Here is a 219,728-nt window from a genome sequence, read left to right as displayed (position 1 = left end):
GCTGAACAGTCCTAATCTCTTTAGCCTTTCCTCATAGGGGAAGCTGTTCATCCCCTTTATCATTTTGGTCACCCTTCTCTATACTTTCTCCAGTGCAGCTATATCTTTTTTTGAGATGCAGTGACCAGAACTATATTTATTTTATTTATTTATTTAACTTTTTTATATACCAACATTCAAGACGGAGGTCCCATCATGCTGGTTCACAAGAAACAGGGGTGTAATTATAATAAACTTTACCATTTAAACAATAGTGCAGAAAAGCAGTTACATATAACAAGGAAAACAATAACTTGGAATGAGAAGGGAAATGAAGATCAGATAGTTATATATAAGTATAAATAACATTGTAAGAGTTATACACAGTACTCAAGGTGCGGTCTCACAATGGAGCGATACAGAGGCATGCCATTTTTCATTTTATTCACCATTCCCTTCTTAATAATTCCTAACATTCTGTTTGTTTTCTTGACAGCCGCAGCACACTGAGCCAACAATTTCAATGTATTATCCACTATGATGCCTAGATCTTTTTCCTGGGTGGTAGCTCCTAATATGGAACCTAACATCGTGTAACTACAGCATGGGTTATTTTTCCCTATATGCATCACCTTGCACTTATCCACATTAAATGTCATCTGCCATTTGGATGCCCAATCTTCCAGTCTTGCAAGGTCCTCCTGCGAGTTATCACAATCTGCTTGTGATTTAACTACTCTGAATACTTTTGTATCATCTGCAAATTTGATTACCTCATTTGTCGTATTCCTTTCCAGATCATTTATATATATTGAAAAGCACCGGTCCAGGTACAGATCCCTGAGGCACTCCACTGTTTACCCTTTTCCCCTGAGAAAATTGACCATTTAATCCTACTCTCTGTTTACTGTATTTTAACCAGTTTGTAATTCACAAAAGGACATCATCTCCTATCCCATGACTTTTTAGTTTTCTTAGAAGCCTCTCATGAGGGACTTTGTCAAATGCCTTCTGAAAATCCAAATACACTACATCTACCGGTTCACCTTTATCCACGTTTATTAACCTCTTAAAAAAAATGAAGCAGATTTGTGAGGCAAGACTTCCCTTAGGTAAATCCATGCTGACTGTGTTCCATTAAACTATGTCTTTCTATATGCTCTGATTTTGATCTTTAGAATAGTTTCCACTATTTTTCCCAGCACTGAAGTCAAGCTCACTGGAGCCCTATTTAAATATTGGGGTTACGCTGGCCACCCTCCAATCTTTAGGTACAATGGATGATTTTAATGATAGGTTACAAATTTTAACTAATAGATCTGAAATTTCATTTTGTAGTTTCTTCAGAACCCTGGGATGCATACCATCTGGTTCAGGTGATTTCCTACTTTTAGTTTGTCAATCTGGCCTACTACATCTTCCAGGTTCACAGTGATTTGGTTCAGTTTATCTGACTCATCATCCTTGAAAACCATCCCCGGAACTGGTATCTCCCCAACATCCTCATTAGTAAACACAGAAGCAAAGAATTAATTTAGTCTTTCTGCAATGGCCTTATCTTCCCTAAGAGTCCCTTTAACCCCTTGGTCATCTAACGGTCTAATCGACTCCCTCACAGGTTTCTTGCTTCGGATATGTGCTTCTTTTCTCCACCCTTTGTTTTGTCCTACTCACTTCTCCCCTTGCCTCTGCTCTTAAGAGAATGTAGGATGGCATGTTGGCAATACTGCAACCTCCCGATCCTGTTTCTACTATTGTTTTAGATTAAGGCAGTTGAAAGGATTGTTGGGTCCATCTAGTTAGTCCAATGACACATCCGCCACAATGCCATAGACCCCAGTTGATAGGTAGCTCTATCATTAGGTTAGGTAAGGCAGTTGCTTCAGGCGACAAATTGTTGTTTTTTTGGGGGGGGGGAGCAAAAAGTGCCCCCTCGGCCCCCCCCCCAAAAAAATACCCCCACCTGTGGCTGCCTCACCTTGCTGCAGACATAATTACCAACATGCCTGCGTCCAAAGAGAGGTCCAGTGTGTCTGCTGTAGACCCCATCCTGCTACATCCCTGAGGGGAAACCAGGCTGCCACAGACCCCATCCCACCATGGCTCAAATAGAGGCCTGACTGCAGCAGACCCCCATCTCATCACAGCCTGTAGAGTGGTGGGACTGCAGAGGTCCCCATCCCACCCTGGCCAAAAGAGAGAGGGAGGCTATGAGTGTGTGTGTTTGTATGAGAGCCTGTGTGTGTGTGTATATATATGAGGTGTGAGTGCCTGTGTGTGTGAGCCTGTATGCATACATGTGTGTGATAAGGTTTCTGTGAGAATGTGTATGTGAGAGGGTTTGCGAGAGCCTGTATATATTTGTGTGGGAAAGAGGGGATGTGTGAGAGCATGGGTGGGTGCATGAGAGAGGGAGTGTCTGAGTGTGTATGACAGAGGACAATCCATGATAGTCTCAGGTTAACTCAGTCTCAGGATAACTGGAAAACAAAATCTCAGGTATGACGAATGGGGAATATTTTTATTATTAGTTTTAATTGTTGGGTGTTATTAGATGTGTGTGATGTTTTGAATGTTTTGGGTTTTTTTTTTTTTGAGAAACTTTAAACAAAAAATGTGACTATTGAATGATCTGGTCATCAGCTGTTTGAAATATTCTGTTAGTATAGTTTTACTATTATGATTTATATTTCTTGATTTTATTTTTGTTTTATTTATACATTTTTATATACCGACATTAGATCAGTGATGTCACATCGGTTTACAGATAACGGAAAGGAAATAAGCGGGGGAGTGCTTATTTCTTACAGTGAAACGTTTTTCTAACAATGCAACGTAATGAAACTTAAATTCTTGCGTATTTCTAACGAGGCAACATGATAAAAAATATAATATAAGTAGGTACGAATCTCTTCTAATGCAACTTAATGAGACTTGAGTTCTTATAACGAAAAGTAATGAACATAATGAGCATGGGACTTGGAAGCAGAAAAATGTGTAACAAGGGTTGGACGGGAATAAGGTGCTAAAAAGAAAGGTGGTGGGGGGGGGGGGGATAGGATCATTGGGGGAAGGCTTGTCGGAAGAGCCAGGTTTTTAGGTGTTTTTTGCAGAGCTGTGTTGAGGGTTCAGATCTTAGTTGTGCTGGAAGGTTGTTCCAAAGTGAGGGTCCAGCTATGGACAGTGCACGTTCTCTTGTGGTTGGATGTGGAGAAGACCAGTGTTAGAGGATCGGAGGTTTCGTTGCGGTGTGTGGTATCGTAGTGGCATGTTTAACCAATCCAATTTGTCATTGAGTGGTAGGACTTTGTGTTGTATTTGGAAGATGATGGGTAACCAGTGGAGGTCCTTGAGGATGGGAGTGATGTGGTCCGATTTTTCTTTCTGTTTGTGAGGGATCTCGCTGCTGTATTTTGTAGTAGTTGCAGCAGTCTGATTGTGGCGGCAGGAGGCCGAGCAGAAGGGAGTTGCAGTCGTCAAGCTTTGAGAACAGTAAGGTCTGGAGGACGGTTGTGTAGTCGTGTGAGAAGAGGTGCGGTTTGAGTCTTTTTAGGGTCTGGAGTTTGAAAAATCCGTCTTTGATGATGGTGTTGATGTGCTTTTTGAGGTTGATTTCCGTATTCAGAGTGACTCCGAGATTTCTTGCTGAAAGGGTCAATTGTTGGTTTGGGAGGGTTGTTGTGCTTTGATGTTTGAGATTGCGGTTGGCGTTGTTGGTGATGTGTAGGATTTCAGTTTTTTTGTGGTTGAGGGAGAGTGACAGCTGAGCGAGGAGTTGAGTTATATCAGACAGGTGGGCATCCCAGGTTTTTAGAGTGTTTTCGAGGGATGATTTGAGGGGGAGCAGAATCTGTACGTCATCTGCGTATATGTAATATGTAAGGCTTTTGGAAAGAAGGTTGCAGAGGGGGAGCATGTAGATGTTAAACAGGGAGGAGGAGAGGGATGAACCTTGGGGTACGCCGTGTGGTAGGGGGATTTGTTTGGATTGAGATTTCTATTCTTACTGAGTAGGATCTGCTGGAGAGATAGGAGTCAAACCATTTGAGTGTGGTGTCACATAGACCAATTTCTTTTAGTTTGGTTTTATGAAGAATGGTGGTGTTTCTGGTTTTCCATTGTTGCACTACATACATAGGGGCCGACATAATAAGGTGTGCTGAAGCTGCCGCGGGTTTGTGCACGGATGTACACACGTTTGTACACACAAAGCCCTATACATGGATGTAATAAGGGTTTTGTGCACAGGAAAAAAAAGTGCGTATGAACGCACTTACAGACCTGCGTTTTTTCCTGCGTGAATGCATACTAACAGCGTGCAAAGGAGGCGATTAGCTAATCATAGGCAATGCTGCGCTAATGCCAGTGTGGGTTTTTTACCGTCATGGTCAGGGCATGAGTTAAGTGTGTCAGCACTGACTCGGGGGGGGCCTATGTCGGCGTCCGAGCATCCTGAAAACCACCTAGCTGAGTGTCTATCTTGGCATCCGAGTGGCTAGCTTAGCTAGGCGCTTTTCTAGGTGCCCGATCGTATAGATCTTTCTACCACGAACAGAGCACGAGTGGCCTGATAAGTGCCTGGCTGAACGCCTATCGCTACTTCAAAGTGGCCAGCTTAGCAAAGCGCTTTCCATGGCATCCGAGGTAGGCGCTTCCCTAGGCGGACAGATACACAGCCAGAAGAGCGCCAAGACTGTTGTGAATTAGCATCCATGAACATATTTGCCATGTTTTCTACAGCACAGTTATTGGAAGTATTAAAAATACTTTCACTTAATAGGGAAACCCTTTTGCTTGTTCACTCGCTTTTATGCGCGGATTATCGGTGCGGGTTTTGAGCGCAGATGCGGCCGCTTATTACATAGGCCCTGAACCACTCTTAGGTACTCGCATTTTTCCATACGTGTGCGGATTTCTGTGTGCAAATCATTGCAAATTTTTTTTTTTTTTTTTTTTTTACATCCCGTGGAAGTGGCAGCTTCGGCCATGCGCAGTGATCAAAATCCGCGCACATAACGAGCACCTGTTTTGCCGCGGGTCTTATTACATCTGCCCCCCCCAATCTGTCTTGTTGCACTTTCCAGTTCAGTTTTTGTCTGCACATTTCTATTTATACTTTATGGTGTCTTTATTCTGTATTTATTCCGGGTCTGTTGGGTTATGCATGTGTGACTAAGGTGAGGTATTCTGCTGGCATGTGGTTTCTGTGTAGGGATCTACAGCAGCCTGGCTTTCTGTGGGCCAAGCCCACACCCAATACACATTACAGTAGGCCTAATACCATGTGGGCTCCAAGTATTTATTTATAAGAACATAAGAACATAAGAAAATGCCATACTGGGTCAGACCAAGGGTCCATCAAGCCCAGCATCCTGTTTCCAACAGTGGCCAATCCAGGCCATAAGAACCTGGCAAGTACCCAAAAACTAAGTCTATTCCATGTAACCATTGCTAATGGCAGTGGCTATTCTCTAAGTGAACTTAATAGCAGGTAATGGACTTCTCCTCCAAGAACTTATCCAATCCTTTTTTAAACACAGCTATACTAACTGCACGAACCACATTCTCTGGCAACAAATTCCAGAGTTTAATTGTGCGTTGAGTAAAAAAGAACTTTCTCCGATTAGTTTTAAATGTGCCCCATGCTAACTTCATGGAGTGTCCCCTAGTCCTTCTACTATCCGAAAGAGTAAATAACCGATTCACATCTACCCGTTCTAGACCTCTCATGATTTTAAACAGCTCTATCATATCCCCCCTCAGTCGTCTCTTCTCCAAGCTGAAAAGTCCTAACCTCTTTAGTCTTTCCTCATAGGGGAGTTGTTCCATTCCCCTTATCATTTTGGTAGCCCTTCTCTGTACCTTCTCCATCGCAATTATATCTTTTTTGAGATGTGGCGACCAGAATTGTACACAGTATTCAAGGTGCGGTCTCACCATGGAGTGATACAGAGGCATTATGACATTTTCCGTTTTATTCATCATTCCTTTTCTAATAATTCCCAACATTCTGTTTGCTTTTTTGACTGCCGCAGCACACTGAACCGACGATTTCAATGTGTTATCCACTATGACACCTAGATCTCTTTCTTGGGTTGTAGCACCTAATATGGAACCCAACATCGTGTAATTATAGCATGGGTTATTTTTCCCTATATGCATCACCTTGCACTTATCCACATTAAATTTCATCTGCCATTTGGATGCCCAATTTTCCAGTCTCACAAGGTCTTCCTGCAATTTATCACAATCTGCTTGTGATTTAACTACTCTGCACAATTTTGTGTCATCTGCAAATTTGATTATCTCACTCGTCGTATTTCTTTCCAGATCATTTATAAATATATTGAACAGTAAGGGTCCCAACACAGAACCCTGAGGTACTCCACTGTCCACTCCCTTCCACTGAGAAAATTGCCCATTTAATCCTACTCTCTGTTTCCTGTCTTTTAGCCAGTTTGCAATCCACGAAAGGACATCGCCACCTATCCCATGACTTTTTACTTTTCCTAGAAGCCTCTCATGAGGAACTTTGTTAAACGTCTTCTGAAAATCCAAGTATACTATATCTACCGGTTCACCTTTATCCACATGTTTATTAACTCCTTCAAAAAAGTGAAGCAGATTTGTGAGGCAAGACTTGCCCTGGGTAAAGCCATGCTGACTTTGTTCCATTAAACCATGTCTTTCTATATGTTCTGTGATTTTGATGTTTATAACACTTTCCACTATTTTTCCTGGCACTGAAGTCAGGCTAACCGGTCTGTAGTTTCCCGGATCGCCCCTGGAGCCCTTTTTAAATATTGGGGTTACATTTGCTATCCTCCAGTCTTCAGGTACAATGGATGATTTTAATGATAAGTTACAAATTTTTACTAATAGGTCTGAAATTTCATTTTTTAGTTCCTTCAGAACTCTGGGGTGTATACCATCCGGTCCAGGTGATTTACTACTCTTCAGTTTGTCAATCAGGCCTACCACATCTTCTAGGTTCACCGTGATTTGATTCAGTCCATCTGAATCATTACCCATGAAAACCTTCTCCATTACGGGTACCTCCCCAACATCCTCTTCAGTAAACACCGAAGCAAAGAAATCATTTAATCTTTCCGCGATGGCCTTATCTTCTCTAAGTGCCCCTTTAACCCCTCGATCATCTAACGGTCCAACTGACTCCCTCACAGGCTTTCTGCTTCGGATATATTTAAAAAAGTTTTTACTGTGAGTTTTTGCCTCTACAGCCAACTTCTTTTCAAATTCTCTCTTAGCCTGTCTTATCAATGTCTTACATTTAACTTGCCAATGTTTATGCTTTATCCTATTTTCTTCTGTTGGATCCTTCTTCCAATTTTTGAATGAAGATCTTTTGGCTAAAATAGCTTCTTTCACCTCCCCTTTTAACCATGCCGGTAATCGTTTTGCCTTCTTTCCACCTTTCTTAATGTGTGGAATACATCTGGACTGTGCTTCTAGAATGGTATTTTTTAACAATGACCACGCCTCTTGGACATTTTTTACTTTTGTAGCTGCTCCTTTCAGTTTTTTTTCTAACAATTTTTCTCATTTTATCAAAGTTTCCCTTTTGAAAGTTTAGCACGAGAGCCTTGGATTTGCACACTGTTCCTTTTCCAGTCATTAAATCAAATTTGATCATATTATGATCACTATTGCCAAGTGGCCCCACCACCGTTACCTCTCTCACCAAGTCCTGTGCTCCACTGAGAATTAGATCTAAAATTGCTCCCTCTCTCGTCTGTTCCTGAACCAATTGCTCCATAAAGCTATCATTTATTCCATCCAGGAACGTTATCTCTCTAGCGTGACCCGATGATACATTTACCCAGTCTATATTGGGGTAATTGAAGTCTCCCATTATTACTGCACTACCAATTTGGTTAGCTTCCCTAATTTCTCTTAGCATTTCACTGTCCATCTCACCATCTTGACCAGGTGGACGGTAGTATACCCCTATCACTGTAGTCTTCCCTGATACACAAGGGATTTCTACCCATAAAGATTCAATTTTGTATTTAGTCTCATGCAGGATGTTTATCCTGTTGGACTCTATGCCATCCCGGACATAAAGCGCCACACCTCCTCCCGACTGCTCCTCTCTGTCATTGCGATATAATTTGTACCCCGGTATAGCACTGTCCCATTGGTTGTCCTCTTTCCACCATGTCTCTGAGATGCCAATTAAGTCTATGTCATCATTTACTGCTATACATTCTAGTTCTCCCATCTTACTTCTTAGACTTCTGGCATTAGCATACAAACATTTCAAAGTTTGTTTTTTGATTGTATTTTTATTCTGCTTTTTAATTGATAGGGATAAGTTACAATTTTTTAGCTCAGGTGAGTTTTTAGTTACAGGCACTTGGACTACTTTTCTAATTATTGGAACCTCACTGTCGGGATGCCCTAATTCTAATGCATCATTAGTATCCTTTAAAGATACATCTCTCCGAACCATGCGCTGCTGAGCGACTGTCGGCTTTCCCCTTTGTTCTAGTTTAAAAGCTGCTCTATCTCCTTTTTAAAGGTTTGCGCCAGCAGTCTGGTTCCACCCTGGTTAAGGTGGAGCCCATCCCTTCGGAAGAGACTCCCCCTTCCCCAAAAGGTTCCCCAGTTCCTAACAAAACTGAATCCCTCTTCCTTGCACCATCGTCTCATCCACGCATTGAGACTCCGGAGCTCTGCCTGCCTCTGGTGACCTGCGCGTGGAACAGGGAGCATTTCAGAGAATGCTACCCTGGAGGTTCTGGATTTAAGCTTTCTACCTAAGAGCCTAAATTTGGCTTCCAGAACCTCCCTCCCACATTTTCCTATGTCGTTGGTGCCCACGTGTACCACGACAGCTGGCTCCTCCCCAGCACTGTCTAAAATCCTATCTAGGTGACGCGTGAGGTCCGCCACCTTCGCACCAGGTAGGCATGTTACCAGGCGATCCTCACGCCCACCCGCCACCCAGCTATCTACATTCCTAATAATCGAATCACCAACTATGACGGCCGACCTAACCCTTCCCTCCTGGGCAGTAGGCCTTGGGGAGATATCCTCAGTGCGAAAGGACAATGCATCACCTAGAGAGCAGGTCCTTGCTACAGGATCCTTTCCTGCTACATCTGGTTGGTGCTCTCCCATTATGAGACCTTCTTCCTCCAAGGCAGCACCAGGGCTGCCAGTCTGAAGTTGGGACTGGACTACTATGTCCCTGAAGGTCTCATCTATATACCTCTCTGTCTGCCTCAGCTCCTCTAGGTCTGCCACTCTAGCCTCCAGAGATTGGACTCGTTCTCTGAGAGCCAGGAGCTCTTTGCATCGCATGCACATGTACAACTTCTCACCGGTGGGTAAAAAATCATACATGTGACACTCGATGCAAAAGACTGGGAAGCCCCCCTCTTGCTGCTGGACTGCTGCCTTCATCTCAATTTTGATCAGTTCCTAGTTAAGTTTTAGGTTGCTATGGGAGTAGGAATGTGTCTAAGTTCCTTTAAATGTATTAGTGAATTCACTATATGTCTGGTAGTGGTTTTCTGGTTGGCAACACAGGAGTGTATGTAAAAATAATATATATGATATATATGATATTTTTACCTTAAGACTATGAATGTCCTTTTCATTAAAATCTGTTATACATTTTATAATGTTTAATTGTGTGTGTGGTGAGCACTGGGAGGGAGTGAGGGAACTTGCACTGAACTGGAGAGAGTGCTCCACACCTAGACCCCACCTTTCACCCAGCTCCCATTTCTCCAAGGGAAAATAGGTTCCTGGGGGTGTGGCAGGGTTGCCAGTATCGCTGACATTGTCTGCTGCTCCTCTGGGAACTCTGACCCCCTGCTTTCTCCCTTCTGCAGCATTTCAAATCGCTGAAAGGGACAGACTCCAAGGGGAGCCCCTCCCCCTTTGGTCCTCAATGATTTGATCTGTGCTGTGCCATGGGGCTGGGAAGCACCATCTGATCCATTGCCTTGAGCCGCCTTTGCCAGCCGAGCTCATTCTCCGCTCACGTCTCCACCAGGGATCCTTTGTGCTTATCCCAGGTTTTGTTTTGTTTTTAAATTCTGTAACATATGTAGGAGTCCTCTGGGACTAAACCAAGTCCCTTCCTCATGCTCCATTTCCAAATCTGTGCAGTAGCACTAAACACCCTGCTTGCAAAAATTGGGGCCTGGGAGATTTTAACCTTCACATGGATGTGTATCCATTAGCAAATACATGCCAGACACTAAACGATATGATGGCAGCACTGGGATTCACTTTAATTACAGATAAACCTACACACAAAGCAGGGCATGCACTTGACCTGACATACATCGACCATAGCTTCCTTGAACACATGAACACTAATTATAGTCAAATTCCACGGTCAGACCATTTCCTAATTCAGTCCACTATTAAATGCATAAAGCCAAAAGAAATACAGAAAAACGAACCTTTAGAATTTAAATATCGTCCACCTTTTAGCACGGACTTACTAAAAAACCAACTAGAAGAAACACTAATTCACTTTGACCACAAAGACTGTGTAGGCACAACAACAGAATGGCTGACGAGCACGATTAAATTGGCAGATGACATTAACCCCACCAGAACAATGCAAATCCATGAGCCCAAACAAAAAAAACCCCATGGTTTAACGAGAAGATAAAAGAAATCAAACAAAATCTAAGAAAAAAAGTAAGTCGCTTTGTCGCTTTAAACTGCCCCCCCCCCCTCCTCCCGGAGCAAGGCTGCTTTTCGCGCCCTGCTTCGGGAGGAGAGAACAAGGGACTGGCAGGCCCGAGCGTAGGATTGCCCGTCTCTCCCCTCGCTCTCTTGCTACTTTTTTTTGGGGTTTTTTTTTTTTTTTTTTGCTTCGGGAGGAGGAGACCGGACGCAGCCAGGGCAGGTGAGCAGGGGCTGGGGGAAAGTTTGCCGTCTACCCTTACCCCTGCCTCTAACGCTGGGGTAAGGGTAGGCGGTAAGTTAGCAGGGTAAACGTGCGGCAAAACGGCAGGGTAAAAAAGCGATAGTCGGGGTGCGCGTTACTGTATGGGAGGGAATAGCTAATTCGCTCGTTTACATTTAATACTGACTAACCTCCCCCTAACCCTAACCTAACCTCCCCCTCCCCCCCCCCTTGACCCCAACTTATTGCTCCTCCCCCTCCCCTACCAACCCCCGCCCTCCTGAACCCTCTCCTATACTTTCCTATAAGTAACCCACTTAAATTTGTATTCTTTCCTGTAAATAGCACGTTACAGCCTCAACTCTTGTAAATAATCTGCCTAAACTTGTATATAGTCCTCTAAATAGCTCGTTACAGTTTTAATGCTTTAATTTCTATGCCCCCTGCTCTATGTATAATCCTCCTTGTTTTCCCCTCCCTGTTGATTGTAATTTCTGCCTTTAGTTACAATGTGAACCGGTATGATGTTTGCATACTAATACCGGTATATAAAAGTTTTCAAATAAATAAATAAATAATATACATGCCGCGTGCAGAAGGGGTCACCTGGGGATTTTAAGAGGCGGTAGGGATGAGTTAAAGGGGATAGTGTATCGCGGGAAGGGCTAACGCGGCCGGAAAGTGAGTAGAAGGCGAGTTAGGAGCAGGGTAACCGTGGTTGCACTTTATTGTATCGATCTGTTAGTGGGGCCAATATTATGGAATGCATTACCACTCGAAATAAGATTAATGAAAGATGTAAAACTCTTCAAAAAGAGTTTCAAAACATGGCTCTTCAAAAAAGCCTTTCACAGTGAGGTCGCTGAATAAGATCACTGACACACTGCTGAAAGTCACCCAAATTCTTAATGCTTACTTTATTATTCTTATCATAATTAAGTATTAAATTAAGAGAAGGACAATATAAAACGTATATGATTATCCTATTAATCGTATAAATGGAAATTCCAATCCACTCTCCATATAGAGTATATTATTGAAACATGTAACCGAAAATGTATTGGCACCCTCTGGATAATTTATGAACCAAACTTATTTACGTGCCTAATTGTAAACCGTTGTGATGGTGCATTACTAAACGACGGTACAGAAAAGTTTTAAATAACTATTGAAGCTTTTGTCACATTCTGTTTTAGTTGGGGCAAACAATTACCAAATCAGGCCGTTGGTCAAGCTGGCAAACTCTTCCAGCACTTGTGAACATGCTGCTTGCTAAAAGCTATGGCTTAAATTGTCCCCTCCCTCCCCAAAAAATGAAGATGCAGACACACAAGTAACCAGGATTACCTCTGTTAGAAAATAACCCTTTGTAACAAATTTGGAATTTCTCTTTCTGAAAATACATTCATATTATTTACACTTATTTCTTTTCACCATCGTGTGGTTTCCTCTGCTTAGTCCCCACGCCTTTCAGAAATCATGAGTTTATTACAGATCGGGCCAAGCACAGGTTTGCATCTCTGCCGTCAGATTCGGCCCAAGGGCTCCTGGGCAACTAATACAGAACTCCAAGCCTGCAGCACCTATAATTGTTATCTTTAGCTGTAGGATTGGTGTCCTATGATAGAGGCCTGGCTTTATAAACAGTTGTGCTGCCTTTGCTCACAACAGATGCTTGTGGCAGAAGCTTGCCAGTAAAATTAGGACCTCAGCGGCCCACTTTTCTTCGCTGTGGTGTTTGTCCCCAGCAAAATTAACCCTTCCCAGTGCAGTGTAGTGTTTTTCAGATGGGCAAGTTTTAGCGAGACAACCCCTCATGCTACCCAGACGGCGACACTGGGTCCCCTTGCTGGTCAAGGCCTGGGACTGACCCTCGGCACCTCTGTGGCGGCAGCAGAGATCACTACAGTAGCAATAGTTGCCTTCTCCCTCCCCCCCCAGAACTTGGGTGCGTTACCTCCTTTGGCCACCTAAGTCCCCTTGGATAGGAAGCTCAAGCCTCCTGCACCTCAGTGTTATAGCTGAGTCATGGGGCCTAAGCCCCGTTGGATAGGAGAACCCTTGCCACTCCCTGCTCTGTGGTGCCACAGACTCACCCAAGCACCTTCTTTGGGGGATAAAATGCAGGGCACGGATTTCTGGACCTGTGGTATTGGGTAGGAGAGATGACACCTGTAGTTTGTGACAAGAACCAGTAAAAGGAAACATCCCAGAAACTTCTGGCACCACCTCTCTTTACCAAGTTACCTAGTACACACTATATATTTTTCTGTATGCTTATAAAACAAAATACAGGTGAAAAATTATCTATACTTTTACAGTGCATTTCATTTTTAACATTACAGAAAAATATACAGATTTTTTTTATTTGCAGAACCTTCAGTCACTGTTGCTCGGTTTGTGAATTGCCTTTCGTTTCTGTGGATTTTAGAACATGTCCCACACTCCCAGCAGCCACACTGTAGTATGTTGCACAGCTTCACGAATTTGCTCTAGGCCAAAAACTCAAGGCAGCTGATTGAGCATCTAGCCAGGTGAAAGTGCCATTCTGCATGGGCAATAAGTTTTAGGCCTGAGTAGATTCTATGCTGCTTTGCTGCTGTTGCTGGGAGCAGCCATTTTGTGTTAGCAGCAGACCAGTTGATGTTAAAAGCCCCCTTATTTCTGCTGCTAGCATAAAATGGCTGCTTCCACATGGAGTAGAGAGCCCTTCTTCAATAGACGACTACTGTCAAATGTGCTTTAGCTTAAACCTTATTGAACAGCCCAGGATTACCTTTCACCTATCAGGATAATCATCTGCTTTAAATTTTGAGCATGGGGTTTTCCACTTTCAGTTCATATACAAGATAAAACCACATTGAGGTGATTCTGTCTGGTCTGATTCTCAAGTGAGCCTAAACTACAGTAAGTGAGAGAACATCAAGCACAATAATTTACTTTGTGTGTTTGCAAAGCTATTAATTGTATCCAGTTATGCATTTGTGATGGAAGCCAGCTAATTTTTGGTGCTTGCAACACTGGCTGTTAATACAGCTGACCGGCTCCATTTGTAGCACTGTAATATTTATTAGTGCAGTTACCGAGGCTGTTACACAGTACATATTTTATACCATCACCAACTATAATAATCCTCACTGTAGTTACATACATACATTTACAGTAGGAATCCCTCAATTGTCCACCCACCAGTATTGCACTAGGTGGTCTGGATGCAGCAAGATACTGAAGATGTCCGATGTGCGGCCTGATGCTTCAGCAGTAGCACAGATCACAGGTGTCCAATTTCCAAGTTCAGCTTCCCCTGCTGTGGCTTGGATAAAACTGGGGCAACGCTATGATGGCAGCATTCACAGCCTCCCTCTTTCCCTGCCAGTCCACCCCCAGCAAGCAAGAAAGGAAGACAGTCCCTAGCCGGTAGCAGCTGTGGCCTAGTTCACAGGCCTACTTCTGTGGGGTCCCGGAAGCACCGGTGGTCACTGCCTCATTCAGAAACGCTGCTGTTAACAGCTGGCCTAGACAGAATGCAGTTCAATTAGGTGGGGCACAGCAGCTCAGGAAGCAGCCAATGAAGGCTCCCGGTGCTGGTTGAGAGGGAATCCCAAAGGTTCAAAAGGAAGCTGCTGGACCAATAATGTGATGCAAAAATATGGGAAGCCATATAGCAAGAATCCCAAGGCCACACACACACAGTAGTGTTCCTTGCACCCACAGCTAATAAAAGTTAGAGATGGGAATTTCTCACCAAAATTTAGGGCTTTCACAGGTAAGTCATGACTAATCCACCCCAACAGTAAATTGCAGGCTTGATCCTGGGCCTTTGGCCTTTGACTGTGGTCTGTACTGTCTGATTATTACAAGTTCCCTTTGAGAACCTCTTTACCAAGTCAAATAAATGGTGTCTCGAAATCCCAGTATAGGCATGTCAAAAGCCAGCACAAGTTCCTACAAATAAACTTAAAAAAAAAAAAAAAGGCATACTTTTTGCAACTGAACTGGTTTTAATGTTATTTGGATGCAAATTTCATTTTCTTTACTGCCATGAGTAACTTACACAAGCCCAGTAATTAGAGAGAACTTACTTTAAAGCAGCATATAATTCAGTTGTCAGTTAAAATCATTAAAATAAACCCTTTTGATTTTTATTTTATTCCTGAGGAGATATAGGTACTTAAAGGTTTTGAAAGCTACCCCTACTACAACGCTCTGCTCTCATTACAAATCTAAGTACATCAGGGACACTGCTATGCTAATTGTCATCAGAGCTCCAGGCAGCTGTCGCACTGATACAGGTAAAAAATGAATGCAGCACGGACAGCTGAAGAGCAGATCTTCGTCAGAGCCACCTGGAGGCGTCATGCTGATACTCGTGAAGCGTATATGCAGCACGGACAGCTGAAGAGCAGATCTTCGTCAGAGCCACCTGGAGGCATCATATGGATTCATGTAAAGCTGAGTACAACGTGCACCGCTAAACAATAGATCTCTATCAGAGCCCCCCGCAGGCAAAACACTGATACATGTAAAGCATGAATCCAGCATAGATAACTGAAGTTCTTCATCACAGCCCCATACATGTTGCAATGATGCAGGAATGGAGCACAGACAGCTGAAGAGCAGATATTTATCTGATCCCCATGCAGGCATCACATTGTTCCCAGTCACCCATGAAGCTGAGGAGTGGGATACAAGCAGGAGACTTAAAAACAGGATATGGCCTTTATTAATGAAAAGTACAAAAATATAGCAGGACAAACGAAAGACAAACCAGTGTTAAGACAATAAAAGGAAGCCACAGCAGCGAGCAATGAGCAGATGGATAATTTTGATTGCGCTGACTAGCACTGGATTACTGAAAGATGATTTACGTTCCGCAAAAGCCCTGTAGCAGCGCATAAAACTCATGTACTGAGTTTCTCTCAGACCTTCACCTCCCCTGATTTTATTTTGCTTCTCATCCCTGTCCAGACCCATGCGTTCTAACTCCTGAGCAGTTCCTGAAATTTGTAGATTCTGGTCAACGCCAGCTCTCGAGTATGTCCAAACCGTACAGAAGCAGGGCCAACCCAAGAGCGGGCACCATGAGGGCCAAGCCCACCAATGACAGCCCTGCTTCTTCCCTAAAGGGAAGTGTGTCATGTGCTAGCGGGCCACACACTGGATCCGTGTCACCTGGACAGACTGAATCGGGCCTGTTTTGCCTCCATTGCATCTAAGGACTCGTACTTCCAGTTTTTTCCTTAAAAATAAAAACAGGGCTCAGCCTGACTTGATGACATGAAGACAGTGGGTAATCTTATTCTGCACCCTGGCCTCTTCAGGGACTCACTTTCCACCGCTGTATTTTCAGGTTTGGTGGAAAAAAAAAAAAAGTAGCTTGGAATCTAATGCAAGTCACAAGCTGATGGGGAAATACAATTTGCAGCAGAGAAGTAATCGAGCAGTAAAACGCAGATAGGCCCTGAAAATTGCAGAGAAGCAGGACCATTTCAGAATTTGAGGAAATATGTTTTTCCATGGTCATTTTTTTTTTTTTTTGTTTGTTTGCCAGTGCTCTTTGCCAGTCCAATCGACTTTCCTACAACATTGTTTAGCAAACCCTAAACCTTAAGCGATGCTTTCTTATGGACGGATACATAAGCCTCAAAGGTCCCGAGCTCTGAGCAGGCCAGGCCCAAGCCTGGGTGTAATGTGCTGCTCAGATGTCTCGCTTTCCCAAAAAGGTCAGCAGTGGTTGCACACAGCCAGCCCTGAACCGAGCAGTGTGGAAATGTCCAGGCATTAAGGAGAGTTCAGCTTCTCCCACACTTGGTGTCCTTCTGCAGAGGCGCTGCTGATAGTGGAAATAGCTTTCGTCAGGCACTGTGATGCTGTCGCTAGCCCAAACAGCTTGCTTTCCCGATACATCACTGTCTCTCTCTTTCTCCCACGGGTGTACTGGACGCGATGTTCCACCTGAGGAAGGCGCCCTCCAAGCTGATGCCAGTGGTCTGGGTGCCAGAAAAAGACCTTTGACCTCTCTCGCGGGGGATGGCCCCAGCCTCATAAGCCGGGGTATTTTTTTTTCTTCCCTCCAGACTTCCTGAAGACATTAGAAATAGACAAGTCTGTTGAGGTAGTCCAAAAGGCTGTGCACGTTTGCAATATTCTGGCTTGCATTCACTGAAAAAAGAAAAGACATCAATGAAAGCAGTAGCATTTGCAAACTTAAAATGAACTTGAGAATTACAGCAGAGTCGTATCTGAGGAAGGGGCCATATAGTCTCACAAACTCGCATCTGACGGCTTTGGATCCGTCTCACATTGGTCTTGTAAATGGTATTATAGGTCTTTGCCGCAAAGAGTTAAATTTAAGAACATAAGCATTGCCATGCTGGGTCAGATCAAGGTTCATTTAGCCCAGCATCCTGTCTCTGACAGCGGCCAAGCCAGGTTGTAAGAACCTGGCAGATCCCATAAAGCGGATCTAATTCCTTTTACTCCCAGGGATAGTAATAGCTTTCTTTAGTCTACCTGGCTAATAGCCCCTTTTTTACCCCTCCTTCCAAAATTTGCAGGCAATGAAAGCCTTGGGCAGAAAGCTGTATCCTTTTAAAAGCTGTGCAAAGCCAACTCAGCTGCAGCCGCTCTTGCACTTGATTTTGGCCTACATGCGCTCAGAGCTTAAGTCCGGCCCCAGTTATTGACTCCAAAGGCTTGCCACTGCTAACCGGCCTTGGCCACCCCCTTAATTCAAGAATCTCCCACTTAACAGCACGTCAGCCATTCACTGCAGTGGTCTCTGACTTTCTGCAGGCTGAGTATCAGCATACAGGCCTCTTCCCAGCCATACTTACCATTCTGTTGAAATCTCCAGCAAACGTCACGCCTTTGCTTGGTCTCTGATCCTGGGATCCACTGCTGCTCCCACTCAGTGAATTCTTTCTTATAATTCCTGCGGAACGTGAAGATAATGTTCAGCTTCCTGGGCGCACTTAACTCTGTGCTACAGGTAATATTTTATTATTAAACGAGGACTAGTGTACATGACAGGGATACCAGGTCATTTACAGGATTTAAAAAGTGCCTTCCCTAGAGAGCTTACAGTCCTGAGCGTGAGCACAGGGTTGTGAGGTGACTTATAATGGGAAATGCACTGGACAGACTGGATGGGCCTTATTCTGTGTTTTTCTCATACCATACATCCCAATTGATCTCTGGCACTCTAGCCCAAGAGAGGCCAGTCCACAGGGGGCGGGATGAAACGGCTGCCTGAAAGAAAACGCTCCTCCCAGGAGTACCTGCAGGTGGGAGGAATTCCACCCTCTGCAAGCTATTGCGCCGCGACTGGCTGAAGCCACTCTTGGATAGGCGTCTCTGCCGGCTGGACAATATGGCAGCTGGGGACACGATCCCTGGGGGAGGCACCTTGCCCATCTTGGAGTACAGCTCCTCGATCTCCTTCTTCTGCAGTGTCTGCAGCATCTGCACCTCCGACAGATGCCTAGAATCAGAGGAAAGGGGTTAAGGATGGCCTAATCGCTGCAATAGCTGTGTCCACGGTGTCTTCTCTCTGCCACTGCAAGTCTTTTCCGTCTCCCCACCACCACCCTGAGCCTCAGTGTCTCCTGGGCCTCTTTCTCACCTCCCACTCTAATGCTGGGCTGCATTTTTTTTTTTTTAAAAGACAGTATTATCAGAAACTTTCTAATCACTTGCCGCAGGAGGCGGAGATTTTAGCAATGGCATCCATTATAAAAAAATAAAAAAAAAAATCAGTCCTCCCTTTTATTATTATTTTTTAACAGAGTGCTTGAAATTGGTTCTAACAGTTGTGTCAGTCAAAACTGGGCTGCTGCTATCCCGGCAGGGATGCAGCACCGTGTATGGACCAGCAGCGATGTCACTGCTGGCCTGAAGCGCCATGGATGGAACGGCACTGATGGCATTGCAGGAATGCAGCGCCACGAACAAACCAGCAGCGATGTCACTGCAGCAGTGCGGCTCCATCTATGACACTGCAGTGATGTCACTGGAGGAATTTCACGGCTGTAGTGATGTTAAAAGCCAAGTACCCTCTCCTACACGCCAACATTAAAAGTATGGAAAATATAAAGTTAAGTGACTACGGCATTTGTTAGAATAACTTTCTTTTAAAAGCCCTTCAGTGTGGTCCCGTGAGGAGTAATTCCATTTTGCTATGAGTGAGTGAAAGATTGTATGTAGGAGAGACCCTGCTGGCCAACAAATACGTCCAATTCATCATCTGCTTATCCAGGCCTGGGACAGATGAGCAGGAGACTGTGCTTATCAATTCAGAGGCCGCTGCAATAAAGTGCACCCATCCTAGCGCACAGGTTAATGAGCGGCTGGATGTGCATTTCGGACGCGTGTCCATAACCCCTGCTGCAATAAGGGGATCAGCGCCTCCAGCGCTCGCATCCAAACAAAGGCGTAGCTAATAGCGCTCATCACGTGTAAATGCCATGTAGATGAGGCTGGCAGCTATTTCCCCACGATGCTCGAGGCGTACTTTTTAACTCATCAAATTTTACGTCTGCCGGGCGACAATGGCTCTATTTAAAAACAAAAAAATACTGCTTTTCTGTAGTTCCTCCTAGCTAGGATCGTCAAGATACGAGTAGGAGGAACCACAGAAACCAGCGTCCTGAAAAAAAAAAAAAAAAAGAGAGGCTTGAGAGGGGGAAAAAAATTTGGGGTGCACAACCCACACACAATCTATACACTCCAGGCCGGGTCTATTGTGCCGGTACATTCACTGCCGCGAGATAACACGGACGCTCGTAAATTGAGCATCCATTTTGTTAACCCGCACCCAGCCACGTCTCCCGGACGCCCGATGCCGAGGATGCACAGTTTATCCCTAGCGCGTCCATTTTAGCGCGGCAGCTCCTTTGCATATTGATCCGGGTGCCCGGGAGAGGTGGACATGCATGCGTTAAAAAAAAAAAAAAACCAACAGGTGGCCAGTTTGGACGCATGTTTTTTACGCGCACTTTATTGCATCGGCCTGTCGCTGTTTAAAACCATTAAGCCTGCTCGATTATTCTCTCAGATAAATGATGATGCCAGAGCGGAGCGCCAACCAACTCAAAGAGCGAGGCTGGTCCTGGCCAGAGACAATTTGCAGCGGCCGCAGTGGGTGTGCTGTGTCCTTATGCTGCAGCACAATGCACAAAGCTACATTTAAGTGCTGTGACTTCAGGCTGCCACTCTAAAAGAGCACTTTTTTCTTGAAATTGTAATTTAGCGATTAGAGCAGACAGCAAAAAAACAACCCCTGCAGCCTGGTTAAGATTCCCCGAATCTACCGCTTGCAAGTCACTTCCCCACCTCCCCGAGCTGAAACTTAAGACTGTGTGGTCTGTCGGGAGCTGGTGTTGTCAACAAGCGAATTAACTCTCTGGCACAAGGGAGCTCCACAGGCAACACGTTTTAAATCCCAAATAACTGCAATTTAACAAAGACCAACTAGATGGCGGTAATTGTGAGCTGCAGATGGATCACTTCAGTAAATGGGTTTTGTATGCCCTGGGTTCCCCCTGCTAGTGAGATCAGATCTCTGACCTGGCCAAAGGGAGAGAGCACCCCCAGATCCACTGCCATTTCTCTCCCCACCCGCCCTACTCAGAGGAGAGAGAAAGGTGTGCAGACCTGGTGGGGAGGGTAGCAGACTCCCTCCAGGACAGGGGAGATCAGAAAGGAATCACACCCGGCCCAGCACACATCTTCTCCACTGGAGGGAGCTCTCCTGGGGGGGGGGGGGAGGGATTCCCCTTGAGAGATCCCTCCGGGCCAGCTCACAGCTCTCTCTCTGGACAGAAGGGGAGCAGAGAGGGAGGGATTCCCCCCTCCCCAGGGTCTGGCTCACACTGCTTTCCTAGGAGGGGAGGAGAAGGCGGGGATCCCCCTGGATCCTGCTCATACTTTGCCCCTGGATGGAGGGATTCTGCTGGGGTTGACTTGGAACCTTTTTTTTTTCCCCCTCACCAATCTTAACAGTTTCTAACGCTTACTCGGCGCCAGCTCTCAGGCACGTCCCTAGTAATAATTGGCAAAAGCAGCAGGTTTTCCTCCCGAATCTGGGCTAGAGGCCCTGTCCCTGCCAACGGGATTCTTTCGGGTCTTTACTGGGAGAGAGACAAATGCTGGCAGGTTTGCCAAATTTGCAAGATCCCGCCAGAAGAGGACTTACTTCTGCCTGAGGTTCTCCAGTTCCTCAAAAATATCGTCATCCTCGCTCTCTGTGTCGTCGTCGCTGCTAAAGTACGAGGTGCTCCGTGGGTAATTCATCCATATTGGGACCATCGATATCTGCTGAGGGCTTTCCGTATTCTCATCGCTGGAACACCTGCGCCCCGGCTCATCCCCGTCCGCCAGCCGGCTGTCTTGGGAGGGAGTAACCATCGCTCCCCCAGTGGCGAGGCCCATGCTAATCTCTGCTTGGCCTTCAAGGCTGTCGGCCGTACCCCGGACAGGGACCTCGGCATTGGAGCAGCTACAGAGTTCGGTATCCTGATCTGTGCTCACATCATCGGAGTCAGAAGAAGACGCATCAAAGGAGCCCAGGATCGACGCTGGGTCCCCGGCATCAGCCGTTCTGGCTTCTTGAGGTGGTGGTGGCGGCAGTGTCACTTGCCCGGGTGTGCAGCAGGCTTGGCTACTGCTTTCGTTCGGGCTTGGTATCGAGATGTCTGGAAGGTTTTTGACAGGCTCTTTGGACAGTGTGACCTGGAATCGCCCTACCACTTTAGGTTTATCCTCTGTGAAAACAGCAGGAGCAGAGAACATTGCTGTAAAATGACCACAGTAAATACTCTTGTATGCCACATCTATCATACTGCACACACCCAGAATATGTCACCTGAAATATCCTATATCTCTCTTAAAAAAAACCCAAAACATTTTCAGTCTGTGCAGGTTACGGACATAGTATTGTGTGCAGTTCTGGTTGCTTTCATGTCAGTAAAGACATAGAATTAGACAGGGTACAGAGAATGGCAACCAAAATGTTGAAGGGGATGGAAGGACTCCCCTGTGCAGTGAAGCTAAACAGGTTATGGTTCTCTAGTCTCAAGAAGAGACAACAGAGAGGGAGTAGGAGAAAGGTTTATAAAATCACAAGTGGAGTGGAATAGGTGAACAACATGGAATAGCTATTTATGCTTTCAAATAGCACTAGGACTAGGTGACACTCCATGAAAAAATAGCACTAGGACTAGGTGACATTCCATGAAGCTAATAAGTAGCACATTTAAAACAAATCACAGAAACTATTGTTTTAGACAGCACACAATTAAGCTGTGGCCTTTGTTGCCAAAGGATGTGTTGAAAGCATAATAGCTGGTTTTAAAAAAGGATTGGACACGTTCCTAGAGGAAACGTCTATACACTACCATTAGCCATATAGACTTGGGAAAGCTCCTGCTTATCGCCGGTTATGAGCAAGAATGATTGGGTCTATTTTTTGGGATCCTGCCAGGTACTTGGGATCTGGATTGGCCACTCTTGGAGACAGGATGCTGGATTTGATGAATCTTTGGTCTGACCCAGTATGGCTCTTTTTATGTAGGATTCTCATGTACTTTGATTGTAAAGCATGCTCAGGGACCTTTGTTTTCAGTTTTTATTTTATTTTTCATGGGAATTTCAGGGCTACACAACAAGAACAAAACAAATCTGTGGAAAAATGACTTCCATTTGATTTTTCTCCTGTTTGTTATGACAAAGTCATTTTTTTTCACCGAGTATTTTGTTATAACATTGAAATTCCCAGGGGAAATAAAACTACTCACTGAAAATGAAGATCCTTAAGCCTGCAGCAGTCTTATCTGAATTGAGAGTGCTAAATAAATTCAACATTGCTTTGCACAGATAAAACTTTGCAGGCAAATCTTCACTCGGAATCATTCCTGGTTTATGTTCTGGCGAGCTTACCATCATTGGGCGCCGGCGGACTTGCAGGCATCGAGCTGGCAACTGGCGTGTCAGGACCAATTTGCTGGGAGTCACTTTTGGCAATGGCAGACTGTACCATAAGGAGACAAAAAAAAAAAACCCCATCCCACCAATATTCCATTATTTTTTTTAAGCAAGTGCATGTAGTACCGTCGTCAACACGCTTGTAAAACCAGAAAACCAAAGGTGCAGCCCAGCAGATTTTTATCGTAATGTCAGTGTCTCAGCTCCTACAGCATAATTAATGGCATATTCATCTCAGCCCCAATGATATACAAGTATCCCTCAGATTAAAGTTCCTCTGCGGCATAGCACAGAAAGCTTTGGTTTACAGGTAGGATCATCTTGGCCTTTATCTGCTTTATTTCTGGTTTAAAGGCGCCCTCTGTCCTCTGTGGAGGATGGGGTACAGATTAAAACCCATCCCTTGTGCTGATTCATTCTGCCAGGCTGTAGATTCGCCAGGTTGATAAGAAGGCTGCTGTCAGATTTCCACGGCCCCTTTGTGCAGCAAAGAGGTAAGTGACACAGGGCTCTCCCCACGGCTGAAGCCATTACTGGAAAACTTCCTGCTGCTTCTCCAGAAATGAGAGCGCAAGAGCTAGAAAGACAATTCTTTCTCCCTCACAGCTAACTCTTGGGTGACAGAAGCAAGGCTAAAAAGGACATTTTATATGTGCGGTTTATGGAGTCATATATATATATATTTCTTTTTTTTTTTCCCCCTTTTAATTAGTGACTGCATGGGAAAATATTTTAATAATTCCAAGGGGACAATTGTGTATGTGGAGGTGGATGGAGTTTGGCAGATGCTCCTTTAGCATTTACGTGCCAGGCATCGCTAGGGTCTTGCAATGAAATCTCTACATACTTTTATAGAACAATACCAGCAGGCCCATCTGCCCCATTACAGAAAAGCTATACATCATTAGGATGGCAATTTCCAGCTTTCTGTCGGCACATGGTATACGTACAATAGGATCAAGGCTTCTATTTGAAAAATTATGATCAAGATCTATCCCTCTCCAAGACAGCTTGGGGCACAGAGTTTGGGACTGGTTTAGAGAGTCCATCTTATTGTGGGTATCAATGCCATGGGATGTGTTTCCCTGCTCTTAGATGTCTGTATGTCTCCCTGGCTGCTCTTTCTTTTTGTGATATCATCAGTTAAGCGTTTCACATTTCTTCCAGTTCTGAGACCACAATTGGCTCACCATTTCTTCACAGAGAGGTTGGTGGATGCCTGCAATGCCCTTCCGGAGGAGATGGTGAAGACAAAAACGGTGAAAGAATTCAAAGGGGCTTGGGAGAAACACTCTGGATCCCTAAAGGCAAGGGGGAGGGGAATGAAGAAATGGGGGTAACTTGCTGTGCAGCGGTTACTACCCTTACCCAAAAGCCTTCATAGTGTTAATGCAACTCCATTATTGCTCTCTGCTTCAACGGCAAGAGATAACAGGGGATTGGACTCAGATAGCAATAAATAAGAGCCCTGACTTTTACAGTCTGAGAAACTGATAAGTATAGGGATGACCTGCACAGTGCAGCAGATTCTGCCATAGGCTTGCTGGGCAGATTGGATGGATACTTTTGGTCCTTTTCTATGTTACATCTGTCTGAGTGCAATCACTTGGTTGCTTAGGCAGAAGACCGGAGGTCCACCAAGGGTAAATGTATGAACAAGTTCCCATATGCAACCCATGGTTAAAACCTAAACTTTTTTTTTGTTTTATTTTAACAGCCTCTCCAGCCTTGGTGGTTGTGGAGATCATAACAAAACTTGGAATTAAGGCAGAGGTGGAGGGCCTGGGCATTGGCTCAAGCACTGCCTTTGCAGGAAGCAAAGTTGAAGATGGCAAGGCCTGATATGGCCTACTCCTAGAGGTGACAGAGGTCATCACTGTTAACTGATGTTGAATGTGCCTGGGACAGATGTGAAAAGCAGTGGTGGGGAAAGGGCCGGAGGTCAGGCAAAAGCCCTGGGAGAGGGGTAGTTGGTGTTGGGTTATGCGTGGGAATCTATATGTGCATGAATTTCAACTGGCCATGCTGCAATGGGCCATTTTGGTCTTTATTTTCTGCCATAGACTGTGTAATTTGCCTGATAGTTCTCTCTATGGGGTAATCTTGGGAAGGGCAATAAACCCCTCTCCATCCCTGCCCTTCTGAAACCGAGTCTGAAAGAGTGAAAAAAAATATTCCATGTCGACCCCAAGTATGGCCATTGTCTTAAGAGCCCGGGGTCAGCACTTTGCCTCGGGGTCTGGCCACACTGTCGCATTCATTGATGCCCTCTTTCTTTAATGATGTGGCCATTTTTGGGAAGATATTTTAGTGTTTGTAGTCTGGATCCTCTCTCTTGACAAACTATTCCATAATTTCAGCACTCTGCATGAAGAATCCCCTCACCTGATGTTGGTTTGATAGATTTCCACTTGGTCTACATACAACCCATCATTCAACCTATAATACCAGCGATTCTTGGTCCCTATTATTATTTTTTTTTTTTTTATAAGTGAGCAAATTTATTCATGTGCAGTACTGACATAGCATTAAAAAAAAAGTCAAACTTTTTTACTGACTGTTAAACGGACGAGTCACAAACTTTACAGCCCGTTTGTAATCTCATTCTTTTTCATTGGCCTAGCAGTTCCTTCCTGCTCCTTTTGGGATTCCAGCTCAATAAAGGCTCCCTCCCAAACGTTTAGGGATGTGCTCTGGTTTTAGAATCCTATGGAAACATCAATGAAAATTCCTATTTTGTTTTATTTCGTTTCCCATCCAAAACAACACAAAGCAGAACTAAATTTCGTTTTGTGTCGTAATTGTTTTCTTAGGGTGGGGTACCGTAAACAAAATAGCACAATGCTAAAAATGAATCAAGCGAAAAGATGCAAAAACGAAACAAACAGAAAGAAGAAGAAAACAAGAAGCCTGCTTTTCCATGCATCCCCCTACTATTTTTATATCCCCCCTCCTGATTTAGCCAAGCCAGTGCAGCAGCGGTACTTGGCCAAGGGGCGACCACTAACTGCAGCACCTCCGACACCCTCAGACGCTGCCACTGCATGACGACCGAGACACCCTCCACCTAACGGGCAGTGCAAGCATCCATCATCCCAAGGAGAAAAAGCCTAGCCTGAGGCTACAGTCTCATTCTTAAAGGGGAAATAAAACATTTGCTTACGGAGTTTCTCTCCATCCCTCCCAATGCAGTTTGGGTGGCATCCGTATGAGCCCCTGCAGGCAAGGGCACAACCTTGTTGCTGAGCACACCTCCAGGGCTTTGCTCCGGTACAGGAGACCTCCGGAGAGGTGTTGGCGAAGATGGTGCCCCAAGAAGATGCTGTGGTGAAGGCACGGAATACCCTGTAGTACCCACAGCTGCTGAAATATTTACACTTGGTGCGTTTCCTTGGGTACCATTAAATGGCTGGGTGAGATTGACACCGTGACTGGTGAAAGGTGAAATGGGAGAATTTTGTAGAACGTTCTCTGGCACAGTACTGGAGTCAGGCAGATAATTATATTGAGTATGGCCTTGAATAGGCATGTCACCTTTTATGCCAACTGGAGGTGGAGGATAATTACTCTGATACATTGGTTGAGGTTGACCATATGTTGGTATTTGTTGTGGGTACATATGACTGCCTGCTGGGATTCCTTGGGGCTGTGAGGTGACTGCGGATGGGGGTGGCAGAAGGGTCTGTGCCATGCTCATTGCCAAGGAAAAGACATTGGCCAAAGAAAACAGGGGGGTGGTGGTAGACCATTCCGTGGTAGGTTGTGTGTTTGATGTCATAGGAGGCGCAGCATTATTCGCAGTCCGGGGCACCATCCCATTCAGAAGCACGTGGTGCAGCGGGTTATGCTGGCTTCCCGGAGGACTCAGCAGGCCAGGGAGGAGCGGGTTCTGCAGGCTGTTGCTGCTTGTCACATTTGTAGGCTGAGGAAGAGGCACTGGAAACGCAGGGTGTGGAACGGGGGTCTGCAGCGCACTGAAAGCAGACTGTGGAAAGGACTGGGAGGTGGCCATGTGGTGCATTGCTGGAAAGGAGGCAGAAGGACTGGACGTTGTCTGAAGCGATGGCCATGTTCGACTGGCTGCCGTCGGGGAAGCTACAACAACAACAACAAAAAAAAAAAAGAACAGAAAGTTAGTAAACCTTAAACAAGAAAATAATTGGCAAATTCGATGGCCTTGTGGTCCTTGTCTGTTGTAATCAGGGGGTTGAGAGTAGGGCGGGCAATTTTCAAAGCTTTTTACTTGGGAAAACACCCCACCCTCTGTGGATAAGAGCACTCCCGCTAGCAAAAAAGGGACAGGTTCAGGGCAAGCCTGCACAACAATTTCATTTTGAAAGGCATGCGTATACTTTCCATGGGTACATTAGTACCTGCTTCAAAGCTGCTGTGTGCGGCCACTGGGATTTCCAAAGGGAAACCATGCATGGAGTTTCCCTTCCAAAATGAGCTTGCAGACCCTCGCTTCATTTCAACATTGCCCCATTAATGGCTAACTGCTAATGTAATTTAATCTCATGTTTTTATTTTAAAGCCATCACATCTATGTTCAATAGACCTCATTATTATTATTAAAAACGAGCTTTCACAGGTTAATTTATGGGATTTGTGAAGGTGCCAGAAACCATTTGGTCCACAAGCTTGATAATGCCACGCACGGCAGCAAAGCAAGCTTCCTGCCCTGTGTCCCACTAATACTCCTTCATGCATTGGTAGGGACTGCTTCTGGGATGAGAGGATGTTTCGTCTCGGGCACCATCACTCCTTGACTTCCATGCTTGGTCCAGCTGTAATGGTTTCTGTGAAGGCAGACATATGCCCATGCACAGCCAGGCCAAGGACCCCCCCACACACACACACCCACCTCCTTTTCAGTTCTAACCATGCAATCTTTGTCAGCATTTTCAAACTGTGCCTCATTGTGTTGGTGGATTTGTGGTGTGGCCAGATGCCCACTCTGCACGTGGCAAAAATGATCCACTAAAGCTCTTGCTAAATGGAGAAAGTAAACTCAGCCTTTAGTTTCTGGGTGTCACTTGGTCCTAATTTTGAATACTCTTTGAACCAAGGGTGAAAGTGCTACAGCAGGGATTTAATAGGTCCCTCTGTCTACGGGAACGATAATTTTCATAAGACATGACTGATCCCAGTTAAAGCTTGAGGGAAGGTCAACAATGTTCCTGCAACTTATGTGACTGCAGATGGGCAGTTTTGGATTGAGGGTACTAGTCTAATAAACCTTGAAAGATGCCAACATTCATGCATGTTCATGAGTTTCATGACTTTGACTTAGTTTAAAAAAAAAAAAAAAAAAGACTCAAAATGCATTGAGTTGATGATTAGGAAAAATTGTTCTGGCAGGGCCATTTGACTATATGTACAGTCAACAACTTAATTTTATAAAAATAATTCTTTGCATTTATATCTTGCCTTTCAATTAATTAGTATTTTAACAGATTTTGGACTTCAGTATTTTAGAAATATAGATGGGTGGATGGCTGACAGCATTTGTCTGGTGGCCTGCAATGTAGAACAGTGTCTCTTTTCTACTAGAGAAGAGAGAGGAACAGTATTAATGTTATCATCATCCAATGAGAGCTGCGTACACTAAGGAACAGGGAAATAATTTGCCAGTGGAGACTCGTGGGCCAGGAATTCTTCTCGCTTGCAGTTCAGTGCTCTCACCACTAGACCACGCCAGCCTTACGTAGATACAATGCACTTGTATTTAATTCAGGAGCTCGGTGACCCATGGCACTGTTAAGACATGTCATTAATTAGCAAGAATGATAATGGCTTATTTTCTATTAACGTGGAGAAAAACACCTGCAGGTGCTACTTGGCTTAAGCAGCAGAAGCTGAAGGACTGGGTTGGTTAGGTCTGCAGAAAGAGAGCTAAATTTGTCACTAGTATCTTTATTGATGCATGCAGAATGAAGCCTGGGAGGAGGGGTGGGACCGCTCTTGCTCCCCTCCCCCATTCTCCTTGTTTTCCCCTGCCAGGTTCCAAAAAAAAAAAAAAAGCTGTTTCAGTGGGGAGAGGGCTGGGGGCTGGAGCCAGGTCCCCTTACCCACCTGGTGTGTGCCAACATAACCCAGGGTCATGTTTTCAGACAATGCCCGACTATACACATCACTGAAAATCAAATCAAAATATTTATCCAAAGCCAAAGGTGAGTTCATGGTGTTTTACTTCTCAATGGATTAGTGTAGTGTGCAACCTCCAAGGTTATTATATATACACACACACACACACACACACACCAATAAACTGAGAACAATAAAAATAAAACTAAAATCTAATTTCAGGCCAATGGAGGAAACAGTAGTGCCAGTAAGGGCATTAGCAGACACTGGCCCCGCTAGCAGAAAGCTTTTCTTAAGTGCTCTTCTAGTTTGAGGCTCCTTGCAAAATGCTAGCTACACACACTGTTTCCATTTATTTATTTACTTTGGATTCCTCCTTTCAGACCCTTCCAGGTGGACTACATTCAGGTACGTATGGGCATGGCCCACTATAAAGGTCCAGCTTTATCTACAAGGTTATTTATTTATTTATTTACTTACATTTATAAATCGCTTTCCAGTTTTTACTATTAAAGCTTCCAAAATTTGCAGCTGGAGGTCCCACAGGGGCGCCAATAGCTTGCCTACTTAAACCGAACGCTGGAGGCGTTGGGCCTCTCTCTCTCAGCCTAACAAAAAGTCGCTCATGCGAGGGGGGCCTCGAGGTTTCATTCTGCAGCAAGAGGCTGAAGGCCCTGAAGCTTCTAGAGGAGCACGATGAGGTTAAACGGGTGGTGGGCCCCATTCTAGCAGTGAAAGCCTTGTGCAAACCCACCTAGAAAGACAACCCGGCTGAATTTCAGTGCCCAACTCTTCCTTCACAAAGGGGTGCTTGAGTTTGGTGGGGCTGCCCGATGGCTCCAGGTCACCAATGCTAAGGTGAATTGGTGCTGGATGTATCCAGCTGTAGCTGTAGACTTGCTTTGCTAATGAATTTGTACCGCAGAAGGGAAGGCTGGCCAGCAAGTCTCTTCACCCTCCGCTCCCCGAGCCGCCTCACATCCTCCCCTTCCCTGGAAGAGACGCACGCTGTGGAATGGAAGCGCTGGCCAGGGACGCTCAGCATCCCTTCCCCAAAGAGCGGCCGTTTCCAGGAGGCAGGGAGACAGCGAGGGGAAGTGGAGGGCGGGTGCACGAAGGCAGGGGAGAGAACAGTGCAAGTTCAAGCATGGTAGAGAAGGGAGCGCCAGAGGAAGGGGGAGAAGAGAAAGGGAAAGAGTCCAGGGGGTAGGTCAGAAGGGAGAGGGCACACGAGAAAGGTGGGAAAGAGAGGAAATGAGGAAGGGAGAGCACAGGATGAAGTGGCCAGACCGAGGAAGGGGCACTACAGAAAGGTGGAGGAGAGGGTGGGCCCCCACGCCAAGCAGACACTGAAGAGACAAGACAGCCGGGCAAGCTGGCCCCCCCCTTCCTTCTTCTCCCGCTTGCCCCTGAATGCGCATGTGGGCTCCTCAGGCTGGCCGACAGCGGCCCAGCCGGCATCAGCCTGGGGATGGGAGGTGACGGGCTGGGGGGGGGGGGGGAAGACATGCGGGCAGTGCGGAGGCACGAGCTGCCCGCCAATGGTCCCGAAAAGCAGGAGATAGCAAAGGGCAGAGAACGCAGCTGGAAGGGAGAGAGAAGAAAGAAAGAGTGACCATGAGAACGATGGAGATGGGGAGAGGTTACAGGAGAAAAGAGGAGGCGGCGGCGGGAGAAAACGTAGGAAAGAGAAGGAATTAAAAATACACTGCCGAAGGAGGGGGCAGACATAGAAAGAGGAAGGAGCACATTCAAAACAGACAAGAACAAGGAAGGAGGAAACCGAGAAAATAAGAGAGGAGCAGAGCATGAGAAAAGGGGGGGACTCACGGGACCAGAAAGGCAAGAGGCTGAAGAGCATCCCAAGCCCTGCAGATATCTCCCAGCCCCAGGCGACACACTCGTAGCAAACTGCTGGGCTTCATTTGATCTGGTGTACAAAAGAGTTCCCTCTCCTCCAGCTCAGAGTCCGCACTGTGTCCTTACAATTTCCCTGTGGGTGTCAGGACATTGCCTATTTTGAGAGTAGGTTACGACAGATTTTTCCCTACAAACTGCTTGCTTGCTGCTACCACTTTGAATACTTATAACATTGTCAGATGTTTTATTGGATGTACACTCTTTAGGGGGCGGGGGACAGGAGCGCGTGCGGGTCTGCGTGTAGGGGGCCCAGCAATGTGACCCACACCCCTCCCAAAGCCGTTCGGAGCCCCCTCACTTTCCCAGGCCCGGAGCCAAAAACGATAAAACCAGGGCCCGAGCGAAGCATCTCGATCATCTCCCATGGATGGGGGGAGTGCAAATTCTTGGCAAAAGCAGCGAGGCTGCCGTCACCTGGAATCCATCTCCGCTCTCCAGGCAGGCCTGTTTATTTTGTTAATCTGGATGAGATGATAGAGTTTTCTGCAGGAGGAATTGGGGGGGGGGGGGGGGAGCAGAAAAGCCGTCTGCTCAAAGGGCTACGGCTGATAGGGATCACCAAAACATTTTTCTAATGTCGCAGAGAAAACAAATAAATAAATAAGAAGAAACATTTGTTTGTTCTCAGCAGTCTGAGTAACCTTTCCAGAGAGGGCCAATACATTTTTAATTCTGGCTGTCCCCCCTAAAGATCTAATTTATACACCAGAAAGGTAAATAATATATAAAAATTACCTAATGCTCTCCGTGGCTTCTCAGCCTAAATGGAGAAGTTAAAAACAGAATTTATTGCAGGTGGAAACTGGAAAGTCTGAGGCAGGAGAAAGATTTAGTAAGTGCTGAAGCGAATGTTGTGTTTCAGAGCCGGGTTTCAAGAGTGTGTTTCTGTGCTGGCTGGCGCCAGATTTAAGTCAGGAAAGTTTGCACAAATCAGCTACTTTCCTCCCCCCCCCCCCCCCCCCCCCAGGAACACAAAGCAGGGCGCGCACTGCGAAGGTGGGGGTGGACACTCTGGTCCTCAGGAGCCACAAAGAGGACCTGGGTTTCAGGGTCTCCACAGTAAACGTGCACGAGATAGATCGGGCCCAACTCTGGTCTGTCTGGCATGAGATAGATCTATCTCGTGCATGTTTACTGTGGAGACCCTGAAACCCAGGCCTCTTTGTGGCTCCTGAGTTTTGGAAGTTGGCCATGTAGGTAGCAATACACAGCGGTGTGCATATTAAAGGAAAAGTATGTCCTTTGTTAATTAGTGCATATCAGGGAAGGTGTTGCTACCCTTAAGGAATTTCCCAGTTTAGGAAAAATATGATTTTGTTGGAGTTTTGTTTTTGCTTTTTGCTTTTAATAGAAAAATGAACTCCTCTTTCCTGTTTTCGTTATTTGTTCCAGCTGTCTCAGGTGAAATCCCAGTCAGGCTACAGGGTGCTGTGATGTCATCGGTCATTGTTCCCTCATGGGTTAATGCCTCGTGATGCGTTGGGTTTTTCAGAAAAAGGATTTTCCCTAATTCTTCCATCAGGTGGAATTTCTGGCTGCCCTGCCCAAAAGGAGCTGGAAATACCTATTACAGTAAAAGGGAAAATCTACGGATGGGTAGTATGGAATAAACCACCAGGCTCCAAAATGCAGAAGAAAGAGACAGGACTTTGACTGGGAAGATCCGAGTTGCACCGCCATCGGCCATGTTTAAATCGGATCCTCCAAGGTTATTCTCAAAAAAAAAACCAAAAAACAAGCGTTTATTTCCAGCTAATTCTGAGCAACCTGGCCATGAAAGATCACGGCGTGCAGGTGCACACAGGTATCGCTCGAGGTCTCAATGCTACGTTAAGAGCTGCCCAAAAGAGACGGAAAGGAAATGGGCTTTAAAGATCTACTAAACACAGCATAGCAGTTATTTCACCCTAACAGCACACACTGTGCAGTACTGCAGCAAGCAATACAACTCTGGCCTGTCTGTCAATCACATGACTTGCCTTGTTGTGCAAGCTGTCAGGCTTGGAAATCACCTGCTGGTCATTAAATCTCCCTCCGAATGTCCCCCCCCCCCCAGCCTCGACGCCCCCCTCCCCTCAAAAATAAAAGTAGTAAGAGAATGGCTTTGATGTTACAACTACAGCTGATTGTGTCATCTTCTTGGCAGCAGGGAGAGGTGTTGAATGTTCTTGCCGGCAGGCAAAGCACAAGCCAAAAAGAGCATGTCGGAGACAAAGCTCAGGAGGAAATCTGCTAGCAGGGAGATGGACAGAGCATCAATACCTTCAAGGACGCGGCGGGGGAAGGTTTTAGCTATAACTGCAGTGCATGTTTATAGTAAACTTCACCTCTACTGGCCTTTCCATTATAGGCATAGCACCACGTGTGCCAAATTAATGTCAAGGCAAACTCCAGACCCTGCAGGGACTCTACCGAGTACCGGATACGTGTCCATTCTTTCTAAACGCTTTTTTCTATCTCAGATGCTGCATCAATGGCCCACCCACCAAGCGTTATGACTTGGGGGAGCCCATGTAACCTGGGCACCCAAGCACCCACCCAAGAGTTCAAAATCAAGACTCCCATAAACCGTAAGCAAAGGTTTCCGCCAGCAGGCACCGCAGTACAGTGGCATCCGAGGCAGCCTTCCTGCTACTGGGTTTTCTAGGATTGCAAATGATTTTCATTCTGCGGATACAGAAAGGTGGCACGAATTTGGAAATTGTGACCAATAAGGGCCAATGTCAATATGAAGGCTTCAGCTGTTCTTCTCAAAAGCTGTTTTAACTCAACTTCCAGGATTTTTACTGTGTTCTGGAGCCATTACCTTCCCGCTCCAGCTTGCTTTTCCCTTCACCCTCCAGAATGCCGTAACCTTACTTCCTCGTCCTCTCTCCCTCACCTAGAATCCAACACTGACCAAGCGAAGTCTTATGAAAGCCAATCACTAATGTATAAAGCTAGTCCAATAAAAAGGTACCACTTGTCATTTGTGTGCATGACTTCTATTTCTCCAGCAGCACCCTACTGAGCTGGATTGGGAGAAGGGATGTTTAGGAGAGGAGAGTGAATGGACAGCGAACAAGTATTGAAACAGTTTTCCACACTCAAAAGTTTTAAACTAGTGCTAGTTCAGCTATGTGTCCAACCCATGTGTGCAATCTATGCCGTGAACCATTCTTTGTAAAAGTTACTTGACAGTGTACAGGCTGATGCCGAACCTCCAGAAGACAAAGGTCATGTCATTTGGAATGCAAAAGAATCCACGGGCCAGCCCAATGGGCTTAGTGACAAATGCTGAGTGCTGCCATATGAAGGGTCCCTGGTTTGATTCCTGGGTCAGGTCTTCTGCATCTTGGCTTGGGTAGGGCTGGGGATGTGGCAGAAGCAGCATGCACAGTCCCTAGGAGGGAGGGATTCGCGATTGTCAACAAGGGTAACACTTGGTGGCTGGATTTAGAGTCCATGACACAAGGTTCTGGAAGGAACTCTGCTAATACAGCGACCTGACTAGAAACAGTATGTGGGTGGTGGGAAGAGTTCAAAGTAGGTAATGACCTAGTGGATAGTGTCATCTTTCTCGGTTCAAGGATAGACAGAAATGGGGGATGCACCGAAGAAACCTGAGTGTTAGGAAGAACGACAATGTTATGCCTGAACAACTTAAGAGACATTACAGAAGTTTTGGGGAAAAGTAAAGGAAGAATAGTAAAATCCCAGAAGCAACCGAGGGATGTGAAAGCAGGGTATGATGAAAGAGAGAGAAAAAGAAGGCATTGGAAATGTCAGATGCATTGGTCAAGATGGACAGCAAGGAGCTCTTGTGAAGCCTTTGCTGCTAAAACAGAAACTGACATTACTTGAACTAGTAATGTGGGCAAACAATGGACTAGAGAAGTCAGTTGTGGTTGGTAAAGTAGAAGGAAACAGTAAAAGAGGAGAGGTAGATGGATGAGATCAAGGTAGCAACTAACATGTCTCTGTAACAACTTTGAGAAACAATTGGTGATAGATCATCCATTGAGACAGTCAGTCCCACTGGATCATCAGGCGTCAACATCAACTTGATAGTACTTGACTATAGCAACAAGGGCTGATGGTACATTACCCAGTGATATCGCTGGAGAGTGGGGCTGGAACCCGAATGGCTGCAGCAGGGGCGAGGAATCGTTGACATTGAAGACTTCATTCTCCGAGATGGAACTGGTGTGACCGAGCTGCACAGGGGACAGGACACCCTGGCTGGGACTTGGGCTGGTGCACGTTAATTCTACGAAGCAAAACAAAGAGAAGCACGGAAGTCAGAAGCTGGATATATATGCGAGAGCCCAAAGAATGCCACTGCATCCCCTTTAATAAGTAGAACCAGATCTTTGAACGAGGTGGAACGGATGATTTCCTAGACGTGTCTACTTTAGCTACAGAATGAAAAAAAAAAAAACATACTCACACATATGCTTTACATTTTGCCAATACTGTGCAATAAGTGATATAAATCTTATGCACTGTTATTTTTCTTTCCTACCAAACTTCCAAGAGACAATTCAATGAGCTACTTCCTACTCTGGAAGCCCTGTAGGCTGACAAGAGTCTGGATTTTGAAGCCATGACATCATCATGCCATACTGGGGTCCTATTACATTTTCTCTCTTGCATGTCTCGTCAAATGTGACATCACTTCATATCTTAAAGAATTCATAAAAATAACTGCTGGGTTTTCTGCAGGCTGTAACAGCTTTCATTGGACCAACATGAACATTTTCTAAAGCTTTTGTTGTGCACGGCCTTTCCAGATCACCACATCCAAAGAAGGGTCCTAATGTGTTCTGGAAAGGCCATGATCATCACAGTCTTTGGATAGATGGTTTCTTTTTCTGGTTCTGAGGTTTCTCTCTGCTCTTTTGGACCGCCCTCTCAATTGGAAACAGCCCCTTGTTGGACTGTGGTGCCATGAGCGTTCATTCATAACTACCCAGGGTTCTTCCCGTGCTTTATATCCCATACCCCCAGCTCAGTCCAGCCACTGAAGTGACACAAGAGGCCACAGACTGCGGCTCCCTCAGGAACTCACTACACGTTCACTCCGAGTCTGGCCACCAGGTGTCACTGTTGTGCACACACAACATTTATGTGCATTAAAAAAAGGAAGGGGCCAGAGGTGATCGAGGGTGCAGTAAAACTTTAGCCGATGTACACAGACATTCAGTGCTATCCAGCTAAAATTATGTGCACAAGTCTGGTCGGGGAAAAAATGCAGCTTTACCCAACTTATTTGGATAAAGTTGCACAAATAACTTTAGCTGGAAAACTTATCCAATCGCTGGACTATTGAATATGGGGTGGACAGTGGATTTGGGGGGGGGGGGGGGGGGGGGTGTCCATGATCACAGGAGGAGCCCTGGTGCATGGCCCCTGGCTGAGAATTGTTGCAGCAATGATTGGGCTGGGGCGAGTTTGGAAGAGATATAAAAAATGGGTGACAATCCCCAGGAAATTGCAAATGAAGGGATTCCAGCCCTGGCTCCAAATGACCTGGAAGCCCAATTGTCAGCCCCCACACCCAAAGGAAAAAAAAAATCATGGCCAGAAGCAGGAAAAGCATCAACATCCCCACAGGCTTAAATGATTTGAGCTGTAACATTTCTATTTGCCACAGCAGAACTGTGACCATGACTGGTGCTCCTGGACACTTTTTAAAACCACCTCAGGATAAAACAGAGGGCCACGGCTTCCACTTGCAAAAACACGACGGCCGCAATTCTTCCTCCCCTGCGTGTGGCTCGGTTTTATTTCCGTGAGAAAAAAAAAACCCATAAAAAAAAAAAAACCACCACCACACAAAGAAAAGCCACACTGGGGCCTGAACACAGCAAGGCAATAACTGGGGGATATCAGCAGTCTTCACATGGCCACGCCAGGTTCTTTTCTTTTTATTTTATGTTTTTGAATCTATCTCAAGTCTTTTTTTTTTTCCAGAACGTAGAAGAAATAGATATAAATTCATGTACAAGACTATTTTTAATTTATTAGGCCCAGGTTCAAAACAAGCCACAATTCAAAATTTACCAAGGCTGAAATAGATGCCAAAATCCGGTCAGCAGGTTCTGCATTCAGGCCCATGTTTCTGGATTTACATCGTGAATATTCACGAGATACATCTGCATGCACTTGATTCCAGAACCAGGCTGAGTTACACGGTCCGGCTGGCCTGGAGCAAGGACCCAGCGTTCACCATGCCTGCAAAAGTGTTTGGCAGCACCAGGGACAGGCTGATCCAGTCCTGCTTTTGCCCCAGGGCAAGTTGGGCGCTGTAGTTTCTCCTTTATCTCACGGTAAATCAAAACTACAAGTCCATGCATGCACTGGGGCTGGATCAGCCAATCCTGAAATAAACAACACAGCCATTTATTTGATAACCCTAGCGAGCATAATTTATTTATTCAATATGTGGAACTGTCCCTGTCCAAAGAGTCTTGGGGTCATGAGCGCTGTCACCCGCCTGGAGCCAGAGAACACGAGACACTGGCAAATCCCCGGCACCTTTACTAGCACGTACCGCTGAGAGAGGATGAGGAGAAGGAGCGAGCAAAGTCCTGCAGCTGGAGGTCTGCCTGGAAATCAAGAACACAGCCATTACTGGCAGGAACTCCTGAATGCAGCGAGCGCCCTTTGCACTGAAAGCTGTGGGGGAGGGGGATGGCAGGAAGGGAGGGTGCCGTACAGCAGGGTGGTACGTCCTGCGGAGGGACGGCCTGCAGGAAGCCTGGTGGGCTAGAGGTAAACAGGTTCCCTTGGCAGTGTCTTCAACAGTTCTGTTTGTTTTCATGAATGTGACTTTGGCAGCAGGAGCCTTCTACACAGGACGTCCAACGGCTCTGTGGGCAGTGGTCAGTCAGAGCAATTGGAGGTCAATTCTGAAAAGGATTACGAGCCTAACCTGGGAACTCAGATCCCTAAATTGGCCCTTACGAAAATTTAGTAGGGCCAATTCCCTAAATGTAGGCCCCTAATTTCACAGGGGCTCTTAAAAAGTGGGCAGCTACAGGGTGAAGTTAAGGCAGGGCTTGGCACTGCTATTCAGCGCCTGCTTTGGCACCTTACATCTAGGCAACTGAAGAGCAGCTCTCAACTTAGGGTAAACTTATCCAGCTAACCCGGGCGCAGATGCCCAACCATCTTAAAGCTGACTGGATACGTTTATTCGGCTCTGCAAGATGGCCGGAGTTATCCTGCTAACCTAACTCCGTCCAGAACGCTCCTACTGTATCGGGCTAATGAGTTCAGCCGGACAAGTGCCCAAAATATTCCAAAGTCGGCATTTAGCCAGATAACTCACAAATGCCACTGAATATTTATTTATATATAAACATTTGATAATCTGCCTTAGTCCAAATCAATCTCAGGGTGCATTTACAACAAATTGGATGAAGAGAAGCATTAGGTACAGTTTACAATCAGAACCAGAAATTACAATTAGAGAAGCACTGGGAACCAGAATAACTCGGACTCCCCAGTGTGTCCTTTTTTTTTTTTTAATATCGACCTCTTAATCTTTTCTTTTGGCACCACATAACCAGGCCTAAGGGTGCAGCAGGGCGGATCATGTCTGGTCTTGGAGGGAGTGGGGGGTCAGCCAGAAAAGGGGTCTGATTTCCTAATATCCTTCCACACAATCAATCTAACACCCAGGAGAATTTCCGGAACTTTGATTACTCTGAAAGCCAGAATTGTTTGTGGCCCTCGAGGCTCGGAGCTGAAGAATCCCACACAAGAATTTTCAGGCTTTTGCACCCCCCCGCCCCCCCCCCGTGCAACCCCTGGCCTAAGGAATGCATTTCTGAAGACAACACCCACTAATGGGCCGATACAGTAAAAATCGCGGGAGAGCGGCTCTGGCATGTGCACAGGCCACTCTCCTGTGCGCGCGATTCAGTAAATAAAAATATTCAAATTAGGGCCCGCGGTAAAAAGAGGCGCTAGGGACACTAGCGCATCCCTAGCGCCTCTTTTTTGACAGGAGCGGCGGCTGTCAGTGGGTTTGACAGCCGACGCTCAATTTTGTTGGCGTCGGTTCTCAAACCCGCTACAGCCACGGGTTCGGAAACCAGATGCTGGCAAAATTGAGCGTCCGGTTTTCAACCCGCAAGCCGCAGGCCGATTTAAAATTTATTTTTTTTTAATTTTTAATTATTTTTAACTTTTGGGACCTCCGACTTAATATCGCCATGATATTAAGTCGGAGGGTGCATAGAAAAGCAGTTTTTACTGCTTTTCTGTGTACTTTCCCTGCGCCAGCAGAAATTAACGCCAGCCTTTGGGCAGGCGCTAATTTCTGAAAGTAAAATGTGCGGCTTGGCTGCACATTTTACTTACTGAATCGCGCGGGAATAACTAATAGGGCCATCAACATGCATTTGCATGTTGCGGGCGCTATTAGTTTCGGGGGGGTTGGACGCGCGTTTTCGACGCGCTATTACTGAATAAGGGGTAAAGCTAGCGCGTCGAAAACGCGCGTCCAAACGCGGGTTAACAGTGCGCTCCGCCGGAGCGCTCTGTACTGTATCGGCCTGTAAGGAAGGCTCTAACCTAGAGGTGTGTAGTGGGGGAATCCCTTACTGAGCAGGGCCCCAAAACCATGCATTATTCTTTTAAGAAGAAACACTGCACAATGGGGGAAGCACTGCAAAAAAAAATAGAAAAGAAATCAAAGCTTGGCGCATCTTTGTGCTAAGGGCATCCATTAACAATAAGCGGCAAGGCTGGGGGCAGATGTGCCCTGTATCTCTCTGACCTGTATGCTGGGCGGCACGGAGGCACTGGGCGGAGTCGTGTCCTGTGGGCCTCTCTCCGCTGCTCTCTCCCCGCGGGCGTCTTTCCTCAGCAGGGTCTCCACTCTGTGAATGATATCCCGAATCCTAGTGGTAAAACTCTCCCGCTCCGACGGCAGAATGAACTCGTTATTTACCTAGAAGAATCCAGACGGCTTAGAACGTCTGCCCGACAGAGACAAGGGGAGCACGGGAGGTGGGGGAGGAATTCTAGAGGGGAGAGGAGATGGCTTTGAACAGCATTGGAAGGGCGACTGCTAAGTGGGTTTTCTTCAAAATTGAATTAAACTCCTCATGCCCTTCATGGAACGTTAACACACAACCGTCACCTCTACTGGGTAAGAGGCACAGTGTGGACTGGGAAAGGGGCAGATATTTTGCACGCATTGTGAAGATGCCCAGGGAGAAAAAAAAAAACTGCGACTTCCGCAGGTAAAAAGCACTTTACCCAAGTAAACTCGTCTCCCCTAAAATTCTGCCCACCCTCCACCCTGACTAAAAATCCCGTGCTGTGCTTTTCATCGCACGGAGAGGAGAGGCACATTTCGCGTGAGGGGGGGGGAGGGGCGGGGCATGGGGGAAGGTGCATTCGCAGATCGCGCTTGTCCACTCTCCGCATGCGTGCAGTCCCGCCAAAATCTATCCCCATGCCAAAAAAACCAAAAAACCCCTCGTGCAGGTGACCGCACATGCCTCCCGCCCACGGCGCGATCATAAGAGAAGGTGCGCACGCCTGCCCAATGCGGAGAGTTTGAGAATTAGTCTCCCCTCCCCCAACCCTTGCACTCTGAAGGAACATCTGGGCACAGAAAAGAGGGAGAAATCATTATTGCCCATTGGAACACAATGAAGAAAGAGACATTTTAGGAAGGAGAAAATGAAGCAAATTAAAAGGCACACTTCTAGCCAAATAAAACAAGCACCCTGTCGCCCTAAAGAGGAGATGGTCGGCAACCTTGTTAACCCCCCAGTTATGAAAAAACATCAGGGACACCCCCCCCCCCCATTTCTGTACTTTGGGGAGAAGGTGTGAACCTAGGGGTAGAGCGCAGAATTACCCCACCCCGTTCTTAACACTATAATGCTTCAGAAATGTGAATGCAGCCACCTCTGGGGTGGATGGTTTTGGTGCACGCAAACTGTTGCACAGTTCTTAAGGAAGGGGGCGAACCAATGTCATTAGTATTATTATGACAGCTGGACCAGCTGAGGCACAGAGAGGATAAAGCAATCGTCCGAAGGTCACACCAAGAGAAGAGCAGGGACTCGCCATCGCCTCTCAGCACCTCTGACCTGTCCATCTCCGCTGTCAGAACCTGACCATGCTGCTGCCTCCCCACATCATAGAAACTATTACCAAACAGAGTGTGTACGTACTGTGTATGGTGAATACACAGGTGTAGAAAGGAGGTTTATTCTCTGGCATAATAAACAGAGCAAAGCCCTTACAAAGAAAGAGGCTCTCACAGTATTCAGTGGCCACCAATACGCACCATAACAGCTGCAATGTCATCAGGATTATCCCCGTCCAGGTCAAATTTAAAGGTCACCATTTTACTGTTGAAAGTCTGCAGCTGGCACTCCACCACTCTGTCACTTTTATCTGAAATCTGAACAGAGCAAACTTACTTCAGACGCAAAGAAAAAAAATAATAGCAGCCTTTTCCTTTCCACGGCATGTTTCGTTACGTTGCGTACACAAGAAGACTGGCCTTGGCTCGGACGCTACACTGCCTTTCTCGGTGGCAGAAGGATTTGGCCCCACTTCCCGGAGGGAATGCTTCAGGACAGCAGCGCCGGGATGTGATGCCGCACGTTTTCCCCAGCCCCCCGGGTCTGGACAGGCAAAAAACGCGTTGGCCGTTCCACATGGTTCCCGGATGGCGTCTCATTTTGAGTGCCGAGATCAGGCTCAGATATTCTCAGTAAGGTATTCACGTGGATTTCCCTGCCTCTTCTGCTCAACCCAACAAGAAGGCGGCTCTTCTGGGCGGGTGGGTAGATGGGGGCTCCCCTAATGAAGGGATGTTCTCTCCGGAGCAGAGAAGGTTTTTGGGCCTTAATCCAAAAAGGACTTTTCCCCACTCTGTGCATGGGAACTCACATGCGCTCAGTTCCTGCATTTTATTTTACATTTAATGGGTCCACGTGTGCAAGCAGTTCCTCTCATCTCGTGTCTACAGGGGGGGAAATACTTTGGCGCTAGAAATGTGCGCATTTTTCAAAAACAGTTCTGGACAATCCACAAATGTCCCCCAAAAAACTTGAAGTATCACCATGTTTTTGGGTTTTCCCACCAGTTGCATAAGTTCAAATATCCAAGCTGAGTTCTGCATTTAATCCTCTGAATGTTTGTGATGAGGCAGTTTTTAAAGCTGCCAAGGATATTTTATCTCCCTTTTTGGCAATTATATTTACCAAATCTCTTTTGTTCCTGCAGCTTTAAAGAAGGCTTCAGTCAAACCTTTTTTTTAAAAAAAAAACCTGGCCTCGAGCGTGGTATTCTATCTAACTAGAGACCTATCTCTTCTTTGCCTTTTTTGGCTACGTTGTTAGAGTCTATTGTAGTTTCCCAGCTCTCCGAATACCTAATATCTATAAGGCCCCAATCTGTAAGCTTTTATCGAGCCTCACGGATGCCTATAAGATATATGCAGACGACATTAAGTTTCTGAACCGGGTTCAATCGTCTGGGGCTTCCTGCAATTCTGTCTTAGCAGTATTCAGAAGTGGCTGCTTTACAATAAGTTAGCACTAAATATGACGAAAACTGATTGCGTTTTGTTGCAAAAACCCTCTGCTAAACTGAAGGTTTCATCAGTTACCATTGAGGGCCTCAGTTTCCCTTTTTGCTCTAGTATTAGAAATTTAGATGTTTTTGGCTGACTCTCAACTTCCTTTTCAACGCTATATAAAATCTGCTATCCGCTCTGGATTTTTCAAACTGAAGAGCTTTGTCTGGTCTTAAGCCCACATTAGAAGATGATGATTTCCGCATGGTAGCTCAAGCTTCCATTCTTCCACGATTAGATTTCTGTAATATCATTTATTTAGGTTCTCCTTCTTCCACTTTGCGTCCTGTTCAGCTAAAGCAAAACTCTGCTGCTATACTTATTACTGGAAGTAAGCACAGAGATCCCATTCCTCCTATCTTAGCTAGCTTACAACGCACACAACATAAAACTGCAATGTTAGCATTTAAATTGATTTCATCTGACAAACCTCCATGGGCAAGTGCTCTACTCAGACTTTCCTGTCCAACACGGGCCTTGCGTTCTCACCAGAGAGGGTTGCTGGATGTCCCCTCGCTGCATCAGGCCTGTTTGGCTCTTACCAGAGAAAGCTTCTTCTCTGTTGCTGCTCCAGTGTTTTGGAAATCATTACCAGAGGAAATCAGGCAATTAGACAGTGTAAAAACCTTTAAGTCAATGCTGAAGCCCTTCCTCTTTAAACAGGCTTTTTTTTTGTGAGGCATTGATGTCCCCCGGGATTTTATTAAGTTCGTTTAGCTGTATCAGAGTTGTTTTTTTATTTACTTATTTATCTCCTGTCAATCCATCAAGCCAGTAGCCTTTAGGTAATGCTATCAGAGACATGCATGTCTTTTAATTTGATTTTATTTGAATGTATTTTTTTATCAGTAAAGGGCGTCTATGTTAAATTCTGCGTTATATTTTCCTGTTTTTATATTATGCTGATTTTCTGTTATTTATCATGTTCTATTATGTATATCATCTAGTGCATCCTTAGGCGATTACGAAATTTGAATAAAGATAAGATAGTTTGACCTTGAGGGGTGGGGGAAGGGATTTTTTTGGGCTCTGTGCCTCCAGCCCGCACCTTCAGAAATTGCTGTTTGGAAAATCTGAAACGCCTGGCATCAGATGGGCAGAGTCCACTTTGGATGTTTCCCAGATTGACCCAAGGGGAAGATCTGATTTCTGTGCCGTGTGTGAACCTGACAAGCCATTCCCCCCACCCCCTCAGTATTTCTGGCCTGCATGGGGGCAGTCTCTTGGCTATGGGCCAATGGCGCTCTTACATTGATAATCCGAAGCCTGGACCGCCCCCTGCGCCGAAGAATTTTCCCAGAGGTGCGCTTGGCTACAGGTTTCACGCTACGCTCTCCGGGGGACACTCCGTCATAGCCGTCGCTGAGCCCAGAGGTGACATCTGAAGCATAACTGAGGAAAAAAAGAGAGAGAGAGAGAGAGAGAGAGAGAGGGGAAAAGAGAATGAGCCAGGGATCCACACCAGAGGAGCAAGATAGGCAAACACAAGATGGGTGCTTCAGCAGAGAGGCGAGATTCCTCTCTCATTTTCACATTCTCAGAGATTCTCCAGTTTTATTATCGTAAGAGATTGTCCCACGGTTCCATTAAGACAGAGAGAGAGACAGACAGTCAGACAGCTGCAGGAGAGACTGCATATAAATCCGTAATAAAATGATACTGATTCTACTCATCGACTCTCTGTGATGCTCGCGCCACTCATCAAGAACTGTAATGAAAACGGGACGCTCCATTATTTTATTTTTTTATTTATTTAATACATTTATATACTGTTTCACCAAGTACTAGAGACGACCGAAGCGGTTTACAATATATTCAAAAGAAAAATTAAAATAACGTAAATTTAGAGAAATAAAATAAAATGAAATAAAACTGAAGTGAGAAACAAAAGCAAAAAGTTACATTAAAACATCATGATCAATATCCAACAAAAATAAAATAAAAATAAGCATAACTTTAACATTAAATTATAAATGAAAAACTAAAACAAAAACAATTTCCAGAACTTATTTGATTATGTTATGTTATGTTATTATGTTATGTTATTATATTAGCGCACAGGGGCTGCCAATTTACCTGTCAACCGGCGACGACAGCTCACTGGTTGGTCCAGAGGAAGACAGACGCTCCGGCCGCAGGCTGACAGCAAGACCCTGAGGAAAAGGCAAATCGAGGGGGGCTCAGATCAGAGCAGCACGCCAGGTCACCCGATCCTTTCTAAGAACAATCAGCTCTCGATGGGGGGGGACTTGGTAGCTGCCCTGCATGTCCTTTCACCCTCCCCCGCTCCCCCCTGTGCCCGTTGCCCCAGCTCACTGACATTCTGCCTCGCTTTCGGACGGGAAAACGGTGTCAGAACTTGGGCACGCCATGCCTGACCTAAAGGTGAAGCAGGCCACGGAAAGGTGTCCGACAGTGGATGATGGGCTGCAACCCTAAGCAGGAGAGGGAGAACAGTCAGCCCCCTGCCAGGTTACATTCCTGGGTCAAAGGATGAGTCTAAAGAAAGAAGTCGTGGTACCCAAGCTCGAGGCCACAGAGGTCCCCTTCTCTGGACACGTCACACGCCCCCCCTCATCTTGTTTATGGTTCTATGTATCGCCTACAGGCAAGTTTACGTTCTTTGTAAACCGGTTTGATTTGTATCTAATGCAAGAAGATCGGTATATAAAAACTAAAAATAAATAAATCTTCTGCTGCTGGTCCTTTCAAAGGTATCGAAACCCACCGAGACAAATCCAAAGCACCCCCTGCATCCCACCCCCCCACCCCCATTTTCCACCTGCTAGAACGCTGCCCATTGCTTAGGTTTATGGCAAATTGCTGACATTCGTTGGGGGTACCATGCGGAATCAGAAGGGGGTCACGTTTTCCCGCCGCTACAGGGTGAGAAGCGGGGATACTGCCCACTCCGGGACCGCATGCGCCATCATAGGGTCTGAGGTCCAAGCGGGAAAGGGCTGGAAACCACCTGGGGGGGGGGGGGGGGAGGGGTCCTATTTGGGCGCGGGCGCTGGACAGGCAGTGACTCACAAAATATTAACTTACAGAGGAGGGCAAGGGGGTTTCAGGTTGAGTGCTGGCTGGGCTGTAGGGGTCCTCCAGCGAGACGCTGCTGGAGTTCCTCTGAGAAACATCGGGAGAGTCCACAAACCCCGAAGAGCTCACATACTCGTCGGTCTCACAGTCAGCTGAAACGGTAGAGGAAGAAAGAGAGCACACTCTTTACATACACGTCTTGTCCCTCTGCCAGTGACAGCGTTCTGGGGTTTACTTAGCGCTTCTCTTCTCTGTCTATCTGCATTGACTCGTACTCCGTCAAGTAAGGACATATTTGGGGGTTTTGTGACTCAACGAACCATCAACCAGCTTCCCCACCCTTTCTTTTCTACTCCCATGACAAACCAGTCTGGCCACAGTGCTTGTGGTTCACAGAGGTTGCACGGGGGAAGGAGCTGGGGGGGGGATTGGCAACTCGAACCTGTTGCTGGCTATGAACTCAAGGAATGAGGGGGAGGGGGGGGGGAACTCGTCTACTGCTTCCCTTGACATCCACAAGGGAGGAAAGGGAAAGCAACCATAAGTCCAAAACGCTGAAACGTTTTGCCGGTCAGGGGCTGACCTCGCAGGCATTATGTGCATGCTCTGGAAGCTGTGCCGTACGGCCGATGAAAGAGTCTGAAGCAAGACCAAACATCTCTGCCTTCGGTTTCTGATGAAGGATCTGCTGTAATCTAGATCTGAACGCTCACAGAACAAAAAGGGGCCCTGAGGCCCCAGTGAAATGGATCCCCTGAGCTCGTTAGTTTGCATTAAGAGAGGAGAGTCAGCTGACATCAAGCTGTTCTGTGTCAGCAGCTGAGGCCGCACTGCCTTGCCCCTGAATTGTAACTGTTTAATCTCTTGAAACAGTTATCAGCCACTCAAGAATGATGCAGTCGGTGTGAAATCTGGTTTCATGCAGATGGCAAACCGGCGACGGGACCAACTACTGACCGGTGCCATCTCATACGTCATCTAACCCACGTGCTTCTAAGCTTTACCAGCAAAGGGCGAGCACAAGGAGCTTAAGTGACGTGCTCAAGGTCATGCAGAGGGAGCTGGACACCACCACCGGTCTTAATCTATACTGAGCTTTCTTGACTCTTTCTGGAATCTAATGCGACTTTCTGTGTTCATATATTTTTATTTAATTCACAAGAAATGTTCTTTACACTATTTCTATTGCGTGAGAGCATAACATTAAGTGTCCCAGTGGCCAGAGAAGCCAGGGTTCAAATTCCACTCTCTCCACTGACATTCAATGTGACCTTGGGTGAGTCACTTAATTTCCCATTGCCTCAGGTATCCTCTTAGCTTGTAAGCTCTTTGGGGAAGGAACTCATTGTACCTGAATAGTTACCAGCACTGCACAGCGCTTATATATATCCAGTCGTGCAATAAAAATGATAAGTCGTATTATTATTACAAACATTTTGCCTAGAGATAGAGAATGGGAAAATTCCCTTTAGTACATCTGGCCTGTGTCAGCTGGGGAGGATACTACTCCCCTATCCAAAGGCACAACAACAAAGGCTGCAATTATAGCATCCAGGATACAGAATGAGCTACAGGTTTCCGGATTTCCAAAACCTTTTATATCTACTATATTTTCCAGCTGCAAAAGCTTCATGTTTGTGCACTAAGCATCCTATCCTTCCAGGGCTTCAGGACGAGATTTATGGTCAAGGACAGTAAAATATCTTATCAACTTCTTATTACAGGCAGAAATATTTTCCATCATTGCAATCGATACCAAAGAATAATTTGTGGAAATTAAGATCAATAAAGAAAAAAGAAATAAGGTGAAGCTTTTATATCGGACTAACTTCATACGCGTATATTTCTTGACCTTATGTTTTTTTTTAGCTTCTTGGAGTTTATTTCCATGCATTCAAGAGGCCTAGCATGGCATCCACACTACTTTATCCAAGTAACAAATCTGAAATGAATACTCGGTATCTCCTTATGAACTACGTCTACTTGCAGTCACGGACTTCAATGTTTGCTTGACGTACTGCCCCCCTGGTCTTCTCACACATATTTCACCTTTGTTTGAATTCATTTTCACTCAGAATGTTGACCTCTCTAAAACCATAATTCTTGGTGATTTTAACCTTCATATGGATGCCATTCCTCTTTCTACAACTGGAGAACTCCTACTCAACACGATGCAAACCGGTGGTTGGCAGCAGATCGTCTCTGATCCCACCCACCGTGCGGGTCACATCCTCGATTTAATTTGATTTCCTTTTTCTCCTGCTAACATTCAGATTTCACCAATCCTCTGGTCAGGCCACTTTTTGGTTCATGCTATTTTATATCTCAAATTTCCCCCAGTAGTGGAAAGAACTGAAATGTGGATAATCATTAAACGCGGTCATATTGACTCAGCTGTATTTATAGAAAAGCTAATGGTCTTGACTATCTCACTGAACATTGGCATGATGTAGTCACACAAGTTGCTGACGACTTAGCTCCTTTAAGGTCATGGTATCCTAAGTGCTCCAAATCCACCTTAATGAAACAAAAACTTGTTCATTGTAGATCTGAAATTCGATGGTGTGAGAAGCCTTTATCTGAGAACCTTGCAACCTATAAACAGACCAAATGGTCCATCTTGTCTGCCCAGCATGTTTCCTATGGTAGCTACTGCCGCTCCGTGCAAGTTACCCCATGTTTCTGTTAAGGGTAGTAACTGCCGCTCCGTGCAGGTTACCCCATGTTTCTGTTAAGGGTAGTAACTGCCGCTCCGTGCAGGTTACCCCATGTTTCTGTTAAGGATAGTAACTGCCGCTCCGTGCAGGTTACCCCATGTTTCTGTTAAGGGTAGTAACTGCCACTCCATGCAGGTTACCCCATGTTTCTGTTAAGGGTAGTAACTGCTACTCTGAGCAGTTTACCCCCAAGCCTTATATATTAACAAAGCAACGTTTTTACTGGGTGGTGGGCCTTCTTGAAAATTCAAACAATGCTGCTTGATGTGCTTTGCTTTTGAACTTGGCCGCGGAAGCAGTCCTGTGCTTTTTCTCTTATGTCTGAGTATCAGTACCCCAGACCTTAAAAGTCGGGTCCCGTGTTGGTTCTCCTCTAAATCCAATTCCCCTTTTCCCCCCCATCCTGTCAGAGCAGAGAACGATGTCAAAGCGGCGAGCAGTTGCGTCAAAAGCATCAAAGCTTATTGGTTAAGGGTAGTAATCCCCATGCCTAGTGTTAAGGATAGTAACCACAACTAAGCAGGTTACCCCCATGCACCCTTTTCTTCTTTGCTTAATGATTATCACTTAGCTGTTAATTCTGCGAGGCATCTACACATGAATGGCTGACTCATGAAATCAGGTAACAACTCTTGTGAATTTTTTAATATTGTTAAATCTTTTATTCAGTCTTCTTATACAGGTTCACCCTCTATTGAGTTGGGGATTTTTGATACCCCAGCTGCAGCTTTTGTCTCATTTTTTGAAAATAAAATGTAATCATTGTGTAATTTTTTTCCAGTTGCCCATCCAACTCCAATATCACTGAATCCTGCTGTTCCTTGTGGCACAGTTTTGCCGAAAATTATTTGGCTGACATTGTTCAATTTATCAAGCTATCGTCCCATCTTATCACCAACTTTTCCTTCTAAACTAATTGAGTCTGCCATCCTGAAATAGTTAATCCAGTTTCTTGATGGTGTAATGGGCTCAGTCTTCTCCTGGTTTTCCTCCTACCTCACAGGTTGCTCTCAACAGATCAGATTCAATGGTTCAATTTCATCTTGGGTCTCTATCACTTCGAGATTCCCTCAGGAATCTGCACGACCTGCTGCTCTGCTTTATGTCTATTTAACTCCTTTCTGTTGGCTTCTTGGGAAACTTGGTGTCTCCTATAAATTGTACTATTATTCTTCCCTCTCTATTCACCCTGGTCTGCTACAATTCACTTTGCAACTATCTGTCTTCAAAACATACGCTGCTGGCTCTCTGCTAATCAGCTCTCTTTACATCTCCGTAAAACCAATATCCTTATTCTGGGACCTCAGCCCCCATTCACTATTCCTGATTCTGTTCAAGTTTTAGGTGTCGCTATTCCAATCTCTTCTTCACTTCGCGACTTGGGTGATATTCTGGATGCTAATCTTTTTATAATTCCACAGATTAAATCAGTTGTGAAAAGCTCTTTTTATACAAGTTACAGCGCTGCGTACATCAAGTAGCGCGACAGAAGTGATAAGTATTAGTAATAAGTACCCGTGGCCTTTAGCTGTATTTAGAGGAGGGCAGGGACTAGTTTAGGTCAGAGGGGGGAGGGAGGAAACCAATGTGCCCAGATTGCATTTTCAACTTTGCGCGTCATTTCTTTTGGGGTGGAGGGGAAACATTACGCAGAAAAAGCAGCTGCGGACGTCTGCAGGTGCTTTGTGCCCGCAGCAAATTCTGAAGCTAGAAGTGCGTGCGCACTGTCACTTTATATTTTTTATTGATGCAGTTTTATATATATACATAAACCAAGAAGGAAAGAGAATTTGACAATTATAGAGAAATGCAAAAGAAAAAAAATATTAGAAATCGTAGTCACGGTCAAATACAATCCAAGTCCGCTAGAAGGGGATCTAGACACAATTCAAGGAAAATATAATTAAATACAATCAAGAATACGTATCACCTACGGAGACAGCTATATACTATTGGCGGACTCAATCCTGTCTATCTAGAAGTATTCAGGTAACTAAAGAAGGAAGAGAAGATTTTTCTAACGGTATCTTTTAAGATAAGAAAAGAGATAACTGTGCTGGCTGAAAAAATATAAATGAGTCACCCGCATATTTAATGCAACATTTACAGGGAAATTTCAAAAAGAAAAGTGCCCCCAATTGCACAACTCTAGGTCTCATATTTAAGAATTGTTGCCTCTTTTTCTGTTTAGCTACATCTGGAAAGATTCTAACCTTACAATTTAGGAAAGCCTCTGAACGATGTCTGAAGAATAGACATAAAACCCAATCCCTGTCAGGTTCTAGAAGAAAAGACACGATCACAGTTGCAGGAAGAACCCCTCACTATAAGACATTTCTAACACAGCAGATAACTTGTCCAAATCCACCGCTGGCATGGCAGGCCAGTGAGCCGTATTACAATTTGGGTTTGTAATACACCCTAAAAATAAGAGAGAGAACTTGTTCCAGAATCTTGAGCATCTCTAAAAAATATTTTTCCACCATGTCCTTTTGGCGTTATCACTGGACTTTTAGGAAAGTTAATGAGTCTCAAGTTTTTCTCTCTCAGAAGGTTTTCCAAATTTTCCTTTTTATATAACAATTTATTTTCCTTAATAACAGTCTGTGGCAGTCTTACTGGCTCAACTTCCCGTTTAATAGATTCAGAACTGGTGTCAGAATTAGCTGCGCACTGTGGCTTTAAAACTCAGGGCAAGGCGCACGGGGAAAACGTACCCGCAAGCTTTGTCCAAAAACGCGTAGGGCAGCAAATTGTCCCTGTGTCATTACAGAAACACACGTTCCTTAGCTTCCATCTAGTAGGATTTTCAAAGAACAAATAAGATTATTTCCCAATTGTTTCATGATCATGGCATGTGGATTTAACCATCTCCTTTTGAATGCTTCCTTTTTTTAAGGTATGAAAGGTTGGGGGGGTTTTTTGTTGGGTTTTTTTTTTTTTTAAATCCTTCCTGTAATTTCGAGATCTGAAATAACCTTTGGCATAAAACCTGCTGCGGCTTTTGCCAAAACTGCTGCATTTCTTTGAAAGAGGCACATGAGCCAATTCACTGGACTCGCTGATTTCCCCCCCCTGATTTCGGCGCACTGGTTATCACTCAGGATATGAAGCCTCGCTGGGCAGTGGGAATCCGATTTTATGAGACACCAGGCATAAAACGTGAAACTTAGAAGGAAGAGACACATGGGTGACAACAGTCAGAAATTAGGACTTCCAAGGACAGTGCCTGTGATGTGCAGGGGTGTGAGGAACAGGTTTAGTCAGTCCTGCTTCATTTCTTTTTTTTTTTGACACTCGTTTCTCTTGCATTGTAGTCCCTGCAGTGCTGACTGACTGCAGACAGAAGAAGCAAGAACTTACAAATCCCACAATGCAGCAGGACAGGAGCCTGGAATCCTTGCACCACGTTCCTGGAAGTGCCACTGCGATTGCTCCCTTGCCCTAGGTCCAAAGACACAGCCTAGAACAGCAACGGACTTTAAGAGAGCACAAAAAGGTTCTTGGTTGCAAGTATCCTACTTAAGTTGTTCATCCTCAAGTTTTGGGGTTGCCAGAATGAACGGCAAAGTGAGAAATAAGCAATGTTAGAAGTCCTAGCGGAAACACAGGGCAGCCACGCAGCTGAACCTGTCTGGCAGGCTGCGAACACAGCGATAATCAGAAGTCCTTGCAGAAACGCAGGGAACCTTACACAGCAGGGTCTGTCCAGCAGGCTACTCAAGGGGACCTAGCAAGTCATGGCAATGCTGGTATTGCTTCACTATTTAAATTATTGCAAAGCTTTCTGAGAGACATGAGCAGGGACGGGTGCTAAGCATGAACTAAGTGGGGGTGGGAATCGTCTGTATTCATCTGCCCAAAATAGTGAAATGCAAATGAGGAAGCCAACAATAACTGTCCTAGATAAGGAGAGAGATCTTACAAGCTGTCACACTATGGGGCTGGCAGCTGGGATGTATCCTCAGCAGTGTGGACAGGGATAACTGGGCAGATCGGATGGGTTGCTTGGTCTTTGTCTGCCATCATCTGCCATGCTGTTGTTTATTTATTTATATGGCTCTTAAGCCAGGGCCCGAAGTGGCTTACAAAATAACACATACAAAATTCAGGACAAACACACAGATAAGATCCATACCATGATGTTAGCAATGCTCATTCAAAACAGTTTCATTAAACAGTTCATGTGGAAGCTATAAAGCTGACTAGAAGGCAAGCTCAAAGTAAAAGGTCTTCACCATCTCCTTAAAGTTTTTATGGCATTCCATTTACTGGAGTTCTTCAGGAAGAGCATTCCAGAGATTTGGGACAGCGACAGAGAAGGCCCGGCCTCTAGTATCTGCTAGTTTGGCATGTCGCACGGCTGGTATGTCCAACACGCCTCTTTGAGCTGAGCGCAATGCTCTGCCAGGGTTGTAGATTCAAAGCAAGGCATTAGTCAACTTATATACGAGCACAACGGTCATAAATTTAATGCGCCATTTGTACAGGAAGCCAATAACGATCGTAAAATGCCAGTGAAATGTGGCTCCTTACGCTGCGGCATGAGATTGATTGGGCAGCAGCATTCTATAGCAATTGTAGGACCTCAATACCAGTTAATAGAGCTCCCAAGTAAGTTAACATTACAGTAGTCGATTGTTGGAAAAATCAAGGCCTGCACAACTGTTTGAAAATCACTTGAAAATAATAATGGCTTGATACAACCAAGCAACCGCAGTTTGTAAAATCTAGCTTTTACTGCAGATTTAATTTGCGGAACCATCGATAATTTGGAGTCAATAATGGCTTCAAAACTTCTGGCCTGAGGAAGGATCTTAATCTGTCATCATATTTAAGAGCTGGAGAGGTAGAGATTGTCTCTCTATTTTGAATTACCTCAGTCTTATTTTTAGATAAATTAAGTGCCAGTTTATTGTGAATTAACCAACACTTAATAGAATTCACACGTAACACAATGGAGGCAGTCGTGTCGGGATAAAGAATTGTATGAAATCAGCATACAGATGGAAGTCCCCCAAAGAGGCCAGCCAAAAGCTTGCAGATGGGTGTCAAATAAATATTAAATATTAAAGCCGAGAGCACTGACCCCTGAGGGACACTCATCTGCATGCAAGGCCAGTCAGAAGAGACATCTCCAACCACGACCTTTTGCCACCTGCCTTTCAGGTAAGAATGGAACCATTTGAGCACAACTCTGGTAATGTCAACTTCCCTAAGCCAGTAAAGAAGGATTTTATGATCAACTGTGTCGAATCCTGAAAAAATATCCAGCATGACAAGATCATATGAATGGCCATTGTCAAGACCTCTTCTCAGGGAATCAAGAAGGGAGAGCAGAAGAATCTCTGTGAATCTGATGAAGGCTTTCCAAAATCCAAACTGAAATTGGTGAAAACCTGATGTTGATTTACGTAATCGGAAAGTTGCTTGACACAACTGCCTCCATTGCATGCAGGGATCCATAATTCTGATATTCTCAGGGAAATCAATGGGAAACATCAGAACTTCAGATCCCTGAATGGAATAAGGGTTAAACAAGGACTGGATCAGCCTTTTCGACTGACCTGGGATGAGGCAGCTACCCTAAGTGGCGCACAGATAAAAGCAATGGCATGCGGCAAGAAACATAACCGCTTGGCTCCTGTATCTATGTCAGGATCCGAGGGGCCTTCGTGAATTAGACGCATGATGCCCTCAGGACGGGAAAAGTCTGCCAGAACAGGATGTTCACCTGGATCATGACGTTAGGATTCAAAGTTTTCTGGTCTACAAATACAAATAAATGAATAAATACCCCACGAACGTCCTAAGTCTGAGCTCCAGGTCTCTGTCCCAGTCCTGGATGTAGTGCCACGATGGGACCACGGAGGGCTTCCAGCTCAGCGGCAAAACCTACCATTAAACTCATCTTCAGCAAACATTTGTCCAAACAGGTACAGAGCAGGGTGGCATAATGCTATGCTGCTGGTTTCTTCTTGTTGAAACAACTTAAACATTTCTGTGATGTATCTTGTAAAAGTTTGCACTCCATCTTACTTTACCCATATATCTTGCTTTTCTTGCTGTAGCTCTGAGATTCCAGCTACAATCTCTAAATTCTAAGTCAATATTTAAGATTCCTTGTGGCCAAGGGTTTCATCTTGAGCTGTGAGAGGAAATAGGAGGTCTTTTCGAATTTTTGAGACACAGTAATGAATATATTGGACTTCCTCAATTATGTGTGTGAATGTGTCTTAAGGGCGAGTGATCAGACTCTAAGCTGTATATTATGGGCAAGATGACCTATTAGGCTCCACATCCAAGAGACAAGCCCTGCCAGTCCTGGCTTTTCCTATCAGTGATTGTAAGGACATCTATCTCTCGCCTTTTTTGACAAAACAGAAATTCCATGTCATCCAGCTACACCAGTCCAGGCAGCACGTATAGGATGTTTCCCCCTACCAGCAGACGGAGGCAGAGAACACTGTTTTTGCCAGTGTGACATCATTGTCACTACTTAGGGGTGGTACAGCTCCAGAAAATTCCAGTATTTTCTGCCTCCAGCAGATAGTAGGACCTTGTGGTGCAGCTGGTCGTTGGTGGATCTCAAGTCTTATCAGACTCTGGGCCAGGCCACTGGCTCCGGCCAGCAGTACATGCGCTCTTGGACAGCTCCCAGTCCCAGAAGGGACTCAGTAGAGCTTTGGGGTAGGGGGAAGTGAGGTTCTCCTTAAAAAAAAAAAAAAGCGAGCCAGTAGTTGAAGTCTACTGAGGAAGTTCCTCTGGCCTCCTTAAACGCAGACCGTGACGGCAAATGTGGACCACAAGGGCCATCTCAATGTCTGCCCAGTTTCCATCCTGTTGCAATGGCACAGACCGCAGGTGATCTCCGGCTTTCCCATCACTGCTTTGCAACTCAGGATCCCCTGTGCCTGTCCCAGGCTCTCTTGTGTTTGTGCTGACCTCTGCCATTTCCTCTTGGAGGCCGTTCCATGCATCCACCCTTGCCTTCGTGAAGAAATGCCTTCTAACGTTCTGCCTGAGTTTAGCCACTTTGAGCCGCACATCAAAACATAAATGGAACTGGCCCGGCCTATCCCTGCTTGCATCACTGGGGATCCGAGGAGTCAGGGTGGGGATGCAGAAGGAGGCAGGTGATAAAGATGATCAGCATCTTCATCACCTCTTTATCAAGAAGGAACTCAGTTGGTGGGTGGGAGATGGCCAGTGCAGGGGCATGTGCAGATGGGTTTGAGCAGTGCTTGGCAGTACATGCAAGGGTTAACCCTAAGGGGTTCTTGGAGGCAGTGCTGATGTGTTACACTATAATCATGACTGCATTGCTTGTACTTGGGATGCTAGTTTCTCTTCGAGCAGATTATCCATGGGGATTTCTAAGTTTCAGTTCAGGGTCTTGCTGTTTGTTCACCGAAACCCAAGATCAAAGCCCCACTCCCCCCGCTCTGCAACCATCTCATGTTTCAGTCTGTACACCACATTTTTTCCTTCAATAACAAATTTAACAATGCAATCGTTGCCTGCAGAGAGGATGAAGCTGAAAACCGCAGGACAGTTCCAAATCTCAGCATGGCACGTCTTCCCGCGGAGCAGCCTCTGGAGAGATTCAAACAAACCTCTGGCAAACTTATTATTTCTAAAATCATGTTTATTTACAGAGGGAGCGGCACTGACAGAACAACAGTGGGGAATGTGGCAAGAGACACCAGCCAGGAAGGACTCGGGCCAGGCCTGAAAGCCCATTCACCTTATCCCTTAAACAAATTCGCTGAACACATCAGGAGGGAGAGCTCCATGCCACGTCAACAAAATACTGATTTCTGCCTTCAAATCAAAACCCACAACATGACCCCTGATGGAGATAGCGTGTGCCAGGAGTCATGGCCCTTCCTCACAATAATCATCAGGCCAAGATGTGGCAAGATGTCTGAACAATTGTGGGAATGCGAACGATGGGGTCAATTTTCAAACCTTCTGACTAGGTGCAAAGGCCTTGTCACCCCAAAGAAAAGATTGCTTATGAACAGAAAAACACAAGCAATATGTAAAAACAATAAAACACTCCATCAATAAACAGAGTATTACAAATAAAAAAACCGAGCGCCGAAAACGTTCAGGCAATGCCCTGCAAACCCCAGAAATTACGTGGCGGGAATTCGGCTAGACCCCTGAAAGCCACCAGCCCCGTGATGGAAACAAGAAGGCTTTTACCCTTTTCCGGAAGGCCAAAGAATTTACTTTCTACCTGGCCTCCACAGGTGCTACGAAGTTGGAGCTGTTTCAAGGTGAGAGACACATTGCACGGGATCACTGGGATGTGTCTGCCCAGAGACCTCGAAGAAAGAAGGGAGCTGCGTGCTCGCAGCCAAGGCAGCAAGTCAAGTGTTCTGCATGGATACCCAGCTAATCTTATTCTGAATGTGAGGGGGGGTTTTTTTGTTGCCAAGCCCTGGAAGGAGGGACGTGCACAAAAGACACGATTACATCATTCAGTCTGCGAGTCACCTTCCCGAACTGAAAAACCTATCTTACTGCGATTAACTGCTGCAACCTGTAAAAGATTTTTTTTGTTTTTTTGTTTGAGGAATTGTCTTGTTTCGTGGTTGCAGCCCTTTTTATATATCCCGCGTTGTCACTCAGTTGATTGAATACATAGACAGTCCTTGGGCACACAGGGCCTTGTAATGATGTGGCCACCAGTAAGGTTTTGGAGCTGTGCCCTCTATGGAAAGGACTCTTACAGAGCCCGTCTCAGTGACCCTTGGGGGTTACTGGACCAGATAATAATTTTAATTTATATAAGCTTCTTTTACCCACAGCTGATACCAGTGCACCAGAAATTCCTCTGAGGTGTAAAGTTTGCCCGCTGCCTTTCTGTGCCCGATCCGTACCTTGACCAGAACAATGTTACTATCAGTAGTATCATTACCCAGTTTCTCAAACTCTAGAGCGAGTTCAAATGACTCATCTTAAACAGGGCACAGGACTTGCACTCTGAGCCTGGGAAGCTGCTCCACCCACTGGCTCACAGCAGCCATGTGGCCCCATGGATCGGGGGAAGCTAAGCCTGCCAGTTCCCATCCCCAGCCCTGCTCCTGCGGCCAGGGAGGGCTGGGGATTAAGAATGTGAAAGGCCGTGTTCACAGATGCCAGGGCGGCTGGTGTCGCTCTCTCCAAACTACCAGCTCACGGGCTTCATTCAGCACACCGGAGCGGTGTCACAGCAAAGAGATTTCAAACTCTTTTGGTTTCAGAGTGGGGAAAGAGAGGTTTTCCCTTCACCAGGACCACTTCCTTTTGGATCGTATGAAGTTGCCCTGTTGCGCACAGCAGTAACGTCTGCAATAGACTACAGACTTAAAAATATTCACCTTCCCTTCAATCCCTCCTAGCCTCTTCAGCTTGCTTACCTGGGCAAGTGTTCCCTGTTCCCAAGATGGGTGCTCCCTGCAGAGCACGCACGCTATCAGCCTGCTTCGCCCACCATGGCAACCGCTGGCATCGCCGACTCCTGAAGAACTGCTGGCATGAGCCCTTCTCAGCATGACCTGGCTCCCCAATCCACCTGGATTTATACACTAAACCACCTGGAAAATGTGAGCTGAAGAGCAGCTCCCTCAGGTTTCCAGATGGCTCCAGGTCATATACAACTGACTGACAGTCCTGGTTTTACCCCATAAGCACGTAGATTTGATTTCCCTAAGACAGGAAGGGCCTACAGCTCCTTGCATCCAGTAACGCAAAACTGGGACTGGTTCCCGCTAGTTTTAGATGACCTGGAGCCATCTGGGACACCTCTACAGCTTCTCTGCAGTACTGTAGATGTCATGTGAAAAACAAAATTGCAAAAGCCAAACAAGATGACTGATGTGTAATCCTGATGCCAGATAAGGTACATTTTCAATCTAGGAGATGATCAGATTGGGAAGATCTCCTCACCATGGGCCCTTCTTATGTAGGGTGACCTTATAGATCCAGGGGGACAGGTTGAGCCTGTCCTCGTTTTGCCCCAATAGATGCAGGGAAATGTAGTTCTGATTTCCCAGATGATGTCTCCAAGTTAAACAGAAGTACACCCCCCGCATGTCCCCTTGACATGGATCTACATGGTCATGCTCCTGTTACGATACCTAGAGACAAGCCACGTGCTTACAGGTTGCCGAGGAGTAGCTGGTGTGCCTGAAGGGGAAGTGCTGATGCTGATCTGCCTCCGGCTCTTCCGGTTCCGAAGGGAACGTGCCACTGAACATGGAGTCTGCCGAGCTAGGGGTGGCGGGGATGGACTGCCCCAAAGGTGAGGTTTCACTAGTGGGCGGGCTCTGCCCCTGGGGGGACCGCAGCTCTTCCAGGAGTTTCCAGATGTTCTGCTGCTTTTCCTCCTCTTTCTTCTTCAGCTCCTCCCGGGCACGCCTTAGCTTCTCCCGTTTCCGCTTGATGGCCACCACCCGGTCCCGGATAGTCTTCGCCACCAGTTTGTAGTCTGCGTCATAGATGAAGCCCAGCACCACCTGCAAAGACAGACCCAGGCAAGTTATTTCTGAGATAGGACCCCTGAACCCATTTTCTCAGGAGCAGGACATGCAACACCAAATTAATTAGCCCATCACTGAGTCATCCAAACCCGAGTGAAATCAGATCCAGTGTCTTCAAGTCAAAGTTTATCCTGTCCTGATTCTCAGCAGGATGATTGAAGCCATGGAGGAGTGCCCTAGTGGTCAAGAGCAGTAAGCCAAGAACCAGGGAAGCCAAAGTTCAAATCCTGCTTCTCCCGGTGACCTTGAGCAAGTCACTTCACCCTCTCTTGACTCAGTTACAAACTTAGGAGGTAATTTTCAAAAGTTTTACGCGTGTAGCTGGACTTTACTCACATAAACGGGCTTTGGAAATTGCTACTTTTACACGCCTAACTCCTTTCAAATTTCAATTAATATTCAAAATGCTTTACGATGGTAATTGGGCTTTTGAAAATTGCTAAGATATATGCTACTTTTATGTGCGTAACTCCTTTTGAAAATTACTTCCCTTAGATTGTAAACCCTCTGAGGATGGGGAAATACCTACCATGCCCGACTGTAACCTAACTTCAGCTTAGCATTAGAAAGGTGAGCAATTACTTTTTAAAAATTCCACCTACAGTAAGTCACATAGCACTCTGCCTCATCCCTTCCCATTCTGTACCATACGGAGCTCTCCATTTTTTATTTTTAACATAGTAATGATGGCATAACAAGACTAAAAGGTCCATCCAGTTGGCAAGTAAGTTTCTTGTGGTAGTAACTGCCACTCCGTGCAGGTTACACCCCATGTTTCTATTAAAGGTAGTAACTGCCACTCCGTGCAGGTTACCCCCCATGTTTCTCTTAAGGGTAGTAACTGCCACTCCGTGCAGGTTACCCCCCATGTTTCTATTAAAGGTAGTAACTGCCGCTCCGTGCAGGTTACCCCCCATGTTTCTATTAAAGGTAGTAACTGCTGCTCCGTGCAGGTTAGCCCCATGTTTCTCTTAAGGGTAGTAACTGCCACTCCGTGCAGGTTAACCCCCATGTTTCTATTAAAGGTAGTAACTGCTGCTCCGTGCAGGTTAGCCCCATGTTTCTCTTAAGGGTAGTAACTGCCACTCCGGGCAGGTTACCCCCCATGTTTCTATTAAAGGTAGTAACTGCCGCTCCGTGCAGGTTACCCACCATGTTTCTATTAAAGGTAGGAACTGCTGCTCCGTGCAGGTTAGCCCCCATGTTTCTATTAAAGGTAGTAACTGCCACGCCGTGCAGGTTACCCCCCCATGTTTCTATTAAAGGTAGTAACTGCCGCTCCGTGCAGGTTAGCCCCATGTTTCTCTTAAGGGTAGTAACTGCCACTCCGTGCAGGTTAACCCCCATGTTTCTATTAAAGGTAGTAACTGCTGCTCCGTGCAGGTTAGCCCCATGTTTCTCTTAAGGGTAGTAACTGCCACTCCGGGCAGGTTACCCCCCATGTTTCTATTAAAGGTAGTAACTGCCGCTCCGTGCAGGTTACCCACCATGTTTCTATTAAAGGTAGGAACTGCTGCTCCGTGCAGGTTAGCCCCCATGTTTCTATTAAAGGTAGTAACTGCCACGCCGTGCAGGTTACCCCCCCATGTTTCTATTAAAGGTAGTAACTGCCGCTCCGTGCAGGTTACCCCCCATGTTTCTATTAAAGGTAGGAACTGCTGCTCCGTGCAGGTTAGCCCCCATGTTTCTATTAAAGGTAGTAACTTCCACTCCGTGCAGGTTACCCCCCCATGTTTCTATTAAAGGTAGGAACTGCCGCTCCGTGCAGGTTACCCCCCCATGTTTCTATTAAAGGTAGTAACTGCCACTCCGTGCAGGTTACCCCCATGTTTCTATTAAAGGTAGGAACTGCCGCTCTGTGCAGGTTAGCCCCATGTTTCTATTAAAGGTAGTAACTGCCACTCCGTGCAGGTTACCCCCCTATGTTTCTATTAAAGGTAGTAACTGCCACTCCGTGCAGGTTACCCCCCCATGTTTCTATTAAAGGTAGGAACTGCCGCTCCGTGCAGGTTACCCCCCCATGTTTCTATTAAAGGTAGGAACTGCCGCTCCGTGCAGGTTACCCCCCCATGTTTCTATTAAAGGTAGTAACTGCTGCTCCGTGCAGGTTAGCCCCATGTTTCTATTAAAGGTAGTAATTGCTGCTCTGTGCAGGTTACAACCCATGTTTCTATTAAAGGTGGTAACTGCTGCTCCGTGCAGGTTATCCCCATGTTTCTATTAAAGCTAGTAACTGCCACTCCGTGCAGGTTAGCCCCATGTTTCTATTAAAGGTAGTAATTGCTGCTCTGTGCAGGTTACACCCCATGTTTCTATTAAAGGTGGTAACTGCTGCTCCGTGCAGGTTATCCCCATGTTTCTATTAAAGGTAGTAATTGCTGCTCTGTGCAGATTACACCCCATGTTTCTATTAAAGGTAGTAACTGCCGCTCCGTGCAGGTTACCCCCCCATGTTTCTATTAAAGGTAGGAACTGCCGCTCCGTGCAGGTTACCCCCCCATGTTTCTATTAAAGGTAGTAACTGCTGCTCCGTGCAGGTTACCCCCCCATGTTTCTATTAAAGGTAGTAATTGCTGCTCTGTGCAGGTTAGCCCCATGTTTCTATTAAAGGTAGTAATTGCTGCTCTGTGCAGGTTACAACCCATGTTTCTATTAAAGGTGGTAACTGCTGCTCCGTGCAGGTTATCCCCATGTTTCTATTAAAGGTAGTAACTGCCACTCCGTGCAGGTTAGCCCCATGTTTCTATTAAAGGTAGTAATTGCTGCTCTGTGCAGGTTACACCCCATGTTTCTATTAAAGGTGGTAACTGCTGCTCCGTGCAGGTTATCCCCATGTTTCTATTAAAGGTAGTAATTGCTGCTCTGTGCAGATTACACCCCATGTTTCTATTAAAGGTAGTAACTGCCGCTCCATGCAGGTTATCCCCATGTTTCTGTTAAGGGTGCTAATTGCCGCTCCATACAGGTTACCCCCAAGCCTCATGTTAAGGGTGGTAATTGCCGCTCCGTGCAGGTTACACCCCATGTTTCTGTTAAAGGTAGTAACTGCCGCTCCATGCAGGTTACCCTCATGTTTCTGTTAAGGGTAGTAACTGCTGCTCCATACAGGTTACCCCCAAGCCTCATGTTAAAAGTAGTAACTGCCGCTCCGTGCAGGTTTCCCTCATGTTTCTGTTAAGGGTGCTAATTGCCGCTCCTTACAGGTTACTCCGAAGCCTCATGTTAAGGGTTGTAATTGCCACACCGTGCAGGTTATCTCATGTTTCTGTTAAGGGTGCTAATTGCCGCTCCATACAGGTTACCCTAAGCCTTATGTTAAGGGTGGCAATATTTACAATCAAAACCAAGCAACTGTCAGGCCTATAACAAAATTACTGCTAGCACCATTTTTACAGGGTGAACAGCTTTCTTTACCCAACTATGGTAAAAATAAACCCTAGAAATCAAAAGGCGTCTTTTCAGGAATTTAAGCAGCATGGTGTTGCCATTCCCAGTGGTGGATGGGGGCACTCATAGGTAGGATGTATTATGGCAGTGCCAGGAAGGGGGAGGGCCAAACTGGGGAATCTCTGGTCCACTCCAGTGTGGACAGAGCAGTCTCTCCTCCTCACCATTCTTCCCATCAACCTTCCAACACAAACGCTCAACCTCGGCCTTCTTGTTCCCACAACATCCCTTCTCACTGCACTTCCTGGCCTCTCCGGACTCACTCCTTAAAGCTTGCAGTACGAACGGTGATCCCAGGACCCTGGAGAGTGGGGCTCAGCACTCAACAGCTGGACGGGTTCAGGTGCAGCCGAAGGGGTTACTGCAGAGGGCAGCGAAGCCCAGCTCTGTTTAACCAGAGGAGGAGCAAAACAAGTGAAAGGTAAGAGCAGGCTTAACGCATTCCTCTCTACATTCCTCTCGAGGCTGCTGGGATTAACATATCACATGCCCGGGGCATGGAAAAAACAGCATGCCATCGCAAGATGGTACCCCATGCTACACCGAAGAAACTTGAGTCCTATGAGGAAAGCACCATTTAAAGTGTGGCTTGTGGCCTCGGGCCTCCTGCTGCTGACTGGCAGGATGCAAGGTGATGAGCCTCTGGGGTGGTCTCTGATAAGAAGCATTTTGGGGGAGGGGAGGAAAGGCTCACGGTATTATTGACAGATTTGTGGCGCCGCCTCCCAGTGGAAGGTAAAACAGAATGCAAGGAAACCTGGACAGGGTATCCCTGTTTACGAAGGAGTGACGAGGCAAGCCAAAGATCCACTGGGGGCCTAGACTTCACAGTACAAATGCCCCAATCCTCCGGGGGCATTAGTGCCAAATCTCACCCTGACTGTCCCAGGTCTCTAAAGTGCCGGGCAGGCTTTACTTGCTAAAACAGTAATTCATATTAATAACGCAGTATAGCCATTAATGAATCAATTGTAAAACCCGCCATTTCCAGGAGACAGGGGTTAAAAAGTGAAGCCGGAGGAGTCAGGCACGCAGAGGAAGCAGCAAAGCTGCCGTCAGGGGGCGGAGATACGTGATTTGTGGGAAGACCAAGGTGAAGCAGAATAAAACCTTGAAAAAGCCACGCTGGTATGGATGATTTGTTTATGTGAGAAGAGCCAGCTTTCAGAGGGCTGCAGGTGCCCTCGTACGCATGTGTTTATCTGACACGTGCAGCTCATCTCCCAGGCACCACCTCACTTTCTTACTTTGCTTTCTACCTCGCTTGTGCCTTTCATCTCTTTTGTTTTCCTCTCGTTCTTCCTCTTTTATCTGTTTTTTTCTCTCTTCTTTTTCCTTCAGCTTTCTTCCTATTCATTTCATTTCTCTCTCTCTCCTTTTTATTATGGGCCTAACTCCTTTGTATTCTCTGCCTCTTCCCTTTTATTCCCTCCTTTATATTCCCTCTCTCTCCACTTTATATTCACCCTTTTTCTGCTTTCCCGCTCCTTTTAGCTTCTCCTTTTTATTCTCTCTCTTTTTCCCTTTACTTTACTTGATCTTTCTTTCCTGCTTTTGCTCTGTCATATTCTCTCTCTCATGCCTCTATATTCCGTTCTGCTCCTTTATTCTTGCTCCAAAGCACCAGTGACGCCCAGGCAGGGCTTCAGAAATTTGCCCAAAATAAAAAAAAAAAAATCTAAGCTTGGCATCAAATGACTTCTCCTACTCTGCTTGGTGAAGCTGCTTTTGCCCCCAACTCTTCACAAATTACCCTTACGTCGGTTCCAAATAAGCGGGCCCCACACAGAGAGGCTGGTTAGTAGAATTCATTTCCAGTTTTTACATCTCAGCCCCTCCATTAACTTTGGGATAAACCTTGAAAGCCTTGGGTAATCACTACCCAGAAAGATAAGTGAGTCCCCCTAAGTGGTGATGAAAGCCCTGCAGCTAAAGGAAGAGCAGGACACTTTTGATTTCACGTTTCTGGCTATGCGGCTCTTCCCCTGTCATTAGGGCGATTACAAGCAGCAGGGGGTGCAGGGGCCATGCAGACAAAGGCTAACTTGGATGATGCTCCTCCTGGTCTCCTTTCCTGCTCGGAGGCCACACTCACACAAGCAAACAAGAACAACGTGTGTGTGTGTGGGGGGGGGGGGGATAATTTGTCCTTGCGATATTAATTTATCTTCATCAAGAGAGATTCTAAAGCATCTACGAAGGCTACATTCATACTAGATCAAAGAGGCAGATCCATCAGATCATTTCTTTTCCTCGCATTTGCTCACAGATTTAACTAGGTCATTTATTAATCAAAATGCAGATGGGAAAACCGCAAGTACAGAGCAGTCAGAAAGCTGGTCTCGTCTCCCCCCCCCACCCCCGCTGAATGCCATGACATCTCAGGGATAAGCGGGAGGCCCCAAGAACAGCCCCCGAGAAATCTTGCTCCACCTGCTGAGGATGCTTCGACCCCCCTCTGCACATGAGCTGCAGCAAGGGCGAGAGCTTGGAGGAAGCTCAGCCAGAGAGGTTTCTACTTTCGACCGCAGGGTGCTGGGAGCTGGGAGCAAGGGATTTCCCAAAATTCTTTGGCTTGATTCTTTGGGAAAGGAGACATCGTCTTCTAGGATCAAGAAAGATCCTGTCTGTTGGAGCCATGTTTGCCTTTCACTTAGTTCAACTGGCAGATGCAAATGATCCCACCAGTATCCTTTCCCTGGACCCACTAAATTGGCCCTGTCCTCAGAGTCTGTTTTGTCAACTAGACTGGGAGCTCTACAGAGCAGGGACTGTCTCTTCCGTGTGTCTGTACAGCGCTTCATACACCTTGTAGCGCTATATAGATGTTTAGTAATGGTAATAGAAGAATACTTCTAAGTTTCCTGGGGTTTCTCAAGCTTCCTAATCACTAATGACTGAGTTTAATGACTTTCAATGCACATTTTCATTATATTTAAGAGGGTGATGTCACTGGAGTCTACAGAAGTGACTGAATAACATAAGGAAGAAATATTTAAGAGGCTGATGACACTCAAGTCTATGGAAGTGAGTTATGTGGAGAAGAGATATTTAGGTGGGTGCCACCGTTGTGGCCTATAGAGGAAGGCAAGTTTCTTCTTAGTATGAACCTGAACTGGAAACGTTAGCATCCAAGGATCAAAATGGACAAGTTGCAAGCAGGCATTCCTGAGAAGCAGCCAAACTTACCATCTCATGAGCCACTTCCTCTGCCACATCCTTGTAGAGTTCAAACAGAAACTCAATGGCGTTGTTGTCTTTGTATTTCCCGTGAAGCTTCTTGGTGTCATCCATGCGCAGCCATAGTTTCAGGCCGGACTTGATGCCATCGTCTTCTTCAGCCAGTTCCACGTGGACTCCCGTGTCTTCCTGAAAAAACGTATGCTCCAAGAGGTCCTGGATCGTGTACCTATAGAACACAACAACACAACCATCAGCACAGTAACTATTAGATGTGGGGGTTTTTTTGCATAGCTTTTTTACTGTACATAACACAGCAAGATACTTCACATGACCCTGTCCTAAAGAGTTTACAGCTTAAGTTTGAAGGTCATTCACTGATTGCTGGATAAGTGAAATAAACCTACATCTTGGGATTTGGAGCCATCTGTTCTAAACACTACACCATACTGACAACTCGGTGATATCTGCAGTCATTTAGACCTGGTCAACCAGGCACTAAAACAAAGGTAACTGGGGCCAGCCCTACAGCTCAGTGGTAGTGCTGAGCCCAGGTTCTGCTTCTTGGACCAGCTCAGGGTCAAGGACATTGTGGAAGTAACAATCACAGCCTCCCATGTCATTGAACAAGAGTGACACCTGTTGGCCGGCTCAAAAGCACATCTGTGACAGATTCTACAGGGAATGCCTCTTGGTCAGAGAACTCTTGATGTGACGGCCAGGCTAGATGGGAGAAGGTTAACACTGAGAGGGATTCCCTCCATTGAAACTTTGAATGAAGGCTCATGGCTCATTAGTCCCAGTACGCAGTCCGTTCCTACTGAGCTGGAAGGCCAAAAGGAGCAGGAGGAAGCTGCAGGATTAACAAGAATATTAAAGCTCTTTCTGATTCTGCCATGCTTTGCCTGTCTTATTCATGGTTAGCAGTAGACTCTATGGAACCAAGTCAAAGGAACCAGTACCTAAAACCTTTACCTATGTCAAGTGAAATTATTTTAATAATGTAAATCAGTATGCATGTTTGTACATGAGTAAACTATTCAAAAGAGATTCTTACAATGTTAGAAGCTACCCACCCTGTAAATGGGATAATTATGTGTTCTGAGGAGCAAACCCTAAAGGCACTAGCAAAAATCCCTGGTTTGACATGCTGCAGACACAAGGTGACTGAAAATGGTTTATTTTGCTGTCGTAACCTGGTTTGGGCATGGGTTTGAAGTTCACTTGGGGAAGTGAGGCCTGCAGAGCCGCCAACACTGCCTTTTCGTAGCCTTTTCCTTCTGAAGAAAAACGAAGAGTGTGTGAGAATCCCTAAGAACTTCTGAGATTCACATCCTGTAAGCCAGCAGATGGGTAAGTTATCTGGATAACTTTAGGACATCTATTGATGTGGACTGACTTGTCTGAAACAAATTTAATCGGAGCGTGCTCAATATCGCTCGCTATTTTTTTTGTCTGTACAACCAAGTTAACCAGACAGAAGGGGTATTTTTAAAAAGAAAGATTTAGGTGGATATAAACTGATTGTTTTCTAATAACCTCTTTGAATCCAAATTAAAGTTTTATATTGTTTATTATATCATTTTATCCTATTTTATCATTTTTTGTGCTGTATTTTGTTTTTCTCTTGTGATTTGCTCGGTGTGTCACTGACGTACTAGCAATCAGAATATATAAAGTTTTCTGTCCATGCCATCTTTTCAGGGGATCTTAAACTGGGGTATTTTGTTTTAATCCACATGTACACGTGCAAGTTCTGGAAAATAGACTGGATTGGTTTTGCGTGGAACTTCTTGTTTGATGATGTAAAATGCATCATTTGGGGTGAGCGATAATTTTCTATGTGACTGTTTGAGATTTTTACTATTTTTATGACTATTTTTTTGGTGTTATCATGCTGCTTTGCTTATTTCTTTCATGATGATCCTGTTATAATGTATTATTTTTAATTATTTATCATGGGATGATGATGACAGAAAAAGATAATTAATTGTTATGTATAGTGATGATAAAAGACGTCACATTTATCAGTATGTAGTGTGATAACGTGTTGTAGGAAGCTGAATACATTGAGTAGTGCCACAGAAGAGTTAAATAGTAGTGGTAGCTTTTAATTGATTGTTTTATCGTGCTACGGATAGGTTAGATTTTTTTATGTGTAATTTGTACTAATTACTGTTGTTCCACACCTTGAGAATACAGTAGAAAGGCGTATAATCAAATAATTAGGTTATGTTACTTTTCCACTGCCTTCCTTTTACTAATTCTCCTTTTTCAATTCTCCACAATGAAGCCTTTTTTTTTTTTTTGGACCCAGCAGTTAAGTTCTTTCCTTTCTCTTCCAGGTCAATCAGAACCCAGAGCTGGAATCTGGCACCTTGAGCCTTCATTTACAAATTCCCAGAGGTTTATCCCCTATTTCATATCCCCCCCCCCCCCCCATCCTCAACCTACCTAGTCTGCTCATGGCAGTGACAGTCCTGGGCCAAGGCTCCTGCCCCAGGGCTCCTTCCAAAACCCTGAAATCAGAGGCCCTGAATCTGGCCACTATGTATCACTCTTAAACAAAAACTACAACTACAACTTAAACAAAAAGATCCAACTGGGGACCTTCGGCATGGAAGCGCAGAGCACTGCCACTGGGCCACCTCGTGATGCTCTTGTGCTTTTATACCTCCTTCCTTGAAATAAGTTCAACCCAAGGTGGTTTCCATCAAGAAAAACACAATAATACATGCATCATTATAAATAATACATCAATAAAATACAATACATAATACAGCACAAAGAAAACATAACTGGAACTGGAAAAAAACTACCCTGGGAACAACAGAGTCACAGGCCACTTAAACATGATCAGCATAACCATTACTCTGAAGCAACCACCATAATAACTCTGCTACAAATTCACCTCTCTCCCCAGACTCCAGAAGAAGCTCCTCCTTAGGAGCCTCTGTGGGCTGTGATACCTCGTAATGAACCAACATTGAGACCTACCCAACAAATGCCCTAGCAAAAGAGGTTCGAGACCACGCAGGTTCCTGTCTTCAGATGTGAAAGAGAAGGGACCGGTGTGGTCTCGAAAGCCCGTGGACAGCATCATTTTTCGATAATCCTCACGCTGGTATTGTGGCCTGAGGAGAACCAGGTTTTACTCCGGGATCCACCTAACCAGCAGAACTCCACAGTTACCAGTAAGAGCGTCTAAGTGTCGACCTATAATGGGAATGGACTCTACCGCTGTGGGCCTCACAGACACTAATGGTTTTCAAGGGAAAATCTTTTGTTTTGTTCTGTTTTTCATTTCATTGCTGGTTTCTGGGTGGGATTATTTTACATTCTGCATTTTAGCACACACTAAAAGGCAAAACCGAAACAAAACAACGTGTTGGGTTTTTTTCCATTGTTTTGGGTCAGAAACAGCATTAAGGGGGTAATTTTATAATGGGCCCCCATAGATTTGCGGGCTGTAACATACCCAAGTTGCACCAATTTTTCAAAGCAAACTTGTGCATGTAAGTCCGCATTGAAAATTCTCCGTGCACACGATTGCGCCTGTTATTTGGCACGCGCAGTTCTGCTGAAAGAATTTACATACAGACTTTTTAAAATCAGAAGTCCCAACCCTACGCAGACTCCACCCCTGGAACGCCTCGCTCCCTATGCGCGTAAAAATGCATGCATGCATATGGTGTATATGAATGCATGTTTCCATGAGTATTGGGCCCAGAAATTGTTTCTAAAGGGCCATTCCTATGGATGAAGCACTACTATCCCCACAGAAATCCACTGGACAATTATCCTCTCCTGAGGAAACAACAAATGTTGCTGGGGTGTCTTCTATGGTGTTTTAAACAACTGCACATCCCTAAAAGTCACAGGTCAGTGGTACCTTTCGTTCTTGATCATTCGAATGCAGCCCTCAATGATCTCTTTCAGCTCGGGAACTTTCACTTTGTAGAAGCTGTCTGGCTTCATTCCCTGCAGGGATTTAAAAAAAAACAAAACAAAATCAGATCTCACATGATTAGCAAAATGTAGCCGGAATTAGGATCAGCCAGAGGGCCCAGGAGAATAACGGAGTGCTTTGCTGAAGCCCAGGTCTGCAGGTGACCTTGACATGTCTTTCTTGAGAGGGCGGCACATTGATTTTCCATGATGGGAAGGGAGGTGGTGGAAGTCGGACCTGGGAGCCCTGCGGGTAAGAAGGTGACCACCGAGGGCTAGGCCAGGGAGAAGCATTGCTGCTGGTGAGGTCAGACAGGAAGTTAAAGGCTCAGTGGTCAGCAGAGAGAAGGAAGGGAAATGAAGACCGTGAAATAGTAAGATGGGAAGCTGATGAAGCAGTTCAGACAGGGAAAGGCTGATCTGAGTAGAGGCTGCAAGGGTGATGCAAGAGGCTGCTGGGTGATACAAGACAGGTACACAGCACTGAAGGTGGACCCGTTTCAGAACTTGCCAGGTGGAACCCTTGCATTAATGCTGGTGTTCGTGTGCATATTTCTTTGTGTGCTATTCTGACGTAAGACAATGTTTCTTCAAAGAAACAGCAGTGGCCGCATACAAGAGCCTCCCAGTGGAGAGTGGTAGAGGCTTAAATGGTAAAGAAAATTCAAGGGGACCTGCAGTAATGCAGTAGGAAGAGAAACGGTTAGACAATTTGGTTTTGTGGTCCACATAGTGATGGCAGGTGAGCATCAATTGATCCATCCAGTCTGCCATGTTGTCTTCCTCTCTTTGGATAGGTAAGCTTAACAGTTCCCATGCTTAAACCAACACCAGCCCCCATCTCTTTTAGCCAGATAGAATCAGGCATGATTACCAAACCTTTTTCAGAGGGATGTATACTCAAAAAAAAAAAAAAAAAAAGAGGCCATGTTGTGAAGCTTTGAATTGGTAGAGACTCAGGAGCAACATCAGAAAATATGTTTTACATGGAAATGGCGGTGGATGCATGGAACGGAATCTCGGAAGAGACAAAAAAGGGTATTCCAGAATATTTGGGATAATCAGAGGGGGATCTCCATCAGTGAGGCAGTGAAGGGGAAGGGCGGGGATTAGCTGAGGTCCATAGCATTGCACCAGGAGTGAGTAAGGTAGATTGGATGGGCACAATGCTCCCTGTCTGCTAGAATTCTGCATCTCCTGTTTTTGTGGCCTGGTAGAGCACTGGAGGAAAGTTGTATCTCTAGTGTGAGTTTTTCTTTTTTATTGTTTCTTCTGTTATATTTTATTTTAATATTATTAGTTGCTATTTTTTTGTACAAGTGTATCTTTGCATACCCATACCAACGATCAAAGCCATCGAACCATCAATAACCAAAACATTAACCGACATCGTAAACCTATCCCTCACAGAAGGAAACTACCCCGTCTGCCTAAAATCAGCAATTATCAAACCCATACTGAAGAAGACAAACCTTGATCCAGAAAACCCACTAAACTACCGACCCATATCAAACCTACCATTCATTGCCAAAATTATCGAAAAAATTGTCCACTCCCAACTCAGCAACCACCTTGAAGAAAACAACATCCTACTCCCCACGCAATTTGTCTTCAGGAAACACCTGAACACTGTGTCACTACTCCTATTATTAAATGACACCGTACTCAAAGGCTTTGAAAATGGCCACAGCTACCTTTTAGTCCTACTTGACCTATCAGCAGCCTTCGACACGGTAAACCACTCAATCATGCTTGACCATCTCTCTGAAATTGGTGCAAAAGAAAAAACCCTACAATGGTTCTCATCTTATCTATCACAAAGAACCTACCAGGTGTCAATCAACGACACCCTCTCAAAGAAAATAAACCTCGACACCGGAGTTCCCCAAGGCTCCTCTCTATCTGCGACACTCTTCAACATTTATCTACTACCGATATGCCACTTCCTCTCAAACCTTAAACTGACCCACTTCATATATGCGGATGATATCCAAATATTAATCCCAATATACAACACTCTGGAAGACACCTACAAAAAAACAGCCACTTACCTCACCAAAATAAAACAACTACTAACCAACATGAAACTCATCCTAAACTTCAATAAGACAGAAATAATCATACTAGATAGAAAGAACAGTGCTCCTCAACTGCCACCACTCAACCTAATGAATCAAAAAGCTGCAATCTCCCCTGTCAATCATGCCCGCAACCTAGGAGTCATAATTGACAAGGAACTATCCTTCAAGAACCACATCATTACTAAAATCAAAGACGGATATCACATCTCCTAACCCTACGTCGTCTAAAACCTTTCCTCTCCCCCAACGACTTCAGAACAGTCCTTCAACTACTCATCTTCTCCAACCTGGACTACTGCAACTCCCTGCTATTTAACTTGCCTCTCTCCACCATCCGACCACTCCAAATCCTCCAGAATACAGCTGCCAGAATACTCACTGGAACTAAAAAACATGATCACATTACTCCTACACTTATATCACTGTACTGGCTCCCAAAAAAATTCAGAATAGAATACAAAATACTATCCATACTACACAAAATAATATACGAAAAACAAACTGGTTAAGTATATCCATAAAACTGCACTTTCCAAACAGAAACCTCCGCTCAGCGAACAAAGATCTATTAAAGATTCCACCAGCTCATTCCAAACAACTTACCTCAACTCGGAAGAGAGCCATATCCCTAGGAAGTCCCAAATTCTGGAACTCCCTCCCAACCGAATTTAGAACATAGCAAAATTTAAAAACCTTCAAAAAAGAACTAAAAACCTGGATGTTTACCAACGCCTACCAAAACACCCAATGACTCTTAGATATTACTTCCCCCTACTGGTCTTATGCAAACATACAGAACCAATGCAAGCACGTAATACAACACATAACTGAAACTATACAGTGTGACATCCGAACCACGTTTATAAAGCCTACTATATCTATGTAAACAATCAGGATTCTTTTGGAAACTGTTAAACATCGAAACTTTGTAAACCGTTGTGATGGCGAAACCGGACGGTATACAAAACTCGATAAATAAATACATAAATAAATAATGATAAATTTCAATAAATGTAAAGTTTTAAAAAGGTGATTAGAAAAGATCTTCATCCAGGTTTGACATTTCTCCCTGAATCCAAATTTCTTGATTACTTTAAACAGATAAGAACACACAATAGAATCAAAGGCTTGGACAGTATCTAATTATTTTGTAAACGATTATACTGTGAAGTTCATATAAATTATCAACAATAGGATAAAACCAAGAAGAAGTCAAATCTGATCTAGGTTTATTAAGAACATGCTGAGCCCAACATCCTGTCTCTGCAACAGCCAATCTGAGTCACAAATACCTGGCAGCTCCCAAAAAGTAGACTTGCTTAATTGCTCGCTCCCAGGGAAAAGCAATGGTTTTCCCCAAATCTACCTGATTAATAATTGTTTATGGATTTTTCCTCCAGGAACCTGTCCAGTCCTCTTTTAAACCCCGTTAAGCTAGATGACTTGACCACATCCTCCAGCAACAGATTCCACAGTTTGATTGTGTGCTGAGTGAAAATATATTATGAAAGATAATTTTGGTTGATCTATTTGACACATTTTTTCAAAGTATGTTATTCTACATTTAATAGGGCTCACAGCCCACGAGCCACACTATTGGTCAGATCTCTGAGAGGTTTTACATTATTAATCTCATAGCCCTAGGAAGAAATCCAGCCTGTAAAATATCATTATGTAGTTTTGACAGGTGGTTCACAAACTCTTCTCCAAACCTTTTATAAAATACCATCAGAAAGCCACCAGTTCCTGAAGATTTATCTATAATAATCCCCTTCATTGATAGCAAAATGTTCCCTTTAGTTAAGGCTGCATCCCATTTGTCAATCTGCTCGTGTAAGTTTGTCTAGTTCAATATCATTTAAAAACCTCTTTGATCTTCCATGTGCTCCCTCTGCTTGATTATGTATTTGATGAAAATCACTTATTTGTTTCTGGTTATATATCATACTTCCATTTCTTGGTTTAATAAAAGCTTTTCCCAAGCCATTGTCAAAACACTTTTGTCATATACCCTGGTGGCCTTGAATTTATGTCTAAGGTTTTCAGCTTTCTTTTTGGGCATCGATATTTCCTATTCATTCTTTGCTTTGAGCTTATCTTGCAGGTTACTTTGGATCTTGGTTAACTATTTTGTATTCATAGGGACTGTCCTGCATTTTTGGTAAAAAAAATAAAAAATAAAACTTTTTACATCCTTTCCTGAGGGAAAAAATCCTCATCCAACCCTATGCCTATTTTCTGGGCCTTATGATACTACACAGTTCCATAATGTCCCTTAAAATAACATTTGAGAGTCCTCCACCATGGACAATTATTATCCCATGAGCCTGTCTCCTTTGTAAAGTTTTCCTTCTTTCTATTTTCAATTATTATATTGTATTTCATAACAACGAGATACTCAAGGCTGTTTGTTTCCTTAGCTTACTACACTTCCTGGGTGGTTAAAGTAAAGAGACCAATGTTTATCTGCGGTTCCACTAATCCTCTACAAATACAATTCATGCTACATGCAGATTGAGCAATTCATTTAACAGCCAAAATGCTTCTGTGTCATCAGACACGATTCGGGATGTACAGTCCTTAGTTTCTGAACATCTTCAGGCTGGAGGCTATAACCATTGTAACATGGGCTTGGAAAACTCTCAGGTTTTACCACTAAATGTTGTAGAAAGTTGCCATGCTTACCAAACAGCTCAACAACGGAGCCATCAAGCTTGAAGGGTCTGAACTAGGACGATGGTCAACTTATTTGCAGAATTATTAAACTCTTCCTCATCAGCATAACTGGCTCTTAAAAAAAATGTATCTTACTTCCCCCCTCCCCCCCCTATTTTCCACCTCTTAAAAAGTGCCTCTACACCCATGCCCTCTACATCTCTCTCTGTCCCCAAAACCACCCACTCTTATAAAGAGCTATTATTGGCCACCATAAGCATGGAAGCAGAGAGACATCATACTTATAGTAGAGCCAATTAGATAGCTCTATTTAGAAAGAGTAGTGAAGTAGCAGCCTAGTGGTTGGAGCAGAGGGCTACGAACCAACAGATCAGGGTTCAAGTCCTGCTGTCACTTCTTGTGACCTTGGGCAAGTCACTTTACCTTCTATTGCCTCAGGTACAAACTTAGGGCCTCATTTTCTAAAGTATCGCAGGCCTGCGATACTTTAGGTAATGAGGGCCGGGGAGCCGAAAAGGGGGGCCGTCCTGCGCTAGCCGGCAGCAATCACACTGCCGCGGTGCGATCACTGCCGGTTTCGCACCCAATAGCGCCACCATAGAAGGTGTAGCTATTGGGCGCGAACTAGGACGCGAAAAGGCCCTTACCTTTTCGTCGTCCGCGGCGTCTTCACGGAGTCGGCCCGGTGACGCCCCGACTCCTCCCCCATCTTGGTATCACATGCGATAAGGGACTTTTTGTGTGCGAAACGTCCCTTATCGCATGCGATCCGTCTGGAAAATAAGGCCCTTAGATTGTAAGCCCTCTGGGGATAGGGAAATACCTACAGTACCTGATTGTAATCCACTTTGAAGCGCTGAAAAAAAGTTCAAAAAGTGAAATATAAATCTAAATAAAAATAAAATAAATAAAAAGCCAAAATAACTACCTCACAATGATCAAAATCACAATTCAAAAAGAGATAGTAACTTAAACCAAAATTAAATCGCACCAGCCTTCCACAGAAAATACCTTATCAGTTACTTTAATAAATATAAAAGGGTGTCAGCAAGCCATAAATATTTAAGTTTTAAAAAGACACCAACATTTTAGTCTTACAAAGGCAACAGGGGCTTCTCAGTCATTCATCCAGATTGTAACAAGTGTCCATAGTAACGTGTTTCATTTTTCTTATGCAAATAAAAGTCCCATTTACAGAGAAACCAAAACAATGTGCGGGGCCAACTGATCGCACAATGCAGCCACTGCGAATTCAGGGCAGAGACAAATATGCTTTATGCGTGAACTGTACACCAAGCCAGGAGCTCTGGAAGGGCCTGAGGTAGGAGTGGCTCCATTGTGCATGGAGTGGCTGGATCAGAGCATCTGATGCTTAAGCAAACAGAGTTTGTTTAAAAACCTTGTGACACAAATCAGCTGCTAATCCCTTGCAGGGCTGCAGGAAAAGGCCATGGCCAGACACAGTGCGGCAGGTATTTGGACTCGTTGAAAGATTTTGCCATGCCTCTCAAATGCCATTTGTCTTCCCAGCTACCATTTTTTTTTTTATAGGAGACGACTTAGCATCGAGCAAGCTTCAACGAAAAGTAACAAAAGCGTGACTTTGCATAGCATCCTCCATCCCAATGGGGTTCACAGTAACGCAGCAGAAAAAGACCATTCGTCCCATCCTGTCTGCCCAGTTAATCTGTACACGCTGCTAAGCATACATCCCGGCTACCTGCCACAGAGCGTGGCCACTTTTAAGATCTCTCCCCTTACCCAGGACAGTTACTTTCGTCTTCCTCATTTGTAGTCCACCAGATGCGAGCACAAATTCCCCACGTAGTTCCCTCCAGCATCCACCTTTTCTCATGCCTAACCACAAAGCCCCATAATAATATAAAGAGCCACCGAGGCCTCTGCACAGCCGGCCGGGCAGACACAGCTTAACACGCGTGCCTCCATTTCTACTGGGTCTTCTGTACTGCCAGACACTCAGATGCTGGTTTGCTTCTATCATTGCAGCTTGATTTAAGTTGCTACCACTCTGAGCAGGGTTTTGTTTTGTTTTTTTTCCTGGCGGGACCGATACAGTGCACTGGCAACCTTCCTTTCCCATGAGCCACAACAGTGTCAGCAGCCGTGGAAGCATAAGGTCAGCAAAGGAAGAAATCAGTGGGCGTCGGCATCAGCAGGAGCTGCGCGGGTTGAAGAGGGTGGGGGCGCAGGCTGCGTGCCCCATGTGACCGCCCATGCGGAGCCACTGGAGCAGCCAGGGAAGGGAGGGGGAAGGAAGGGGAGACAGACGCACAGTGAGAGAAAGAGAGACAAGATGGGGGACATGAGAGAGAGCCTACTGAGGAGGAGGAGGAGGGGGGATTGAGCGAGACTGCTGGAGGTGAGGGAGGGGGTTGACTGAGGGGGGGGGGGGGGGAGTTGCACTGATTTTAACCAGACCAGAGATGGTGGGGGTGGGAAGATTTAGCTGAACCAAAAAAGGAGCCTGGGACGGGGTTTTCAAATTGAGTCGGTCAGCAGGACATTCAGTGTTAACCGGCTAAGATCTGTCTGACTAAATGTGACTGCACTAATGTTTCTTGTGAGTCTAAGCACATGGGTTGGGTGCGGTTTGATTTCACCAGATACGCCACTGCCGCCGCCTGAGCTCGTTGGCTGCTGCCAGCCCTGGATTCATCAGCACAGGCACCCATTCTGCCCCTGCCTGGGGCAGCAAACGTTTAGGATTTTGTGCCTTCCAGCCCTCTGCTACCCTGCAACTGACTCGTATTGAAGGTGGGGAGTTAAAAGCACCAAAGGCGCCTGGGAGTGGCAAAATCCTAAATCCATCCCTGGCTGTGGCTAAACAGCCAGACTTCGACGCTCATCGGCGTTTCGGAAATCCCACCCCAATGTGAAAGGCCGCACTGACTTTGGCGCCAAAACTTGGTAACAAAGCTGGCAGGTAAAAACCGCGTGATGCGGACGCCCTCTGAATTAACCCCCATTTGTAAACACATTATGCTTTATTTTTTTGGGGGGCCCTATCTTTAAATTTAGTTTTGCACACAAAAATATCTCGTCTTGGTACTGCGTTGGGAAATAGCTGCAAGGGAGAAAAAACCGGGATGCACTCCCATAACGTTACCTTTGGTGGAATTGGTGTACTTTGCCTGTTTAATTTGAGGGGGGGTACAAGGGACAGGAAGGACATACTGGCAGGGGGGAGGAAGTACGCCTTAAGGGCAGTGGCAACTCATGTACGAGAGCAATGGTGCAAGGGTAAACACCAAACTAAACTCAATTTTGCCGGCGTCCGGTTTCCGAGCCTGTGGCTGTCAGCGGGCTTGAGAACCGATGCCGGCAAAATTGAGTGTCGGCTGTCAAACCCGCTGACAGCCGCCGCTCCGGGCTAAAAGGAGGCGCTATGGACGCCACCAGCCTGCAAGCTTTGAAAACGCTCGCTTGCGGTGCAAGCATTGTGTGGCTGGGAGACAGGACTGTGGTGGCGGTGTGTGTATGCGACTCCGAGAAGCCTGAATGCACAGGAGTCACACACACACACACAACCCCCTCCCAAAGTATGATTTCATCTGAGGAAGAGGGGTTCCAGAATATAATTCAGAAGAATTTAAGCCCTGACTATGGCAATGAACCACCAACTATATCACACCCAAGCAGTGCAAGGTCACAAAAAGATAATTATGGGAAGATGAAATGCTTACAAAGCCCATCCAGACCATCCTCTGCTTTTTTCTACCGCAATACTCAAAACCCTATTTGGTCTCCAGGATATTATCCCTTTTCTTCTGTTCTTTCTTGTCTGAAAGACCCACGGCCAATCGAGCTTCACCACCCAGTGCCCGCCTTCACCCCACTATGACTGGCCAACCACCATAAAACCTGATGCCTATTTACCAAGCAGGTTTTGCCAATCAATCAATCTGTTCCACCCCTCTTTAACTTTCAGAAGCCAGCAGGCAGTCCAGACTCTGGGATCATGCTACCAGGCTGTTTACCTCAGAGGTGGCCGCGCACCTGACTGTGAACCTCTTTACATCAAAGGAGCTAGATAAATCTAAGTAACTGCAAAGTCTGCTCCTGCTTTGTACTAGGGGGGAGAGATCAGGATCCATGTAAACAATCCACAGCCAGACTTTTCAATGGCCTTGATTCTTTTATTTATTTTAATTTCTGCTTCCAGCCAGGTATGTTTTCTCTGGCATTCATGGAAGGTGGTACTGAAAGCACAGCTTGTACCACCTTGTTCAGTGCCGCAGGCCATGAGCAGTGCTCAGGCAGGGAACCGCCAGGACCTGGGGCTCGCTGCAGGGGAGCAGTAGGGGGCAGATGCCCTCCTTATGAGAATTCACCACTGTCTGTATGTGCAATGGGCTTCACATATAATTTTTTTAAACTGAAAATCAATTATCAATGCCAAGGGGCATGCATTTTTCATTTGCATATAGCAAATCCCAAGAGCCAAGCAGTGAAATTCATAAGGAGGGACATGGAGCTAATGCAGCATGGAGATCAATGACCTCAGGTTTTCACACAAACCTGGCATCCCGGTTTTATTTAGATTTAGCTCACACCTTTTCATTGGTAGGTCAAGGCGAGGTACATTCAGGCACAGTAGGTGCATCTACCCGCCATCTCCTTCCCAATTTCTGCTGTACGTTCCAAGAAATCTAGCAGAGAAAGGGACGTTACGGCACAGAGGGATCCAGCTCAAGTTCAGGGACAATTCTACAGAGACTGTGAACAGGACTGTAACACAAGGTCTCCTTTTCCACCACCATCCCCAGCATCTCAGTGGGTTATAGGAATAATTTCAGACAACATTCTTGAGCCCACTAGCTCTCCCTCACTTGACCTGACCCTCTCCATCAGCTCCAGGGTTGTTTACCCATCAAAAGGGCACATCTGCAAGCCCCAGGAACTAGCTTTCACTCATGGAAGTATAGACGAGGCCCTAGCTGCTAAGCCATGACCTAGCTATCGAGCAGGGACTAGATATCTTTTTCTCTCACCTCTGTGGTCTCCTCTTAGAGATCAACAGGTGGATTATCAGAGCAAAGGCTTTTTTTCCTTCTAAAAGTTAGTATTCATCCTCTCCAGGTCTCCTTCACGGTGTACCTGGGCGAGAGCAGAAACTGCTCCAAGCTCAGGGACAGCATTAGTTCCAAAAATATGCTTCAGTTTTAACCACCGACAATTAGGATAATAATAATCATGTAGTCCAGGTGCTTGGAAGACACTGCCTAGACGAGGTACAATATACATATATATATATTACACACAAGAGACAAATCACAAACATAAAATAACCAAGTTAATAATCAGTAAACATAACAATGTAAAATCAACATTATAGATTAGCATCCTAAAATCAAAACAAATATTAAGCATATATAGGCTTCCAAGATTATAATTACATTAGAGCAGAAGCCTAGCTTACGTTAGTACTTGCTACTGAGAATATTAACAGCTCAACACAATAAAAAAATACATAAGCAGAATAAAATAAAAAAAATAACTAATGCAAAGGATGCCAGTTCACCCAAAGTGAAAAGCATCCTATGGCCTGTAAGTGGGTAGGAGAGAGAACTGTGGGTAGGGGAGAGAACTGTGAAGGACTTCAAAGGGGCGTGGGATAAACACTGTGGATCCATAAAGTCTAGCGGTTGTGTATGAAGAGTGGGTGGCTCACGGGAATGATGGCTACTACCGAAGATAATACCCTTATTCAATAAACATACACAGTTAATGGGACTCCAACATTGTTCTAAGCTTCAACGGCAAGAGGTAATGTGGGGGAAAAAAAATATATAAGGATTTCCATTCACAAAAAAAGCAGGGAGTAGCTTGCTTGTTACAGCGGGTACTACTCCAAACCAAATAAGCCTGGTACTTCACTTTCAATGCATATCCAGCATAGCTCTCTGCTTCATCGGCAAGGGAGAAAGATTGATCCTTCATGCATATCCAGCACAGCTCTCTGCTTCTATGGCAGGGGAGAAAGTCTGATACTTCACTTTCAATATATATTATTCTCTGCTTCAATGGCAAGGGAGAAAGTCTGATACTTCACTTTCAATGCATATCCAGCATAGCTCTCTGCTTCAATGGCAGGGGGGAATGAAGAAAAGTGGATCTATATACAGACAATAACCAACAAGGACTGAATTACATAGTCGGGGTAAACAAGCATGGGTGTAACTTGCTTATAGCGGCGGTTACTATCCCTAACTAATTAAGCTAGATATTTCACTTAGATGCAATTCCAACACTGCTCTCTACATTAATGGAGGGGGGAAGGGAAACAGAATCAAAAGGTTACTAAGGGCCAAGAGTAACAGATAAGTTTGAGGAAAAACAAAAGTGTGAAAGCTTGCTGGGCAGACTGGATGGGCCGTTGGTCTTCTTCTGCCGTCATTTCTATGTTTCTATATAAGGGAGGGGGGGCTCATTTCAGGATGTAGAAGGTTAATAGTCTCCTCCTATTACAGGTGGTCTCTAAAGGTTGCACCCAGATCCAGCACAAACCAGTAGGAAATTGGGTTTGACTAACCTTGGTCATTAAAACACTGAGCACCAAACAGTCCTTGGGCAAATTAGTCTGATTAGATGTAAGAATTTATTCCAGAGGTTCCACTCCATTAATAAGGAATTACAGTTCACCCGAGGCTGGAACTACTTTGGATTTTTCAAAACTCCACTGCAAGGTCAAAACTAAGTCCAGGCCATTGCATGCATGCCGAATATTTTCTGTCCTGACAATACGAGTAGCTGGCCACCGTCAGCTCTGTCAGGTCCTGTTTGACATCTTCTGAACACTTAAATCAGTTTATTCATGTTTCTTAGCAATTCTGTGGTACCTGGAACTGAAAAACTCAATGTCCTATACGTACATGAGGGATGCTTTGAACTCGGGAGATGAGATCACTATAAGCAACGCTCCAGCATGGCCAAATCCAGAAACAGCTATGTTGAAACGCTGTCCCGTGAGAGTGCAGCACTAGGTACTCTTCAAAGAATATATGATGACTGTAGTTCTCCCGCTTTGGAGCTCGGCGTCTCCCCAGGACTCCGCGGATCCCCCTTTCCTCCCTCTCCAGATGCTGCAATGACCTCCTGAGTTTTCCAAGGAGCCCACCCCTCCTAGCACTGCTTTCTGAGAGAGCCCAGAAGAAGGAGAGCAGTAGCTTAGTGGTCAGAGCAGCAGGCTGAGAACCAGGGAAGCTAGGATTCAAATCCTCCTCTCCCTCGGATGCTTCTTGTGACCTTGGTCAAGTCACTTCACCCTCTATTACCTCAGGTTCAAACTTAGGGCCTAAGCATTTTTCCCCAGAGAGAGCCTTAGTAAATCAGGCCCTTAGACTGTAAGCCCTCTGTGGAAGGAACCTACCAACTATACCTGAATTTGTAAATCACCTTGAGCTTAGATTTGGAAAGTTGAGTAATTAAATCCAAATCTCGCTGCAAGAGAATAAAGCCTAAAAGAACCTCCCTGCACACAGGTTGAGTCAATGGGTCTTTTTCTGCCATTACTTACTACGTTACTATGTTAAAGGCTTTCCACCCCATTGAGAAACTCCCAAAATGCTTTGCAAAAGGAACTAAAAATCCAGGACTGGCTCACCTGCCAGGTTGCCAGCCAAAACTTTACAAGTGCCAAGAATTCAAAACATACAAATATATTTACTGTATATTTCTATTAGTTGCTTACATGGTCAATATACATGCCAAGATATTTCAAGGAAATACCTATTCATTGTTGTCCTTTATCACCTCAACACACAGACTGTGTTTGTTTAGGTTTTTTGGTTTTTGTTTTCAACCCAACCAACCTCCTTACAGTATCCTCCTGCTCCTTTGGGCTTTCAGCTCAATTGGAACCAGCTTCTGTTGGATTCTGGTGCCGTGAGCATTTATTCTAGGGTTGCCACCAGTCCTGGTTTTGCCCCGTTGCATGCATGGAGATGGAGTTCTAAGAATAGTAAGAGGTACATCTCCGTGCATGCACTGGGGCAAATCCAGGCTGAATCTGCCTGTTCGGGTTGGACTGGGTAAGGGGACAACCCCTACTTCATTTGCACCTACCTGGGAACGTTTCCCTCTTTTTAATATCCTCCCTTCGAATTCACTGATCTCAGTCATTGCCATGACAATGCTTAGACAGGGACCACGTACTAGAGCTCCCTCCAGTACCCTCCAATCATGGTCCCTAAGTTTGACCACTAGGTGTCACTATTGCCCAATGACTTTGACTCCCCTCTTCCATCGGGGGCTGTGAATGCTGTCTCTGCTGCATCCCCAGCCCAGGCCGGCTCAGAAATTGAATCAGGTCCTTTGCATGGCAATGTTTGCCACTGAGCCCCGGGTAGGCCCCAGGAAATCAATTATTAAAACAACCAAACTCAAAATCTCTTGATGTAACTTGAAGAAATTAATTTTCTTGGAATTTATGGGTGAAACTCAGTAAGTGCTCATGGTGCCGGTCCCTCTAAATAATCAGAAAGAACCAAGCAACCTGGTCTCTATAGGGAGACTTTCGGGCCAGCCCTGGTTTTTAAACTTGCATACCTCCTTCACTCATATGACACCAGTACCAGGCTAAAGTCTCCCTGCATAGATTGGGTCTAGGGTTGCCCCCTCACCGCTGGTCATCCTGAACAGGCTGATCCAGCTCTGGTTTTGGCCCACTGCATGTAAGGAAGTGTAGTTCTGATTGCCCTAAGAAAAGTAGAAACTACATCTCCCTGCATGCAATTGGTGAGGGGGACCCCAGGCCAGGTTGAGCTGGGTCTCTTTGTAGCAGCGCATACACAGAAGGCAGTTCAGAAAGATCCACTGAATAGAAGATATTGGCTGTATTTTTCTGAATTTGTGGTTTCTGCATCAACAAGGCCACAGATGAAAGCATCAAAGGTCTGTTTCATCGCCTTCTTTTTCCCTTTGAAGATATCTTTCTGTAAAGCCAAATAATTCCTTTTTCCTTGCCTTCTAAAGAAGCCCTGTCTGTACAATTCATTCACCCCAATGGCATTTTCTTCCATTTATCTTCCAAAATATAATACAAGAAACAGATCTTCAGCTCATGCTGGTTCCCAATAAAAACTCACACTATCGGAATAAAACAAACATGATGACATCATTGCCGGCCTTTCTCCATCGGTTTTCAGATGCCCAGGCCACTGTAGCATCAGCAAGGGATAGCAGGTTCCAGAGGAGGGCTGGCAGGTCTTTGCGGGCGTGCCGATTTGTTACTGTGTAGGAAAGTAATGCACAATTGCTTGCCTGTAATATGTGTTCTCTGTAGACAGCAATCAGTCACACAAGTGGGGGATGCCATCCGGACGGTGCCAACACAGGTTGTAAAAATGCTCTCCCTTAGCTCCGAAAGACCTTAGACCCTTTCAGAGCACGCGCAATGGTTCCTACACTGCTGCTGACGCTCGCAACAATTCACTCAGTAACTGTGCTTCAACTTCTGGGAGGCGGGTGGGATTGTGTGTGCTGTCCATGGAGAACACCTATTGCAGGTAAGCAATTTTGCTTCCCCGTGGACAATCAAAAACTTTCAGTCACACGAGAGGGGAACCCCCTACCTGAAGGGCCTCAATTGCTTAATATTTTATCTACCTATCTATCTGTATAAAACTGTGTCCGTTGCAGGCAGCTATGCTAAATTCAGAGAAGTTGAAGCTTTTATGGTTTTAAGTATGGAGCATTAAAAGTCCAGAATTCTACTCTGTGTTTGCTTCGTCATCTAAGCAATAATGCTTTGTAAATGAATGGGTTGTTGCCCTCGTTGCAGTTCTACATATTTCTTGTGAGGTAGCAGGCATCATTTGCGCGACTGATACGGCTTTCGCTCTTATCCGATGAGCCGTTATATTTTGTGACAATGGCTTTGATGCTGTTGAGTAATAGGCTGCAGTATCTTGTGATAATCATGATGAGACATCGATTGCTCGCATGCATCACATGGGTTTAGGAGAGAAGGTTTCAGCCTGGTTCAGGTCATTTTTAAGCAACAGAACACAACACTTGTATGTAGATGATGCATGGTCTCAATTGAAGCAGATACAGTGTGGGGTGCCGTAAGGATCTGCTCTTTCTACAGTTCTGGTCAACATTTGCTTCATCCTATTTGCAAGATTTTTCACACATTGAACTTATTTTACCTCATATATGCAGATGACATGCAATTTTTTTTATCCCCATTTCAGCTGACGACATCCCAGAGATGCAGTTTTGCAATAGTAGGAAATGAATCAATGGTTGGCTGAAGCAAAATGCATTAGCACTGAATATCTCGAAGACAACTATTTTGTGGGTCGGGAAACATTCACCTGTAATATTGTGTCTGATGATATTTCATTACCAATTGTATTTGAAATTAAGGATCTGGGGGTCATGTTAGACTCTCAACTAACTCTGAAGGTACACTTACAACACATATTGTAGGACAGCTTTTCATAGGTTGAAATTGATGCAATCTTGAAAGAACTTGTCTCGGGAGTTATTTAGATCTGTTTTACTTGCAGTGTTTTTTGGCCAGCTAGATTATTACAATACTTTGTTAGTGGGTCTCTCTAACACAGTTGTCCTGCTCTGCTCCGACTTCAATGGCTGCCTGTAAAATGGCACTCAAGAGTTTAAGATACTGTCTACCATCCATGAATTATCGTTCGGGCATAATCCCTGCACATTGCGCAATATGTTAACATCCATACATGCCCACTCTCACATGGTCTTCAACAGGTACTCCGTTGCTTGCCGTGCCTCCCTTGCACGAGTACAGGCTACGTGAAATGCATGCTAAAGCTTTCTCTTATATTGGGCCAACACTGAGGAATGCCCTTCCAGTAGAAGTGAGGGAAGAACAAGGTTTTTAGGAAAAGAGTCAAAGCCTTTTATGTTGATGATGCCCACACCTGACTTTATTATATGATGTTTTATTGATTTTAGTGGGCCTTGTTTATACGTTTTAATATTTTTCTGTATTTTGTTTTAATGGTTTGCAATTATTATGAATAATTCTGGGATCTGCCCTGAACCACAAGTGGGGAAGGCACATAGCATAAATGTGTGCCAATAAAATAAATTAATGCAATGGTTTGTTCTGTTATTGCCAATCCTTGCTATTCATATCATATGAAATTAATATTTGTGATGTTTTTCTTATGGTTTTTATTTTTTTTCCATATAAAACAACAATACCCTTCCTACAGTCTAGAGTGTGAAGTCTTTGGTTTTCCTCTGATGAGCACGCTTTTGATTAAAACGTTGGTAAGATGATAGGTTGGAACTGAGAAATTACTCGAGGAAGAAACTCTGTACCCTATCTGGAAATATCTGAGTAAAAGGTGAATATCTTACCAATGCTTGCAGCTCACTTACTCTACGGGCTGATGTGATCGCTATCAAAAAGGCTCACTGCCATCTGGCTCCATTTCAATTCTGCGGATAGCATTGGTTCGAATGGAGCCTTTTGGTAATCGCGTCAAAACTAAATTTAGATCCCACTGTGGCGGTGGTGGTCTCATTGGTGGTTTGGTTCATTCCTGTCAAGAATCTGAATATTATCGGTTGTTGTGATAGTGAATGGCCATCTATCTGCTGGTGAAGAGCAACAATTTCGCTTAATTGTACTCTGGCCAAACTTGTTCACAGACGCAAGGGGTAATTTAGAAGTGTTGAGATCAAAGATGTGAAAGGATGTCTCTATATGGACCCACACCAGAGTGAAAATCTCTTCCACTTAAGACTGTAAGATTTCCTTCTGCTTGGGCTTTCTTGCTGCTGGCAGGGATTCTTTCATCTTCTTCTGGATACGGTAAAGAATTTATCATTGAGCTTTCACTATCCAAGCTGCCAACGATGGTGATTTCAGGTTTGCATGGAGTACTGGGTTATTAGAACTGGAGTCACTGGTAGAGAGTATGGTGGAGCTTTTGTCTTTTTCTTTAGCCATGTGAATCACATCTGGTGTGGCCAGTAACCATCCCTAAATCTGCTCTGATTATAGAAATTGTTTTTGCTAGTACCGGTTATTGGCGGGAATTCATACATTGGTTCCTTGTACCAATTAATGAGGGATGGGTCTGAGGCACTGTTCCCTCTGTGCTGGGCTCATGTGTGTGCGCACACAACTCGTGAACCCTGTGCGCACAAGAAATCCCAATATTATTTGCATTTTACTGGCTTTAGCGCACAAATTTGAACAGCTTTATAAAAAATTGCACAAAAGAAATGTTTGGCGCATGCTGCCTTTCAATCATGAAAGGAGGCATTGATCCATGGCCTCCCTGAGCAGTAACGAGGAAGTCTGTGCTTCCAAGGAGTTGCACATAAATCGATTACTGGTGTTCAACCAGTAGGGAAACTTCCTTTCACCACTTGGGGATGAAGGGGCCATGTGCATTTTTTGCAATTGACGACTCAATGTATATACTGCTGTTAGGTTTATATGTTTTGCAATTATCCAATTCCTTATTTTCAAGTTTCCTTGTAAAGGATTCTTGATCCGGTACCTCCCTGTTTGTTTATTTAGACCATTGTCCCTGAACTTTGGAGGGAACGGGTATGAAATGCTTTTAGATTAATTAAACACCCATACAAGGCTCTCTCTCTCACAGAGCCTCCCCCTCCCAATCAGTGCCACTCCGTCTGGTGACAGGAGCACGTGCGTCATGGCCCGGGTGGCGGCACTGGTGACAGGGTGCGTCTGAGGCTGCTGGAGCACAGCTCTTCCCACTGCCATGCGCCTGTGATCGCATGCACCATCGTTCTGAGAACTCGTCCTCCCTCGGGAGGCGGGGGAGATCGGGGAGGAGAGGGTCAGCTCCTTTGGTGCTCTCTGCTGATAATGCATAAAAACCTGGGGGCCCGGCAAGCTTCTTTTTGTGACTGGTCAGAAGTATCAAGGCGAGAGAGAGAGAGACGGGGAAAGTTTCCCACTCCAATCTGAAAAACTTTCCCAGCCAAAAGGGTCCCTCTTCCCTTCCGCCACAGTTTCTGGGCAACTTACACCCCAGCCTTTCACGGGAGAGCCTTCACTGGGAGATACCGCTGCTGAATCTTCAGCGTCTTCGGCAATCGGATGGAAAATTCTATCAAATATAGTCTAAAATCTACGGGCTGGCATGGGTGCTTTTCTCGGCCCTTCTGTTTGTTATTTCCTTTTATTTATAAACTTTTTTTTATACCGACATTCGTGGGTACATCATGCCGGCTTACAATATAACCGCAGGGGGAAAGCACAAAAAAAAAAAACCCAGGGTGGGGGGAAGGGGAGCAGCTAGGAAGATAGAAGGGGGTGAGCGAAGAGAGGGAGAAAAACAGGACAGAGAGAAAAAAAGGAACAGTACCAGAAGGACAGAAAGGTACCGAGATGGGAGAAACAAAATTTAAAGATGAACAATAGATCTTATATTTCAAATTATACATTCAAAAAGGTACTGTATGTAACATTATACCCTATATAGAAGCTATACACTCAAAAGGCACTTAATGTGACCTTATACATTATATCTAAATTATACAACTCGGAAAGCATTATATATAACATTACAAATTATACGTTCGAAGGAACTATATATAGTCTAGCTAATGTTGCTAACGGATAACGGTAGGGGTCTAAGAGCAGGGGAAGAGGGGGTATATACAGGGGGGCAGATAACGATAGGGGTCTAAGAGAAAGGGGAGAGGAGGTATATACAGGGAAGCAGAGGAGTAGGAGGCAAATCAGAGAGCTAGGAAAGGAAACGGAGGGAGCTGTAAGTTCAGAAATAACTGGACTCTTACTCAGGGGAGAGGGTGGTCAGGGGAACTAAGAAGGCTCCGGGTGAGGGTCGGCCAGTTAAAGAGCGCCTAAGTAGGATCGGGGTCAGGGTAAGCCAATTTAAAGAGCCTTGTCTTAACCCCTTTTTTAAATTTCCGAATGCATGGTTTTAATCGGAGCTCAAGTGGCATGGTGTTCCAGAGGGCGGGGCCTGCGAAGGAAAGGGCTCTTTCTCTAGTGGCATGGTGTTCCAGAGGGTGGGGCCTGCGAAGGAAAGGGCTCTTTCTCTAGTGGCATGGTGTTCCAGAGGGAGGGGCCTGCGATGGAAAGGGCTCTTTCTCTAGTGGCATGGTGTTCCAGAGGGCGGGGCCTGCGAAGGAAAGGGCTCTTTCTCTAGAGGCATGGTGTTCCAGAGGGCGGGGCCTGCGAAGGAAAGGGCTCTTTCTCTAGTGGAAGAGTGGTGAGCACTCTGTCTGTCGCTCTCTCTCTCTCTCTCATGCTCACCATACTATAATACAGAATGACAAATGCCAGCAAAGCCAATATCTATTGCCTTTACACATGGGGCCTGAAACAGTCCAACAGAATATCGGTGCCAAAAAATGCAGTATTCAATTTCACATACCGGCCGATTCACTAAAAAGTGCGGGAGAGCCGGCGCTCCATGTTGAGCACCTACTCTCCCGACGCGTGCCCAGGCACCTCTCCTGGGCGCGCGATTCTGTATACAAATTAGGTGTCACACTAATAAGGAGGCGCTAGGGACAATAGCGCGTCCCTAGCACCTCCTTATTAGCGGTAGAGGCGGCTGTCAGCGGGTCCGACAACCGACGCTCAATTTTACTGGTGTCTGTTTTCAAACCTGCTGTCAACAACGAGTTACTGTTGGCAGGTTAGATTTTTTTTAAATTATTATTATTTTTGTATTTTATTTTATTTTTTATTTTTCTGCTTTTCTGTACACTTTTCCTGGTTGTTTCAAACTTAACGCCTGTCCTTGGGCAGGCATTCATTTCTGAGAGTGAAATGTGCGGATTGGCCGTACATTTTACTTTCAGTATCCCGGGTGACTGACTAATAGGCTCATCAACATGCATTTGCATGTCATGAGCGCTATTCGTTTTTGGGGGGGCTGGCCGTGCGTTTTCGAGGCACTGTTACCCCTTACAGTACTGTATCGGCCTGATAGTGTATTAAAAAATGTAACACTAATAGTAAAAATTCAGTAACCAACACAAAAGCAAACATTATAAACCCAGCTGACACAATGCTTATCTGCAAAGACTTGGCTTTCTGCAGCATTTCTGCATCTCAGCCAACTGTCCAGCTTATCAGCAGCCGCATCTGTGTTTCTGGATAATGCACCAGGTCTGCACAAAGTTCGGAAACCCGGGCCAATGTCATGGCAGCAACAATAGCCTGCGTCTAACACCCATGACCCCCTATCAAAGCTAAAGTGAGAAATGAAGTCCTTGAATGAGGGGAAGAGCATGAGAGGGAAGGAGAAAGGAACAGAAACATTTCACATGCTTTTATGGTACAAGGAAGGGAAGACTGGGACTAAAAGAGTAAAGTGAACAGGGCAGGGAGGACGTGGCGTTTCCTCACCCTGATATACTTTAGCCTCTCTCCAACTCACAACTTACTGAAGTAACCTTGCGGTAGATCTGGGCTGCATTCTGACACTCCGAGTAGGGGTACTCCGACGTGGCCATCTCCAGCATACACATCCCGAAGGCGTACACATCTACGGCCTCATCGTACTTTTCCTCGTACATCTCCGGGGCCATAAACTCCGGGGTTCCTGAAAAGGCAGCAAAAGGTCACGTCAGTGCCAGGGCCACCTCAAACCTCTCTCTTCCGGTGGACCTCCTATTTTCTCCTTCTTCCAAAGCATTTCAGTGGGGCTAAACGGTACCAGAGGCAGCTGGAATGCTTCACTGGATCACCAAACGCACCAACAAGGTTATCTCAGCCCTGCCAGGGGTTGGGGATTGATTGATTGATTGATTGATTGGATTTAATAAATTTGTATTCTGCTGATCTACAATTTTCAGTGCATTACATCAGTACACAAAGCATCAATGAGCAAAACAGACAGAACAATAACACAAAGCAGTCAACAACTAATTAGAGTCAGCAAAACCATATCACATTGAGGCTGCTGACTGACTATTAAGTTATACGCAAGGGAGAACAGGTGCATTTTTAGCAGTTTTCTAAATTGCACCTGATCATTCTCCAACCTGATTTTGTCAGGTACTTTGATCCATAGGGTGGGGGCACTACAGTAAACATTCTGTCACGTGATGGAGAAAGCCTTACCAACTTGGGAGAAGGAATCTCCAGGAAATTCTGGGACGTGTGGCGCCTGGTTACCGAGAGCTTTGAAGACCAAGCACAGAACCTTAAACGGAACACGCCTTGCATCAGGAAGCCAATGTAAGGGGAGATATGGTCCTGTACCAAGGTGTCAGTCACAAGGCAGGCTACTGAGGTTTGAACTAATTGCCAAGATTTGAGTGAGAGAGTGAGGGTAAACCTAGTAAGAGAGAAAGACAGTAATCGAATGATGACAGAATTAAGGCTTGGACAACAGTCCGAAAATCAAAAGGAGAAAAGAATGGCTTCACAGATCAAAGCATTCGCATTTTGAAGTAGGGGGATTTGATTAAAGAGTTAATATGCTGATGGAACGTGAGGGAGGAATCAGCAATTATTCCTCAGTTCCGTATATGAGTAGAAATAAGGGTGGTCTGACCCTCAAAACTGAGGGAAAATCTTTCATTCCCGTTCCGGCCATTAGGATGATCTCTGTTTTATTAACGTTCAAGGACACCCTGTTCCGAGAGAACCAATTTATTTCTAAGGAGGACAGGGTGCAGTCAGCTCCTCTCCCAGTCAATCTTTTGCCTCAGTGCTGAGACTGCCAGCCGCGGTGCTCCTGGTGATGGTGGGGGCTTATGTACTGCTGAACCCCCTTATCCACCGAGAGCTGGGCTCAAACAGCAAACCCAGCTCTATTTCCAGAGAGCACCACAGGACCTTCCCTACGAAGAATTAGACCTGCATGTTGCAGTGATCTTCTCAGAAACCACGAATCAGGTACGGACCAAGCAAGATCTCCTGTTCTCTGTGACTAGGGAAGAATACTGCATCCATACGCATCCCTTCTCTTTTTAAAGCTGAGATGCCTTTGTAAAAGAGGAGGTGTGATCCAGTGGCTAGACCACAGAACCACAAGTCAGGAACACAGGTCCATTCCTGAAGCACGCATTCAAATCCCTGCACAACCCTGTGACAATTCCAGTCTTCTTGCACTTCTCATAATCCAACTGTAATGGGTAAGAACAGTAATAATATTCCCCTTCCCCCTTCTAAAAGCTTTCACATAGTCCATCTGCTAGAAAAGTTATAAAAAACCATCCAACCTGGAGTTTGTTAAGCAGAGGGAGAAAGACAAACCTCAAGGAAGGCACCAAGCTACTCCAACACAATTTTCTCATCTTGTAGCAACAAAGCATATAGAGAAAGAGTCACCAAAACAGAAATAACAGCTCTGTCAAGTCTGAGTCTGGGCAAGCAGCTATAGATTGATCAGTGAAAATGTGCAAATCCTGCCTTGCACAGAAACAGACAAGGATATGCATAACATTATTTAAAGCCGGTTCTGTTCCTGTACAGTCCAAGAAGGTAGAAGGCATCCTAATGGGTACCAACAGAATGGCACTTTGCATAGTTCAGGGATCCGTTCCGAAAGAGGGTGGCAGTGGGGACCTTTCATCACTCCAGCAAGACAGGTTTGCAGGCAACAAACAAAGGTTCTCCATAAAGTCCCCAGCTAAGGACAGAAAGTAGAAGGAGCAATCTCCTGAGAGCTGGCAGATATATTTTAGGCACAGAAGTTGGCTGTAAAGACAAGGAAGAGGGATGACCAGAGCTAGAGCAGTGTAAGCGGAGGCCAAATGGGTGGGCCAAATGGTTCTCACCTACTATCATCTACTATGTAGGAGGGAAGGAAGAGAGAATGCCTATCCAAGCATCCTCCCGTTCCATATACAATGCCTACTATATATACTACAACAAGCCGCTAGGCCCGTTCAAACGGGCAAGATTCCATTGGTAAGACCAGTACATCGGTCAGAGCTGCTCTTTTCTCCACAACTACTTACCCTTCCCACTTACTCACTCCTATTTTCTTCCCTTTACCTTCCATCCCCTCTCATCTTCCCTTTCCTTCCCCTGTCACCTTATCCACAGCCCCTTCCCTCTCCCTCAGCCCTCCTCCATGCCCTCTTTTTCTCTTCAGCACAACTTCTGACCCTTCCCACTTACTCACTCATATCTTCTTTGCTTGTCCTTCCATCCACTCTCATCTTCTCTTTCTTTCCCCTCTGACCTAATCCACAACTCCTTCCCTCTTCCTCAGCCCTCCTCAACTCCCTCGTATTCTGTTCTCCAGAACGCGGCCCCAGACCTGCAACAGCAGTTTGAATGTGGCGCTCGCGCAGGAGTGACTCTACCACCACCCCCCGCTTCAGCCGTGCGAGGAAGTAAGTGTCTGCCCTGCTTCAGTCCTCCCCGCACGGGGAGGACTGAAGCAGGGCAGACACTTACTTCCTCGCACGGCTCCCGGTCCTTGCAGCGGGTGTCGGTTTTTTTTCTGGCCTTCCTCTTTAGCGTAGCGTGGGTTGAACAGAAGGGAGGCGCACGCCGGCGGTGTCATTTTGGGCCACAGAAGGGAGAAACAGAATGCGCGAGGTGGCAGGGCACGTCAGCCAGAGCCAGAGAAGGGAGAAAGAGAACGCGCGAGGTGGCAGGGCACTTCAGTCAGAGCCAGAGAAGGGAGAAAGAGAACGCACGAGGTGGCAGGACACGTCAGCCAGAGCCAGAGAAGGGAGAAACAGAACGCGCGAGGTGGCAGGGCACTTCAGTCAGAGCCAGAGAAGGGAGAAAGAGAACGCGCGAGGTGGCAGGGCACTTCAGTCAGAGCCAGAGAAGGGAGAAAGAGAACGCGCGAGGTGGCAGGGCACTTCAGTCAGAGCCAGAGAAGGGAGAAAGAGAACGCGCGAGGAGGCAGGGCACTTCAGTCAGAGCCAGAGAAGGGAGAAAGAGAACGCGCGAGGTGGCAGGGCACTTCAGTCAGAGCCAGAGAAGGGAGAAAGAGAACGCGCGAGGTGGCAGGGCACGTCAGCCAGAGCCAGAGAAGGGAGAAAGAGAACGCGCGAGGTGGCAGGGCACGTCAGCCAGAGCCAGAGAAGGGAGAAAGAGAATGCGCGAGGTGGCAGGGCACGTCAGCCAGAGCCAGAGAAGGGAGAAAGAGAACGCGCGAGGTGGCAGGGCACGTCAGCCAGAGCCAGAGAAGGGAGAAAGAGAACGCGCGAGGTGGCAGGGCACTTCAGTCAGAGCCAGAGAAGGGAGAAAGAGAACGCGCGAGGTGGCAGGGCACTTCAGTCAGAGCCAGAGAAGGGAGAAAGAGAACGCGCGAGGTGGCAGGGCACTTCAGTCAGAGCCAGAGAAGGGAGAAAGAGAACGCGCGAGGTGGCAGGGCACGTCAGCCAGAGCCAGAGAAGGGAGAAAGAGAACGCGCGAGGTGGCAGGGCACGTCAGCCAGAGCCAGAGAAGGGAGAAAGAGAATGCGCGAGGTGGCAGGGCACGTCAGCCAGAGCCAGAGAAGGGAGAAAGAGAATGTGCGAGGTGGCAGGGCACGTCAGCCAGAGCCAGAGAAGGGAGAAAGAGAATGCGCGAGGTGGCAGGGCATGTCAGCCAGAGCTCTGTGGGCCGCGCATGCGCAGGACGTTGCTCAGAGCTCTCTGGGCCGCACATGCGCTGCTCTCTACTGCGCATTTGCGGCATGTCGGTCAAGCCTCATTTATCTAGATTGATATTGATATATTAGACCCACCTACAACATTGTATATTATAATCACAATATTATATAACCCAGATAAAGTATTATATACATATATACTCCAATATACTCCACCTATTACACTCTTGGCAAAGGAGGCGCTCTTGAGTGTGGCCAAGCCGAGATCTCCGATCTTCACGGAACCCGTGGGGCCGGTGATGAAAATGTTGTCACACTTGAGGTCACGGTGAATGATGGGAGGAGAGCGGGTATGCAGGAAGTGCAAGCCCTTCAGGATCTGGCGGCTCCAGCGCTGCAGGACTTTCAGCTTCATCTCCTTAAACCTCTTCAGGTAGCTGCATGCCCAAAAATAGGGGAATACCCAAAGCTGTTATGGTGTCAGCCTTATTTCAACTGTGCCATCACCAAACACAAAATGTTTCACTTGGGTAGGAGGTGCCTACTTTATAGGGTTGCCAACTGGCTCCATTTTTCTTTTTTTCAAAGACAGGCTGATCCAGTCCTAGTTTTGCCCCATTGCATGCAGGGATGTGTAGTTCCTCTTTCCATACAGAAACTGGCATTACAAGCCCATAGATGAAATGGGGGTTAAAACTAAGGCTGGTTCAGTCTGTCCCTAATGACATGGAGTCTTCTGGCCACCCGAGGCTTGATGCGAATGCAACTCCATCTCGTCTCAGATGATTAATGGTTTTCAAAATAGTCCTACTACAAAATAAGAGTTTCTGATTGTTTTCGTAGAGACTTTCTCGTTTTTATTTGCTGCATGCCTAGAAAGATTAAAATCAACTCCTGAGGCATAGAGGCAAAAGATAACCAGTATGTAAGAAAGGCATCCTACGTAAGGAAATTGTCACGTTCACTGAGGGCCCAGATTAAAGGATGTCATGGGAGCGTAGCTCAAGGGATGCCACGTAGATGTCAAAATTATCTCTATGGATTTGTGAAAGGATTAAACCCTTACCCTGCAGGCCCAGATGTACAGTAATAATCTCACGATAATGAGGATTAACGGAACTGAGTTAAAAATAAATTGAATGATAAATTAAGTAAAAAATTAAAAAATAATAAAGTATGTTGTTTTTTTTTAAAGCATGAATATTTTTTCCCAGAATGAAAAGAAAAGATGACTCTTTCCCCCCAGCTCCCTCGGGGGGGGTTGGAGAATTAGATTACGAAGACAATAACTTGGGCAGAGCAAATTATGTAAATGATGCACTAGAGAGCCATGACATGGAAGAGATATTCTTGGGTTCCGAAGGAGCATGTCATGAAGATGATTCCCCTAGTCTCTGGATAATATTATAAGGATAATATTATTGGGCACTGGGTGGGTTTATCATGAAGATCATATCCTTGGTCCCAGTAGGACTGTGTTATAAGAATGATATTATTGGGCATTGGGAGGGCTTATCATGGAGATCATATCCTTGGTCCCTGGAAGACTGTGTTATAAGGATAATATTATTGGGCACTGGGAGGGCTTATCATGAAGATCATATCTGTTATTATTTGTAAGGGTTTTGGTTGGATCCCTGGACTGTGGCAGATGACCACGCCCACGGGGGGAAGTCCCATTAGGGGCCACAAGTCAGGCTCAGCGTAGGAGACACACGCACACTAGTTCTTTTATTATACAGGATTGGTGAACCACCAGAGGTAGCAGTAGTGAGCTGGAAAGTAGCCCGGTTGGGCTTGTAGTCCCTCAGGCTCTGGAACAGTGATCCCACAATGGCTGTGCTGTAATAGAGAGAGCTGATATTGTGAGTAGTAGCAGGATATGCAGAGTTCAGGAATAGAGCCTCATTAGTAATGTACTCATGCAGCGATCTCTCAGTGTAGAGCACAGGAGCTGGAGTAAAGGCAGGCCCTCGAGGAGCGAGTACCTGGTTCCAGGGAATAGCTCTGAGAGATAGAGATGGTAACTCACAAATGTAATAGGCAGCGGTGTCTTCCTGGCAGAAGTGGAGTCCAAGTAGCGAGTCCAGGAACATGGGCCCTCAAGGAGCGAGTACCGGTTCCAGACTGCAATCTGAAAGATAAGAGAGAGAGGCCCCCGAGGAACGGGTACCCCAAATAGAGTAGGTACAAAGGAGGCAGAGTTGCAAGGTTCAGAGAGCGAATCCTATCCGTTAGGAAACCTTTGCTAACTCGATTAGCTAGCAATCGCGTAGACCTTTTGCATCCTGGGTGCATGACATCAACACAAGGGGACGCCCCCTGAGGTTTGCGCCACAGAAGGTACTTGAAGCAGGGCTGCGCGGCACGCGCGCCCTAAGGCAGCTAAACAGCATGGCGGGAGGCAGCGCCCAAGCCAGTCCGGGGATGCCGGAGAGGACGTCAGGCAGATGCCGCGGCAGCCAAACGTCCGTCAACCGCAGGAGGAGTCGTCTGAGAAGTAAGGAGGGCGGAGTGGAGACGTCGGGCAGCGTCAATCGTAACAGTACCCGCCTTCAAAGGGTGGTCTCCTCTTCGGGTACCAATCTTTGGTTTAGAACGATGCGCAATGTGAAATTGACGGAGCATCTCTTTGTCAAGGATGTTGGCCTGAGGCTCCCAAGAGTTTTCTTCGGGGCTGAAACCTTCCCATGACAGACGATATTCAAGTGCATTGCCTTGTCTTCGGACATCAAGTATCTCTTCAACCTTGTATTCTAGGTCGCCTTCTGCGTTGATAACAGGTGGTACCTGAGTCTTGGAAGTAAATTCGCTGAGAATGAGTGGTTTTAAGAGCGAAACGTGGAAAACGTTAAGGATGTTGAGTCCAGGTGGTAGCTTCAGACTATAGGTGATGTTGCCAAGACGTCGAAGGATTGGAAATGGTCCAACGTAATATGGAGCGAACTGAGTGGAGGGTAACTTCAGTCTGAGATGTTTGGTAGATAACCAGACTTTATCTCCAGGCTTGAAGACTGGCGCTTGAGAATGGTGAGCGTCATAGTACTTCTTAGCACGGTCACTCGCTTTATTCAGCATGTCCTTTGTCTGAACCCACAAGTTATGGATTTCATCAGCAGTAGCTTGAGCTGCTGGGGATGTCACTGAGAGCTTCAGTGGAAGTGGCGGTGTTGGAGAACATCCGTATACCACTTCAAAAGGTGTTGATCCAGTTGATGTTGCTGGATGAGAGTTGATGGAGAATTCAGCCCATAGTAGCAGTTCGGCCCAGTTATTCTGACGGGAACTGACGTAGGCACGAATGAACTGCTTCAAAGTTCTATTCATCCGTTCTGTTTGGCCATTTAATTGCGGATGGGAGGCTAAAGTGTAGTCTAGAGAGATGTCAAATAACTTGCACAAGGCCCTCCAGAATCGTGCCGTGAATTGTGAACCACGGTCAGAGACAATGTGACTAGGTAGGCCGTGAAAGTGAAATATGTGCGATATGAAGAGCTTCGCAAGCTCCAAGGCTGAGGGTAAGCCAGAAAGCGCTACGAAGTGGGCCATCTTGCTGAAGCGATCAACTGTTACCCAGATGGTATTCATTCCTCCGGAAAGGGGTAAATCGACTACAAAATCAGTGAGGTGTGACCAGGGCCGTTCCAGAACTGGCAGAGCTTGCAGCAGACCCCACAGTTGACCAGAAGCGGGTTTGTTCTTGGCACAATTTGTACAAGATGCCACATAGGAATAGATATCCTTCTTGATCGTAGGCCACCAATACAACTTCTGTATTTTGAACAGGGTACAGCGTTGACCAGAATGGCCAGCCAGCTTGGAACTGTGCGCCCAAAAGAGCATCTTCTTCCTGAGGTGTTTTGGAACGATGGTCTTACCAGCGAGCACAGAATGGGTAGTCGCCAAGATGACTTTCTTCGGATCAATTATGTGCTGAGGTTCTTTGGGCGCATCCTCTGAGAGAAAGGAGCGTGACAAGGCGTCTGCTCTGGTATTTCTGTCTCCGGGGCGATACTTAAGCACAAAGTCGAAACGATTAAAAAATAAGGACCATCTGGCTTGTCTGTGGTTAAGACATTGTGCGTGGCGGAGATACTCTAGATTTTTGTGGTCCATGAATACGGTTATTTGATGTTGAGCGCCTTCGAGCCAAGGCTGCCATTCCTCGAATGCAAGCTTTATTGCCAAAAGCTCTTTATCGCTGATCCCATAGTTCTTCTCGGCCGGGGAGAATCGTCATAAGAAGAAGGAACAGGGACATAAGGCTTTCGAGTCTCCTGTCTGGCTCAATACGGCCCCCACGCCGACATCTGAAGCATCAACTTCAACGATAAAGGGCTTGTTGGGGGTCAGGATGCCGCAAGCATGGTTCCGTGGAGAAGGCAGTCTTCAGATTCTCGAACGCGGAAATGGCCTCCGCAGACCATTTTGAAGCGTTGGCACCCTTGCGGGTCACAGCGGTCAAGGGTACTGTTAAAGAAGAGTAGTTCTTTATGAAGCTTCTATAATAGTTGGTGAACCCCAGGAATCTTCTCAGGGCCTTCAGGCTGGTAGGTTGGGACCAATTTTTGATACTCTCAAGTTTGTGAGGATCCATCTGGAAGCCTTCTTTAGACACAATATAGCCAAGGAAAGGCACTGAGTATGGAATTCGCAATTAGAAAGTTTGGCATAAAGCCGGTGTTCATGGAGTCAGCGGAGTACTTGTTTGACACCTTCAATGTGAGTGGGCAGGTCCTGGGAGAAGATTAGGATATCATCCAGGTAGACCACAACACTCTTGTACAGCAGATCCCACAAGATGTCGTTCATCATGTTCTGAAATATGGCGGGTGCGTTGCACAGGCTGAAGGGCATCACTAAGTACTCGAAGTGGCCATCTCGAGTGTTGAAGGCTGTTTTCCATTCGTCACCACTACAAATGCGAACTAAGTTGTAGGCCCCCTTCAGGTCAAGTTTTGAAAATATTTTGGCCCCTTGAAGCTGGTCAAACAGCTCTGAGATTAAAGGCAAGGGGTAATGATCTTTAATCGTGATCTCGTTCAGACCTCGGTAATCGATACTTGGACGTAGGGTACCGTCCTTCTTCCCCACAAAGAAAAAGCCTGCGCCGGCTGGAGACTTCGATGGTCTGATAAACCCCTTCTGAAGGTTCTCTTCAATGTATTCGGACATTGCCTTGTTCTCAATTGCTGAGAGAGGATAGCACGTTCTTTAGGAGGTTCAGTATTGGGTTTCAGTCTTATGGCACAGTCATAGGACCTATGCGGAGGAAGAATGTCAGCCGCTTCTTTGGAGAACACATCCCCATAGGATGTGTATTGGGGCGGCAGTCCTGGCATCGCCGGAGTTGTAGGCATGCAGATGACAGGAGCAATCTCCTTAAGGCACCTCCCATGACACTCTGGGCCCCAGCGAGAGAGTTCCAAGGATGCCCAGTCAAATTGGGATTGGTGCGCTTGCAACCAGGGTAACCCCAGGACGATAGGGTGCATGGCCTTTTCCAATGCAAAGAAGGGAAGCGATTCCGTATGGAGAGCTCCGGTGCGGAGAGTCACTGGTAAGGTTTGGCAAGTCACGTCGCCCGGTAAGGGCTCTCCATGAATGGAGGATAGAAGTAGCGAAACTTTCAAACTGACGAGGGGAATCCTCAGGTGTTCCACTAAAAGTCAGAGAATAAAGTTGCCTCCTGCCCCTGAATCCACCAGGGCAAGAGTTTGAACCATGGATGGTCCGCAGGTCAAGGAGACTGGGAGAGAGTGGAGGAGAGGGCGTAGTGAGGCCTAATAACAGTCCTCCTTCAGGACTTAGGCCCGTCCGTTTCCCGGACGAATAGGGCATGTAGGAACATCGTGGCCGGGCTGACCACAGTACATGCAAAGACCGCGCCTCTTCCGAAGTCTTCTTTCTTTGGAAGTCAAATGCCCATTACCAAGTTGCATCGATTCATCTTCACTGGCAGCAGGAATTACTGGAACCATCCGAGGTGCAGGTTTAGCACTAGCCTGTTTCAACCCAGGTATTCTATTAGGCCGGAGTTCCTTCACCTTGTCACAAAGCCGGTGATCGATCCGAGTGGCCAAAGCCACTAGTTCGTCCAGTGAGTCAGGTGTTTCGTGAGCGGCCAGCTCGTCTTTTAAACGGGTATCCAGGCCCCTGAAGAAAAGGGTCTTCAGGCATTTAGGGTCCCAGCAGAGTTCTGTAGCAAGAGTTTTAAACTCTATCGCAAAATCAGCCAGTGGTCTGTTGCCTTGCTTCAGGTCCACCAAAGCAGAGTCGGCAACGGTAACTCAAGCAGGATCATCGAAAATGGATTTAAATAAGTCCAGAAATCCATCTATGTCCTGCAATATAGGATCCTTGCGTTCCCACAGGGTAGACGCCCAAGACAAGGCCCTTCCATCCAGATAAGAAAGGATGTAAATAGTCTTGGAAAATGCTGTAGGGAACTGAGAAGGCTGTAGAGCAAAATGCATGCAGCACTGGTTTAAAAAACCCCTGGTCTTCTGAATCTCTCCCGAGAAACGAACTGGAGCTGCCAGCAGTATAGCAGTCTTTAAAGTTACCTCCTGTAACTGACCTTTATTGCTGGAAGCAGTGCCTTGGGTCTTCTGTGTGTGCAGCTGATGAAACGCTGAAGTGAGTTTCTCCAAAGCGTCTTGCTGCACCGAAATGCGCAGGGCCAGGCCCGGTATGGCCTGCAGGGCATTGAGCTGTGCCGGATCCATGGAGTTAGCAATCTGTTATTATTTGTAAGGGTTTTGGGTGGATCCCTGGACCTGTGGCAGATGACCACACACACGGGGGGAAGTCCCGTGAGGGGCCACAGGTCAGGCTCAGCGTAGGAGACACACGCACACTAGTTCTTTTATTATACAGGATTGGTGAACCACCAGAGGTGGCAGTAGTGAGCTGGAAAGTAGCCCGGTTGGGCGTGTAGTCCCTCAGGCTCTGGAACAGCAATCCCACAATGGCTGTGCTGTAATAGAGAGAGCTGATATTGTGAGTAGTAGCAGGATATGCAGAGTTCAGGAATAGAGCCTCGTTAGTAATGTACTCATGCAGCGATCTCTCAGTGTAGAGCACAGGAGCTGGAATAAAGGCAGGCCCTTGAGGAGCGAATACCTAGTTCCAGGGAATAGCTCTGAGAGATAGAGATGGTAACTCACAGATGTTATAGGCAGCGGTGTCTTCCTGGCAGAAGTGGAGTCCAAGTAGCGAGTCCAGGAACATGGGCTCTCGAGGAGCAAGTACCGGTTCCAGACTGCGACCTGAAAGATAAGAAAGAGAGAGAGGCCCCCGAGGAACGGGTACCCCAAATAGAGTAGGTCCAAAGGAGGCAGAGTTGCATGGTACGGAGAGCAAATCCCATCCGTTAGGGAACCTTTGCTAACTCGAATAGCTAGCAATCGCGTAGGCCTTTTGTATCCTGGATGCATGATGTCATCACAGGGGGACGCCCCTGAGGTTCGCGCCACAGAAGGTACTTGAAGCAGGGCCGCACGGCGTGCGCGTCCTAAGGCAGCTGAACAGTATGGTGGGAGGCAGCGCCCAAGTCGGTCCGGGGACGCCGGCGAGGACAGCAAGCAGACGCCGCGGCAACCAAATGACTGTCAACCGCAGGAGGAGTCGCCAGAGAGGTAAGGAGGGCGGAGTGAAGACGTCGGGCAGCGACAGTCGTAACCCATATCCTTGGTCCCTGGAGGACTGTGTTATAAGGATGATATTATTGGGCACTGGGAGGGCTTATCATGAAGATCATATCCTTGGTCCCTGGAAGACCGTGTATAAGGATAATATTATTGGGCACTGGGAGGGCTTATCATGAAGATCATATCCTTGGTCCCTGGAAGACCGTGTTATAAGGATGATATTATTGGGCACTGGGAGGGCTTATCATGAAGATTATATCCTTGGGCCCTGGAAGACCGTGTTATAAGGATAATATTATTGGGCACTGGGAGGGCTTATCATGAAGTTCATACTCCTGGTCCCTGGAGGACTGTGTTATAAGGATGATATTATTGGATACTGGGAGGGTTTATCATGAAGATCATACTCCTGGTCCCTGGAGGACCGTGTTATAAGGATGATATTATTGGGCACTTGGAGGGCTTATCATGAAGATCATATCCTTGGTCCCTGGAGGACCGTGTTATAAGGATAATATTACTGGGCACTGGAGAGCTTATTAAGAAGATGACACTCTTGGATCCTGAGAGACCATGTCATTGAAATGATACTCTTGGGTTCTGAAAGAGCATGTCATGGAGTTAAGTTTTTAAGGTGACGGCTTAGGAGGGATGGAGCAAGTAGGGGATGTGTGGAGGGGGCTTGAGGTGGGAAGGGTGGAAGGACGAGGAGCAGTAAAGTGTCAAGATTTATTTTGATGTATGTAAAGGGTTTTTCTGTCTGCTTTCGCGAGGCTTGAATATTGCTTCTTTTTTGTACAAGAAGATTTATTTTAAAATTGTGATCAGGTTTGTGGTCTATGATATAAAGCATGTAATCAAGTGTAAGTAAAAGGAGATGATATCATTGGTCCCTGGAGGAGCACGTTATGAGGTCGATGCTTGTGGGCCCTAACAGAGTTTATCAGAGATGATACTTGTGGAACCCCGATAAGCATGTTCTGGAGATGGTACACGAAGACAGAGCATGTCATGGAATATCATATTCTTGGGATCTGAAGGATCATGTCATAGCAATCATACTCTTGGGCCCCAAAGAAGTGTATCATGAAGATGCTACTTCTGGACTCTATATTATAGAGTACTCTTGGTCCGTGAGGCAGCATGGGAGGGAGATGATATGCATGGACATGGAGGAAGGGTAGGAAGACTGACAGTCACTCATTGAATGAGTGACCCCTGCTGGCAGGAGAAAGGTAAGAATCTTCAAGGAGCTTCCCAGTGGAAGATCTCAATTCACCCAATATGATTATACCCAGGAGATGGGAAAAATCAGGAAAAGAAAATTAAAAATCCTTGAACAGCACACTAACAAGAAACATTGTTTTTCCTTGCATTTGACCAGAATGCCTATGTTACTACGGAAAGCCCATATCAACAGGGCTACAAGCAACATATTAACGAGAAATAACTTTTCAATGAGACAAGATTTGGTGGTTTGGGCAGAGGAGCGCGGGTTTTTGTTTGCTATTTTTATGAAATTGAAATTTACTGGTATTGAACATGTTCAAGGAGAAGTTTCCCCAGTCTTAACAGCGGTCCCATCTGTGGCTGCCAAGCACTTGTCCCACATTTCCCTCCCCCCCAGGACCCATGGCTTACGTTTTCAGCGTCCCCGACGTCATCAGCTCCGTCACCAGCACAATGCAGATCTGCCCCTTCACGGTGGACTTCCAGGAGTCATAGAAGCGGACGATGTTGGGATGCTGGAGGCCCTTCAGCATTTCCACCTCCTCGCTGAACCTCTGCCGCTCGGCCTTGGTAAGCTTCCGAGTCTGAGGAGAAGGAGGAGGCAGCAGAATGGGTGAGAAATGCAGCCGATTCCGCAGGGGCCCTCTGAGCCACTAATCCCCCCCCCCCCGACCACTAACATCTCGCAGCATTTATGGCGCATTATCAGACGCATCTTTCTTTTTCTCTCAACACAGGCTTCTGCAGGTTTTTGGTTTATATTCTCTCTCAGGGGGCTTCAGCCGCCAGCCCCTTACCCTTACATGACACCTCTGTTCAACTCCAGTTTGCCAGGCCGGGTGCTCCCTACCATGACCCTGTGTTGTGTCATGAAACCGAGAAGTCTCTATAATGTTCCTGCAATCGCATTATCATAAGGGCCCAGCTGAAATAGTGGAATTGCCCCTTCATTAGGTGAGCGGCGGGGGGAGGGGGGGGCTCCTTTATAAACCACTCGTGGTCCTAACGCAGAGGCTGACTTATCAGTCCTGCGGACTCCCACGACTGGAACAGTCAGTGCTTGCTTATCAGCGCAGGCACCGTGCCGATACTGGGTCAGGTCAAGATTAGGAGGAGCGGTGCAATGCGAGGGAGGAAGGCTGGAACAATGCACCCTTCATGCAGCTCTCTCCTTTTTATTTGCAGATCTGATTTTATAAGAAAGTTTTTTGTTTCTTTTTTTTTTTTTTCATTCATGTAAAGAGTGGGGGGCAAAGGGGATTTTTAAAGTCACACCAAAGTGAATCCAACTGCCTGGCATGGGTTGCCCACTGGCTCTGCTTTGACCCGACAGGCTGATCCATTTTGGGTTTTATTCCATGCACTGTAATCTTGCTTCTCTCTCTTTCAGAAGAATTAAAACCACAAGCCTTTGGCTGCAATGGGATAAAAGACATGAAGACATGGCTATTCTGCCTAGCCTTCCCTACTAATAACTCAACAGCCTGATCTAGAATTATCATGCCTCCCTTCCATTCTCCATTGTAAATAGTAATTTATTGTTTATTGTATATAGTAATTTATCTTCGTTCTCCCCCTCTTTTTTTTCCTTCTCCCAGTTAAGGCAACCTTGTTAGAATGTAACTTTCATGCTCCTTCAAACTGTCTTGTTATATGGCTGGTTATTGTTTCTGCTTCGTTCGATGTAAACCAAGTTGATTTGATCTGTATCAAGAAAGTCGGTATATATATATATATATATATATATATATATAAAAATAAAAAAATAAAAAAATAAATAAAAACAAAAAAAAAACAAAACAGAACTGGATCAACCTGATAGAGGGGGAAAAAAATGGAGCCGGTTTACCATCTCATTTAGGTGCAGCAGTGACATTTCTCCAAGCTAGCAACTTTCGGGCATTCTGCAGAACCTCTGCAAACCTACCAGATGTGCTCTCAAGGAGCAAACATGGCAAAGATGCCAGCAAAATGCAGGGTTTGGGGGTGCAGGCAGCTACCAAACTGAGCTGGTCCTGGTTTTACTTCGTCACATGTACAGAGATGAAGTTCTCATTTCCCAACTGAGTCCCCCCCAAAAAAGTGGGCCTACGCATCCATGCATACAGTGAGGTAGGACCAGGACCAGTATGGGCTCAACTTGTCCCCCCTGGAGTGGAGCTTGATGGGGTTCAGTACTCCAGATGAGGCCTGGAGTACTGTGTTCAGTTCTGGAGCCCATATCTCAAAAGAGACAGAGACAGGATGGAGGCAGTCCAGAGAAGGGCAACCAAAATGGTATGGGGTCTGTATCAGATGATCTACAGGGAAAGGCTGAGGGATCTGAATATGGATACCCTGGAAGAGAGGAGGTGCAGGGGAAATATGATGCAGACCTTCAGATACCTGAAAGGTATCAATGATTCACAAACGTCAACCTTTTCCACTGGATAGGAAATAGGTAGAACTAGGAGTCACAATATGAAACTCCAGGGGGTCAGAACCAATTTCAGGAAATATTTCTTCACGGAGAAGGTAATGGATGCCTGGAATGCCCTCCAAGAAAAGGTGGCGAAGATGAGAACAGTTAATGAATTCAAAATGGCATGGGACAAACACTGCAGATCCCTAAAGGCTTAAAGAACAGGATGGTATAACATTTCCGCATGGGGGTAACCTGCACGGGACGGCAGTTACTACCCTTGACAGAACACATGGGGTAACCTGCATGGAGCGGCAGTTACTACCCTTAACAGAACATATGAGGGTAATTGCAATGAATGTCAGTTACTACCCTTAACAGAAGGCATGGGGGTAACCTACATGGAACGGCAGTTACTATCCTTAACAGAACCCATAGGGTTAGCCTGCATGGAGAGGCAGTTAAGGAGGAGTTGTGACCTTGGGCAAGTCACTTTACTCTCCATTGCCTCAGGTACAAACTTAGATTGTAAGCCCTCTGGGGATAGGGAAATACCTACGGTACCTGAATGTAAACCGATGTGATATCTCAGATTGAATGTCGGTATATATAAATAAATAAATAAATACAAATTTACCACCCATAACTGACTGCATGGGGATAACCTGCACAGAGCAGCAGTTACTACCCTTAAAAGAAAGTATGGGGGTAACCTGCAAGAAGCGGCAGTTACTACCCTCAATAGAAAGTATGGGGGTAACCTGCACGGAGCAGCAGTTACTACTATAAGAAAATTGTTGGGAAGATTGGATGGACCATTTGGTGTTTATTTGCTGTTATTTCTATGTTATTCTGTGTAGATCCCTCTGTAACACTCAGACAGGCCGATGCAATACCGACGTACGTCCAAACTGGACGCACTTTTTTAAATGCACGCACAATCACCTCTCCTGGGCGCTCAATACAATAGGAAAATGAGCCTCTGCGTTTAAAAGGGCGCGCTAGGGATAAATTGTGCGCCCCTCATGCGTCCATGGCATCGGGCGTCCAGGAGAAGTGGCTGTGGCGGGTTAGGGAAACAGATGCTCAGTTTTATGGGTTAGGAAAGTGGACGCTCGTTAATTGAGCGTCCATTTCCCTAACCTTACCGCCAGCAAGACATTTTTTTTTTTGTTACTCCTTTTTTCGGTTCCTCCGACTTAATATCGCCACGATATTAAGTTGGAGGAACTACATTTACATGTGATGAGCGCTGATCCCCTTATTGCATAAGGGGTTATGGTCACGCGTCTAAAACGCACGTCCGCGGGTTAACCTCTGCGCTGGCCTGAGTGCACGGTATTGCATCAGCCTGACAGGGTGGAGATTGGATAACTCAGCAGCGCACAAGAGAGACTCCTCATTACCTAGGCTGGATTCACTTCGGATCTCATTCCCCATTGGCAGAAAACAACAAGAGGAAGAAACAGATACATTTTTTTGTTAAACTCTTGTTTCAAGGCACATCCTCTCCAGAAAGGACTTTGATCTGAAAATGTTTGTTCTCATTGCACATTACAGCAAAGAAAAATAGATTATTAGCATTGCAGATATTTTAAGGCACCTGCTTCGTAGTGAACAGTGCAAAGAGACCTTTCCCACCAGAAATGTGCATGCTGTCTGCAGTGCTTCTCAAGCTGGGCTTGGAACCCGCCGCTCTCCCCCTGAGCCGGTCCGCTGTAACTGGGCACCAGATAGATTTGCATGTGCCACCTCCACTGCATGCAAATCTCTCTCATGCATATTTATTATGTACGCTTGAAACCGGAGTAGCTGGGTTGAGGGGAAGTATTCCAGGTCCAGCTGGAGAAATCCTGTTTCATACCGCAACTGTGGTTATGCCTCCTGCATTGAGAGGCAGAAGGTGCTAACTGATGCAATCCTAGCCTTAGGAATGACTTTGGTGGAAACTTGAAACCTGGGCACCTGGCCGGTCTCGTTCTAGGGCTCTGAAGGGCAAGCTTGGTAACTGAGAAGCAAGGCTGCAAGCGGCAACTACAAGGCAAACCAGGGCCTGAAATAAGCGCTGAAGCTCAGTGACTATATATACCTCGTTCCTTAATTTACTTCAAAGAAGCAACACGGGATCAGCCCCCACCATTATCTATTACAGGGGTGGTCAACTCTGGGCCTCCACTGCATGCAAATCCATCTCATGCATATTCATTGTGGATATCCTGAAAACCAGGCCTGTTTTGGCCCTTGAGGACCAGGCTTGGCCACTCCTGATCTATTACGAGGACCAAGGCCTTAGCCCAGTGCTTCTCAAGCCAGTCCTTGGGGCACACTTAGGGGTCCGATGCAATAATTGTGCGCAGAAAACAGGCGCTCGGTGTTGACCGCCCGTTTTCCTAACGCGTGCCCAACCACCTCTCCTGGGCACGTGATCCAATATTTAAATGAGGGGGGTCGCGCTAAAAAGGAGGCGCCAGGGATAAATGTGCATCCCTAGCGCCTCCTCGGCAGCGGGCGCACAGGAGAGGTGGCTGTCAAGCGGGTTGGGAAAACGGACGCTCAATGTACGAGCATCCGTTTTCTCCCGCTACCGGCATAGACACGCACAGGATACACGGCCTATGTGTGTATTGGACTTCCAGAATTTTATTTTCAAAGATTTTTTTTTTTTTTTTTTTAATTCTGCTTTATTTGGTTCCTCCTACATACGCGTAGTGTCACTCTGATACTATTAGGAGGAATCACAGAAAGCGGGATTTTTCTTTTTCTCAATGCGCCCTTGAGTGTGGCGCATTGAACCTTTACACCAGCTATTGCATCGGCCCCCTAGTCAGTCAGGTTTTCAGCATATTCATAATGAATATGCATGAGGTATATTTGCATTGCCTTAGCCTGACATATGACCAGATACTTTGATTTCCAATCTCCTTCCAATCCCACCCATGTTATGAACTTCATAAATAGATTTGCTTGCTACCTGCCATCCCCTGCTCCCATCCAGATTTTAATTAACAGCCAAGACTAATCTGCCCAGCTAGGGGAGTCAGGCAGGGAGATTTTTATCTATCTGAGCCATTCTTCCACTCAACCTGTGACCATCAATACAATTAGAGCAGCTGGGCATGAAGCTGCCTCTGTATCGCTCCATGGTGAGACCGCACCTTGAATACTGTGTACAATTCAGGTCGCCGCATCTCAAAAAAGATATAGTTGTGATGGAGAAGGTACAGAGAAGGGGATGGAACAGCTCCCCTATAAGGAAAGACTAAAGAGGTTAAGGCTGTTCAGCTTGGAGAAGAGACGGCTGAGGGGGGGATATGATAGAGGTCTTTAAGATCATGAGAGGTCTAGAACGGGTAAATGTGAATCAGTTATTTACTCTTTCGGATAATAGAAGGACTAGGGGGCACTCCATGAAGTTAGCATATGGCACATTAGTGTGGCTGGGTTTAAAAAAGGTTTGGATAAGTTCTTGGAGGAGAAATCCATTACCTGCTGTTAATCAAGTTGACTTAGAAAATAGCCACTGCTATTACTGGCATCAGTAGCATGGGATGGACTGTTGGAAACAGGATGCTGGGCTTGAAGGACCCTTGGTCTGAGCCAATATAGCATGTTCTTGTGTTCTAAGAAGGTCATTGTATAAACAGGACTAGAGTCTAAGGGCATTCTGTATTTTAGCCTGAATTTCAAAGTGAATTTACGTGCATTATGTCTGCTTTTGAAAATTTGCAGGTCATCCTGGTATGTGGGTACACATAATGCATGGAAAGTCACGCCTGCTTTCCACACCTCAGCTTTGCCCCCACGGAATCCCTCATGTTAACGAGGCTAAAAGCACACATGAAATGGGGTTTCCTGCACACTTTCACATGTGCAGCCTCTGTAGCTGATTTTCAAAACACCACTCGTGCATAGGTGTATGAGTCGCGTTGAAAACCAGGCCAGAAGTAAGTATCCAACTCAAGTAGCTGCCCTAGAACTGGTTGAGAAGACAGGTCAAAGACTGCGAGACATCCCAACACCAAAACCCATAGTTGTCATGTGCTTGGATCCCAAGGGGAGGCGAAGGTGAGAGGAAGAGGTGGTGTTCCTCTCCTGAAGGTATGATTAGTTTCAATTATCTCAGAATAAAGTGGTTAGTCCCACCTTGCTCTGAGATAATTGGGACTAACCACACCTTCTGTTGGCCAACCTGCGGTTCCCTAAATGGATCTTCACTTATGTTATAATAATGCTGAAGGATGAAAGCTGCAGTGCAAGTGGCTGATGAGTCTATTTTGTCACTCAGTCAGATGAAAGCACCCACTCCCTTCTTTAAAATCCAACAGATGTCAAGGAGAAGGATCCTTACTGCAAAAGCGCCAAAAACAGGGTTGACCGTTACCAAGCCACTACAGCATGGCCATGTGTTCAGCCACCTGACGCAGAAGATGCACACAAACGGCCTCCCAGCGGAGGTGTCGGGAGTTCAAAGTTCACTACCAGAAGTCAAGAAGGCCTGGGACAAGCACAGTGCACGGTCCTTAGTGCTGGGAATGCCAGGGGGATACAGCTAGAGATCAAGCAAATCTAGAGGTGCCTTGGAGCCTTTTATCTATCAACGTTTCTGCGTTTCTTAAACAGTGGGGGTCCGTTTTTGCTTCCATGCGCCCATCTACTTGACTTTCAAGTCCGTCTCCTGCAACGCTGCCTGCTTTCATCTCCACATCGTGCTAATCCCCAGGATATTAGAGGGGAAAAGAGATGTTCGCTGCCCTTTGCCCCAGAGTTGCACACAGCTGCTAGTATTTATAACCATGTGTAACACTTTAAGCTTCTTCCTCAGGCATCCGCTCTTGTTGTCCAAGGTCAAGAGCTCAGCTCAGCTGCCCTAACCAGGCGCACTGAGAGGGTTTCTTTACAGCAGCAGGTGGCCTCTTAGGTCCCAAAATGCCAGGCGGGATGACCAGACTTTTAAAGTTATTTTGAAGAACAGCAATAAAGGAGAGAAAAAAAAAAAGACAATCTCCTCGTGGAAATGCACCTGCCAGAATGAATATTTGGAATGGTCAGAGCACTGAAGCAGTGCAGAGTCAGTTTTGAACCAACACTTTGGGGCTATCAAAGGGCTCGTGGCCTAATTTTAGGAGTGTCATTCAGATTTCCCCTGACAGAAAACAGGCACCACAGCTCCATGCAAGTAAAGGAGACCGGGGGGGGGGGGGGGGGGAGTGGAAGATTAAAACCAGGCCTGGATGTGCCCTGTCCTGCTAGAAGAAAGCCGGCCGGTCACCCTCATCACTAGGGCCGAGACTACACTGGACCTTCAAATCTACCTTTGCTGCCCCATCAGCAGCACAGATCAAGTGAAGACCACAGGCATCGCACGACCTCAAAACAACGCCACGGCATTCCAGTTCTCATTGGGCACGCTTGTGTAAAAATTTAAAAAAAAAATGAAATAGGTATTTATATCAGAAGACAGGAATGAATAAATGGCGTTTACACGGGTTCCTCCCTCCCCTCTTATGGCAGATGGGAAAGAGCCAGGCAGCGGTCTCTTGGGTCTGGCGCAATGTACCTGAACTCAAGCTGTCGAAAATGCGAACTGAGCGCTAGAAGCCGATAAGCAAACTTATAGGGAGGGGAGGAGGTCATAGGAGGCCTGTTTTCTAATGGGGTGCTGGGGGATTAAGTCCACTTTCAGAATGAGCGGAACCGCGCATACTCTTAGCGCACGCATTTGCACCTGCTAGGGAGCGGAGGTTAAAAGGGCATGCTGCCAAAAATGGAAAATACGCAATTCTATTATTTTCCCTCTCCCCAGGAACACCTCTTTGCAGCACGTGGAAAAGTACACGCGCAATCTCTTCTGTGTACACGTTTGCACGTTCAAATCCTGGGTAAAGTTTCAGAAGCCCATTTCAGGCATAAACCAGGCTCTGTGCCCGTAAACGCTTTTGCAAATTCAGCCCACAAGGAATAACCCTTTTTATTCCACCCTCCAAAAAAATACAGAAGAAGAAATAAGGGAGGGCGAATCATGCATAGGCCTCGATTTGGAGCACATTTCAACTTTGACCCTCTTGAAAATGATCTCATCCTTATCAGATCGATGCCATTTTAGGGGAAAGGCGGTGCCAAGCCTGGGCTCTGTCCCCTTAAAATTTCACTTTTCGATCCAGAGAGACAGATGACGTTAATTTGCACATAAGCACTTTTTCACACCAAGGTTGAAGAGTGCTAAGGAACTACAGTGGGGTAAAAAAAAAAGGAAGACGATCTTCGAATAAGAGCAAAAGTGGAAGCCAAGGAGGCAAACTGGAAGCAGAAGTCAAACAGCAGCGGTGCAGCAAACTCTTCCCGGCCCAGTCCACCCTCAGTTCACCTTGTCAAAAACCATGATTTCATCATCTTTTCAGAATTATTAGCCGTACACAAAGCCTAAAGAAATTCAGAACAGACGAAAGCTTTCTAGGACTGACGTCTCTGCTGACCCTCCCAGCCCTCATGCTGCTGACACGGCACAGGCCTCTCTTTGTTCGGGCTCGCAGCCCTTGCTCTGTTCCAGCGGTGGGGAGGATTCTTCCAGTCAGGTTGGAGAGAGAGCCCCGAGCTCTCTCCTTCTTTAATTATCATTGCCTGACGAAAGGCAGGAAGTTGTAGCACTGAGGTGGTTCCGACATGTTCGTGTCACGGGTACAGCAATGCCACCAGGTTACTGGTACCGCCGCCAGCGCCAGAAGTTTTAGAACAGCGTCAATGGGTCTAGACGTGTCCTCATAAGTAACTGTTACGGTATGTGCTGAAGTCAGAGAGGAAACAGAGGTGGGGGGGGGCGGGGAGGGACTCAAGGGTGCCAATGAGCTGAACCAGAACACATCAAGCTCCGACTGAGCAAAAACAGAGAGGAACACACAGGCAGAAAATCTGGGTCTGAAGGCTACAGCTCTGCTCAGTCAGAAGGCCCCTGAGCAACACAGGAAACCCAAGAGTCCTGCCACCTATCCAGTGTGGAACGGGGTGCATTGCGGAGGTGATGGGTTTTGGGCAGCAGTGGGGGGCAGGGAAAAAGAAGGCAGGGTGGTGAATACATTTACACTTGGCACTCCCAGTTAAAAAGAGAACACACACACACACCCATATACTAAGGAAGGCTGAATAGCCAGTGAAGTCAATATTGATTCTAAAGCAGAAAATATTGACCAACAGAGCATCCCACTGCCTGAAGTCAAAGGTTCGTTTCTATTGCAGCCCAAGAGACTTAATCTTTTCCATTGGTGAATGAATGTGCTTGCTGCTCTAGTCTGATGGTGTCATCAAGGCAACTACTGCCTTCCACACTGACCTCAAAACTCTCGATTCTTCTACAGAGTATTTTGTCAGTCACAACACTTGATCTTGTCTGAAGGAATGGTTGACGTCAAGCAATCTCAACAAAGACAAACAGCAGGCTGGCCTGATGGCTCAGAGGAAGGACCCCAGTTCAATCCCCGAGTTGGGTCTTCTACACCCAGGGAGGGAGAGATGTTGTGGTCATCGCTCAAGGGTAAGAGCTGGTGGCCAAATTCAAGACCCATGGTTGGAAGGAGCCCTGGTGTTAAGGCCCCCTCCCCACCCCAGGTAGAAGGATTATCAGCGCAATGGCCAGATTGGATACGTCAGAAGGAGAGGGGAAATACCTCAGCTAGTTGTGATCCAGGGCTCATGGTGCCAGGATCCCATCCCTGGTACCAACTGAGCTGCAAAGCCCAAAAGAACAGGATGAATCCACTGTGCCACGCTGCTCTTTTGTCTTTAAGGAAGGTCTGGGTCATGACAGAAGACCAAATGGGGCAGATGAAGGCGCAACATTAGGAAAATATTTCTTCACAGAAAGCCCTTCCAAGTCCGGGGGTGGAGGGGGTGGAAAGGGTATGGCATTTAAGAAACCCCTGATTTGTGTTATCGGTGTACCTTGAAGAGACCTGTAAGGTTTATGGAGAAGGGTGGGTTTCTTATGTGTATTTGTGTAGCCCTGCAGCACCTCTCGTAGCACTACATACATTACACAGAGCAGCTGCCGTAGACAGAAAGCAAGGGACAAGTTCAGAGGAGCAGTGGGAAGCTGCGGGGTAAAGCCGGAGATCACCTGAGACCCCGCAGCACTGCCTCGGGAAGGGAGAACAGGCAGATAAGACTTGTGATCTTCACCAGCGCCCGTCCCAGAACCGATCGGACTGGTCCAACCTCTTAAAGGGGATCCGGCGCTTGCAGCCCTGCCCCTCCTGATCAGACAAACCCCGGAGGAGGCTCTCGCTGCCCTCAGTGGCGCGGTTCCAGAGGACTTCCTTATTGGCTCGGTGAGACTCGCCTTAATTAAAAGAACAGAGGGGCTTCCAGTCTGACTCTCCTCTAGCAACGTTTCTCCGTCTTTAATTAAATTAATGATGGAAAAGCAGGAAATGAAAATGGCCGATGTTCCTCGAGAACAGAGCCTTTTGTTTTACAAACAATGATCACCAGATCCAGGTTTATTTTTTTTCCCCAGTGGATTTTGGACTCATGAACAGAGCTGAATTGACCAGATGGGAGCAGTTTAAGGTGGAAAGACCACCTGGAAGAATATTGATTTAACGGTTTCTTGGCTCTGCTGCTCCCTAGGGTTCCTTTTATTTTATCTTAATATAGTTTATTTGTAAGTTGTTGAGTTTTTTAAACATTTGAAGTAAAAAGTGTAGAGAAGAACACAAGTAGCTGATTTGGTTTTCAAGGCGAATGGATTCCCCATGGGTTGTGAGAAGGCGTGGGCTAACGCTTACTAGGGCTCAAATCCGGCCTCTCCCATAAATATCCCTTGTGACCTTGGAAAAGTCACTTCACCATCCACTGCCTCCAGGACAAACTTAGTACCTAATTCACTAAGGCTCTTCTCCCATTCTGTGTCTATGGGAAAATACCTTAATGAATCAGGCCCTTAGACTGTAAGCTCTTTAAGACAGGGAATTATACCTGAAGACTCATCACATATATCTAGTGGTGCTATAAAAATGCTAAGTATTATTATATCTTTTATAAGATATAATAATACTTAGCAAAAGAATCATCCAAAAATGATTTTCTACATGAGCTATAGGGACCAGGTAGGTCCCTGATTATGTTTGTGGACACTCAAAATCAACACTTGATCTACCAGAATGCATCAAAAGGGGGTGTCAGAAAGCCAGGATTGGCCTACGGTTTCTCTCCGGAGACTCCGTCACTTTGCAGCTCTGGAGAAAAGGTTTGCTAACTTTTATGTAGCTGGGTATCTTTCTTTGGGGCAGTACATAGAAGCTGAGCTATTTCTAGCTGAATAAAGTCCTTCACACAAGCCTCCTGAGGATCCGAGTGCAAACACAGCACATTACCACAAGTCAGCCTTGGGTTTACAAACAGGGCCCAGTATTTCTGCATTAAAAAAATACAGCAAAAGGACAGAAGAGTAATTTTAATGTATTCCAATTTATTTTTAAAAGTCAATAAACACAGCAGATCCGTAGGCAATGCCAAGACAGCTAATCCATAGAAAATTACACACCAGCTTTTCCCAGCCAAGCATACTACACCACCCCCATAATTACCAAAAAACTGAACTATATTTATGTATTGGACTGGCAACTGGACCATTCCACTGTGTGAGGCAGGGGAATTTCTTTTTTCCAGTCTTGTTTTTAAGACAAAGGTCGATCAAGTGTCTGGACTGTGTTATGTGCCCAGCAAGTAACGTAAAAAGCATCTTACTACAAACATAAAGAGATATAGGATGGCTTTTCCAAAGGTTTGCTCCTCGCTCACGCTGGCAGGCTTTCCTGGTGAAAACACTGAACTGCTGGAATTGTTATAACTTCACAGAAACACAGAGGTCACCGACAGATAAAGGCCGCCTGCTCCACGCAGTCTGCCCCTTGTCCTTGCCCTTCCCTACGCCATGGAAGGCCTTTTGGTTTTCCCCAGGCATTCCTGAATTTAATATTTTAACTGACCTTTAATTTTCTCCTTTTCTTCGCATGGCCAGATGAATTCTCACGGGACAGAGTCCAGCAACCAGCACAGAGGCTCCCTGCCTTGCTCCATGGGCCCGCCAGGAGAAGACACCTGACAGAGGCCCCCTGCCTTGCTCCATGGGCCCGCCAGGAGAAAACACCTCACAGAGGCCCCCTGCCTTGCTCCATGGGCCCGCCAGGAGAAGACACCTCACAGAGGCTCCCTGCCTCGCTCCATGTGCCCGTCAGGAGAAGACTCCTCACAGAGGCCCCCTGCCTCACTCCATGGGCCCGCCAGGAGAAGACACCTCACAGAGGCCCCCTGCCTCGCTCCATGTGCCCGTCAGGAGAAGACACCTCACAGAGGCCCCCTGCCTCGCTCCATGTGCCCGTCAGGAGAAGACACCTCACAGAGGCTCCCTGCCTCGCTCCATGTGCCCGTCAGGAGAAGACTCCTCACAGAGGCCCCCTGCCTCGCTCCATGGGCCGGCCAGGAGAAGACACCTTACAGAGGCTCCCTGCCTTGCTCCATGGGCCCGCCAGGAGAAGACACCTCACAGAGGCTCCCTGCCTTGCTCCATGTGCCCGTCAGGAGAAGACTCCTCACAGAGGCCCCCTGCCTCGCTCCATGGGCCCGCCAGGAGAAGACTCCTCACAGAGGCCCCCTGCCTCGCTCCATGGGCCCGCCAGGAGAGGACCCCTCACAGAGGCCCCCTGCCTCGCTCCATGGGCCCGCCAGGAGAAGACTCCTCACAGAGGCCCCCTGCCTCGCTCCATGGGCCCGCCAGGAGAAGACACCTTACAGAGGCTCCCTGCCTTGCTCCATGGGCCCGCCAGGAGAAGACACCTCACAGAGGCCCCCTGCCTTGCTCCATGGGCCCGCCAGGAGAAGACTCCTCACAGAGGCCCCCTGCCTCGCTCCATGGGCCCGCCAGGAGAAGACACCTCACAGAGGCCCCCTGCCTTGCTCCATGGGCCACCAGGAGAAGACACCTCACAGAGGCTCCCTGCCTCGCTCCATGTGCCCGTCAGGAGAAGACACCTCACAGAGGCTCCCTGCCTCGCTCCATGTGCCCGCCAGGAGAAGACACCTCACAGAGGCCGCCTGCCTCACTCCATGGGCCTGCCAGGAGAAGACCCCTCACAGAGGCCCCCTGCCTCGCTCCATGGGCCCGCCAGGAGAAGACCCCTCACAGAGGCCCCCTGCCTCGCTCCATGGGCCCGCCAGGAGAAGACTCCTCTTTAGATTATAAGAGACACCCCTCACTGCATCTGTCAGCTGCGATGTACTCTACATCCGGCACCTTTGTCCGAGGCGCTAAGTACGAAAAGGTTCAGCGCAAGGTACAAAACACGGTGGCCGGGATGCACCTGAGGCACAACTGACAAAGCTGACATAATTCAGACAGGGAAGAAAGAACCTTAGCAGCAGTAAGAATGGGAGCGAAGAAAGGAGGAAGGGAACTCAATCTGAGACTTAGGAAGGAAAGATTTCAGGTTGTTTGCCCAGACATTTAGGAGGAGCAGCAGAGCAGACAGAAAGGGAAGAAAGAGACCAGCAAGAGAGGGCTTACAAGCTCCGAGTTATTGTTGGAAGGGGATATAAAGTGAGTGAATAAATACAGAGTATTTATTTGTTTGGTTCCATTTATCAAACAGCTCGAAGCGAAGTACAGCCTATATCTGCAACATCTATGACAAGTCAGCAACCCATGACCTCTTACGCATGCTTCAGTCCAGTCTGATACAAATAATTACTAAAATACTTCACTTATAATGGTCTTATAAATAAGCTAAATACACTCAGGGCAGGACCAATATAATAATAATAATAATAATAATAATAAAAACATGGCAATTCAAAAACACATATAATTTAACTTAAAAACATCAGAATATGCAAAACCACAAAGACAAGAAGGACAAGAGATAATAATCGAATCATGAAGAATACATCAAAGGAGAGAATGCGAGATTCCCAAAACAACCCCCTAAGATGTGAAAACCATCATTTCGTTTTAGTACGCTTTGCCATATTTACTAGATCAAGTCATATGTACTAGAAAATTTCACTCGATAGATATTAATGCTTGCCTGTGAATACCAGCTCCATTACCAATCTTTATTTGTTTGTTGAGTCATAACTATGAATGCCACTTTGTAAATCGTTGTGATCTACACATGGATCGACGGTATATAAAATTTCTTAATAAATAAATCCATAAAATACAAACTCAGAAGCTCCCCTTCCCAGGTAAGACCTCCCCAATAACTACCTAGAACACAGTCCTGCAATAAATGCAGCAAATATACACAGGAGTTTCATTAATATCGGTAAAATAGCTATAATCATCATCATCATCATCATGTATTTATCTCTCCCTCTCGCAGCGGCTGAGTTCAGAGGGTGTTACAGAACAGAGAAGCAACAGAGACCGCCCTGCCCACAATAAGGCGAGAAGGCTACAAATGAGCGCAGAGTACAACCGTGAAGAGGTCCCAAATGCATGAAGAACGGCAGCAGGGCAAAATCAAATCAGTCTTCCTTAGATGGGGGAAAGGCAAGGCACTCCGTACAACTGTGACAAAATATCAGAGGGAGACAAGCGACAGGACTTTCTCCATCGCTGGTCCAGTACTTGTACTTCACAGGGAAACCTTGTGCATTTTCCTTCCAGAAACAGCTAAAGATCTGTCTGTTTAATCAGGCCTTAGCTGGTACAGTTTGACTGCCAGCTGCTTTGGTTTGAGAGTTAAGTTGTTGCAATTTTGTCTGGAATATTGTTCCCCTTATTTGTTTTTTGCGCTGTTCATTTTTGTTCTTGGGTTTATTTCACTAAAAGAATGTTTTTCGATTGTTGGTTTTATTATGGATGTTTTATTTTGTACACCGCTTCGACACTGAATATTGTGGTTTATACATAAATAAATATAAATAGATGGAACAACCAGGGAGGGGGGAAGTAGAAACTTACAACCGCAGAAACATAAGTTACGCAGACTCCAAGCCTCCGCCATACGCACAACCCCCAGGAAGCTTTTTTTTTTTTTTTTTTTTTTTTAATAAAGAAAACCGTACCCTATAATAAATACAGCAGAATCAATTTTCAAATTATAAGAGAGGCCTGGGCTCGATTTCCAAATCGTGACCCCTCCGCTCCCCAAGCTAGCCAAGGGCTGGGCTGCTATGGAGGCGGCACTCACGGGCCCTGAGCGGCGGGGGGGGGGGTGTCCCAGGCACTACATGACGGCAACACTCTGTGGTCCAGATTTAGAGCCCATGACTGCAGGTGGCCCCTGGCCGAAGACTGCGGCTACAATGTGCAGGCCAAATGAGCTTCAAGAGGACACACAAGAAAGGAAAAAAAAAATTCCCCTGGTAGTTGCTAAATGAAGGCTCATAAAATTGTGCCCAAAGAAACTGAGCCAAAAGTCCAAAGCAGCAACAGGAATAGCCAGGTAAAAATAAAAACTCTCTGAAGCATTTTACAGGCAAGTTGGGTTTTGCAATTCATTAATATTTTCACTGCTGACAGCAGCTATCAGCTTTATGGTTCTTTTATACAACTAGGGCAAGATGACATCTCTTAAGCCATAAGAAGCATCTCTCACTGCGTCTGCAGCCAGAGACAGAAGGACTCTTCCAACCAGCATAGGATGGCCTGTCAAATAAGCCATCTCTACTGTCCCTTCAGAAACAGAATCACTCTCAACCCACCAACGTGAGGCAGTGTCTCTTACGCAATAAGAGACAAGTACATTCATAAACCGGACAAGACTTGTGTTTACCAAGATCTGTATTTCCGTTTTTTTTCTCAAGAGTACAAAGATATTGGTGGATAGAGTGAGGTGGGAGAGCACTGATCCCTGGGTAAAGGATGGAATTTTTTTTTTCCATTATTGCAGAATTGGTTGCAGAAGCCCGGTGGGTATTCGATGAACGTCGGGTCTTCTTTCACCGTAGGAGGGATGCCGCCTTTTCAGTTCATCCTATGCTGAAATGAAGCGCATGCCGGAAAACTCTACATTATCCCCCACAGCAGGCAATCTGCGCGCGGCATGAAAGGGCCATGAAGCAGGTTTGGAGCTATTTTACTCCTGCACACAAAAAAGTTGTACTTACTATAATATGGGGCAAACATTATAATGAGGACAGCCCTTGAGCGTACTTGAACTCTGTCACACACGAATGAACGCGCCTTTCAAAGCATTAAAAACAAACAAACTCAAAGCTCTGGGTGGAACTTGCAATAATTCATTTTGCCTTTTACTGCCCACACCTTTCTCAATTCATTGCCCTAGCTAAGCATTTTTTGGTCGTGGGGGAGAAAGGGGGCGTTGGCATTGTTCTTCTTTTACCCTAAGCGGTGACGTAGCAATGGGTAAGAACGTAACTTTCCACCCCTCAGAATCCTTTACAGCCAATCAGATTTTGCTTTCTGCCCTCCCCGACCCATGCGCTTTCTAAAACCCAGGACACCGAGAACGCTGTCGTCCCGAGAAACTGAGCTCTTTATTCTGCTTGAATGAGAACAGCTCTCTCCTAAATCCAAAGCCAGATGGTATTTACCTTGAGAGCACAGGACCCCTTTGTGCCATGCACAGCGGCAGGGCGAAAAAATAAAAAAAGCCACACAAACTCCGCCTGAGGCGCAGTGTTACGGGCTCGGTGTGACTGTTTTCAACCCCTGCTACACAGTGCTAACTTCTCTCTTACCAAATTAATCTTTGACATATCATCGATTCATCTGATCCACATCCAGATCACTGACACTTGGCCCCATGGCTTTTCCCCTCAACAGCTGAGCCAGTCCTGGTTTTATCCCCTGCTGAATGCCTGGAGTGGTATTTCCGACTGCTCTCCTAAGAAAAAGCAGGTCTACATCTCCATGCTTGCAATGGGGGCAAAACGTGACCTGGGGAGGCGGAAAAACACAGAGCCAGCCTGCAGCCCCGACTGACACAGGTCAGGTGACTCCTGTGTAGGGCCCAGTCCTGGCTTGTACAGCTCCCAGCAGGACGCCTGCAGGTTGTGATACCTTTTATTGATCAAAAAATCCCAAAGGAACAGTCCCTCATGGTAGCTCACAAATGTCCATTTAACAACATTTTATTATTTATCAACAAATTCAAATTCACTTATAGAAAACATTAACAAAATTTTTCTTTTAATCTAACATTTTTCTTTCTGTATAACATTAATAAAATGTAGTATAACCCCTCAAAGCACACACACTATCATATCACGCTCATTCATACCACACAACCCCTCCCAAACTGCAGAACTCTTCCCCCAAATATTGAACGAGGATTATTCCCCAGGAGAGCTTTACAATTGTTTGAACTGCTAGGAAGGAACTTGGAATTATTTCCAGATCGTTTGCAAAGTGAATTTTGAATTTTCAGTTTGTTTGCAAAGTGAGAAATTTGGGAACATATTAAGCAGTCTTCAAGATGAATCATGTTTGTTTCGGGCAATGGGTGTAACTAATATTGGTGACTTCGGGGTGTAAAAATTTGGGGGAAGAGTTCTGCAGTTTGGGAGGGGTTGTGTGGTATGAATGAGCGTGTGTGATATGATAGCGTGTGTGCTTTGAGGGGTTATACTACATTTTATTACTGTTGTATTGAAAGAAAAATGTTATATTGAAGGAAATATGCTAGATTAAAAGAAAACAAATTTTAAATGTTTTTTATAAGTGAATTTGAATTTTTTGATAAATAATAACATTTTGTTAAATGGACATTTGTGAGCTACCATGAGGGACTGTTCCTTTGGGATTTTTTGATTATTGTATTGAAACAGTCTGGATACCTTTTATTGAACCAACTCAAAAATATATTGGGATTCATGTGCTTTCATGACCACACATGTCCCTTCTTCAGAGGTGACTCAAGTTGTAAAAAAAAAAAATATATAATAACCACAGGAAAAATGTTGCTATAGAAAACTTGTTAATTTCAAAAGGATCTTGCTGCCTAATTATGGAATTGAGGTAGCTATTTATTTATTTAAAAACATTTATTTCCTGCCCACATCAAACCTGTTGTGCTGGGCGGTTTACAACAAAATTAAACAAAATTCATATCTATAAAAACTAATATCTTAAAGCATAAAATAAAACATATCACATGAAAAGCATACAAATATACAAGAAAATACTACAATCCAAAAGTTTCTAAAAACAAATAAGCTTTTAACTACTTACGAAATAATTTCAAGTCAGAGATTTTACGCAGCTCAGTGGGCAATGAGCTCCATACAATAGGACCTATAACCGAAAAGGCCCGCTTTCGTGTCTCTGACAAATGTGCTGCTTCTCAGCTAGATAGGACTGGCTGAAAATCCCCCTTTTCCCCTCAACGGCCACATGATAGTTACCTGTTTTTGTGAGACAGCTATATTTAGCCACTTTAATAGAAGGCTTTCTCGGGGACGGGTGTTTTAGCTGGTGGGGGTGATATGTTAACAGCAAACTTGAATTTTCAGCACTAGCCAGTTAGTGAACTGGCTCCGTCCAAGAACACAAAGAGCAGGAATAACTTTACCCGGCTACGGTATGGCTGGCTAAATGTAGGTAAATTTTCAACCAAACTTAGCCAGCCTGGTTGCAGCTAAAAATCAGCTTAAATCTATCTGGCTACAATATGGTGGATTATCTTGCCACTGAGTGGTTTATTCAAAATTGTCCCCTGTGTGCTCTGGGGCTTTGATTCAATTCTTACTTCTAGCCCTTCAGAGGAGAAGGGGACAGGGTGCAGTCCTATTACAAGAACAGCCGTAGAACCAGATAAAGCAGCTTCTGCACATAGAGGTCCAATCTTATAGGATGGAACAAAAGCTGTTCTTATAAATGGAATGCTTTTACAATAAAAGCAGCTATTTCCATCAACTAGGAAGACTGTGTTCCTTGGGTCTACTCCCATGGAAAAGAACAGACTGTGTCTAGGAACACAGTTTCTGCAGGATGAGAGTTTTTAGAGCAAAGAGCTATTTCTGTAGTGGGGAGAAGGGATTCTTGAAACGGTCTCTGCACATCCTTCTGCTAATGCTGCTGGCTGGGCTAGAGCTCGTCACGGTGTTAGGAGCTTGATTTGGGTGTAGGCTCAGACTATGCTTAATGCTCTCTGTTTTGTGAGGGTAGCATTGATGGGTGGATGTGACTCGGGAAGGCAAAAACCCTGGCAAACCAGAAAAACACGCTGGCGCAAACCAAGGGGACCCCACGGGAATCCATGCGGTCGTCGCGCCATCCAGTGAAACAGAAATGAAGTCGGCCTGAGCAATTCAATTCCTGCTGCATTACTTTACGCTCCAAGCTGAGCTCTCTCTTCCCCTTCGCTCCTTCAAACCTGGGATCTTGGGTGCATATCGAAGGCCTTCTTGAATTTTGTTAGTTTTTCCTCTCCCCGACTCACCTTGGAGGCTGATCCACCTCCCATTGTCTAATGTTACTCCTGAGTTTACGTCCTCAGAGCCTCATATTGTAACCCCTTCTTCTAGAATTGTTTTCTCCAAAAAAAATAAAAGGATTTCGCTTCTTGTGGATTATTTGCACCTTTTTATTTGAACATCTCTGTCATATCCCCTTCGTTTCTCTTCACCTCTAGGGCAGGCACACTGAGCTCCTTAAGTCTCTTTTCGGTGCAGACTGCACCACTTTCTTTGTCCCGTCTGTGCATCGCCCTCACGCTGGTCGTCGACCTTTCCGAGGTACAGCATGGCTGGAGCACTCTCCGATGCGCAGCCTGTCCTGCCGGAAACCTCAAGAGACAACAACGCATTCATCGCCCCGGGAGAAAGGTCACAACATGAAAAAAACAGAACAATGACAAGACATCCAAAAAGCCCCGAAGACATGAAACGACCCACGTGTCTAAGTACCGTGCGGGTACGTGGAGAAGCACAGCACACTGGATGCTCTCCCTCTCTGACGTCACCCAGGGTCTGACTCTCAGCAGAGGGCAGGGAGGCGGTGCAGGTCCCACCCCCCGACCCCCATCTTCTGTTTTTCCTGAGGCAGTGCGACCGGACGCAGGCCGCAAAGGTCGAAACGCGGCTCCTCATGTCTTCTAATCCTCGCCTTGCGCATTCCAATCGTCATGGACGCCGATGAACATTACACGTGTGAGCCGTGGACCTTTGCTACAGAGTCTTGCTTTCACAGCGGGGTATCGCTTTCGAGCTTTGATATGGCGTTTTGGGTTGGGTCCATACTAGCTATTCATTCAGAACATCATGACATGCAGTCATTTAGTACAAGTGAAAAAAAAAAAGAAAGGCACACTGCAGTAACTCATGTAGCGTGCAGGGCGCCGGCCTACTTCTAAAAGGCACATAAGGCACTTTTCTTGTAGCTTTCTTGTTTTATAAAAGTCAGGAGTGCAATGGAGTATTCATGAATGGGTTCTTTGTTCCTACACTTCATGTTTATTAGATCCGATGGAGATTCAATGTTCTTCCTGCTTGTTAGCAAGCAGGTTTAATTAAATACATTAAAAAAAAAAAAAAAAAAAGGCAACCTGGCGTTTGCAAGATGGCTCTGAAAATGTCCAAAAAGACCGGCTTGTTACGGACCTGAAAGCATCGCGTCACCTGCAAGGTACACGGTGTTCGAGATCTTCTTGCTCCAGTCCCTAACCTGAGTGCAGAACATCGCCTGCTTACCAACAGCAATTAAGCAGGGTGCGGGGAGCAATTCATTTCCTATTTAGAACAGGCCATCTGTGTACATAGCACTGGACAAGAGGAAGGGAGACAGCATGGACAAAAGTGGGGCATGGGGCTAGGGGGTGGGGGGGGAAGAGGTGAAAGGTTCCTGCCCCCCCACACTCTCTAGTCCTCCATGTCCACGACCTGGCCTGGAGAAGCAAAATATGCCGGTCTTTCCCAAACCCCACCAGGTTTTCAGGATACAGATGATGAATATGCATGAGATAGATTTGCATACCCCGGGGACCTGATTATATCAAATTTATCTCACGCACATTTCATTGTGGATAAGCCAAAAACCCAACTGGCTGTAGAGTCACAAGGACAAGATTCGGGAACCGCTGACCTGTGCGAATGAGCTGGGTTCTTAGACCAATTGTTGCTCAGGAATATTTTGGTGGTGGCTGGGGGGGGAAGTCAAGGTATCCTTGCAATTTAGTTTCCAAATTCTACCCCTTCATCACTCAAGATACTTAACCCGCAATGAAAACATCCACATCTGGAAAAGAGATGGGGGTGGGGGAGGGATGTGTGCAGGAAGCCAAATCAGCCTCTGCGCGTATTTTCAATATCACAGAAAATAACTTTTTTTTTTTTTTTTTTACAGTAGCCACGCAAGTCAACATAGAAAAACCAGGCACAAAGCACCATGGCTTCCCTCAGATAGACCCGCACGCACGCTGAGGGAAAATTAGGAAATATCTGTCAGCAAACAAAAAAAGACAGCTATCAAACTGTTTGTGTGTGTTACATCCAAGTCACAAACGTACACAGGGCTAGCCAGCTGTAAGGCTTCCTGTGCCTCCCCTAAGGCACTCTCTTACAATCTTACCCTGCTTCTGCCCTCCTGCGACTCAGAACAGCCCCCGTCGCTGCACGCTCATTAACGGGTCTTTTCAAATGACGACACGTATCCCCAAACCAGTTCTATGAAGGGCTATCAGTCCATACACGCTCTCCGTTTCCAGGAGGCCTGTAACAGGCTGATAGACGAGAGACCCACACATCGTGCAGTGTACGATCAGCCTCCACTGAAAGGAGGGGGGGGATATTCCTTATCTTACATAGCATTCCCCAGGCAGCTGGCCTCATCTAAGCCCCAAGACCCTACAAAATGCCAGAGGTCCTCCTGCTCCTTCGGGGCCCCAGTTCAGTCAGAACTAGGGACAGTACCACGAGTCTTCTCTGGTCTTTGCAATGATGAACATGGGTTGGGGGCCATGCACTGGGGCTCCGTCCGGAAGCTTGCAATCAAGGGCCCTGACTTTGGCTACCAGGTGTCACCCTTAAACAATGCCCACAACTCCTCTGCACCCCCCCTCTGGGGACTGTGAACACTGACTTTGCAGCATCCCCAGCCCCGGGGAGCAGAAGACATGACCTGGGGATCAAACGAGGGATCTTTCAAATGAGAGTGCACAGTACCAACACCAAGCTTCAGAGATGGCCCGGTGCTAACAGGTAAGGGTGGTGCCATTCAGGTAGGCTCCTTTGTCTCTATGGAAAATCTGGTCTTGGTCTGTCTCTATAGCATGCACAGGCTTACATTTCTGGTTATGTAAGGAAAACAGAACTGCGAGTCCATAAATGCAATGGGACAAAGCCAGAGCTGATGACCTGGAGCCATCTGGTACCCCCAGGGTAGCATCACTTCTTCCTAAACTTCAGAGAGACATAGGCAAGAAAGGCATGGGTATAGCGACGTCTACCCCCTGGAATATGACCTGTATCCGATGTCTGCCCTCTCCACACAATGCTGATGTGACAGCCACTGGTGTCTTGGGAAAAGATATGGAGCTTTCATCACACACCTTCTTCTCGTTACCCTCCACTCCCTCCTCTCCCATTTCTGCCTTTTCCAGTTTTCCTCCCTTTCTGCATCTTCATCTCTTTCACCTCCTCCCTTCTGGCGCTCCACAACCCTTCCATGTCTGCCACAGCGCAAGCCGACGGGGTGCAGGAAGTGTTACTGTGTCACTCAGCTGAAGCAACGGTGCTGCCTCTTGGACACAACGTCCCCGGCCGGTGCTTCTGGTTCACCGCTTGGATCCGCAGGGCTCCACGAAATGTTCTCCTGCCTTTGAAGGGCATCAATAATGGCTCACTAGAAAACTGGACGGCAGTCCCTAAAGCTCTGGCAACCCTTGGCAGGAGCTGAAAAAAAAAGCCAAGACCTGCCAGCGTGGCCTGGGCCTATCCTTCTTCTAAATGTCCTAAATGTTTCTGGGATGTATCCAGTCATCTAGAACAAAATCCCTTGACAGCTACAGATAAGACTTTCTGATACATTTCTACAGGGTTATCAGATCATTCTCCAGGCTTCTCCATTCAAGGACAACACATCAGGCATATGCACCCTCGGCTTTGTAATTTGGCCTGGTTTTTTGTTTTTTTTTAAATATCTTTTTGAAGTGCAGGGTTCTTATTATCTGTCCTAGAATTCTCTTTCATAGTCAGGGCGGATCCTCCACAGGAAACACGTTGGCACGCCTGCTTTCAGCTCTGTAGATTTCATATTTCACGAGTATTGCAGGTTTATAGGTCACCACATGCAAGAACTCAGTCATTTCAGCTTTACCGGCCCTTTAAGAGAAAGACCTGGTGTTTTTTGTATGCAGGGTTGCCTTTGGGGGGAAAACCAGATTTTTCAGCTTTCTGGGTCCCACTGTAGCTCTGCAGAGAGGGATTGTCTTTGAAAATTTAAAATTTCATTTACTGTGTCCTTAATGCCCAGCCTTAAGATATTTATTTATTAACATTTATTTTTTAAACTCTATGGCACCCGAGGTAAATAGCATGAAAACCTAGACAGCACTGTGCAATTATAATGTATGCATGAACACATATCGCTAAAAAAGCATAGTCCAAGATAGTCACACCAAGGCCAAATGGTCATTTTGAAAATAGCCCCCATAGTGGTAAAATCTGAGAAACCCCCCAAATCTCTCACAAAATATAAATTGGCAGAGTTGAAGGGGCACAGACCTGGCCTCCACCCATGCTGCTGGTTCAGTTTATTGTAGACCAAATTAGCCTTCCAGTGTTTCCCTAATCCTAACCCTCACCCTCCTGCCCTTCCGACCCCTTGAAAATTGAAATCTTCAGCCCTGATGGTGGCTCGTTGCTATTGCTCACAGGAACACTAGAGGTGCCGAGCCTACGTTGCAGAGAGGCAGAGAAGCACTGGAAGGCTAATTTGGTCTACTGGGGAACGGGTGGGGGGCAAGGGATGGACGCAGGGCCTGCGCCCCTTTAACCTTGCCAATCTACATCCTGAGAGAGGGGCTGGGGGGGGGTTCTGAAGGCCCAGCCCATGATTTAGAGCTTAGGTGGGGGCAGGGGCAGTGATGAGCACCACTTAACCAACTCTATTCTTTTTCTGAATACAGCTGCTTAAGACTAAAGTTATCCGGGATCAAATTCCCAGGTCACTTTACACCTCTCAGTCGGGTCTGGTGATAGCTGAATAGCTTATTTGGTTAATTCAGCCAGATAAATTGTTGGGCTAACTCATCCTGCCTGGAATGCCCCTTTCTTGTTTAGTTAACCTTTAGCTGGATAATGACGTATCCGGTTAGAAGTTAGCTACATAAATACCAGCGATATTCAAAACTCACCATTTAGCCAGATAACCTGCAAGCTATCCAGGTAGATAGCTTTGAACATTAGCCTCAATCTTGCTACCGTTATGCATGCATTAATCACCAGTTGCATTGACCACTGCAACTCTTTAACAGCATCTCACCATATAATCTCAAACGCCTCCAACTCTTACAGATTACGGCTGCCGGAATTTTGGATGGGGCCAAAGCATCAAATCACAGCTGCACTGACTCCCAGTCAATTACAGGATACAATTCAAAGCTCTCTGCTTAGTCTTCCAGTGCTTGGACAGGCTGCTGAGCATCTCTCCCAGCTCCTACTCTCCCAGAATAGAACTTAGATCCTCCCACCACTGCCCACTGCCAAAATCTGTCAGACTAACTTCCACAAGACTTCATACATTCAGGCTGCTATGCCCCAAAACTATGGAACAAGTTACCTCTACCCCCTTTGCTTTGAATCAAGCTACCTTACCTTCAAGGAGCAGGTCAAGGCTTGGCTACTCGGCCAGCCCTTCTCTTAGATTCTACGGCAGAGACCTTGCAATGACTACCAGACCTCTCAACACCCAGACCACATTATTAGGATTTTTTATTTAATGATTCCTCTCAATCTGCCTTATGTGTATGCAACTGCATCAATATCTCTCTCTACTCCTACTCTCTGAATCTATCAAGCAGACCAGTTCTGCTACATTCCAGATGACCATGTCAATCTAGTTTGTATCTTTACTCATATCTGATTATGTCTCCTCCTCCATGGCATAGACGCAATGCTCAAATAAACTTATTAACAGACTTGTGTGGGCTACAACCAAGCACGGCTTCATATCCCAAAGAGTCTGGTATACTTGATCATCTTTATGAACAAAGAACAACTGTCCATGTTGCATACAGGCACGTTGCCGGCCAGGCTCATCTTTTTCAGCTTAATAGAAATGGTGAACTTATCAATGGAATGCCTTCAGCAGCCATGTGTTTAATGTCTGTTTGCCCGCAAGCTGAACCAGAAGTTTGAAGGAAAAAAAAACAAAACAAAACCCAACAACATATGGATTGGGCCAATCACACTGCTCATCTTGCAGCCTCTTAACTTGCATTAATGAAACCGAGATATGCAAATTAAGGCCTTTAAAAAGGTGAGAACAAAGATATCAAAGAATTAGCACACCAACAAACACCAATGGGCATCCCATGGAATTGGGTCCCTCACTTCTCACGTTAATGTGCTGGTTGGCTCGGCTTTTCTCAAAAGCAAAGAAACTTGGCATTGCACCAGCTGTAATAAAGATTTCTAAACTCTTGCTGCTTGCCCTGAAGAAGACTGACAAGCCTCAAGCCTTCCAGAGACATCACTGCATTTGTACTATCTAATCTCATTAATGCTGGGATGGTTAGACTGCCTTACCTTGGTTAAGTGCAAGTTTAAGCTACTTTGATACACTAGTGCCCTATTCATTTTCACAAAGCACATGAAAATATATTTTTCTTCTGTGAGACAACTGCAAAATATATTTATTACAATGCATTTTCTGTAAAAGATGTAATAAAACCCATTAACCCATGTTGGTAAGACATGGGTTATTACTTTAAGAAGATTTCCTATAGCTGATATACCAACTATCTGAATTTAAGGGTCATAAGTTAGCTAATACAAAACAGGGAGCAATCTCGGGGTCATTCTGGACAAACATTTATCGATACGACCACAAATGACATCAATTATGACTGCATCTTTCAAGAAATTCAGAATGCCATGTCATCTAAGACCTTTGTTAACCCCTGAAGATTTTCGCTCTGCATTGCAGCTGCTGATTTTCCCCAGCAATGATTTCTGTAACTCTCTGTATCTGGGCCTACCAGCAAGTTCACTACGTGTGCTCCAATAGTACAAAAGTCCGCAGCGCGGCTGTTGAGGGGGGACCCAATTGGGGGAACGCATTACTCCCGTATTGTGTTCCCTGCGTTAGCTCCCTGTTCACTGGAGGATTGATTTTAAAATTGCCACGCTGATTCATAAATTAAAGAATAATCCGAATATACCTTGGATTAATACATTTTACAAACCTATGCACCACTGAGAGAGCCTTAAGATCCTCCCAAGAAGGGCTTTTAGAGGTCCAGTCAACTTGTTATGCATATTTTACAGAGACCTGGCAAAGGGCATTTTCTGCAGCAAGCCCAAAAGCATCGAATTTATTACCTGCCCCCCCTCTGGCTTCGGACACCAGCAATTCACAGGATTTAAGAAGACTTTAAAAGACATTCTTGTTTTGCAATGTGTTTAAGTTATTAGAATAGTTTTTGTATATGATCTGTTCATGTCATCTCTCTGGCTAGCTCATGTCAATAGATGGCTGATATTTCTGGCCTAGGGCTCACTTGTCTGGTTTTTCATTTGTTGTTATGTTTTATTGTTTGATTTTATGTGTTTGTTTGCTTTATGTATGTTCTGAGTGTCCCCAACCCTTAACTTTGGAAGGGTGCAGGTTACAAAACCTATTACATAAATAAATAAGATAAACAGGAAGAGCCTTATTCTGATATACTTGGATATAGAATCTAAGCTTAAGTATCTCAGGACATAAGTAACGTATTACTTGCAGTGGTCAATGCTCTTGTGCTTACTGTAAATTGCTACACAAATGTAACTGTAGTTCCAATTAAAAAAATACTTTGGCTGCAATCCACCTTGAGACTATCTTAGGAAAAGGTGAAATATCCATGTTTCTAAATAAATAACATAAAGAGCTTCCTTTTACCCTGCTCTATGATGTCATCAGTCCGCGACCATTCCTTGCCTAACACATGGGATGTGTTTAAGCAGCACATTTTTACACAATCTGAAAAAAAGGTCGATTTCAAGATCATACGGGATGCACAAACAGTATAACACTTCCAGAGAAGTTCTCCTTAAAAACAAAAAAAATGGTAGATACCTTTCCCTTCCTCCAACAGACAACTTTTTTTTTAAACTTTATTTGTAATGACATTTCAATTTTTTAACACAAGAAGACTTATTACAGAAATTAAGGCATACCATCAACATCAAAAGGATTTATAACAAAGAAATAAAAAAAAAAAAAGAGAAAAGACTATATTCTTGGTAAGCCTCCCGATACAAAGAAAAAGAGGGGAACCAAAATACAATCCAAGCGAGAGAACCAAGAAATCGGAAAAAAGAAATAAGAAAGAACATCATATATCCCTTAGTATAAGCAGCTGATTAGTTAGCACTAGCCACAGATGATTTGTGAGAATGCAGAAAAAAACCTCAGTGGAGAGGGCTCAAAATACAAGTATCTAACATTGCGCAATTTCAAAATACACTTACCTAGATAACGGACAATAAATGTGCACCAAGGTCCATAGCTAAAAAGTGTTTCCGCCGATCTCGTGTAGCCCTAGTGATAGCAGGATAAATCCAGTATAAAATATGCCTGTTACGAAGAAATAATCTCATTACCGAGTCTCTCGGTCTTCAGGAAAAATTAAAGAAACGAAAAGAGTTCCTCTCTTAGTCACCTGGATCGCTTCCGAATTCTCCAACAGATCAGTCAGATCAGGGCCGACTACAGCCCTTTGAGCATTCTCCAGCGTGATATTAGGTAGATCACTTCGCTTCACAACAGGCAAGAGATATTCTTTGGCAATAGGTGGGATTGCCTCAGAGGGATCCAAACTGATCCAATGGTGAAATACAACCCCAAATTGGAAAATTCAGCACTCTCCGGTTTAAATATCTAACAGAGCTCTCCATATTTTCCAGTTTCTTTGCATGCACCAAACCACCTTGAACCAAGCTACACTGGGTATCTGGGTAACCCGCTTGACCAGATCTTCAAGTTTTTCTTTTTGTGTAGTATCTAAAATCTCAGTAACCTGAATACTCTGATGGACATCAGAAGCCACAGAAACTTAAAGAAGAAATACACTTTTCTAAGGAAACAAGAGCTACCCAAACAGTGTCCAAAGTAATCACATGGGAGAACAGCGCTCCCCGACCCCCGAGAGAACTTCATTCCCAGAGATTTCTTCAAAGGTACAGCCAAAGGTACAGAAATCAGGACGGGGGCCCTCCATTTCCACCTCCCTCCGACGAGGCTCGTCATTCTCCCCACAGCGACACTCTCTCTGCTGCACCTCCTGCCCCGGCTCTCGCGCTACCCGCAGGGATAGGTCCTGCCCGTCCCCAGCCAGTCCCGTGGGTTCCAGCATCGAATCCCGCAGACCGCACAACACAGGCAAATGTCTCTCCCAACCAATCGTGGCATTGTTGGGGGCTCCAGGCCCTTAAGGACGTGTGAAAATCCTGCAGTGATGCCGCTCGCTCCCCGGCAATCCCCACAGAGGAACCTGGAGAAAATCCTGATGTTGGGGTCCAAGGCCGGTCTGGGGAGTAGCCAGGACACGTTCCCTTAACATACCCTTTCTCTTGCTATATGGCATGGTAGAAAGCAAAAAAACCCAGCAGCAGAGACGGAGCTCACGAGACCGTAGCTTTCAATCGGCCACCATCTTGGCCCCCTGACTTCACTTATTTTGCTAAGGAGCCACAATCATTAACAGTGTGGTAATTAGAAGGAGTTAATGGCTGCCCCTGGGGCAGGCCGCATAGTAGGCGAGCGGTTAGCACACAAGGATTTTCACTGGGTGTAAAGACTGGAATCACTGATTCTGACAACTCTTCCCCTACTAGGGCGGCAACCTTGCCCAAGTCAAAATGGAGAGACCGAGCCGGTCTTGGTTTTGCTCCATTGCATACCATGGCGATGAGTTCCTACCTTTTTTATTTTTAGCAGGACTGATCCTGGGGGTGTGGGGGAGAGGTGCAGGGCCCAAGGTAATATTGCCAGATTGAGCCCCAGCTATCCCCGATGAGTGTGGGAGGGGTTTCTCCCTGGAGGTACAAGAACACCTGGCACTTCTCTGTTTCCCAACCGGTGGGCCCTGGCACCCTGATGTGCCTTCAGACCTGATCAGGTGTGAGAAGGAAAAGTCACCACTGCCTGATGCTCAGATCCAAACCAGGCCTGAGCCCTGCTCTCAGCACCTCAGAGCAACAAGACGCACCAGCAGGGGTTATTAAACTTATAGGGACTCCATTCTGAGAAGACGGGTAATCATCTCTGCCTCTTCTTCCTACCTACAGCACGAGCCCCAGGGTGCGGGGATTAATGGCAGCACACAGGGCACAGATAGCCGGGACCTGCCGAGTGCACACAGAATCTCCTCATCTTCCACCTTCCGGCCTCCGTCCTATCCCCAGGCTGAGGGAGGCAGGAAGTGTGGAGGGCGCGTGCGCCGAGCACTGGATGGGACTCTTTCTGTGCTGGGAGGAGGAGCTCTGGCACCCATAATGTAGCAACCAAGGTAACTACGGGGCCAATGCAATAATTATGCACAGGAAGCGGGCGCTGAACTGTCAGCGACCGCTTTCTTAACGCGCCTTGCAATATTTAAATTAGGGGGTCACGATAGCAAGGAGGCGCTGGGGTCGCTTGTGCAACCCTAGTGCCTCCTTGCTAACGAGAGCCCGATTCGCGTCGGTCGTCCGCCGGTTAGGAGAACTGACACTGAGTTTGTCGGCATCGGTTTCCCTAAATGCCGCACAGCCAGGGATTCTGGAAACGGACGCTTCTCAATTGAGCGTCCGTTTCCTGCATCCGACTGCCGGCGCTTTTTTTTTTTTAAGCTTGTTAGCTTTAATTTTTCCTCCTACTTAATATCGCAATGATATTAAGTAGGAGGCAGTACAGAACAGCAGTTTTTTCTGCTTTTCTGTACTAGCTTTAGCAGCGCTCAGCTATTAACGCCTGCTCCAGGCAGATGTTAATTTCTGAGCGCTAAATGTGCGTCCTAGATGCACTTTTTTTTTTTTTTTTGCATTGGGAGTGAATACCTAATAGCCTCAATCACATGCATTTGCATGTGATGAGCGCTATTAGATTCACTCCGCATTGGACGACGGTTGTAGAGGCGCTAATCTCCTTATTGCATCCAACTGCTGAGCTCACTGTATTGGATCGGCCCCTAAGTGAGCCAGCTGCCTGCATCCCGGCAACTTCTCCTACGCTTGTATATAGAGAGAGAGTTGATCCATTGTGATGAGTTTGTGTATGTCTTCACCCCCTCCCTCCGGCCTTTATTTTAAAATTTGCAAGAGGGAGAGGTGGGGGTTTCAGAGCTTCTCTGGCTCTTCTTTTGGCCATGAGTCCTCTTCCTAGCCGCACCGCCTGCTCCATGGAGGCTGGTGTGTCACATAACATTTTTGTTAACGTAGGTGTGTGCCTTGGGCTTGAAAAGGCTGAGAAAACCTGTGCTGCCACTGCACGGGCTGCCGCACCTCCTGGCCTAGCAGCAGAGGAAACGATGTCGGGGGCGGAGCTACCGCAGCTGCACAGTCACCCCAATTCCCCCCAGCCCCTCCCCCCCCCCCCCCAAAAGGACAGCCCTGGTTTGTTTGTTTTTTTTGAGAAATAAAAATGACATCTCCCTGTGTATAAATGGAGGAAACCAGGGACTGGTTCAGCCTGTATGGTCTGACCTGGGTGAGGTGACAATCCTGTCCCCTACGGCATTGCCAACAGGCTCCACGTCACAAGGGACAGACTGCTCCCCACTCCCACTTCATTTCAATATCTCTAAGAGAGCCAGGATTACACATTGACAGATACAACTGGGGTGGGGGAGCGCAACACTTGAACTGGCTTATCACAGCCCCAATAATAACCCAGAGTCTGTTGGGTTCTTTCTTCAAGACATGACTGCCATCTCAAGCAAAAACCGTCAGACCTGATCTGTACAAAATAGCATTTATTTTCACTTAGGAGCTGCGAGGTATCATTCCTGGGAAAGAGGCATCAGACAGCTACTTGGCTTATTACAGGAATAAGCTTTTAAAAAAAAAAAGAAAAAATGATTGATTGGGCCCTGCAGCAAGCTGGTTGAATGCCAGGCAGGCAACAGATGAAAAGATGGGGGGATGAACAGGAGGCAGAGCTGTGCGCAACCGGCAAGGCCACGGCGATGGGCGACAGATGCAGGCCTGCTTTTCGTCAGCGGGATTGCACCACTCCCTGCCTTGGGAGGAAGGGCTCGGCTTGGGAAAGAGAAGCCCATGAACGCCTCCGGCTGTAATTACACTCAGCTCCCGGGGCAAAGGTGAGGGAGGGCAGAGGCCCCTCCGGCCAGTTCTGCGGAGTGCGCAAAGCGCCTTGCCGGGGCATTGCTTTCTGGGTGATGCCTCTGACTGTGCAAGAGGGTCTGCCCAGCGCCGCTGCGGGGATGACGCTTTTACACGATAAGAGACACACTCTTACCTTATTATAAAGCACCTACAAAATTTTACAGTGCTGGATTCTTTTTAATAAATGGATTTTTTAATTTTAATTTTTTTTTTTAGTGGTTTGGAGTTCCATCTAACTACTTACTAAGCATAAAACAGAGAATCGTTACCATGAGTGACAATGACTTCTCTAGAAGAGATTAATCTGGTTAAGATTTCCTGTCGGCTGGCATTTGTCCGGCCTGGCTGATTTTCATTAAGGGAGGCTGGCAGCCAGCAGGCAGATTATTTTGCATCCTAGGCAAACCTTTGGTCATGACCGTCCCCCAAACGATTTAATTATTGGTGGCAGCTCCAGCACAGAGCTCCCCCCTACTGATGGCAGTGGCTACAGCACATCACTCCTTTCTTTGGTGGTGGTGGCTCTGGCACAGCACCCCCTCTGCTGGCCCCCACATTTTGGCGCTGTAGGCGACTGCCTAGTTTGCCTAATGGAGGCACCGGCCTGCCCGCAGGACCTTTTAACCCGGTCGATGTATGTGCTGGTTTTCTGCCAGCCTCCAGCCTGCCACAAAATCCCACCTGCCCTGCAGACTTGTTCTTAGTAAAACAGGAGACGCTCCGATCTCGTAGCACAGCAGTGTAAAGGTGCCCTGGGCTAGGGGGTCAGGCAGAACACGCTCTGCTCCCAGGCCCTGCCCCCTCCTGGCCACAGTGCTGCCGCTGCAGCCACCCCCATGACCAAAGCCTTGGACCATCCCCCGCTCTACCAAGAACAGGTCGGAAGGGCAGGGGAGAACTGGGGGGGTCCTTCTAGTTAAGAAAGCTGGCAAAAACCCTTTATTCCACAATCAGACTGTGGAAGCACCACCCTGAGATATCTCCGTGCCAAATCCCGTCATGGACGGAAAGGGGCACTACAGATTCAGCGGTGTGCCACACGGACAAGTGCAATAGGAGTCGGAGGAGAAGGGCTGAACCACTTGAGATGGCCGAAAACCCAGGAATCCAGCGGCAGTCCTATGGGAAGCTCATGAGATAAAGGTCGCATTGGGAAAATCCAAAGTTCAGGAAGGCCAAACATAACGGACTCGTGCTTTTTAAATATAAGAAACGGTAAGACAGCTCTACCATCTGAAATTCAGAGGTGCGCGTAGCAGATGCACTGACCTGGCTCTCCTGAAGAGGGTTCGTTTAGGAGTAAGTAGGGCTGGCCCACAAATCTGAGGCCCCTTGAAGACGGGCTAAGCCAGCCCTGCCTTTAACTCAAACGTATTTATGGACTTCAGGTTCCTGCATCGCTTCACTGAAACTGGAAACAGAAGCCCACAAGCGCACTGTCGGGGTAAAAGCAAGAGTGACTCAGCCCGTTCCCGATGTGGATGACCTGAGACCGTGAGCTCTGTTAAGGCCTCAAAAAAGAAACTTTAAGAGATGGGCAACCACGAGACGCTGGCATCCACTGAGCTGACTTAACACAAAGAGCGGAACAGACGGGGGGGGGGCAAATGGCAAATCGGCCTACACTGCACACAGAAGGAAGCCACTTGGGAAAATGACAAGGTCCTCGTGGTCCAGGCTGCAAGACAAGATCTGGGTTAACTCAAAATATCCAAAAGCCAAATATTTCTTTTAACAAAACAAAACGTTATTGGTAAAAATAATATTTATTTTTCAATAGCAATCATAACAAAGCAACTGGGGGGGGGGCGGGGGGGAAGGTCAATTCCTAACTTTAAAACATAAAATATTTATATTCTGAAACAATTTAACTGAAAACTTATAGAGAAAAATCAAGTCACAGATCTGTGGTGTATGGCAGATTTCAGGAAGCATTCACACATGGTATCACAGTAACGCAGACGAGCAAGGGCACCGTCAACGCCTGCTGGTGCTGATCCCATTGGTTCTGGGGCAGTTTTAGCCTGCTTGTACCCACCCAGTTACCCCTCGGCCTCCAGGGTTGCTAAATCAGAACCACTTATTCTAGAAGCTCTCATTCCTCGTCTCTTTCCTCAGGCCCGGTGGAGCCCTGCAGCAAGTTGTAGACTGGTCTGTGGTAGGCCTGGAAGCACACCGCCTCCCTGTGGGGGGAATGAGGTGGTTCCTGGAGAACCGATGCAACAGAGGAGCCTCCTAGGGCCTTTGTAAAGAGTCCCCAGAACATGGACTGGTGGATTACGTGCTTCCTTGGGTTGCCATCCTTGAATTTATTGTCCTTAGGCTTGAGGGCCAAAAGGCACCTCCAGGACAAGTGAAGGCTTGCTCTCTTCCGCCATCAGAATTCTCGATTAGTGCTGCACTTTTTGCCTTCGCCTCCTGGGAACTGAACCGGCAATCCCGGGGCGGTGATACCAATCGCAGCCACAGATAAGGGCACAGGCAGCGTCTGCTCTTAGGGTGCCATTCACGTACTGGTCAGATTAAGAGAAGCAGTAGCCGTGGCTTTCCAGATCACTGCATCCTGCCACCGAAAGTCACCGGAAAGAAGCACCCAACAGATCTTAATGGGAAGGTATTATGTGCTACACCTGAAGGCTCGCCGATGAATGCCAAATGGAAAAAGAGAGTAAAGAGGGACAGCGTTTGCCATTTTCACAAGGATGCTTCGTTTTATTTGCGCCTCAAGATTCCCATTTTTTCTTTTTCTGCCCAGTTGTTGAGGTATCCCCACCAGGTTTGGTTTCCTTGGGGAAACCCCCAACGGCGCAAATTCTTAGATCCAACTTTGGAAAGACATCCTACGCATATGCACCTTGAGAACCAGGATGAACTTCCCCTCACCCCCTGGTTCTAATGCATTTCAACATCAGATGAAGGCACTGCCCTCCTAAACCCGTTCAAGTGTTGGCATGCATCAAAGCTTTAGCGCGGGAGGACGCGGAATGAGAAAAAAAACAACCTCTTTTACTAGAACACAAGGTTGCCCAACCCATCCTTCTACTGGCCTCAGGCTCAGTGCTGTCAACAAGACCGTGCATCAGATCCTAACATCACAATTAGCAGTGATCACCACACGTGAACAATAACAGAAAAAGAAGAAAACAGGAAAGCCCTTGCAAACATCATAATTAAGATCCGGAACAGTGAGCAATCAAGAGAGAAGCCAGGAGCAGTAAGTGAGGTCCCTGAAGGCAGCTCTCACATCCAGCCTAGCATTAGAAGAGTCATCGACCTGCCCAGTCACGGCGTACAAAAGGTGGGAGGGCGCTGCATTACACACAAGGAACTAGAAAAAGGTACAGAGAAGGACAACAAAAAGGGGCTGAAACGGTTCCCTTATGAAAAAAGGTTTGACAGGTTAGGGCTCTTCAGCCTGGAGAGGACATGACAGAGGGGATAGGATAGAGGTTTATAAAACCATGAGTGGGGTGCACTAAGTTAACAGGGCATGCTTATTTACCCTTTCTAACCGTGCTCGGAGTAGGGCACACTCAAACAAAAATTTAAGAAAGTATTTTTTTTTTCAATCAATGGCAAATTAAACTGGGGAATTTGCCTGCAGGGATCCAAAACTCTGCTGCTCCTTCACAGCCTTTAACTGCTTTTCTCGCTCTCTCGTTTTTCTTTACAACCTTCACAATGGTGAAGTGAAAGGGAAACCCTGTGCTTCACCTTCCAATTGGAGCAATGGTCTTGTTTATCAGCCGTGGGCCTTCTGTCTCTGGACTGGGAAAACCAGCGGCAGGTGCTGCTTCTTCACCCCTCGTGGCCTGCAGAGTTTCACGGAACCCAGAGCTGCGGTTCTGGCTGGGCAGAGCCCCTCTAGTGTCTCTTGTGAGCCGTCCCATTCTGACGACATGAGGACAGCCCCATTGGGAGAAAACGAGATGCCAGAACTGCAGCCGCCGCAGGCGTATCACGGGCAGTGGCTGTGTTGGAAGAGGAGGCTGCGGCCGGAAGTGGGGGTACAGCAGAGGATCGGAGGCGCTGGAGCCTCTTCTATGGGATCTACGGCAGGGGCAGACAGCTCGGTCCTCGCGCGCTGCAAGCTGGCCGGGTTTTCAGGATATCCACAATGAATATGCGTGAGCTGCATGTGCATGCAGTGGTGCACAGTGCAGACATTTTGAAAACCTGACTGTTTGTGACACTCGAGGACTGGAATTGCCTACCCCTGGCCTATAGGAATGGCAATAAATACTGCTGTCAGGGGTGGACTACGATGGACAAACAACTTTGTCAATATCTTTGAAGGAGATCACAAAGGCAATTCTGGGTCCCGGACAATCACTGCCTGTGCAAATTAGTCAGTTTACTAGTTGGCTAAAAGAAATATCTGCAAGATTGGTTTGTGCAGGGGACCGAGATACTGGACTGGAAAAAGCAGACTGGTGAAAGCAGAAGGCACTACCATGAAGCTGGGGGCTACCCAAGAGCCCCTTGATAAAAGCCATTAATTTCTTGAAAACAAGTTAGCAAGCTTCAAGAAAGCCAGGGGAGACAGAGATTTGTGCTTCATACATTTCTCAAGAGTTAAAACTATCATTTCCCCCCCCCCCCCCACCCCCGACATGTTTAAATATGCTAGAAGAAGATTCCTACAGGGTCTCCTCTACCAATGCATGATGTCCTCTCTCCCATCAACCAAGAAGAGAACAGAATACGCCCGGATGAAGGATTCCCAGCTATCGTTTGAAGATTTGGAGCCGAACGCCTTTTTTTTTTTTTGAGAATTCTGAGGATGTTCCAAGTTTCTCCTGCAACACTCAGTTAATATTTTGATTAAGAATCAGGCCAGGGCTGGGTTTTGAAATTCTCTCTTTTTCTCCTCCAATTTGAAGGTTAAAGGGTGTCGTCGTCCCCAGCATGGGTAAAGCCACTCAGAAGAAAAGGCAACAATTTCTTTGATTGAGGCCAAAGGTGATGGAGCCTCACATTTGCTAAATATTTCCTTGCAAATGCTGTGCCCCTAAGTGATAAAATCCAGTCCCCCTGAATTCTTCAGCCTTTCCTAATCTGTCGGCCAGCGCTGAACTGCTACACCTTTTAACCCCGATCTGCCTCCTGATGCATTGACCTTTGCCTTCTCTAGTAAAGGATACAGCTGAATACGTTTGCTTTTTTTTTTCCATTTCTTTTTCCTTCGACTTGGATCCCTCCCAGAATTGTGGCTTATTCATTTTGAATTCTAATATTGTTCTCTTTGTTATTTTTAATAGTACATCCTATCATACAGTTTTTCTGAAGTCATTTTATGTCCTCTACAAGATTAAATGGACTGCTATAATACTTTAAAACCTCAATAAATAAAACAGACTTTAAGAAAAATACTATGGAGGTTGTTGCCAGAGAATGCTGTCATATCTGGTAATACAGCCCAGTTTAGAGAGGTTTGGACAAGTTTCTGGAGCATAGGTGCAATAACAATTAGTAGCCGGGTAGACTTAAGGGGTCTCCCCATTTGGATCTGCGGGCAACCGGTTTGGCCCCAGTCAGAGACAGGATGCTGGGAATCGATGGACCTGTCATCGGATCCAGCACGGCACATCTTGCATTCTGATAAGCAATACTCTGTAGCATCACTGTCCAGTGTTCGGTCCACTGGGATCAAACCAGTTTCTATCACGTAGCTGGCACATCCGTATACTTAAGTACCAGCAAAGTCAATCAATACAAAAAACTTCCATAGTTGCACTTTTAATTGATGGAGAAGGGCAAGATCCTGCAGTTCTATATCTCCCAACACACATTCCCCCATCTATCGCACTTCAGGAAAGCACATGACATGGACAGGATGTAATCTGAAAACACGGCATTTACAGCACTGGTCACTTTAAATTCCCGACAACACACAGCAGTGGCACAAATATTCTGTGGACTCGGGGGGGGGAAGGGTTGCTACTGACTTCAATAGCGAAGAAGTCACCAGGGACACCGCAGGCTGCCACAGCTGACGCATGCGCTATTGGGGGTTAAGCAGCTGGTCGCACTGGGCGGACATCGTGTCGGCGGAACTTGTGAAAATGGCCGCACCGAACAAAGGCTGGAAGGACCTGGGCCTAGTAGGTTTCCTGCCATGGTGAATGTTACCCTGATCTTCCGTTGAGTTTCAACAGAGTCAAAATATCCAATAGAGGACCCAAACCAGTCCTGGAGACCCCCCCCAGTTTTCAGGATATCCACAATGAATATGTATGAGACACATTAGCATATACTGAGTTGCCAATGTGTGCAAATTTATCTCACACATGTTCTTATAGATATCCTGAAAAACCAGCTCGCGGTGAGGTTCTTCGTCCAGGTTTGGGACGTCCTGCTTTATTCTGCAAAATCTGGAAGCATGCAAAAAAAAACAAAACAAAACCCTGGGCAGAAACATGTAGCAGTGGTATAGAAACCAAACCCTCTCCACCCCGAAGCCAAGCCCAAAAACTCTTTTGTTTTGTCAGCATGAGGAGCAGAAAAAAGATCACAGGCCACATATCTCCAGATACTCGGTCAATTACACGGCTTGAGAATTCTACAGACCAAGAGAGGGCCACAGAAAGCCAGCACACTCGATGAGTCTGCCTGAAGTGTTTGCAGAGCTAGAGGTTTAAAAGTGAATAAACAAAACCCTGAACATGGAAACTCACCCTAGTTTGATTTCAGCTACGTTTCTGTTACCCCGCGCTACAGATATGATGGAGTCTCACCATGCTTCAGTTCTCCTGGGAGCCCAGCTAAAGACAGAGATACAATTTTCTACAGTTTAAATAAAGATGGAATTGAGGTTTCCATTCTAGCTGTGGGGGGTTTTTTTTAAAGCCTGGTTTCCCTATCGGGAAGCTGGTATTATAAGATTATCTCTGTCTGCCTCCCTCCCCCAATAGCTTTGGAACTGTTCATTATTCAATTCATTTTATTTGTTTTTACTTTATTTTGTATTCAATTTCCAATAATTTATACGTGAGAACTTGCTATAGGAGACACATGGCACAGTAAAGATAACAATTGAAAAATTAAACAAAGAAATACATTCCAACCATTCATTAGATGATAATGAGGAGAGAATTTTAAAGAAAAAGAAGAAAAGGAAATACACATTTCTATCAACTGGCTTAGCAGAAAACAGAAACTTCATGAGATACCGCTTCCAAGACTGGGTATGACATGTCTACCTTGCAGAAAAGCTAATTGGATTGGATCAAAGAAAACTTATTTAAAACCCTGAAATTTATGTGAGAAACGTAGCACCTAGATAAAAAAAAAAACACCCTAGGTTTTTGTTTTTTTTTTTAAACAAAAACTTTTCTCCTAGCCAAAAAATATTTGTTACTAATATGAAAAAAACAACTTCATTGGGGGAGAGAGAGAGACTCTTTATAGTGCTTAGGCTAATACTCTATATATGGACCACTGTAAGGGGGCACTTCGAGTCGGGGTGAGTTTTTGGGAGGTGTGTTGGGGTTAGGGCATTTTTAAATGCCGACCTGCCCCTGGTTAAGGCCTGTGATCATCAGCCGACTCCATTTGTGCACTTCAGTGGTATTCACGTCCGGCCCCTGAGGGCCACAGACGGGTCAGATTTTCAGTGTCCCCCAATGAATATTCATGAGATAGATTTGCATAGTGTGCATGCAAATATATTGCAGGCATTTTCATTAGGGATTTCCTGAAAGCCTGACCCGTTTGCGGTCCACCAGGACCAGACGCAAACCCCATTGGCCTGGTTTCTGTTAGGGACATGCTGTCTGTAATATTTGATATATTTATTACACAGAAATCCTCGTAATGAATGTGGTAATAACCATATGCACATTTATGGCCCAAAGCAGCCCTTTCTGATCCAGATGTGAATGGTTTGTACTCTCACTTTCTCACATTTTTTTTTTTTTTTGCAGTGGACGAGGGCTTTAAGTTGATTGAATTATGGATATATATGAATGGATAGTAGCCAGCACTTTTCTCCTAGAAAGAAAGGTACCAGTACTCAGATGCAGGACCATCTTTGGGGATGGGGGGGAGGGGGCAGCGTAAATCAAGGCAACTGTCCAGTGTCCCCCACCTACCCCCCCAAGGTAGGCCAGCGCCCTGCAACTGGCTGCAGGGTTCAGGCACAGCGCGGGAAGGTTCGGGCCTTTGAAATTCGAGGGGGTCCCGAATTTCGGGTTACTGCGCACTGACTCCCATTAGTGCGCACTATCCCGAAAACAAATTTTTCCCAAAATTTCAGGAAACATTTGTTCAGGTTTCGGGGTCCCCGAACCAGGACGAATTAGGCAATGTCGTTGATTGAATTCGTTGAAATTGCCTAATTCGTCCTGAACGAATGCACATCCCTAGTCTTTATCTGCTGGCGCCTCCTCTGTCACTGCCCTAGCACAGGAAAAGCACCAGTGGGAGGAGGTGGTGGAAAGAAAGAGAGAGACGCATCACTGGTCCTTTCCTCAAATTTATCCTTGTGAGCTAAAATAATACATAAAGTGGTTAAAAGGAGAAAAAAAAAAAAGAATGAAAAATATATATGTGCTAACAGTAATTAAAATTACAGGGTACAGAATGGTTAATAGTGTGGACAATTACCAGGTTCTGGTGCTGTCCTGCATTCAGGACTGGTGCAAGGGTATTAGGCGCCCTGGGCGAAACTTCTGCCTTGTGCCCGCCCCCCCCATCCCACTGCACCTCGATTGGTTGTTACCCTCCCTTCCCCTGACCTCCCCGTCCCCTGCGGTCTCCGGTGCCGCCGCTGCGCACGATGCACCCCCAGTGCAGCGGAGCGGCTGCTGGTCTGCTGTCTCCGGGAGAGGCCATGGCGGTGACAACGTGGCTGGAGCTGGTGGGGAAGTGGTTCCTGTGCGCTGTCGGCGGAGAGGAGCTGCCGGTTCTCGTGGAGATCAGGCGCCGGGGTTGGCGAGCCATGGTGATCCGAGCTGTGACTCATCGAGACATCAACAACCCTGAGCTGGCAGTAAGACACGCCAGTCCCCCATTCCCCAGTCTTCCTTCCTTGCCTGACCTCTCCACTCTCCATACTGTTGCCATCGTTGGGGCCGTTGCCCCATGCTTTACTCCTCTTTGCCGCGAGCTGGTTAGGCTCCGCTCACGGCACCACATGGCTGCTCTTCGGCGCCCCCTAATGGTTGGTGCCTGAGGCAACTGCCTAATTTGCCTAATGGGACTACCTGTATTATCCTTAGTCACGGCATACAGGGCTGACGCCCCAACTCTATTGGCCAGTGCCTTGTAGAGAACAGAGTGGAGCAGAGAAGGGCTACTCTGTTCCGTAATCCAGCCTCTCCCCTCCTGTCACTTCCCAGGGGTTGATGCAGAGGGGGGGTGGGGGGGGGGGAAGGTGCTGCAACTTAGTACTGTGAAGAATGGGCAGAAAAGAAAGCCCTGATAGCAGCCAAGGTTGAAGATTTGACAGCTGGTGCTACTGCTTCCAAGTTTACAACCTGTGCTAATTCGACTGCTGCTTGCATCTTTCCCCATGCGCCCAATATGTGCACGCATCTCTTCCTGTACCAAAGGAATTCAGGCACCATGAAACATTCACACCTCCCCTTGTTATCTGCAGCGAAAAAGTTGCTGTATCCAATTGAGACTGATAGAAAAGGACTGAGCTAGAGAGTTTGTCTGAATTTGCCCGCTAAAATAAATAAATAAATAAATATAACCAACAATAAAAAATGAATTCAAAATCAATGGGTCTGTGTTAAAAACACAGCAGTGCAAAAAGCTCAGTTTCTCACGTTGCAAACAATTCATGAGAATGAAAACACCTTTTTTTTTTTTTTTAGGTTTTCACTTTTGGTGCCAAAAGATTAAAAAAAAAAAGGAGTTCATCCATCTCCATTCTGATCCACCTGTCACACTTCCAGATGCACTTTCTACCTGGGTCTCAGAAGCTTCCACACATACTTATTGTAGTACACGTCTGACACGAACACGCTGTTCCAAACCGAATGGCCCTGGCTCCCTGCCCTCCCTCAATTCTCTAGAAGCCTTCCAGCCCGAACGGGAACAGAAGTTGCTTGGACGGGAGCGTGCAAGAGCCTGGGAACGTATTTACCCCACAACGAGGAGCGAGCTCACCCCCATAATGTCAGACTTCTGAAGCTGGAGGGAAATTTAAGAACGGGCACCGACAGAGTCCACGTCGAAGGCCTGGGCACTGCGGCCTTCATCGGTCTTCTCTTACTTTCCCGACGCTCTGCTAGAGTTCAGCTGTCGTCATTCAGAACTCAAGAGGACGCCGCAGCTGAGTTTTGCTTCCCTTGTTGCTCCTTATTAAGGACCCTCTAAATTATTTATCGCACGTCGCGCTGAGCAGGCCTGCAGGGCTCGGGGGGGGGTTGGAAACATGCACAGCTCATCCATTTTATGAATTACACACACTTTGCTGGCTCCCGTCTCAAACAGTCAGGCATGAGTCACATATTTTAATGCCTTAATTGTTTTGACTTAAATGTTTATTTAAGATCAGGCCCAGCGGTGCTTGTGCAGGCTGCATAAATATTCAGCAGGGCGCAACGGTCCTCTTTCCGCAAGCGTGGCTCAATACTTGCACTGTCCGAGCGAGAGACAAGAAAGCTGCATGGCTGGACGTGAGCAGGCAGGGGCAGAATGGCAAAGGGCAGTGAACGCGGGTTCATTGTTGAATCCGTGACGCGGAGTGAAAAAGTAACCTTTTCTTCTCGGGAAGCCGTGCTCTAGTCTGACTTAGGCCTTTGGTTAGCCCAAAGTGTTTTGTTTTTTTTTTAGCATCCAGGCACTAAAAGTGGTCCTGGCCCTTTAAAGGTGACTTTTGCACAGAAAACTTTACCCAGGGTTTAAAAAATAGGAGAAAGAGTTAATTTTCTTTTCTGGGGTTTGTGATAAAGAAAAAGAGAGTTAGTTGCATTTAGCTTTCCGATGTCCCCCGCCAAGGGTAAAGATAGTTAGAACGCATCAAGCTTGCTCCCGTAGGAAGCTATGGGAGAGAAGCGGCTGTGGCTGCAGGAGCATCCTAGCCCACACTTAATCCATCCTAGAGCTGGAGTAAATGTATTCAGATCTACGAGATCCCAGAGCCAGGAACAGTATACTTATGGATTTGGGGAAATGGGGTGCATCAGGGCAGGTCTGAGAGCAGAGTCCAGGCCATTAACGAAGCATCTAACACAATTATTTATCTGAGCAGACAGGCACAACAGCTGTCTGCTCACACCTGGCTGCTTCATGCGCGGCGTCTATTTCTGGACCCACAAGACTGTGTCTTGTCACGTGTCGTGCACATCGGATCTGGGTCCTGCTAGCAATGGCTGCGTCTAATTTAAGTGGGTGCGATGTAGCAGTCAGAGAAGGAACTGTAAGTGCTCCTAGCCCTTGGAACAGCAGAGCCGTCACAGGCGGCTACAGAACAAGGCAGTGACACCCAGAGACCCACCCCCTCTCACTCGCAGCGGGTTACACAGCCTGCTAGAGCTTGCAGTGCTGTGTCCTCTATAAATAAAGGTAGCCCATATAATCACACATTCTACAGTTCTGGATGTATATGATCTTTATTATTAATATTGTTATCCATTATTATCCTGGTATCTTCATTTGTGGGGGCAGCAAAATTGCCCTTCTGAGCACTCACTTCAGGAGGGGATATTAGCAGCTCTTCAAACAAAGCTCTACTGTAAGGGGAAGTTTGTTGCAAACAATTTATCGAGAATCCTGTATGGTTTCCTTTATTTATTTTTTTGAGAAAAACGCATGCCCATCTATTGCAAATACGGTAACAGACACAAAGAGATGATGAACTGTTACAAGTCTGAAATTTATCAGCCGTAGTGCCAATGGTCAAGATTTCAATACGTTGGTTTTTTTGTTTGTTTTTTTTTGCAAAAGCTTTTGACACAGGATGTAATGAAAAACCTGTGATAACCAGAGGTGTAGTGAGTTACACAATCATGGTCTATGGACCTTCCTCTTTACCACCAGCAAGGGAAACAAAACAGCAGCAAATCTGAGAATCCCCCCTGCAATCCCTCTATCCTTCCAAAACCATTAATCCTTCCAGTGATCACCTTTCCAATGCAAGCCTTCCAGTGTGAATAATTTTATACGGTGCTCTGTTTGGGCACTGACAGCCATCATAAGCAGGATTTTGCATAGCTCCATATCCAGGGGGGGACGGATAGACAAAATGAGCCAGTCCTGGTTTTACCCCATTGCATGGAGAGAGATGTGCCAATTTCCCTATTCAGGTGCCTAAGAAAGGGGAACTACATCTCCCTGCATGCAGTCGGGGGAGGAAACAGGACTGGTTCAGCTTTATCCCCCTGGACATGGAGCTATGCGATCACCCTAATCAGAACTAATTAAGAGAAATTTGACCAACTTGACTCTCAGACCAGCCTTGACCTACACCCAACACCCAAATTATAAACCGAGGCAAGAGTGCAACAGTAACACGACTTTTGTCTTTTGTCAGATCCCATTCTATTGACGCTCACCCCAATTTGGACCAAGGGAGTTGAGTTTCAGGCACATATTAGGGTGAAAGTGAATAATTATTACTAACATATTTTTATTTACCTCTTTCACTGCAAAGCCCATGCCTAGTTCAATGGCCCATAAACTCCGATATGTCCCTATGTCCCCAATACATTCACCCATCACGGATACCCCGAGCCAGATCAGCTCCTATCCCTTTACATTCTGGGGTTTGGTATCAGCTCTGAATGTCTCTGGACTGAAGTTAGTTAAGAAGTCGAAATGCATCTGTGCTGGCATCCTAAGTTTGCTGCCTCACTCCAGATCAGCCAGACAGACTGATTCAGTCCTGGTTTTGCCCTACTGCATGCAAGGAATTTGCAGTGCTGATTTTCCTAGGGCAATCAATGTGGAAAAAGAAATCTGAACTACAAATCCCTGCATGCAGTAGGGTAAAACCAGGACTGGATCAGCCTGTTTGGCTGAGCTGAGATGACTCGGCAAGCTGCACCGAACCTGGTGTTACTCCACAGCATCTACAGATCTGTATTTCTGATTTGTCTAAAACCCATATTAGGACCGCATGTGTGGTGGGGACAGGGCTGCCTCAGCTTGTCCGGGGTGGGGGGGCACAGAGCCATTCCGTAACCTTAACCATGACCCACTTTATACCATCATTAAAAGGCACAATCCAGTCTAGGAAGGGGGACCAGACAAGCTGCATTTCAGCAGGATGGGTAAATCCGGCTTTTGGGGGTTACCCCCATTGCGGGTCCTGCTGTCCCTAAGAAAAGCAGGAACGGGGAGGTCAGACCCAGCCAAAATTTTCCAGTAGTTTAAACAACTAGTAGAAACTAGTACGCAGAGACTCCCCCGGTTCGTTTTTTTTGGACAGCTCAGCTGGCAACGCTACAGCGAAAGAAGGAGCCTCCTGGCACAGGGGTCTCACCCAGAAACCAAAGCTCTGATGTTTCTCATACCTGCCTTAGGATTCAATATCTTTCTCACAGACAGTTGGAGATGTTAAAAAAAAGACAAAACACAGTGCTGGAGGTGTCCTGACATATGTGCGGGTACACAGCTCCAATTAATTTCTAAATCTGTACCATTTCTGTTTATAGAGTGACAAGGAATCCTGGTTCTAAAAGCGCTTTGTTCTGGCAGCAGCTAGGAAAAAAAAAAATACAGCATTTCAAAGCCCGCACTATGGCTGGCCCAGTGTCTACATGCACCGGCAGGGCTTCTACTTTTACTGGAAAGCGTATAATTCCACGGCAAAGGAAGAGGCGCAAATCTCTTTTATTTCCCACTAGAAAAAATGATTATTTTTGGCTAGTTTTATGTCCCCGCACAAAAATTCTCAAACCCCACTATCCCTACTCCCAACCCCACACCCACTCTTTCAGGAAATGGCAAGAGTGAAACCAAAGGTCAGGAATAATTCTGTTCAGCATATTCCATGGACCCAAGAAAACCCAAATCCCCCCACAAATGTCCTGCGAGTTCTGGCTTGCTCAGCTTATTTAATTACTGCACAGTGACAATAGATGTCGATGCTCAGAATGTGTTCTCTCTCTCTCTCCACACATGAAAAAAAATAATTGAAGCAGTGGAAGACGCTTTCGGTTTCCTGAAATCTCCTATCTGCCCCCCACCCCCGCCCATGAGTTATAGCTTCAGGAAGCTGGCATCAGGGGCTTCATCAAGGGCTTCCCGAGACTGCAGCAGAGATGAAAAACAAGTCCTCCCCAGAGTAACCTCCATCTGGGACAGTCAACAAGGAAGACAAGGGGCCCAGGGTTTAACATTTTGCAGAACAACATTACAGGGAGCAGAAGAGAGATTTAAAACCAGGAGATAGTTTGTTAAAAAAAACAAAAAAAAACTGGAGAAACATGAAAGGAATTCTCTTCATTAAAACTGGATGATCCCGCAAGGCATACAAAAAAAAATGTACACATAATATTTTGCATGCTGCTTTCTTTTCCGTTGCAAGGATGGAGTCCTGACAGAGAATAAAGCAAAATTTGGGCTTGGACTGATTTTGATTCTGAACTCTGAGCCTTCAACAATTCAGCAAGAGAGATGGCCTTGCCCGGTCCCTGGTCAATTAAAGGGGTATCCCACTCCACAGACACAGAATGGATACTCTCTGTGGAGGGGTAATGACCAGCCAGAGAAGCCTGCCCAAATGGACAATATCTATGCAGCTTATAAATTCATGAGTGGGGTGGAACTAATTAATAGGGAACAGCTATTCACCCTTTCAAATACTGTAGCAGTAGGACTAGAGCAGGGGTGGGCCAAATCCAGCCCGGCAAGCCTTTCTTCCGGCCCTCTGAGCTCTTATAAACATTGTATTACATGCGGCTCAGACCTGCCTGCCTGAATGCCAAACTGTTGCCCTTGAAGATGCGATGAAAAGTGCAACATCAGCTTTTAATGACTTCGGGCAGGCAGGACTGAGAAAGAGGCAGGGATCCCAGAGAAATCCTGCCTCTGGTACTCGTTGATTGGCGGAGCTCACTGCGCCGTTGTCTGAGTAACAAGCAGAGGCCCGCAGCCCCTGGACCTGGCCGGAGTGGCTGAAAACATCCCAAGTTAGCATGGAGAAGGATGGCTGTAGAGATTCACTGTTCTCCCCCCCCCCCCTCCCTGACCCCATTGAGAGCCAGGAATAAATCCACACACCACCCCCCGCCTCCCCCCACCCTGCCCGAACCGAGGAACTCTACGCCAGAGGTGGTGCCTTGCAGGGATAAGCCCCCTTCCCGCCGAGACACACGCAAATAACTACGGGAGGACAGGATGAATGAGCTATGGCCTAACAGAATAGCTGGATCACTGTCCTTAGCATCACTCCTTCTCCCGGGTCTGCACGCTATCTGCGGGGAGTGCCGAAGGCTGTATCTGGAGCAACCAAACTCTCTGCAGGTTACCCCCTGCTAGCGGGAAGAGGCTCGGAGTGGCTGCCCCATGTGGTGGTGCTTCTGGTTCCCATCCCCGCCAGTGAGATAGAGGCCCCACCTGGCAGTCCCATGTTGATGCACGCTGGAGGGGTTCCCATCCTCCGCCAGCAAGGAGAGGCCCCCAAGCAGCGGTAGGCCTGATGGTGACCTTCTGATGGGCCAGCACTCAGCTGGCAGGTAGAAGACAGCAATGATGATGATATCCTTGGGAGGAGGGGCGAGTCATGGCAGTAATTACTGAAAGGGTGAGTGACAGAGGGGAGTGAGAGGGTGAGTGACAGAGGGAAGGGAGGGAGTGGGAGGGAGGGAGAGGATGAGTGGCAGAGGAAAGGAAAGAGAGGGGGTGAGTGACAAAAAAAAGGGAGTGAGAATGAGGGAATGGAAGATTGAGTGGGGGTGAGAAACAGGGGGATTGAGTGGAGGGTGAGTGACAGAGTGATGGGAGAGTGCGTGACTGAAGAGTAACTAAGAGTGAGGGGCTGAGTGACGGGAAGGGGATGGAATTGAGAGGATGAGAGACAGAGGTGAGGCAAAGGAATGAATGGGAGGGAGGGAATGAGTGAGAGAGTAAGTGATGGAGGGAGGGACTGACAGAGATGGGAAAGAAGTAAATGGGAAGGAGTGACAGAGGGAAGGGAAGGGGTGAGGGGATGAGTGACTAAGAGGAAAGGGAAGAGGGTAAGTGGGATTGAGGGAGATGAATGACAGAGGGGAGGAAAGGGGGTGAGTGATGGAGGCAAGGGGAGGAAGTGAGTGAGAGGGAAGGGAAAGGGAAGGAAGGAAGTAGAAGAGGGGAGTGAGAAGAAGAGAGAGTAGAAGGGTGCATGAGTGAATATGAGAGACAAAGGAGGACGTTTGTGTGTTCCCTCCCCTACTAATCTAAGTCTACAACTTCAGGGTGACTGGAAATGAAAAGTTTCCAGGTAAGGAGAGGGGGAAATTATTTTTTATCCTTATTAGTTGTAATTATTGGGTGTTTGATATGTCTGCTGTTTTTAAATATGCGATTGATTTTTGGGAAATGTTTAAAGTTTTTTAATCCTTATTCTTCTTAATGTTGTTCTACTTGTCATCTGTTTTGAAATATTCTTTTTATTAGTATGGTTTACTCAGTGTTATGATTGGTAGTTTATATTTCTTGATTTTGTTTTATGAGGAATGGTGATATTTCTATTATTCCATTATTGCACTGGCTTTTAGTGGTTTCCAGTTCAGTTTTTTGCCTGCGCCTTACTATTTATACTTCATGGCCTTTTTACATAGAAACATAGAAACATAGAAATGACGGCAGAAGAAGACCAAACGGCCCATCCAGTCTGCCCAGCAAGCTTCACATTTTTTTTTCTCATACTTATCTGTTTCTCTTAGCTCTTTGGTTCTATTTCCCTTCCACCCCCACCATTAATGTAGAGAGCAGTGATGGAGCTGCAACCAAGTGAAATATCAAGCTTGATTAGTTATGGGTAGTAGGGGAAGTAACCGCCGCAATAAGCAAGCTACACCCATGCTTATTTGTTTTACCCAGACTGTGTTATTCAGCCCTTATTGGTTGTTTTTCTTCTCCCCTGCCATTGAAGCAGGATATGCATTGAAAGTGAAGTATCAGGCTTATTTGGTTTGGGGTAGTAACCGCCGTAACAAGCCAGCTACTCCCCGCTTTGTGAGTGCGAATCCTTTTTTCTTCTCCCCTGCTGTTGAAGCAGAGAGCTATGCTGGATATGCGTGAAGTATCAGTTTTTCTTCTCCCCTGCCGTTGAAGCAGAGAGCTATGCTGGATATTATTCTGATTTGCTGAGGGTCTGTCTGTGTTCTGCATTTGTGACGGAGGTGAGGTAGCCTGCTAGCCTGGAAAACGCCCGCAGAAAGTGCTGGGGGTTTCATTGCTGTGTTGAGGAGCTCCAAGGGGAACCACCCCCCAGCCTTCGGCACAGTTGATAACTTCTAATGTGGCCCCAGAACAAAAACGTTTACCCACCCCTGGACTAGAGGACACTCCATAAAACTAACTGGCAACAGATTTAAATACAATTTTAAAAAGAATGCGTAATTTAGCTGTGGAATTTGTTGACAGAGGCTGTGGTAGTCATGGCCAGTAATATAGCTGAGTTAAAAAAAAGGTCTGGACAAGTTCCTGGAGGACAAGTCCATTAATGGCTATTGGTGAGATAGATTCAGGATTTGTCACCTGTGCTCAGAGTAAGCCACAGGGAACTGATGTCCTCATTAGGTATCCATTGGGTACTTCCTCCAAATGACCTGGGCTGGCCACTGATGCTGGGCCCTACAGACCCACTGGCCTGACCCAGAACGGCATTTCTTGTGCTCTTAAGCAGGGTCGCTGCCCAACTTTCCCTGAATACGAAGCATCCCTAGAAATCCAGTGGCAAAGTATGACGACACCAGCTCTCTCCTCACCGTTGCCAGGATGAACCAACATCATTCATTTCGCCACTTCCAGCACAACAGGAGCTTCAAATTAAAATGTAGCATTGCCAAAGACCTGCTCGGTACTGAAAGATGACCGTCCAGTCAAGGCGAGGCGAATAAGGGGTCCTCCTGCCAAGGGATCGTTTTCCAAAAGTACTATAAAGACGCATGAAAATAGAGGTCATCCTCCACACCAGGAGGGTCATTTTCAAAAAGGAGACTTCTGTGGGGTAAAATAATGCTTAGGAGATTGCACGAGCGATGTGTGTGTGTGTAAAATTATGCCCGCGCAGGCGGTGTGCTTGTACTTTCATGCCATCCAAGGGGCGGAGTCTGGTGGTTTTGGGACTCACAGGCATGCTTTTTTGACAGTAACTTTGAAACAGCTGCGCGGGCAGATACCGGCTCGCACCAAAGGCCGTGGCCATATTATAACATACACATGTATATGTGCACATGGTATAAAATAGGCTGCACGCGTGTACATGCACGCACAGTTTTGCATGGGGAAGCACATGTGTGTGCAAATGCCGCCTCTACCGCGCAAGTGGGGGATTTTAGTAGACGCGCACGCCAACAGATTTACCAGTTTCCCCAGTTCACTCAGGTAAAGGATAGGATTTCCCAAACCCCTAGTTAGTCTTCCATTTATCCTGTTAGCCCCGACTCTTAAAACCCCGCTGACTAGCCTAGTGTTTTTTTTTTTGTTTTAGGACTTGCACACCGTCCATAGCAGACGTAAAGTTACGCAGTAGAGAACTCCGGCGCTCACTTGCATGCAAATATATTTACACGCTGCTTTCATTCATAAATCCTGGAATACCCATGCCCCGCCCAGACCATGACCACACCCTTTTTTCGGGGGGGGGGAAAATATGTGCACGTGCCAGGAGATATGCGCGTACAAGGGTGCCTTTTAAAATCCGCGTGGTGCGTGCCAGCCCGACTTCTGCATGTATTTTCCAGCTTTGGCGCGCCGCGGGCTTATAAAATTCACCCCTTTGACTATGTTGGCAAAACAATGTGTGCCACATAGCGGGTGCGCTTGCGAGTACGCCGTTTCGCCAGTATGGCTTTTCACATCAGACTTAGGCACGCAAATCCACTTTGAAAATTGCTGTAATTTACATAGGATGGTACAAAAATTCCCTCCTCGCCCTCCTCCCCTGGAATGCGGAAAGATTTCCCCTATTCATGGGCTTCTAGAGGATGGCTTAAGGCTTTGCTTGCGCCGAGCCCTGCAGAGCCAGCTGAGATCAGAAAAAGCCTCCTTAATGAATTAAATGCAAAAAACAAATTAAAAAAAAAAAACCCAAAAACTTTGGCATGGGTTCACAACACTAATCTCGGTTTCTAGGGTTTTACAATGGCTCCGCTTGTGCTGTGTTACTGATAGGGTGCCCGACCTACCAAACTGACCACCCGTGAAAAGAACCAAGAGCTGATTCACCTACTATTAGGCAACAGTGATGCTGATAAAGGAAAAAAGCCACAAGAGCGGAAAAGGGATCACACACTCACTGTTCCTGTCGCTGCAGGGAAAAACAAAGCTTGGGAAGATAAAACTGCTGCCATGACGGTGCCGAGGTGACATCATTCTGCCCTGGCCCAGGAGCGCCGCCCTGATAACCTTGGAAAGGACATGGTATGCCTGCTGCCGAGACCTCGGCGGCTGGCCTGCTGTACTGGACTCAAAAACTGGAAGCATTCCTGTGAATTCTCCCTCAGTTGAAAGTTTGTGTTAAGGCGGTCCGTCTAGAATGGCCTCCATGCCACTTGGTAAGATGACACCATAGGCTGTGTTTTGTTTGGGGGTTTTTTTTTGGGGGGGGGGGGGGTGTTGCCTTATCCCTCTGTATATCACAATCAGCAGGGTCTTATTATCCGAGGGTACTAAGCACGCAGGGGGCTGAGACCCATCAATGGTGGCGGTGCTTCTCTGAACTTCCGCAAGCAAACTCAACCCTACTGACTCAATGGCGCCTGGCAAGTCAAAAAGAAGGAGGTGGTGGTGAAACAAGTGCTATTGTCATTACCCCCCCCCCCCCCTCCTTCCCCCACCACTACCTGGTATTCCTCTCCACCCTTTCCTCTCAGTTGCCCTCTCCCCACCCTGGACACCTCACTCCTCTTCTCCATTACCTTTTTGCATCTTAGTTCTCTTAATTTATTTCCGGTTGAACGATTGCATTGCTGCACCTAAAGGTGAGCTGTCACGGGCTAGACTCTCTCATCTGCACCCCCCCACCTCCCCAGACTCTGGCGCTGTCCCTGGTTACCATCAGGATTATTCAGTTATGACATTTTATTTGGCCAAAAGAATTAAACTTCCTTTGGTAGAGAGCTGGGAAACGTTTATCCATCCCCGTGGAATTTCGGTGGGGAGGACTCATCCCTGAATTCAAAGAGGGCATCAGTGCTAATGGTTTAGGCAAGCTTTTTTGGGTTTCCTATCTTGGGGTATGTATTCTGTACCTTAGAACATACCAATTTTTTTTTTTTGGGGGGGGGGGGTCTCAAATCCACGTTTCTTGGGAAAAGAAATCTTCAGGCCTGCAGCACAATTCCTGGATGCTTGGATGCTCATTAGCGGTCCATTAAGTTGCGTGGTATGTGTTGGTGCTACACACACACACATACACATGCCGAGCCCATGCAGAACAAAGCCGGCCCCTGAGGTTTTGGGTTCGTGCTCTAAGTAAATGTCCAAATCAAACAGCTCGTTTCAGACTATGCGAAGTCTGTTTGCAATGTATGAATGCCTCTTTAGATACTTAGCTAAGCCAGCTAAAAAAAACCAAAACAAAACAAAACAGAGTTTTCTTTCTACTGTTGACTTAAAAGAGGCTTTGCTCTAATAGATTGCAATGGTTGCAGCAAACCCACACCGTACAGGAATATCCTGGTGGGGGTATGCCCTTGGTTATCATCAGCAACGTTTACTGAGGGGCTTGTTATAAAGAGGGAGCACTATAATTTGGACTTGCTTCTATACGGTGCCTTTTTGACCAAACAGGATTCTCATGGGCTTTAGAATATGGAAGTTTATACAGCTGTGCAGTCAAATACTGGGGTACGGTCCATTTCTGGATCCGAAATCACATGAAAACTACTAAAGGAGAGACAAGTGAGAAGGAGCATTATTATTATTACCCAGAGAAATAGAGCAATTTGCCCAAGGTCCTAAAAAGTTAGTGACTACGCTAGAATTAGAACTCATGTCCAAGAGTTTCGACTTAGATTGTAGCTTTCAGGACCACTCCTCCCATTCTACTGCCTGCCTTTGTGAAGCTGCTCAGCATAGATTGCCCTGTATATTCTTAGCAGGAACTGGGGCTGTGCTGCAGAACATACCACAGACTGCTGCCATCAGTTCAGGCCAGGCATGAACCAGCTTTCACTCATCCCCAAAACGGGGAGCCCCATAATACGATTTAAGTGTATTAGCTATGACGCACGGGTCGCTCCAGTCCAGGTATTTGATAATCAGTACTCTAAGGAGTGGTTCTCAACACAGTCCTTGGGACACACCAGCATATCCACAATGAATATGCATGAGACAGATTTGCATAGAGTGCAGGCAGTGGGTTGAGAACTCCTGCTCTATGGGATTGGTTCATTATTGGATAAAACAGCTGCACCAGTGGGGCAGAGGGTAACTAGCCCTTCTGGATTGCCCTAGTAACTGCAGGTGATAAAGGACTTGTCTCCCCAGCAGAAAGAATAAAGCATTTACTTCCAAGAGAAACAAAATATGAAATCTTCCAATGTGAAAAGATTCAGTTTCTCAACTGTTTACATAGTCTTCCATACATTTAAGATTCATCGCTAGGAATAAAAGGACCTTACTTTGCAAAAGATTAAATACTGTTCCAGGAATAAAGTATTACTCTCCAAGAATAAAAGAGTCATCTCCCCAGATTAAAAAAATATCTCTTTCTCAGAAAAATTCATCAAAGTTCTTTTCTTTGGTTACAGTCCTCCTAGTCACTGGAATCTTTAAGTAGCTTAAGTCTGGTCAAATAAATAAGTAAGGCATCGGCTGATCTTTTGCCCTTCTAGCTGAATACTTGGATGGATTCCTTCACGCCTATGTTTCTGAGAATAAGCAGAAAAATGCCTTGAAGGATGGAATCTGAGCATCCAATTGCAACATGGCTGCCAGTGCATCGCTCGGATTCTTCCAACGTGGCCACGCCTCCCCTGCTGTACTGTGGAATGCAAGTTCTCATTGGTTGAGCAGGCGTGAGGTAACAGGTGTAAGGGTACGCTGGCAGCCCCTGACATTGGAGGGTCTCACCAGAGATTCCCCCAAAACTAAAATTAGGAAAGAAAGAGGAAAAAAGGTCATCTGGGGGGTGGGAGGCAGCCTAAGATCCTTTCAGCAGCAAACTCATGAATCACCTTGGCCTGGTCCAGTGGTACAAATGGCGAGCGTGTGCACTGCCATGCGGAAGGTCCCTGGTTCAATCGCCGAATTGAGTCTTCCACTCCTTGGTCGGCTGGGGATGCTGTAGAGGCAGTTACGGTCATTGCTTAAAAAAAAGGACACCTAGTGGCCAAAAACAGGGCCCGTGATTGCAGAGTTTCGGAAGAAGACCCTGTGAGCCGTGGGGCCTGGCCTCTGACCCAGGATCATCACTACAATGACCAGTGGAGGGGGGAAAAGGATATACAGTAAAGGGACAATCCCCAGGTAACTGTGAATGAAGGCTCACTGTGCCATAATCCCAGCCCTGGCTCCAGCTGAGCTGGAACTTAAAAAAAAAAACAAAAAAAAAAAAAACTTTAAAAACATGAATCACCTTCATCAAATCCTACAAAGACTCAACTGTACACCAAGCTGCCCATGAACCAGGTCTGCTGTGCTCAGGAGAGATTCAAGAGTAAAAGTGAAATCAACAACTCCAAATTTTAATCTAGAGATCAGTGAAACCGATTCTGAATGTGTGCAATGTTGGCTGTATGCACGTATAGTCCAAGCTTCCAGAGGACCCCGCTATAAACACTCCACTGTGCATCACAGGAGCTGCTCTCTACGTCATTTATTTACATAAAAGTAATCCTGAGGAATTCACAGATGAATTGCAGTGCTTACTGCCAAGGTGTATCAAGCTTTCTGGCCTGTTCAGATGTCAGATAAACAGGATTTGTCTGAAGTATGTTGGATTAGGCACACACCTTAATTTTGCCGGGGATAAAATCAAAACAGCAGCATTCAGAATGAATGACGCCAGCATCGGGCACCGTTCACCAGCACCAGGGCCAGATTTAGGTTTACAGGGCCCATAGGTAGAGGATTGGGAATGGGAAGATTCGCCCCCAGAAATCAGAGGGCAGCAGAGCAAGTCCCAGTTTGTGGGTGCCTTCAGAACTTGGCGCCCCCCCTAAGGCAGTTGCCAGTGTTGCCTCTGCCTAAATCCATCCCTGAGTAGCACCTAAGTTAGAGGATGGTGGGGATCAGCCAGTTTATCTAATCTTAAATAATCTTATTAATGAAAATATGATTAGGACTCAGATTCCTAGTTGGCCTCCTATGGGTCCAGTATGGATCTCCTGTTCCTTGGGGGGTGCCATTGATGGCAGGTATTAAGGGAACTCTCTCTGGTCTCTAGAGAGCTGGGATTTGTTTGTGCCCGGATTTAGGCACAAACAAAATATGCCAACTGCCTAGGGTGCCAGTATTTTGAAGGCACCAAATATTTGGCTGCTGGATAAGGAAGTCACGACAGCATTTGTTTCTCCCCTCCCGCCCTGATCGCCAGTCCGGCCTAAGGGTGCCAAAATCTTAAGATCCGGCCATGTGGGGGAGGAGAGAAGATGGAAGGAGCATGTCGCACCCCAGTGCTCAGCAGATGGTCGGCAGAAAATTTGGCAAATAACTCACCAAGCATTGAGTGATCGCAACTGCATTCAACAGACAAAACTACAGTGCTGCAGCACACACTACAGCTTTCCTAGAGCTCAGTTGGTGAGGAACTGCTGCCCTTGATTGCCTGCTTTTTTATCATAATCCCCAAGCAGATTACAGTGCCATCCAATGAACACGTGCTAGAGGGGGCTGGGTCATACAATATTCATTTCAAAAACACTGAGATCTGCGGATGGCTCTTAACATTGTTGGCTGAGCAGAATATTTCCCTGTACGGAATATGGCCAAGATTTTATTAATTGGTAGATTGGCTGGGCCAATTGGGGGGGTCACTTGTATGTTAAGTGTCACCCCTTTGTTCCCCACAGCAGAGGCCTCCTTCGGTGGCATCACTTACTCAGACCAGAACCAGATCCCGCTGTCTGCTCAATTCCCAACTCGGAAACTCAACTTAAACCAATGCGATCTACGCTACACGCCCTCTGTGGAAAAATGCAACCATGCTAGGAAAAAAAATAATAAAAAGATCTATGGTTAATGATTTATTTATGATTTTTCAGCAGTTATGACCCCACCCCAATCAGTACTGCTCTCATTTGTATTTCATCCCTGAGGTAGTATTTGTGTTTCAAATGTTTAAACACAGTGCAGAGAGCTGAAGAGAAGAAGAGCAGATCTTCATCAGAGCCCCATGCAGGCATCATACATGATACATGTAAAGCATAAATACAGCACAGACAACTGAAAGGCAGATCATCAGAGCCCCATGCAGGCATCATACATGATACATGTAAAGCATGAATACAGCACAGACAACTGAAAGGTAGATCAGAGCCCCAAGCAGGCATCATACATGATACATGTAAAGCACAAACAACTGAAGTGCAGATTGGAGGACAACAGATCTGTTTAAAGCAGAGAACATGGCCATAGGATGTATAAAATAATTGTGTAACTTTTGTTCTAGAAACGTGCATTTTATATAAGCAACAGAATAGAGTAGGACAGGAAAGAGAACCTAAGAATAAGATACTTGTTCGACTAAAACACTATCAAGCTAAGAAAAGCATGCTTCCAGGGGAGTGGCTGAAGACAGAAACCATGACAGAATTCAGGGAAGCCAGAGAAAGCAGAGAAAAGCTCATTCTAGTAGCAACTCAACCTTCTTTGAGTCCTAATGCCCCTTAGGCCACATAAACCAGGCAATGCTACAGCTTCCATATAGCACCACTGGCCCGGTTTTGCCTTGATGCCTGTTCAAGAGTCGTTTGTCATCCTCAGGCCCCTGCGGCTTGCTGCAAACTTTTCACAAGGGCGCCCATGAAGTGGCTCTCTAGAGGCCTCCTCCTGGCTTATTCCGTCACAACTCATTGAAGATCCATCCATTCATTGCATGGCTTCCTTTTGAGTAGCTGAGCGCCTGAACCTTGACGCCAACCTGTGGGGTTGCTGGTGGAAGTCTCCGCTAGTGCCCGCCTCCCATGAAGCCTGCAGTCTGATGGTAGATAAGAACTGTAAGGTCCATCTCATCTGCCCAGTTTAATTCCTGCTGAATGCCGTGGACCCCAGCCGATTTTTACATTTCTTTTTACTTTATAACCAGGGATACTCTGTTGAAACGATTCTGGTTGCTTTTTTCCGTCTTGGTGACTATCTGTACCACTATCGTACCCGCTTGTTTTGTCATTTTCAGTCAAACTTGAGGTTTCAGAGGACTTTCCTGCAATTACTGCCTTTCTTAAATGGCAGTGCAATCAAAACTGTAATGTCTTTGGTTAAAATGTGGCATTATAAGCAGCAGAGCCTCTCATGGACAGGAAAACAATTCATTTTTATAGGGAGTGGGAGGCTGACGGGGAACAGGAGGAAATAACCTCAGAACTGCCATACTGGGTCAGACTGAGGGTCCACCAAGCCCAGCATCCTGTCTCCAACAGTAGCCACGTCAGGTCACAAGTACCTGGGCAGGATCCCAAACGGACGAAAAGTCCCATGCTGCTTATTCCAGGGAGACGCAGTGACTTTCCCCGAGCTTATGGACTTCTCTTGCAGTGAATTTGGTCCCTGTACTCTTCAGTTGTGTTGCCGTATTCAGAATATTTAATTGAAATGCTGCCTGTATAGACAAATATTATGTTCTGAAGAAAATCATCAGTTGAGTGACAATTAAATACTGAATTCTCATATACACATATAACATTGGAGAATTCAGCAGATCAACAAGTAGAATGCCTTTTATATCCCCTGAAGAAGCTCCTAGTTGGCGAAACAGAGTGGACCCTTTCTTGGTTGGGATTGGACAAGCTCTTAGACTGCTATAGTATTATACAGAGTACCGTATATTTTTTATTTACATGTACTAAGGATGTGTGGTCGTTTGATGAATAGTATGAATGTCTGTTAGATAGTTTGCGTGAGGAGTGATGTGAGTGGTTATATATTGTTTTTACATGATATCTGCGATGTTGCATTTTGTAATTTTTGTGTAATGAGAGTTAGATTTATAATTTTTGTATTAAGTTTTCTGTATTGGGTATTAATGTCTAAGTTTAACCAGTATAAATAAAAACTTTTGTATAGTGGTTATTAAAAATGTATGTAATTATTTAGAATTACTTTGATTCCTTTTTTCCATATTGTATTTTCATATTGGTTTGGTACCATAAGCAACAAGCAGACACCCAGTCCAAGTGAGCAGCTGTCTCCAATTTGGCAACACAAGCAGATTCAGGCCTGGTATCACCCCACTGCATGCAGGGAGTTGTAGTTTCTCTGATGCAGATCATGCATGCAGTGGGGCAAAGCCAGGACTGAATCAGCTTTCTAAGGGAAAATGACCTGATTCAGGGGGTGGAGAGGCCACAAGTGTTAAGAAAGCTTCAGTTATTTGTGCACAGAGAACAGGCCCTGAGTTTCCAGGAACTGACCTTGTAAACAGTTCTGCTGCTTTTCAGCTCCAGCAGTGGCTCATTGCTTGTTATTGTGTCCTCGGCTTCTGGTCCATTGCTGGGGCAACCGGAGGGCTGTCCTGCGTACAGCAAAAAATCTTCCTAGGTCTATGCGCCATCGAGGCACCCGTGATTGCACTCGGGCTACCAACAAGCTCCATGCCATCAGAGACAGGCTGAGCCAGTCCTGGTTTTACCCCCTTCACATCTAGGAGCTTGCAATCCTATAAGTTAAAATAGTCTGGTTGCATTTGGAAATTCAGTCAGGACTGGCTCAGCTTGTCTTCAATGACCTGGAGCCAGCAGGTGACTTTCAGTACAAAAAGGAATTGTCTTCAAGGAAATATATGCTAGCAGAATACCTCAATTCTATCGTATGTGCAGAACATAGACAGACTGCGCTAAGTACAGAATAAAGAGACCATAAAGTATAAATAGAAACAGACAAAAACTGAAACCACAAAAAGCCAGACTCTGTATGCAGTGCAACAATGGAAAAACAAACGTCACCATTCCCCATAAAACATCAAACAATAAAATCAAGAAATATAAAACATCAATCATAATAAAACCATACTAATAAAAAAACATTTCAAAACAGCTGACGAAAAGAACAGCATCCAATAATTAAAAACTCCTATAAAACTTTCCCAAATAGCAATAACATTTTAAACCAGTAGATACATTAAATAGCATCCAATAATTAAAACTACTAAGGATTAATAAATCCTCCGCTGTCCATACCTGGGAACTTTTGATTTCCAGATGCCCTGAGATTGTCATGAATTACCAAGGGGGGGAAGGGGTTGTTGCACACAAATGTTCTCCCCTCTCTCTAACACAAACTTGCTCATTCACTCTCTTGCTCTTACATTTGTATGTATATGCTCTTAGATAACATATGAGTGTTTTATTTTGTACATCGCTTAGGCTGCACGTGTTAAGCGATAAATACATTTTAATAAATGAATAAATGCTCAATCATACACACACAAACAAGCTTGTTCGCTCTCACATACTCAGTCATTCACACATACACACTCGTTTGCTCTCTCACATGTTCAGTCATTCACACATACACACTCGTTTGCTCTCTTTCAAATGCACAATTGCACACACACGTTCATTCTCTCTCAAATGTACAATCATACATGTTTTCTCACTCTCTCTCACATGCACATACACACTTGTTCGCTCTCACATGCTCAGTCTCACACATACTTGCTCATTCACTCTCACATGCACCATCACACACATGCTTATTCGCTTTCTCATATATACATATGCTCTTTTTCCCTTTTATATACACAATTTTGCACTCGCATATGTTCATTTGCTTTCTCTCTCACACATGCATAATCATACACACATGCTCATTTGCTCTCTCACATGCTCAATCCATACACATACATATGCTCGTTTGTTCTCTCTCGTGCAAGCTGAATCTTACACACACGGTCATTCACTCTCTCTCATGCTCAATCATATTCACACATGCCCATTTACTCTCATATGCTCACACATGCACACACACACACACACTCATTTGCTTGTGCTCACATGCTCCTGTGCTTTATCTCACGCACGATGATCAACCACACACACAGACACACGCTCGTTTTCTCTCTTTCACACATGCTCAATCTCTCTCACACATGCAGAGTCCTTTGCTCTCTCTCTCTCTCTCACACACACACACACACATATGCTCCTTTTTTCTCTCTGCAGGTGTGCTTCTTCTGACTGCAGGGGCAGGATGGGAGGCCTTGGTTTCTTTTTTCCAGTCCGTGGACCACGCTCTTCCTAAATACAGGGCAGGTGGAGGAGGCCAACGCTACTTCAGGGGTTTGCTACTCCCGATTTCCAGGGTGGCAGGTAGATGCTACTTTTCATGGCTCCATGGGCCATGCTAATTTTGTCTGCCGAGGCGAAGTAGGAAGCCGATGTAGCTCCATGAGCTGTACTACTTTTGATTGCTGGGGGAAGGGTGAGAGACCGGTTTGTTTTTTCGGCTCATGGTTCACGCTCCCTCCTAAATGCAGTGGAGGAGGCTGGCACTGCTTGGCAGGTGTGCTTCTCCTGGCATCCAGAGGTGGGAGGTCAACGCTGCATTTTGCAGCTCCACAGACCACTCTGCTCCTGGCTGTGCATGGGCAGGTGGCAGTGTTGGTGATTTTTTTGTCCCGATTTGCGGGGGGGGGCCTCGCCAGGAATCCGGAAGCTAGTGCAGAGCTCTTTTGCCCTCTGGCAGCTGAGTTCTTGAGGCGCCAAGTCTCTATCGGTGGAAGGGAGGCTGGCAGATCGTCTATCAAATTTTGAAAGTGGTGGCGCCCCTTATGGATGGCACCGATGGCTGAGGCCAGCTATAGCTCTGGAGGGAGCATAGAAGAAACTCCCTCCGAACACCTTAAAGGACCAGCTACAGTTATCTGCACCGGTCTTCCTTAAGACCCAACCCAAGAAAGGATTCTGGGCTAAGGTGGATCACTGCAAGCGGAAATAAGAGACCAGGGCCTGAGGGATGAGGGGGCCCAGAAAGAGAGAGCGAGAGAGATGGAAGCCTGGAGAAAATGAACTGTAAGTTGCAATTACTTTGTTGAACTGCACAGACCAGCTAAGTTGTTTTGTTTACTATTGTTCACCAATAAAGAAGCTTATAAAGATTTTTGCCAGAATCCAGCCTGGAGTCTGTTCTCTAGCTAGTCCTGACCACTCGGCAGCATAAGAGGCAAAAGCCATGAGACAGGCTGCAATGCCTGCAGACCCAACCTCCACAACACAAGTCCCTGTGCTCAGGGTTGGAGGGTAAGCTCTTTGGGGTATCAACCTTAGAACTAATCTTGTACAGCACGGAGAACAAATGGGACTCATCCAAGCAAACCTTCAGATTAAGGAAGTCGTTTAGATGGACGGTCTGCCTGCAATATAAAGTGCCCTTATTATAAAGGTGTCATTCTAAGAACAATACGTTTGCAGGACCCTCTGTGCCTAAGCATCTGGATTACACGTAACTGACTCTAGAGCCATCTCTTCTGTCTAAGGCATCCACCTATAACACTGTGGAGGGTCTCACACTCAAAATCTCAGCACGGTTGATGCCGTTTCTGAAATTGCAACATGAGCATAAGCTGCACCAACTAGATAATAATCAACCAATTCCAGCTCTACGACCTATTAATCACGTGATCTTAGCAATGGATCCTGGTGTGTAAAAAGCCATTACAACACAGTTATGTAAGCAGAAGACAACGAAATAGCCATGGCGTCCAGTCTTCTTCTTACTAACGGGTCCGCCACACATGTACCATGCTTCTAAATTCATGGCTGAGTTTTTCATTTTATCCCTCAAGCCGGTGCAAAAAAAAAAAAAAGAAACATCCAATGGTTTACTAAATGCCCGAAGACAACTTCAGGAAAGCCAGACGCAACCATGACGGCCGCTTTCCTTAAAGCTGGTCCTCATTGCAAGTGCTGCCTGTTGGAGGTGGACTGGGAGGGTGATGGCAGACGAGAAGCAGATTTAAACCTTCAGTTCCACATGGGGGGAGTAGGGGGGGTAGTTATTTGCTTAATATAATTATATTTTTTTTCACAGCAGGAAGTTGTCATGGTGATTAAGGCTCTTTTTCTGGGCCAGATTGTGGCCTGTCTGGACAAGTTGCTTGGATAACCCTGTCAGATAATCGGCATATATCATTTCAAAGATTAGCACTGACATTTCTTGCTTGTTGGCCTGCGGTTTTTATTTTTTACGATATCCCAAAACAAGGGATAGGAGGAGGCAGGAAAGAGATCTACATTGTAGCCCTCAAGGAGGAAGATTTAGAGAGCAAAGGAGAAAAAGCCAGAAACTGGGGCAAACGTGATGCACTAATCAGTCCTGAAGGTGGGAGGGCTGGGGGATAAGCGGAAGGTGAGATCAGGACTGGTTTTGGGAGAGAGGTCCTGGGGCGAGCAGGGCAGTGCTCGAGGCCCCCCCCCCCTGGTGAAGCTGAGTGATGCGCAAAGCTTCAGAGCGCTTGGCACTGGCTGGGCCCGCTCCAGAGTTTCTGCCCTGGGTCCAGCAGGTCTAACGTCAGCCCTGGGAGTGACAGCACGAGCTGCAGAGGGGTCTCGGCACCTTCGCTGTGCCACTGGTACAATGCATACCGCCTTAAACTGCAGTTCTTTGGCCTGCGCATCAAACTGAAAAAAAAATAAATGAGAGAACGACACTGAAATTGTCTGGGGGAATGGGTCGCAGAGCTAACACGAAAGCAAAGGTAAGGTGTGATGGGCAGCAAGACACACCCTTGATCTAGAATGAGCCACCGTCTCTGCATTTCTCCTGCAAAAAATCAAACAAATCTGCAGAACAGGAAGACAATTTCAGCTGAGTGAGGACCTCCACTCCACTGCAGCGCCCGCATATTACCCTGGATGAAGGCTTCCCCTGCTTTGTACACGGAATTAATATTGAATGAGGATGTCCCGGACAGGGCCCACTGCATTTGCCCCGAGCAATGACTTTTCCCCCGCAGTGCCCGCTGCATTAACCCTGAATAAAGGCGGGCCCCCCCCCCCCCCCCTGCACTGCAAGCTCTAATTTGCTACGGGATCCCCTTATTTAGCAGATTAAAAAAAAACCAAGCAATCCAAGAAGTGGCGGACAGCCAGGTCCGATTCCCTCCAAACTGTTACCCGGGTCCCGAGGCGGGAAGGGGCCGTGTGGGGGAACCACAGTAGGATGTACCATTTCCAAGCCAACCCTTCCTTTTCTCATTAGCATTTGATAGCAATTTAAAAACATTTCCCCTAATGCCGTCATGCCAGTCCCATCACCAGCAGCATTGCACCGACACAGCAATTACAGCCTTTGAAGGCGAGCCAAGCGTTTTTAAAACATTGCAATTAGGGTGCTTTGCACACCGCACCCAGAAAATACTTAGTGAAGGAATCATTTCTCCCCCCTCCGATGCAGACATCAAACGCGTTGGAAGGAACTACAGGTTCCCATAAGAAGCATCCTAATTGTATGCAATGTTTGCAGTCTTTACTGTGGCTCGTTAACACAGTAGCCCAGTGGCTGGAGCAGTGGGCTGAGAACCAAGGGGTTCAAACCCCCCCACTTTTTCCCCCCCAGATGCTCCTTGTGACCTTGGGCAAGTCACTTAAACTCTCAACTGTCTCGGGTACAAATTTGGGTCGTAAGCCCTCTGGGGACAGAGATATCCCTTATGGTGCCTTAATGCAACTCGCCTTGAGCTTCCAATTAAAAGGCGCAAGATAAATGGAAGTAAAACACAGGGACTATAGTAAAAAGGTCACGATAACTAGCGCCATAGCGAGTACCGCAGGGCTATGTTGAAATAAGTACCAACCGTGGGACACGTTAGAAACGGCGCGCTGTATCCAATACAGACGTGAAAACCGCAGGGGTCAGTACGCATGCAGTGCTAAATACTAGGGGACCACAGCAAGCAATGCTCCTGCTACAGGAGACCGTGATCCTAGTATAACTCTACCTTCCATACAAATAAGAGGGCAGTGTGATAGATACTTATTGTTTGATTTTCTTGGGCAGGTAAGATATTTTGATCACTTTTATAGGAGAGGAGAAGCGAGAAGGCAAGGAGATGAAGAGTGAAGGAGGAGAGAAGGGATGCTCACAAGATTATTTGCCAGGTGACAAATTCACGTCTTACACCTTATTTATTTAAAAAAAAAAAAAAAAACCAAACCCAGCAAGAAAAGGTCACTACAGCCATGTCTGTGGTACAGATAAGGTGACAACTAGGCCCTTCACATTTCCTAAAGAGAATTAGTTTGCCGGAACCCTTTGCCAGTTTAGCGATAACTGTCCCTTCCCAGCAGGTATTGCCACCATCGTGCTGGGTTGCCACATGCCGAGTCCATAGCACTGAAGTTCAATTACCAACAGGAGCAGACTAGCAATGGCACAAAAACAGCGGGCTACTGCCCCCCCCCCCCCCCCGCTCGCAGCACCGCAGGCGAACAGCGCGGCGCCCCATCGCTCGCCCAAGAGAACGCCACCGGTGTTTGCAAACCATAAAGTGAACCCGGCGTGCCTACGGCTCAAGCCAGCTTTCGTACCATAACCAGAAGCAGGGCAAAGCTCATGCACCAGAGCGAGGCATTGGGACAGAAGCTCGAAACAATCTTTGGGAAGTTGACAGACATGTCCAAGCACGATAACTAGCGCCATCATGCTCATGTTTCGGGGTGGGGGTGACAAAATAACAGCCCATCAAAAGCACAATGTTTGGACGCCCTCTGAATTTGGGATGTCTGCAAGCGAAAGTGACATGCCGGCAACTAAGAAAGTTCTCTAAAGGTCTTGAGGTCGATTAGGTGCGCTTGAGGAACCTGCAAAACAACATCACAGGACCCTCGAGTGACTCCACTTGTGCACGTTGTTCCTGGAATCCCCAGTCTGTTTTTCTACTCAGGTTATTTCCAGGAAATCTCTCATTGACAGGTAACCGTGTACCATACAGGGACTGAAAAATAAAAAAAAAAATAAAAAAAAAACACTACTACTTCAGCATGAACAAATGTAAATCAAAGAGAACGCCCCAGGACAAGTCGACACCGAAGAGAGAAATTCAGTGTCTGTCAAATGACGACCTGACAGCTAACCAGGCAGGTTCGGTATACTCTGCTGGTGGAATGTGTGTTCTGGATTCCCCTTCCGAAAGCATGGTGGCTCCGCCACAGAGTTGATCCAACTGGACCACACGGAAGAGAAGGGCAAGTACAATTCTGGTCGCCGCATCTCAAAAAAGATATAGTTGCAATGGAGATGGTACAGAGAAGGGCGACCAAAATGATAAAGGGGATGGAACAGCTCCCCTATGAGGAAACGCTGAAGAGGTTAGGACTTTTCAGCTTGGAGAAGAGGCGGCTGAGGGGGGATATGATAGAGGTGTTTAAAATCATGAGAGGTCTAGAACGAGTAGATGTGAATCGGTTATTTAGTCTTTCAGATAATAGAAAGACTAGGGGGCACTCCATGAAGTTAGCATGTGGCACATTTAAAACTAATCGGAGAAAGTTCTTTCACTCAACGCACAATTAAACTCTGGAATTTGTTGCCAGAAGATGTGGTTAGTTCAGTTAGTGTAGTTGTGTTGAAAAAAGGATTGGATAAGTTCTTGGAGGAGAAGTCCATTACCTGCTATTAATTAAGTTGACTTAGAAAATAGCCACTGCTATTACTAGCAACAGTAACATGGAATAGACTTAGTTTTTGGGTACTTGCCGGGTTCTTATGGCCTGGATTGGCCACTGTTGTGAACAAGGTGCTGGGCTTGATGGACCCTTGATCTGACCCAGTATGGCATGTTCTTATGCAGGAAGGAAGCAAGCCCAGTACCATGTGCCAAGGACACATTGGGTCCAACTTGTTTTATGATTATGTTCCCGTGCATGGCCTTCCCTTACTCTGTCCCATCTGAGTCTCACTGGGGAGGGGGAGGGTTTGAGTTATCATCCGTAGCCTGCACTTCCCTCTTGCCCTAGTCCCTGGTCAATTTTCTCTCTCCTCACAATCCAAGTCTCCTCAAGAAATAGTCACGTCTGGCCCTTCTCATCAGAGCGTGGCTTCTCTCTCCACCTCTTGCCATCTGGCTCCCGGCAGGGAACCACTATGCAATCCCTCACAAGCCAGCTCTCATCAGGGAATTCTCATTTCCTTAATGCTTCCAGCTATCTGGTTTTTATCAGGACTGTGCAGAAGTATAACTAAGCTGCAGCTTAAGGAAAGGACTGGCATTATGAGGGACCCTACAAAAACACATAAAACCCTGACCATTTCAGATTGTAATCACAACTGGTTGATAAATAAAGGAAATATGGGGAAAAATAGATATTTCTGGTCAAATATGACAAAAAAATATATACATATCTGGCTACATAATACCTTTCCTTCCCCGTTATCTTTTATTCAGGAAGGCCTGGAGGAGGCCAGGATTACAAAAAAAAAACCACTAACTGCATTTGTAAAATTAGTATTTCTACAAATAAGTCAGCGATCAGTCTGCTAAGGTAGCGTTTTGTTGACTGGCTGCTACTGTTAAAATTCAGACAGGACCTTCGAAACTTGTTTAAACATATAAAGTCAGGGAAAACGTGAGGTGGGAACAGCAGCCGAGCTCCCCCCCTCGTGCGGGACTCATCCTAGGAGTATTGCGGCCCTCCCTTGACTGACACCAGTCGGAACCTGAAAGGTTCTTTGGTTTACAGTCCGGTGCATTTGCTTGGATGGTGTCGATGTGCCTTCGCTCACGGGTTTCTCCGTCTTCTTAAGTATTTGTGTGTTCCTTTCATCTGTGCATGTGGATGATTGCGTGCTCTGCGTGCATGTCCTTTTCTGCTTTCTGCGCTAGCCATGCTTCACATGACGGAGTTTGCAGGTGACCGTCTTCTGATTTGCAGGCTGTTAAATCCTGTATTCTTCATTATATTTGATTGAATGTTCACTAGTTTTTCTGTCTTTCTCTATTCCTTTCGTGCTTGTATGTTCACCGTCCTTTCTGTGAAAAGAATAATCTCCTTTGTATTTTATGGTAAGGGGCTTCTTAACACTGGATTTAGCTCAGGGCCTCATAATGTCAAGTCCAGAGGCCTCTTCATTACCTGTCCCATGGTCCTCTTACCCCATGCTGGTGCAGGACACCCACCCTCCCTGCGGTTCGTTTATATGCATTCATTTTGTTTACAGCACGGCAGGACTAAAATAGACCTTTTTGTCTGTCGAACCAGGTGCTCTCTTGGTTTGTGAGGAACTGCAATCTGGGACCGGGAGAAGCTCTGAAAACAAGGTGCTCTGCATAGATGTTAGGGGAGGGGGAGGGGGGAGATGGGGGTAAGTGTGGAGGGTTTGGGAAGCAGGAGGCTAGGGCGAGCTGAAGATAAAATGAGCTGTCAGCACTAGCAGCTGCTCTCCTCACCACGCTGGAGTCCAGAACAGCTCAGGCTGCCTTCTCAAATAAATCCCGGCTGAGGTGGCCACTGCTCACAGACCAAGCCGGGGGGGGGTCTCCATAATGACCGGAGCTGACGGACACTGCATAAGAAGGCAGCCTGGTGAACCGGAGCTAGTTAACCCTACAGTGCAATAATGTAGTTAGGGCTGGACAGACTGAGTCACGCAAAACACTCGGTGCTAATTATACAGCAGACAGATCCTAGTTATGTAGGTTGTAATGTGGGTTCACCGATAAAACTGGCAATGTTAAGAGTCCTAAGATCTATACCGGGGAAAGAAATCAGGCTCTGGGCACTGAACGCCTGCTTCACGGATTTCTTGATCGTAACTACTAAGTTTACAAGGCATCTGCTTAAAAATATAAATCACGTCCCCCCTCCCCCCCCCCTTTTAATTAGCCCTCTGGGCCCTCAGAGCACAGCTGGGCAAGGCCAGGGGACTGGCTGGAGTCTGACCCTCCGGGCTGGCTCAGCAGCAGTGCTGTTTGATTCCTAGGCTGACCGCAGACTCTGCTGCTCCCTCTGTCCCCAGCTTTAAATGTTAACGCTTAAGTTTTATTCTTTTTTTCCCCCAACAGCACACGACAGTAACAAAAATAATAAACAAGAGAAAACTTGACATTTTTAAATAGCCAGAGTGTCTGAAGCCTGGAGGGTGGCCGATGTGACACCAGTTTTATAAAAAGGGCTCCAGAGGTGAACCAGTGACATCAGTGCCAGGCAAAGCTGTAAACGCCGTTCTTACAAACAAAAATACTGGCCACATCGATAAATATGGCCTAATAGGGAAGAGGCAACATGATTTTAGCAAAGGGAAGTCTTGCCTGATCAATTTATTAAATTTTTTGAAGGCGAAAATAAACCTGCAAATAAAAGTGAGACGGTAGATTTCGTGTTATTTGGATTTTCAGAAGGCATCCGACAAAGTCCCTCATGAGAAACTCCTCAGGAAGGAAATCAAAAGGTCATGGGATCGGAGGTAGTGTCCCACTGTGGACTGGTAACTACTTAAAAGACGGAAGCAGCAAGCAAGACTCAAATGGTCAGTTTTCCCAGTGGAGAACGGTGAATAGTAGCGCACCCCAGAGATCTGTACTGGGACCTGTGCTGTTTAATATATTCATAAATAATCTGGAAAAAGGAACCACAAGTAGGGTAATCAAATTTAAAGGCGACACAAAAGTATGCAAAGTTGGTAAAAACGCAGCAAGAAGACTGCAAGGAGCTGCAGGGAGATCTCCCTGTGAGGGCACAGTCTGCTGGAAGGGTGACCCCAAATCCAAAAGCAGGTGGTGCCCAGAGAGGGCGAGCCTGGCAGGTTCAAGTTGGAGCAGGGGCAGGGCCTCATCTGCCTGCGATAGCCACCTTCTCCTCAGGTCGAGATGTCAGGGGCTGGCCGATACACACTAAGGCAATGCAGACTCCAAACCTGCAGACATGAAGGGGCCCACAGAAACTGTGTAGGACCACTGCAGGAGGAGTGGATACACGAAGTAAAACAGTAACGATGGATACATAAAGCAAACTAGGAGTAAGCAGTAACAAAAAAAATGTAGGAGCAAGTCTAGGACCATGAAAACCAAGACTGTGAGCCTGGAATATATCTGTGTACAAAAAGGAACAAGATGGCCACCAGCAGGAAGTGTGGGCCATAGAGCTAGAACAACTAAACAGATAGTTCAAGTGCCCAAAATACAGAATATAAATAAAATAAACAAACAAACACACAAGAGGCCCACTGAGGCCCTCTACTGGTGGGAAGCAAGAACTGCTCAACAGGGCCTCACACTTGCAAGACTAGGAAACTGGGCATCTAAATGGCAGAAGAAGAAATTTAATGTGGACAAGTGCAAGGTGATGCACATAGAGAAAATTAATCCCAATTACAGGAACACATTGCTAGATTCATTGCCCAGGAAAAGGACCTTAGTGTCCTTATGGCCAATACAGTGAAATCTTCAGCTCAATGTGCAGTGGTGGCGGCAGTCAAAAAAGGCAAATGGAATGTTAGGAATGTCCAAAAAGGAATGGAGAACAAAACGGAGAATGTCATAATGTCTCTATCAAGCCATAGTGTAACTGCACCTTAAATAGTGTGTACAGTTCTGTTCGCCCCATCTCAAGACAAAAAGGAACTAGAAAAGGTGCAGAGAAAGGCGACAAAACTGATAAAGGGGATTTCTCCAAGCTGAATCCCCTTCATCATGATTCAGATTTATAAAATCATGGGATGGGTTGCAACAGGTAAATAGGGAATGGTTATTTATCCTTTCAAATACTATTAAAACAAGGGGGACACTCCATGAAACCAACAACCAGCAGATTTAAAACAAATCATAGCAAGTACTATGCACTCAATGCACACTCAAGCTGTGGAATCTGTTTCCGGAGGACGTGGACAAGGTGAATGGCATAGTGGGGTTTAAAAACAGGTTTGGGCAAGTTCCTGCAGGAAAAGTCCATCAACAATTATTAGCCAAGTAAACTTGGGAAAGCCATCACTTAACTACATACCCCAAACAGAAACCTCAGATCAGCAAATAAGGGACTTCTGAAAACACCACCTACGCGTTCCAATCAACTCACCTCAACCCAAAAGAGAGCAATCTCTCTAGGTAGCCCAAAACTCTGGAACTCCCTCCCAACAGAACTCAAGAAAACCTAAAAACATTCAAAAAAGATCTAAAGACATGGTTGTTCAACAAAGCATACCAACTCACCCAATGAACAACACAACATCTTCACTTTCCACTCCAACCTGAAGAATAAATGAACTCATCACAACTATGGATTATAACTAAGACGTGAATCGTAAAACAGAACAGTAACTAATTAGCATATCATACCCCTCTGTTTAACAGTTTGAACCTTTTTGAAACCCTGTTTATCTCCCCCCCCCCCTTAACCTTGTAACCTCGTATTTTGTAAACTGTTATGATGGCTTTATGATAACAAATCTGAATGACTGTATATAAAACTCGATAAATAAATAAATAAATAAATCTCTGTGAGGAAGCAACAAGAAATAGATCTGCTTTCTGGGATCAGACTGGCCACTGCCAGACAGGATTCTAGGCTTGATGGACCTTGATTCCTCTTACGTTCTGATATTCTTATTGAAACTTATATCCTGCCAATCAAAATTAAAGGAATAAACGATCGTGACGGAGCCCCTGTCCTGCTGGCTAACAAAGCTCAGGGCCTCATTTGGAAATGCTGGGGACCGAATGCCACCCAAACACCCAACATTTTCTCCTCAACAGGGGGACAGAGTAAGTCTTTCTAGGCCTTCCAGGAAGGAAAAAAAAAAACTACACTGAATTTCACTGATTAAGTTGATGCAGGCAAATGGCTGGTCGCATCCATACAGAAAATAAAGTCCCAAACTCCAAAAATCACTCACACATACGGTCCCTGGTAAAACCACAGAAATCCTCTGTACTCCTGGTCTTCTCTAGATTCCCACAGGCTTCTCTTTTGGGGGCCATCCAATATGCGCTCTCTTCAGGGGGGGGGGGGTGACCTGTGCAGCTGCATAGAGCGCCATGCAAAGGGGGGGCGCCCCTTCCCCCATACACTTCCGCATTATGTAGGCAGTTGGGGGGGTGGGGATGGGGGATAATGGTGCTCGGCAAAGAGTAGAGAAGGGGATGCCAGGTAGGCGAGAGGGAAAAAAGGGAGATGCTGTGCTGGCATCACCGAAGGAGGGAGGGAGGCACCGTGCCAGAGCTGCCACCATGAAAAAGCAGAGGGCGGGCACACCCAGTATTTTTTTTTTAAATTATATATTTATTAATTTTTGTTAACGATAAGAAGAAAATTTCTTGCATGGAAAACAGCAAAAGAAGTACAAAAAAAACAAAAAAAAAACAAAACGAGGAAACAAGAAGGAAAGTTGAATATAAAAAGTTGAATATAAATTAAGAAAAATCACACTGATGCATATCTGTCCACCAAATATGGGAGCATAGCCAATACAATAAAAAAAAAAATAATAATAATCTATGAACATGAAAATGGACCAATGCAATGGAAGCCCTACCATATCTAAACCAACAGATACACACTGGAAGGAATTCTTTGACAGTTGGGATAGAAGATACAACAGGAATCTCTCCTAATTGGTCCCAGTCTGAGACTCGAAAAAGCCATGAGGGGGGGTTGGGTTCAAAGAAGACATATTTAACTGCTTGCTATTTAATAACACATTTTTTTTTTTTTCCACCGGCTCCTTTGCATGCAGTCTCAATGGGGAGCTGAAGCTTTCCCTCCTGGCAGTGGCAGGCACAGGAGACTGTACAGTGTACACTGTCTGTGGTACATTTGAGCCTCCCGTGCTCTACGGCAGGTGCGCTCATCTGCACCTGCACTGCTCCTGCCTCTGGTCCGAAGCCAGCTCGCTGATGCTGCTCCCACCCATGGCCTGCCCCTTCTGCTCTGGTTCAGACTCTCGGTTAACTGGCAGAGCAGAAGCTTGCCCGAGGCCTCGGCGCGTAACCCAAGAAGAAGAGAACCTGCTGGCATTCTGCGCCGCTGTTCCTCCTAGGCTCTATCCCTTAGGGAGGCCTCGACTCAGCCAGCGCAGTGAAGTTTGCTCCACAACAGCTGCAGTAAATCGCAGGTGGCATCTTCCATTTATCCATGATGCTGCGGCCCCTCTCTGGGTGTGCCGCCCCATGCAACCGCATGGTGTGCACACCCAGTAGTGCCAGCCCTGGCTACAGAGGCAGCCCCTGGGTTGAAGGGGGTCATAATCATTGTGCAATGGTGATACCTCGTGGCTTGATTCAGGGAGCCCCAGTGCACAGCACCTGGCTAAGGACCATTGATACAGGGACCAGATTGGGCATATTAGGAGAGAGGAAAACTCCCCAAGAAGTTACAAATGAAGGTTTCTGGTGCCGGGTCCTGGTTCCAACTGAGCTAGAAATACAAAAGAGCAGGAAAAAAAACCCTGCAGATCTAACCCTCCTCTTGCTCCCCCACACCCCTATCCAAAAATAGAGCAGGTTGGCAGGCAAAGGCAGTAAATATCAACCAAAGAACCTTTCAAAGTGAATTTAAAAAAAAATGTAAAAAATCATGTGGTCAATATTGAATGTTGGTTAGAAAGTGCCGCTTTGTCCTGCGTTAGCAGGTTGGACACAGAACAGTTAAAGGTAACAGAGCATGTACTGATGCTGGCAGGGCTGGACTAAATATAATATTGGGTATAGTAAATGTGACACAACACATACTTAGGATAAATATAACACTGCTCATGCCACAGTAAGGTGAAAAACAGCACAGGGCATACCGAGGTTAAAAATGTAAATTATATAGCAATTAACTGAGGTAAGTGTAGCATTCTTAACCTGTAATTTAGGCGTCTCGGGGAGGGGGGTCTCAGACGATTTGCAGGTGGTTCACGGCACGAAGCTCTGAGTGATACATATCAGGAGTGAAACCCTCGGCGGCGGTCAGGCTGCGCCTGGCGGATAACCTTCTAAACTTAAATCGGAATGGGGATGGGGTGAGGCACACGTATTAAAAGGGCACACACACACATCCTGTCACTCACAGCAACACGGTAATGATGGCAGAAAGGGAACAAAAAGGTCCAGCTGGTCCGCCCAGCAAGCTTCTTATGGTAGCATCTGCCGCGCTGTGCAGGTTACCCCCATGATTCTCTTAAGGGTAGCATAGTAACTACGGTTCCATGGGTTCCATGCAGTTATAGCCAAGCCTTATGATAACCCATAAAAAATGTTCATTCAAAATACACAAGAACTAACATACAGCACACCAGGACAAAATGATAACGGGAAACTGGGAAGGAAGAAGACACACAGAGGGAGCAGGCAGCAGAGCCAAGAAACAGGCAAGTTAATATGTTGAGGGACAAGGCCAGGGCTGCTGTTTTGCAAGACCCAGAAATACAAGGTCATAGAAAAATCATAATGCAACGAATAGTGGGTTGCATATATCAAGGGGCATAAGAATGGCCCATGGGACCAGGTGCATTATGAATGTTTCCCATGAACACAGACTAGGGGAAAACCAGTTACCAAAGCTGGACCTTGGTCTTCAAGAAGCAGGAAACCATACAGTGACTCCCCTGGGTCCAAACCATAGGTGGCATGAAAGGCAACTACTTCGATGGAGCTGCAGATGCTGCTGCTAATATATGATCAGGGCATCAAAGAGGGGACGGAACAGTGGAGCTGACAGCCCTGAACCATAAGGGAACAGGGGAGCTGAGAACTGAAGAGTCCACAAGGAGGACACCCGAGATCCCAAAGACGACACCATAAAAGTCCGTTTCCATAGTGTTCCTTCAGCCACATCCTAGAGATTTAACCAAAAAAAAAAAAAAAAAGATTGGTTAAAATTTCTTTCCTCGCCCAGCAGAATGCTAGGGTGTAGAAGATGGGAGGGAATAATGACTCTGTACAGGTTGTTGGTGAGAGTTCATCTGGAGTATGGGGTCCATTCTGGAGGTTCTACCTCGGAAAGGATATAGTTAGGGTGGAGAGGGTTCAGAGAAAGCCTACCAAAATGATTCGAGGTCTACACCAAAGGTCCAACGCCATGAGGTTTATGTGCACCCTAGATGGGAGGAGGAGGTATAAACAGGGGCATTCAAATACCTCCAAGATTTAAATAATGCAGGAGAAGCAAACCTTTGCGCGTGATAAAGTTTAGAACAACATCATGAAACTCCCGAGGTGTAACATCAGGAAATATTTATTCACTGAATGCACGAAAGAAAAAAAAAAAAGTCTTCCCAGGGGAGGTGAAGGTAGCACAAAACCGAACTCAAGACTGTCTGGGACAAGCCCGACGGATCCTTAGCTATGAAGAAACAAAGGGAAAGCGAGGGATCAACTGGGGTCTAAGGGCATTGCCGAGAGAAGCAAGCAGGCAGACCGGACAGGCTTTCGGGTCCTCATTTGCCACCCTATTCCGTTTCTCTCTGAATTTCTTTCCTCTGAATTCTGTAACTTTTATGAAGTTTTTATTTATTCATCTAGATGCTGGCAGAAATAAACATATCCTGTCAGAGTCAAGATTAATCCCCAATCCCTCATTCCATTTCTGAACCAAATCCAGGAGGGGTTTCCAGAAATGTTTCCACCTAAAATACCAAAGATATAAAGAGAAAATCCCCGTTACATGCAAGTAAGTCAATTCCACTCTGTTAGGCTTTTCAGGGCTCAAATCTGAGTCAAAAAAATGCAATAAGGCATGCCCTATCGGTTTATAAACAAACTGGGCATATTCAAGCACATCAAAGTCATGATTCATTGAAGTAAAGCACTTAAAACATGCCAGACCTATTTAAGGCCTTTGTCATGCCAGACAGAAGGCTCTAGCAGAAGCGTACAGAGCACTATGTTTGGGTTACAGTTCAGTGATAAGATCGATGGCACTCTCTGGTTGTGTATAGAGACCCAGAAAACACCACAGCCCTGGGGTGTAATAGGGATAAGGCTATTTCTGCTTGCGGCAACCAAGGAGGAAGCGTAAACAGGGAGAGTTGGTCAGTATCTCCAACCTGAATGGCCTCCAAAGATCACCCATGCTTCAGAACTTGGCCCGCCTCTACAACTCATCAACCTCGTGGCCCAAAGAATACACTCGCACTTTAGAAAGTGCCTTACCTCCCTGCACCTTGGTTAGCCACAGCGCAGTTAATTTAATTCTCAGAACCCTATTATGTCAAATAAAACTAGAAATAGATCCAGTCAGCTCCATAAATATTTTGGCCAGAATGTTATACAGCTCCTGTTGGAACAGAGGTAGAATTATATATATATATATATATATATATATATATATATATATATATATATATATATATTTTAATAGATTCTATCCATTCCTGCAGAACCATTTTGATCTTTTGGATAACTGGAGTAAAGGTAACCTTAAAAAGATAATGAAAATTTCTGCACAGTCTGGACACAGACATGCTGAAACCCTTCACAAGCCACTCTGAAATCAGACAAACACAGAAATAATTGGGCGTAAACCCAAAAGGCAAACCTTAGATTTAGAGAAATTAATCTTATACCTCTTCAGAACATGTGCAAGAGCTGGGGAGGAAGCATCATGTGAATGTTTTTCTGTTAACCACCTAGAAATTATGATTTGCAGTATATAAAAGTTTAGAATAAATACATCTATATATTACTGTATTTATTGTGGGTTTTATATGTTATAAACCTTAATAAAGAATCATAAACAAAGCATATAATTTACAGCTCCTCTCACAGGAGAGTTAGGGCATCCCAACAGAGAGATTCCAATAAAAGCAAAACTAGTCCATGTGCCTAAAAGTAAAAAATCACCTGAGCTAAAGGATTCTAAATTATCCCTAACAACTGAAAAGCAGGCTGTTAATACAAACAAAATACACACTTTGAAAGGTCTGTATGCCAATGCCAGAAGTCTAGGAAGTAAGATGGGAGAGTTAGAGTGTATAGCAGCAAATGATGAGATTGACATAATTGGCATCTCAGAGACCTGGTGGAACGAGGATAACCAATGGGACAGTGCTATATCAGGGTACAAATTATATTGCAATGATAGGGAGGATCAACTTGGTGGGGGTGTGGCACTTTATGTCCGAGAGCATATGGAGTCCAACAGGATAAAGATCATACAAGAGACTAAATGCTCAGTAGAATCTATATGGGTAGAAATCCCATGTGTGATGGGTAACAGTATAGTGATAGGAGTATGCTACTGTCCACCTGGCCAAAATGGTCAGACAGATGATGAAATGCTAAGAGACATCAGGGAAGCTAACCAATTTGGCAGTGCAGTAATAATGGAAGATTTCAATTATCCCAATATTGACTGGGTAAATGTAAAATCAGGGCATTTTAGAGACGTAAAGTTCCTGGATGGAATAAACGACTGCTTCATGAAGCAACTGGCTCAGGAACTGACGAGAGAGGGAGCTATTTTAGATCTAATTCTTAGTGGGATGCAGGATTTGGTGAGAGAGATAACAGTAGTGGGGCCACTTGGCAATGGTGATCATAACATGATCAAATTTGAACTAATGACTGGAAGGGGACAATATGTAAATCTACAGATCTAACACTAAATTTTCAAAAGAGAAACTTTGATAAAATGAGGAAAATAGAATAAACTGAAAGGTGCAGCTGTAAAGTTAAAAGTTCACAACAGGTTGGACATTGTTTAAAAATACCATCTTAGAAGCGCAGTCCAGATGTATTCCATGCATTAAGAAAGGTAGAAGGAATGCAAAACGATTACCGGCATGGTTAAAAGGTGAGGCGAAAGAGGCTATTTTAGCCAAAAAAACATCCTTCAAAAATTGGAAGGATCCATTTGAAGAAAACAGGAAAAAGCATAAGCATTGTCAAGTTAAGTGTAAAACATGGATAAGACAGGCTAAGAGAGAATTTGAAATGAAGTTGGCCGTAGGGGCAAAAACTCATAAAAACTTTTAAAAATATATCTGAAGCAGGAAACCTGCAAAGGAATCATTGGACCGTTAGATGACTGAGGGTTTAAAGGGGCTCTTAGGGAAGGGCCATTGCAGAAAGATTAAATGAATTATTTGTTTCTGTGTTTTCTAATGAGGATGTTGGGGAGATACTGGTTCCGGAGATGGTTTTCAAGAGTGATAAGTCATAAGAACATAAGAAAATGCCATACTGGGTCAGACCAAGGGTCCATCAAACCCAGCATCCTGTTTCCAACAGTGGCCAATCCAGGCCATAAGAACCTGGCAAGTACCCAAAAACTAAGTCTATTCCATGTTACCATTGCCAATGGCAGTGGCTATTCTCTAAGTGAACTTAATAGCAGGTAATGGTCTTCTCCTCCAAGAACTTATCCAATCCTTTTTTAAACACCGCTATACTAACTGCACTAACCACATCCTCTGGCAACAAATTCCAGAGTTTAATTGTGCGTTGAGTAAAAAAGAACTTTCTCCGATTAGTTTTAAATGTGCCCCATGCTAACTTCATGGAGTGCCCCCTAGTCTTTCTACTATCCGAAAGAGTAAATAACCGATTCACATCTACCCGTTCTAGACCTCTCATAATTTTAAACATATCTATCATATCCCCCCTCAGTCATCTCTTCTCCAAGCTGAAAAGTCCTAACCTCTTTAGTCTTTCCTTCTAGGGGAGCTGTTCCATTCCCCTTATCATTTTGGTAGCCCTTCTCTGTACCTTCTCCATCGCAATTATATCTTTTTTGAGATGCGGCGACCAGACTGTACACAGTATTCAAGGTGCGGTCTCACCATGGAGCGAACCAGAGGCATTATGACATTTTCCGTTTTATTCACCATTCCCTTTCTAATAATTCCCATCATTCTGTTTGCTTTTTTTGACTGCCGCAGCACACTGCACCGACGATTTCAATGTGTTATCCACTATGACGCCTAGATCTATTTCTTGGGTTGTAGCACCTAATGTGGAACCCAACATTGTGTAATTATAGCATGGGTTATTTTTCCCTATATGCATCACCTTGCACTTATCCACATTAAATTTCATCTGCCATTTGGATGCCCAATTTTCCAGTCTCACAAGGTCTTCCTGCAATTTATCACAATCTGCTTGTGATTTAACTACTCTGAACAATTTTGTGTCATCTGCAAATTTGATTATCTCACTCGTCATATTTCTTTCCAGATCATTTATAAATATATTGAAAAGTAAGATGAACTGAACCAAATCACTGTGAACCTGGAAGATGTAGTAGGCAAGACTGACAATCTATTTATTTATTTATTTATTTATTTAAAATTTTTATATACCGACATTCATCCAGGATATCATATCGGTTCACATTGTAACGCAAATACAAACGCACGGCATGACACTTTACATTGAACAGTAAAAACATGATAACAAGGCATTAACGAGAGGGGGGGAACAATAACATGGGAAGTTTTGCAATAAAAATATAAACAAAGTTTGCAATTATATACAAATGTACAAAAGAAAGAAAACTATGAGGTTAATTTTAATCAGACTAGGAGATAAGATGGGGAAGAGAAGGGAGGAGAGCGAGGAAAGAGGGGGGGCAGAGAGAAAGAGAAGAAGGTGGCGGAGAAAAAGGGAGGGGAGAGGGGGGCGGTAGAATGGGAAACAGGGGAGGAGTGTGGAGAGTAGCAAATCTAAAGAGTAGCAAATCACCTGAACCAGGTGGTATGCATCCAAGGGTTCTGAAGAAACTAAAACATGAAATTTCAGATCTATTAGTTAGAATTTGTAACCTATCATTAAAATCATCCATTGTACCTGAAGATTGGAGGGTGGCCAATGTAACCTCAATATTTAAAAAGGGCTCCAGGGGTGAGCCTGACTTCAGTGCCAGCAAAATAGTGGAAACTATTCTAAAGATTAAAATCACAGAGCATATAGAAAGACCTGGTTTAATGGAAAACAGTCAGCATGGATTTATCCATGGGAAGTCTTGCATCACAAATCTGCTTTATTTTTTTTGAAGGGGTTAATAAACATGTGGATAGAGGTGAACCGGTAGATGTAGTGTATTTGGATTTTCAGAAGGTGTTTGACAAAGTCCCTCATGAATTTCTAAGAAAACTAAAAAGTCATGGGATAGGAGGCGATGTCCTTTTGTGGATTACAAACCGGTTAAAAGACAGGAAACAGAGAGAAGGAATAAATGGTCAATTTTCTCAGTGAATAAGGATAAACAGTGGAGTGCCTCAGGGATCTGTACTTGGACCGGTGCTTTTAAATATATTTATAAATGATCTGGAAAGGAATACGAGTGAAGTAATCAAATTTGCAGATGATACAAAATTATTTAGAGAAGTTAAATCACAAGCAGATTGTGATAAATTGCAGGAGGAAATAGTGAGACTAGAAGATTGGGCATTTAAATGGCAGATGAAATTTTATATGGACAAATGCAAGGTGATGCATATAGGGAAAAATAACCCATGCTATAGTTACACAATGTTAGATTCCATATAATGAGCTCCACCCAGGAAAAAGATCTAGTTGTCATACTGGATAATCATTGAAAACATCAACTCAGTGTGCAGAGGCAGTCAAAAAAACAGAATGTTAGGAATTATTAGGAAGGGAACGGTTAATAAAATGGAAAATGTCTTAATGCCTCTGTATTGCTCCATGGTGAAACCACATCTTGAGTACTATGTGCAGTTCTGGTTGCCACATCTCAAAAAAGATATAGTTGCACTGGAGAAGGTATAGAGAAGGGCGACCAAAATGATAAAGGGGATGGAACAGCTCCCTTACGAGGAAAGGCAAAATTGGTTAGGGCTATTTAGCTTGGAGAGGAGACGGCTGAGGGGGACTATGATAGAGGTCTTTAAAATCATGGGAGATCTAGAACGGGTAGATGTGAATCAGTTATTTACTCTTTTGGATAACAGAAGGACTACGGGGCACTCCATGAAATTAGCAAGTAGCTCATTTAAAACTAATCAACGAAAATACTTTTTCACTCTATGCACAATTAAGCTCTGGAATTTGTTGCCAGAGGATGTGGTTAATGCAGTTAGTGTAGCTGGGTTTAAAAAAGGTTTAGATAAGTTCTTGGAGGAGAAGTCCATTACTTGCTATTAATCAAGTTGACTTAGGGAACGGCCTCTGCTATTACTGGCATCAGTAGCATGGGATCTTCTTAGTGTTTGGATAATTGCCAGGTACTTGTAGCCTGGTTTGGCCTTTGTTGGAAACAGGATGCTGGGCTTGATGGACCCTTGGTCTGACCCAGTATGGCAATTTCTTATGTTCTCCCTTCTACCCCTCTGCTCCCTGTTGCGACCGTCATTGCTCGATGCCCTCACTCCGCCCTCTTTACTTCTGTGGTGACTCCCTCCGGGTGTGATGGATGGCTGGCTGCCGCGTCTCCATGCCATCTCCCTCCGGCGTCCCCGGACCAGCTCGACATTGCAGATCCGCCATGTTGCCTGAAGACCTAGAGCGCACGCTCGCGCTTTGATTGAAGTACCAGCAAGAGCGCGAACCTCGGGGGTGTCCCCCTGAGATGACGTCATCCGCTTCCTATATTTAAAGGTCTCTATTTTGCTAACAAGCTGAGTTAGCAAGGACTCGCTTCGGCTGTCCAAAGCTACTTTGCCTCCTCGGACTTACCAGAGGTACCCACTCCTCGGGGGCCTCGCTCTCTTTTCTTTATTTCAGATTGCCGATAGGAACCTCGCTCCTCGAGGGCCCATGTTCCTGGACACTCTGTAGATTCGCTACTGCTTGGAAACTATCGCTGCTACAAACAATTGTGAGTTACCATCGCTCTCTCAGAGCTTTCCCTGGAACCAGGTACTCGCTCCTCGAGGGCCTAAACCTTTCCAGCTCCTGAGCTTCATTGAGACCTTATGTGAGTTTTGTCATCTAGTTCTGTTCATGAACTCTGCCTACTCACTTTCTACAGTTTCTCAACAGCTCAGCCATCCTGGATCGCTGTTCCAGTACCTGAGGGACTACAACCCTGCCGGGCATATCAGCTCACTACTGCCACCTCTGGTGGTTTCAAAAACCTGTTTAATAAAAGAACTAGTGTGTGTCTTTCTCCATACTCAAGCCTAGGCTGTGGTCCTTCTCGGGATATCCTCCCGGGGGCGTGGTCATCTGCCATCAGCCCAGGGATCCACCCACAACTATATCAGATTCATTACAGATTGCTACTCCTTAGCAAGACGATATCTGAGACACTACAAGATTGCTACCTCTCAGCTCCATCACAGAGCTTTCCTAACAGATTGCTATTCCTATCTGATTGCTCCTCCCATCAGATAGCAGATCTATAACTGATTGCTAACTCCTCTCTCTTTCAGGAGCCCGCAACACAGATTCCTAACACTCCCCATATCCCAAAGATTTACATAGACTAGAAACATCTCTCTCGTAAGATACATATTACAATACCAATAGAGTAAAGAGAGCACAATATCTCACTAAAATTGTGCTCAATTATTACACTCTGAAAACAACAATTACATGTCTTACAAATAATTAATCACAGTACTCCTTACCCTCGGAAAGAGTGATTGTAGAAATTTATCCTATATCTCCACAAATCGTAATTTACTTTTAGAGGAGCGTGAGGTATCCGAGTTCTCCAACTGCAGTAATGCATGCAGTGCATTTCTCCTAGCCCAACAGGCAGAAGGAGTGCATTCACACCAGGATGCGGCAGTATAGTCTCCGTTCCAAACACAGGGGCCGATGCAATACAGTGCGCACAGAGTGAATCTAATAGCGCTCATCACCTGCAAATGTATGTGATTGAGGCTATTAGTCAACCACTCCCGATGCGAAAAAAAAAAAAAATGTGCATCTAGGATGCTCATCTTCATCCAAAGGCCCCTTCTCCCCCAATCTCTCTCTCCCATGCTTGTAAATATGAAGGCTTTGGTTTCAACTCAGTTTTCAATACTGCATACACCTTTTAAATAGGCCTAAGTCTATCTGCTTGATCACAGAAGCTTTCACATGATGTTTTACCTCTTTAGTTTCAACCCTATCTTTTTCCTGCCAAAAAAAAAAAGGACTAACTGGTTATAGGAAAAAAATCTGTCCTTATCAGTCAAGGGAAACTTTTGACGTAAAATGTCAAAAGGAAGAACGCCAGCTCCAGTCTGATTATGCCTCTCTCCCTCCATCTCTTAATCTCTGTCAAATCATTCCCGGGGGGGGGGAATCTATTTTTGCAAGAAGGCTGTATGATGATAGGCAAATCTCTCACCCCCGAATTTCAATCTTCACTTGCCCCATATTCCCAGCGTCACTCTGAAGAGGGAAGACAGACCTCTCATTAAAGATCTCCCCCACCCCCAGCCAGGCCCTCGTTTCCAGAGGAATCACTCGCTCATGGCTTGAACTCCCCTGTCTTATGCTAATAAACCAGCGCTCGCATTTGGGATGCAACATACCACAAAAATTAGGGACAGTGATCCCTCCCCCCTCTTAGCTTCTTTAATAGAGCACCCCACTGGCCACCCACAGAGGGCTCCTTTTCCCAGATAAACCCAAACACCTTTCGCTGCCTCAATCTCAATATCTTGTCAGGGACAGCCATTGGGAGAGTCTGAAATAAATAAAACAAATCAGGGCAATATATTAATTTTAATAATCATAACCCTCCCCAACCAAGAAAAATCCATTCTGTCCCACACATTTAAGTCTCTTTGCACATCTTTCATTAATGGATCATAATTGAGCCTAAATAACTGGTCCTCCTGTGCGCCTATCCTGACCCCTAAACATTTCACCCATCCCTTGGCCCTCTTGAATCAAAGTTGTGCTCCCAGAGCCTCAAATTGCCCAGCTGGCACCGATATATTTAGGATCTCAGATTTGTCCTCATTCACTCTGAAGCCTGAGACCCTCCCAAAACTAAATTTCCACCATTAGAACCTTGAGAGATGGCCCCGGATCTGAGCTTGTAAATAGATCATCAGCAAATAAGGACATTTTGTAGTCTCTCTCCCCAACTTTTATCCCCTGAATTTGAGGATTTCCTCTAATCTTCCCTGCAAAAGACTCCAGTGAAAAGGCAAAAGCAATGGCGATAAGGGACAACCCTGACTAGTTCCTCTTTTCACTTCAACTGGAACAGAGTAGCTCCTCATTTATCTTTCTGTACATCTTTGGTCTGTCATATAAGCTATTGTATGCACTGCACAAAGGCCCTACCCAATTACATTTTCTCTAATACCCGGAGAGGCCAATGAACCCTGTCGAAGGTCTTTTCAGCATCCACTGTCAACAAGACAGCCAAAAAGGCTCCTCTGCCACACCCTCCATATCAATTCCAAGACATGTCGTACATTATCTGAAGCCATTCTCCCTGGCACAAACCCCGACTGATCATTGGTATCACCAATGGGGCCACGGCACCTAATGAAAGCTAGAATCTTGGCTAAAACTTTTAGGTCTATGTTAGTCAAAGATACGGGCCTATATGAACCACAGAGGGTAGGGACTCAGCCCCCTTTAGCTACTATAGTGATCCCTGCCAAGTTACCATTGACTGTGAGTGAGACTCCAGTCCTCAAGGAGTTAAACATAGCAATTAAGGGTGATAAAATGACCGGATTGAATTTTTATAGAACCTGGCTATATAACCATCTAGCCCTGGACACTTGCCCATTTTTAGTTCTTTAATCACTTGTAATCTCTTTATGGAGCGTATCTCTATGCTTGCCTGAGATAACCGCAAGGTCTACTCCCTTCAGATAGTTTTCAATATCTTCCTCCAAAACAGACTCATCAGAAACATATAATTTTTCATAAAATTAAATGAACCGTTGGCTAATATCCCCTGTATCATGCAGGAACTTGCCTGTTCGGTCTTTTATCTTAGTAATGTGATTCTGAGTTAGCCTCTCCTTCAAATGCCTTGCCAGAAGTCTGTCTGCTTTATTATCCACCTCAAAATGGTTTTGCTTCACCAAGTTTATCTGAAAAGCCACTTTAGCCATTATCTAAAGACTGCAATTCCCTCCTTGCCAACTCCAATCTTTCCAATATCTTTGGATCAGAGGTCATCTTATGGGCAAGATGCAAACGGGCCCCTACCTCTTCTCCTTTTAGGGCAGGAGGCCCGTGATTAATTTGCCTCTCACCGCTATCTTTAGGCACACCCACAGGATTACTGGGGAAGTTCCCACTGTATTGTCAATTCTATGATACTCTCGTATCTCTTCCATGAGCGATGTAGTGAACTCCTTATCACTAAAGAGACTGCCACTCAGCTACCAGAATTGTTTTCCTTTACCCATAATTCTTGGTCTCTGCAGATAACCACACTGGTACTATAAATGAATAAATCCAAACCAGCCAGGAAACCACGAACAACACAACAATGCTTCTCTTGGAAGCACTGTTAAATCATTCTCAGTGACCAATGATTAAAAAGGCCTAACGCTCCCCAGAGCTTTGCGAGCCTGTAGCTATCTGGGCACATAACCACACTGGAGCATGGTCCAACCATTTAATATTACCCAGATCCACCTCCACCCTTTGTCCTACTTAGGTTTTATCAATCAGAAAGTAGTCCAAGTGTAAATATGATGTGTGAGTTTTTGGAAAAAATAAAAAAAATAAAGAATACATGTGGCTCATCAGGTTTCTCAGTCTGCAAATATCTCCCAATCCCTGATTCAATAGCAAATTTTTAAGGGCATCTCTATGCTTACAGGAACCCACTGCCCCAGGCCCTGTGTTGTCGAGATAGGGATATTTAGTAATACTGAGGTCATCCCCTACTATTAGGTGCCCCTCAGCTATCAGCCCGGATAGACGATGCAGAAAAGGCCCTTGGTCAGTGTTTGGTGTATAGATATGTCAGTGTGTATAACTCATTATCCACCACAACCTTCACCATTATGTACCTTCCCTCTGTGCCTCGTAGGACCACCCTCACATCTACCACCAGATGTCAAGAGAACATGTACTGCCGAGGAAATGGCTTTGCCCACAAAAATTTTCTTTACGTTTAGTTAAATTTGTTTCTTGACAAAGATACATTTGCTCTTAAACTCTCAACCTTATGGCCTTTCCATGTGATCATGCCAGACTGTCTCACCCGATTTGCCACTCTTTCTTTTAATGAGAAGCTGTGAAAGCAGGCGAAAACATCCCTCAGTAAGTTGGAACATGGTGATCCCAGTGCTATGTGTGCCGTCTCCAACTTAACTGCTGAAACTTTGTCCTCGTCCACTCCCAGAACGGCCATGCACATGCTGCTCTCAATCTGAAAGCAGTCCCCAAACTGAGCCTCCTATGGGATTCCTCTAAAGCGTAAATTGGCCCTGCAGGACCTGGTTTTCTATATCCTCTATCCAGGCGCTTAGTTCTTCACTATCCAATAATTCCACCAATAATTTATATCCAAAGCCTCCTCCACCCTGCGCCCCCAAATCCACAATATCACACCTCATCTCGGCCACAGACTCAACAATCTTCTGCTTAGACAGGCCATATCAGAAGTGCAGTTCTTTAAAACAATTTTGAGATACGGCCTGAGCTGGTATTCCCTCTCTGTCTCTGTGTCCTCCATTTCTGCCTCTTCTCCTGAGCCCACTGCTCGTGCTGCCGACAACGCCACAAACGAAAAATGCTTCAAGTCCACTTATTTCTTCTGCATAGTCATCCTAATGCAGAAAAGAACCTCCTTCAGCTCAGTTATTGCAAACTGAGCAGCGAGGATATTTATGGATTCAGATTGGGAGCTAAAAGCTCAGGCAGCCATTTTGTCTGATGATGTCACTCCCCCCCCCCCCCCCACTCCTTTTCAAGATTCAATTTGGAGGTTTCAGTTCTTTTCTGGAGGAGATGTGTTACCTCGATCACGCGGCTCATAGCGGCACGGCGTGCGGGAGGGGCCGTTCAGGGTCCGGGGAGCAGTGGGGCTGCTTCAGCGGCATCGGCAGCGCGGGGCCCGTAGTGCTCGGGGGTTTCTCCTCCATTTTGGGAACGCCAGCTCTGCGCGTGAAGGAGAGTGAAGTCCCGCGTGATTCGGACCCAGGCCACGCCCCCTGATGTCAGACGCCGACGGAGGCCACGTTGCGCAGGAGAAGGGCTATTTAAAGAAGAGCAGTTCCCCTGCACTTTGCTTCGGCCACAATTGTTCTTGGGAGCTTTCGCTGGGATTTTGTTTGCTGTCTCTCTGTCTCTGACCCGGTCTGAATTGATTACTCTATCCGCTGCCTGCCCTTTTGGATTATCTGCTGTTGGTTCCTGATTGCTTGCCGCCTGCCCTGACTCGGACTGTCTTTTGGATTACTCTGCCCGCTGCCTGCCCTTTTGGATTATCTGCTGTTGGTTCCTGATTGCTTGCCGCCTGCCCTGACTCGGACTGCCTATTGGATTACTCTGCCTGCTGCCTGCCCCGACTCGGACTGCTTACCGGTGCACGCGCTGTCTCCCAGAGTCCAGATTTATACTCCACAAGGTAAGCGGTCTAAACTGTGGTTCCACTAATATCTGCCTGGCAGCCGTAACAAGATGGAGGTAGGGTGGAAACACACATGTGTTGGACGTGCAGAGAAGGGGTGCAACAGAGAAAGAAATTTTAAACATGTGAGGTTTTCTGTTCTGTATCTTTCCTGCCCTCGGTCTCTGTTTCATTCTAGGACTCTGGATTTCCCATCTGTTGCTAGCTGTGCGCGTCACAATAGTATTAACCTAAAACTGTAGTCAGGCACATGAAACTGCCTACACTGAAAGACTATCCTCCTCTCATTTGTAGGCATTAATTATTTAGGGGTTTTTTTATTACGGTATATTTTAGTTGTCAATGTTAGCATTATTAATTTTTATTGCACATGGCTCTGTTTTGCAAATGTAATAAGATGTAATTATTCCAGAACATGAACAAACATTAACAAAGGTTTAAATTCAATTGCGTAATAATGCATAAATATTTCTCATGTTATAAGATATCTTAAAATATCTTTCTGGTACATACATTTGTAAGTGTATATGATTTTAGGGAACCCACAAGTCACAATTTCATAAGCATGATTTAAATTAACGGGAAGGGTGTCATTATCTTGTTTAACTTTTTTCTGCCATAGATGGGTATGCAGAAATATGACTGTTTTAAGCTGTCATTTTTTTTTACATTATTATACTTTGTGTTAATGTTTCTCTCTTCCTGAAAATAAAAGGTTATAAAAAAAAAAAAACTGGAGTATTTGCTTTCTTTTAATAGGAGGGGTGATTCCTCTCACATGTTAGGACACCCAGCTAATAGACATGTACTCATTAAAGTATCAGAGCGCTAACCACCTGTCACCCCGCCCAGCAAGCCTACGGGAATAAGAAAATACAAGATGAAGGCTCGCTTTCCAACCAAGCCCAAGCCCAAAAGCTTTCCCTACAAAGCACCTTTCAATTGGTAGCACATCCTGCTGTCATCCAAAATTAGAAATGTTCATTTTTAAATATAAAAAGTACAAAAATTAAAAAAAAAAAAACCACAAAACAACTCAGCAACCAAACTCTGAACTGCTCAAACAGAGCATGGAAAGCAATGCTGTGCTGGGCCTGGAAAGCCAACAAGTCTGGCTTTCAGGTTATCCGCAATGAATATGCATGAGGTAGGTCTGTATGCAAATCAATCTCATGCATATTCATTTGTGGATATCCTGAAAACCCAATTTATTGGTGGCTCTAGAGGCCCGGAATTGCCGACCCCCTGCACCAATCCTTTCAGAAGCATTTTGCTCCCAAGCCAAATAAAGTAACAGGACAGGTGTCAAAAGGAGTGAATTAATTCACGTTTGGAGTACCCGCACAGAGGAGAAGCACAAATGTCTAGATTAAGCCTCTAGATGGGAACTGCTGTGGGACTGGGGGGAGGGGAGGCAGAAAACCTCATGTTTCATTTCATTTATTTCAAATTTATATTCTGCACATTACTTTAGTAGTTCATGGTGGATTACATAAAAGTACATCTGTAATAGAAATATAAACAATTACAACAAAGGCAGCAGAAAGGACAGGTAACCATAACCAGGAGAAACCAAACTACCATCCAATAAATGACTAAAATACAAGTAATTCTATTGCATATTCCACACAACACCAGTCCTCACCCAGGAACTCAGAACACAAACATTTTGTTCACAGTTTCAACATCTGGGATTATTTCACCAAGTCGTATAGCAGAAACCTCCTCTTTGAAAATGGATTTATGTTTGGCAGCTACAAACGTTTCAGTGTACTTTGGCCCTGTTATTTCTGCAGATGGGGGTTACAGGAGAGAAATTATGTGCGTATTAGGGATGGACAACAAATTTTTGGTTTAATTCACTTTTTCTTTTCATTCTTTTTTGTTGTTGCACTTTCTTTTTCGGTTTGATTTGTTTCAGTAGACTATGCGTGTAAAGGCTGTTTTGAATTGTATGCGTGTAAAAAAAAACAAACAAACCACAACTTATGTACATAAATTACGGAAACAAATACTCATCCCTAGTACCTAATATTTGAAAATTCAAATATGTCCCTGGAAATGCCTCCTTTAAAAACAGCTAAATACAGCTGCCTAGTGAAACTAAGCTTTATCTAGCTGCTCTGTGCAGGGCAATTTTCAGACCAAAAGTGGCAAAGCAGCAAGCTACAGTCTTGAAATAAATATTGAAAAAAAAAAAAATTCAAACCAGAAAATTAACAACTCTAGATATGGTATTGAAACACAGCCTAGTCACGAGCCTGCCATGCCCACTGCATGAAAAGGTGAGCAGAGTTTAAAGGTTAAATGTGAAGCTCAAAGATCTTCACCATCACTTCTCTAGTATTCAACTGTCTGGAGCTTCTGCTTTGGAACTTTTTAACAAATATTTCAGCTGACTACAAACTACATTGTGAAGACCGTCACTCAGAAGATGACTCGCAATGTTGCAGACAGAGCACAGGCTCCAGAATCACTTAACCGCTTGAAAAAACTCTGCCTCCCGCACTTACATAGATCAGCTGAGAAAATCTCCAATATGTAAGTCTGGCTGCCTTGTATAAGTCCTTCACCTAAGTTGCAGGAGAACTCCATTACCCTTCTCTCATCTTCAAAGGCATCAACTTTCAAAGAGTTTCCATGTCTAACTTTTGGAGTTAGGATCCTAAATTGGCCCTTTTGAAAATTTAATAGGGCTTAGCACCTAAATGTAGGCATTAGGCACCTAAATCCAGGCAAATGAAGTGCAGGCCTAAAAACATAGGCTCCTGCATTTAGGTAAAATTTTCAGCTGAAAATGTAGGCTCCTGATTTACTAAGGCTTTTCTCCCATGTGTATGGAAAAAAAAGCTTTGTAAATGAGGCCATATGTGTGTGGCTGACATTAGGGAGCTAACTTAGATGCGTAAGTCTAGGAGCTCGGATTTTTTTCCCCAATATTGGTCTCTAAATTGTGCAATCTTATAGTTACTGTTCAGGGACTATTGCCACTAGCAGGATGGGTGCCAGAGCTCTGTCAGCCCAGCCCGTCTTCACGGCACCATTTTTCACCTCCATCTGCAACAAGTTTTGAAACACATTCTGAAAAGCAACCCTGCCGGGTCTCTACCCCTACCCAACTCCCTTCGTTTTCTCTGATGCAGCTTTAGATGTCTTCTTGCCGTCCGGACAGAAGTTTTTTCTGCTGATGCATGTGGATAAAAAATCAAAAGGGATGGATTATTTAGCGAGAGAAGTAGTGAGTGCTGGCACAGAACATGTGAGTGTTGGCATTGCTGATCTCTATACCCACAGAGTGGCGTGCCAGCCCTTGATCTCATAGCTATCAATAGATTTCTTGTTCGGATCACCCCAGTCTTTCAGATCTGCTTTTGGACCTGTGGCGATTAGTTGTGGAGGCGTCTGGAGCTCTTCGTTCAAGCCTGGCATGATGGGGCAAGTCAACCACTTAACTATAGAAGGCCCCCAAGCAGCAGGCTGCCATCTTGAGTTACTGCGCTGGGACTAAGGCATGTCCCAGCAAACGGCTTACAGCAAGGCTGACGCAAAAGATGAAAGGAGAACTGGGAAGGCATAAATAATTAACAAAATAATTGATTTTAAAAAAAAACAAAACAGGTCACAGAATTCAGAAACAGGGGAAAATCTAGAATGACGGACCTGGCAGAGCCAAAGAATTATGGTTTGGTTTTGTTTTTATAGCCACTAAGGTCTTGAGTTTACCAGAAATGAAGCATTCCTCTGACATTATTTTAGTATAACAACATCTCCCTACCTTTTACACAAATCCAATGGCCAAGAGGTCATCTATTAGCCATCCCATCCCATACGCTACATACCAAGCCTCCAGCCCTCTCTGGCTTCCTGAGCTGGACTACCCTAATGTCCATCCCGAATTTTCCCTTCAGCCTTGTTGGTCTTTCCATATCTCCACAATCACATCTAGCAGTCTGACCGCACTTTAAAAACTTATCAGCAAGAAAACAAAATGAGGCAGTCAGACAGAAAATTAGTCTTGGAGGCAAATGAATGTTTGCCAGCTAATGACTGCCAGCTGTGGATCCCCTGCTGCTCGTATGTCACATCACCAAAGACAGGCTTTGTTTTAGGGGGTAAAAAAAACCCCCAAAACATCATTTGTGCACCGAGCCCTTGATGCAGTAACCAAACCAGAAAACAGTGACCCATTTACAGAGGCTCAAACCACCAGCCTGCCAAAATGTCCGACGGTCTCCGAAGGACCAGCAACCGAACATTAAGTGGATGATGAGATCCTCTGCTTTCAGATGAGCCTCTTATAATGTGTTTCCGGATATAATTTGCTTTTCTTGAAGCCCCGTTTCCTCCCAGGGCATTTCAGCAGAGTATTAATGTGCCTAAAAAAAAGTGGTGGGGGGAGAAAGGTTGTGTTCTGGTGAAAAAGCACCGGCACGCTTGGGTCACTGCAACAGCGAGATGACTTTAACCGAAACGGTCGATTTGTAAAATCAGCCAGCACGCAGTTCACAAGTGGAGCAGAAGAGCACGCAGCACGTTACACTAGTGAGATCAAGCAGTCAGCATCTGCTAAGTGTTTTTTGTTGTTGTTGGGGGGAGAGTGTGAGGGGTTTGATTCTGCCCTCCTGCAAGTCACATTCTTGTCCGATCCTTAAAGTTAGCACTTTTGGGCACAGCTTTTTTTTCACAGATAGTTCTGTTTGTGTGATGTATTTTTTTTCTGCAAATTGTCTCTCTCGTCAGATGTTGCGGGAGATTGGCCATAAGATCCATTCTCTTACAGGATCCTGTACTTGCATTGGTTTTTTTTTAACCCAGCTTTCACCTGAAAACTTCAACTGAGCCCTGTTGTGGATTAGATCAACCCTCCAGTTAGGGTGTGCCAGGATATTAAGTAAAGGACAAATTCTGCAGCCTGTCGATGGAAGAAGCCCAGCATCTAGGCAGCTGAAGAAGAAGCCAGCATAAGAAACCACAACAGCACAAAATGGATAACAACCACACACACACACACCCCAAAGCTAAGGAATGGGATGCTCATGTGAAGTCACTGGCAAACTCTTTTTATTAATGTAACATTTAGCCAGGGAAACTCAGAAGCCTGAACAGTGGGACTGTGTGTGTGGAAAGGATACAAATGTTGTCTCTACAGACTCACAAATATATTCTAGAGCAATGCTTCTCAACCCAATTCTTGGGACATACCTAGCCAGTCATGTTTTCAGGACAGCTACAATGAATACGCATGAGATAGATTTCCATACAATGGAAGCACTGCATGCAAATCTATCTCATGCATATTCAGTGTGGATGTCCTGCAAACTAGACCCATTTGTGGCACTCTGGGGCTGAAGTTGTCCACTCCAGCATTAGGCCCTTGAGTCTTTTATTTCAAAAAAATGCCAAGGCGGGGCAGAGTCACTGAACCATGCGCCAGTATGGTTCACAACCATGCAGTTCAGTTTTCAGGGAAAGCCAGACCCTCTGAAATAAATACTTACATATCAACATGATATGCCATACTGGGTCAGACCAAGGGTCCTTCAAGCCCAGCAACCTGTTTCCAACAGTGGCCAATCCAAGTTACAAGTACCTGGCAAGTACCCCAAAATTAGATAATTAATAAGTAATAGCAGCTTGTGATTTAACAGCAGATTATGGATTTTTCCTCTAGGAACTTATCCAAACTTTTTTTTTAAACCCAGTTACATTAACTGCTGTAACCACATTCTCTGGCAATGAATTTCAGAGCTTAACTATGCCTTGAGTGAAAAATAATTTTCTTCGGTTTGTTTTAAATGAGCTACTTGCTAACTTCATAGAATGCCCCCTGGTCCTTCTATTATCTGAGAGAGTAAATAACCAATTTACATTAACTTGTTCAAGTCCTTTAATGATTTTGTAGACTTCTATCATATCCCCCCCTCAGTCGTCTCTTCTCCAAACTGAATAGTCCTAACTTCCTTAGCCTTTCCTCATAAGGGAGCTGTTCCATGCCCCTTATCATTTTGGTCGCCCTTCTCTGTACCTTCTCCATCGCAATTATATCTTTTTTGAGATGCAGCGACCAGAATTGTACACAGTACTCAAGGTGCGGTCTCACCATGGAGCGATACAGAAGCATTATGACATTTTCCGTTTTATTCACCATTCCCTTTCTAATAATTCCTAACATTCTGTTTGCTTTTTTGATCGCCACAGCATACTGAGCAGATGATTTCAATGCATTATCCACTATAACACCTAGATCTCTTTCCTGGGTGGTAACTCCTAAAATTTCGTAACTACTGCATGGGTTATTTTTCCCTATATGCATCACTTTGCACTTGTCCATGTTAAATTTCATCTGCCATCTGGAAGCCCACTTTTCCAGTCTCGTAAGGTCCTCCTGCAATTCATCACAATCTGCTTGAGATTTAACTACTCTGCATAATTTAGTGTCATCCACAAATTGATAACCTCACTCATCTTATTCCTTTCCAGATCTTTTATAAATAGACTAAATAGCACTGGTCCAACTACAGATCCCTGAAGCATTTCACCGTTTACCCTTTTTCCATTGAAAACTGACCATTTAATCCTACTCTCTGTTTCCTGTCTTTTAACCAACTTGCAATCCACAAAAGGACATCGCCTCCTATCCCATGACTTTTTCATTTTCTTAGAAGCCTCCCATGCGAGACTTTGTTGAACGCCTTCTGAAAATCAAATACATGACATCTACTGGTTCACCTTTGTCCACATGTTTATTCACCCCTTCAAAAAAATGTAGATTTGTGAGACAAGACTTCCCTTGGGTAAATCCATGCTGGCTGTGTCCCATCAAACCATGTCTATCTAAATGTTTTGTGATTTTATTCCTTATAACAGTTTCCACAATTTTCCCAGCACTGAAGTCAGGCTCACCGGTCTAGTTTCCCGTATTACCCCGGACCCCTCTTTAAATATAGGAGTTACATTGGCCATTTTCCAATCTTCAGGTATGTCGGATGATTTAATGATAGGTTACAAATTAATTGAAATAGGTCTAAAATTTCATTTTTTAGTTCTTTTAGAACCCTGGGGTATATAACCATATGGTCCAGGTGATTTACTACCCTTCTGTTTGTCAATCAGGCCTACCACATCTTTCAGGTTCACCGTGATTTGGTTCGGTTGATGTGACCCATCACCCCTGAAAACCTTCTCTGGAACATCCTCCAGTAAATACCAAAGCAATCGTTTAATCTTTCCACGATGGCCTTATCGTCTATAAGTGCCCTTTTAACCCCTTGATCTTCAAATGGTCCAACCGACTCTCATGCAGGCTTTCTGCTTCAGATATATTTTAAGAAGTTTTTTTGTGAGTTTTTGCCACAATGGCCAACTTCTTTTCAAATTCTCTCTTAGCCTGTCTTATCAATGTCTTACAATTAACTTGCCAATGCTTAATCATATTTTCTTCTGATGGATCCTTCTTCCAATTTTTGAGTGAAGATCTTTTGGCTAAAATAGCCTCTTTCACCTCACCTTTTAACCATGCTGGTAATCATTTTGCCTTCCTTAAGGTGTGGAATACATCTGGTCTGTGCTTCTAGGATGGTATTTTTTAACAATGTCCATGCCTTTTGCACTTTTTACCTTTGTAGCTGCCCCTTTTGGTTTTTTTCTATTTTTCTCATTTTATCAAAGTTCCCCTTTTGAAAGTTCAGTGCTAGAGCCATGGATTTACTTACTGTCCCCCTCCCAGTCATTAATTCAAATTTGATCATATTATGATCACTATTGCCAAGCGACACCCCCCACCAGCATTACCTTTCTCACCAAATCCTGCGTTCCACTAAGAATTAGATCTAAAATTGCTCCCTCTCTCATTGGTTCCTGTACCAATTGCTCCTTAAAACTCTTTTATTCCATCCAGGATCTTTATCTGTCTACCATGCCCTAATGTTTCACTTAAACAGCCAATATTGGGGTAATTGAAATGTCCTATTATTACTGCACTACCTGTTTGGTTAGCTTCCCTAATTTATCATAGCATTTCACTGTCCTTCTCACCATTTTGGCCAGGTGGATGGTAGTATACTCCTATCACTATTCTCTTCCCCAACACACAAGGGATTTCTACCCATAAAGATTCAATTGTGCATCTAGTCTCACGCAGGATATTTATCCTGTTGGACTCTGTGCCATCCCGGACATAAAGCACCATCCTGCCACCAAGATGCTCCTCTCTGCCATTGCGATATAATTCTTCCCTGGTATAGCACTTATCTCATTGGGTATCATCTTTCCTCCGTGTCTCTGAGATGCAATTAAATCTACTTTATCCTTCACTGCTTTACATTCTTCTCCAATCTTACTTCTTAGACTTCTGGCATTAGCATACAAACATTTCAAAGTGTGTTTTTTGTTTGTATTTACATTCTGCTTTTCAGTTGACAGGGATAAACTGGAATCTTTTAGCTCAGGGGAGTTTTTAATTATAGGCACTTGGACTACTTTATTGACAGTTTATTGATTTTTATTATTTTATTTGTATTATTATTATTATTATTATTACTATTATTATATAATTTATATTTGTATTATTTGTTTAATGTTTATTGTTCCATGTACACCATGCCCATGGTATTTCTAATTCTGGTTATCTGTAAACCGAAGCGATATGTACTTGTACATGATCTTCGGTATATAAAAGCTTTTAAATAAATAAATAAATATTATTGGAACCTCTCTGTTCGGATGCCCTAACTCTAATGCTTCATTAGAATCCTTTCATTTCATATAGAATGGTGCAAGGGACTGTGAAAACTAAGATGACATCAAATTTGAAAAACAATTTGGATTTATATTTAAAAATTTATATTAAAATTTATATTTATAAACAATCTGCATTTATATTAAATCAAAATGATTCTGTACTATTGGTTATGTGCGAACGACTGCTCTGATACTGACTCTGATTTATTGTAATCCGCTTTGAGTCTAAACCAGATAAAAGTGGAATATCAAATGTTTGTAAATAAATAAATATTGTGCCTTTTAAGTTATTGAGTGTTAGCTGTATGTTATGGGCTTGCTTTTATGGGATGAGAATTATGTAAACTGCTTTGTTTATTTATGTTTGATGCTACTGTATTCATGTTAAATCAGAACCTACCTTGGGCACACTTTAGGAGAGACAGGCTAGAAATCTCATTAAATAATGGAATACATACATTTCATCCAAACAGAATCCTATTTCAATTTGCAACTTGCAAAACAAACATAGGGGGACAAATGCTCTGCTACTACAGATCTGGTGCTTAGACCGCATAAGGAGGGAGCTATAAGTGGTATAATGTTATTTCTCCCCAGGATGTTTCAGGATAACACTGGTGTTAGTATCCCGAAGTTGGGTAAACGGCAGTACAACAAAAGTAGTTTTCAGGTCTGGGATACAGTGTGGCTTCAAATTCAAACCAGGAGGGCTACAGCTACTCATCAGGTGGAAATATTTTACTTCTATGTGACTGTGCAAATGGGCAAAAATCAAGCTTATTTTTTTTTTCATTCAAAGTTGAGATTATCTTATTTTTATTAAAAAAAAAAAAATCCACGAACTTCTTTCTAAATATGGATTCTATTCTAACTTTCAAAACAAACTAACTGCTTCCCTGTGAAGCACACTTTTTCCCCTGGTTCACAGTCAGATTTTGACTGAGATCTCTGAGCGGCTGTTAAGATGAAGCAGAATTTTCTCTCTAATTTCTGGGGGGTTTGTTTGTTGTTGTTTAGCAGATCTCACAGCGTGGGGACCAACTTTCAGGATGTCAGTTTCCCTACAATCCCCTGTATCTCTCATAGGATATCTGTGCTGAAGACTACAGTGTTGGCCATAAAAGGTGGATAAAGCCAAACGCCGGGAATGCTGGAATGGGCTAAATAAAAATGGTTCATTCTGCCCTTCTTGTGTCCTTGCCCTGAGAAGGCTGGCAGGAAGGGAATCCACCCAGAACTGGCTGAGGCAAATTTATCTGCAAAAGACTACCAGGGGGGGACCTGTTGGTACAGAGAAAACAGAGGCGATATAGGCCCCATTTGGTCCACCCCGACCTGCCCCTTGCCTACTACTTAATTTTAGCAGCAGCAGCAGCTTGAACTTAGGCGCTGGCCTTTATGAAAGACGGCGATCGCACATACAGAGGCTCCAAAAAAGTTCAACTCGCCATCTCATATTCTGTTCTAAATCGCAATTCCCTTCGAAGGGGGAGGGAGGCGGGGGGGACCCCGATTTATTTGTTTAATTTGTTTTTCTTGTTCAAATGCCCGTGGTGCTAATAACAGTTCAACAGTTCCCTACCCTGGAAAGGGAGCAGGAAGTGGGGACATCAACTGTTTTTTGATCAATCGAATAAACTAAAGTCAAGAATTGAAGGGCGCGGAATAGGTCGGAAGCTCTAGCCTCACGCGTGGAAAAGAAAATACTAAGAAGACACACACACAAAATGAGACAAATTGTAGCGGCGGCTAAAATGGCCCGATTAGTTCTCCAATTAATCACATCAGAAGTTGCAATTATCGATGGATACGAATTAAGGAATGCATCTGCTGACCTGCAACTCGCACCAGGCTACCTCCACCGTGGTCTCGGTGTCCAAGCCCTTGTAGACAGTTTTGAAGGAGCCCCTGCCGATCTCGATGTTGAATTTCAGGTATCTGCCGTCCGGGGAGGTGGCTACGGCTTTCGTTTCGATCTCTTCGGACTCCTCTTGCTCCCGCAGGTTCTCCGAGGAGGGCCGGGGCGCCGCGGCCACCTCCGGCCCGCGAGGGCCACCGCCGCCCTCCTCTTCTTCCTCGACCACATCGGGGATATGAGCGAGGGGAAGGGGGGCTGCCGCCAGGTCAGGGGCCCGGGCCAGCAAGGGGCTCCTGGCCTCCGGCTCCTTCTCGTCCAAGAAGTGGGCAGGATCCGGGGGCCAACAGGGGCCGGAGCCAGGGGGGTCGTAGCCCAGCAGCTCCAGCTGGGCCGAGCTCCTGCGGTTGAACTTGTAGGCGCTGGCGCGGGGGTCCCTGCCCGAGAAGCGGCGCCTCCGCAGGGCGGCCAAGCCGGGGGTCGGGTCGCCCGCCCCCTCGGGCAGAGCCGAGGCGAAGGGGAAGCTGCAGCCGGCCAGATCCACCTCCGTCTGGGACATGGCCGGAGCGGCCCCGGGCACGCCGACAGCAAACATCGGAAGTTCCACGACAACAGGAGGCTGCTGCTCCACTTTAAAAGGGTGAGGCACCTTCCATCTTTATGTTTGCACCTGCCGAAGAAATAAAAAAAAACAACATAAAAATATTTTCAGCGACTGACTGAAAAATGTAAGACACCAGCAACTTCAAAATAAAATGCTTTCACTTGCCATGGAGGGATGGGGAGGGATCAGTACCTGAAGCTCCGGGGTGAGAAGTCCTCGTAGATCTGGTTCGGGCGATCACTCGGTTACCAGATCGGCTTCCAGTCCCGCTGCATTGCTCCTTATTCCTGCGTAACCTCCTACGATTGCGATCAAATTAAACCCGCCAGTACGCCGGGGGAAGAATCTGGTTCCAGCTCCGGGGCGATGCACTTTTTAGGGGGGGGGGGGGGGGGGTTAGTCTGGCAGGCACTGATTGACACGCACACCCCGTGTGACAGGGCTTGAATGTATTTAACAGGGCTGCCTGTGTATGTACACACACCGCCTCGCCGGCCCGCCTCCCCATGCAAAGCGGCCACGAGGAGCTCCGCCTTTCCGCCTATAAAATCATCAAGAGGCGAGGCAAATCCGTCTCGTTCACCCGCCTGCTGCCCCGCACCGACCTTCTGAATTCATTATATATTTACACACACACAAATGTAAGTAGAAGAAAATCTGAGTCCCACCCCGCTTACTGTCCAGAAACCAAGCGGCTGAAAGTCCCGCCGTCTCTGCAAATTAGAATGCGAAGCCTCGCCCCTGGGGCGGGCCAATGGCACAAGACCGCGCCCCCCATGCAAAGTACCAGCGGGCTGACCGCGCCCCCTCGAGTTTGGATCTGCGATCGGAGTTCCGGCTCGGGGAACGGATCTTTTTTAGATTCAGGAATGTTCCTTCACTCTCTTTCTGCCGGTGATAACTGGGACAGGCGAGGGTTTATGCTTCGGTTGCCGAACGTGGTCGATCCATCACCAGTGACGGAGTTAGGGTTTTGCCGTCCTTTTGCACCGTGTCAGTGCTGTCTCTCGCCCCCCAGGTTGGAGAACATGGGGTAGAAGGTGTAAGGCAGTGTTTCCCAGCCAGTGTGCCTTCAGACCTGATCAGGGTGCCACGGAAAAGTCAGATGCAGGCCAGCACCGACTCTGCTCTTGGTACCTCACAGAGAGACGAGACACCAGCAGTGGCTCTTAAATGTAGAGCAGCTCCTTTTTCTGAACCGCGTAGGCACCTATACCTCTTCATAGCTACAGAGTGAGCCCTGGCTTGTGGTAATTAATGGGTAGCATGCAGGGTCTGGTTAGCTGGGACTCAAATTGTGCAGCATCTATATTGCACAAGGCAACTCCTCATCTTTCTCCTCTTGACCCGCCTCCTTTTAGTTCTTCCAGCTTCTGTCTTATCCCCAAATTGAGTGAGATGGGGAAATCACTGGAAGGGACTCGCTTTGGAAGAGCTAAGGTAGCATACACACCACAGGCAGTTCTCCCTTCTCCTTAACTTACATATAGGCCGACACGCTATTGTTACCCCTTATACTGTAAAATTAGGCGTCGGTTGTCAGACCCGCTGACAGCTGCCGCTTCCACTAATAAGGAGGCGCTAGGGACGCGTTAGTGTCCCTAGCGCCTTCTTATTAGCGCAGGCCCTAATTTAAATACAGAATCGCACGCCCAGGAGAGGTGTCTGGGCGCCCATCAGGAGAGCGGGTGCTCAACTCAGCACGCCGGCTGTCCCGCAGGTTTTTTTGAATCGGCCTGATAGAGAGAGAGGGAGGGAGGGAGCTGGTCCACTGTGATGAACTTATGGGGAGTTTCCATCCCTCCCTCACTTTGTGTTAACATTTTGAAGATATTAGGGGGGGGGGGGGGGGTTTTCAGTGCTTCTGTAGCTCTTCTATTGGCCATAATAGTCCTCTCCATGTCCGCATTGCCTGCCCTGTGAGGGCTGGTGTGTCACATAACATTTTTAACGTAGGTGTGCTTTAGACTTGAAAAGGTTGGGAAACACTGGTCTAAAGCACAGAACCCCCCCTAGTTTCCTGTGGCAGCTAAGAGGTAGGTCCTATGGCAAAAATTTAATAATTCTGAAGCAAATTGGAAAATATTTCCACCTTTTATATTACATTATGAAACTATAGTAGTTTTGCACTATATTTATTAGTATAACTTTATTTTTATTGGAAGGCAGTATTGTTCAGCTAGCCTGCTGCCCTAGTGTGCCTATTGACAAATCCAGGCCTGTCCATCACCCCGGCCCACTGTGCTTTCAGGGTCAGTTTTCAATGAGGGCCCCCCCGTTAGTGGCAATGGGCCATGTACGTTCCAGCCTGCACAAAGCCAGATTATGTTGACCCTTGGAGCCGATGCAATAAAGTTTGCCCAGCCTAGCACATGGGTTTACAGGCAGTTGGACATGCGTTTTGGACGTGCTAGACTAGTGGCCTGATACAGTAAGGAGATCAGCACGTCCAAAACGCATGATCTAACAAATGCATACCCGATAATGCCCGTCCAATGTAAATTCCATGTAGATGAGGACATTAGCTATTACCCCCTATGTAGTAAAGCGCTGGGCACCCAACACACACTTTTCATGTGACAAATTTAACTACTGCCTTGGATGCGGAGTAAAGTCAGCTTGCACACAATGGCTCAAGAAAAACATTACAAAAAGAGGTTCTCAGTGTTGTGATAAGTGTGTCCTTCCTCTTAGTCTCATTGTGACACTTTACTGCTTTTGGTGGAGAAAATTAATTGTATATTAGTGCGCCCTTTTTAATGCTGCCTCTCATTTAAATATTGCATCAGGCGCCCAGGGGAGGAGGCTGCACGTGCAATATGAAAATAGGAGAGTCCATTTTCAGCCCGCATCTTATTGTATTGGCCCCATGGGTGCTGTCTTACACCATGATGAATGGCTGACACGAGGTTAAAGAGGCCCCAAACTCGTTCCTCCAGAGCCACAACCCAGTCGGGATTTCAGGATATGCACACCAAAAATGCATGAGATCTGTTTGCATACGCTGCCTCTGTTGTACACAAATAGATCTCATACATATTCATTGCAGAAATCCCAACTGGTTTGCTGAGTGAGTCTGAGGACCCTTTCTGTAAAGTATGTGCATTAGCAGCATGCCTACCATGTACATACCGGTATATATATATATATATTTTTTAATGAAATATGCGTTCCCAAATACCAAATCGTCCCCAAGATACCTCTTTTTTTGTGCAGTCAAAAGTATGGCTATTAGGAAACTGTACACATTTTCTCTGGCAGCTTCAAATCTCTGTATCTAGACAAAGCTGAATAAGGTGGACTGGCTTTGTATCCACCCCCCCCCCCCCCTTTTTATATTTGCAAACAGAAATAAAATATTTCAGAGCTCTGTCACAAGGTTTCTACTGTTACATTTGATTGATGGTGATTAAAGCTTTTCTCCAGGCACATTCTTGACAGGTGAATCAGGGAGAGGATCAGTGGCAGCATAGGAGTCTTGTAGATGTTGCTCAGGACCTAAAGGAATCATTGTATTCTCAGCTATGCCTCACTTGCATCTAGTCCCATCCCCTGCAATCTAGCCTTGCATTTCTACATCTCTGATTCTAAACCATAAAGAATGATGACACTGCATGGGCTGTCCCACTAGTCTGCAGCAGGTCCCCCTCCTCAGTACTAATGTGGGGGTAAGTCAGCTCGATGCCTGTCCAGTTAAAGGCACCAGGCAATTTACAACAAAAGCAAAAAACCCCCAAACCAATCAAAAAGAACACATCAAATCCCATAAAAACTACAAAAAGAATAAAACAAACATTGATAGTGAATATAAAATAATGACACCCAAGATACATTACAACTAAAATGCTAATACAACACAACAAAAAAACCAAAACTAGATCCTCGGTTAAAAACTCAATTTTCCTCTAGATAATCATAGTTGGGAATCAGCACACAACCCAGTTTCCACCCACAGAAATTCCAAAATGGGATCGTCAGAAAAAAAAGTGCCCCTTCTTATATCAATATTTCTAGTTACTACTTAAAAGCAACTCTAAAAAAAAAAAACCAACCCAAACACATTTTACAGTGTTTCCTAAAAAATAAATAATTGTCAACCGTTTAGGAACAGAGAAGGGAGCTTTTGCCCCCTACAACAGAGCTCCATGAAGCTGGAGCAAGAGGAGAAACCTCTCTGTTTCTTGTTTCCACATCTTTTACAGAAGAATATACACACAGTAATATCTTTTTTGCCCAGAAAGAAAACCCTGTATCAAATCAGGCCAACGAAAAGGTATCACCTGCTGTGTATACATATTTGTGTTTCTATTTGTTAACCTCTCTTTCTGTGCATTCAAGCAGACTTGCCCCACAGCCAAAATAACGTTTCCAGAATGGAACTCTCTCTGCAGTGTACGACTGGAACAGTAGGAGCACCAAGACAGAATGACCTGTTTCCCAGACAGAGGAAGGGGCAGGGAGGCGCCTCTGCCTCCAAGGGCCTGTCAGAATTACACTGACGTTTTCCAGTGGCAAGAACGGGTCGACGCATGACAGCCTGTCCCGGAATTCAGCTGTACCATCTGTGCAATCCTGGCCTAAATCCTGCCATGACTGCTGATAGCGCTGACCACAGTGTATGCCCAGTATTAAAAAAAAAAGTATTGTAAATGTATGTACATATATATATATATATATATATACGGGATATACTTTTTTTTTTTTTTTACTGTGGCACGTTCCTCTTCTATTTCTTTGTGCCGTGAGCTCAGAATCAGCCTTCATTCACACGACCCCGCTTTTTATAGCCTCCTCTCAGCTCTGCCCAGCCCAGCCATCGCACCAATAGAGCTGAAGAAAAGTCAAGGTGATAGTCTGAGCAATATAGATCCGGGTTTTGTAGAGCTCTCCTGGTGACCCCAGAGTTGGTGGTGTTTTCAGGATATCCCACAAGGAATATGAATGAGATAAATTTGCATAAACTGAGTTTCCATTCTATGCAAATTTATCTCATGTATATTCATTATGGATACCCTGAAATCTCTGACTGGCTCTGGGGCCACCCAAACAGGTTTGGGAAGCCCTGATTTAGACTGAGCTGTATCTTTACTTATTCTGCAACTGTTCACCGCAGAGGGAACTGGTGTTTCAATTCGATCTGCATTCATTGCATTTTGTAGGCAAAGGAAAAAGAAAAGAAAAATCCTGAATAAAGAAACTGAGGGGATCGGTTAACCCAAAGGCATCAGGGTCAGGCTGAGTCACTCCTGGTTTTATTCCCATTGCCATCCATGGCAGGGGTAGACAACTCCGGTCCTGGAACATCATGACCAGGCCTGGTTTCCAGGACATCCGCAATGAATCTGCATGAAATGGATTTTCATATAATGGAGTCAGTGCATGCCAATCTACCTCATGCATATTCATTGTGGATATCCTGAAAACCAGACTTGTTTGTGGCACTCCAGGACTAAGCCTGCCTATCCCTGCTCTATGGACCTCTAATTCTCATTTCTTCAAGACAGACAGGAACACGAAGATGGAAAGGAAGGGGGTGGATAAAACTAGGACCAGCTCAGCATAGCCCTAGCTGTCTGGTCACCTTAGGGAGGTTTCATTGGCTAGTCCAAGGGTTTCCCAAACTTGTCCTCTGCTCCCCACCACCACCAGGCAAGTTTTCAGGATATTCACCGTGACTATGCAGGAGCTAGATTTGCATACGCTAGAGTCTCAAATGTCTCTTCTGCATAGTCACGGTGGATATCCTGAAAACCCGTCGGAGGGGTGCCCATGTCCAGTTTGGGAAACCCGGGAGGAATCAAAGACCAGGAACATGAGAGGAGAACACAAAGGGGTAGATTTTCAGACAAGCGCGAATAGCCTACTTTTGTTTGCGCTCCAGGCGCAAACAAAAGTACGCTGGATTTTAGTAGATACGCGCGTAGTCGCGCGTATCGGCTAAAATCCTGGATCGGCGCGCGCAAGGCTATCGATTTCGTATAGCCTGCGCGCGCCGAGCCGCGCAGCCTACCCCCGTTCCCTCCTAGGCCGCTCCGAAATCGGAGCGGCCTAGAAGGGAACTTTCCTTTGCCCTCCCCTCACCTTCCCCTACCTAACCCACCTGCCCGGCCCTGTCTAAACCCCCATCCTACCTTTGTCGGGGGATTTACGCCTCCCGGAGGGAGGCGTAAATCCCCGCGCGCGAGCGGGACTCCTGCGCGCCGGGCCGCGACCTGGGGCGGGTACGGAGGGCGCGGCCACGCCCCCGGACCGTAGCCACGCCCCCGTACCCGCCCCCAAAACGCTGCCGACACGCCCCCGCAACGCCGCGCGCTCCGGCCCCGCCCCCCGACATGCCTCCCGACACGCCCACTCCGAAAACCCCGGGACTTACGCGAGTCCCGGGGTTCTGCGCGCGCCGGTGAGCCTACCGGCGCGCAGGGCCCTGCTCGCGTAAATCCGCCCGGTTTTGGGCGGATTTACGCGAGCAGGGCTCTGAAAATCCGCCCCAAAATGTATAGAAAACAAGAAAAAGCAAGATACTTTCTCATTTTTTGATGGAATATGTATTGAGTCTTAAATACAAATATCCTCACCCAAAAAGCCAAGAAGGAGAATAAGCATATGAGGAGGGGAGGGGAGAGGACACACGCAAGCTCTGAGTCTTACTTATTTTATTTTTTTAATAAATGAAATTGGTGCAAGAAGAATGCAGAAATTGTGCTCAAAAATGTGGAAAAATAAAATAAATGAATACCACAGAAGCAGGAGCTCTATTTATAAAGGGAAATAATTAAAGTTAGAATTAATTAAAGCAGAGGTGGGCACAGAGAGTGAAAATGAATGCACTGCTCCATCACAGATGGTTGCGAGAGGATGCTATTAATTTTGAATATTTGTTTTGTTCAGATGTTTCTGTCCTGAAATGCTCCTCTTGTAAGGGGCTGGTTTGTGTTGGATTTTTTTTTTTTATTTTGACTACTGATCTCAGAAATGCTGATTTATTTTTTTTTTTAAACCAAGTCTTTATATCTTTTTCAAAACATTTTTTGTTTGCACTTAAAAGTTATTATTAAAATTATAAATCCAGCGCTTTTATTCTGCACTTATCTTTCACGCATTGTATTCCTCCTTAGTGTTGTTTGTTGTCTTGCTACATCCACAAGAAACAGTTGACCCTTATTCTGCACTTATCTTTCACGCATTGTATTCCTCCTTAGTGTTGTTTGTTGTCTTGCTACATCCACAAGAAACAGTTGACCCAACACTGGACCGTGTTTCGGACTGTTGTGAACAATCTCCAGTCCTTTGTCAAGGGTGATTCAATCTGCGTCTAAACACACCATATTTTATAATTTAATGTCAATACATTTCCAAGAGATAATTACATGAACAAACTTGGACTATAGTTATACCACAGGCCAGCACTTTAAGTCTTGTGTACTCACATTTTTTCTTCTTACATTTCATCCATGTTGAACTTCACACACACAATGGCGTCTCGGCGTTTTTCTTATAGTTCACATCCGGAACCCAACCGGAACTCACTTAAATTCCCCTCTACTTTCGCGTTCCGCCTCCTATACTGATGGAATACTTGACGTCATGATACCTCTCAATAAGATTATATCAATGAGTACCACTCAATCGAAGCGTTTAATCCATTTGGAGCAACTGTATCGAGCTTGAATATCCACTGTTGTTCTTTCAAATTCAAAGTTTTAATCATATTACCCCCTCGAGGATGCATATAAATTTTTTCCAAAATCCTCCAACGTAAATCATTAAAGGTATGGTTATGATCTTTACAATGTAATACTAAGGGGGCTGTTATTTTTTTTTTAACCATGGGGGCTGCCAAACCTTGTACCTGGGGTGGGTGATCATAGTTAAAATGTGGCTGTGATCATTAGAAAGACCTAGAAACCTTTTTTTAAATGATTTTTCACTATTTTAACTGGTTGTCACCTTTTTGGGCAGATTTTCATATGTTTGTTGGGAAGGAGAAGATGAGGAAAAAAACTGTCTGCAGCCATTTGTTGCTGGATCCTCATGGCAGCTTGACATTTTTTTGTATGGCATCAAATTTGTTTTAAGTAGCAATAGCTCATCATTAGGCAAACTAGATAGTCACCTGGAGTGCCAGCATTTCAGGGGCATCACAATCCTGAGGGCATGAGGCCTAGAGGGCTGCTGGGTCAGAGCCAATGTGACCAAATAAGGGCGGGCTGCATTGCAGCCACTGCCGCTGGTAAGAGGGAGCTGCCACCAATAGGTAAGCAGGGGGAAGGGGCTCATGGCTGAAAGTTCTCCTAGGGCATCAAATACTCTTGCACCAGCCCTGTAGCTCAGGAAACTTTTTATCACAGAGGAATACGGAGCAGAACGCTTGTGGCCATAGAAGGTACCCATGTGGTCTGGATCGCTCATAATTCTTAGGTTGGCGCAATAAACTGATTATAAAGGCAAATTTGCATAGCTATTGGATCAAGAGTGACTTAGTTTCTGGATGGGACCTTTAGGCCAGGCCTGGTTTTCTGGCATCCTTCCCAATAAAGTGACCACATAGCTCCATGCCATTAAAGGACTGGCTGAGCCGGTCCTGCTGTTACACGCTCGTTCTAATTTCTCTGAGACAGGTCAAGGGTCAGCAAACAAGCCCGAGCCCTTTGTACTGGACTAACTTAATAGATTTGTGACTAGCTTGCCAGAGTCGTGCTCCTTTCACCCAGTCTAAAAAGCTAGCCAGAGATGCATAAAGCGAGTCTAGTACAAAGATCTCACCTCCAACTTGTTTATTGACCTTTTTTTTCCCAACATATTCCAGTAGATTAACATGTTTTATTTTGTATAACTAAAATTGCATTCTTAATGTGTTTGTTTGTATGATTATTATTGCATTGTTATTGATTTTCTGTTATTGTTAGGATGGATTATTACTATATTGTAACCTACTCTGTAACTACAAGAGAAAAGCAAGTAAACACATGCACATAAAGCAAGACAAGAGCTACAAGCCCACAGCTGAGTTGAGGCTAAAACAAGGACTTGCTCAGCCTGCCCTGGATGACTTGAAGCCATCTGGTCAACAATGGAAGAATCAAGGACTACAAATCCCACAAGGCACTGGGATGAAATAATTGACTGTAAAAGTGTAGCTTTTGTAAACATAATTGGTGGCATTTTTGCTAATGTCTAGGAATTATTTCTCTATTTTTTTTTCCCAAAGAGAACCCAAATTAAATTATATATTTTATCAGAACAAAAATGCTTAATATAAATTGTTCAGATATTTAAATGAATGTAGATATGATACTCCAGGCCTGTGAAGTTGCATACACATTTGCACTTGCTTCATGCTGTCCATGCTGCGAGAGGCGAAGAAGTATCGAGAGCATGGCGATGGAGTGTGGCTGGAAGGGAAGACTCTGCAAATAGGTAATTGTGGCCGGATTAGGTCAGAGATTTTGAACAATTACTGGAGACAGAGTTTACAGTGCAAATAATATGCTTGGAAGATGACTATCATTTATGTTAATGATCTCATTTAAGGGTCCTTAAAAAGATAAAATTGAAGCTGAACATAGGAAGATTTTTCTTTTGTTAATTGCAAGTTAATTTTGGAATACATTTTCTAAAAAAGAAAAAAAAAAGAAGGTGTTTGGCATCCCTTCCACATAGGGTCACCTCCTCACCCCAGGTCAAACTGAACAGGCTGATCCAGTCCTGGTTTTTGCTCCATTGCATGTAAGCAAGTTGTAGCTCTGATGGTTTTTTTTCCTTAGGGCAGGGGTAGGCAACGCTGGTACTGCAGTGCCACAAATGGGTCTGGTTTGTAAGATATTCCCACAGGGTATAGTTGCAGGCACTGCCTCCATTCTATGCAAATATATTTCATGCATATTTATTGTGGATGTCCTGAGAACCAGACCCGTTTGTGGCACTCCAGGACCGTTAGGGCAACCAGTGGGAAAAATCAGAACTACAAATCCTGGAGTGAGGTGGCAATTCTACTTGCACGCATCCTGTCCTGCATTTTGACATATTTTCAAGAATTATTCTGCTGTAGGGTGATCAGCAGGCTCCAGTCTGGTAGGGCAGGCTGATCCAGTCCTAGTTTTGCATGCACTGGCATTTTTTGTTCTGAATTTCCTAAGAGAAAAAACACAGGACTACATATCCCTGCATTCAATGGGGTTAAACAGGCCTAGATCTGCCTGTAGTGCTGACACAGGACCGGCCACGCACTCCTAATTCCTGAGCCTTCCTATACATTTTAATAAGCAGGAATGTGTAAAAAAGGTGAATGTTATCTGTAAACAAATCAGCTACCAGCAGAAAGTCACATACAGAGCAGCCCCACTAAGCCCATGGCTACTTCCTACCTCCCTAACTGACTTGTCTGTCTCTTTTTTGATAATGTCTAACAAAACCCTCAAGGACCTAGTAGTTGTGCAAGCTGGGATTTATTTCTTTTTTTGAATCAGCACCTAAGGGCTGCAGTAAAGATGAGAATCTCCGATACAGGCTGAATGGATTCTCCAAGGTCGGAGAGGGTGGCCAAGAAACACTCCCTAAATCTTGGGATTAGCTCTGCTCACGAAGCATCAGGTGCACTTGCAAAGTTCATGGTAAAAAGGTGATTCACGCGCTGTCTGTGTGTTCCTGGGGTTTTTTTTGCTACACTTTGAAAAGTGCACAGCTACTGTTTTCATTCTTGGAGGGGGATGTTGGCGTGGTGCCCTACCTATTAAAGAGAGAAAGGAGGGCATACGCAGTGGCAATTGCTCTGCACTGCCAAGTGGCAGGTCCCCAGTTTGATCCACGAGTCGGGGCTTCTGCCCTCTGGGTTGGCCGGGGCTGGGGATGCTTGCGGTGGGGACAGTGGAGGGAGCCATGGTCTTTGCTTAAGGGCAATAGCTGGTGGCTTGATTCGGGGCTCTGGCAGGAACACTGATGCACGACCTCTGGCCGAGGACTGCCCCTGCCATTCCTGGACTGGAAAAAAAACAAAACATTTGGGAGGGAGATATAAACCAGGTGAAAAATCTCCTGGCAGTTGCAAAGGAAGACTGGTGGCATCAGGGCGCAGTGCTGTTTCAAAATGAGGAAACTCCCAGGTTAAAATTAAGATATTTGCACCCGGCTTGAGGGTGGGAAGTGGGTAAGCACAAGTTATAGTGACTAATAAGATCTCATAATGAACAGCTTTCTGCAAGAAGTGGGATGGGACTGGCGGCTAGGATGGGGTTTTTAGATGTATTCCAGGAAGGAACCGAGTACTGCTAGAAAGATAATATTCCGTCACTATTTGACAAAATTAAAAAGAAACTTTTGAATGAGGTCAGTCTTTTCCCTTTACTTGACTGTGGCATGTTTGTGCAGATCTGACTCTCCCCCCCCCCCCCCCCTTTGCCTGCAAAGGAAGATAAATGTTTATCACTCTGCCTCTGCACCACCTTTTCAGTTTCCAGTTACTGGGCTATCGCTGTGATCAGCCTCTTCGCTCCCCAGGACGTGAGCGAGCAATGATGGCCCTTGTCACATATCTCACGTCCAGAACTGTCGCATGGCTTTCCCAGTGCCTCCGCGCATCTGCTGAAGAAAAAAAAGACAGTAGGTTTTATTTTGGGGTTGAGAGGTGGGAGGGGGGGAAGTGACCATTGGTCTCAGCCACACAGTAGGGTTTTATAATTCGGCTAGATTGTAACAGCAAGTGTCCCTGGACTGCCAGGTCACTCCAAGACAAGACCAAGAGGTTAATCCTGTCTTGGTTTGCCCCCAGTGCACGCCTGCAGCTGTAGCTCAGATTCCCCTAAGGAAAGTCGTAGCTACAGCTCCATGCAGGCACTGGGGTAAAATTAAGGATTGGATTGGTCTTAATAGAGGGGCCTGGGACAGGCGACAAAGCCCAGCTTCACGGCTCAGGCCTCCACTCTAGTGCTTTGCCCTCTAGGGTAGGGTTTTCTGCCCACGGGGGGCTGACACGACTCGGCTGCTTCCTGGAAGCAATACAGGGGCACCTTGGAAGGCAGCTGCCGCCACAGTGGCATCGCTTGCAGGCACGAGGCGTGCCCCAGAGCGTAAGCCTTAAAGCCACCTGCAGCTCTTGGCCAGCGAGGGAAGCGAAAGTTGCTCAAGCGTGGGCGGGAAAGACTGGGATGCAAAAAATGAGCCTGGAAACGAGAGAGAGAGGAATAGATGAATTATATGTATCATGGCACCACTCTAAGGGGACATTGCCCAGGTTGAATTTCACTGCCACCCAGGATGAGTAGGGAGAACAGTCACACCTTGCAGGATTCACGTTGTGTGAGAACACTTGCCCGCAGCCCTCAGCTCGGCTCACCTGGCACAGTGGAGGGGGAAAAAAAAAAAAGAGGTGGAAACTTATTTACACAAAACACAGTCAAAGGGAAAAATAACAGGAGAGAAGCATTCAAGGGTGGAGTGATCACGCTAAGCCTGAGAGTCACAGGTTCACAACCCAGCCTAGCTCAGTCTTTCATGTTTCTAAAGCAGATAATTGACCAATTGTACGTGCTTAATAAATTGTGTATTTTGTTTATGAAGGCTTAATGAGAAGAGTGCCATTAAAATGGAGTAGCAGCCTAATGGTTAGAAGAGCGGGCTGAGAAGCCAGAGCTCAAATCTCACCGGCACTCCTAGTGACCTTGGACAAGTCATTTCGCCCCTCCGCTGCTGCAGGGTATAAACTTAGTATTAGGGTGGAAAGCGGGTGCTCAGTGTTGAGAGCCCGCTTCCCTAACGTGCGCCCAGCCACCTCTCCTGGGTGCACAATGCAATATTTAAATGAGGGGTGGCGCTGCCAAGGAGACACTAGGGACAAATGTAGGCCCCTAGCACCTCCTTGGCATGGAGCGCTCAGGAGAGGTGACTGTCAGCGGGTTAGGAAAACGGACGCTGGTACAATGGAGCGTCAGTTTTCCTAACCTGACCCGCCTGCACCTTTTTTTTATTTTAAACCTTTTGGTTCTTCCAACTTCATATCGCCACAATTTTAAGTTGGCGGATGTACAGAAAAGCAGTATTTTCTGCTTTTCTGTACAACTTTCTGAGCGTAAAAATGTGCAGGGTGGGTGCACTTTTCTTTTTTTTTTTAGATCGGGATGAATAACTAATAGCCTCATCAACATGCATTTGCATGTGATGAGCGCTAACTAGTTTTGCTGGGGGGGGGGGGGGGGGAGGGGTTGGACGCACTAATCCCCTTATAGCATAAAGGACTGTGGACGTGCATCCAACCACAGGTGAAACAGTGCACCCAGCCCCTTAGATGGTCTCTAGGGAACCTGTTACAGTATTTTATCTTCATACCTTATAAACTATTGTAAGTTTTAAGAAACATGAAAAAATTAAATAATTAAGGCTGACTAATGCATCTTTTGAACAATGTCTGGCACTTACTTATATTCTGTATATATTAAAGCTATTTTTTCTCCACTCCCTAAGGGGTGGAACGCTCCTTGGCTACAAGTGAACCCAGCGCAGCAAAGTCTGAGAAGGTTGGAAAAGTGATCCCAGCTATGCCGCCGGGCTGCTTTAGCAGTGTGGGCCCAGACAGGCTCTGCACCTCCCCCAAGCGACAGGTTCAATCTTCCCGAGAGAGGGTGATGCGTCCCTCTTCCCAGTGCTCAGGGTAAGAGGGACTCTCTGCTGCACATAATAACGTCAAAGTGTCCACCAATTACTCTGTCCTACAGGCTCTGGCTCTCAAGCTTCCTGCCACTGTACCCTCCACTCATCTGCTCCTCCCTCCCTCTCTCTCTCTCTCTCTCTCTTCTTTGGCAGCTCTATCTTTTGGCTTATTAGTAATTAACTCTATTGAGGGAGGGCTTGCTATACGCTGCCATGAGGAAGGACCCCGGTCCCCGCATTGTCTGGGGCAGCTGCAGAGGGAGTTGTGGTCACTGTTCTAGTTAATTACACTTATTAATCGCTAATGTGAAAACCACTCCCATCGATTTGTAACATCTAATTGCTGTGATGATATCAACTACAGCACTATATCAACAAACACATAAAAAGAGCAAAGAAAAAACACATTGCAATAAATAGTTAAAATAAAAATCACTAACTAACCTTGCCTTAAACATTAAATAACCTAATGCTAAAAAAAATATATAAAAGAAGGTTGGACAAACTGCCATAACTGTTATTGCCAACCAGACAGCCCATATAACATAATATCCAAAATGCCATTTGAAATAATCAAGCTTTCACTGCTTTGCGGAAAAATAAGATGATCCTTTATACCAATGACACACTCCAGGAAGAGAGATCCTCAAAGGCCCTACACCTCATTCTTTGTGGCAGTGCCTTCTTTACTGTGATGGAAGCACATGTCCGCAATTGGGACATGAGTGGTTAACAATGACTGCAGGTACTCAGGACCACAGCCACTCAACATCCCATGCACTCACCAAATCCTGAACTTTGGCACAGTGATAAATAGCTGGAGCAGAACATTAAAATTTCCAGAAATTTCTTAGGATCTAAATCCCTGCCAAATTAATCTCCTTAATCTCTCTACTCTTCCCAATGAATTGCTGATCTGAATAACTAAATGAGATCACATGATGATCAGAGCAGGGCACTGGAATGATAGCTTAGACATGCAAAATGAACAAGCACCATCAAACAAATAAACAATCAGGTCTAAAAGACTGACCTGCTATATGTGTAGGAGCATTAATAAGTTGAATAAGACCCATATCTAACACACTACCCAAAAAATGAGATCTAACTTCCTGAGCCCCTAGAATCCCTAAGGTTAAAATGTCCTAAAAACAGGAGATTAACTGTCAAAAGTACATCTGAAACCAACCCAAGTAATTCCTCAGAAGATTCCCTCCCCTGAGAAGGGGAAAAGTAAATTAACAGGCTTCCCGATTGCTGGACATGCATCAATTTGACACTAAATATTCAATCAATTCTAGAGCGATACCTAGTGGCCAGATTCAGGTCACATGATTGCAGGGTTCTGGAATCTGGAGGCAGCCCTAGAGCATGGTGCATAGCCTAGGACTGTCAGGGGTTTGTTGGAGGGGAATCGGAGCGGGAGAGAGATATAATATAGGGTAAAAATCCCCCGTTAGTTGCAAAGGAAAGCTTGTACGGTAGTGCCAGATCCCAATCCTGGTTCTGACTGTGCTGGAAGTACAAAGGAGCAGGAGAAAGCTGCAGGACTAAAAGAAAATAAATCAGTTCTATTGATTATTTGTTCCTAAATGTATTATTTACTTGTATATTGACACTTCTACTAAAGGGCTACCTCACTATAATATCCTTGGCTTCTAAATTTACAATGGACATTAACGTCTTTATGGACAACCCCGGCTTCTAGTCATTATGAATATAAAACTTTTTTTTTTTTTTTTGTTAGTTAACCTTGAGAATTTCTGTTTCTGCTGTGGACAGTAAAAGCCAGTTTGTTCCTGAAAGGGGAAGTGTGAGGGAGGCAAGATAAAAGGTACTTTTAATCCAATGCACACAGCGTGGGATCTAAAATGATTAAATTATTAACATACTCGCAATTATTTCTCTAGCTGGCCAGACGCGTTTTAGTCATGCACTAGTAATGTGGCATTAATATACAGAAGTGAGAGCTTGACTCGGTCATAACACACCTCAGTGTATCCTGAGGTTAAAGGCTGAGCAACTTAGACACAATGGGACATGCTGTAATATTCAGATAATGATTGATTCTGCCAGAAAAGGGATTAGATCATACTTTAAATTAGCGTTTAGAGATTTCTGAGATCACACCGATGCTTGTATCTGGCAATTGCAAGACAGGTTGTGTTATTCTTACGGTATTTAAGAACAAATGTAAGTTATATGCTGGCTGAAGACCACTACTAATTTGCATAGCGCTACTAAATGCAGCTCTGAAGTTTGTAGCTTTCACTGTGTACTAGGGTGCATAATTGACAGGGTGTAATCATTTTACAATTTAAGGGTCAGATTTACTACAGTAAGCATTCTTCCTCCAGACACAGAATGGGAGAAAAACCTTAGAAAATCAGGTCCAAAGTTTTGAGCACAGAAAGGTTAAGTAACTCAGGCTCAAGCAGTGAGCACAGGAAGGTTATGTGAACCAGGGTATTTTATATGATTATGTATGTAAAGATTGTTAGCTGCCTAGGAATAGTTGATAGGGGATTTATAAATTCTGCAAATAAACAAATTCACCTAATACGTAGGTGGATTAGGCAGGGGCTACAGGATGGTTAAGCACAAATGTTATAGCTGTAGATCATAGAACTGACTTCTTACCAATGCACACAGAACTGACTTCTTATCAATGCACAGGAGCCGAGCCTCCTTAAACGAACGAGAGGGTATGGGACGGGGGGGGGGGGGGGGTGTCATAAGAGAGGGTGAAAGGGGTTAGATTCAGGATTAATCTAAGGAAATATTTCTTTATAGAAAGGGTGGTGGATGCATGGAGGTGATGGAGATGAGGACAGTATCTGAATTCAAGAAAGCATGGGACAAGCACAGAGGATTTCTGAGGGAGGGGTAGGGATTGCAGAACTCAGCAGTTGATCTGGATGGGCAGACTAGTTAGAAATAGATGGCAGAAGGAGATTATATAGCCTATATGTCTTACTCTCTATCCAGAGAGAGGGGGAATGAGCAGAAGTATTTATGATTGATGACTTCAGAGGTTCCAGCAGATACTCATTAGTATGCACAAAGAGAGGAGCTCACTGGTCACTTCTGCAAAAGGCTTGATGTGGTTGATGAGGTTAAAGTTATTAAAGTTTAGAATAGCACTAATGCCACCCAGAGTTAGTATCTTCCGCACTACTGACCATACACTTTTGGCTTGGCCTTCTGTCTACTGACTCTTTCTCCTACAGTCTCGGTTGCCAGAGCCTTGAAGATCCCCTTCTTAGGCTCATTTATGAAGCAGGGATACAACATTTGGTCCTGGGTTCAAGCTCCCAGAGGCAGCAGAACCAGTTGAACAATGACAAGAGACAGGTTTTTGGACACTGGGTTTTACCAGATGCACAATCTGATGCCAACAATATTTTCTCAATAGAGAGGCAGAGTCCAGAATACATATGGCAAAGCCCTTAGATTTATGGGCAGCCTGCTAAATGCATGTCTAGCCAATAAGATTCCTGGCCATTTTTAGCACCTTAGTTACACCTGCTTATTAGTGCAACCAAATTTCTCTTTTCTAAATGAGCACTTTCTTTCTTCTGGTCCTGTGAGATACTGACACTTGCTATCAGTTCCTTTGTGATAGCATTTGAAAAATCTGAGGGTGATTGCTCATTATACATATTCTATATCCCCAGACCTTTACACATATGCATTCTGACACATGAAAAATGGTAGGAAGGGAGATTTGGTAAGAAGGAAAAGCATTCTTCCTGGTTATTCACCACCCCAGAGGTGGCTGCAGAGGTTTGAAGCCTTGATAGGATTCCATTTGGAAGAAATACAGATCACCAACACTATTTGCCTTAAGGTTTGGCAGAACTTGTGTTAGGAAAACATCACCCAGCTAACACGTGTTGTTGCTTTAAGGTGCAAGTTGCCATGACATTCGCTTGCACCAGTCCTATGAACTCAAGTCATGATTTTACTCAAGACAGCTTTGCATGTAATCTGCATGGAAATATTACTTCGGTTGATCAAGCAAAGCATCAGATCTTTCCTCAGCTCTCTCTACTCTGAGGGGATCCTCTCATCTTAATCTTTCCAAAAACTGAGCACAAAAACAGAAAAAAAAAAGCATCCTGCTATCTACCTAAATCATACATATATATACATATATCATTCCATACTTATATGGATGGATAGTGTGTCTCACTATAAATCACCCATAACCAGCGTGGATGAAATTTCCCCCTTCCAGATTTATAACATTAAAATCAGAGTGAAAAAAATTCCAGGTCCAGAATCCCAGGGCCACCTACCTGCGCTGTCAGGCACATGATGTTGGTCCAACACTTGCCCCCCGTTGACCAGTACATGACAGTAGTTGAAGTTTATTAAGGGCAAATCCATGTATATTACCCAGAGTAAGCTCATGGGTAGGAGAGCTAAAACTCAATTTGTTTCTGGCATAAATTTACCATGACTACCTTCTCATTGGAATTGGACTGTTTTGTCCAGGCTGTTTGCCCTCCTTGTGACATCCTAATGTAAGCCAGAAGCTTGAGATATTATTCTTGCTCTGACTAGCAAAGGTGAATTAAATTGCAGAGGGGAGAAGCCCTGTTCACTCTCTGAAGTAAAGGCAAACAGTGACCTGAATTACTTGGCAGTACCTTTGGTGGTAGAAACAGAGTCGGGCCAATGCAAATGCTTTTCTTTGAAGCCTACGGACAATCCTTCTCCCTTATGCAAATGGTAAATTACCCTCTGGCTCCACTACAAAGGGGTGGGGGGGGGGGGGTAGGTACCATGGCTGGAAACCAGTGGTATTATCCCCTGAACTGCAGTGACACCAAGTGGACCTGGCTACAATTGCTAGGATTAAATGGATATTTCCGCAGAAGGAAATTTTTGAGTTGAATGGACCTATGGCAGTTCTTGGAATCCCGAATCAGAGCCAATGTGGATTTAGAAAGCATATGAGCATATAGAAAGACGTGGTTTAATGGAACACAGCATGGATTTCCCCAAGGGAAGTCTTGCCTCATAAATCTGCTCCATTTTTTTTGAAGGGATTAATAAACATGTGGATAAAGGTGAATCGATAGATGTAGTGTACTTGGATTTTCAGAAGGCGTTAGACAAAGTCCCTCATGAGAGGCTTCGAAGAAAACTAAAAAGTCATGGGATAGGAGATAAGGAGACTATGTCCTTTCGTGGATTACAAACCGGTTAAAAGATAGGAAACACAGTAGGATTAAATGGACAATTTTCTCAGTGGAAAAGGGTAAACAGCGGAGTGCCTCAGGGATCTGTACCTGGACCGGTGCTTTTCAATATATTTATAAATGATCTGGAAAGGAATACAACGAGTGAGGTTATCAAATTTGCAGATAATACAAAATTATTCAGAGTAGTTAAATCACAAGCGGATTGTGATAAATTGCAGGAGGACCTTGCGAAACTGGAAGATTGGTATTCCAAATGGCAAATGAACTTTAATGTGGACAAGTGCAAGGTGATGATATAGGGAGAAAATAACCCATGCTGTAGTTACATGATGTTAGGCTCCACATTAGGAGCTACCACACAGGAAAAAGATCTAGGCATCATAGTGAATAATACATTGAAATCGTCGGCTTAGTGTGTTGCATCAGTCAAAAAACAAACAATCAGGCTGATACAGTACAGTGCGCTCCGACGGAGCGCACTGTTAGCCTGCTCTTGGACGCGCGTTGTCCCTTACCCCTTATTCAGTAAGGGGAGGAAAACGCGCGTCCAACCCGCGGCACCTAATAGCGCCCTCAACATGCAAATACATGTTGATGGCCCTATTAGGTATGCGTGCGGGATACAAAAAGTAAAATG

At 45.5% G+C, this 219,728-nt stretch overlaps 1 protein-coding gene and 1 long non-coding RNA gene across 2 annotated transcripts; one reads left to right on the top strand and one right to left on the bottom strand.

Annotated features, from left to right (window-relative positions):
* Window positions 1-15,581: 15,581 nt before the first annotated feature.
* WNK4 (WNK lysine deficient protein kinase 4) lies at window positions 15,582-200,735 on the bottom strand. Its single transcript, XM_029572443.1, has 21 exons — window positions 200,433-200,735; window positions 199,617-200,306; window positions 102,922-103,094; window positions 93,845-94,065; window positions 89,505-89,662; window positions 69,272-69,360; window positions 65,389-65,608; window positions 58,374-58,728; window positions 45,513-45,655; window positions 44,541-44,617; window positions 43,715-43,856; window positions 41,166-41,282; window positions 39,636-39,809; window positions 37,401-37,455; window positions 34,953-35,114; window positions 26,022-26,953; window positions 22,814-22,904; window positions 21,072-21,639; window positions 18,157-18,359; window positions 17,713-17,810; window positions 15,582-17,038 (listed from the first exon to the last, which is right to left on the bottom strand). The coding sequence occupies exons 2-21, from the start codon at window positions 200,229-200,231 to the stop codon at window positions 17,036-17,038; spliced, it is 4,596 nt and encodes a 1,531-aa protein (XP_029428303.1). The 5' UTR covers window positions 200,232-200,306; window positions 200,433-200,735; the 3' UTR covers window positions 15,582-17,035.
* Window positions 111,485-117,741, top strand: LOC115073743. Its single transcript, XR_003852092.1, has 3 exons — window positions 111,485-111,685; window positions 112,261-112,436; window positions 117,283-117,741. It is a non-coding gene; the product is annotated as an uncharacterized LOC115073743 (long non-coding RNA).
* Window positions 200,736-219,728: the final 18,993 nt, after the last annotated feature.

The sequence above is a fragment of the Rhinatrema bivittatum genome, chromosome 12 (assembly GCF_901001135.1).
Source record: "Rhinatrema bivittatum chromosome 12, aRhiBiv1.1, whole genome shotgun sequence".
In the NCBI taxonomy this organism is placed as follows: domain Eukaryota; kingdom Metazoa; phylum Chordata; class Amphibia; order Gymnophiona; family Rhinatrematidae; genus Rhinatrema; species Rhinatrema bivittatum.
Note: the sequence above shows the minus strand (reverse complement) of the source record. Positions and strands in the feature narration are given on the sequence as shown.

Bases quoted from the DNA above. Each gene is read 5' to 3' on its own strand.
- WNK4 (XM_029572443.1), bottom strand. From the start codon at position 200,231: ATGTTTGCTGTCGGCGTGCCCGGGGCCGCTCCGGCCATGTCCCAGACG. The intron at 37,456-39,635 runs GTCAGAGAGATA...CTTGATTTCCAG, and splicing joins CCGTGCCGCCCAGCATACAG to GCAGACCTCCAGCTGCAGGA. The intron at 35,115-37,400 runs GTACGTGCTAGT...TTTGCTTCGTAG, and splicing joins CTCCTCATCCTCTCTCAGCG to AATTAACGTGCACCAGCCCA.